General features: G+C 43.4%; 3 protein-coding genes, 1 long non-coding RNA gene and 1 pseudogene across 29 annotated transcripts; 3 read left to right on the forward strand and 2 right to left on the reverse strand.

Moving 5' to 3' along the window:
- The first annotated feature begins 4,223 nt into the window (after positions 1-4,223).
- On the forward strand, positions 4,224-6,328 carry LOC106827706 (heterogeneous nuclear ribonucleoprotein A1-like; annotated as a pseudogene).
- A 2,725-nt stretch (positions 6,329-9,053) lies between these two features.
- PRR14L (proline rich 14 like) lies at positions 9,054-72,107 on the reverse strand. 9 transcript variants are annotated; one of them, XM_014834256.3, is made up of 9 exons: positions 71,916-72,107; positions 64,204-64,728; positions 51,767-51,839; positions 33,685-38,842; positions 30,510-30,581; positions 29,717-29,888; positions 29,034-29,140; positions 14,999-15,070; positions 9,054-13,468 (listed from the first exon to the last, which is right to left on the reverse strand). In XM_014834256.3, exons 2-9 carry the CDS (start codon positions 64,675-64,677, stop codon positions 13,192-13,194), a joined length of 6,405 nt encoding a protein of 2,134 aa, XP_014689742.3. In that variant the 5' UTR covers positions 64,678-64,728; positions 71,916-72,107; the 3' UTR covers positions 9,054-13,191. The 9 variants fall into 9 exon arrangements, with proteins under 9 accessions (XP_014689742.3, XP_044631469.2, XP_044631472.2 ...); XM_044775534.2 differs by having other exon boundaries at positions 71,995-72,106; XM_044775537.2 differs by having other exon boundaries at positions 72,005-72,097.
- Positions 72,108-75,897: 3,790 nt separating this feature from the next.
- On the forward strand, positions 75,898-193,102 carry DEPDC5 (DEP domain containing 5, GATOR1 subcomplex subunit). 18 transcript variants are annotated; one of them, XM_044775527.2, is made up of 43 exons: positions 75,898-76,121; positions 76,812-76,935; positions 79,150-79,237; positions 79,631-79,677; positions 80,859-80,944; positions 82,092-82,175; positions 83,168-83,217; positions 89,311-89,380; positions 96,542-96,620; positions 97,544-97,605; positions 101,635-101,704; positions 102,029-102,101; positions 109,864-109,967; positions 110,241-110,315; positions 111,937-112,071; positions 112,918-112,979; positions 113,123-113,196; positions 117,493-117,562; positions 119,556-119,592; positions 120,118-120,238; positions 122,689-122,909; positions 126,098-126,301; positions 127,948-128,083; positions 129,061-129,158; positions 139,852-139,917; positions 143,047-143,230; positions 143,689-143,849; positions 146,790-146,907; positions 147,333-147,500; positions 147,996-148,215; positions 149,486-149,721; positions 155,158-155,266; positions 158,075-158,140; positions 167,790-167,944; positions 170,360-170,437; positions 170,954-171,086; positions 172,740-172,848; positions 174,109-174,333; positions 183,307-183,476; positions 186,275-186,446; positions 189,020-189,080; positions 192,110-192,192; positions 192,347-193,102. In XM_044775527.2, the coding sequence occupies exons 2-43, from the start codon at positions 76,878-76,880 to the stop codon at positions 192,637-192,639; spliced, it is 4,911 nt and encodes a 1,636-aa protein (XP_044631462.1). In that variant the 5' UTR covers positions 75,898-76,121; positions 76,812-76,877; the 3' UTR covers positions 192,640-193,102. The 18 variants fall into 18 exon arrangements, 17 of the variants coding, with proteins under 17 accessions (XP_044631462.1, XP_044631467.1, XP_044631464.1 ...); XM_044775532.2 differs by having other exon boundaries at positions 149,588-149,721; XM_044775529.2 differs by having other exon boundaries at positions 143,074-143,230.
- Positions 193,103-194,951: 1,849 nt separating this feature from the next.
- Positions 194,952-217,601, reverse strand: LOC139045947 (uncharacterized). The gene is made up of 3 exons (XR_011505447.1): positions 217,462-217,601; positions 213,734-213,841; positions 194,952-195,075 (listed from the first exon to the last, which is right to left on the reverse strand). It is a non-coding gene; the product is annotated as an uncharacterized lncRNA (long non-coding RNA).
- Positions 217,602-222,330: 4,729 nt separating this feature from the next.
- YWHAH (tyrosine 3-monooxygenase/tryptophan 5-monooxygenase activation protein eta) lies at positions 222,331-234,271 on the forward strand. The gene is made up of 2 exons (XM_044775533.2): positions 222,331-222,983; positions 232,810-234,271. Exons 1-2 carry the CDS (start codon positions 222,897-222,899, stop codon positions 233,461-233,463), a joined length of 741 nt encoding a protein of 246 aa, XP_044631468.1. The 5' UTR covers positions 222,331-222,896; the 3' UTR covers positions 233,464-234,271.
- The last annotated feature ends 54,087 nt before the right edge of the window (positions 234,272-288,358 follow it).

Genomic DNA, 288,358 nt, shown 5'->3' on the forward strand with positions numbered 1-288,358 from the left:
ACTTATTACAGAAGTAGTAGGAAACTAATACATACTGTCAACAAGAGACACACTTTAGATTCAAAGACACAAAGACATTGAAAAGTAAAAGGATGGAAAAATGTACACCAGGCAAACAGTAACCTAAAGAAAGCTGGAGCGGCCACGGTAATAACAAATAAAATAGTCTTTAAACAAAAATTGTTACTAGAGTCAAAGAAGGACATTTTGTAATGATAATAGAGTCAATCCATCAAGAAGATATAATAATTATGAACATATATGCACCTAATAGAGCCCCAAAATACATGAAGCAAATACTGACAGTATTGAAAGGAGAAATAGACAATTCAACAATAATAGTTGGAGACTTCAATAAGCCTTTTTTTTTTTTGAGGAAGATTAGCCCTGAGCTAACTACTGCCAATCCTCCTCTTTTTGCTGAGGAAGACTGGCCCTGAGCTAACATCTGTGCCCATCTTCCTCTACTTTATATGTGGGACGCCTACCACAGCATGGCTTGCCAAGCAGTGCCATGTCCGCACCTGGGATCCGAACTGGCGAACCCTGGAATGCAAAAGCGGAACATGTGCACTTAACCGCTGCACCACTGGGCCAGCCCAGCCATTTTAATAATGGACCATGTAACAACCTGGATAAATCTCCAGAGAAATATGCTGAGTAAAAGAACTAGTCTCAAAAGGTTACATATTGTATGATTCCATTTATACAACATTCTTGAAAAGACAAAATTATGGTGAAAATGAACACATTAGTGGTTGCCAGAGGTTAAGGAGAGGGTGGGAGTGGGAGAGAAATTGGTGTGGTTAAAAAAGGGCTTCATGAGGGATCTTTGTGGTGATAGAAATGTATTGTATCTTGATAGAAATTGTCTTAGTTCGGACTGCTATAACAAAATGCCACAGACTGGGTAAATTACAAACAACAGAAATTTACTTCTCACAGTTCTGGAGCCTGGGAAGTCCAAGATCAAGGTGGCAGCATGGTTAGATGAGAGTCTTCTTCTGGATTGCAGACTTCTGGTTGTGTCCTCACATAGTGGCAGAGGCTAGAGATCCTTCTGGAATCTCTTTTATAAGGCACTAATTCTATTCACGAGGGATCTGATGTGGATTAAGGCTGGCCCAGCTAGAGAAGCCCAAGGTGACCTGGCCTACATGACAAACTATACGACCCAGTGGACTTTTTTTATGGTATGAATTAGGACCGCCCCAGGGAGAGAAGCCCAGGGCATCCTCACCTACATGCCGATCGATATGGCCAGATTCGTATCTAAAGTTATATGACCGCACAATAACCAGACCCCATCTGCACTGAAATCATTTAATGACTTTTTACATCATCTTTTCTTTTCTCCAGTAAAAATAAGTCACGTACCCATGCCTTATAAAATTAGCCCTAACCCTCAACTCGGGGCAGCAGCAGGAGCTCTGACTGCCCATGGGTCCTGTCCCCATGCAGCAGCAGCAGGAGCTCTGACCGCCCGTGGGTCCTGTCCCCACACACCAGCTCTGCCTGCCCATGGGTCCTGTCCCCATGCCAGCGGGGGCAGCAGCAGCGGCAACAGCAGGAGCTCTGACTGCCCGTGGGTCTTGTCCCCACGCACCAGCTCTGCCTGCCCATGGGCCCTGTCCCCATGCCAGCGGGGGCAGCAGAAGCGGCGGCAGCAGAAGCTCTGACTGCCCATGGGTCCTGTCCCCATGCTATTCCACACTATTCTCTAAATAAAAGAGCACTACTGCCAGATCTTGAGAGTCTAAGAAATCTTTCTTTCGACTCCTCGGCTCACCGACCCCGCATCAGGATCCACCCTCATGACTTAAGCACCTCCCAAAGCCCCCTCCTCTGAATACCATCACATTTGGGAATTACGATTTCAAAATACGAATTTCGGGGGAATGCATTCAGACCATAGCAGAAATGTACTGTATCCAGGCTGTATCAATGTCAATATTGTTGCAACATTGGATAGTTGTGCAAGGTGTTACCATCGAGAGAAGCCGGGTAAAGCGTACATCAGGCTTTCTCTGTTTATTTCTTACAAGTGCATGTGAATCCACAGTTATCTCAAAGCAAAAAGTTTAATTAAAAAAACCTCATTCTGGCTTCTGCGTAGAGTTGGATTATGTGGAACAAGAGTGGCCAAGGGTAGACCCCTCTTGTTCAAGCCTTGCTCTTTAAAGATAGGGAGAGGTCATGTGACTTTTTGAAGTTCACAGGGTCAGCAAGTGAAATGACTGGGCTGGATACTCCACTCTGACTCCCAGTCTACTCCTTTCACCCAGATTGTCTGATGTTTTCCAGGATGACTTTTATGACTTCTACCCCTTCCACAGCATACTGGGACAACGTGAGTACTGAAGAGTAACATTGGAACTCTGTTGCTGGTAACTCAATCCAGAGCTAAGGGGGAGGGGCATGATAGGAAGCCAAAGGCATTTAACCCCATTCAGCAAACATATTTGCTTACATTATGTTAACACAAAGTAACTCAGGAACTTTAAAATCTGCGTAATTTGCAGCATGCAGTCCCTGAAAGAAATTCCAAGGGTTCCTGCTGAGACTTTCGTTTCTGTGACTTTGGAGCTGGAGCCAGAAACACTGGCAAAGACAGACAACTTGTGGGTTGGCCCTGTGGCTGAGTGGTTAAGTTCACGCGCTCCGCTGTGGGCGGCCCAGTGTTTCGTTGGTTCGAATCCTGGGTGCGGACATGGCACTGCTCATCAAACCACGCTGAGACAGTGTCCCACATGCCACAACTAGAACAACCCACAATGAAGAATATAATACAACTATGTAGCGGGGGGCTTTGGGAAGAAAAAAATAAAATAAAATAAAGTGCTAAAAAAAAAAAAGACAACTTGTTTAGCAAAGCAAATTTTTTAAAGGATTTCTTAGGTCTTATGCTATTCATAAGATTACATCTCAGGTAGAGTAAGTTTTTGTCTACTTCTGTTGATAACTGTTATCAATTTTGTTTTCTTATTTACACTTTGTGGTAGATTGAGTTTTTGCCCACTTGTCCCAATTCTTCATACTCTCCATGCATTATATCTATGCTCTTTGCCCTGTGGCTTTGCAATTCTGCCCACTATGGGTAGAATATTTTTCCCTGTGCTGTTGATGTTGAGCTTGATCACGTGACTTGCTTTGGTCAATGGAGCATTGAGGGGTGTGAGGAGAGCAGAGGCATTAAATGTGCTTGTGTGGTTTGGCTTGGCTCTCTCGTTCTGGGGAGCTGTTGGTGCAAGGAGCCTGAGAAACACTTGAAGCAGACCTGAACCTAAACTGCCAATCTCAGCTGACCCAAAGTCTGAAGCTGAGCCACTAAATTGAGTCCACTCTTGATCAGCCAAACCACAGTCTACCTGCAGACCCGTGAGCATGAGAATAAGTGCTCATTGTTGTCCTCCACTGAATTTGGGGTAGTTATGCAGCAATAGTTCACTAATACACATTAAAAATGCACTTCTAATTTAGATTTTGTACATACAACATGAGAATAAACAGTTTATAGTCTATTTTTACAGTTTTTCTTTCCAAAGGAATTCTTTAAAAAATGTATAATTTTTGATCTTGCTCATTGTTATTTCAGACTTGACTTAATCTTGCCAAGAATCTTATTAACACTTTGAGATAGCCAGTTCTTTAGAAGGAAGTTTCCTTTGAGTTTTGGAATTGACAGATGTATCACTTACTTCATCATACCCGCCTGGAGCATCACAGGGAAGTGAGGCAATTTTCTAAAGGCGGATGTAGCCTCCTACTTCCTAAAGTTCTTTTTCTTCCAAGGCCAAGATGGGATATCAAAGACTTTGACATCTTTACTCTAATGATGTGCTTATGTTCATAATCCTTAATTGGAAAATCCTTTCCCAAAAGAAACCAATTTGGCCTTTGCCTTCCTGAGATGGAGGTCTCCAGACAATTCCAGGTCTCCTCCAACAGACTGCACCATCTCTCTGAATCCCTATTGAAGAAGAAGTTCTCCAATTACCTTTCTATGATGGTCTGCTCTATAGCAATGAAGAGAAACAACCCAGATCTATGTACATCGACTTGAGCAAATCTCAAAAAGAAAATGTCGATTGAAAATAACCAAGATGCTGAATGATATATACTAGGTATATGATTTGTGTACTTTTTCTAAAAAAGTACCTATTCTTTCTGCCTGTGGACACCACTGAGTAAGCATCATTCAAGTCTCCCCTCCCACTGCCATCATGTCAAAGTCAGTCTCTCAAAAGCTGGAGCAGCTGTGGAAGCTCTTCGTGGGAGGGTTGAGCCATGAAACAAGCAACAATAGTCTAAGGAGTCATTTTGAGCAATGAGGAAGGCTCACAGACTGTGTAGTAAGAAGAGGTCCAGACACTGAGTGCTCCGGGGGCTTTGGATTTGTCACGAATGCCACTGGGGAGGAGGGGTGAATGCAAGGCCACATGAGGTGGATGGAGGAGTTGTGAAACTGAAGAGGGCTGTCTCAAGAGAAGATTCTCAAAGACTGGGTGCCCTGGTGCCGGCCGGTGGTGTAATGGTTGAGTTCACGCACTCCACTTCAGCGGCCTGGGGTTCGCAGACCTGGATCCCGGGAACGGACCTAGGCACCGCTTATCAAGCCATGCTGTGGCAGGTGTCCCGCATATAAAATAGAGGAAGATGGGCACAGATGTTAGCTCAGGGCCAATCTTCCTTAGCAAACAGAGGAGGATTGGCAGCAGATGTTAGCTCAGGGCTGGTCTTCCTCACACACACACACACAAAAGACTAGATGCCCAGTTCATTGTGAAAAAGATTTTTATTGGTGGCATTAAAGAAGATACTGAAGAACATCACCTAAGAGATTGTTTTGAGCAGTTTGGGAAAATTGGAGTGATTGAAATCATGACCAACCAAGACAGGGGCAAGAAGAGAGGCTTTGTCTTCGTGACCTTGAATGACCATGACTCCGTAGACAAACTGTCATTCAGAAATACCATACTATGAATGGCCACAACTGTGAAGTAAAGAAAGCCCTGTCTAAGCAAGAGATGGCTAGTGCTTTGTCCAAAGAGGTTGAAGTGGTTCTGGAAAACTTGGTGGTGATCATGGAGGTGGTTTTGGCAGGAATGACAACTTTGACTGTGGTTGAGGTGACTTGGTTGAGGAAGCTGTGGTGGTGGTGGGTATGGTGGCAGTGGAGATGGCTATAACAAATTTGGTAATGATGGAAATGATTTTGGAGGTGGTGGAAGATATGATGATTGTGGCAATTACAACAGTCAATCTTCAAATTCTGGACCCATGAAAAGAGAAAACTTTGGAGGCAGAAGCTCTGGCCCCTATGGTGGTGGAAGCCACTACTTTGCCAAACCACGACACCAAAGTGACTATGGCAGTTCCAGCAGTAGCTATGGCAGCGGCAGAAGGTTTAAATTACTGCCAGGAAAGAAAGCTTAGCAGGACAGGAGAGCCAGAGAAGTGACAGGAAAGCTACAATTTACAACAGATTTGTGAACTCGGCCAAGCACCGTGGTGGCAGGCCATAGCTGCTACAAAGACATGTTTTAGACAATATTCATGTGTATGGGCAAAAAAACTTGAGGACTATATTTGTGACTAATTGTATAACACGTTATTTCAGTTTCTGTTCTGTGTAAAGAGTAAAGCACTCCAACAAAGGGTTTTAATATAGATTTTTTTTCACCCATGCTATTAACTGCTAAATGTAATAGTCTGATCACGATACTGAATAAATGTGTCTTAAAAAAACCATGATGTCATAAGTAGTTTATGGAGCCAGAGAGGAGATAGGCCACTGAGGGACAGATGCTAACCTGATCGTGGCCTTCTCTAGGGAGTGGAGAGGGGGGATGCAACAGAGACTATAGTTTATTGGGACTTTGGTGACATCTGTAATATTTTATTCCTTTTAAACATGACTGGAAGTAAACTGAAAAATGTTAACCCTTGTTAATTCTGGGTGGTGGAAATATGGGTGCTTGTTATGTTGTTTTTTGCTCTTTTCTGCAGCTTTTACACTTCTTGAAAAAAATCTTTCAACCTATCCCCAAAGCACTCTTCATAAAGCTTGCCAGACTGCCTCCTCTCAGTTCCTGACCCATGTGTCTGTCTCCTCCACCTGCCCATGACCTTCCAGAGGAGTGGCCTGATAGCTTGGTGCCCCACGGCGCCCAGGTGAGCCATGATACATTGATCTGTTCAGTAAGTAGTGACTGTGCGCCTGTGTGCCTGGGCTGTGCAAGGGGCTGGGGATGGCAAATAAAGACCTTGGCCTCCTGAAGCTCACAGTGTGGTGGGGGATCCCGATGAGTGGGCAGGCAGTTCAGAGGGTGGGGAGTGCCTGGGCTGAGGAAACATCTAAGGGGCGGGGGGGGGGGGGGGGGGGGGGGGGGGTGCCTAAGAGGGGAGGGAGTGGTGAGGGAGAGAGGGAAGGGGCTGGGGAAAGCCTCCAGAGATCTGAAGGAGAAGTGGAGGCAGTCAAATGAAGGGGTCAGGGAAAGAATATTTCTAGCCAAGGGTACAGCTTTTGTGCAAAAGCTTCAAGGGAAGAGACAGCATGGAGGGTTTGAGGAACCAGAAGAAATTCAGAGTGGTGGAGCCCACAGGGAAAGTGGGCTGGAGAGGAAAGCGTGGGCGGAGATGTCGGCTTTGGTAGCACAGGTCCTCTGGGTCAGTAGACCGGGGCTCTGCCACTTACTACACAGATGGATAACTTAATGTTTCAAGCCTCAGTTTCCTTATCTACAAAATGGGGATTAAAAACAATATCTGCCTCACCAAGTTGTGAGGAGGTAATTAACACAAAATGCATGGCACTTGGTCAGGGCTCAGTAAATGCTAGTTACTACCTTTATTTGGGGGTGAGGCGAAAGCCACGGAGGGATTTTAAGCGGTGATTCTGACAAGCGCGAAACTGTTTTTTTTACAAAGACTACTTAGGCAGACAGCAGTAGGGGAAGAACACGAGGGGCGACCAGGCTCACCCGCTGCTGAAATACCTGGGATATTTGCACCCGCGTGTTTGCACAATTTCAGGGACCATTTCACCATCTCCAAGAGTCTGAGATTAAAAAGGCAAAAGAAAAGGGAGGAAAAACTCCCAAGACGATTTCTATCTACGCGAGCCTCCGCCCTCACCACCCCCGCAACATGTATTACGTTCCTCTCCAGGGATGCAGGTTCCTGGGTGAGCCGCGTCTACTTGCCTTCTAGCTCGGCGATCCCACCTGACGCGACTTCAGGGGCGGGTTACCCCATGGCTGGCGCCGCCTTGCCTGTGAGCTGCAGCCACTCAGACGGCGCGAGGCCAGGAGTGGGTGTGGCTGCACCAGAAGCTGGGAGGGGCCAAACACCAGAAAAGTGCCCAGTTCCACCTGCGTCTGGGCAGCCACCAGCCAGGGCCGTGGAAGAGTAATTGAAGGAAGAATAATTAAGAGGTCTTCAAATATTCAGAGTCGGTGGGATGAAGAGGACTTGGGCAGACCTGTCAGGCAGCAACAAGGTCTATGAATGAAAGCAGCCATTCACTCACCCACGAAGTGTTTATTGAGCACCTACCACATATTTCAAGCATTGTTTTAGATGCCTGAGGGGCCAGAGTGAATAACACAAAGTCCTTGAACTCAAGGAGCTTACATTACAGTGATGAACATATGTATTTTATATAAAATATAAAACATTGTGAGGATGTAGAATGGGAGGAGATATACTCAGGAAGTGACCTGGGAAGGCAAAGATCTGAATAAAGGATCTGAAGGAACCATGTAGAAATGTGGGGGTATTCTGGGCACAGGTGACAGCAAATGAACATATCATGAGGTAGCAGCATGCCTGGTCTGTTCAACTGCAAAGATTGGGGTGGAAGTTCTATTGAAATTGCTTGTCTCTCCTCAAGAAACGTGAAGCAAAGCTATCAGCTGACAGTGAGGAAGGAGATGACACGGAAGGTTTGACAAAGGTGTTATAAAAGACTCACCTATGACCCTGGAAGTTGCTGGAAGAATTGGGAATTTTCTAGAACACTTCTCAAAAGAACTGTAGAAATGAGGTCTCCATCACTTGAAGAGGAGAGGACATCGTACAAGATTCTTAAATCAGTTTGGACCAGTCCTCTTATTCTCAGGAAGCCCTACCAACGCTAACTTTCTGTGATGGGAGATACTAAAGGAGTAACACTGTCTTAATTCATAATGAGCCTTTCCCTTCTGAACAAGGAAATGTGTAGGAGAGTACTCTTCTCCAAGTAATCATGAAGGTAGAATCCTCCCCAAAGGTAAAAGACTACATTGACAGAATTGTTTATTGAAGTCCAAAAACTGGAAGAAGGCCAAGAAGGGAAACTGGGCACTGTGATTCCCTCTGGACAGAGGAAGAACATCCTCAGGCATCAGGCCTCTTTCTGGAACATGTCAGTGTGGTGTTAGCCATGTTTTCAGTGTCACTCTTTCACCAGTTTCCATTGGTTAACTACAGAGTTGAGAATCAGAAGACTCAGCCTAACCTCATGTACAGCTGGGAAGGATAGGTAATAAAAGGCGAAAACTTTTTTTAAAGAAAATGAATTGTACTACACCATATTTATACTCTCCCAAGTCGTCTCCTTAGCAAGCTAGGCTCTTATTCCAAACATGTTGCCAATGTCTGAAACACATTTTGACTTGAATTTATAACTGCTTTTTGATTTCCTGACCATGTTAGAAAATAAGTCGAACTATTTAAAAATCACACCTAAAATGCTTGCTCAGCAACCCTACCCAACTTAATTGGGTATGACCTGGATCTGAATGACTCTCAGCTGTTTCCAAACACCAAATTCCTTCACAAGAGATGATTTGCCACTACTCAGAAGGCCACTCAAAGGGGGAGTTCTACACACGTTCTAAGCACAGGACAGTCCTCAGAAAATGGTGACCACTCTGGAAGGCATATGCTTGTTGTGATATACAACTTTGGAATGTCTATTAAAAAAAACCTCAACCTCATGACATTACAGGTAAAATTTTAACTTATTACCAAGCCAAAGGAATAAAATAACAGCCTTGAGAGTTATCTGAAAGGTTTTCAAAAAAAAATTTATTTTCATAAATTAACACACATAACAGTGGGAATTTTAGAGTCACAAACTACCAAACAGAAAAGGAACTGCAGGGGCATCATGTATGCCAATGTTACCAAAAATGTACAAATTTCACTGAACTATTGACCATGATAATATATAAACACTTCAGGCAGCTATTTACTGGCCCAGACCAGCCCAAAAAGATGCTGAGGCCTCTCACCAAGAATTCAAATCCAATTCAGCACCAGAGAGGGGCTTGTGAAGACACACAATGAACAAGCATCAAATCTGGGTATGCTGTGCTAAATGGCAGGCTACATGGGGACCCTCATTTCACTATCGAAATAGCCTTTGCTGCTCAATTTGTGGCTAGATGGTAATATTAAACTTTGATTTTAGTAAAGTTAAGCCTTCCTCCCCAGCCAGCTTCTTAGGGAAGAAGTTCAGCTGTGGAAGGAGCCCCTTCCTTGCATGAACCCAGGAAAGGATACTCTGCACGTCTGGCCAATTACTTAGATTTTGGATACAGCTACCCACAGAGTGGTGTTTAAAAGGTCCTTTCCATGATACCAGGGGAAAGCTTATAGAAACAAAACAAAACAAGGGAATTAAGAAAGCACCAACTGCATACTTTCCCCCCAGGTAATGGGAGAGAAGTATCACTGCCTAAAGGTTGGTCTTTCGCGGATCTGAATGGACATGGTATTGATCATGAGATGAAATCCCAGCCTGGAGACGCAGCACTGGCTCTGCGTTCCATTAAGCTGCACCAAAGCCTCGGATTGCTGCCCCAGTCCTGCACACTCTGTGCTGCTCTTGGCCTGGCAGGCAGGGAATAAGCCATGTGGGAAGCATCGTGCCCAGAGGGTGGGATCTGGAATTTACCTCAGGTTGGCTCTGGCGCCCACGCAAAAGACCCTTTCAGGCAAAATTGTGACAAAGTGTCATGATTTTCACAGCTCTTGGAGGAGCGCTGAGTTTTGGGATTCACAGCATGAGTTTCTGAGCTCTTCAGGCTCCAAGTAAGGCAAACGCTACATGTCTTTCACTGTACCTCCCTCAGTTGTAGCTCTTAGAGTAAGGTCAGTAAGAAAAAGTGGACCTAATTTGCTTTAACAGGTGATGAGGTACGTTTAAACTAAAGGAGAAATGAAGTTGGAAAGGAAACCAAAAGAAAAGAGAAGGAGGGGAAGGTGGGTCGGGGGAGAGAGAGGGGGAGGGGCAAATATAGCCATAAACTGAAAGCTGCAAAAAACCATAGTTCAAAGTTTCAGCAAAAAGCTAATGGGCATAACCCTGATTGGACCTGAGATTTCTCCTCTCTTTCCCATATGAAAAACACTAAACCTCTGAAGTTGAGTAAGTTACGGTTAACTGTAACTCCCCACCACTTGGGGTAGGAAGTCCCCATACTCAGAAATTGTACCAACTCCCACCCCAGAACCAGACCTCCTGTAGCTCTGGGCAGGTGACGTGCCAGCAGCCGTCTAACGTCTCCCATCGTGGGCAGGTACCACAGGCTCCGAGGATCACAGACAGCACTGCAGCTGGCTAGGCCAATGGTGAAAATGGATGTTAAGACAGGTGTGGCTGAGCAGAACCCGATGTATCAACTTCAGGTAAGCAATTTCAAGTTTGCAGGGGGGCCCCTTCTTAACTTTGGAGTGGGGGAAGGGCCCTAGCCAGAGGGCAGGCCAAGAATTTCAAGAGTTGGCCTCAGAGCAGCTTCTCTCCTTCATTCCCAGGACAAGGAGGGAGCCCAGGTCTCCATTTCCTCCAATCCTCCCCTCCCAGATGCCAATGTCCCAAATCACTGCTCCTGGCCCTTACAAGTGCCACACCTGCAATGGGCAAACTTAAAGTTGTATCTCTGTGATGTTGGTGATACCACAGCTGTGCCCACCTCAACTTTAGTCTGCGGGATGACACGGCTGCCACACTGCTGGCTCGTCTACACTGGCAATGGAGCTGGCAAACAGGGCTCTGTCGACTCACTGGGAGCTTGCAAGCTGTCCAGCAGGAGCTCCCTAAAACGTTTGTACAAGGGCACGATGTGTTACTCACCCCACTCCCTTAAGCAAGAAGACAGAGAGAAGCATTTAGTGTCTAAGGACCCTGTCCCAGGAAGGGAGAGGTACTGAGGTGAAACACAGGTCGTGTCTATACAGTCTGGGCAAAGTGGATGCAGAACGGCAGAATCTAGTTTGCATCATTCAGAGCCAGTGTGGAAGCATGGCTCTCTTCTAATGCTATTTTGCCATGGCCTTAAGAAGCCTCCATGGATTACTAGGTGTGTATTTCACTTACTAAATGCTATGGCTGAGGCAGTGGGCCTAGAAGACAGACGTGGCACTTTGTTTTTCTTGCTCATGTCAGTTTTTCTGCTCCAGTGTGGCACAGACTGTCAACCTGCAAAGGAAAGGCACATAGAGACCCCCCACCCCCACCCCATCTCCCCACCCACTAACAAATGGGGAAGCAAAAGAAACCTAGGAGACACATTCCAGGAGGGCACCACTCACTCTTCTCTAACAGACTGACTTGAAAATGTTTCTGGAACTCTGACAGTTCCCATCGGTGGCTGCTTTCCAGCAGTGGCTCCTAGGAGAATGGGAAGAGGCGACCAGTGTAACCTGAGGCTGGGTTTAGCACCCCACTCACCAGCCAAGGAATGTTAATTCTCCGAACTCTTGTTTTGAGAGAGAGAGAGAAAAAAAGATAAAACCTAAGAGAAGGAAGGGAGGGGAAGCAGGGCGAGGATACCCAGGGATTAAGTGGAAAAGGAATGAAACCTCTGGGCCTGCTGACCCACACAGTACTCTTCTGCCCACAGACTCCTGCAGGCACAGGTGAAGCAGCTCAGCTAACCCTGGCATTCTACAAAATTCCCAGCAGGTTTGACACAGGAGCCCAGAGTATGACGTGCCCTCAGAGAGAGCTGGCTGTGGAATTTCGTGATCGCATTGCCAGAATGCATCACTGGGTTTGAACCACGGCCATCTCCTCTCCCCACTCTTGGAGTAGGTTGCTCTGACAGCTGCAAACACTCTGGGTCAGACTTTATCATCGCCCGAGCTGTTGTTCTCAACTTTGTGACAGACCACTTCAGATAAAACCCATTAAAACCACACCCAATCTTCATATTTTTTAAATGACTGGGAGAGAAACCTGCTCTTACTTCTGTTATTAAAATAGATACATCTACTTAGTGGGTAAGAATAAGAACCCAGATGAAAAAAGTGCTCCTGCTAATGAGTTACACTAGAAGTTGGAGATGGGGAAGGGACTGCTTGAAACATATGAATGGGAAAATGTCTGTCCATTGTCCCACACCATGCACCGAAAAACTGGGTCGAATGCCTATCATATATTCTGAAGACATGTATTGTCTTTCTCCATGATGTCTGAAAAAAATTGTTTTAAAATCACATTTAAAGGCTCCAAACATGCAGCAATAATACCAAAAAAAAAAAAAAAAGAAAGAAAGCAAAGGAAAATAATCAACACCACAACATTAAAAAGTGCAACTTACTTCGAATGGGGCCTGGATGGGCTCCTCTGGCACTAGTGACCCACAGTCACAGAGGGAAGAAAATGATGGGAAAAAGCCACACACACACACGCACACACACACATCGGTTCTGGGCAGACTCAAAGGATTAGAAAACCAAACAGCTCATCATTCCTCAACTACTGAAATGAGCCGGTGAGACCATATAGGCCAGGATGCCAGGTACCCCTCCCTAGGCCACGTCTCTAAATAATCTTGGTCTAGCACCACCGTAAACAATGCGTAACTTTCACATGGACGTGCAAATGCTGTGAGTCCTTGGAATCCTAGTGTTTCTGAAGGTATGCTGCGGCCTCCTCCTGTGGATGGCAGAGAGTGTGCGGAGGAGGCCAGATGTCACTCAGGACCATTTCCAGGAGAAAGGGAGCGTTCCTGAGGTTCTATACTCAGCAGTAGAAGTAGAGGACCCTCCTTCACCAGTTCCTAAAAAGGTTGCACCTTGAAATAGGTAAAAATCCACGGACTGCATGTTGAGTGGTTTGGGCAGTAGGGCAAAATTAGGAAATCTTTTCCAAGGAGGCCTGGAAAATCTAAAATTGATACCCCCAAACTGAATTGCTTCTCAACAACCAGATGATTGCTCCTGTTCCTCTTCCTTGGCAAAGAAGGTCTCCAGTTCCATTAGTTTCTGGATCAAAAGGGCATCCAGCTCTCGACTCTGCAGTGCCGCCTTCTGGGCCCTGGTAAAGCTGCCTGCCACTTTGACCTTACCACGAGCTCTCCTCTTTCGTGGGACCGTAAAATCCTGAAATTCTAGAACTCGTTTCCTCTTCTGTTGGCTGATTGAGATTAGCGTACCATTTCGTTCCTTAGGTTCCTCAAAGATGGTCTCTAAACACCTAAGGGTGGAGCACAAAACAGAATCACCAACACTGACTCTCATGGCCTACCTCCCGGGCCACCAACCCTTCTGGTCAACAGGGGCTGAAAGCTACCTGCACTGACAACTGCTGATTCAACTGTTTCCTCTGGCCAGTACTTATTTTTTTGTATGATAAAATGTACATACTTATGAATATGTACTACAAGCACAGAGTAAAAAAACTGAAACTGGACAAAAGAGTAGAGAATAAAAGTAAGACCAACTCCCCATAGGCAACATCAGCAACAGTTTTTTGTGCATCCCCCAGAAGTCGTTCAATGTACAAACATACATAAATAAGCATATATTATTAGAAGTCGGCCCTTTTGTGTAAGGGTCAGAGAGCAAATCTTTTAAAATTAATGAGCCATTATGTCTCTATTACATATTCTATTTTGTTTTTAAATGACCTTTGAAAAATACAGAAACCATTATTAGCTCACACGCCATAAAAAAAAAAAAGGAAAGAAAACAGGCCACTGGCTGGATTTGGCCTGTAGTTTGCTGACCCGTGGCAACCACCCTCCACTTTGGGGTCTGTCCTTACTCAAATGGTGGCAAACTTCATACAAGGTCCTATGCACAGCGCCTCTTTGATCTATCAATGACCTTTAAGATTGTTCCAATTTGGAACACAGGTATATAATTCATTCTTTTTTTTTTTTTTGAGGAAGATTAGCCCTGAGCTAAATCCGCCAACAATCCTCCTCTTTTTGCTGAGAAAGACTGGCCCTGAGCTAACATCCATGCCCATATTCCTCCACTTTATATGTGGGACGCCTGGCACAGCATGGCTTGCCAAGCAGTGCCATATCTGCACCCAGGATCCGAAGTGGCGAACCCTGGGCCGTCAAAGCGGAATGTGCCAACTTAACCACTGCGCCACTGGGCGGGCCCCTGATTCATTCTTTTTAATAGCTATTCAGGGTATTCCATTATGAGGATGGATCACAATTTAATCAGAACCCTATTAATGGATATTTTAAGTTGTTTCCAATCCTTTCCTGTTATTTGGCAATGCTGCAATGAATAGTCTTGTACAAACGTCTTAGGGCAAACGTTTCTCTTGTAGGATAAAATCCTAGAACTCTCCTGCTGCGTCCTAGACACAACAGGAATTTAATGAATGTTCAATAACTTGAACTGAATTCTGATCCAAAGTAGGCAAGTGAAATTCTTTCTGTATTTGGGTTTGAAATCATATCTGACGATCAATGATTATTAGTCCTGAAGACGAGAGCCAGCACACTTGCTAAAAACGTAAGTACAAAGTAAAAGGAGAGTACATTTTCTGTATCTACCTAACCCAACACACGATTCTTTTCCATCCTTCCACCAACCCCAGTTCAAGTGTTGGGAACTAAAAATATCCATTCTAGTTATTTCCCAGACTCGATATTAGAAGAACTGCACATAAACCCCTTTCTGAAGTGAAGGATTGGAGACTGACATCGATCATTTCAGAAGCCCTCCTAATTTACTATTTCCTACTCATATATGTACCTACCTGTTTGCAGGAGGAGACTTATAATTCTTGTTGGTATATATTTCTTCTAAACTAAACTCCTTTTTCTTTAACCTGAAAAGAGAACAAAATAAATTCTTCATGCTTTCTTCAGAGAGAAAGATTGGCTTCCCAACTCTACTCTTTTCATTCTTTTACTTTGAACCATTCTGTAATAAGTTTTAGATGTGTCTCACGTGAACAACGTGTGCTGGATTTTCTTTTCCAGGCTATCAATCTTCAACTTTGTGAAATTTAAGTCCATTTATACTTACTGAGAAGGATATAACTGGATTTATATTTATAATCTTATTTTACAGCTTCTTCGTGTCCTACCTTTTCAATGTTTCTTTTATTCTTAATTGATGGCTTTCTCCGTCTTTCTTTTATCTCCCTTTCCTGGCTTGGAAATCATACACTCTATTTTTTTAGTGGTTGGTAAGAATTTTATTGAGTATATTTAACCTAGAAACTGAAGTGTATCAGTATTTTTACTCTTCTCCCAAACAACACAAGGTCCCCGGAACTTCTAAACTCCAATCAATACCACACCAATTTATGTTATTAATGTTCTATTTTGCCTCCTGTTTTATTTTGTAATTCATTAGTTGAAGAAACCAGGTCATTTGGCCTGTGGCTTCCCCAATCTAGATTTTCTGGATTACATCCACATGGTGTCATTTAACATGTTCCTCTGACCCAAACATATGGGAAGTACTGTAGGTATTTCCAATAGATTGGCAATTAGATATAGAGGCATAATCAGATTTAGGTGTTTTTGGGTTTCTTGATAGGAAGATTTTTAGATAGTGGCCTATCATGAGGGACATGATACCTGTTGTCACCCTTCTTGTGATATTAATAGCCACTGATGAACACTGAGTACACATTTATCATTTCTTCTGGGTCATACATGGTGACGTCTATCATTTCTTTTTCATTCATTTGGTAGAATTCTTCTACCTAAATAGAAACTTCATTCTTATCAATTATTTGGTAACCCTGAGGCATAGTTTGTAGAGGAAAAGCAGATCATATGTTTGGTTCTTCACACCCCCATCTCCCACCTTTTTTTTTTTTTACCAATTTCCAAAATAATTAATTGGTAAATAATAAAAAAACAAATAATAATTAATTCCCTAATATCATCCAAATACGGCAAATGAGTTGTTTTTTCTTTTTTTTAAAGTATCATTATAAACTATTGGATTTAAGCATATTTGATGTGCTTCAATCTACTGTGGCTGTTATTCCTTTTGGTGCTCAGACTGTTTCTTCTCTGGCCAGTGGGAGTTCCAAACTGGTTTTCGAATCTCTCTGACATGACCCTAGTAATCCTGGAGAGCTTCATCACTCTCTGGTATGACAAGATATTCTACATTCGTCCTGTACATTTCCTGCCCTAGATCTGTAATCACTCTTCAAGGAGTCCTTCAAGGAGTATATATATAGTATACATACTATAAAATTCACCCTTTTATTTATTTGCTTTTATTTATTTATTTGTTTATGAGTGTACTCAATTTGTTTGTTTCCTGTTAGTTTTTGCTACCATATGGAAGATAATAGCTTCAACCCTCAACCTCTGACCTGCGTTTCCTCTGCAAACTGTACCTCAGGGTTATCAAATAATGGATGAGCATGAAGTTTCTATTTAGGTAGAAGAATTCTACCAAATGAATGAAGAAGGAATGATAGACTGTCACCATGTATGACCCTAAAGAAAAATAAACGCAGTCAACTTTCATCAGTGGCTATTATAGACAGCATAATAACTTCATTAAAGAGGATATCACTACAAAGTTTCTGTGCTTTACACTTGTTTCAGTTATGAGAAGGAGAGACTACAGATGACAATGAACTTTTTGGCATCGTGTTTTAGTTTCTTCCTGGCTTTCTGGAAATCTTAACTGAGGTTTACTTTGGTTAAATTCCAATACAGCAAAGAACATGCTTGTGGAAAATACACATGAATAATAACATGGATACGATTTTTCATAGTGACTTAGCACTGGCATTCCAACAACAGCAACTTTGCTTCTTAACAATAGCAATAGCCACATTAGATTAAGGATGTCAAGATGGGCAATCAGAAGGTGAAAGATCAGCCTCCCTGACAGTCATCCTGACTTGCAAACCACGGCAATATGCATCCACATCCAGTTTCTGAGCTGAGGTGAAGGTTGGTGAGCCAAGCTCAATTCTGGAATTCCTGGACTCTCAACACACTTTGTCTTCCTCAGACGGGTTTCAATCCCTGGAAGAGGTGTGTCTGCCTCAAAAGCAAAGACACTTTCTTTCTTCTTTTTTTTTTGAGGAAGATTAGCCCTGAACTAACTGCTGCCAATCCTCCTCTTTTCGCTGAGGAAGACTTGCCCTGAGCTAACATCCATGCCCATCTTCAGCTACTTTTTATATGTGGGATGCCTACCACAGCATGGTGTGCCAAGTGGTGCCATGTCGGCACCTGGGATCTGAACAAGCGAACACTGGGCCGCCGAAGTGGAACGTGCGCACTTAACTGCTGCACCACCGGGCCAGCCCCACAAAGACACTTTCTGTGGAGATGCCATCTTGCCAGAGTGGCTTTGGCAAGAGTCTACACTTGAGTGTCTTCCATCTGGTGGCTCCTCGTTCCGTCCATCACTTGATCTGTTTTTACGACTTGATTTCCCTCCAGTAAGAAGCATCTTGAGGCTATTCCAAAACGTGGTTGTGCTATTCCAGTACTAACAAAACTGGCACTCTAAGGGGCTTGAAGCACCTGAAGGTCAAGTGCTAGTCTCTGAGGTCTCCTGTAAAGACTCTGCAGCTTGTTGGTGCCACCCTCACTTGTGCTCCAATGCCCCAGGGGGGTCTGCACACCCAAAGGTGCGGGGGGACCTTGCGGTCAGTGGTCCTCCTGTCAGCAGTGGCGGGCCTAAAGTTCATCCTTTTAAAGTTTTTAGTATATTCACAAGGTTATTGATCGGTCACCACTATTTAATTCCAGAACATCTTCATAACCCCCAAAAGAAACCTTGTACCAGTTGTCAGTCTACCCTCTCTTACCCCAGCGCCTGGCAACCACTCACCTATTTTCTGTCTCTATGGTTTTACCTATTCTGGACATTTCACGTAAACAGAATTGTACAGTCTGTGCCATTCTGAGTCTGCCTTCTTTCATTTAGCATACTGGTTTCATGAATCATCCACGTTGCACGATGTCTTAGTACTTCATTCCTTTTTATGATTGAATAATATCACATTCTATGGATATACATTTTCTTTACCCATTCATCAATCAATGAATATTTGGATTGTTTCCACTTTTTAGCTATTATGAATAACGCAGCTATGAACATCCATCTACAAGATTCTGTGTGAACATGTTTTCAATTCCCTTGTGTATATACCTAGGAGTAGTCATATGGTAAATCTGTGTTTAATGTTTTGAGGAACTGCCAAACTATTTCCCACAGTGGCTACATCACTTTACATTCCCACAGCAATGCATGAGACTTCTCTTCATCCTCACTGCCAACACCTGTTTTTATTTTTATAAAAATTATAGCCATCCTAGGGGTGGGAACCATTCTGTGCTTTTGATTTGCAGTTCCCTAATAACAAATGATGTTGAGCACCTTTTCACATGCTTTTTGACCATGTATCTTCTTTGGAGAAATGTCTATTCAAATTCTTTGCCCACTTTAAAAAACTGAACTGTTGTCTTCTTGTTGTTGAGTTCTAAGAATCCTTTATATATTGTGGATGCTAGACTCCTATCAGATACATGATTTGTAAATATTTTCTCTGAATCTGTGGGTTGTCTGTCATCTTTTTTTTTAATAGACTTTATAATTTAGAGGAGTTTTTGGTTCATAGCAAAAATAAACGGACAATATAGAGAGTTTTCATATACACCCTGCTCCAACTCAAGCAGAGCATCCCCTACTATCAACAACCCACACCAAAGCGGTTCATTTGTTATAATCGATGGACCCACATGGACACATCATTATCACCCAAAGTTCATGGTTTACCTTAGCATTCACTCTTGGTATTGTATATTCCATAGGTTTGGAAAAATGTATTATGACAGGTATCCACCATTATAGTATTATACTGAATCATTTTCACTACCCTTAAAATCATCTGCGCTCGCCTATTCACCCTTCTCTCCTCCCCAGCCCCAGTCAACTATTGATTCTTTTACTGTCTCCATAGTTTTGCCTTTTCCCAGAATGTCATATAGTTGGAATCATACAGTATGTAGCTTATTCAAATTATCTTCTTTCACTTAGTATTATGTATTTAAGGTTTTCCCGTGTCTTTTCATGGCTTGATAGCTCATTTCTTTTTAGCACTAAATAATACTCCACTGTCTGCATGTACCATAGTTTATTTATCCATTCATTTGCTGAAGGACATCTTGGTTGCTTCCAAGTTTTGGCAACTACAAATAAAGCTGCTATAAACATTCATGTGCAAGTTTTTGTATGGACATAAGTTTTCAACTCATTTGAGTAAACATCGAAGAACACTATTGCTGGATCATAAGGTAAGAGTACGTTCAGTTTTCTAAGAAACTGCCAAGCTGTCTTACAAAGTGGCTGTGCCATTCTGCATTCCCACCAGCAGTGAACGGGGATTCCTGTTGCTGCACATCCTCACCAGCAGCTGGTGTAGTGTGTTGTGGATTTTGGCCATTCTAATATCTGTGTAGTGGCATCTTATTGTTTTAGTTTGCAGTTCCCTAATTAGATATAATGTGGAACATCTTTTCGTTTGCTTATTTGCCATCTGTATATCTTCTTTGGTGAGGTGTCTGTTAAGGTCTTTGGCCCAGTTTTTAAATCGAGTTGTTCATTTCTTATTGCTGAGTTTTAAGAGTTCTTTGTAAATTTCTATAATAGTCCTTAATCAGATACATCTTTTGCAACTATTTTCTACTACTCTGTGGCTTGTCTTCTTAATCTCTTGATAGGTTATCTTTTCACTTTCTTGATAGTGTCCTTTGATGCACAAAAGCTTTAATTTGGATGAAGTCCAACTTGTCTTTTTTTCTTTTGATGCTCATGTTTTTGGTGTCATTTCCAAGAAACTGTTGCCTAAACCAAGGTCATGCAGATTTATACCTATGCTTTGTTTTAAGTGTTTTATAGTTTTAGCTCTTACATCTAGGTCTCTGACCCACTGAGTTATTTTTGTATATAGATATCCAGTTTTGCACGTGGATATCCAGTTGTCACAGAACCATATTTTGAAGACTATTCCTTACTCCATTGAATGGTCTTGGCATGTTGAAAATCAATTGATCTGAGATGTATGGAGTTATTTCTAGACTCTCACTTCTGTTCTGTCAACTTATATGCCTCAATCCTTATGTCATTTATCACACTGTCTTGACTACATACCTTTGTAGGAAGTCTGTGTTTTTTATTGTGGTAAAATATAAAATTTACCAATTTAACTACTTTTAATTGTGCATGTAATAAATTTTGAAATGGGTTAGTGAGTCTTTCACTTCGTTCCCTTCTCCAAGATCATTTTGGCTATTTTGGGTCACCTGTACTTCTGTATGAATTTTAGGATCAGCTTGTCAATTCACGCAAAAAAGGCAGTTGACACTTTAATAGGGATTGCAGTGAATCTATAGATTGCTTTGGGTAGCACTGACTTCTTGACAACATTAAATCTCCCAATTTACAAACAGATGTCCTTCCATTTCTTCAGGTATTTAATTTCTTTCAACAATATTTTACGGTTTTCAGTGAACAAGTCTTATGCTTCTTTTGTTAAATTTATTTCTAGGTTTTTTTGATGCTACTGTAAATGGCATTGTTTTCTTAATTTCATTTTCAGACTGTTCATTGCTAGTGTAAATACAATTGATATGTTTTTTCTTTTTCTTGTATCTTGAACTTGTATCCTGCAAACTTGCTAAATTCATTCATTAGCTCTGATAGTTGATTCCTTACGATTTTCTATATACAAGATACTGAATAGAAATAGTTTTACTTCCTTTCTAATCTGAATGCTGTTTATTTCATTTTCTTGCTTAATCACCCTGTCTGGAACCTCTAGTAGAATGTTAAATAGAAATGGCTAGAGTGGATATCCTTGTCTTATTCCTGATCTTAGGGGAAATCTTTTAGTCTTTCACCAGTAAGTGTGATTTTTACTCTGGGTTTTTTTTGTAGATGCCCTTTGTCTGTTTGAGAAAGTTCTTATCTATTCTTAGTTTGTGGAGTGTTTTTATCATGAAAAGGTGCTGGACTTTGTCAAATGCTTTTTCTGCATCTCTTGAGATGATCATGTATTTTTCCCCTCCTTATTCTATTAATATTATACAATACATTGATTGATTTCATATGTTCAACCAACCTTACATTCCTAGGATATATCCCACTTGGTCATGCGTATAATCCATTTTTTACATTTTGCTAGTATTTTGGTGAAGATTTTTTACGCCTATATTCATGAAATTCTCTGGCTACTTTGTTTCTTTAAAGATTGGCACCTGAGCTAACATCTGTTGCCATTTTTTTTTCCTTCTTCTTCTCCCCAAAGCCCGACCAGTATATAGTTGTATATGCTAGTTGTGGCTTCTTCTGGTTGTGCTATGTGGGATGCTACCTCAACATGGCCTGATGAGCAGTGCCATGTCTGTGCCCAGGATCCAAACTGGCAAAACCCTGGGCTGGTGGAGTGGAGCATGTGAACTTAACTACTCATCCACGGGGCTGGCCCTCTGGCCACTCTTAAGATCATCTTTTTGTGTTTGGAATTCTGTAGTTTTCTTATGATGCAATTAGGTATGAAATTCTTTTTATTAATCCTGCTTAAGATTAATACCTTGTACCAGTCTTCATCTTTCTAAATATTATCATCCCCCTTATTCTTTCTCCTTCTGGAATTTTGATTACATGTCTGCTAGATCTGTTTAATTTTCTCTATTTCTCTCACTATCCCTTTCTATCATATATCCCATCCTTTTTACCTCTGCACTTCATTATGAAAAATTTGTTCAAGTGTGTTCTCCTGTTCATTAATTCTACTTAGCTCTATTTAATCTGCTGTTAAACTCATCTACTTATGCTTTTGATTACTCTATTTTATATTTTTTAGAAATTCTCTCTGTTCTATTTCAAATCTACTTGGTCAATTTCAAGTCTTTTAATCCTTTATTCATATTTTCAATCCATTTTTATTTTCCTAAACTTGTGAAACACTAAATTATATTCTTCTCCAATAATTCCAATATCAGATTTGATTTGCTGTTATTTCCACTGGCATTCATGCATGGAGCCTTGTTTTCCTTCATGCTTTAGATTTATTTTACTGTGAGTTGTTTTACATTCCCTTAACTTATACTGAAGGCCAGATTTGGAAGTGGATTCCTTGAGAAACCACGTGTTTGTTTCTGTCAGGAGCTACCAACCCAGGACCACTTTAAACTAAATTCTCAGCATAAGGTTTTTTTCAGTCTGCCTACACAGCATGGATTCAGGGTGCAAATCCATGAGAAAGCCAGCTTGTGGCTATTAACTCTCTAGGGCTAGTTCGTTTTCTTCACCCAGTGACAGGATTTGGGGAAAGTATTTTCCTCTGTTGTCCTCTTAGGAGCCGGGGAAGGGAAGGAACACAGCTTTATTTTTAGTTCATACTGAGGTTATAGCCCCTTTGTGGGATCGGGGGTGGGGGGCGGTATATCTCATATTAGACTCTCATCTTAGTAAGGGCATGGACTTTGTCTTTTGGCCCCTGGACTATGAGGCCAATGAAAACCTAAGCTCAATGTAACTCTGATTTTATAAATGCCCTCAAAGAAAAAGCTGGCTTTAATGCTCACTTACTTCTTTCCTCTCTGGATTGCCACTTTCACTTAGTTTTTGGTCTCTAAGAATTCCTTATTCTCCTGACAATTTACTGATGCAAAGAAAAATAATATTTATTGAGCACTGTTGTTTTTAAAAGGAAAACTAGCAAGGCAATGTGTCTATCACATTGCTAAAACCTCACTTCTACCCCACATACACCTGAAGTCACAAGGCTGATGGTGAAATGATGGAACACCATGGATGTAAAGGTTTCAAACTTAGCTCTGTCACTAAATGGCTTTATGACAAATCTTGGGGGTTGAATCTCCAAGATTAGTTTTGGCCATGCCATTTTATGATGAAATTGTGGCAGGAATTTAAATTCGCCACCTAAAGTTAATGCATTTTATAGGACCGGTCTCTGCATTTTCCATAATGAGGAAGGCAAGTTCAGAGCTACCACTGACAAATGTCTGCATGAGGCATGGTCTGGGATGTGCTGATATATACTAAGCAGGATATAACAACAATTTTTGATGGCATCTGTTTTCTGGCCAAGAAAATGACCAGGGGATGCTAAATCCCTAAGATGACCAAATTGTTTGAGTAACAATGGCTTTAATTCTCTGATCTAGAGAAAACACATCTATAAATAAGGCCAAAGACAAAACAGGCATTTGGGGGTACGTTCAAATTCTGTTTTTGAAAAACTATGTCTTTTATTTACATGACTGCAAAATTGGTTTATACAAAACACAAAGTCTTAAGAAATTTTTATTCCCCTGAAACTCCTACTACTTTATACAAATGGTAGCATTCTATAGACAGTGTTCAGCTACAGTGTGACATTATCTTAGAACACTGTTGACATTGGTGTACAAATATACAAAACACTGCATCTTGGGTGGTTTTTTGTGGGGGGAGTGAGGAAGACTGGCCCTAAGCTAACATCTATTGCCAATCATCCTCTTTTTGCTTGAGGAAGATTATCGCTGAGCTAACATTTGGGCCAATCTTCCTCTATTTTGTATGTAGGACGCCACCACAGCATGGCTTGATGAGCGGTGTGTAGGTCTGCGCCCAGGATCCAAACTGGCGAATCCAGGGCTGCTGAAGCAGAGTGCACGAACTTTACTATACCACCAGGCTGGCCCCCGCTTCTTGGTTTTTTAAAGACTGCATGGCATTCTATTCTTTTGCAGGGATGTACCATAAATTATTTAATCAAGCCTGTATTTTTTTGTCTTTGTCATTACAAGCAATGATGTAGTGAAGAGCTTTATACATATGATTTCCTATATATGGAAGTACATATGTAAGATAAATTTCTAGAAATAGAATTATTGAGTTAAAGAGTCTGTGCATTTCTAATTTTGATATAGCCCTTCAAACAAGCAATATGGTATTACTCTATTGTCAAACTTTGTTGTCTTTGTAAATTTGACAGGTGCAAGGTGGTAGTAACAATATTTTTAAATTTGAGGTTTTCTCACAAATGTGTTAGGATCATCATTTTTTCAATGAGTTTAAGAGCTATTTTTATTTCCTTATCTGTGGACCATCTATTCATATCCTTTACCCATTTTTCCGTTGGGATTTTCACTACTAATTTGGAGAAGCTGTGTGAGTGTAGGTAGATCAGGCTTTTGAGATATGATTTTGGGGATTTTTTACTGAATGCTTTTTATTTTTTTTCAGTTTGAATGAGGTATATTTGACAAAATTCTAAGATATTTAAAGTGTACATTGTGATGATTTGATATACGTATACACTGTGAAAGGATTCCTCCTATCCAATGACGAGTTTGTGTTCTGTGTTTGTTTATGGTGGGTTTCCTTTTTTCCCAGTAGAAGTGCTAGATTTTTATGAAACATATTTTTCAGATTTTTATTTTATGGCTCTGGATTTTGTGTTATAGTCAGTCACTCCAGTTGGAAATTTCCTAAGGTTTCTTCAAGTATTCTTACAGCTTGACTTGTTTACACTTAAATCTGATTTCATTTGGAATTTATTCTGGTGAAAGGTCTAAGGTATAGATCCAACTTTCTTACTCTTAAAATGGCTACAGTTGTGCCAATACCATTTTACTGAATGGTCCATATTTTCACCACTGATTCGAGCGGACACCTTTGTCATATACTAAATTTCTCTATGTATTGTGTCTATTTCTGGACTTTCTATTTCGTTTTACCAATTTGTATATTTATGCTCTGTCATCATACTATTTTTATTATTGAGACTTTACAATGCATTTTAATATCTCTTAGGACTAGTACTCTCTTATTTCAGTCCTGTTCTGAGTTTTCCAGGCTATTCTTGTTTCTTTATTTTTGCTAACTGTGTTAAATGCACGCCTTTCCATTTATTCAAACCTCTTCTTAAAAAAATAGCTCTTGGTCAAGTGAGAGGGATCAAATGTTTACTGGAATGTGCCAATTATCAAATTATTGCTTCTGCAGCTCTCAGTACCTGCTCTGGGATACTGGAATCTTGGACTCCAAGCATTTCTTCTTCATGGTGAGTAGGATGCTAAGCTTTGGCAGAAGAGGGAACTGAAGGAACACTGCAGGAGGAAGGCAGCTCTCTTCTGCTTCTGGTGAGCTCCTTTTTCCTTACTCCTGCTCCATGGTCCATCATTGGTGTATGTGTGTTGGGGTGTCTGAGGGTGGGAGGGGGACAGATTTGGAGGGGCTCAGCCCCAACTGTGTGGTCAGAGCATGCAGTCCCTCAGTGCCCTTACAGCACTGGCCCAGTGACCACCATGCCATCTGCTTTGCAACACAGATGGGGCACTCCAGGCCTCCTTAAGCCTGCAGTGGCATCTCAATTTTCTGAGGGCTGTTTTCTGTGAACCTCCTGAAGCAAACACCACACACTCCAGGCCATCCATCTGCAGCAGCACCCCGACTCCCTTTGCATGCCTGCCTGCTTCAGCTCATCTGTGCCCCAGAAGGTTGTTGTATCCTGCTTTCCCAGCTCTGGCCTTGGCAACCCAGCCATTCAAGGGGCTGCAACCACACCCTCTCCAACAAAGTCTAAACCCCAACCTGGGGGAAGAGGCCCCCTTTCAAGTTCATCCTTCCTGGAGTACTCTCCTCAGCCCTAGGGTAGCCCTCAGAATTCTCTGTACATCTCTATGGTTACTCTCCTGTTATAGTTTAACACTTTATATTAAACTTCCCCTGTTTAAAATACCATGCGGTTTCTGTCTCCTGATTGGACCTAGATTGATACTTGATGCTAAGGTAAAACCCCTAAGAGCTAAATAAGGTTGCAACTAGACACCCTAGACCAGTGTCTTCACCCTAGTGTACTAGAAGACTTTCCACAGAGTGAACAGGAACCCAGTTTTAGGGGAATCAGTCTCCTAATCTTTAACTTCTTAAAGTGATGTGTCTGAGATGTGTCCTTGAATGCTCATGCAGATTTCTCCACTCCCACAATTCTTTCAGAACAGCCCTATCCATCCAGAATTCTGCTTTGGTATACAAATCAAATCATTGATTTTGCTAAGCCATCTTCAGAGATAAATGAACTCACTGTAAACCTGTCTTGGACTTGTCTTTCCCCATCTTGCACACAGTTCCATTATAAGAGAAGAGGGGCTTTAGACAGAGGGTACTTTGGCTGGTGTTAGGATATTCTCATCTCAGATGTGTTGTGGAGAAGGGCTGTCAGAGTGATTCTGCCTCATTCACCTCCTGATTATCATCAAACAATGCCTGCTTATGAAAGAGGTCCTACTTATGAAAGAGAGCTTCAAACACCATAAATAGCTTGTTCATGTATTTCATTGTACACAATGTTTTTTCCAAGCTATTCTCAATTCTAATTAACAATCTTACTTAGAAAGAAAAGTTCTACTCAATAGCTGATTCTTCTTCTTCTTGTTCTTTTTTTTGCTGAGGAAGATTTGCCCTGAGCTAACATCTGTGCCAATTTTCCTGTATTTAATAGTATGTGGGCCACCAGCACAGCATGGCCACTAACAAAAGGGTGTAGGTCCGCACCTAGGAATGGAATCCAGGCCGCTGAAGTAGAGCATGCTGAACTCAACCACCTGGCCATCGGGGCTGATTCTTTTTTTTTTTTAATATATATATAACTGAAATATTTATCAAGGGTCGTTCTAGTTGTGGGTCCTTCTAGTTGTGCCAAGTGGGACACCGCCTCAGCATGGCCTGATGAGCCGTGCCATGTCCGCGCCCAGGATCCAAACCGGCGAAACCCTGGGCCGCCAAAGCAGAGTGTGCGAACTTAACCACTCAGCAATGGGGCCAGCCCCCTATAATTTTCTTAAAGGTACAAATTAACACATTTTACTTGAATTAGAAAACAGAAAAATTACGAAGTAAGAATGATTTGGCTGATGGACTTGAATAATAAAAATTGCCTTTGCCAATTAAGTTACATGTCAAGGATTTTCCATAAATTTAATGTACTAAATCTGCAACTTGAAGGTTTTTTGACAAAAGCATATTTGAAGTAACAAAAGCCTTTTATTTTTAATTGCATTTTCTTTCCAGATCCCCCCAGTACATGGTTGTATATCTTAGTTGCAGGTCCTTCTAGTTGTACTGTGTGGGATGCCGCCTCAACATGGCCTGATGAGCGGTGCCATGTCCACACCCAGGATCTGAACCGGCGAAACCCTGGGCCACCGAAGTGGAGTGCACGAACTTAACCACTCGGCCACAGGGCCAGCCCCCAACGAAAGCATTTTATCAAAAGATGTCTCAGGAAATGGTTTATTAAAAATGTTACGTTTTCAACCCCCTTTCATTATATTGGATTAAATAAAGTGCCTCTAAGTGAAAGAGGGACTAAATTATTATTAAATTATTAGGCATTTGACATTTACTGGTCAGATGTTTTTGGTGTACCTCCCATACACTGAGACACTGACTGCTTCCAATGCCTGGGTAACATAACCTATGTGAGTCAGTGCTTTCGAATCCTTTGTTTTCTAAAAAATTAGGTGATAAATCATTAAACACAATTTGATGATAGCACACTCGGTGATTTTGTTGGGCATATTACTTAATAGAAGTTGAAAGGACTGAACGTCATTGCTATATTAAAACTCTCTCCACTCCCAACCAATTATTTATATAAACAAGGTTTTCCAGAACTTATATCTATATATAAATTCAAGACAGAATACACCTGATACTGAATCCTACTTTGTTCTAGTAATAAATACTATTCAATGCAGGATATCTGAAATATTTAAAAAATTTTAAATATAAATATTAAATAATACATCATTATATATTATAGATAATAAACATAAAATGTTAAAAAAATTTCTCTTGAAAAGATATATGGTAGGGTGATCAATAAAAGAATTATAGGATAAAAATATAGTGCATTAAGATAAAACCATGTGGGAAAAGTGGAACATGAATCATGATCATAATTAATAGTTATTTATTGCATTTGTGTGAAGCAATATGATAGATACATTTTTTTCTCAGTTGGACTGCACAGCAATCTTAAGTGTTGGGAATTCTTATTTACATTTTACAGGTAGGTTTTTGAAGCTCAGGAAGGTTAAATAACTTGCTTTGGGTTACTCTGGGGACTTTCATATATTTTCATAGAATTTTACATAATTCCAAAACTGAAATCATGCCAAATGCATAATTTTGCAACCTGTTTTTTCTTTCATTTTACACTATAGGGTTAAGCAATTGTCTGTCATAAAAAATAAATTTTTAGAAACCAGAATTTTAAAGGCTATAATATAGACTATAAATAACATGGATCTGGCATTTTCTAAAAAAAATGAAAACTTCTTTCCCTCACCAACACTGCAGAGTGTTGGGAGCCTGGGCTGTGGGGTTGGGTAAAATCTGTCTGAGAGAGAAACCACGTGTGCCACGACTGACACTATGGCTTAACACAGGTTTTTTAACCACTGAGCCTCAGTATCTTCACCTAAACCTGTGGACAACAGTGCTTGTCTCCTAGTGTTGTTGGAGGATGAAGTGAGATTATGGACGCAAAGGGACAGCATAATACCTGGCACAGTGAGCTCAATAAAAATGATTAAGAAAGCACTAAAATATCCTTGTACATAAATCTCTAGCCACATTACCTTTTAATTCTTTTGAATAAATTTCTAGAAGTATAATTAAGGGCTCAGAGTATATGACTCTTTAATAGGTCATTATATTCCACCAAACAATTTTCCAAAATAGTGAACCTAGTTTGTATTAGAGAAGGAGCTCACCTTTTGGGTCGAGGAAGGCCCATGGGGGTAAGATTAGGGTCTGGCTTAGGAATGGTTTTCCGGATGCGAATCTGTGAGACTTTCTTTGGCCTCTTCTCTGGCTCGGCCTATTTTTAAGGGTTAAGAAGAAAGATGGTCAAGTTGTAAGACATTTTAAAAATATAAAGTCCCTTTTCTTGACACTCAAGATATCACTTCCTCAGTTTATAGATGATTCTAGTAAGTAGTTTATGACAAAGCTACCCCTCCTACTCTTGCCGACAGTGTCTTCAGTGACTACCCCCTTTTATATTATTACAATAGAATTTGTATATTTAGTTCAGATATTTAGATTATCAATATGAAAATTTGCAGCTGTTAGAGATATCAGACATCACAAAACTGAAGAACACCATTGTTTGTTCACTTATCTTCTTTGAATACATGAAGCAGCTCTGTGGTCCAATTCTCTAACCAGTGTTAAATGCTGTTGTCAAGAAAAAAGGATCTGGAAAATAATGTAGGTTAGGAGATTCAGGGTATCTGTTAGTGGCTGAGCAGAAAAACTCCTGTCTTGGTAATCTCCAGTATTTAGCTGAAGCTAAAGGTGGTAAGTAAAGACACTCAGCGGCCTGTCTGTACCTACCATGTGATCTGTAGTCATCAATGCCACCATCACCTGACCCCACTAGCACTTTATTTACCTCTTTCTGTTCCGGAGAGCTGCTCTGTGGCCGGGGGCACGCTGCTGTCATACCATCCAGCTCATCAAATCCAGGAACCTGGAACTCAGAGGCTGAAAGCAAGAGCTTGCTGACAGCTGATTCTGTTACCAAGCAAGACTTTGGTACCAAGGCAGAGAATGAAGGCTCTAGACTAGCACCACAGAGAGAAAAACAGAAGAAAAATATGAGACGGGTTCACTTTCTACCTCAGCACATTCAACTTAACATCCAGACTAAGGTTGAAGACTTTCCCTCTTTCTGGCAATGACATTTCCAGATAAACTGTTTGTTTTCTAGTCACTTCTAAACATAGCCTGTGTCTGCATATGTAAAAAATTAGAAGAATGTGGTCAATCCACTTCATTGATATGGAGCAGTTTTATAAAGAAAAATATAAAAAGGAACAGACTTTTTGGAGGAAGAAGAAATTTAGTGAACTGAACAAATGAATTGCGCTCAGATGAGATTAATCCCATCTAGGCACTGAAGTTGGCCAAATGACCAAGACGTAGCTGGAGAGGAGATGTGTGGTACAATGAACTGTCCAGTAATTTTGACTTTTTTCCCAATAAATGGTATTGATTACACATGCTTAGTCTTTACTTGTAATGAAACACACTTGAATCTTAGATCAGTTTTAGAACAAGAGGTCAGAATCACATTATGCCTGACCCAGGCCATCTCCTAGCACGTGCACTCGTGTGTGTGCTTTCTCTCTGACACACACACACACACTGCAACCCTCATGTGCCAGGCACCAGTGGAAGCTTACCTCATCTGACTGCCGCTGGTGTTGTAAGTAGCTTCCACGCCTGGAAGAGGCACATGTGGTAACATGGTGTGGCTGAGGTGAAGCAAAAGTATAAAAGCAGTAAGTTAGGGCAGTGGAACAACAGAAAAGGTTTCGATGCCTTTGTGGGCAATGGCACATGACACTCAATTAGAGCCCTCAGAAGACAAGCAATATCAGTCACTCAGAAAGATGAGAACCTCCCAGTCACGAGAATTACATTTTATGGGCCCATCACTGGAACGGAGGCAGGCTGACAGGAAGATCATTTTCTAACTAAACAAACAAGGTAGGGAGGGAAATAAAGAGAAGATAGTTAGAGAAAGGAGAGGAACAAGAATGACTTAAGCCTTATACCTTCTAATCAAGTTGTTGAACATGTATATTAAAGATTTTTAAAAAATAAATTAGGGGCCAGCCCCGTGGCCGAGTGGTTAAGTTTGGGCACTCTGCTTCAGCAGCCCATGGTTTCGCTGGTTTGGATCTGGGGCACAGACCTGGCACTGCTGTTCAGGCCATGCTGAGGCGGTGTCCCACATGCCACAACTAGAAGGACGCACAACTAGAATATACAACTATGTACTGGGGGACTTTGGGGAGAAGAAGGAAAAATAACTAACTAAATAAATAAATAAAATAATAAATTATACTTACATAATAGTATATATATTTTATACTATTCAGCTCTGTATTAACTCTATTACAATAAAATCTGCAAATTTCTATGACTTCACAAAAAATTATGAAGAAATTTTATTTTCTTTAAAGTCAAGTTCCACATAAAATATAGCTATGAAGATGAAAACTGTTGACAGGTTGGTTCATTTATAATTAAGCTTTTTATAGACGAAACCATAGTATTAATCACCTATGGATACATTAATCTGAGGCTCTGAATTTTTTGTGCCTCACAAAGTAAAACCTGTATCAGTTTCTACCGAATGTAGAGCACAATACAGGTTTAATTAATACGGTGTTGATATGATGACCATACAATCCATCTCCTCTTAGAACTAAGAGAAATTTGTTCCATGGCTAGGAAAAACACAGACAATTCAGATTTTTAGAATGTTTAGTAGCAATTCAGGATTCCCCAAGGAGTATGATAAAAGGAAAGAGAGGCAGGGTGGAGCTGACCAAATCAGAAATCAGGGACCTGGGTTCTAGGTATAGCTCAGCTCAAATATTCAGCAGCTGAGTGATCTGAGTTAGAAAAAACCAGGTGCCTCAGTCTCATCATCTATTAAAAACGTAAACTAGATGCCTGTTCATCCTATATTATACAGTACCGGAGAATAAGGTTCAAATAAGAAAATCCTATGGAAATATAAGTTAATTTTTAAGGACTTTGTTAAGTCTTGCTTTCTGGGGCTACCTAGTTTGCCTAATATTTCTACGTATGTTTAGAAAAGCAGCAAACTCCTAAACTCTAAACCATGGATATATAATGTTAAGATGCTTTCACAGCCAATGAGAAGAAAAAGTGCCTACCAACACCATCCCTCTACCTTCCACTTGAATTAAAATAATAAAATAAATTTAAAAATGAAAAATAATTTTTTAACTAAAAAAAAAAAAGCACGAGACGGAGGTAGTAAGGGAGAGAGAAAATATTCCATACAAGGAAACAGAAAAGTCAGTTGGGAAAGAGTTCTGTAGGAGGAAAAAGGGCCAAAGGGCCACATACCCTCACAGGGTGAAATGAGTAAACTACACACGACACTAACCTCAGAAATGAACACAGTCAGTAACACGATTTAAAGCTGTGTGTCACAGACACAGAGCAGACAGCAGTTATGAGATTGCAGAGGCATACCAACAAACCAGACAAAATAAAAGCAGTACACTATCATTTAAAACAACTTGATTCATTCTAATGTATTTTTATGGCTGCCTTATAAAAAAGTGAACATTTCTCTACTAACTGTAAGACAAGTACTTATAATAGTAATTCATCTTTCAATTTCAATCAGCCACATTCAGGTTCTGGAGTATTTTTCCAAAACTCTTTTATTTATTTAGTTTTCCGCTTAACTGCTTGGGGAAGTTCACGATATGCACCAGCAGCTTTTCAACGACACAGAATTATCCTGCATAAGAGACGGCCCCGACATCCAAAGAATAAGGCCTCTCCCAGGCTATTTGGAATTTTAAGGCTTTTTTTGTTGTTGAAATTTTAAACTATAGTCATGCGCCGCATAACGACGTTTCGGTCAGTGACGGACACACTGCATATATGATGGTGGTCCCATAAGACTAGTACCGTATAGCCTATGTGTGTAGTAGGCTATGTCATCTGTGTTTGTGTAAGTGCACTGTATGAGATTCGCACGATGACAAATCACCTAAGGATACCTTTCTCAGAACATATCCATGGTTAAGTGATGCATGACTGTACAGCAATGTTAAGGGCAAATTAAAAAAAAATTTAAGTTCCTGTTTATCCAAAGGATTACAAACGAGGATTTATCTATTATGTGTAAAGCAGTGTTTTAGGGATATAACTCTCAAATCCTTTTCTTCTCTTATTTTCAATTAGAAGGTAAAATGATATTGGTGAAATTATTTTCACCACAAGAACTCTTTTCCAGTTCACTTAAAAATAAAAATTCTACACCTATAGTATGTAAATACCAATCTTTGAAGCCTCTCTGCTCCAGACAGAAATGCAGAGGTTTGTAAACTAGATTTGGTGATACCTGTATAATTAATATATTTAAAAACTACTTATTCTGTATCCTTTACATACCAAACACCAAGTTAGGTGTTGGTTGTATAGCACTTTGTCATTAAGATATAATTACAAGCCATTATTTGTCACTATTTATGGCCTTTAATTTGTAACGGTGTTTGTTCTTTGCAAGGTGGGGGCAAGAAGAAAAAAGATTTAAAAGATTTGTTTGTTTATAGAATGAAATGGACAGAAAAAAGAATGGCACAAAATATAGGAGTAGATGATGCAGGAAAATGGAAAATCAGACAGGTCTACACTTAAGAATTGCTGTTGCATTTTCTCAGCAGAGATTTGCAAGATAAACAGAAAGTGCAGACACAAAAGACTGCAAATAGCCCTGAATCTCCCGTAGTGCCCCTCTCCTCTCCCCAATGGCAGGAAGCAAACATGGGACATTTGCAAAGAATAGGGGACCGATTTTACCTGCTTATGGTGCCCAGAGTTGGCTGCCGCATGCTGTGAGTGGAATGAAGAGCAGAGATTTCGAAGGGGCAGGCAGTAGGCCCATGCTGGCTCCAAATGGACAGCACTCGGCCCACCGAGTAGGGTAGAGAACAGAAGACTTTGTCCGCTATGGAGGCTGGAGACCTTAACCCTTTCAAGCCCTGTGTAACCTGGGTCATGAAGAGCCTCTGCATGGCAGGCATGTGACTGGAGAAGCTCCGTTTTTTTGTCCAGATCCGGTAACATCCAGGGGAACAAAGTGCTAGAAGTGTGTGAAGGCCAAGGACAGAGCAGCCTGCTCTGGTCTGGACTATGGCGGTACCTCCATAGTCTTGGAGAGGAACTGGAGGGTGTGAAGGAGCCTGGGCGCATGCCTGACCACGGAGGCCAGTGTCTTCCCTGAATGTGGCCATCCCAGGGCAACCGTGGGACAAGAAGAAAGAAAAGGTCCACTTGGGAGGTTGAGATGGGCACTGTGGGGCCTCTCCTAAGGCAAGCCTCGTTGGAGCACAGTGCTCAGGAAAAGTCCTTGGGGACTCGGCCATGCACTCAGAGCCTGATTTCACATGAAAGGATACTGGGAAGATTTCAGAACCAAACAGCAGCGATGGCATCTTGTCGCTCAAATCTATGAAATTCATTTTGATGGCTTCAAGAGAATAAAGTGTCAAAGGCTTACTATTAGGCCACTTATCCCATCCACTAGCTGCCAAATATGGATTCAACTGTATTGTATTATACGAAAATCCATCCAGGAGTCTTTTATATCTGAGTCGCTTGTAGCTTTTAGTCACTGGAAGAAGTTCAGAGGAATACGGCCGATATCTTAGTTTCTGGGTCTTCATGGCTGGGGCCAGTTTGGAGGCAAGGATGGACAGCTTGTTGAATAAGGCTGATTCTTTGGTAGGCTTCCTAACATTCAGGCTCCTCAAAGGATGGCACAGAATAGCCTTCTGCTTTGGTATTTGGCTAATTAAGCTCCCAGTAGGTACTGTTTCGGGTTCCAGTTTTGTGGGCGCAGATACAGTATGTGAACTGAGAAATCTGTGTGCTTTTGTGGGGATGGTTTCAGAGGAACTCTTTAAAAAGACAGAACTTCTGATTTTACTCACTTTTCTCCCCATGTTGACTTGCTCCTGACAGGTAACTTTCTTACATGGTCGATGGGGCTGCTTCTTTAAGGGAAGCACTATTTTCTGATGTGAAGTGTTCCCAAAGGCACCGTGTATTTCATCACACCTAGCAGAGGAGGGGTCTCGTGCTTTCCAGGGGGCACCACGAAGGCAAGGACCTGTGCACAACTTAATGTTCTTTTTTAATGGATGACACAAGCTTTCCTCCTGTGGGTCTTTCAACTTCTGAAACCGTGCAGCAATGTCGCCCTTGGCCAGCTTTGCTAGGGTGATTTCTTTCATCATGGGGAACTTATCTTTACAATCCTTAGGTTGGTTCTTACTTCGCACCTCATCTGACAACATATTAGATGATGTGCATTGTTCCAATATTGCATGTGCTTCTTTTTGCTGTATATGTTCCTCTTCCTTCTGCAACATGTGGTCCAAAATCTTCTGGCTTTGTTCGTTGGCATCACCAAGCATCCTCTGGGATTTAAAGTGGGTCTGAGAAATCTCACTCATATTATCACCGTGGCTATATTCTCTGGTAATCATCTCCTCAGATTCCTCCCCAACAGTTAAGTGACCCAGTGGTCCCCTTTGATGTTCTTCAGTTTCTTCACCTTTCACTGTAGTTTCTGTTTCCATTGTCAAAGGCAAATTTTTCACACTGATGTCTACACTGTTTCCTTCACTAGGATTACTCATATCCCTTGGTGCTCCTCTCTTGAGCTCAGGCAGGACTGTGCAGTCCTTTACGTTTCCACAAGGCATCTCATCATCTTTTGGTTTTAAAAGATTTTCCAGGTCAGTTTCTTCACTATTAATATTAGTTTCTGAATTTTCTTCAGAAGACAGACACAAAGGCATTAGCTCAATGGATTTCAGGATCCCTGGCGGAACAGAGTTCTCACCTTGGCATCTAAAAGACATTACCTCTTTTGAGGAAATTCCAAAGGTATCTTCCTTGTCAAACTCAGAATTTATTTTCAGTTTTGATCCTTCAACCATTCCTTGTGTTTCTCTCAGACATCCTTCTTTAACTTGCTGTTCATGATGAATATAATTTAAAGACACATTTACTCTATCTAATATTTTTATATTTGGTTCATGATCTGCAATACATTCTATCTCATGGGCACAAGAGTCTACACACACTTCCATTTCACAATCTTTTAATGATCTGCATACTTTCTCTTCACATGATTTTTTTAGTTCAAGAGATTCCACTATAGAGGAAGTACTATCTGGGAAATCTGAGTCCTGGTCAATCATTCCTGTAAGTGCAGCCTTCAGTTCTCTCTGAGACAGGGTACTCCTTGAGGTTTCATGTAATACCAGTCTATTTTGCCTTGCAGCACCATCAAATGTACTAGATGCCCTTATGTCCAGCACGCCTTCTGTAGGTTTATTACTACAGTCTGTGTAGATGACATCTACCACACCATCTGTAGACTCCTCACAACCAGAAATCCCTTCAAAGGCTCCTTTCAAATCGCCTTTCTCTGGACTACCTCCAGACAATGAGTTGTTACTGCCTGAACTGACTAGCAGATCCCTTTGGTTGTGACTTACCTCTCTGTTAGGCTCTGTGATGGTCTCTCTCTGGTCACTACCTAGGGTATCTTCACTTCTGCCTACATCTGGTCTGACTAGATTACTCTGGCAGTCAAAGACTTCATCTGCTTTCTGATCAAGAGTTTCAATTGTTTGGTTCATGATTTTAAAACTCGAGAACACAATACTAGGAGACTGGTCCAACAGTTTTTCAGGACTTGGAATGTTTGCAGATTGGTTTAGTTCTTGTGTGGCACAATCAGAGATGCTATACTTACAAAACACAGTCTCTTTGGGTATATTCTGTTCCTTTCCTTCTAGCCCTTCCTCACTGGGTTGGATGTAACTAGTGGTGTGACTGGAAGCTTCACTGTTTAACATGCCTGCTGTTGTTTTGTTTCTAATCTCATCTTCTGGAAGGCTGCCTTTAGTTTCTCTCCCATCAAGTTCACTTTCCTCGAATGTATCAGTCACCTTATGGATGGTACTTTTCATGGAGACTTCTCTTCCTTGGGAGTGGTGATTGCTGCCCTGAAATGCATTTTCATACTTGGTTATCAAAGAGTTTTCAACTTCCAGGATGGTTTTGCTAGACTCAAAAGCAGTACAAGCAGAACCCATGCTCTTTTCTGGTGCATTTTTTCTTATACAATGAGAGCTAGAGAGATCCTGAGATTGAACACTTTGATATTCCATGACAGAAACCTCTTGAGGCAAGCCTGCTGCTTCTTTCTTACTTGAGAAAAGTCTGGAATGTAGATCTTCTGTTCCTGAATCAGCCATTTCACTTTTTCCTTCTAGACTTACTGGTTTGATGTTTAAGGTGGGATTGTTGGAAGAGGCACCACAGGTTTTGTCACCTGGTGGAAAGATGTCTTTCATTTTTGTCTTCCTGGAAATGGTTTGGGTATCAGCAATGACGTCTACTCCAACCTCTAATGGAGGGTGATGGCTCTGTTGGGAATCCTTGCTTGTTGCTAAAGGCAAATCTTTGTCAGCTGGCAGCTTGGTGTGGTCTCGAGAATTAAGGGACACTTGATTTAAAACACATTCATTTTCTATTTTGTTTACAACCAGTTCATCGGAACAAGGAAACTGATTTATCTCACAGGCAACGCTCTGTTCATCTAAATGTGGAATATCATCTTGTGAGGTCTGTACAGCTTTTTCTGACCCAAGTCTGTAATCAAACTCTAGCGATGGTGGTAGCTGAGCAATATTTTTCTTGGGTCTTGATACCTCATTTACAGGACTTATCTGGTCCTCTGGCATTAAACTCACAGGGGATTTTCTTTCAATAAGAAACACATTATACGATGCTTCATTTAACTGGGTGTTGCCTTCCAGATTTCTCTGGGTGCTGACTAAGGAGTTAGAGTCTTTACTGTAAAACTTTTTACTTAACATATTGGGCTCTATAGTGGTAGTCTGTTCTGGCTCTTCAATCTGCATCAAGGAGGAAAAACTGCTCTCTTCAGAGTGTCCACCTGGATGGCTCATATTTGTACAAGTTACTCTGTGGTCCTTACAGTTTGTCAAGCTACACCGAATCTCTGAAGTGATTTTCAAATCATTTTTTTTTAACATTACTTCTGTGGCTTCACTAAAAGAATTGGCCATTAAAGAACTAGAACTGTCTGTATGGATACCACCTTGAATGCACAAGTTATCATGGATATTCTCTTTCGGGGAGTCAACAGTCTCTTCATCACCAGAACAATGATCACTAGCATTTGCTTCTGGTTGCCTGGCATTAACAAAAAAGAGTTCCTGTGGTTCACTTCTGGGGTTCAAAAGTTCTTCTTCATTTTCTTTCCTGGAAGCCAAGTTCTTGCTTTGATCATTCCCATCAAAACAGGAATTATCTGTCTTTTCAGCAGATCTCTTCAGCAAGCAATTACCTTCAAAACCACATTTTTCTAAGGATGCTGTTCTGGATTCTGGACTAGACAAACTTGATGTGAAATGTGAAACTTCAGAATTTTCTACAACAACTACATTTCTTGTAGCTTTGGGACTGCCATGTGCACAACTGTGTTTTTCATTATGGTGGCCAAGAATCTGTTGGTGATTGTCATCTGCTTCACAGACAAGGTTTAATTTGCACAACTCTTCCTTTCCATTGTCCACTTTGGAAATGGCACTGTTCCCTGGTAACAATGACAACCAAGAAGGACAAGTTTTCAATTCTTCACATTCCTTTTCTTTAGGAGTTGCTTCTGTTAATCCAGGGTCCACAAAGGTTAAAGGCTCTAGGGACACTATTGTGCTGGTTTCTGAAACCTCACCACTGGTCATGATTTTGTCTACTTCTGGGTATTTGCTGCACCCAGCTGAGAGACCTTTACTCACATTGCCATTCTTGTGTCCTTCATTATTATCCATCTTAGTCCCATTGACCTTCATACCTTGTACCTCTTCAGTAGATTTTAGCAGAGTTTGTTCTGTAATCTGTACACTTCCTTCTGCATAAGAGAAATAAATCTAAATCAGTATGCAATCATAAAAAAAATCATTTGCTCTACTTGTATGAATTTAATCATGCAACCAATGGCAATAACAAAGATGATCCAACTCAAAAAGAGAATTGCAAAGTTAGTGCACAGTATTTTTGGTTTTGTTCTTCTCTGCAAAATATGACACAGGGCCAAAAGTATATGTGGCAGAAACAGGTAATTGTGAACAAATGCTTTCCTCTAAGTGTTAGTTACCTAAACGTACTTACGTAGCTGGACAGCTGACTACAACACGGAGATATATGCTTAATTCAGAAGAAGCTTCCATTGTAAAACACAAATAAATTAGACTCACAACAGTTTATATTATTAGATAACCCACTTCTTATTACTTGAATAAATACTAAATAAGTCATAGATAAAATTTCTCTTTGATAAAGAACAGTTATGCATAAAACCTTATGTAAAAGAGATTAATCTGTAAGTTGAATATTAGTCCTGAACCCAATTACTTGCCATAACTGCATCTCTACAACATTGGTCATGAGTTGGTAATTACTGAAGCTAAGTACATGGGGGTTTAGTATATTCTCCTTTCCACTTTTGAATAAATCTGAAAATTTCCACTATGAAACATTAAAAAACAAACAAAAACCTTTCTAAGCAGAATATAAATGCAATTCATAAAGGAGTTTTACTGTGAAGAGTTTCTCTGAAATCCTACTATATGTGTAAGATGCAGTATAAAGAAGTTCTCAAACTTGTTAATCTACAAAATTTTTCATCCCTCCTCCCTTTTTAGAAAACAAACTCAAAGCTATACATTCACATGTGTATGTGTATATATATGTATGTAACAGGAAACCTGCAATAAACAGATAAAGCAAAATGCAAATCAATGTAAAGATCTAATTCCCACTAGAATATAAACTTCACCAGGGTAAGGATCGGGTTTGTTTTGGTCTCTCCTCTTCCAGCCTAACACCTGGGACATAACAGCACTCAAATATTTGCAGAATTAATACATGAATACAATTAGGTTAAATCAACAAATGCTATTAATAGTGTGTTCTTAGGGCTTCCCTATCCATTTCTCAATAGATACTGAGAGCAGCGATTATTTAAAGAGCAGCGAACCTGAAGGCTGGCCAGCTGGGCTTTGTGATATTACTTACCTCTCTGAGGCTCAGCTTCTTCCTCTGTGAAAAAGAGAGGAAGCACACGTACCTCAGTGCTATCTGAGGATTAAATTAAATAATACATGTAAAACACCACCTGGTACAGTGCCTGCCATATAAAAGAAAGGTGCCTTTCCTTTGTTCTGCTTTCTTTGATTTTTATTTTACTGGACCTGAGAATAGTTAAAATGATAAACTTAATAACTAGGCTAGGACACAGCATTTTAAAATATTTGGAATCAGCAAATATTAGATGGATAAATGTATACTGGATTCCTTAAGTTTGCATAGATACAAATACTCCAGTGGTTTTACTCTCTCTCTCCACTGGACGCTGTAGCATTCATTAAACCATGCAGTTATATTCTGGGCCCTCTCTCTGTGTGCCAGCACCATCCTACCTGTATCCCTCATTATATCCGCTCAGGAAAAATTCTAAAACTCTTCATCCCTCCTCAAACTATTTACTGTGCAAAGCACTGAAGGCAGGACTTTCTTCAGAGCCTCTACTTGCTGAAAAAATGCTTGTTCTCCACTTAGTCAACATTCTTAGGGAAGAGACAAGGGAGCAACCATTTCCCAGGCAGTGTAGCAGAAGGTTTGGTGGGGAAGAGGAGCTGTGTACAGCTTGAAAGCAAAATGATACTCTGTCCACTCTTTTGACTTGTTTTTAACCATATTTATTTTGAAATAAACAGAACCTTAAAGAGTTTGAGGCAATTTCATGTTTACAAGAAAGTTTTCACAAGGCTGTGGAACACTGGCCTGGTCTTCATCTATAATATGGTAAGAAAGATGGTACCTACCTACTTGTAAAGATTAGATAAGTTAATATAGGTAAAGCTGTTAGAAATGCCAGAGTCCATGCTTGGTTAGTGCTAGCCACTCCTTTGAGCCCCCACTACCTTGTACAGTATCTCTATCAAAACCTCTGTAACACTATTTCTCAATTATTTGTTTAATATATCACCTCCATGAGACTGGAGCTATTTGAGGGCAGAAAGTGGATCTTAATGATTGTTGTAGACCCAGTACCTGACAGTGACCTTGGCACACTGCAGGTACATAACAGGTTGGCTGAATGAAGAATTAGAAGATTAGGGAAGTTGTTAAAAGTATGAGGTATACTTGATCCAGCAATTCCACTTCTGGGTATATACGCGAAGGAAACAAAATCACTATCCTGAGAAGATATCTGCACCTCATGATCACTGCAGCATTATTTATGGTGGGCAAGACACAGAAACAACCTAAGTATCCATTGATGGAGGAGTGGATAAAGAAAACGTGGTATATTAAAATAAAGTATTAGGTATATTGGGGGGTGAAAAATGTATTCTGTGAGGTATGGGACCATTTTAGAAGTACAAGAATTTCACAACCTCAGCTGAAGATCCTGGATTTGTAGTCTTGTTAAAAACCATTTGGGGGCTGGCCCCATGGCCAAGTGGTTAAGTTTGTGTACTCTGCTTTGGCAGCCTGGGGTTTGCTGGTTCAGATCCTGGGCGCAGACCTACATACCGTCCATCATGCCATGCTGTGGTGGCATCCCGCATAGAAGAACTAGAATGACCTACAACTAGGATATACAACTATGTACTGGGGCTTTGGGGAGGAGGAAAAAAAAAAAAGGAGGAAGATTGGCAACAGACGTTAGCTCAGGGCCAATCTTCCTCACTTAAAAAACCCCAAATATTTAAAAGGTGCTTATGTTTGCAGAAATTGAAAAACTAATCCTAAAACTCAAATGAAAATGCAAGGGACAGGGGCCGGCCCAGTGGTGCAGTGGTTAAGTTTGCATGTTCCACTTTGGTGGCCTGCGGTTTGCTGGTTCGGACCCCGAGTGCGGACATGGCACTGCTTGGCATGCCATGCTGTGGTAGGCGTCCCATATATAAAGTAGAGGAAGATGGGCATGGATGTTAGCTCAGGGCCAGTCTTCCTCAGTAAAGAGAGGAGGATTGGCAGCAGTTAGCTGAGGGCTAATCTTCCTCAAAAAAAAAAAAAAAGAAAGAAAGAAAATGCAAGGGACACATAACGATCTTGAAAAAGAAGAAAGAAGGTGGTAGATTCACATTTCCTGATTTCAAAAATAAAGCTCCAATAATCAAGACAGTGTGGCCCTGGCATAGGATAGACATACAGATCAATGGAACAGAACCGAGAGTCCAGATAAACTCTAACGTTTACAGTCAGTCAACTGATGTTTGACAAGTGAGACCAAGAAGAAAAGTTTTTCAACAAATAGTGATGAGACAATGGGATATCCACATGCAAAAGAATAAATCTGGACCCTAGCTCACATCACACAAAAGAATTAATTTGGAGTGGATCATAGACGAAAAGACAAGAGTAAATCTTCATGATCTTGGGTTTGGTAATGATTTCTCAGCTAAGATACCAAAAAGCACAAGGGATAAAAAAAGGAGACTGATAAGTTGGGCTCCATTAAAACTAAAAACTTTTGTGCTTCAAAGGACACCAAGAAGTGAAAAGACAACCCACTGGCCAGGAGTAAATATCTGCAAATCATCTATCTGACAAGGGATTTGTATTTAGAATATAAAAAGAATTCTCACAACTCAACAATAAAAAGACAAAAAAACTTATTTAAAAATAGGCAGTGGGATGGGGCTGGCCCAGTGGTGTAGTGGTTAAGTTCAAGCGCTCTGCTTCACTGGCCTGGGATTCACAGGTGTGGATCCTGGGCACAGACCTAGCACCTCATCAAGCCATGCTGTGGTAGCATCCCACAGAAAACAGAGGAAGATTGGCACAGATGTTAGCTCAACAACAATCTTACTCACAGAAAAAAAGGCAGAGCGAGCATAACTACCCATTCCTTAAGTTAGGCTGTGCAAGGTGTCTTCCTTCCAAAGAGTACGGTATGGAAAGGAGGTGAGGGGAGTAACTGCACAGTGGAGAAACCTGACAAACACTACTTCATGTTTAGAGTATGTGCCTGTGAAATGCTGTGATGAAAATGGCACTTTACCTGTGTGACTTTTCTCCCCCAAACCCATAACCCCAGTCTTATGAGAAAAATATTAAACAAACCCCAATGGAGAGGGATTCTACAATATACCTGACCAGTACTCCTCAAAATCTCTCAAGATGACCAAAAACAAGAAAAGTGTGAGAAACTGTCACAGCCAAGAGGAGCCTCAGGCGATATGAGGACTAAATGCAATGTGGTATCCTGATAGCATTCTAGAACAGGAAAAGGCTATTACACAAAAATTTTAAAAATCTGAATAAACTATGGACTTTAGTTAATAATAATGTATCAATAGTGGTTCATTAATTGTAATAAATGTACCACACTAATATGTTAATGGAGGAAACTGTGTGCACGGAGTGGGGAAAGATGTGGAAAGTCTCTGTACTATGTGCTCAATTTCTCTGTAAATCTTAAAGTGTTCTAAAGTTATTAATTTTTTAAAAAGTAAAAAAAAAGGACAAAGGATTGGAATAGACATTTTCCCAAGATATACAAATGGTCAATAAGCACATAAAAAGACACTCAACATCATTAGTCATTAGAGAAATGACAATCAAAACCACAATATCACTTTATACCCATTAAAATGGCTATAATTCAAAACAAAACAGAAAATAACAAGTGTTGGACAGAAGATGGAGAAACTGGAAGCTTCATACATTGTTGGTGGGATTGTGAAATGGTGTAGCTACTTTGGAAAAGTCTGGTAACTCCCTGAAATGCTAAACATAGAGTTATCATATAACCCAGCAATTCCACCCTTATGTAACTACTCCAGGAAATTAAAACCTATGTCCACACAAAACCTGTATACAAATGCTGACAACAGCATTATTCATAATGGCCAAAAAGTGGAAACAACTCAAATGTCCATCAACCAGTAAATGGATAAAACAGAATAGTATTCAGCCATGAAAAGGAATGAAGTACTTATACACGCTACACCATGGATGAACCTTAAAATCTTTATGCCAAGTGAAAGAAGTCAGTCACAAAACACTACATATTGTAAGGTCTAACTTACATAAAATGTCCACAACAGGCAAACCTATAGAGACAAAAGTAGACAAGTGGTTGGAAGAGGCTGGAGGTAACAGGAATGGGAAATAGGGAATGACTGCTAATGGGTACAAGGTTTCTTTCAGGAGTGATAAAAACTAAATCATGGTGACAGCTGCACAACTCTGTAAGTATACAAAAAAACCCACTGAATTGTATAATTTAAATAGGTGAACTTTTATGGTGTGTAAATTATATTTCAATAAAATTGTTTTTTAAAAAGTGCTTACACTCCAATTATAATATAAGCAACATCAGAAAAATTAGACTGTTTTTGGTATTATCTCCATATAATCATAATTTGGGATAGACATGCAGGAGGTTGACAAGAAGTCAAAAACATTTCGATCAAAACCTTTTCCTGGATCAAAAAACTAAACGTCTAGACTGTGGAAACTAACTATGACATCAGTTTTGGTTCCGCCTGTATCTCATCCTCAGAAAGATGTGTCACAGGTTAGCAATATTGTAAGGTCTTACAAAAGGAAGCTTTCCTGCAGAGGCTCACAAGGCTGCCTAGAGGTAGGAAGACAGCTGCAGATACCCCTACAAGCTTTCGGCACCTCTAAGCTTCCCACCAACCACTTGAATACCTGGCTCTCCAAACTACAAATGAATGAACAAATAATGAAAAAGGCTTCAACTCCTCAATTGGAACCCTTATATACTACTGGTAGAAATACAAAATGGTACAACGACTCTGGAATACAGCTTGGTAATTTCTTATAAAATTAAACATATACTTCCCAAATGACCCAGAAGTATTTGCCCAGGTGAAATGACAACTCACGTTCACACAAAAACTCACAGACAAGTTTTTATAGCAGCTTTATTCATAATTGTTCAAACTGGAAACAACTCAAATTTCCCTCAAATGGGAAATAAACAAATTGTGATACAATTAGACAAGAGGATACACTTCAGCAATAAGAAGCAACAAACTTCTGATAATTCACAGCAACGTGAATGAATCTTAAATGTACTATGCTAAAAGAAAGAAGTCAGACTCACAGGCTTCTCCTGTTTGACTACATTTTATATGACATTTTGGAAAAGGCAAAACTATAGGGACAGAAAATGAGTGGTTGCTAAGGGCAAAGAAGGACTGATTATAAAAGGAATCTTCAAGAAATTGCTGGGGTGATGGAATTGCTCTCTATCTAGAATGTGGTGGTAGTTACACAACTGTTACGTGTTTGTCAAAATTCACAGAACTGTACACACACAACAAAAGGGTACCTTTTATTGTATGTAAAGTATATACAGAAAAGAAAAGAAAAAATTCAGTTCCCCCAATATCTAGACTTCTTCTATGTTGCCTATTAAACAGGTATGGTACTGGTTGATTTTTTAACCTTTCACCCCCAAAAATGTAAATTATAGGAGGATAATAACATAAATAGGGACTAGAAAACAGGAAATAGTCATTCCAAATTATAAAAACAAATCAATAAGCTCCAAGAATCTAGATGTATATACGGCATAAGGGCTTTATTGATAAATAAATTTACTTTTTTTTTTGAGGAAGACTGACCCTGAGCTAACATCCATGCCCATCTTCCTCTACTTTATATGTGGGACGCCTACCACAGCATGGCTTGCCAAGCAGTGCCATGTCTGCACTCGGGATCCGAACCCCGGGTCGCCAAAGCGGAACGTGCGAACTTAACCGCTGCACCACCGGGCCGGCCCATTCCATTTACTTTTAATGCTTAATTTATTCACATAACAGAAAGAGGCTTTTAAAGATTGTTTCAACTTTAATTATTCTAAATAAACTCTCTGGTTCCAAAAATTATATAAGGTAGCTTTTCCCTCCTTGACTGCTTTCACTTTTGCATAAAACTGTATTTCCTCAATGTTTTTCCAATTTCTGGTGATCCTCCTATTTTAGAGAATTCCCAAATAAGCCCTAATAGCGATTGTTGCCGTGGGAATGAAGTCCCACAGTAATTCGTGGGAATTAATATCGGTATTTTTTCTGGTGCCCACTCCATCTTTCTTACACAGAACCTTCCCAAACAAGCCCAGTTATGTAGAATTCTCTGGGAAAAAACCCAACACAAAACCAAAAACTTGATAATATCAGTTTTATAAAATATTAAACAGAAAATTATGGCGAAATAGCCAAATTAAAACTCAGAAGAGGGGCTGGCCCCGTGGCCGAGTGGTTAAGTTCACGTGCTCCGCTGCAGGTGGCCCAGTGTTTTCTTGGTTCGAATCCTGGGCACGGACATGGCACTGCTCATCAAACCACGCTGAGGCAGCATCCCACATGCCACAACTAGAAGGACCCACATGAAGAATATACAACTTTGGGAAGAAAAAGGAAAAAAATAAAATCTTTAAAACGAAAACAAAAACAAAAAAAACCCAAAACTCAGAAGAGCAGAGGAGAGACGTCATCATCATGGTGGCATGAAATGATCCCTGTCTCTCCCTTTCAGTCTACAGGGAGTAAAACACCCATAACTCATTAAAGGCTACATTGCCCACCAGGATGCTGGAGAGATCTGCACAGTGGTACCTACAAAGGTGGGTGGATTCGAGTACATAGAGGAGACAAATCAGGAAAACAGTGGAGGCAGTGCCCAGGACCCTGGCCCCGCCAGCTGCAGCTGCTGAGCCAGATGCCCTCAGCCCCACAGAACCTGGTAGGCAGGAGTGGAGGCACATACGCAGCTCCAGCCTCATGGTTGCTGTGGTGCCTGTGGCCACAGGCAACAGAACAGCAGTGGATGCGCAGCCCTGCAACCCTGGGCCACCCACCATGGCTGAGAGCTGGTAGCAGAAGTAAAGGTGCACCCACAACTTGGGTCTTCCAACTGCAGCAGTGCCTGTGACCACAAGGAAACAGGCAATAGAAGAGGCGGTGCCCTGAGAACCTAGCTCCCTCCCTACTCTCCCCCTCCCCCTGCCATAGTGGCAGTGCTTCCAATCCAGGTAATCTCAGATGTGGTGGAGGCGTCAGCCTCTCAGATGTGGTGGAGGCGTCAGCCATCCCTGTATCCCTGGTAGCAAAATCAGCAACCACAGCGACACCAGCAACAGCCAGGTACTGTGACCCCAGAGGTGCAGGTGGTGATGACACGAGTACCAGCAACACCCTTAATAGAGGTGGTAGAGGGTGAAACATATAGATCCTCAAATATAACCAGAGACAGCTCAGGTAAGAAAAACCAAAAACTGGTGCTATAGCACAACCTACTGAAACACAAAAGAAAGGCCTCTAATCTTCAACTCATTGAATAGTTAGAATCAAAACAAAGCTATACTTAAAAAAGAAAAGTGTGCTATGACAAACACATTGGCAAAGAAATAACTCATCGAGCTTCACAAAAAGCCACAGTAACATGGCATCACAAAACCAAAATAACAATTCTCCAGAAACCAAACATAAAGTCATGGAAGACTGTCATCTAACTGATAAAGAATTCAAAATAGCTGTCATAAAGAAACATAATGAACTACAAGAAAACTCAGAGAAGCAGTTCAATGAGCTCCAGAACAAAATTAATGAACAGAGGGAATACTTTACCAAAGAGACTGAAATTCTAAAAAAACCGAAAAACCCAAAACCAAACTAATTCTAGAGCTGAAGAACTCAATAAATGAGATGAAGAATCCATTAGAAAGCACTGGAAATAGAGCAGATCATATGGAAGAGAGAATTAGTGAGCTTGAAGATAGAAATCTAGACATGATGCAGGTAGAAGAGGAGAACTAAGATTTTTTAAAAATGTAGAAATTCTACGAGAATTATTACTCCATTAGAAAAGGCAACATAAGGATAATGGGTATCTCAGAAGGAGAAGAGAGCAGTTTTTTAAAGAAATAATAGCTGAGGACTTCCCTATTCAGCTATAGGGGAAGGAAGTAGATATACAAATCTATTATAAAGGCCATATATGATATAATATAGGCCATATAATAATAAACCTCAACATAATAAAGGCCATATATGACAGTATCTTTCTGAAAATGTCTCCTCAGGCAAGGGAAACAGAAGCAAAAATAAACAAACGGGACTACATCAAACTAAAAAGCTTCAGCACAGCAAAAGAAACCATCAACAAAATGAAAAAACCTACTAATGGGGAGAAGATATTTGCAAATCATACATGGAATAAGGAGTTAATTTCCAAAGTATATAAAGAACTCATACAACTCAACAACAAAAAAACAAACCTGTTCAAAAAATGGGCAGAGGATATGAACAGACATTTTTCTAAAGAAGATATACACATAGCCAATAGACACATGAAAAGATGTTCAACATCACTAGTCATCAGGGAAACGAAAATCAAAACTATAATGAGATATCACCTGTTGGAATGGCTATAATTATGAAGATGAAAAACAACAAATGTTGGAGAGGATGCGGAAAAAATGGAACCCTCATACACTGCTGGTGGGAATGCAAACTGGTGTAGCTAATGGAAAACAGTATGGAGATTTCTCAAAAAGTTAAAAATAGAAATATGACCCAGCTATCCCACTACTGGGTATTTATCCAAATAACTTGAAACCAACAATTCAAAGACACTTAAGCACCCCTATGTTCATTGCAGCAGTATTCACAATAGCCAAGGCATGGATGCAATCCAAGTGCCCATCAACTGATGAATGGATAAAGAAGATGTGGTATATATATACAATGGAATACTACTCAGCCATAAAAAGGACAAAATTGTCCCACTTGCAACAATATGATGGACCTTGAGGGTATTATGTTAAGTGAAGTAAGCCAGACAAAGACAAACACCATACGATTTCACTCATATGTGGAAGGTAAACAAACACACGGACAAAAAGAACAGATTAGTGATTACCAGTGGAGAAGGGGGTTGGGGGGGTGAACATAAGGAGTAAAGGGGCACATATATATGGTGACTGACAAATAATAATATGCAACTGAAATTTCACAATGTTATAAACTATTATGACCTCAATAAAACTTAAAAACCAAAGGGCAGAGGATCCTAAGACACATGTTTTCAAAGAAGATATGCAGATGGCCAAGAAGCACATGAAAAGATGTTCAACATCACTAATTATTAAGGAAAATGCAAATTAAAACCACAATGAGCTATCACTTCACACCTGCCAGAATGGCTATTATTAAAAAGACAAGAAATAAGAAGTGTTAGAGAGGATATGGAGAAAAGGGAACCCTCATATATTGCTGGTGAGAATGTAAATTGGTGCAGCCACTATGGAAAACAGTATGGCGATTTCTCAAAAAACTAAGAATAGAACTACCATAAGATCCAGCTATTCCACTTGTGAGTATGTAACCAAGGAATACAAAAACATTAATTTGAAAGGATATATGCACCCCTATGTTCATTACAGCATTATTTACAATAGCTAAGACATGGAAACAACCTAAGTGTCCATCAGCAGATGAATGGATAAAGATGTAGTGTGCACACACACACCCCCACAGGAATACTACTCAGCCATAAAAAGATGAAACCTTGCTATTTGCCACAACATGGACAGACCTAGATGGTATTACGCTAAGTGAAATAAGCCAGACAGAGAAACATAAATACCATATGATTTCACTCATATACGGAAAATTAAAAAAAAAACACAACCAAAATAACAAATAAATACATAGATACAGAGAAGTGAGTGGTGGTTACCAAGGGGAAGGGAAAAAGAGGTAAGGACATTTGTACGGTGATGAATGGAAACTAGATTTTTGGTGATGAACACAACGTTGTGTATACAGAAGTCAAATTATAATGATGTATACCCCAAACCTCTGAAAATTTATAAATCATTACAGAACACTGACCTTCGAGGTGCCCCCATTCAGAATAATAATAACAATAAGCTTTGATTAAAGCTTAACATAAATAAAACTATGTAAAGCAATTTGCACAGTGCTCAATGGTGCAGACACTTAAACGTAGCAACGATATATTAGATTTTCATCAGGAAAGGCTAAATCTAACACGCTCAGGACTAAGAGCTATGATCTGGACACAGCGAAAATTTTGGCAGCTGGGGCCCCTAGAGAGAGCATAACCAGATTTCCAAGAAACATCATTTAATTCTCAATTCTGTAGTAAATGATAAGTTAGTAGATGTTTGACCTTGACCTTGGCAAAACAGGCTGAAATGCTGGCCACACTACAGTAAAGCATGTGCATCTGTTTAACTCACATCTGTGGCGGCAGCACGTCCTGCTTATACTCCCAGGGCTCAATTCCTACAGAGACTTGCCTTCACAGAACCTTCCTTCCTGCCTTGCTGTGCTCGGATGGGACTCTGGATAGCTGAGCTTGTTTCCTCACATTTAACAGAGGGATACCTCGGAAGGTTCCTGGGGGACTGAATGGAAGAACGTATCACAGTCAGGCACTACAAGGTCACTACTGCTAAAAACTCTGGAAGAGCTGCCGTTTTCAAGCTCCCTCATCAAACTGAGACCACTGAACATGGCTTTGGGGAGGGAAATAAAATAATTAATTTTACTAATTTAAGTGGAGAGTAACTAGGTAAACCTGAGAAGACTTCCTTGTAGAAAATAACTCTGATTTTCCTGTTTAAAGGGCCAGTTCAGCGATTAAATCAAAGTGTAGTTCACACACAGACAGTAAATTTTGTTGCAAGATGTGGGTGAAAATACACGAAAGACTCCATACATCAATACTGGAGCCCCACTAAAAGGATCTTGTGCGGAGCACTAGTGGAGCTAAACTGCATCCTGAGTAAGGCCCTAAGGGCCGGGTGAGACTTATGTACAAAGAGACATTTCTTGTCTTCAGAGCTTTAATCTACACTGGACAGCCAAGCCTTTGAGCCACAGAGAAAATCTCTAGCAGCAGAAAGCAGGGCGATAAACTGGGACAAGTGTCCTTTCTCATAAGGACGATGTGTGCTTCCTTTCCTCCCCAGGCTGCCAAGAAGCAGAGTCAAATCTGACATTATATCACGGTAACAAAATGTTCACATAATTAAATGTATTTGCTGTATATTCTTTTTTTTTTTGAGGTTCTGATTACTCTATATTATTTACTTTAATTGTATAACATATTCACACAGTCCTCTCTAAAGTTATCTTACATTATTTTTAACCTGGGGCAAGGGGAGAAGAATCTTGGCTCAGCCACTCTTTTTCTTTTGGTCCTCAGCTTCCTCCGCGATCAATCAATCACACTAAAGGTAATATCTCAGATGCCTACATTCAACCATTGTTCTGAGGAGCAAAATGAGGTAACAGACATGAAACTGCTTTGAAAACGCTCAAGGTGACCTGGAGTGAATGCTTTCTTCCAACCCTGCCCAGGAGAACAAGAACAGAATAACTTGCCACAGTGCTGAACTATACTGAGTGGATTCCTTCCCTGTCCACGTTAACGTTTTTAAACAGGTAGTTTAGTTTCATAAGATCAAATAAAAGATTTCACATCAGCAAAAATGGTTCAACACACTGTCGACAGGGACTCATTCTGGAAAAAGTAAGTGGGAAGCAGATTATTTTCAAAAATAACACACTGCTTGATAATATCAGGGGTCTTCAAGTCCATCCATGGGCAATATCAAGAATTTCTACAGTTACGTCCACCTGGCAAGGCAGGGACCCATAACCTTTATATTCCCAAAGCAAAATGTGAACTGTGAACTAGAACAGTGTGTGTAATAAGTGGAAAAAGGCAAAGATTTGAGCAAAACAAATACCTTTGCTCCTCAGACATTCTTCAGGGACGTCTGTGCATAAAAGTTCTCTGCTTGACTGCATTTGGAGGTCCTCCTGCAGTAAGAAAATCCAGCGGTCAAGGAGGATTCAGAGATACCCGACCTCACAAATGCAAATTCTTCTTTGAAAGACTTCTTTATGACTCTGGAAAATTTGCTAGCAGTCACAAAGATTGGGAACTGAAGGAAACCTCAAAATGAAGTAAATATAATCAATAAAAACTTCCACTTCTCTGGAATTTGAGCTTGAAAAGCCAAGTTTCCACGGTCTGGACAATAATAGAGGTTTAAAATGTTGAACTGCAATCCAAACAAAACCCTAGAAATACCTTCTTAATGAAGAAACAAACTGCTGCAATGTAATCTTAACTTCATCTGAAAGGAAAATATCGGGAAATAGATGCATCTCAGTCCCAAACCATATCACACACTCATTTTCTGCTCAAACTTGTCAGAAGGGCTATTTTTTCTTTTCATACTCCTTCATCAGAGCTAGAGATAAGGGAGAACACCATCAATGACAACCAGTTTCCTTCTACAGCAAGAATTCAGAAAAATGGGAAGGGACAGTGGCAGAAGGTGCACATTGTGGCAGCACCTGAAGTAAGGGGGAGATGAGCCCCAGGAGGTAAGGGTTCAGCTGGGAAACACTAAGCAACCAAAACGGTTGCTTAACTGAATTTTCCTTCTGGGTCACCTCTTCACTCTGCCTGAAGGCTTAACAATCTTTTTTCACATTTATTTAACTGATAACTACAAGAAGATTCTGATATCACATTCACCTAAAGCTACAGATAGTGAAACCATTGTTACAGCTTTTGATATTTTTCTCTTAATTTTTATAGCACTTAAAAAAAAAAAAGCAAAGGCATGTGGGCTCTAAGCAAAGATCTGTGGTGGAAACAGAATCCAGGAGGGTGCAGGAGATAAAAACGGCAAATACAGGTGAACACGGGGAAATAAAACATCATTGGAACTGCGAGATGAAACATCATTGGAACTGCGAGATGAGGACTAGAATGGACTGTCATATATGAAGCAAGCCTATCTTTCATTTTCTATTGAAACTTTAATATGCAATATTTTTGTAGAGCATGAACTTAAAAACAAATATCTCCCAGATAACTTACGTGTAACACTGCTGTGTTTGGCAAAAAAGCATGATGCCAGAGCAAACTTACTCGTAAATGAGGAGAAGAGAAAGCTCTTACTTACCACAGAAGGAATGAAGGAGTTAGAAAATCACCATTTGGCAACCATCACATTTATAGTTATCTCAAGCAAGAATCATCAATAGATGTTAAAACTAATGGCTAAAAGTTTGAATGAGAAACAAGTATTTACATAGTCCCAAAATATCTCCCCACAAGATACTTAGTAATTATACAGGAGAAAATAGTAACTTCACAGTGGAAAAACCTGGCAGACCCTACCTGAACCAAGCGGTGGAAATTCACTTCCCCAGGAACGAGGCACCCCAACACCAGGTGCCTCCTGAGAGGATGCACCGAGAAGAATCAGCATCACTTCTGTGGGATTCCTGACCCCAAAATGCAAAACCAGAATCTAGTCATAAGGAAACACCAGACAAACCCAAAATCAGGGAAATTATAAAAACACATGGTCTGAACTCTTCAAAAGTGTCAAGGTCATGGGCTGAGGAACCATTACACATTAAAGGAGACTAAAGAGAAACGACAACTGAATGCCACAAGTCGTCCTGGATTTTTCCTAGACCAAAAAACCATTTCCTTTTGCTACGAAAGATATTGACAGGACAATTGGCCAAAATTGAATATGGTCTGTAGATTAGATAAATAAATGTACTTGGATCAGTGTTAATTTCTTGATTTTGGTTAATGTATTGTGGTCACGTAACAGAATGTCCTTGTGTGCTAGGAAATACACAGTGAAGTATTTAGGCACCGGTCTGCGACTATACTCTCAAATTATTCAGAAGGAAAAAAAGCAAATGTGGTAAAATGATAACACGTGAAGAATCTGCATGAAGGGTATACAGGAATTCTTTGTACTATTTTTGCAACTTTTCTGTAAGTCTCAAATTATTTCAAAATAAGAGTTTAAGAAAACATCTTTATTTGTAATTACATTTGATCCTTTCTCCAAAATGACAGCACTCCCCACTTTTCCAGTTCTTAGGCTGAATGTTTGAGGTATGAGATTAGATGCTATTTAGAACATCTTTTCACATTAATACTTTACGGAAAATGCAGTGTGCTGGAGTAAAAGATTATGGGATGAGGAATGAGAGCTCTGTTCCAACCTACTAGCTACACAGCACTGAGAGCAAGCTTACAGGTGGCTGTAAGAATAAATGGGACCACAGAAACACCTAGCAAGACGCCCTGTCAGGAGTGGGTGCTCTCAGAGCAGAAGCTCCTATCATTCATTAGACCTTAGACACCTGTTATCCCTTTCCATGAGAAAAGTCAACAGGACCATCACCAACAGATTCTGGTATGTCGTCTGGAGTGACTACCCTAAGTTTTTCCGGGTCTACGAGAGCCTCTGTAAAGTGAGAGCCTGAGCTCAGGTCCGGCAACCTACAGGTTCCTTCAGATTCCAAAGGCCTCTGACGAGCTTGTACAATTAACCCTACTGGCTCCAGCCCCTGGAGGGGCTGCTGGGATTTCAGTTCTACCCCACTTGCTGCTCTAAAGAGGTGTCCTTAGCTGGAGGCCCCAAAATACCCTGGTGGAGAGCCAAGGCGACTGCTTCAGACATTTCCCCTTCTGCTTGGTTAGCCATGATTCCTAACAGGAAAGGAGAAAAGCAGAAGCTAGGAGTGATTCCACTCTCCCTCTGCCTCGCTGACATCTCTAAAAGGTTCTCAGTTAAGAAAAACAAGTTTCCTCTCACAGAGGGCTGGAGACCCTACAAGATTTGAGGTCTCAAATATGATCAGGAATTGACTGGGTTGAACAGAGACAGAATATGAAGCTGAGGTCAGATGTGAGGGACACCTCCCACAACCACTGCCACCACAGTGATGGGTGATCTCTAGATCAGGTGGGAGCTCTACCAGTCTGGGGCCCCAAGTGCACATGAGAGGAACAGACAGCCCACCTGTAAGCAATGGATATGTAGTATGATAATCCTGTGTGTGACTCCCCTACTCCTTCATGGTCACCCAATCATATAAGCAAGATGTGCAGAAATTCATCAGATAATTTTCTTTTCCTACAATATTTTATCAGCTAAATGTTCTAACATTCAGGATTCCTAAAGGTAGAATCCTAAACATTTCCATCACCTAGATGTTGTTAAATCTCAACATCTGATCATTAACGTACTAATATTTCTTACAAAATCTGTTTTGTATGAATCAACTTTCAAGTTAAAAGTTCACATGGATCCCTCTTTCGACGCAAGTGAGCTCACTGCTATAGTTTATAGCATTCTATAAACTATATAAATAGGAAAAGCCACATAATAGTGCAACTTGTTTTTCAAATTGACAGCAAACAAATTCTCTGCCTTGTACATCCAACACGTCATCCTCCTGCCTACTGCTTGGAATCAAAATCAACTTTTGATACTTCTTCAAGGTTGTGGCAGATTTTAGGGGGTCTTGAAAACCATTCTTAGTGTTCATTTGTAATCTTATTTCTCATTAAAAGTTGGTTGTATATCCCAGAAAAGAGGCAATTCTCTAATTCATTCCTATGAGACTAGTCCAGAGCAGGAAAAAAACACAAACATCTTAAGGAGGGAAATGAATAGATCCAGCTCTTCAACTTTTATAAGCAGGGTAGCTGGAAGCTCCTCAGGGCCTGATGTATCTCTGAGCCACAAGCCCCGCTTGTAACCAGATCCCTCTGAGTTCCTCTAAACCTGAGCTTCCTGAGCAGGAGGCAGAGGCAGATGGCTAAGCAAGGGCAGTGATGGCCCCCCATCTTGAGATGGGACTGCCTATACACTGAAGTCTGCAATTATGGGGCCACGATATGGAGCAAATGAGGTACTTCCTACTTCCTGACATTTGTGGAAACAGCCATCATTACATTCATAGGGAAGAACACTCTGAAAAGAAACAAAACTTTTGTAGCTCTAGATCTACAAAAGAGCAGCTGTAAAACAGTGAAACTTTAAATCATCGTTGCAAAGCTTAAAATGGAACTTTCCTCCACCTCTCTCTCTCAATTCAGAGAAACAGCTGGTGACTAAATAAGGAGCTGATCACATTAGCTGTGGGGCATTTAATAACATTCCCCCCACAATGAATTATCTAAGAGAACTGCTACAATAATTAGGAGGAAGTTCTACCTTAAATCTCAGCAATACACCACGTGTGCTTTGGGCACTTCTCTCTCACACACTGTTAATGACATGAGATGAGAACCACGGGCAAACCATCACTGTGGGGACAACAGTGCCCTGGCAAACACAGAACAGCTTATGGCCACCGATTTTATTACTGAAAGTGTGACGTTCATATTTTTTCACCTTTAAATCACTGAAAATGAATTCTTTCCAGCAAGATTTTCTTTTAAACAAACAGCAAGCTCCTTCACATTACTGCAAATTCCCTTAGGATCACAGACTCTTAGGGTGAGAAGTAAGTTGAATGGACACAGTGCAAGCCTTTCATTTAAGTAAAGTCATAAAAATTGCACGAGATTGGGTCTTTTATGAACATGCCATTAAAAAACAAGTTTCTCCAACACCATAACATACTTCAAATGATCAATAGCCACTGTGCCTCCTTATTTGATGTCCCTTGTCCAGATGATACCTTAAAAGATCTGTTAAAAAAATGTATACTGAGCCTTCATATGTTACAGCTAACAGACAATTCAGAACTTTTTCTGTGTCTGTGTTTAGTATGAATAGAGTATTGCATCGTGGAACCAAAGCTTTTACAACACATTCAACCCAGGTAGATCTACCACTATGAGAAAAAATAAAATAAATAAAAATAAAAATAAAAACTTAAACACCCTACAGCTTATATCAAGCACCAAGAAAAGCAAATAAACAAAAACCAAGCACAGTATAGTTTTCAACATTAAATCATCTGTTTGGAATGTCACATACCCATCTCTTTCTTTATATCTTATTCTTAAGACCAGTCTTTTCCTCATCCTGGCTGGTAACCTTTGCATGCACCACAGTTTTGATCTCTCTCCTACAAGCGTGGAGTTCAGAACTGAATGCATTCTTTCACCATTCAGTCGGCTCTGCAGCTGTCCCTGCCTCTGCGCCTGTTCTGATACTTTCCCCTCCTTCTTTTTCGCCTTTCTTCTCCCCTCCCCAATAACAGTGTCCCCGATCAAAGCACAAAATTAGTTAAAACAAGTTTGTATACCTTTCTGACACAATCCTAAGGCAAGAAAGAACTATTTTTTGCTGTTTTTTTCATGACTGAAATATTTCATGATTGGAATATTTAACTTTTTAAGTGGATCTTTAAAAAAGTGTTAAGTGCAGTCACAAAAGGACAAAGACTCTACGATTCCACTTATATGAGGTACCTAGAGCAGTCAAATTCAGATAGAAAAGAGAATAGTGGGTGCCAGGGGCCGAGGGGAGGGGGTAACAGGGAGATACTGTTTAATGGATATGGAGTTTCGGTTGGGAAGATGAAAAGAGTTCTGGAGACAGATGGTGGTGATGGTTACACAACAATGTGAGTGTACTTAATTCCACTGAACTGTACACTTACAAATCATTAAAATGGTAAATTTTATGTTATATGTATTTTTAAATAATTTAAAAAGGTAAAAAAAATGTTAAGACTAACATTTTAAAACAAATTGCTTCATAAAACATGTATTTTGTTGTTTTTCTTTTAACAACAACAAACCTATAATGACTTCAAGAGAAATGAAATGAATATTTAACAAAACCAGTTTAGGTGTCATCAGCGTCCAAGATATAGAAAAGTGTAAACCTCTAATTCTAAATATTGGTGTAGTTCTTCTCCACGAACTGGGAAATTCATCAAGCAGATCTAACTTAGCTAAATTCATTCAACTCATGCAACACATGCCTGGAAACCCTAGGTGGCCATCTTTCACAATTACAGCAAGTTCTTCTAAGTGGAGCTGTGCTCCACTGAAGCCTTTTCTGCCTTGACATTTTCGTCCAGGAAACAGAGAAGGGTGGGTAAGTAGTCATCTTTGAGTACTCTTCCCCAAACCTGAGCCAGTGCCTGATTGTGGGCCTCTTGCTGGTTTGAGATGAGGAACAGCTGAAGGAAAAGAACTTGGTAGAATGCTGCTAAAGGCAAACCAAAGACTACTACAAAAGTCACAGAATCTCAGGATGGAAAAAAACACCTCTGAGGTTGCTTGTTCAAACTGGAACACTCTTGGCTATATTCCTGACATACAGTCACCCAACCTCTTCATAAACACAACTTCCCTGAGCAACCTAATCCATTTCTACTCTGGTCTAGCTGTTAAAAAATACCTCTCATATTAAATTCTGTCTCCCTCTAGCAAGAAGAGCTTCTCTTTTACTATTATTATATTTTCAAATTTTAAATGTTTTATATTTAAATATGTACAAGAAACCTTGCAAATATTGTTTAAAAAATTTCCTGTATGGTCTTCATCCAGCTTTCCCTAATGTTAACATCTGAAATAAACACAGCACAATTATTAATATCAATATAATACTATTAACTAATCTACAGCTCTCATTCAAATCTTGTTAATGGCTCCACAACGTCCTTTTTCGGGACCAGGATCCAATCCATGATGCATTTAGTCACCATATCTCCTTAGTCTCTTTTAAACTGAGATAGTTCTCTAGGTATTCATCTTTCATGACTTTGACACTTTTGGAAAGAAAGTCCCTCAATTTGGATTTGTCTGATATTTCCTCATGACCAGATTCTGGTTAGGCATTTTGGGGGCAGGAATCCCACAGGAGCATGCCGGTTCTTCTCGGTGCATCCTCTCAGGAGGCTCATTGTGTTGGGGTGTCTCATTCCTGGGCAGGTGAACTTCCATTACTTGGTTCGGGGGCGGGGGGAGGGGGTCTGCCAAATTTCTCCACTGTGAAGTTATTTTCTTCTTTGTAATTACTAAGTATCTTGTGGGGAGATATCTTGAGACTATGTAAATATTTATTTCTCATTGAAACTTTTAGCCACTAGTTTTAACATCCATTGATGATTCTTGCTGGAGATGATTACTACTGTGATGGCTGCCAGATGATGATTTTTTTATTTCTATCATTCCTTCTATATTTATTATTTGGAATTCTTTAAGAGCTTTCTTTTTCCAAGTTATTTATTCAATTATTTTATATCAGCATGGGCTCATATTTGTTTAGTTCTACGGGTTATAATTCATTACTATCATTATTTATTTTAAGCTCAAATCATCCCAGTTTTGGCCACTGGGACTCCCTTCAAGTTGGCTCCTGTGTCCTTTTGATACGTCCCCATAATTTTCTGAGCAATTCACCACAAACTGTCCAGGCTTATCTTGTATTTTTCCCTGTGCCAGCCCTAGAACAGCATTTCTCCAAAGAGTCTGGTTCCTTTAACTGGAAGATGTTATGTAGAAACCAAGAGCTGGGTGCTAGGTGTGCTCATTGCTATGAGGCATCACTGCTTCTAGGCCCTGTCTCCTACACCCACACAGACGAATAATAAAACCACGCTAAGGGTGGGGGAACGGAGAAGAAAAGTAACTCAAGTAACTGTGGAAAACGTTATTTTGACTATATACTTTAAGACTAAATCCAACAAAGAATAACACAGTTTAGTAAATGTTTATGTATCTATCTGTATATATTAAAAACCCTAAATTCATACTGCTAACTCCAATTCCAATTCCACACCACACGGTTCCTCCTAGTAACACCCCTCCCCTCATCTATTTGGAATTTGTCAGTGAGAAACGAGGCTCTCATTATCCACAATAATATTGATCAATTCACTCAATCCTAGAATACACATAAAGTAGTTTAGCGATTGCTAAGCCACACCCCTGTGAAAAACAAATTTACTAAAATGTTACATATGCTCAGAGAAGTGTCACTTCCTCCTGTCCCTTCTATCCCATTTCCATTTCTTTCCACCCTGCCCCCACCAGCTCCCTAGAGGAAACCAAACATTTTCTGGTTTATCTTTCCTGTGTGTACACGTGTGTATGCTTTATACAAATAAGCAATTACTTGTATACTTGCTTATTTCCTCCTCTTTCTTTTATTTATTATTATTTTTTTACCCTCCCCAAAGCTGGAGTTCACAGTTGTATATTCTAGTTGTAAGTCCTTCTCATTCTTCTGTGTGAGCTGCCACCACAGTATGGTTACCAAGAGACAAGTGGTGGTGTTCCTCACCCAGCAACCAAACGCAGGCCACCAAAGCGGAGCGTGCCAAACTTTAACCACTAAGCCATCAGGGCTGGCTCACCTCTTCTTTCTTGAACCAAAAGGAGGATACTGTAGATAATTATTTGCACTTTGCTCTTCTCACTTAATAGTGTATCCTAGTTTGCAGACAAGTGTCAATGTAGCAGGCCTGACTGTGATCCTTGGAAAGGCCTGCTTGCAAGGGTGGCCTTGGCTGGCACCTGGCAACTTAGATTTCAGGAGTGTTTCTAACATTCCCTAATGCTAAGAGTGGCTCACTGCACCTAAACAACAATGTGGTTTATGCTGAACATCTGCTGTCCTTCTGGAAGTCTGGAATTTTGACGTGTCAGGCAGAGGGTGCTGATGTGACCAGTCCCCAGTAAAAAACCTCAGGCTCTAACAAGCTTCCATGGTAGACAACATTACACATGTGTTGTCACAATGTGTTCCTGGAGAAAGTTAAGTATGTGTCATTACACTGGGAGAGGACTCTTGGAAGCTAGCACCTGATTTCCTCTGGACTTTGTCCCATGCCTCTCTTCTGTTTGCTGACTGCTTTACATCCTTTCACTGTAACTAATCTGAGCTGTAAACATGACCATATGCCAAGTCCTGGGAATTCTAGTGAATCACCAAATCTGGAGGTGGTCTTGGGGACCCCTGACACACATGGAAATCACTCCCCATCAGTAAGCGGAGACCTTCATTCTTTATTATGGCTGCATAATGCTCCATGTGTGGATGTTTATATACCATAGCTTATTCAACCTCTCTCCTGTATGTAGATATTTAGGTTGTTTCCAATATTTTGCAATAATAAATAATGCTTCCAAGAATAACCTTGCATATATGTATTTTTATATGCAAGGCTGTTGGAGGTGTATCTTCAGGGTAGATACCTAGAAATGAGAGTGCTGGGTCAACAGGTCAGGTCACAAGTAGTTTTGTCAGGTATAGCCAAATTCCTCTTCTGAAAAGTTGTATCACTGTGCATTCCCACCAGCAATGCGTGAGAATATCTTTTTCTTCAGTCTTCCTGACTAGATATGTTGTCACAATTTTTCATTTTCACCAATCTGACAGGTAAAAAGTGGTATCACGAGTTGTTTAAATTTGCATCTCTAATTATGAATGAGGTTGCTCATCTCTTCTTGTGTTTAAGCACAATACACACACAATATACACAGAGTGAATTATCTATTCAAGTCTTTCCTCCATTTTTCTATTGGGTTTTTCATTCAACTTACGAGTTCTTTATATATCTCTAGATATACGCTTTTTATCTGATATATGTTGCAAATATGTTCTCTTAATTTGCCAGTTGTCTTTTGACTGTGTTTGTAATGTTTTGTCAATCTAGCAAGAGTTCTTATCTTGAGGTCCAAGGATGTCTGGGCTCTGCAAACCTTCTGAAATGGTATGTCTGCTTTTCTGAGACCTCCTGCATTCATTCCGATTTCCAAAGGGCCCTGTGACCTGAGAACGATTTCAGGCCACCACTGCCCTGTGTCTCCCACCAAGTCTAACTGTGTGCAAGAGAACCATTCTGCTTGACAGCCCTCCAAATCCTGGAAGGCTTCCCTTACCTCTCTTTCATAGGAAGATACCCCCAGCAAACAGGCTGCAATGGTGTTTTTTTCAGGTTTTGTCCTTAGTGTGAACTCTTACCCATGCATACATTCCTGGTTTTCTATACTCCTCCCACATATGACACCAGGCTTAGTGTGGGGAAGAGGGAGGAGACAGGATCCACTTTGGTCAGGAACCCCAACACTGACACATTCCTTGCTTCCCTCTGCACCCTATCGCCCCAGCATCTTGAGCTCATGTCAGTGCTGAGGGGAGAAGGGCCTGCGAGTGTGATATTCTGGCTGTAGGCTAACAACACACAACAGAGCATGGCCACCACCTCTCGGTCCAGGGAACACATTTCTGTACATGTATATTAAGAGCAAACTGGCTTTCCTCGGCGGCCACACCACAAATCAGTTCTAACTGATGAACCAAAACCTGCAGGTCTTCTGTTTCTCCAAAAATACTTCAACCTTTTTTCACTTGTGGAGATCACCTTTTGGAACCAAGTACAAAATCTTACATTTTTATATACTAAATTTCATTTTGCTTTACACAATTCAAAGTAGTATTTACCTCTAGCAGAGTTGGAAGGAAGGAAGGGGATGGTTTAAAAAAGGAGAAGGGAGGGGGCCAGCCCCGTGGCCGAGTGGTTAAGTTCGTGCACTCCGCTTGGCAGCCCAGGGTTTCGCTGGTTCGGATCCTGGGCACGGACATGGCACTGCTCATCAAGCCATGCCGAGGCAGCATCCCACATGCCAGAACCACAAGGACCCACAGCTAAAAATATATATACAACTATGTACCGGGGGGGAGAAAAAGGAAAAGTAAAATCTTAAAAAAATTAAAAAAGAAAAGAAAAGGAGAAGAGAGACGGTAATCTTCTAGTTCTTAGGTTGGATGGTATGAGTGTGTGTGTATACGTACACAAGTATGAGTGTTATGTTGTGTCCATTATTATACTTCATATATATACATCACATACTTTAATTTTATATCAAATATTACATTAAGAAACTTTTCAGGGGCCAGGCTGGTGGCATGGCAGTTAAGCGTGCCCGTTCTGATTTGGCGGCCTGGGGTTCGCCGGTTCGGATCCTGGGTGCGGACATGGCACCACTTGACTAAGCCATGCTGTGGTGGGCATCCCACATATAAAGTAGAGGAAGAAGGGCACGGATGTTAGCTCAGGGCAGCCTTCCTCAAAAAAAAAAAAAGAAAAAGAAAAAGAAAGAAACTTTTCATCTTGTTAGACTCAGCCCACCATATCAAGAAGTAAGAAACTTTCAGTCCTGAGTCTGTTACTTCACTTATTTAACCATATTTTTAAAGATAAATCATCATAACATAAAACTGGATATCATGCTACTTAGTTACTATTACATAATCATTTACCCATTCCTAATTATGGTCAATATATGCAGCCTACCAACAACAATCAATTACCCTGTAACCTGTGTAAAGAAATGATGTATTTATCAGGTAGGGAATGGAGCCCAGTCCAAGAAACCCAGAGAATATGAAGTTATTAGTGGGTCTAGAGCAGGGATTGGCAAACTACAGCCTGTAGGTCAGCCATATACTTATAAATATGGGAATACAGCCACACTGATTGGTTTATGCATTGTCTAGCCAGCTTTTATGCTACAGTGGTACAGCTGAGTGGTTTCAACAGAGACCATATGGCCTGCAAAGCCTAAAATATTCACTATGCAGCCCTTTACAAAAAGTCTGCTGACCCCTGGTGTAAGGCACCATTCAAGATGCCCAGTCCACTTAGGTATATTCCTTTAGGGATTTGGGTCCATCAGGCTATCACAGCTCATTAACCATTAGTCTCCCCTAAATAACCCATCTTACTCAGAGAGAGATCTGATTTCCCATGTCCTACCAAGTAACGATTCCACTTTTCATTGTGTATTAACTAAAAAATGGGCTTTCTGATTTATACTCCAGCCTCTCATGAAATGAGTTAGCAGAAGTCTATCCTTTGGAGATCATCACCTCCGATGTACTAAAAAATAAAGATTAAGTTTCTGGACCTGCAAAGCCAAGGACCAGCTTCTAAAATACGGAGATCCCTCTAGAGTATCCACATTATGAAGCCCTACCTGGGTCAAAAGCCTCCTTCAAAGATATCTCTGTGACATCTCACTCCACCCTAATCATGACACTACCAAAACTTAAGGAATGAGTAAACATCATTTCTTAACATCAGATGCAGAAATACCATATGACTATCACAAAGAGACTCAACATTCCATATACAGTAGCTGCTTCAGAGAAGTGACACTTTCATTAGATAAGCACTTCCTCTCTTCAAGTGTCTGATATGACACAAATGTTTAAAAGATTATCAAAAAAAAGTTAACATCAAAATCAACATTTTGGAAATGTTTTAAGAAGAAATCATAAGGTACCTGCCAGCATCTGTATTTTATCATGTGAAGTGTTACCTGGAAAGCTGTCATTCACACTTGACTCATCTGAATCAAGATCTCATTTCTTACCTGACTTGGGCTGATCTTTTCTTCAGCAGCTGTGGAATGTTGGCATGGGTCTTCCTTTGCTCCCTCACAGGGGTTTCTTACAATTTCCGCCTGGTCCCCTCGATCTCTGAAGACCTTTAGCTCCATGCTTTTGTTTTTTTCTTCCCTATCCAAGATCCCAGAAGCCATAGAACCTGCTGCCGTGGAGTCCACCAGCCCACACCGCCCAGGCGCACCCCCATGATCCAAGGTCTCAGAGGCTTCTTCACAACAACTTTCCGCAGGAGTCCTCTGCAGCTCCAAGGGCACTGCCCTACTCTGACTTATAAGAGAGCTTGAGGCTCCGGGTTTTACATCTGGAATCACACTTGGCTCAGGGTCAGCATGAAGCTCTTTGGAGACACTTACTGGGAGTTCCGAGTATAATTCCTGTACCACGGCAGACATGGAGGAATCAAGTGGAACTGGCTGAGTCTCTACTCCGGATGACAGCATTAGGGCAGATGCAGATTATGGAGTCAAGTCTTTTACATCAAACGGTTCACCCTGACACAAATCAAAGGAAGGGATAAAAGTTTAAAACCTTGTAGGGTGGAAGAAGGGTCTCAGCTCAAACTGGCTAAACTAAGCACAAAAATTCTACCTCAAATGCCGGCGTTATCTGGCACCAAAAAATCCTTTAGGCTGTGAACTTGTGAAAAAAGAAATACTTTAATAGTCATCTGTCTAACCTCAAATCAAATACTGCTTTATGAGCAATTCTCAACTTAAATCTGGAGAACGAGCAAATGAAGATGAAAGATTTGGCTAAGCATCCAATGATAGACCTGACATGAATTAGAAGAAAAAGACCGTTTTCTATTTGTTTTCATGGCATTATTGCTATATCCTCACTGCCTAGAATAGGTGCTGGACACACAGTAGGTACTCAGTAAATATTTGTTGAATGAATAGGTACTGAGGGACTGTGAAGAATCTGATACACTGACTTTTCCTCAGGAAGAATTCTCTATGAAAGAAGATACAGAGAAAACAGAATTCCACCTCTTTACTGTTTACCAAACACTTGAGCTGTATCTACACTACTAAATTAGCTCTTAGCAGAATCCTTCCTGATTTTTATTTGGCATCTTGAGATTTTCTAAGCGCCTTCACAGACACTACTCATTTGATTCTCACAACAACCCTGTGAGCTAAGTACGGCAGCTGTCATCTCCCCATTATAGATCTTACCACCACACCTGAAGAGGTTAGAAGAGATCTGCCTAAAATATTACATGGTCAACTGAGAGGAAGGAGGGGGGATACCCAGGGGGATTCCAAAGTGTTGGTAACATTTTACTTCTTGTATTGGGTAGTGGAAACATGAGCTATTTGCTAAAATATGTATATGTAAGTAGTTCATAACACTATATTATTAAAGTAGTCAGGAGCTGGCCCCGTGGCCAAGTGGTTAAGTCCGTGCGCTCCACTTCAGGGGCCCAGGGTTTCACGGGTCGGATCCTGGGCGTGAACATGGCATTGCTCATCAGGCCATGCTGAGGCGGCATCCCACATAGCACAACCAGAGGCACTCACAACTAGAATATACAACTATGTACTGGGGGTGTTTGGGGAGAAGAAGGAAAAAAAAACAAGATTGGCAACAGTTGTTAGATCAGGTGCCAATCTTTAAAAAAAAAGTGACAATAATATCTTAAAAATAAAATAAAAATAAAGTAGTCAAAAACACACATACATGCAGCTAGGGAATGGTACACTCAGAACTAGGGTTTCCTAGCTAGTAACTTTTCCATTTTACTCTACCAAATGTGTGCAGTCTCCACAACAAAATCCACTTTGCCCTGATCAGGGTGGAAATTGGTTAACAAAATAAGATACTACACGCTTCCAATCTTGACGCTTTCCCTGATCCTAACAAGAGAAGAGAGAAGATGTGAAATATCTGGTAACTTGGAGTTCATAACAAGGATATATCTGAGGTATGGATGGCAAATCCCTTTGGCCAAAATGCTCACAGGAAAGGATATTTTGGGTGGTTTACTCACGTTCCTATGCTTTCATCCACTGGGTGTCCTTAATGTTTTGAAGGAGCCCTGCCCAAAGGTATAAGGATATAACATTACACTACTAATTTAAATACTAGAAATTACAGGACATCAGATTGCTGGTCTATAAAGTTTAGGTAACACAGGAGGGTTGATGAAGAAACTTGAAATAAAAAATGAAGCAAGGAGAGAAAAACTATTGTTACAGGAGTACGGCAAGAATCAAGTGAGACCCATCAACAGCACTGAGAGGAAATGCATCCTTCTTGAAGATACAATCTTCCCCTTTCTCTGACTCTTGGATATTTCTAGGGGCACTTTAGATTTTAGGCCATTTAGTCTGTGCATGTGTGTCTGTGTATGTGGAGGTTAACAGCTAAAGTGGAATTGCTATTTGACATCAAAAAAAGGTAGGAAGTCCTCAATTTTAATTAGGTTCAGTTTCCCTTTCCCAATAACAGACACAATCCAGCTTTTGGTTGTCACACCACATATAGACCAGAAGAATAAGTGCAGGAAAGGATACCATAAAAGAGCAGGTTAGTTGATGGATATCAGCTCCGTGGGTCACTCTGCCAGCTTGTGCTCAAGAGCTCCTTTCCCTGTGCCCACCACTGAGGTGTGGGTGTTCTCAAAAGTTTAATCTTTGACATGTCTTCATTGTCAGGTTTCACTTTTTTGATGACCTCATCTTTTCTTGCAGCCTTTCTGCTACGAGGATCACGCAAAACTGTCCCTTTAAGCATAGGTGACCACATGACCTAGCAATTCCACTGCTAGGTATATATGAAAAAAATACTATTCCACATAAAAACTAGTACACCAATGTTCATAGTAGCACTATTCACAACAGCCAAAAAGTAAAAACAATACAAATGTCCCACAACTATGAAAGGATAAACCAAATGTGGTATATCCATATGATGGAATATTATTTGGCCATAAAAAGGAATGAGGTACTGATTTGTGATACAACATGGATGCACTTTGAAAACACTATAGTAAGCAAAAGAAGCCAGTCACAAAAGACCACATATTATAAGATCCCATTTATATGAAATGTCCAGAGCAGGCAAATCTACAGTCACAAGTGGATTAGTGGTTGCTTAGTGCAGGGAGGGGGGAGAACTAGGGAGTGGCTGCCAATGGACGGTTTCTTTTGGGACCAATAAAAATGTTCTAAAATTGATTGTAGGGATGGTTGCACAACTCTGTGACTATGTGAAAAACCACTGAATTGTACAACTTAATTGGTGAATTGTATGGTATGTGAATTATATCTTAATAAGGCTGATTAAAAAAAAAAAAAAAAGAAACCTGTTCCTAAGCCCAACCTATTCTCAAGTTCCTAACCTATGTTTCCACTCACAAGGACGGCACCCCCCAAACGTAACATGTCTAAAATAGAGCCCACTCAACCCAATGAATAATTGAGTCTTACTACATGCAAACAGTTGCGAGAAACAAGGACGAATAAGATGCCCTCAGTAAACTTACAAGCTTATTTTTGATTCTGTTGCCTCTCTCCCTCTCTCTCTCTCAGTAATGGCACCTCCCACTATCCTAGAGCTCAGACTTGAATCCTCAGATATAACCATATCAGACCTTCCACTTGCCGTTCAGTTAGCACTTGTAGCCTAAGGACTCACCTCCCACAGTGTCTCTAATAAATCCCACAACTTTCCATCCCCATAGGTCTAATTCAAGATTTTGTTCCAAACACAGGATCATGCACAAATACAGATTTACTAAACAGATCTTTATCATGAAGGGGTAATATTGATAATCACACAAAACAGCTCAAAATATTCCTCAGGGAAAATAGTACCATTACCTTTCCTTCTCTATGCTTCCATCCACACAGTAAACTGGAATTGGCCAATACAGAATTTTAAAGCTTTGGTCATCAAAAGATAACTTCCAATTTACAAAAGACAAACACCACAATGCTATCATCTCTTGATACTCTTGTTTGGTAGAGACATAATTCTAAGAATTTCAGCCTGTAAAACAACTAGGCACATTGACTATCAAACCAAAACAGACACTCTCTCCTTTTTCTCCCAGCCCAATCTTGGGTCCTCAAGTTTCTGAGCAGTATCTACAGTTGAATTACCAAGAACAGCTGAGTGCCTTGGCTGGAACCATCAGAGATGAAGTAATATTTAGATGCAAGCCTAAAGTAGCAGATTAAAATGACTCTCAGCTCACTTGCTTGCATCACCAAACTCTTATTTTAGCCATCTATCAAAATATTGGTAATGCCACAAGACTGCAGAAATAGAATGAAATATTAACAAGACATTCAAGTTCTTTAAAACTAAATTTCTGAATACAATGGAGCAATTAAAAATGACAGTGTAGAAATATACCTCTACATAGAAAGCCGCCTGGGACAGTTTATCAAACTAAATAAACATCAGAACTCTTTTGTTTTGGTAAAATATGTTTGCAAGTAGGAAAAATGTTTGAAATAACATAAGCCAAATATTAAGTGTTAGCCTGGGTGATAGGATCACGAATGACCTATTTGTTATGTCGCACTTTTTTTTTTTTTACAATAAGTATATATTCCTTACATTAAAAACATTTTTAAAACATTATTTCCCAAGATCCAAATACGTAGCAATGAAGAATAACTGGTAAGTGCAATATCCCTTTATTTTATCAGTATCTTTCCAAAAGCCAGCTCTCTGTCTCAATAATAAAAGTTTTTACATTAAAGTGTTAAATAAACTTGAACTAAGAGAAAAGAGTCAGTAACACAAGCTTATAAAATGAAGACAGGATTTACAGCTTAATCCTTACTAATGATTTATAACCAACCTATTGGGTTAGGACACCAAGTAATTATGTAGTTTGAAGCATAAGCAAAAATAAACCATAGATTCACAAACAACTCTTGCCAGCTGCTACAGGCTTGCCATCTTTACCATAACACAAATAAGAATTAGACGGTTTAGGGAACGGATTTATTCCAGAAAAAATAAGCCTGATATTTATAGGGAGTATGCAATAAAGTTATTCCAATAAAAGAAGAAATTCTTTTGAATTGAGAACAATCATCTCAAGATGTTTCTGTTTCAACGTGGAAGCAGTCCTGGGAAGCAGGCTAGGTGCTGCTCTCCAAGTCAGGAGACCAGGGTCCCTATCCTGGTAGCTGCATGGCCTTGAGCGTGTCATTTCACTTTCCTGGGCTTGTTTTTCACATGTAAAATAAACAAGTTAAACAAAATAATCTCAAAAGGTCCTGCCATCCATAAAAACTCCCTGACTCTAAATGATAACTTTTCTATTTCTCTTTGTTTCAGGAAAGTACACCTATAGACACCAACAATGGTGGCACAGAGCTCAGACTAATCCCCACTGCAAGTATTCAAGGGCTAATTTAAGAACACTTTCCATACAAAAAGGGGGAGAGCTTTTCTTCAGTGAGTCTTCAGGCAATCTGGCAGTGTTAATTCTTACCCCACCAAATAACAAAAGCAAGGGAAAAAAATCAACAAAAATCAAACTACCAGTGAAAGATTAACATTGCAGCTCTCAATCTCTTTAGCACACATTTTATAAGACTAAAAACCTGACAAAGTGGCAACTTTTACTTTAGTTGTTCAGATACTCCACAAAACAAAAGTTCTGGGGGTACAAAGTTCACAGCAATAGGCAAAAAATAGAAAAAAAAAAATCAAACAAAGAAAACAGCAGAACAGAAAACCATGTGCCTCAATAATCCCGAGTCTGGAGGTCTCCCCTCCTTTTAATTCCAATGCAAAGGGCCTGCTCTTAAAGAACTGGGGCTGCCACACTTGTGTCAAGGGACAATACTCACAATAATGATCAGGCCCCTCAGAGGTTCCCAATACTCCTTTCACCTTGAGAAAGGGCCTTTCTTTTCCAAAGATTCGGACACTGTAGCCAATCCCTGCGTGAAAGAATTCGGAGAAGGGGCCTCTTCTTGAGGGACAGAGAAAGAAGAATCTTAACAAGATCTCTAGACAAACTGAAAGTGCGGCAAGGAAGTCCATATACTAAACAGGGCCCAGCTCTTCAACATGGAGTGCACAGGAAATCTCAAAAGCATCAAGCCCTGTTTCCCTTTCCCTCTTTATGAGCCTGTAGAAAAAGGATCTATCTCCACATGAGGAGTGAAACAGAGAAAATGCTCCCGATTTCTACTGACAAAGACTAGCTGCATCAAAGATTTTTATTTCTTTTTCAAAGGAAGAGAAGAAAAGAAACCGTCTGTGCCACTTTAAATATATGGCAGGAAAGAGTCCTGCTCTCAAAGGTATAGAGCCTTATTTTTCATAGGAGAAGAGTTGGAATCTCCCTTTTTAGGGGAGAGGGGTGTGCAGGCAGAAGGAAGCATTTTCGTCACTACAGCCAAGTAGGGGGAGTGGGAGAAAACCCAGTCAAGAAGAAGTGATAGTTTCTCTGGACAAAAGAAAGGCTGGCTTCTGGTATCAGGTCTCTCTCCCTCTTGGAGTACAGACCTGTTTCCAAAAACAAAGTCTTTTTTCCTGATTATTCTAGTTGAGGCCCACTCTGTTAATTTGGGGAGTATAGTAGGATCTAAAAGGAATAGAAGTGCCTCTTTCTCCACCCCAGGGGAAAAGTCTCCTTTCTCGTGAGAAAGGATGGGCTGAACCCTTGTGATGGGGGGAGGGGAAGGGGGATGGGAGGAGACATGCATGGAAAAATGTTTCTCTGTGGAAGATACTAGTTTCCTTTTTAAAAAAAACAAATTAAGTAGCAGTAACAGTTTCCCAAAAGGTTACTACGTACTAAGCACTTACGCAAATTCTCCTTTAGCCCTTACAACAATTCTACGAAAAGAGTACCCAAATTAGAGATGTGCTAACTGAGACTGAGAAAGGTTAAGCAATCAGTCAAGGTCACAAAGATCCGAAGTGGGAGACCCAGGCTTGCCACTACCACATTCCAAACGCCATGCTCTTAATTGTGCAAAGGAAAGGAGCTCTCTGTACACTGAGAGACTTGAGCGAAGAAGAGGAGCGACGCTTCCTCCGTGGACATGACTGGGGAGGGGGAAAGGCTGACTTCCAAGATTATAAAGTAAATTCAGGGTCTTCCTCTCTATCTCGGGGTAAAGGTGAAAAATAAAAGAGGAGAGGTTAAGTCTCTTTTTCACAGGGAAGGAAGATCCCCTCTGCCACTTTTAGGCAAGTTGAGTCTCGCTCTCCACCTTGGGGGGGGCGGGGGGAAGGTGCTGACCAAATCGGGGGAAAGGTCTTGTTTGGGGGTTATCTTTTATCCCTCCTTAAAATAAGTTAAGAATCGCCCTCTCGTACCGCGGGAGCGAGCCTCCCTCTGCTGACAAATGCACGGGAGCTGCGGAAGAGCGTACGCCCACGACAAGGGGCGTCGTCCTCCCGGGGGAGAGAAGTTGGGGGTCCCCCGGCGTATCGAGGTTGAACAGGAGTATCTCTTCCCCGTCGGAGCCATGACTCGGAGAAGCCGTTTCCCCCTCGCGACGCGGGGCCTGGTCTCCTCCCTCTCCCCGGGTCGTTCCGTCGCCCGCAGCGCAGCCTCGGTTCCCTTCGGTGCCCCGAGAGGGCTGGGGGCCCGGGTTCCCTTCAGCCTGCACCGCCCGGCGGAGGGCCCCCTCAGGGTGGAGTGCGGTGGGCGGCTACGCCCGAAGCCTTCCCGCCCCCGGCCTCTTACCCTGAGGCCTGCTCCGCGGCCCGCGCTCGCCCCTCCAGCCCAGCCTCTGCAGCCGCAGCCCCGTCGCCGCCAGGTCTACCTGAGCCTACCGAGCCGAAAGAGCCCGGGGGCGCTCCGGCCGTCGCCGCCTCTTCGTCTCTATGGTTCCCCCCTCCCGCACTTCCTCATCCGGGGCCCAAGCCAGCCATGCGGGCTGGCCCAAGTCCCGCCCCCGCACAGCGCGCGCGCACTCCTAGGGGCGGTGCTTCCCCAGTGGGACGTCCCGCCCTCGGTTAGCCCTTGCGGCCCTCTACCCCGCCCCTGCGGCCCGGTCTCTTAAAGGGGTACGTACCTTCTGACCCTGCCCTGACGAGCCACAGGGCCCAGTGTGTCTCCACTGCTACCACCCTGGTCCAGTCCATCATTTTCCTGGCCTGGACGCCTGCAACTCTGGGGGCCTCCTGGCTTTCACTCTGGCAACCCAAGACATCTTTTTATAACTGGAATCAGTGTTTCAGGTCTTGTAGCTCCCCTGCTCCTTCTAATCACGCTGACCACAAATCTGCCTCTTGATGCTCCCTTACAGCATCTTGTTTTAAATTCTTCATAGCTTTAACTCTAGCTGAGATTGCTTTGTTTTATGTCGTTATTGACTCCTTTATCGTCTGTCCCTTCCCACCTTTGTCCGTTTTGTTCATCATTCTATGCTCAGCACCCAGCACAGTGTCCCACACAAGTAGACTAAGTCAACAGACATTTGAAGGAAGGAAAAGAATGTTTATTCAAGAGGGAATTGAGGACGTCCCGAGAATAGAATCAATTTGCCCCAAATCACACAGCTTTGTGTTAAACAAAGAAATCTGTTTCTTCTTGAACCTTATCAACCTGGCTGACTAGTGAGCTAGAGGCTTGGAAGTTTGTGGGACATTTTAATTTTCTCTTCTCTGATCAAGATATCTTTGAGCCAGTCAGTGTGTGGACCATTTTGGCTGAGACAGAGCTTTTCTCAGCTTTAGTCAGGGCAGGAGATATACAAACTCAAGTGCCAACGCTATTGTCCACAGCCTGCATGAGTCCATATATCGTCCATGTACATGCACAGTTCATATATTAGCTAGCAGATGCTGTTGGGATGAATTAATCAGAAATTCACTTTAAAACATTTCTACATTCACAGTATCCACATCCTCAAGTACTTTCTCAGGCAACTACATGCTTATAGAAGGGCATCAGAGAAACCCAATATTATTAATAGGTTTATTCTCTTGCCTCAGGCTCTAATATGATTCCACACAGCAGCATCATTGATCTTGTCTTCACTTAAAAACGTGGATTTTTGGTCTTAATTTTGACTTAAAAAATATTGCAGGGCTGGCCCGGTGGCACAGCGGTTAAGTGCCTACGTTCCGCTTTGGTGGCCCGGGGTTCGCCAGTTCGGATCCCGGGTGCGGACATGGCACTGCTCAGAAGGTCATGCTGTGGTAGGCATCCCACATATAAAGTGGAGGAAGATGGGCATGGATGTTAGCTCAGGGCCAGCCTTCCTCAGCAAAAAGAGGAGGATTGGCAGCAGATGTTAGCTCAGGGCTAATCTTCCTGCAAAAAAAATTGCATTAAACATTCTTTTTTTTTTAAGATTTTATTTTTTCCTTTTTCTCTCCAAAGCCCCCCGGTACATAGTTGCGGGTCCTTTTTTTTTTTTTTTTTTTTGAGGAAGATTGCCCTGAGCTAACATCTGCTGCCAATCCTCCTCTTTTTGCTGAGGAAGGCTGGCCCTGAGCTAACATCCATGCCCATCTTCCTCCACTTTATATGTGGGATGCCTACCACAGCATGACCTTCTGAGCAGTGCCATGTCCGCACCGGGGATCCGAACCTGTGAACCCTGGGCTGCAGAAGCAGAACGTGTGCAGTTAACTGCTGTGCCACCAGCTGGTCCCATATTAAATATTCTTTATTTTGCTCACTGAGTTTTTTGGGACCCTTAACATTTTGTTCCCTAAAGCCAGTGTCTCACTAGCCTTCCCCACCTCATCCTAGTCCCAGCCCTACTCCTAGCTCTGTATTAAGCACAAAGGGGTCCAAAAGAAACATCATATATATCATTCAATCCCCTAAAAGTCAAGGAGAGCCAATTTCATGATGAATTCCATGCTCTTGGTTAGTTAATAATACCCTACCTTTGTATAGCACTTTAAATTATTTTAATTTCAAAGACCTAGTGTAACATGTCCTTGACCTCATTTGGCCCTCAAACAACTTGGGAAGGAGGAAGGACATGTTCTTTTTATTCCCATCTGACAGAGGAGAAATTTGAGAAAAGAGGAGTATCTTGTGCAAAGCCACAGAGCTAAAAACAGGCAATTGTGCAGGTGGTTGTAGCACAGTGACATAGAACCATGGCTGTTGGATCCCCACTCTGGGAGCTACCCACTCCAGCCTTCCCCAACCTTGACCAGCTTTAGACAATTTTTAAAAATCTCAAAATTTGCCAAGTTTTTGTCAAATTAAAAAGTGGCTGGCCCGGTGGTGTAGTGGTTAAGTTCATGTGCTCTGCTTTGGCGGTCCTGGGTTCATGGGTTTGGATCCTGGGTGTGGACCTACACACCGCTTGTCAAGCCATGCTGTGGTGGTGTCCCACATACAAAATAGAGGAAGATCAGCATAGATGTTAGCACAGCAACAATCTTCCTTAAGCAAAAGAGGAGGATTGGCAACAGATGTTAGCTCAGGGCTAATCTTCCTCAAACACACATACAAAATAATAAATAAATTTTAAAAAAGTGAAACATTCCCATTTCTAAGATATGACACCAATTATGGACATCTCTCAGGAGAAGAAATCAAATTCCCCTGAGGGTCAGGGAGAGAGAATCCCATTAGCTCCCTCTGGGATGGAAGGACTTCCCACTGACCACGGCTGCTAAGGATACAAAACAGCCCCAGGATCTGGGTGTGTCGCCTGAACCGGCAACATAAAAATGTCTCTGACATTTAACACTTTATCCCTGAAAATTTTTCTAACTGTTGCAATCCGCTTAATTATGTTTTTCTTTAATATAAAAAAAATAATTATTTAACTTCTGAATCCTAAAGTAAAAGCATGGATGCTTAAGGAAGCTCTTACTTATCTTGCCACAGGGGTCCCTCCGTCCACTCCCAAGTCTCCCTGTGGTATGCCATGCTTTTTTTCCCAACACTCAGAAATTTTCTGAAAACCACACGTCAATTACAGGGAGCTGGCAACTTGTCAGGCGCCCTTGCCCAGCTTCCGGCACAGCCCACACAGCTCTAAGATGCCCTGATAGATAGGGGCTTAGGCTGAGCCCTTGGGTGTGACATAAGGATGCTGGTTAAACGGTCAGCCTTCGGAACCAAGTTGGATTCAACCCGGTCAGGATCCAACCTCGCTTCCTGTTGAGGAGTTTCGTGTTTCCCTGTCTGTGAAATAAAATAGGATCTGCCACCTAATAGGGACGTGACAATTATACAGGGATGTCTGTGAAAGCTATGGTAGCTACTCTTATCAATAACCCGAGGCACAGAACGTCATTTGGGGTTTGGTAGGATTTGAAAAGTCTCCCAAAGTGGGTATTTCCCAGCAGAGGCCATCGCACTAAGTCGCACGTGCTCAGCCCTTTGCATTTTACAAACATTCACGCCGAAACATTATTTCTTGCCTCTTGGCAGCCCGCTGAGGCCAGGCGAGGGCCCATAACATTCCCTTTATAGATCCGGGGAGACTCGCCCGAGCCTGCCCCGCTAGGGGTACCACCAAATCGAAAACGAAGCTCTTGAGCTCGGATCTATTTCGGAACGTCTGAGAGCCAAACAACTTCCTTTCTACAGCCAGCAGTCACCCTCGCGCAAGCAGGAAACGCAGCCCACAGCCGGAACTAAAGGCCGCACGCGACGCCCCGCCTCCAGCACAAGCCCCGGATGGGGAAGTGGCGCGGACACCGAGATGAGGCGGAGGCCAGGCCAGAGCGGCCCGGGACGGGTGGGCGGGAAGGGGGCGGGGCCCCGGGGCGGAGCCACCCGAGCGGCGCGGGCTCTCAGGTGAGCGCTCTGTGGCCGGGGCGGGCAGGTCGCCGCCTCGAGATCTGGCACGAAAGCCGCACAGGCTGTGAGGGTGTTGGCGGGGTGTCGAGAGGAGGCGCGGGGGCCCCGGCGAGGGTCCGGCCCTTGGGGTCCGGCCTGAAGCGGGAAGGGGTTCTGGAGCTGAGGGTGAGTGGAGCTGCCCGCCCGGGCCCGAGTTTGGGAAGCATGAGGGAGGGGGCTCTGTTCCAGGATCGAGTCCGGGCCCCACCCCTAAGCCGCTGTGTGACCTTAGACAAGTCTCTGTCCCTCTCTGAGCCTCGGTGGCCTCAGCTTTGAAATGAGGGTCGGGGGAAGGAACCGCTGAGAGTTTGCCCTGATAGAGACTCAAAGAAGGAACCCCTGCCTTCCTGCTATTTATATTCTCCTTGCTCAGGACGTTGACCGCCAACGTGAATGGTAGGAGTTCCTCGCAGTCTCTGAGTGACCTTGGGCAAGTCCCTTGCTCTGGCTGTCGCTTTCCTCATCTACAAAATGAGTGCGCTAACCTCTTGTGTGATCTCTTTAGTATTTGAGTGTTACTGGTTTAAATAGAAGCAAGGTAATAAGTGTGCTATTCACTTCAAGTTTTCCCTTTAAGGGTGTAATAGAGACAATATCTTCTTGGAGGTTGGACTAGACTCTGGCCCGAATTCCCCTTAGTTCCCAGATTCTGGGGTTCTATTTGTTCTCCATCCCTCCTCGCAGTTGGAGGAGTGATTTCATCCAAGGCTTCGTGCCACCTCTCAGCTGAGCAAAGCTGGTATTTTCATTGACCTAAAATCGAAGAGCACTTGCAAGGGGAAGTCTGACGTTCCAGCCTTTTTGTTTGTGTTTTAGTGGCAGGGAGGCAAGATGACATCTCTCCCTCAAGCTTGGAACAGCTGAAGGAAACAACAGGACAAGATGAGAACAACCAAGGTCTACAAACTCGTCATCCACAAGAAGGGCTTTGGGGGCAGTGGTCAGTATTGATTGATCTTTGGCGGTTGTGTAAGTTGGCTGAGGCTCTGGTGTGTCCGGTGCCTAGAAAATTACACACTTACTCCTGTGACAATTGAGGCTAGACAGGCAACCTAAGTGAGTGAAGCAGCAAGTGTAATACAGTAATGCGGAGGGCAGTAGGACCGGAGAGCACAGGCCCCTTCTGAAAGCATTTGCATTCTGACTTTTAAGGAACATTGTGAATATTGCCAGTTTGCCACCCTTCATTTGTTTGTATTTTTTATTACATATTTACTGTATATGTTCTGGAAGATTCCAGTCTGCACTGGTTTGGCAGAAAAGAGAAACTGACATTCAGTGGGAGAGAAGGAGTAGCTGTGCAAAGACAGGTGTGATCAAAGCATGGACCTTTGCCTGGCTCGGAGGCATCGTGAGAAGGGGCAGGACACAGCTTGTTGTCCTGCACTAAACCAGAATCTGTTATCAGCTGTATATCTGACTTTCCCTGTGACCTGGGGCAAGCTCCTGGTTTACCTATTTACAAATTCAAGTGCTTCAGAATAGTTTCTCTTAACGCCTTGAGTCTGTAAACTTGCAGAATGCAAAGGCACTTAGTAATATGAATTTTTTTTTTGTAAAGGAATAATTTTCCCTTCTGTCCTAACAACCTTATTTGCTTCAGAAGTTGGAATTAACACGAGTGTTTTAAAAATTATATTTTAGTATGCATTTGCTCCTCTTTTATGTATGTATAAACCTCCCAAAGGGAAGGACTGCTAAAAAGGGAGAACAATAGTTTCTGTATCATAAGGTCTTGGGATTAAGTAAAATGATGTATGTAAAGTATTTAGCAGAGTACCAGGTTTCTTTGTGCTGCTCAGTAAATGCAGCCTTTATTACCAGGACAAGGATATACCAGGCATTGCTATATTTAAAACACAATTTCTGCCCAAATGCACAATCTGTTGTTAATGTTATACTTTGTATGCAACTGATGCTACCTAAACATTTGTGGAGTAGAATTGAATGGACAGCAGAAATAACTTTTGACAGAGTGAAGGATACAAGGATACGGTATATACAGTGTATATACAATGTATACAAGTCTGCTTTTTCATGTGTATAAGACAAAGGCAGCTAGGTGCTGTACCCAGTCTCCTGCAGGACCATAAATAAAAATACATCCAGCAAACAGCAAATATTAGGTGCATGCCTGTGCCAAGCATAAAGATTATGATATATGACAAGGGCCCTTGTCACTAAGGAGCTTTCAGCTTGATGCAACAGATGTATAAAAAGGAAATGATAAAAGAAGCAGAACAGAATCCATGCTCAGGGAGTTTAATTCAGACTTTGGAAGTTAGGGGCAGACTTCACAGAGGATTTGGCATAAAACTGTCCATGGAAACAATATACCAAATAAAATTTGGGATTAACCCAGTGCTTTGCTTTCCTAGGCTGAATTTTTGTTGGGTCTGATTAAATTTGTAATCTGGATATATTTGTCATGGTTTTAGTGTAATTAAAGGCCATGTCTTTCCCCCAAAATTAAAACAGAAAAAAAAAAATCACTCCATCTTTGTGGTTCTGAGTTTGTTATATTTGAAAGAGTTCTCCCCCAGCCCCAGTGGGGACAATGGTAGATAAACATATAAAACTATGTCCTCTCTATATTTTAGGGTCTCATTGGACCCTAATGTGAACTGATATCTGAGGGTTTTCCCTGATCAAATGCTGCCCTTCAAAGTCCAGAGCATTTTATTTGGCTAATTTTGATGACTTATGAGAGATGGTGGGCTTTAGGTAGAAGGACCTCTGCACTAGTAATCAGTCCTGGCTGTGCTATTACTAGCTATCTACTCTTAGGTAAGTTGCTTTATCTCCTAGGTTATTTCCTCACTTCCGTTAGAGCCAAAGGTTTATTGTGAGGCTCCCATTAAGACAATATTTTTGGAAATTCTTTGAACACTGTATAAATAAAGGGATTGTGCTGTATCTGTGGCACCCAGGCTGTTTTGTTCCTTGTGTATGCAGATACACAATATTTGAGGGGGTAAAGGGTTGTGCGAATCCTTTAGTTGGTCTAAATCTTGATTTAAATGGAACCTCATCTTCGAGGTGGGGTCGTAATACCAACCTGATGGGGTCATGAGGACCCAACATGAGAACAGGCACCGTAACCTGTCACCCAAGTGAGTGTGTTTTCTGCTTGCGATCCCTGAACTGTCTTCAGATGATGAGCTAGTGGTGAACCCCAAAGTATTTCCTCACATCAAGCTTGGAGACATCGTGGAGATTGCTCACCCCAACGATGAATACAGGTGAGTGTCACATTGGGATCAAGGGAACTAACTGGGCAGCCCGCTGTTTCCAAGTAATATTTTATCTAAGGGCCCTGAAGGGCAAGACAGCTCTTTGCCTTGGGATAAAAATGCTCCTGCCCTCTAGGATTTGCTAAACCAATAATCTTTTTAAGAGTAGTCCATTCTTTCTGTTTTTAAAGCTGAGATGACAACTCTGTGGACCATTCTGTAGGATGTGTCCATTTCCTTGAGTGCGAGGGCAGAGTTTCTTTGTTTCTAAGGGAACTTTCTCCCATTGATGTGCTGCGAGTTACAGTATGTCCAGAGTGATCTGTTTGCCTTTTGTGGGGGTTGAGGAAAGCTGGTTGGTTACCGCTTACAGCATCCCCTCTCTGTTGCTTTTTTCTCCAGCCCTCTGCTTTTGCAGGTCAAGTCACTTAAGGAAGATTTACAGAAAGGTAAGAATTCCATCTCTCTTCTCTTAAGATTTTTACACTTTACTCTTCCAGAAGCTATAAGAAATCTCTTTTCACAATCTCAGGGAATGAGGGCCCAGTACTTCTCTCCTTATCAAATTGTGTTCCTCTGAAAAAAGGGTCAGATATCAAAACTGCCGAGGAATCTCATTTGTCAGCATGTTGAGGGCACTGAAGAAACTATCTTTATTTAGAGTCAGGAGGAAAGTTAATCTGAATAGGTGAAGCTTTACACCTAACTCCAAAAAAAAAATTGTTGAAAAGCATGCTTCCTAAATATTACATTTTTTTTCACAAAATATTTGTTAATACCTAGTCTAGGGGTGGGGAGGAAAGAAACACATATTGATGATTACCTACCACATGTGTGAGGCACTGTACTGGGAGCTATTTGTATTCTTTCTTTCTTTATCTTCCCAACTCTTGAGTGAGTGAGGAAACAGTCTCAGCGAGATGCATTGGCTTGCTGATGTCAGTAAGTGGAGGAGCCAGAGCAGCCATTCTCCTTACTCGTTCAGGATCCAAATCCTTTCTTTTTTCCTCTAATGCCTGTACCATACTGATCAAGGAACCAAAATGTTAATTGAGAGCGAATAAGATAATTCCTTAAATAGTACTTAAAAGAAAAAAAAATCCTTCTAATTTGCTATAAAGGATTTTGATGTTGCCCACTCTTTTATAATTCAGTTTGATGGGAAAACGTTCTATAAAGCCCAAATCCTAAGAGTGTCCTTACCCTCACCCCATCTTCCGCCACCTGTTATGTTTCTTAGTTACCAGACGTAAGGGGTCATGGAAAAGTTTGTTTCTTCCTTAACTACCACCACTACTCTCATTCCAAATGAAAAAGGATCCCTTTCCTCTTCTGAATTTTCGCAGTTCTTTGAACTTTTTCATGTTCTTCCTAAATTCTTTGTTTCTCCTCTCTCTTTACCTCTGTTTCTGTCTCTCTTTCATATTTTAATTCCTTAGGCTTAGGTCACATTTCACCTAAAAAGCTGAGAATTCTAAATTTTAAGCTTCCAGAAGGCAGAGAACGTGTCTTGCCCGTGACAAAGGATCAATTTTGTTGCTGGTTGAATGTCTGAGTATTTATAGATTAGAATGTATTTGCCTGACTTTTCAGAATGTGTTAGCTGATGCAGATTTCTCCTCTGTTTCAGAAACTATCAGTGTGGACCAGACCGTGACTCAAGTGTTCCGTCTACGACCTTATCAAGATGTCTATGTAAATGTCGTAGACCCTAAGGTATGTCTTTGTTCTGGAATATCTTTGGGGAGTGATTAGCACCCTTCCTCAAGATTAGGTCTCTAAGGAAACAATGAGTTACTTAAGTATAGTGTTAGACCGTCAAATATGTGGTCATATATAGGTCATTTAGATTATAGGTAGTATGTAGGTTGCATTTCAAGCCCTCTCCCCCTTTTTTTTTCTTTTTTTAAAGATTTTACTTTTTTCGTTTTTCTCCCCAAAGCCCCCAGGTACGCAGTTGTATTTTCTTCATTGTGGGTCCTTTCAGTTGTGGCATGTGGGATGCTGCCTCAGCATGGTTTGATGAGCAGTGCCATGTCCGCGCCCAGGATTCAAACCAACGAAACACTGGGCCGCCTGCAGTGGAGCTCGCGAACTTAACTACTCGGCCACGGGGCCAGCCCCCCTCTCCCCTTTTTTTAAAGCTTGTCCTAGGGGCTGGCCCAGTGGTGCAGCAGTTAAGTGTGCACGTTCCACTTTGGTGGCCCAGGGTTTGCTGGTTTGGATCCCGGGTGCAGACATGGCACCGCTTGGCACACCATGTTGTGGCAGGCGTCCCACATATAAAGTAGAGGAAGATGGGCATGGATGTTAGCTCAGGGCCAGTTTTCCTCAGCAAAAAGAGGAAGATTGGTGGCAGATGTTAGCTCAGGGCTAATCTTCCTAAAAAAAAAACTTGTCCTGAAAAGATTCTGTGTATATATGTGTGTTTGTGAAGCTAAATGTGAAATTTTCTATTAAAATGCTAAAATTTCTTTATGTATTCCCATTTTTCTTCTAGAAATGGTGCTATAATAGATAAAAATCATTGTCCAAAAGATATTATTGATGTTATCTAGAGAAATAAAGTACACAGCTCAATGTTGTGTTTGTGTGCCAGAATAAAGACTAAAACACAGAATTGGTACTCTGGTACTCTTTGGACTTAACCATGATACAGCTGCTGTGGCATCTGCTATAGATTTATCTGTATTCAGAAGCCTTTGGTTGGATAAAATTCTGTGTGTCTGAATTCTTCTATTGAATGGTCTTCCAGAAGTTTTCTTTGTTGCCAAAAAGTTTCTCCATGGTGAGTGGGCGTTATCTTATGACTATAAAGCATGGCAGAGTAATGCAGAGAGATATATTTGATTATGCCTTTTAGGACGTGACCCTTGACCTAGTGGAATTAACCTTTAAGGATCAATACATTGGTCGTGGGGATATGTGGCGACTAAAGAAAAGTTTGGTAAGATGTAATTTTTAAAAAAGTCTGTTACTTTTCTCATTATATTAATAATGCATGTTTATAACAGAGATTTAAAAGATCTAGTAGGGAGAAGAGTATAAAATTATTTCTCATTCCAGCATCACAGATAAGTATTGTATACACTTTGTGTATCTTCTTCTCTTTTCACAGTTTTTTTGAGTTTCGTTTTGCTTGTTTATTCTCACAGATTTTTGCCTTGCGTTTTTAGTATGAATGGGGAATTATAATAATATTTTACATTTGAATGACACTTCAGTTTTCACATTTACACTTGACCTCATTTGCTCCTCGCATCTCCTGCTTGTGGACAGGTATTTCTTACCCCTAATTTATAGATGTGAAAACTGAGATTGAAAAGTTAAGTCATTGTCCAAGACTGGAAAGCTAGTAAGCCATTGACGCTGGGCAAGAACCCAGGTCTTGTTGCTTCCAGGTTAGGCTGCTCTTTGCTGTACTGTCCTGCATTTTCCTTATTTTTTATTTTTGATTAACATTTCCCACTTAAAAAAATGATGAGTTCATCAGAATTGTGAGCTGGTGCTGAAAATTCTCCTTACTGGACTTTTTGAGTATTATGAAACAACAAATTGTCGGTAGAGTTTCCGTATAGTGTATATTTTCAGAAAAAGATATCTTTGCTCATTTTTTAGTTGGTGGAGAGGGTTCCATTTTCTAAAATGAGACATAAGTGTTCTATATTTAAATAAGTATGTAAATATAGATATGTATGCAAAAGTATGTGAAGGTAAGTATATTAGTGAAGCTGGCCACTTATTCTCCACCTGGTCCTTACTATTGTCTATATTTTCCAAACTCTTTAAGAACCTACTGGTATACCTACCCAAGCAGGTTTTCCTATGGGATAAATTTATTACTCTCATGTTAGAAGAGATTAGAAAGCCAGGAGACTTTCTTTGTGATCTTTTATGGCCTTGATGTGTTGTTGAATCTCTCTCTCTCTCTTCCCTTAGGTCAGCACATGTGCCTATATCACTCAGAAGGTGGAATTTGCTGGCATCAGGTAGATAGTTCATCACTCTTGTCTTACCAGCTAGTAACTGGAAGTAGGATCAAGTGCAATAACTGGGCTACATAAGGCATTTGAGGCATACGAATGTCCACATAATAAAATACACAGTAGCTTAAAACATCAGATTTTTGTAGCTAAAACAAACCCAAAAACCCCAAATTGCACTATAGTTTTAAGGTAAATGGAAGTTGGTGAAGCCACCTGTATTATGTAACAAAGGAGATATAGACTCATAATTTTAGAACCAGAAAAGGCCTTTGATGAACATGTTTAATCAAACCATCTCATTTTACAGGTTAGGAAACAGGTTTGGAGACATAAAATGACCAGCACAATAGTTCCTGATTTGCTGCCCTTTTAGCTATATTGCCCTGCTCTTGATTTTTAAAATTATTTCTGTATTTCAGTTTGTGAAGAAGAGAGAAAAAGGGACTTTATGAAACCACTTTTAAATTCAAAAACCCAAACATCCACACAGTAAAGACTTCAAGCTGTGCAAAAAGGTGTTTAGTGAAATATAAATTCTTCTAAGAAGGAGCTGTGTCTTTCCTGAAATTTACTCTGTATATGCAAGAGTATCTACATCTGGTTGACTCACTTTCAGTGACGCTGGGATTGACCAGTGGGTTCCTCTGATGCAGTCCACTCCCCCATTATGAAGTTCCTCATCAACTTTTCAGTTAATGGTTTTGTCTGTTGATGATTGCTCCAAGATGATGATTTTCTTTTCTTTTCTTTTTTTTTTTTTGAGGAAGTTTAGCCCTGAGCTAACTGCTGCCAATCCTCCTCTTTTTGCGGAGGAAGACTGGCCCTGAGCTAACATCCATGCCCATCTTCCTCTACTTTATACCTGGGACACCTACCACAGCATGGCTTTTGCCAAGTGGTACCGTGTCCGCACCTGGGATCAGAATCGGCAAACCTTGGGCCGCCAAGAAGCAGAACGTGCGCACTTAACTGCTGTGCCACCGGGCAGGCCTCAGTGATTTTCTAATTCTGTCATTCCTCCTACCTTTATTGGCCAGAATCCTTTTGTAAAGAACTTTTTCATCATCACATAGGGCTCTTTGATTAGTCTGAACTACTGATCCTAAAAGAAAGGATGAAGGATTCATTTTTCCAAAAAGGGATGTTTTAAAAGTTGTTGGAGGGTCAAAATTGTTTGAAAAATTTTAGTAACTAAAGCACAGCCCAAGAAGTGACTAAGTCTCGAGCAGAACAAGAAATGCAACCCAGATTCATGCCTTCCAGCACAAGTTAGTCTCTGAGGTGGCCAGCCCGGAGTCAGGAGACCTCTTTTCTACTCCCGCAGTGCAGGAGATTAGCAGGGTACTGTCCGCCAGGTCAGGGAGTCTCGGAGTTTGCTCATCTGTAAAATGAAATGGTTGGTTTGGAATGTTTTTTTGTAAAGGACCAGATAGTAAAATTTTAGACTTTGGGCCACATGGATGTCAGGTCTCTGTCACAAATTCTTAGTTTTTTGTTCTTTCCAACCATTTAAAAATGTAAAAATCATTCTTAGCTGTGGGCCATACAAAAACAGGAGTTGGGCTGCATCTGGCCTGCAGGCTATAGTTTGCTGAGCCCTGGTTTAGAAACCCTCTCAGATCTCTTTCATTCTTAAATTCTATGTTTGTTTAAATGCCCTCATACATGTGGTACTAGATAGAGGAATGAAAACCCTGACATTGGGGCTGGCCCGGTTGCCGAATGGTTAAGTTCACACGCTCCGCTGCGGCAGCCCAGGGTTTCGCTGGTTTGAATCCTGGGTGCGGACATGGCACCACTCCTCTAAGCAACGCTGAGGCAGCATCCCACGTACCACAACTAGGAGGACCCACAACTAAGAATATACAACTATGTACTGGGGGGCTTTGGGGACAAAAAGGAAAAATAAAATCTTTAAAAAAAAAAAAAAAAACTCTGACATAAAGCCCATTTTAGACTTTTAAAGATCTGACCTCATATTTTGCTCATTCATGGTTAAATCTAAACCACAAAGTCTTCTACCATTTTTCCAGAAGACTTGTCTATCATTTTTCTACACTGGACCAAAAGTCACTTTCTTTTCCTAACTACATGAAGGCATGCAAATTAAAAAGAAAAAAAAAAAAGATGTTCTGGGCCTCATATGAGAAAAGAAAGTATAGTTATTATTTATATAGTTAAAGTCATAATAAATTATTAAAGAATTTCTCTGTAATTTAGCCTTTGAACCTGGTAAGTTAGCCAATAATTAAGGACGTATGGGATAGTTTCATTATCTGGAGACCCTGCCTTAGAAACATTACTTTTCCTTAAAAGATAAACATTTTGATTTTCTCTGAGTAAATTCCCAAGTATTCTTGAAAATGTGAAAAAAAAATCCCCGAAATCGGTATTTTTAAAAATTAAGGGAAATTTTAAAAGAAAAAATATTGCCCTAAAATCTTGTTTCCTAACAATTAGCATTTTGCTTTTTTAATATATTGAACTTAGAAACCTAGTCTATATGATCTCATTGTGAAGAGATCTCATTTTCCCAGATATAGTTTTGGGACTGCCGACTAGCTGTGGTTTCTTTTTTTACTTATTTATTTATTTATTTTTCTGACTCACACTCCAGAGGGAGCAACACTGAATAATTTCTGGCCCTGACTTCTCAGCTGTCCAGGAGCAGACAGACCTGTCGGGAGAATCATGCCTAAACCCCCTTGGAACATCCAGTTCGGGTGTTTTCCTGCTAGATCCATCCCTCTGCAGAGGATCTTCTGGGATCTTCTCTGACTTGAGCTCTGATTCTATGGTGGCCATTCTCTTAAAATGTCTCTCCTAATTATAGAGTTAATACTGTTGAGTACCACTTGTTCAGCACATGCTGTATGCCAGGCATAGGCTAAGTATTTTTACATATAGTGCTTGCACATTGTCGACAATCTGAAAAGTAGAATCAAAGAACAGGAAAAAAACCATAATAGTACTACTTAGAAGCAGCCACTGCCAACATTTTGACCATAGTTCTGTCAAAATATTCTTTTTTTCCCCCTTTTTAGCTTGAGACCATGTAATATGTGCAATTTTATATACTGTTAAAAAAAAACCCAAAACTCTGTTTTCATAATTTAAAAAATACATATTTATTTTAGAAAATTTGGGTAATATAGAGAGTATAAAGAAGAAAATTTACAATGGTATATAAGCCAACTACCTACAGGTAACTACTATAAAATTTTGGTGTGATCTTCCACTGTTTTATTTTCATATATACGTGCACATACATGTACCTTTACTTAGGCAATGATGCTGTGTGTACTATTCTGTATGCTTTTTCCCACTTAAAAGCATGTAAACATTGCTGGTGAAGTTAAAACTCCTTGTAAACATTTTAATGGTTCCATGATACTGTTTGGATGCACCGTAATTTACTTAACTGGGCCACCATTGCTGGCCATTTAGGTTGTTCAAGGGTGTGTGATGCAAATGATGCTCCAATACCATACTTTGCACCTATTTTAACTATTTGTTCACAGAATGAGGACACATAGTTGTAAAGGATAGCGGAGATCACTGACCTCCGACAGCTCATTTGATAGAAAAGGCAGTGAAGGTGACCTGCCTAAGTAGCTACATCAATCAGGGACTAGTACCTGCCCGAGGCACCTTATCCTGGTCTAAGGCTTGGCAGTGTGCCATTCTGCCTCCTATTTTTATTTTATTTTATTTCATTGAAGTCGTAGTAGTTTATAACATGGTGAAATTTCAGTTCTATGTTATTGTTTGTCAGTCACCATATGTATGTGCCCCTTTACTCCTTATGTCCACCTCCCAACCCCTTTCCCCTCTGGTAATCACTAATCTGTTCTTTCTGTCCATGTATTTGTTTATCTTCCACATATGAGTGAAATCATATGGTGTTTGTCTTTCCCTGTCTGTCTGCCTCCTATTTTGTAGGAAGCTGTGTGTGCTCTTGGGTTGTGTCCTGGGGGTTATGGATTTTGCACTTGGCATCTGTCAGTGGCATTTCTTTCTCCCTTGAACCAGTAGAAAAGAGAAGAAATGCTGCCTCAGGGCCATTCTCAGTTTCTGTTTGGGTAAGGGCAAATCACAGGTTTAGGAGCAAAAGTCAAGATTATATTTTCTCTGTGTGCACACGTGCGTGTGTGTGTGTGTGTTTGTTTTATAAAGAACCATTTCTGTAGGAATAATAATAACTATTTTGTAGTTTACCAAGTCCTCTCATTTACAGTATCTCATTGGATATTCCCAAGAGCTCTAGTAGATGGATGGGGCAGGATTCTCACTAACCACATTTACTGATTTTTTAAAAACAGACTCAGAAAGATTATGGCTTGACCTCCACAGGGAGTGGAGGCACAGGAATCTAAGGCCAAATTGTGTAACACCACTTTGTCTATACATACTAGTAGAAGTTGGTGAGTTAGTGTACTAAGAGTGAGCTCGTTTTAGAGGTCTAGTTCATTTGATGTGCGGTAGCTTGTATGCAGAGTACTTCTTGCTAATAGAACTCATAGATCATGGGAATGTGGAAGCTCTTATAATGTTAAAGAAACAGAAATCCCTTCTCAGGTCAGGCTTGCTGCAATTGTCCACTCACAGACATATTTGGGCAAAGGAATACCAAGAGGCACCCCTCTTGCTGAAAGCAGAGCTGCGACCCTGAGACGTGTATTTGAAAAACGTGGGGTTGCTCCAGGCTTCTTCATTTTACAGATGGAGGAGAGGCCCAGGGAGGCTGACTGATTGTGCAGTGTTTCCCAGGTAGCCTGAGCTGTGACTCCTGGCATACGGCATTTTCCTTGCTTTTATTTTCTCTTTTCCTCTTATTTATTTATTTATTTTTATGAGGACTGATCGATTGCTTAGGGCCAGGCAGGCAACTGCACTGAGGTTGGTAAAAGAGAAGGGCTTGAGTGGTTGGCTGAGGGGTGATTATAAGGTCCTCAGTAACAGCTACCACTTCCTCTCCAGGATAGTCTTTTGTGTTAATATTTACCATTGTTATAGTTCTTGCTAATACAAATAGCCACTAGTACTCTTTTTTTTTTTTAAAGATTTTATTTTTCCTTTTTGTCCCCAAAGCCCCCCGGTACATAGTTGTATATTTTTAGTTGTGGGTCCTTCTAGTTGTAGCATGTGGGATGCCACCTCAGCGTGGCTAGCTGAGCGGTGCCATGTCTGTGCCCAGGATCTGAACTGGCGAAACCCTGGGCCACTGAAGTGGAGCGTGTGAAGTTAACCATTTGGCCATGGGACCGGCCCCACCACTAGTACTCTTAATTGAGCACCTCCAATCCCAGCGCTATCCTGAACAGTTTCCCCACATTAGCTGGTTTAATTCTCAAAACAGCTCTGTAAAGTAGGTGTCATCTCATTTTTATAGGTAAGGACACTGAGCCTCACAGAGTTATTTCTTCATGGCCATTCAACTAGTAGGTGATGCTAAGACCTGAGATTCCTGCCTAGACCAGTTTCGCAGCAGGCTGGTCAGCTCTGAAGGCCACGATCTTTGAACTGTACTATCCATTTCATGCCCTTAAAAAGTTGCAGAGGAGTAAACATCACGCCCCTAAAATGCAATATGCAATACCAAGTTGCTGTGAAGATTTTTCAGTAGAATGACCTCCCTTGACTAGGGATCCTGTCCCTTCGTGGCTCTGGATTGCTTGTCTTCTAATCCTGATATTAAGATGGATTTTGTTTCTGTTGAAACTCATTGTGTCAAAGCTGGGATTAGCAAAATTGTTCATCACTGCTTCTTAACTGTTTTTGTGACATGGGCCCTTTTGAGATTTGACAAAAGTTATAATTCCCTGCCCAGAAAATTTTGGATCATATCAGAGGGTTCTTGGGTTCCCTGAAGCCCTTCCTTAGACTCGCATGTTGTCTAAGGACTCCCAGATTAAGAGCTCCTGTTGTACAAATTCAGTATGCTCTGAGAATTCTTTATGCTGTGTAATCTGTTCATGGCACTCTCTCTAGAAATCTGTAACCGGCCAGGTCATTTGGGTAGTAGAGCGAGCCGCCCTGAAGTCACCCCTGTTTCTTCTTGGTTTATGTAAGACGTGTGTGTGTTTCTCCTTTTAGGGCACAGGCTGGTGAGCTGTGGGTCAAGAATGAGAAGGTCATGTGTGGCTATATCAGTGAAGATACCAGGGTAAGATTGATAAAATGGCTTTTTTGGTTCTGTTTCCCCATACCATTGTATGTAAGTCCTGAAATCAAAAACAATACAAAGAAACAAGCAAAAACTTGATAATTTCCTGATAGCTGCTGTCTGCCCAGGTGGACAATATTGTGATGTTGTCAGGGACTCCTGCAATTCTAATTTTGTACCGTTGGATCTCTCCAGTTTGGGGTTGATCTTCATCTGAAGAAGGTCTATTTAATATCAGATATAGAGATGAATATCTAGCTTGCAGGCTTCTATGCCCACTAGTACACAGCAAAAGTTAAATTCAGTGGAAGATTGCGTTGGTAAACACAAAGGTCTGGAAGATTGCGTTGGTCAACACAAAGAGGGACCTTTGCAAAGGAATCTTCTTTTGACCCTTTATTCTGGTTGGAAACATCCAAATTGAACAGCTGTAAACATTACCTGTGCTGTTGAAACCACCTGTCTGCTCTTCCTTGTTCTCATCCCCCTGCCTCCTTTGACAGCAGAGGTTCTCAACCAGGGGCAATATTGCTTCCCTGGGGGTCTTTCAGCAATGTCTGGGGACAATTTTGGTTGTCAGAACTAGACTGTGGGGAGAATGCTGCTAAACATGCTACAGTGTATAAGGCAGCTCTCCAGAACAAAGAATTACCTGGTCTAAAATGGCAAGGATGTTGTGGGGGCTATTTTGTGCATTGTGGGATATTTAGCAGCATCCTTGGCTTCTACTCATTAGATGCCAATAGCATCCTACAAGTCATGACAACCAGAAATGTCTCCAGACATTACCAGGTATCCCCTGGGAGAGTACAATTGCCCCTAGTTGAGAACCAGTACTTTTAGAGGTAACTGCTATCTGAATTTTATTTTCATAATTTCCTTGTTGTTTATATAGTATTAATTCACATATATTTTACCCTAAGCAGTATATTTGTTTTGCTTATTTTTCAACTTTATTAAAGTGGAATAAAAATGTACATAGTCTTTTTTTTCACCTAGCTTTTTTGTACTTAATACTATATTTTTATTTATTTTATTTTATTTTTTTGTTCTTTTTTTTTTTTTTTTGAGGAAGATTAGCCCTGAGCTAACTACTGCCAATCCCCCTCTTTTTGCGGAGGAAGACTGGCCCTGAGCTAACATCCATGCCCATCTTCCTCTACTTTATATGTGGTATGCCTACCACAGCATGGCGTGCCAAGCGGTGCCATGTCTGCACCCAGGATCCAAACTGGCGAACCCTGGGCTGCCAAGAAGCGGAACGTGTGAACTTAACCTCTGCACCACCAGGCTGGCCTGTCAATACTACATTTTTAGTCTATAATTAGGAGTGTATTTGCTAGGTCATAGGTTTCAGTCTGTAAGATAATGCCAAATTATTTTTCAAATTCTTTGGAACAGTTTGTACTTCTAGTAGCAGTATATAAAATCTGTTGTTTTTCACTTTTTCCAGCACCTGGTGATAGATTTTTAAAGCTTTTGCAACTCTAGTAGCCATAAATTGGTATTTTATAATGATCTTAATTTGCTTTTCCCCAGTTTTGTAGAAATTTGCTCTTAGGCATGACTTACAAAGACCATGATAATTTGGCATATGTTACCTCTTAAACCTCGTTTATTTATTTATTTAACAAATAATATGGAAGCAGTTCCTGTGTGTCAGCTACTATGCTTTTTTTTATACACTTAATCTTTTTATTTTGTGAGGAAGATTAGCCTTGAGCTAACATCTGTTGCCAATCTTCCTCTTTTTGCTGAGGAAGACTGACCCTGAGCTAACATCTGTGTCCATCTTCCTCTATTTTGTATGTGGGAGGCTGCCACAGCATGCCTTGACAAGTGGTGCGTAGGTCTGCACCCAGGATCTGAACCTGCGAACCCCAGGCCACCAAAGCGGAGTGCTCAAACCCAAACACTATACCACTAGGCCAGCCCCCACTTAATCTTTTTTAAAATGTGGTATGGAACATTATCAGTGAACAACCTTCGTTCTAGAGGGGAATTCAGAGGGGGAATCCCCATTCACTGGGGATCCATGGTTGAACAGCACAGACGAGATCTCTTCTGGTAAGGACCTTACCCTACTGGGAAGACAGATGCAGCTAGACACTCTGTCCATAAATCTGATAATTACAGATATGATGAGTATTCCAAAGGAAATTAATTGGCTAATGAGAAGGACTAACTGAGGGTGGCTTCCTTAGCAAACAAATGAGATACATTAAAATTTCTGAGGGAAACAAGGCATTGAGATAGAGAATAACAGAAGACCCTTCTTTATAAAGCTGGACAAGGAGGGCCTCTTTGAGAAGTGCTGGAAAGGTGAGACTTAGCCAGCTTGTGGAGGTTGAGGCAAAGAGTATTCCAGGCAGAGGAAACAAGTGTGAGGCTAGTGCGGCAGACGCATAGGAGACAAGTAGGGAGAATGATGTTGAGGAGGAGGTAGACAGGTTTCAGCCAGTTCATGCAGGGCCTTGAGGACCATTGTAACCAGTGTAGAGTTTATTCTAAGGACAATTAGAATCTGTTGAAGGATTTTAAGTGGGGGAGTGATACCTGAATTATGCTTTTAAAAGATCACTTATTCATTCAGTTGGATTTGGTTGAACAAAAACCCCAAAGTAATAAATTGATGCTTAAAGGTCAACTTTTTCCTTTCCTATAAAAGAACTGCATGTGGGGCTGGTCTGGTAGTGCAGCAGTTAAGTTCGCACATTCTGCTTTGGTGGCCCGGGGTTCGCCGGTTCGGATCCCAGGTGCAGACATGGCACAACTTGGCAAGCCATGCTATGGTAGGCGTCCCACATATAAAGTAGAGGAAGATGGGCATGGATGTTAGCTCAGGGCCAGTCTTCCTCAGCAAAAAGAGGAGGATTGGCAGCGGGTGTTAGCTCAGGGCTAATCTTCCTCAAAAACAAAACAAAACAAAAAACTGCGTGGATAGGCAATTCATGGCTGGTATGACAGTGTCACAGTTATTGATGATCTAAAGCTCCTTCTGTCTTCATGCTCTGCCATCCTCAGGATTGGGCTTCTGTGATCCAGCTGGAGCTCCTGTAGCCACATCCATATTCCAGGCAGAGGAGGGAGAAAGGGAAGAAAGACAAGAGAGGTGCACTCTCCAGTCAAGTCAGCCTCCTTGAAGGACACAACACCTCCATTTATATCTTACTGGCCAGAATTTAGCCACGTGTAGCTGCTCAGGAGGCTGGGAGATTTAGTCTTTTGGCTGAGTCCCCTGCCTGCCAGAATAGAATCAACTTCCTGTTACTTAGGAAGAAAGGATATTGGCTAGGCATCGACAGTACATGCCTTAGCCCATCTGGCTCTGGTGTACAGAATTTTTTGTAGGGGCAAGATTGAAGCAGAAAAATGGGTTAGGAAGTTAGAAGATGGTGGCATGGACTAGAGTGGGAGCTGTAGCAGTGGAGAGATGTGGGCAGATTTGAGATACATTTTGGGGTAGAGTCCACAGAACTAGCTGATGAGTTGGATGTGAGGAGTGAAGGAAAGAAAAGAATTGAGCAGCTGGGTAGATGGTTGGTGGTGCCATTTAGGAGATGGGGAAGACTCGGGAGGAATAGGGGAGGAAACAAATCTCAGTTTGTGAGATTCTTGTTGGACATCTGAGTCGAGAAATCTGGGCAGGCAGTTGAATCTGGAGCTAATTTTGTTGCTTTTCCCATGTATTTCCCCTTCACTGCATGTCCTAGCCATGGGAGCCATTCATTGTTCCTCAAACGTACCGTGTTCTCTTTTGCCTCCGTGCCTTTGTACATGCTCCTCTCTCCTGCCTGGGATGCTTAGATCTTGACTTCTCCCTTTGCCAAGCCGTTCCATCCATCCCTTAGTGCTAGTCTCAGCTTCTCTGCTTCTGGAAAGCCTTCTTGGTCCACCAGGCTGGAAGTGCCCCCATGACACCCTGGACATATGCATATGTTAGCACTTAGCATACCACAGTGGATATGTTGTTTGCGTGCCTTGCCACCAGACTGCAGGCACTTTGAGGGCAAGGACTGTATCTTTTACCTTTATATCCCCAAATTCTCTGGTGTGGCTCTTGGCACTTAGTCATCTCTCAGTTGTTTGTTGAATGAAATTTTAGACATGCTCTCCCCACTTAAGAATTCATAGTCTGATTAGGAAAACAAGAGTTGATTTTATGAGGAGAAATTGGCACTGCAAAGTTTAATTAATGTCACAAGGCCCACTTACTTTAGATAAACTTTATAACCAGTTCAATTATCTGCTTTTTCAGCCCACAAAAGATTAGAAGTAACAAATTTAAAAGAAAAGGAGGTATTGATGTCTGCAGCTTATTTTTATATAGAAAAAAACAAATGGATTGATTGATGCATAAAGAGATGGATAGATGATAATAGATAAAGGAGAAAGCAAATGTCATCGAAGATGGTGGGTTTGTGGGTGTTTGCTATATATTTTCAACTTTTTTGTGTGTTTTAAAATTTTCATAATAAAATAATAAAAAGCACCCCAAATTTCAAGTGCAGAATGACAACGTTAACTGTATGATATGGGTATTAATAGATATATGTCGATATAAATATTAAAATATAGAAAAAGTTCTAACCAACATTAACTAGAATTTTTCAAGGTATCTTTGAAAGACATTCAAATACAGTAAATGATCAATTCACTTAAAAAAATAAAAGGAAGGCAAGCAGCTTAATTAAAAAGTGAATAAATGATTTGAATAGACATTTTTCCAAAGAAGATATACAAATGGCCAATAACACGTGAAAAGATGCTCAATATCATTAGTAATTAGGGAACTATAAATCAAAACCACAATGAGATACCACCTCAATCCCACTAGAATGGTTATAATAAAAATAAAAGTTTTTCTGAAGGAAAATAACAAGTGTTGGAGAAGATGTGGAGAAATTGGAACCCTCACACACTCCTGGTAGAAATGTAAAATGGTGCAGCTGCTGTGGAACAGTTTGGTGGTTTCTCAGAAAGTTAAATGTAGAATTACTGTATGACCCAGCAATTCCACTCATAGGTATATATGTGAGAGAGTTGAAAATATATGTTCATGTAAAACTTGCACACAAATGTTTGTAGTGGCAATATTCATAATAGCCAAAAAGTAGACACATCCCAAATATCCATCAACTGATGAAGAGATAAAACAGTATGGTATACCCATACAATGGAATGTTATTCAGTAAAAGAATGAAGTAATGATTCATTCAACAACATGGATGAACCTTGAAAACATTAGGCTAAGTGAAGGAAACCAGTTACGAAAGACCGCATTGTATGATTTCATTTATATGAAGTGTTCACAATAGACAAATCCATACAGATAAAAAGTAGGTTAGTGGTTCCCGGGGAGTAACTACTGATAGGTATGGTGTTTCTTTTTGGAGTGATTGAAATGTTCTGGAATTAGATAGTGGTGATGGTTGCATAACATTATGAATATACTAAGAACCACTGAATTCACTAAAAATGGTGGATTTTGTGTTATGTCAATTTTATCTTTAAAAAAATCTATCTAAAAACAAAAAAGGAAGGGATCATTGGGAGGGTAATTTGAATATAACAATATAACTGATAGTTTTACAGTTTCAAAGTGAGGGGCACATTAAAAAAAGCTGTAAAACAGACATAACTAAAAATATCACTTTATATATTTGTGTACATACATACAGACACAATGCTTTATAAAAATGGAGTGTCTTAACCAGATCTAGAAAATTACCTTTTAAAACCGCCTAATAAAACATAGTTTTCATAGAGTAAACCACATCCATTTTACGTGTATAGTTTAATGAATTTTGAGTATACACCACCATGAGCACAATCAAGTATAGAATATTTCCATCATCCCCAGAAGTTCCCTTGTGCCCCTTTGCCCTTAATACCCCTCCACGGGCAGCCACTGATCTGCTTCTATCTCTAGAATAATTTTGCCTAAAATGGTACCCTTTAAAAAATAACTTCTTTAATTATAAAAGCATTCATGTTTATTATTAAAAAATTAGACAGTATATATTTTTGTTTCTCTGAAATATTTATAATTTAAAAAGGTAAATATGGGGTCAGCCCTGTGACCGAGTGGTTAAGTTCGCATGCCGCGCCTCAGTGGCCCTGGGTTTCGCCAGTTCTGATCCTGGGCACAGACATGGCACCACTCATCAGGCCATGTTGAGGTGGCATCCCACGTGCCAATGGGGGGATTTGGGGAGAAAAAGCAAAAAAAAAAAAAAGAAGAAGATAGGCAACAGTTGTTAGCTCAGGTGCCAATCTTTAAAAAAAAAGGTAAACAAAAAGATTAAAAAAGAAGCTAAATCACTCATAATGCCAGTCCCCAGAGATAATAACAGTTGACATTTTGAAAGGTACATTTTCTCTGAGTCTTTGTGTTTCCATGTATCGGAGAGGGTCAGCAAATTTATCAAGTGTCTGTTATGCCCCAGAGACTACAAAAAGCCCTGGGAAGTGAATGGTGAACATTCTTCTGTCTTTAAGGAGCAAGTTCTCTAATGTACTAATGGAGAGTCAGACATTTTGCTTTCCTGCCAAACCTCTTTAGAGCCTTTTGGAGGAGGGAAACGCCTGCCTAAGGGATTTTATGGTAAAACGCGTAGGCCCAGAAAACCACTTAACGTTTTTCCTGGAGGCAGTCTGGGTTCTGCGAGAGGGAGAGGGGTATGATATGAATTATAATTTATTAGACTGGCAGCTCATAACTGGCATGTCTTAGCCCAAGTTCTGCCTCCATGATGAGCTTTCCTTGACTTTCCCAGGTAGATTCACTGCCCCTTCTACGTTTCTTGTAGGAACGTTCATAGAATGTTTATATATGTTGCAATATTTTGCACGTCTTTATCCTCTACTATAAGATCCAAGAGGCAAAGGACAATATCTTCTTCTTATGACCTATGATGCCAGGGATGAAGCTTGCTTTTAGAAGTCTCATGTCACACTAAAGAGAAATCTTCCACCATTGCTTTATCTTTATCTTAAAAAAGATAAAATTTATCATCCTAGCCATTTTTAAGCGAACAGTTCAGTAGTGTGAAGTATATTTACATTGTTGTGAAACAGATTTCCAGAACTTTTTCATCTTGCAGAACTGAAACTCTCTATATAATTGCTTTTTAATGCAATTTTGTTTGTTTATTTCAGGTGGTGTTCCGTTCTACGTCGGCTATGGTTTACATATTTATTCAGATGAGCTGTGAAATGTGGGATTTTGATATTTATGGTACTGTTCCTAAGTGCTGATTGTAACTGCCACTGGGGAGAAGTTTCTGGTTTCCCCCAAGTTGGTATCATTTTACAGTAAGCTCTTGACATTCTCTAAAGATGTGTCATGAGATCTTTACAAATTCTCAAATGATAAATTAATTAAAAGTAATTTAATATTTTTATATATTTTATATATACATAGTGAATCCCATAAATGTAGTAAAGTACTAATGAAAAAATCTGACTTCTCAGATCTTTAACTATTCTATAAGTACAGGATGAAAAATCACAGGGAGAGTGACTCTATGTCTAGAAACCAACACTTTCTTTGATATTTTTCATTCCCTATCACTCACAGAACTCTCCATGTTTGTCTCATTTTATTAGAATTACCACATAATAAGTAGAGAACAGTAAAGCTGCTATGAGATGTGGTGGATACTGTGTCCAGCACACCAGCCTCATGGTGCACGCAATTCAAATTTGTTTAGTAAAATTACAAGTTAATTTTTGCTGTTGGTCATCAAAGTCACTTGAGAACAGCAGGAACTGCAAATGATAATTCAGTGAAGGCTCAGGATCTCCCAGATCATCTTCTAACAAACTTTGAGCATCGTTATAAGAATAACCATATTTATAGGTTAGGTGGTTCTCTCATTCTGAAGATACACCTGTATTTTTTCAATCACCAAAGCTTTTTCAATCTTGAATTTTACCTTGGAGCCATGGTCTCTTGCTGGGTGAGGCAAATATTAAATTTGGCTCATTAGAAAGTCTAGGTTGAAACCACTTTTATACATCTGGTTTTTATGATCTTGTTTTATGATATAGCAGAACCCACCCTCTCTTTAACTGGTCCCATTCCTGTTACTTTACTGAGAGAAGAAATTGTAAGCAAGAAATAAAGATAATCCTTACCCTCTTCTCATTTCTTTTCAGGGGATCTATATTTTGAGAAAGCTGTGAATGGTTTCCTTGCTGATCTTTTTACCAAGTGGAAGGTATGTTTCTTCTTATGCACTGAATCTCATCGAGTAAACATTACTCAGTGCAGATTTTAAAACACACTGTTTCCATTAGGCTGCCTTTAATGGAGGTATCTTACCTAAAGCCTAAATTGATAAGGCTCTAGATTTAAATTGCCTTAATCACTTCAACATGATAAAGGCCATAGCTAACATTAAACTCAATGGTAAAAGACTAAAAACTTTGCCCCTTAGGATGAGGAGCAAGATAAGGATAACTGCTGTCACCACTGGTATTCAACATTGTTCTGGAAGTTCTAGCCAGAGCACTTAGGCAAGAAAAAGAAATAGAAGGCATCCATGTCATCAAAGAAGTAAAATTATCTCTATTTACAGATGACATCTTCTATGCAGAAAATCCTAAAAAAATCCACACACAAAAAACTATTAGAGCTAATAATATAATATAGAGCTAATAAAGTTGCAGGATACAAAATTAACACAAAAAATCAGTTATGTTTCATCAGCAATAAATAATTCAAACAGGAAATTAAAAAACAATCAAAATTTAAAAAGGAAATTAAACTTAAAAATGATTTCATTTACAAGAGCATCACAGAGAATAAAATACCTTGGAATAATTTATCTCAGGAGGTGTAAGACTTGTACACTAAAATCTACAAAACGTGGCTGAAAGAAATTAACAAAGACCTAAATAAATGAAAAACAACCTATGTTCATAGATTGGAAGACTTGATATTGTTAAAATGGCAGTACTCCCCAGAGCAAACTATAGTTCAGTACAGTCCCTATCAAAGCCTATCCCAGTGGCTTTTTTTGCGGAAATGGAAAAGCTGATTCTAAAATTTACGTAGAATTGCAAGGGATTCTGAATAGCCAAAACAGTCTTGAAAAAGAAGAACAAAGTTGGAGGACTCTCACTTCCTAATTTCAAAACTTACCACAAAGTCAAAGTAGTCAAAACAGTATGGTACTGGCGTGAAGATAGATATATAGACCAATGGAATAGAATTGAGAGTATAGAAATCAACCCATACATTTATGGTCAGTTGATTTTAGACAGGTATGTCAAGTCCATTCAATGAGGGAAAGAATAGTCTCTTCAAGAAATAGTTCTGAGGGGCCGGCCCTGTGGCCGAGTGGTTAAGTTCGCGTGCTCCACTTCGGTGTCCCAGGGTTTTGCTGGTTCGAATCCTGGGCATGGACATGGCACTGCTCATCAGGCCACGCTGAGGTGGCATCCCACATGCCACAACTGGAAGGACCAACAACTGAAAAAAAAATACACAACTATGTACCAGGGCGGGGGGGGGGGGGGGGGGCCTTGGGGAGAAAAAGAAAAAATCTTTAAAAAAAACAGAAAGAAATGGTTCTGAGACAACAGAATATCCATCTGCAAAGGAATGAATTTGGACCCTTACCTTACATCATATACAAAAATTAACTCAAATGGATCAAAGACCTAAATATGAGAGCTATTTGAGGTCGTATTATATAGTAGAAAAGAGCATGGAGTTTGGATTAAAACAGACTGGGTTTAAAATTATGCTTTAACTTTGATTAGCTTTTTCATTTTGGAGAAGTAATTTCTGTTTCCTTGTTTGCAAAATGGAGATAATAATAGTGCCTTCTCACAAGGTGTTTTAAAGTCTCTGCACATGGCAGGGTCTCAGTAGGATCTAGGTCTCGCTGGAATCTAAGTTCCATTCTCCTTCCTCAGCAATATGGCAGCAGTATCCTTCAGCTGTGAAGGCTAGAGATACAGAAGTGTGATGCTTGCCCTCAGAGAACTTGCAAACCTGCTGGGGAGCTTGGATCTATGTATTTGAAACAACAGCAAACCGTATGTTTTAGGGTTAGAATTTTATTTATTTCTGGACTTGGAAGGCTAAGGAAGGTTTGGATGGTTGGAAAGGAAAACAGAGGATGTTTCAGATGAAGAGAACCGTATGAGCAAAAGGATGAAAATGGGCATGAGAGTGGGGTGTGGTCTTATGCTCCTCCACAGAAGATTTGTGGGGAATAATCAATTAATAAGATTGGATTAGAAGGATAGGGTCAGGTCATGCTAGGCCTGCAGTAGCTATTAAAATTCTTGAATAGGGGATCAATGTGATCAACGCTGGAGAGAATTTGAGGAAGAGTAGTCCAGTGGCCAGGAGCAATTTGGTGAAGGGACAGACAGGAATTAAGCAGACCAGCTAGGAAGCTTCTGTGGTCATGTGGCTTAAGGGTAATCAGGCCTTCGTGTCTGCCTGAGTATGGGGCCTAAAGCGGAGCACAAACAGCAGGGACAGCAGGAAGCCAGGCCTTGGGAGTGGGCTGAATAATGGTCACCTCGGGCCACATAGTGGCCATTTCAATATTGTGTTTATGAAAACCTCCATTTCAAGTCTCGTTCGATTGCCCTTTAGATATCCCCTAACCCAAGTTTCTGTGAGTGTATATACAATGAGATGTAAGGACAAGATTTGGCATAGGCCCAGTCATTAGTTTACAGGACTTCGCTCTTAGAATTTGTTTTTTAAAATTAAGAACTTGGTATTAAAGCAAGAACTTGAATTAAAATAACTTTCTGTAACCATTCCGTATTTATTTAATGAAGTTTGGTGAAGGTTGTTTATTCTTCATAGAGCCTGTTGAATAACATAAAGCTAACACTGTGGACAGCAGGATCGAGCATGGGAGTTTATGAATTCTTTTCTGAGCCCTAAATATAGACGTAGCAGGGGTAATAATAGTAGTCTTAGTTAACATTTATTGAGTATTTTGACATCCCAGGTATCATGGTGTTTTACCCACATTATCTCACTTAATCCTTTTGTCCATATTTCACAGGTAGGGAAAGTACAGCTCAAAGAGGTTGGAGAACTTGCCTATGATCAATAGCCTGTAAGCAGAGTGATGATTCTAATCCAGTTCCATCCTTTCTTCCAGAGTTGGCCTGAGATCATCACCTCGTGCTCCCCTGTCTATGTTTCTGTAATCCCAGGCCATGTCACCACTGTTCTGTGTTATCTCCTCTGTCACGTATGAGTTGAGAGACCCATATGCCCACACCAGCCCACTGTAAGGCATTTTTTCTGTATGTCAGGTATACCAAAATCAGAGAAGTTTGGAGCTAAGTGTGGAGCTCTGGGAGTCCAGTAAATTAGTTGGTGGCTAATGAAGGTCTACTCTTTCCTGGCACTCTGCTCTTGGTACTGTGGCTTGTATTTAGGAATTTCTGTCCACTTTAGTATATATCCATGGAAGAATGTAAGGTGGCATGTAATGTGCATTATGTTATATATATACCTTATATGGCACATGCTGAATTGTGTTGTCAGTAAGTATGCTTGGGTTAGAGATAGGGTTAGTCAATGTAGGAGTTGTTTTCAAATACCCAGGAGGAACTGAAACTGAGCTTGCTGGCTCACTGGTGCAAGCCAAATTTCATACCATCTGTAAACACCCTACTTCCAGAACCTTGATCTCCAGACTTCATGGAAATGTTTATTCTCACTTGTCCTCATCCCAGTCCAAAGGTAATTCATTGCCTGGGGTTCGACCCTTGCATCTCGAGCAGCCCCCAGTCCTTATTTATGTTAGTGGTAGGATATGGGAGTGTGTTTGATTCTTACATCCACCACCATGGGTTCTGTTCTTGTTCCCTACACTACAGTTCTGAAGAAATTAAAAAACACTGTGAAGCAGGTACAAATACCATGATCCTCTGACACTGGGCTGATCTGTTTCATGCCAAGTCAACAGATGAGAGACAGCGACCCATACTTATTGGTGATTTGCAGTTTTCAAAGCTCTTTGCACATTCCTGGGACTTTAGGTAACTTGCCCAAGGTCATGTAGTGGTAAGTTTCAGAGCCAGGGCTTCTGACTCCCAGCAGTTTTCTGTCCACTGTATTATGCAACCTACAATTACATGAAGTTTTCCAATACTGTGCACTGCTGCTGAGCCTACTAGAATTGAGAATATTATTTTTATGCTTCATAGTGAAGTAAATGAAATAAACTTGAGCCCTCTTTTTCTCTACTCATACCTAGGAGAAGAACTGTAGTCATGAAGTGACAGTGGTCCTATTTTCTAGAACTTTCTATGATGCGAAATCTCTTGGTGAGTAAGTCTTTCTCCTACAGTTATTTTTTATTAAGCTTCCCCCACCCCCATCCCCATCCATTCCTTATCATCCTCTTTCCCTTTGCACTGCTCCATTTTTCTCACCATTTCTGTTATGAGGACGGGGTAAAATAGAAAATAGCAAAGTCTATTAGTGGATGCAAGAAGTCTGTGGGCTGTGATTCATCTTAAAACCAACTTAATAGAAGTATAATTATCTTTATTTTTTTTGGTGATGCAAATCTTCAACCCAGAAGGGGGAGCAGAAAAACTGAATTTCCCTTTCAATCTGATCTACATATATGCTTTTCTCTATTTCAGATGAATTTCCTGAAATAAACCGAGCCTCAATTCGACAGGATCACAAGGGGCGATTCTATGAAGACTTTTATAAGTATGTTTGGGTGTTTGCTGTGCCTTTTTTTGGTTGTTTCTTTCCTAACTTTAGAAAAAAAATTAGCCTTTTTATTTTGGAGTAATTTTAGATATAGAGGGAAGTTGCAAAGATAGTACAGTTTCCATATGCCCTGCCCCCAGTTTCCTCTGTTAACATTTCATAACCAAGGTACATTTATCAAAACTACAAGATTAGCATTGGTACATTACTGTTAACTAAATTTCAGACTTTTCTCAAATTTCACCAGTTTTTCCACTTAGGTACTTTTATTTGTTCCAGGATCCGATCCAGGATACCACATTGCATTTAGACAATCCAAACTTTTTTTTTTTTTGGTAAGGAAGATTGGCCCCACGCTAACATCTGTTGCCAATCCTCCTCTTTTTGCTTGAGGAAGATTGTCGCTGAGCTAACATCTTGCCAGTCTTCCTCTATTTTGTATGTAGGACACCGCCACAGCATGGCTTGATGAGCAGTGTGTAGGTCCACGCCCGTAATCCAAACCTGCAAACCCCAGGCTGCTGAAGCAGAGTTTGCAAACCCAACCACTATGCCACCAGGCTGGCCCCCTAGACTTGCCAAACTTTGTACTGTGAAAAATTTCAAACTTGAAGAAAAGAAAAATGAATAATGTAATGAACTCATATCCCTAACACCTGGATTTAACAGTTATTGTGCCATATTTGCCTTATCTGTTTTTTGGCTAAATTTTATTTTAGTGTAAATTATAGATATTATAACATTTCATTCCTATGCATATCTAAAAAATAAGGGCATTTTCATATATAACCATGATATATAACCACAACCACATTTCACAAAATTAATAATTCTATAATATTATCCAATATCCAGTACATATTCAGATTTCCTTAATGTCTCCAAAAAAGTTCTTATGTTTGGTCTGCTTCTTAAGTCTAAATTTGAAACAATTTCCCCTTCTTTTTCACTTCCCAACTGTTGACTTATTGAAGAATCTAGGTCAGTAGTCCTGGAGAACTGTGCCTCTCAAACTTTAGTGTGCTTATGAACCACCCCCTGGGGATCATGTTACAGTGCTGATTCCAATCAGAGTTCTGGGGGTGGGCCTGGCTCTGCTTGTCTAACTAGCTCCTGTGTTTGCACAGTTTGCTTGTTTTTGCACCACATTTTGAGTAGGGAGACAGTAGAAGACCCTTTCTGGATTTGTCTGATTGCATTCTTCTGGTGGTCTTTGTTTATTTTCTGTAAGCTAGAGGTTACAACTGGGGTGATTTCTCTGTGCCCCAGGACAGCAATTTGGCAATGTTTAGAGACATTTTTTTATTTGTCAAAATGGTGGGAGTGAGTGTGTGGGAAGGGGAGGTTATGCAGCTGATATCTAGTGGGTGGAGACCAGGCATGCTGCTAAACATCCTGCAGTGCACAGGAGAGCCCCCCTTCCCCCAAAACAAAGAGTTATTTGGTCCAAAATGTCAGTAGTGCGCAGGTTAAGTCCTGCTCTAAGACTTGATTGGATTTAGGTTGAACCTTTTTAGTAAGACTGACCTCATTCTGATGCCTTGTACTTTACATTGCATCACCACAGGATGCGGATCGGTTCGGTTCTCCCAACAGTGCCACTGAATAAGGAGATACTTTATGAGATGATGGAAGCATACCAGATGCAATTGGATTGGGTTACTTGATGGCGTGGAGCTGTAGGACTTTGACCTTTTAAATTCTCAGCTATGTGGAGAAATCTACCACATGATTATTGGCACTTCAGGTAGAGGATAGAGTAGACGTCAAAATGGACTTTAGGAAGTCTTTTGCTTTTCAGAAGGCGTTTTATTCTTGCCTAAGGTGCAAAGATTTTGTGTTTAAGTCAAAATCAACCCCTTTGGTAATAGGTGCATTTCATCATCTGACTACACTTGTTAAAGTGCTTAGAGACTGCTCTCTCTAACTCAGTATGCGGCTACTGATTCAGTCTTGCTTCCTCCCACTCTTTCCTTCTGTAACTGAGAGGAGGAGCTCCTTGTTAGTTTCCCCTCCTACCTCAGACTTGAAAATACAATGTCTCTCTGTTTTGCCGGTAACACTCTACTACGTGGGCTTAGTTTTTGTCTCAAATGGCCAATCTCCCTCAAACACCCAATCTGGAGCCTTAAACATATTTCTTTGTAGCTGGTTCCTTCCTAAGTATCAAGCTAACACCAAATGCCAACTTGTAGAGTATTTTTCCCTTTTCAACTTTGTAATAGCATTCCTAAAGAATAGGAATTGGCGTCTGTGCCAGTCTTCCTCTACTTTGTATATGGGATGCCGCCATAGCATGGCTTGATGAGTGGTGTGTAGGTCTGCACCTGGGATCTGAACCTCCGAACCCCAAGCCGCTGAAGCTGAACGCACGAACTTAACCACTATGCCACTGGGCTGGCCCCTAAGACAGTTTTTTGGATAACATTTTATTTAAAAATTTTAAAACCTATAGGAAATTTGAAAGAAGACTATAATGAATATCTGTGTACTTTTCACCTAGATTTACCAATTATTAACATTTAATAGTACATAATTATCTTATACTTCATCATACATCTCCTAAGAACAAGAGCATTCTCTTATATAACCAAAATATAGTGATGTTCAGGACATTTAACATTGATATAAATGCCATTATCTAACATACAGTTCGTATTCAGATTTCACCAATTGTCCTGACATTCCTTATCGAAATGTTTTTCCTGATCCAGATTTCTCTCCAGAATTTCTCAGAATTTTCTCTAGATTTGTACATTGTTTTTAGCTTAGATAATCTTTTGTGTGTGTTTTTTACGATATTTTATTGTGGAAAATTTCAAACATACAGAAAAGTTGAGAGAATTGTACAGTGAACACCCGTATACCCACCACCTGGGTTCCACAATTAACATTTTGCTATATTTGCTTTATCACTTTTCAGGTTACCCTTTCATATCATTTAAAAGATAAGTGCATGTTCTTTGGGGCTGGCCTGGTGGCATGGTAGTTTGCGTGTTCTGCTTTGGCAGCCCAGGGTTCGTGGGTTTGGATCCTGGGCACAGACCTACACACTGCTCATCAAGCCATGCTGTGGCGGTGTCCCACATACAAAATAGAGGAAGACTGGCACAGATGTTAGCTCAGGGCCAATCTTCCTCAAGCAAAAAGAGGAGGATTGGCAGCAGATGCTGGCTAAGGCCAATCTTGCTCACCAAAAAATAAATAGTGCATGTTCATTGTAGAAATTTGGAAAAATATAGAAGAGCATAAGGTAGAAAATAATAGTGGCTCTACTGTCCTACTGAGATAATAAGATAATAAATAATTATCATTTATTATTTAGGACTTACCATGTATAGGGCACTATTCTAAAACTTTACATATCTTGATTCATTTAAATATCACAACATCCTTATGAGAGGGTCACTGTTATCCTATTTTAGAGAAGTGGAAACTTGGACACAGAGTTTAAGTAATTTACCCAAAGTCCATGAAAAATTAAGTGGTGGAGTATGCGCTTGACTCAAGCAATCTAGTTCAGCGTCTGTGCTTTTGATCACTGTGTTCTTCAACCCCATACTGACTATACTTTAAATTATTTGTTGATCTCCTATTGGGTCCTATATCCCTGTGAGAATTTCATGAAAGTGATGGGCCATCTCCTTCCCTGACACCACTGTTCATCCCTTCATACCATTTCAGTGGATTCCTGGAATTCCGAGAACTCTCTTGACTTAACAGTATATGAAATTATATCTACATAATGAGTATGAATTCATTTGAGCATAATTATGAATATATTAAAATGTTATATAAAGCAAGAATATATGAATTATGAATGTAGATTTGTATATACATATAACTATATCATTAATATGTTAAAATTTCCCCATGTCATTAAAAAGTCATCCTGAACATTCTTTAGATTGAAAGAAGCTTTGACTGTGTTTTTCTTAACTACAAAAATGGTATAGGGGCCAGCCCCGTGGCCGGTGGTTGAGTTTGCGCACTCCGCTTTGGCGGCCCAGGGTTTCGCCGGTTCAGATCCTGGGCGCAGACATGGACCACTCATCAAGCCATGCTGAGGCGGCATCCCACATGCCACAACTAGAATGACCCACAACTAAAAATATACAACTATGTACTGAGGGGCATTGGGGAGAAAAAGGAAAAATAAAATCTTTAAAAAAACAGTACAGATTCATTTTAGGAAAATCACAAAATACAGTTAAGAGTAATTCAGAACATTCTCAATTCCACCTCCTAGATATAGTCATCATCGCCTGAGTGCATCAAATCCTATTCTTTGTTTATAGAGACAAAATTAGTTTTCACAGAGATATGATCACACACTCCTGTGATTTTTCTGCTCGATGTTTCAAACTGGTGTTTTCCACTATCACGAATGCCATTCCATGTGAAATACTCTGCTCCACAGCATCATTTTTATTGCTGTATAGAAATTCCATTGCATTGCCAACTACTGTTGAACACTGAGGTGACTTTCAACTTTTCACTTTTGTCAATAGTTTTACCAATGAGTGTTCTTATGGTTAAGTTTTTAAGCATATCTTTAGTTATCCTTAGGATAAATTCCCAGAAATGGAGTTATTGGGTCAAGGGGTATCTATTTTTGTTAAGGCTTTTCATTTGTACAGCCAAATTGCCCTCCAAAAACACTGAAGGAGAAAATCCTGGTTTCATAACAGTAGTGTTATTTCTCTCTTCCCACCAACACTGAATACTCTTTCCTTTTTTGGCTTTTTCCCAACTGGATTGGAGGAAAAGTTATTTCATTGAGTCTTAATATTCATTTCTTTCATTTCTGAGAGTGAACGTTTTCTCATGTTTATTGGCCTTTGTATTTCTCTTTTGTGAGGTGTGTATTCATCTTCTTAGCTCATTTTTTCATGTTTTTTGTGTTACTCCAGTCTGACTTTGAAATCCAAAGGGAAGTATTTTTAACACTGTGGTGCATGTTTCTCCAGATCTTTTTCTGTGTAGCCTGTTTTAAAATTGGATGATCTTTTTTTGTTTTTAATAAAGTCAAATATACTTAGGTAAAGAGGATAGCATTTTGAACTGCCATATACCCATTACCTATATTCAACAATGATCAAAAAGGATCACATCATGTTTGATGGCTGTATAATATTTTGTCATAAGCTGAAATTTATCATAATTTTCACTATTCCTTATTGTTACATATTTAATTTTTTTCTAATTTTAAAAATAACACCACTGTGATAGGGAGATACATAGTTATGTATACCTGAATATTTTTTAAGAGAGTTTTTTTAGAGCAGTTTTAGGTTCACAGCAAAATTGAGAGGGAGGTACAGAAATTTCTCATATACCTCCTTCCCCAACACATGCATGATGCCCCCCTCCCATTATCAATATCTCTCATCAGAGTGGTGCATTTTTTACAATTGAGAAACCTACGTTAACACATCATAATCAATCACCCAAAGTCCATAGTTTACCTTACAATTCACTCTTGGTGTTGTATGTTCTGTAGGTTTGGACAAATGTATAATGACATGTCTGTATGATTATAGTATCATACAGTATGTTCTCTGCCCTAAAAATCCTCTGTGCTCTGATTATTCATCCCTTCTCCCATACCCAACCCCTGACAATCACTGATTTTTTGAGTCTCCATAGATTTACCTTTTCCAAAATGTTCTATAGTTGGAATCATACAATATGTAACCTTTTAATATTGGCTTCTTTCACTTAAAAATATGCATTTAAGGTCCCTCTGTGTCTTTTCATGGCTTGATAGCTCATTTCTTTTTAGTGCTGAATAATATTCTATTGTCTGAATGTACCACAGTTTGTCCATTCACCTACTGAAGGACATCTTGGTTGCTTCCAGATTTTGCCAATTATAAATAAAGTTGCTATAAACATCCATATGCAGGTTTTTGTGTAGACGTAAGTTTTCAACTCATTTGGGTAAATACCAAGGAGCATTACTGTTGGATCATATGATAAGAGTATGTTTAGTTTTTTAAGAAACTGCCAAACTGTCTTCCAAAGTGGCCGTACCATTTTGCATTCCCACCAGCAATGAATGAAAGTTACTGTGGCTCCACATCCTCGTCAGCACTTGGTGTTGTCAGTGTTCTGGAAGTTGGCCATTCTAATAGGTCTGTAGTGGTATCTCATTGTTGCTTTAATTTGCATTTCCCTGATGACATATGATGTGGAGCATTTTTTCATCTGCTTATTTGCCATCTGTATGTCTTCTTTGGTGAGATGTCTGTTCAGGGCTTTTGCCCATTTTTTAATTGAGTTCTTTGTGTATTGCTGAGTTTTAAGAGTTGTGTATTTTTGGATGATAGTCCTTTATGAGATGCGTCTTTTGCAAATGTTTTCTCCTAGTCTGTGGCTTATCTTCTCATTCTCTTGACATTGTTATTCGCAGAGCAGAAGTTTTTAATTTTAATGAAGTCCAGCTTACCAGTTTTTTCTTTCATGAGTTGTACATTTGGTTGTGTATCTAAAAAGGCATCACCATACCCAGGGTCGTCTAGGTTTTCATATCTGGGAGTTTTATACTTTTGAGTTTTATATTTAGGTCTGTGATCCAGTTTTTGTAAATTTTTATGAAGGCTGTAAGTCCTGTAAGTTTAGATTCATGTTTGTTTGAGGTTTTTTTGCATGTGGATGTCCAGTTGTTCCAGCACCATTTGTTGAAAAGACTATTTTGCTTCATTGTTTTATCTTTGCTCCTTTGTCAAAGATCAGGTGACTGTATTTATGTGGGTCTATTTCTGGGCTCTCTATTCTGTTCCACTGATTTATTTGTCTCTTCTTTCACCAATACCACTCTGACTTGGTTATGTAGCTTTATAGTAAGTCTCGAAGTTGGCTAGTGTCAGTTCTCCAACTTTGTTCTTTTCCTTCAATATTGTGTTGGCTATTCTGGGTCCCATGTGTTTCTTTAGGATAAATTCCCAGCATTAAAATTACTAGGTTGGGGCTGGCCTGGTGGTATAGTGGTTAAGTTCACATTCTCTGCTCCATTCTGCTCCAGTGACCTTGGCTTCATGGGTTTGGATCCCGGGTACAGACCTAGCATTGCTCATCAAGCCACACTGTGGCAGCATCCACGTAAAATAGAGCAAGGTTGGCACAGATGTTAGCCAAGAAACAATCTTCTTCAAGCATAAAGAGGAAGATTGGCAGCAGATGTTAGCTCAGGGCCAATCTTCCTCACCAAAATAAATAAATAAATAAAATGAATAAAAATTACTAGGTTAATGGAAATGTATATAATTTTTTAATTTAAATTTTATTTATTTTTTGGACTACATTCACATAGTTCAAAGTTTTAAAGGTTCAGAAGGCATATAATAAACAGATTCTCATCCATCCCTTTCTCCTAATCTAATTCCCTGACCTAGATATATTTATTGGATATATATGTAAAACATATATATGGATGTTTTCTTTTAATGCTTTTTATATATACCATGTAATTGTAATTCAGTATGTGAGAACGTTCATATCTCTGCTCAACATTGGGCATTAATATAATCTCAAGGCAATTTTTAAATTTTTTTTTCAATCTATGTAACTATTGATGTGATTACATTTCTTTGATAATGTTTGTTAAATGCACTTGACGTTATTGCTTATTATTATATGATAAATTCCCCTAACTCTGGGGTTTCTATCTTCTCCTTTCCTTGAAACCCTGTAAGGGGCATGATGTCCTACATGTAATAGCTGCTCAATATCTATTTTATGATAATACTACTTTCAGAGTGGTGGTGCAGAATGAGAGGAGAGAAGAGTGGACTTCACTCCTCGTGACCATTAAAAAACTCTTCATCCAGTATCCAGTGTTGGTGCGACTGGAACAGGCAGGTACTGCATCCGGGTAATAGAAGGTGCATCAGGGAAAGGAGGTGTAGGATGGAGGCTGGGAGGTGAAGAGGTTCATACTTGTTTCCCTTCCTGTGTTGTATATAGTTTCTCTATTTCCGGTTGGGTGCAATTGTTCATTATATCTGCAGTAAGTTTGATAATGTCTCTGCTGCTGGGTTGGGGGGACCCTATGCAGCCAGACACTTTGCACTTGTTTTTTAAGACTTCATCCTTCATGAGATGTTTTTCCTTCTCTTGTGTTTTTTGCTTCAGAGGGCTTTCCTCTAGGAGACAATTCTACCTCAGCACAAGGAAACTACCTAGAGGCTATCAATCTGTCATTCAATGGTGAGTAACGATGCCGGCAACAGTGAGCAGGCATCTTGCTTACCACATGGCTATGAACTTCTCTTTACTAATATCCAAAGACCCAGACCTAGTTGATGATGCTGCATCCACCTCTGAGATTAATTGAAAGCAATAACTTTTGATTGGATGGTTTTAATGGCCAACATTTAGCGCTTAGGTCTTCTGCTGGGAAATTAGCTTGCTATTCTTATCTGCTTCTCATGGTAACCTAAGAGGAAGGAGCTGGAGGGAATCTTCCTTGGGCTCTTTGTTTTACTAAAAACTGTGTTCTTATTATATTCCACCCCATCCTTCAACTGCTTCTAAGTAATTTTTTTTAAAATCTACATTTTTTTAAATTACAAAAGTGACCCATGTGTCTAGAATTCAAGTAATAGAGAGGTATATTAAGTGAAAATGAAGGTCTACCCCCTCCCTCCACTATCAGTCTCCTTTCAAGAGGGACCATTGTTAACAGTGTGATGTGATTTCTTCCGAATGTTTGTCCCTGCATTTCTGTGTTAGTTGAGAGATTTTGTTTGCAAATAACAGAAACCTACTGAATTCATTTAAACAAAAAGAAATGTCCTCTAAGGATAAAGGGGCTTGGTGGGGTGGCCAGGAAAGTCTTGAACACCATGCTGAAGAAGGTGGGGCCAAGGGTGGCTCTGGGAAATGGAGCAGCAGGAATTCCTGGAACCATGTTCAGCTCCCAGCAACCCTGTCTGTGCTCTCTGTTCTGAATACCACATTCCAGCAGGGCAAGTCAGATTGGCCCAGCTCCGGTTAGGTGTGTGTCTGGCACTGGCCAGTGGTGGGAGTGATGATGCGTGGTCACTTCACTATGTCTATTGCCTTCCCATGTGTCTGTACCCAGGTACTAGGGATTCTGGAACACAGGGTCTTTTATTAGTAAGTCTTTTTGTCGTAGTTGAATATCACTGATTTTCTTTTATTTATTTATTTATTTATTTATTTATTTATTTGTTTTGAGGAAGATTAGCCCTGAACTAACATCCATCCCCATCTTCCTCAACTTTATATGTGGCATGCCTGCCACAGTATGGCTTGATAAGCAGTGCGTAGGTCCATGCCCAGGATCTGAACCTGCCAACCCCTGGCCACTGAAGTGGAGCGTGGGAACTTAACCACTACGCTACCAGGCTGGCCCATGAATATCACTGATTTTCCATAGTAAGAATTGCACAGGCCAAAAATAAAAATTAAGTTGCCAAATTTACAAAGTCACCCCAAGTTTCTAGTCACTGTCTTAAATATTGTCTTAAGTTAATATTTGATTATTATAAGTTTTCATACAGACTAATTTGTGGATGGTTTAAATTAATAACATGAAATTTGAGCATTTAAGACTGCACAAGGCAGATATTAGGCATCGATGAGAATTAACAAAGGCAACGGTGACTTAGTCTTGTGTTCAAGTCATTCTTAGTGTGGAAGGGGAAAGATAGACATGCACACAGCTAGAATTCAGGTCAGAATGTGGCAATTGCTATAAAAGATATATGGACAAGATGCTGTGACAGCACAGAGTTGCTTGCCAGTGACTGGTTTCTAGAAAGCTGTAACATTTTCATTGAAGGACTTTTTGCTTTGTTTCAAGTGTTTGACAAGCATTACATCAACCGTAACTTTGACCGAACGGGGCAGATGTCTGTGGTGATCACGCCTGGGGTGGGCGTGTTTGAAGTGGACCGTCTGCTCATGATCCTCACCAAGCAGCGGATGATAGATAACGGTAATGCTTGCCAGTCTGTGCCATCTCTGAGTGTGTATAGACTGCCTTACCCTTGGCGCTCTGAGCTTTCCCTGGCCCTGTGCATCAGAGATCGGGGGATGTGAATAAGGTCAGGTGACAAAAAGAGTTCCATGAACTAATCAGTCTGGGAAATGCTGGGTCATCACAGTTGGGCAGATTCCCTAATTGCAGGTTTTAATGTGTTAGTGTACTTTGTTTATCTCTAAAGAGTATAACCGGGACTCTGAGTTTCCCAAGCATATTTGACACTGGAGAACCCTTTTGGGGGATTGTTTTAAGGAACCAGTGTGCCATCAGCCCATCTGGGGGGATACCGTCAGACCATCTGGTCTAGTCCTCCCTCTGTGATAGGCCATGCTTCCCCAGCCCATACCCCACACCCCGAATTTGGTTTGTGTTTCAACAGCAAGATGGAGTTCAGAAAGTAAATCCTGATTCCAGTAAAGAAGCTCTTTGGAGTGGTGTGGATTGTTTTGCTTTTTCCTAAAATGACAAGGTTCCTTTTCCTTTCTGGCCTTGAAACTTGAGTAATGGAGGCCTGGTTTTCTTTTTGACAAATCGTGATCTGCAAAGCAGTCAGAGGCTAATTGTCAAGCATTGAATAGTGGCAGATATGATGGCACTTAGTAAAGAAGAAACAGACAAAATGCTTCTATTTACTTCTTTGCTGCGTAGGCTGCACTGATGAGGTTATAAATTGTAGGATGTTAAGTCTGCTTTGCCTCATACCCTGATCCAGTTAAATAAAATCAATTATAGATTGGAACACTTATCTCTACCTCTTTCCTCCCCACCCTCAAGCTCTTTTTGTCTTTTCTTTTGTAGGAATTGGCGTGGACTTGGTGTGCATGGGGGAGCAACCTTTACATGCTGTCCCATTGTTCAAGGTAATTAGATTTTGGATTGCTTATTAAAGGTCAGTTTCCAGCACCAGGATGATCTCGAGAATAGTTCAAAACAGAAGAGTTGGAGTAGGTCCACATCCTGCTTGTTTTCTGGCTGATGTGTGCACTGGCTCTTTCCCTTTCAGCTTCATAATCGGAGTGCACCGTGCGATTCTCGTCTGGGTGATGACTACAATATTCCTCACTGGATAAACCACAGGTGGGTGTGATCTTGATTCATAGTAGATGATAGGGTTTTCAGATAACTTCCTTGCCATTTTCTCTTCAAATCATTAAGTTATCACTATAAAATCTTTTTTTTTTTTTAAGATTTTATTTTTTTTCCTTTTTCTCCCCAAAGCCGCCCGGTACATAGTTGTATATTCTTCATTGTGGGTCCTTCTAGTTGTGGCATGTGGGATGCTGCCTCAGCGTGGTTTGATGAGCAGTGCCATGTCCGCGCCCAGGATTCAAACCAATGAAACACTGTGCCTCCTGCAGCGGAGCACGTGAACTTAACCACTCGGCCACGGGGCCAGCCCCTATAAAATCTTTTAAGAAATCTTTTATAAAATCTTTAAGAAAATGTGGAAACCTCAGTTTTCACTTTTGCTTAAAGCTTCTCTACATACAAAGCAGTGGTGGCAACATAAGAACAGTCTACAGTGAAAACAATAGAAACAAATTTTGAAGGACTTGTTTCCACTGCTGTTGCCAACTCCTACTGTTCCCAATTCCCACAGACCATAGCAGACCAACGTTGTGCCTGGCCTTCTCTGTTTGTAGAAAAATCTCCATGTCTCTTCTTCACATGAGATGAGGCCTCAGTGTTCCTGCTAATTCCAGTTCAAGAATGGTGTCTCTTGGGGCTGGCCCCGTGGCCAAGTGGTTAAGTTGGTGCGCTCCGCTGCAGGCGGCCCAGTGTTTTGTTGGTTCGAATCCTGGGCGCGGACATGGCACTGCTCATCAAACCACGCTGAGGCAGCGTCCCGCATGCCACAACTAGAAGGACCCACAACAAAGAATATACAACTATGTACTGGGGGGCTTTGGGGAGAAAAAGGAAAAAAAAAAAAAAAGAATGGTGTCTCTTATCCCTTGGCCAGTGCCACTGCCTTATCCTGGTCCTCATCCTTTTGAAATACTGCAATAATCTTATTAGTGTGTCTATTTCTAGTCTTTCTCCTTCAGTCCATCCTTTAGGCCAGGGATTTTCAACCTTGACACTACTGACATTTTCAGCTGGATCATTCTTTGTTGTTGGGGGCTTGTCTTGTGCGTTGTCGGATGTCAAGCAGCATCCATAGCCTCTACCCACTAGATGCCAATAGCACGCACCCCCAGTTGTGACAACTAAAAATGTCTGCAGACATTGCCACATGTGCCCTGAATGGCAAAATCCCCCCACCCCTGTCATTGAGAATTACTCCTTTAGACAAGTGGTTTTCTTCTTTCCTTTTTCATTTTTTTTCTTAAGCAACAAGGCCCTTTCTTCAAGTAAAAGTCTTACTTGGAATCCCAATATATAACAGTGAAAAAGTATTAGTGTTCCTCTCTATCCTCATAGCAGGTCCTGATGTAGCACTAAGGAACCTTGGGGGTCTGAGGACTGGCATCTGTCAATCATTGCTGTACATGGTTGCCAGAGTCATTTTTGTGAAAACTAAATCCTACTGCTCTTTTCCTCTGATTCCTCATGCCGACTAAATAAAGACTAAAGCGTTTGACATCTGAGGCCCCCTCTCCCACCATTTGCCCTCTTTCATTCTGCATGGCAGACACCCACATCTCATTCTCACAGCTGAGCTTTTCTGCCTAGAAGGCCTCTTTACTGCCCTTTCCCTCACAAATGCCTATTTATCCTCTAAGACCCAGCTCAACATCTCTTTTCTGTGAGTTCTTCCTGTGCTGTCCCCAATAGCTAATGGCTGCTTTCCGTTCAGCTTCCAGAGCATTCTACCCTTCTGGATTGTCTGTGTTAAGCCAGAACTCATGAGGGGCAGCAGACCACTTGGTTCATGCCTTAAGCTCAATAGGACCATCAATTTTGGCTTCTGTGTACTTGCAAATCTTTGTTGGAGACCAGCTTGTAAATTCATCACAAATGTTGACTTCAGCCTCATAGTATTTCCTTTATCTTTGTCATGAGTCATATTACCCTTGTATGAGGGTTACTGCTGGTGAGTTGTAATCATTCATAGATGAAGAGCCAGTTTCATGAGCAGGGAAGAGTGGTTGGCCTTCTCTGTAAGGATGGTGTGGTCACATTGTGATTATCCTGTTCCCGTGTGCTTCTCTCTTCTCAGGTAGCCCAGTGAGATACTCTCTGGCTGGTCACCTGTATTATTCCTTTACATGTGTGTATATGTGACTGTTTAATGATGCTCAATCTTATGTGTTGTCGTATTTCCTGACGAAATCACATTAAGAAAAAGTGATTGCTTCATAATAAGATGCCTTCAGAATCTTCCTCATCTTGTGTTTATGTTACTGTTATTTGAAAAACTTGTTCAGGTAAAAGAGGATTTTCCTTCTTTTTTTGTTTTTGGTGAGGAACATTGTCCCTGAGCTAGCATCTGTGCCAGTCTTCCTCTGTTTTGTGTGTGGGACACTGCCACAGCATGGTTTGGTGAGTGTGTAGGTCTGCACCCAGGTCTGCACCCTTGAGCCTGGGCCACTGAAGTGGAGCACGCCAACTTAACCACTACGCCACCAGGCCAGCCCCCTAAAATAGTATTTTGAGCTTATTTCTTTTTCACTTATTTCAGAGACCAATGTATCTTCTTTTTTGTCAGCCCTCTAATTATTTTTGGAATTGTAATCTTTGACTAAGACATTCAGAATCTTTTGCTAATAAGAAAATAGCTACTAATTATTCACCATATTTCATTGTTTTAAGTTTAGTTTAGGAAATAATTAAGGGAAAAAGTAGCTATAGCACACATGAAATTGTATATGAGTTTAAGCATGTCACTTTCCTCAAATTTTACTTTATAATAACTTGAAAGTTTCTTCCTTTGTCACTATTTTTCATCCTGCATTGGCTCTCTGGTGCCATTTAAGATGTAGCATGGATTCACACTTCAGGGGCTTCAGACTCTGAGAGCTGGGAGGGCCCGAGCCTGCTTTTCATGTCATTGTGAGCCTTGTTTGCTTGAGCCACGCAGGGACAGGAACAAGAGGGCCTGAGAGGATAGCTGCTCACAGGGCCATTGTTCTAATCCTGTCAGCAGGCTTCTTCAGAAGCGGCAAAGTGTTCCCACAAGACCTCCTAAGTATAGTCAAATTCTCTGCGGTGAGAACTTACTACTCCCGAAGTATTATTGGCTAATAATGAAAATTGATCTAAAAAGTACATTAATCAAATACGTAAGAGTTATAATACTAGAATTTTTGGAGATATCACAGCATGTGACTGGAATCTATCTTGGAGATCATAGAGACCGTCCAGTCACATTGTATATAGGTAAGGAACCCAAGTTCCGGAGAGGTTAAGTGGCTTGCCTAGGGCTGAACAGCAAGTTCATGGCAAAGCTGCAATTGACTTTGAACCATTTGAAATTGTGATATTAGATTGTTTTTTATTCAAACACAGTGATTTCATATGGTTTCATCAAGTAAAAACCCATTCTTCTGGCTGATGTCACTTCACCACTCAGATCTTTCATAATTAATGACTGGAAAGCGAGTAGCATCCTCTGCTTAGTACTTTCTTTGCTACCACTGCGAGAGGTCAAGTCCCAGGGGCTGGACTCTAGGTCTGACTACAGCTGGTTTCCTTATGTTCTTATCCACTTAATGTGCCACTAGGATTGCCCCACTATCCATTGGTTATCTATTGATACTGTCCCTTTTTATGTTTTTATGATCAGAGTTATGATGGAAGGTGGGGATTGGTCAATATTCAAAACATCTTTACCACAAATTACTTGTAGATAAAGGAGAATACAGAGAGATGCCAGAGGAATAGAAAAGTCTTCACAGCCTCTGTTCACTCATTCGTTCAAGATTCCTAGGGCATGGTTGGGTCTCCAGTTTTCTTGTGTGCCTGACATGACTACATTAAGATATGATTTTCAGAGCATTTGGTGGTTTTGTCATCTTTTCTTGAGTGCCATAGTTTCTTTTCTTACCTGGGTTATTCTTGCTTATTAAGTGCTGATCAATCAGTGAGTGAGAAGGACCTCCCTTGGGCCCAGCATCGAGCCAAGAATCTAGGTGAAAAAGTATTGTGGTGTACATAGTTTTATTCCCTGCCATAAAGAGGAGATTCTAATCCAGTTAGGAATTAGGACTAGCATGAGACGATTTTTGAGGAAAAGAAGAATAGAAAAATAATTAAAAACATAATTAATGTTTTGTAGTACTTACAAAAGAAGTTAGAATTGGGAAGATCAGAGAAGCCTGAGACAAAAGCATTCATGAGAGGGCTGATCCATGGCTAGGATGTCACCTGTGTCTTGAGGTTTAAAATGAAGGGGGTTTAGATTCATGACCCTGTTTGTTTCTTTCACAGTTTCTACACGTCCAAAAGCCAGCTCTTTTGTAACAGTTTCACCCCACGGATAAAACTGGCAGGAAAAAAGGTAGGTGTCACCAACCAGCAGGACCAGCAGAGCCTTCAGGGACTGTCACACACTGATGTGGTTATTTTGTTCTCATTGTCCTGAGATAACCCCTCCCCACCACGGTCATGAACAGAGTTTAAGAAATTTGTCTTAGAACTTCACAATTTTCTACATTAAATAAATAAGTAGCAAGGCAAACGCTCAGGGTGCAAGAAATATCTTTGGCAAAAATATGACAAAGGACTATTTGTAGATCTTTAATAATAAAAGAACTATTTTTATTATGATATGACTGGTTTATTCAGATACTGAGACCTCTCACATACTGGTGGGGACAAAGATACAGACACGTATTGCAGCAAAAGGGAAATATGTTAAAAAGATCACATCTTAGCAGTAAAGAAATGCAAATTCAAACAGGAATGGGGATTTTTTCTTTTGGCTTACCAAATAGGTTTAAAACACTAATTATACCAAATGCTGCCAAAAGTGTGGTGAATTTGCTGCTTGCATATCTGGTTGGTGTACGATACTTAGGGAAAGCAGTTCAGCCATATGTGTTAAGAGTAGTGCAAATGTTCATGCCATTTGGCCAGATAGTTCCATTTTTTACTATGTGATCTAAGGAAACAATTGAGGATATTGTATGCAAATAGCTCTTGGTCTAGTTCTATATGTAATAGTGAGAAGTTGAAAATAATAGAGAAATGACTAAATAAACCATGAAATATCCACTCAGTGGAATATATTTGTAGCAAATAAAAATGCTACTATTAAGAACCTGAGAGGGGCCGGCCTGGTGGCACAGTTGTTAAGTGCGCACGTTCCGCTTCAGCGACCAGGGGTTTGCCAGTTGGGGTTCCCGGGTGTGGACATGGCACTGCGTGGCATGCCATACTGTGGTAGGCATCCCACATATAAAGTAGAGGAAGATGGGCATGGATGTTAGACTCAGGGCTAGTCTTCCTCTGCGAAAAGAGGAGGATTGGCCGCAGTCAGCTCAGGGCTAATCTTCCTCAAAAAAAAAAAAAAGAACCTGAGAAAGCGTTTTTAATGTAATACAAAGAGAAAACCAGGCTATTATGTATGTGGGCCCCACACTAGGGTGCTCTTGCTTATCTGCCTATTTCTAGCAGAGCTGAACCTTTTGAAAGTTGCCCCATTGTGCCTGTGTTGCATTAGTAGTATCAGGGCCACTTCCATTTTGGGAGGGAGAAGGGGGTTAATGTTACTCTTTTAATAGGGCAAATATTAATTTGGAGGAATTTGAGGACTCCTAAAATGCCCTGTCCAGTGGTGAAGTGCTGGGACTCTGCCCAGAAGGGCCTTCTCCTACCTTCTGAGGTTTTATGTCTTTACCACAACCATTCTCGGCAAAGTGGAACATGGAGGAACCTCTCTGCAACACGATTGTTTTAAAGGAGAAAGAATCAGTATTGTTACAGAAGGTTTAAGGATCCTGAAAAAGATTTATTTTAAAAAAAAGTGATAATTCTTTCAGTTTCCTCTCTATCTTTGTACTCCATTTTAGCAAATTGGGTGATCTACTGAGTGCTTACAGATAGGTGAGAGAGCCATGGTGAACGGGGAAGTATGCAGAGTTTGGGGTCAGGTGGAACCTAGCTATGGTAGGACAAACGTACCAGTGGATTGACCAAGAGTCTGAAGAGGTGGGCATGGATTTTGGCTTTGCCACCTGCTAACTGTGTGACTTTGAGCAAGTCCCTTATTCTGTCTGGAATTGAATATCCTCACCTGTAAGGTGGGGTCCATGCTGCCGTTGGATAGAGTTGTGAGAGTGAACAAGGTGTGAGGTGGGAAGTAAAGGGCCTAGTGGGGTTTGACACCATGGTAGGTGGGTGTCAGGTGTTAGCTCCTGCCTTTCCATCAGTTAGTGAGGGGCAAGACTTGGTCTCTGCCCTGGGAAGCAGCCACTTCCATACTGTGCCTTGTGATAAAAGTTCTGTTCTATCAGAGGAGGGAGTGACTAATTATCTATTTAATTTTACAGCCTGCCTCTGAGAAAGCAAAAAATGGCCGTGATACATGTGAGTATTTTTCGAGATCTCCTTTCGTCACGTTGAGGGTCAGCTAATCCATGGCAACAAGATTATATGCGGTCCCATAAAAAGTTCACAGCCAAGCTGGGAGACCTGATTTCCCCTTGTGTGACCTTGGGAATGTCCTTATCCACTTTGTATATTTTTTTCCTGTCAACTACAAAATGGATGATGACAAAACCTTGTTTTGCTTTTCCTTAGGTCACTTGGAGGGATCAGCTAGAAAGTTTTAAAATACTAAACCTACTTATTAAGATGATATTTTTAAAGTGGGATCACAAAAGAATGAAATACTGCCATCACCTTGCCTTTATTTAGTGCTATGCTATTTATGTATCACTTTGACATATAAGTCATTTAATCTCAACAACGTGATGAATGGGTTATTATCCCATTTTTTTCACGGGGAGATGGTGATGATCACCTGTGCCTTGCAGATTTTGACGAAGACCCTCTGAAGGCATCTGGTTGAAATGTGTTTTGATGAAAATTCATATTATTTGTGTATTTCAGCTCTTGGGACTCCGAAAGAATCTGAGAATGCCCTTCCCATCCAAGTAGATTATGATGCCTATGATGCTCAAGTGTTCAGGCTGCCCGGCCCATCCCGAGCTCAGCGCCTCGCCACCTACAGGTTTTCTGCCAGATTCACTTTGGGGTGGTTGTAAAACTTGCTTAGGAAAACCTGAAGTCCACTAGGGACCTTCATGAGAACAACCTTAAAAATATTTACATTAAAACTAGCCAAATGGAAGCCATAATGTGTAGATCACTAGGGATTCTGTTTTCGGGTTCTCTGGCCCAGCCATTTTGTTAGCTATATTTGCTGTGAGCTATTGTCCCCAAATAAGGAGAGCATTTTTCTGCTTTTTCTAGCCAAGAGAAGCAGTTCACAAATTCTGGAATCTTCTCACTGGGCTGCCACTAATGTATGGATAGATCTTAGGGCCCAGAGTTTCTTTTAGGTTTATTATTCCCAGAAGGCAAGAGACTTTTCTTTCTTTAATTACTGCTTTTAAAATTTGCTCCATGGTGTTTTGGTCATATAATAGTTTGTAATAGTGATGTAGTTAGATTTACCAATATATTCATTTCTGGGTCTTGTGTAAGAAAGATGTCCCTGTTCCAAGGTTAGAGATATATATTTTATATTTTTTTCTAACACTTTATAGTCTTGATTTAGACTTAATTCATTATGTAGAAGTTTGTTATGAATGTGTGAAACAAAGCTCTAGCGTATTTTTCCCCCTAGTTTACTAAATACCATGAGTCCATTTTCCAGATTTCTTAAATGTTCAAGTTGATCTAAGCACAACTGATTGGAAGAACATTTCATCTCTTCACATTGTGGCAAATGAGCTTATAGAGGCCACATGATTGTCATCTGTCCTTTTCCCTCATCCCATTTTAATGTCTCATCTGAGACTGGAGCTCAGAATAAGTGCTGTTAGCAGCAGCCCCCCTGCACATAGATGCTGCTTAGGGACTCGGTAGTGCTTTTCTTCTGAATATTTAAAAATGCTTTCACAGCCCAAGATCCTTGGTTTTCTTTTTTCTAATCAAAGATGGCAAGACCCAGTATTTCCGAGACTCATGCTGTGTGTTCCTTGAGGGCACAGACCACATCTTAATCAGTGCTTTATCCTAAATCCCCTATGCTGGGTGGAGCATCTGCTGGTTCTCAAATATTTACTCTTGAAATAATGACTGTGTGGTCAGCCCTTGGGATCTATTTTCAGGCTCTGTGTAAGCTCTTACTTAAAACAAAATCCTTCCAGGTGGAAAGAGAGCAGCTCTGATGCCAGAGGGGCAGCTCTATCGGCAATTGCTGACTCTTCCTTTCTGAATTTTTGCCTTCCCGTTGGGCTTTTCTCCTTTTGATCCTACTTCCTACTACTTCCAGAGGTTTTCCCCTTAGAGAGTTTTATGTTTTAATAAGGGTATACTGTTTTTAAAATTTTTATTAAAGAAATGTTCAAACATGTTCAAATAGACTAGTGTAATGAATAGCTATCAGCATGTTGTCAGTCTTGTTTCATTACTTCCCACACATTTTAAATTTTGCTTGAGTATTCTAAAACAAATCCCAGGTATCCTGTTTTTTTTTTTTACCTGTAAATATTTCAGTATATGTCTCTAACAAATAAGAATTTTAAAAAAATTATCGTAGTACACCCTTATCACTGGTAACAAAATTAATATCCTCTGGTAGCCACTTCAGATCCAGATTTCCCAATTGTCTCAAAACGTGTCTTTTTTTTTTTTTAAGATTTTATTTTTCCTTTTTCTCCCAAAGCCCCCGGGTACATAGTTGCTTATTTTTAGTTGTGGGCCCTTCCAGCTGTGGCATGGGGGACACTGCATCAGCATGGCTCAATGAGCAGTGCCGTGTCCGCACCCAGGATCCAAACGGGTGAAACCCTGAGCCGAGGAAGCAGAGCGCGTGAACTCAACCACTTGGCCACGGGGCCAGCCCCCAAAAAACATGTCTTTTTATAACTGATTTGTTTGAATTGGCATCTAAAGAAGATGCGCATGTTGCATTTTATTGTAATGTCTTTTTTTCTGTGACTATAGAGTGTCTTGCTTTCTTCATTTGGCTGATTATTACCTTATAATGTTAAACTTGTCCTCTATTCTCTGAATTTCCTGTAAATTGGCAATTATCTCTAGAGGGTTGATTAGATTTAGGTTCAATTTTTAGATGCAAGAAGCCTTCCCACGTGGCGCTGTGTACTTTCTCTTGGATCACATCATATCATATCTGGTTCCCCTATTTTCAGTGATATGACATTGATCCGTGGGATCAGGTAGAGTCACACCAGAGTGATTACTTCTGTACAGCTATGATCCGAGGACTTGAGCCTTTTGAAAACTGACATTCATCTCCCCCATTTCTTACACAACATCTCAAGCTGCTCAGGGCAAAGCACCTTCTACACTCTTTCCCACTCATAGATCACATTGGGGATTTTTGTTATTGGTTTCCCAGGGAGCTTGGACTGGTGACGGGTTTGGGGATTTTAACCCTAGGTGGTGCAGTATCCCTTGCTTGATGGTAACTTGTTGTCTCTCACTGGTCAGGTCTGTGCGAGAGCGGGAGAGTCACAATCGAAAGAGTGCCAGCTCCTGTGATGTCTCATCCAGCCCTTCCCTGCCCAGCCGTGTGCTCCCCACTGAGGAAGTGAGGAGCCAGGCTTCTGACGACAGCTCCCTGGGCAGGAGCGCCAACATCCTGATGATCCCACACCCCCACCTGCACCAGTATGAAGTCAGCAGCTCCTTGGGCTACACCAGCACTCGAGGTCAGAGAGCTGAGGCATGGGCAGAGCTGGACAGAGCTGAGGACAGCTTCCTTCCTATCGTAGGGGATGGAGGGTGTGGCCAGGCATGGGGTATAAGTCCCATATCTTAATTATTTCCACGCCAGTGCAGTGAGGACAATTGTATGAGCTGTGTGTGTGTCTATTGTACAGCACTATTTCTGTCTTCCTTCCTCTGTCACTGTAACTGTAAACCTTTCCATGTTAAATGTAGAGCTTCCATGTTAATGTAGAGCTTTTCTTAGGCCTGGGGTTAAAGGGCTTTACTTATTTCCTTGTCATTTCCATTTGCACCTCTGTCCTCTATTCTGCTTTAAGATGTCTCCTCAGTTACCTGCTAACCTGGCTTGCGCTAGGAGCACGGGTACTGCTTTTCTGTATCTTATCTTCCCTATCCTGCAGCAGCTGCAACTAAAGTATACTGGTTCCTCCTGACTTTTTTAAAACTTTTTATTTTGAGATAATTATGGATTCATGGGAAATTGCAAAAAGTATACAGGGAGGTCCATGTTTCACTCATTTTCCCGATGGTGACGTTTTGCATAATTACAGTACAATGTCAAAACCAGGAAACTGACATTGGTACAGTCCTCAGAGCTTATTCAGATTTCACTGGTTTTACATGTACTCATGTGTGTATGTGTTTCTATGCAGTTTTATCATGTGTAGATTTATGTAACCACTACCACAATTAATATACAGAACTATTCCATCACCACAAGGCTCTCTCATGCTACCCTTTTATAGCCACACCCTCCTGCTAATCATTCTCCTTTTCCATAATTTTCTTATTTCAAGAATGTTATATTAATGGAAGCATAGCCCTCCTGACTTTTGATCACTGACTTAGGAAGGTTGTACACGTAGCTGCCTACTGTTGCCCTGGAAGGATTCCCAAAGGGCAAGGAGTGTTTTCCATGACCCGGCAGATGGAAGGAGAAGCCATCAGCTCCAGGGGCCTCAGGACTGTGGAGCAGGGCACTTTTATCCATTAGCTATCATACACACTGTGCCAAGGGCCTAGGAAAATGTTTGACTGCTAAGAACAGTGTTTTTTTTCTTTCACTGGTTCGAGGTATAAAAAGGAAATTCTGAAAGTGAAATGAGCAGATATTTAATTACACAACTATAGAATATAACCTATGTCACCTACCTTAAGTAGGTTTAGTATTCAAAGGAATTTTAATATATTTGAAAATTTCTAGGTTAGCTCTTTCCAATTTTCTGGAAATTTCTAAGTTTGTATGACAGTTATACTACCATTTTGCTGAAAATATTCTTAGAAGGGTCTGTAACAAAAGCTAAATTAAACTGAAAGTGAATCCTTTAAAACCCTTTGTTTTTAGATCTCCTCTGAGGAGATAACATTGCTCTTAATCCAAATAGCTTTGCAAACAGTTGTCTTAAAAATTATCTGAGTAGTAAAATTGATTTTAACAGTCCTTTAGTGATATTTTGGAGTTTATTGGAAAAGCCAAAAAGTAATTCACTGGAATATTGTAAGGCAGTACAATCTTGAGACCCTTAGATTCCTGTTTCTCTGTTATGCTTAGGGATTCCTTCTTTTTTTTCTTCCCAAAGCCCCAGTACATAGTTGTATATTCTAGTTGTAAGTCCTTCTAGTTCTTCTGTGTGAGCTGCTGTCACAGCATGGCTACTGACAGACAAGTGGTTTGGTTCCATACCTAGGAACCAAACCTGGTCTGCCTAAGTGGAGTGTGTGGCACTTTAACCACTAGGCCATCAGGGCTGGCCCTGTTTAGGGATTATCGCCCATCTACCCACCCACTGTAACATAGGAAACATTTCACCTGTCCTCTCTATGTATTTTTGACCCACTTTATCTGTTAGTCCTATTTCTCAACCTTTTCAAAGCATGTACTCACCTTTTTTTGGAGGGGGGCCAGTGGGTTTCTCCTTTTATTTCCATGATAACTGACTATCCCATATTCTTTTTTATTTGGTAAATCAGAGCATCAATTCACTAATTTACAATGAAAAAATCTAGCTTTCATAGAGATCTGAATGTTCTCTTACATGTAAATTGGCTTGAGAAGTTAAATGTTACTATATACCAGGTTCTTATTGGGTAGATAATGGTGGACAAGACGGATTCCTTGATGGCATGGAATTGGCATCTGCTGGACCCACTTTCTAACCTGAGTAGTTGCTTAGTGAACATGGGATGCTCACAAGGGGAGTTGGTTGTGAGTTTCAGCTCTTTGATCTACTCAGGTTATATAGCTTGCTGCTTCCATCTCCATAATAGAGACCTGTCTGCCATTGGATGGGCCAAGTCCAGTCTAAATATCATATTATCTTTTTGCCTAGTAAGGCTGGATGCATCCATTTCTTCATTCTTTTCTCCCAAGAATTTTTTTCCAACACAATAATATTTGATTGCTTACTCATGTCCCAGGCCACTGAGTCAATGGGAAGGGATTCTGATCCATCCAGTTGTTCAAGTCCCTAGGCTCCTTCCTTCCTGGGATGCCATGATCATCAACACTGGTCTCCAAAGTTGCCACAGCAGGGGAAAGAGAATGGATATCGTGCGTGGAGATATTTTTGGTCCAGGCCTTCAGTTGGAGCATGTCATTTCTACCTGTCTTCTGTTGGCTAGAACTAAGTTATTTGGCTCCAGTGCAAAGGGGCTGGAAACTATAGTCTTGTTTTGTGCATAAGAAGAAAATCAAACAGGTTTAGTGAACACATTAATTATCTCTGCCAGGATCTGCCCTTCTGGTCACCAAATATCTATTTTTATTGTTCCTCCCACATAGAGAATATTCCCACCTTGTCTCCAGGGGAGACAGCTCAAGTCCCATCATTCAGTCCTTGCATTCAGCTCATAGTCCAGGGTCTCCAGGCGATGTGTGGTCCTCCCTTTCAGGTTTGGGTGTGGCTTCGTTGGGCCAGTAATTTAGGAACCAGAACCCCCTTTATTTAAAAAAGTAAAATATTTTAAAAGTACTCCCAAGTGTTTAAAAAGTAAACAGATCCGATATTTCCTTTTTTTTGTAGTTTGGCAATTTTACTCATTCCTCTCACTCCCTAACATGTATGATGTCCCAGATTCTTGTCAGCCAGGGCTGATCAGCCTGCCTAGTTCTGGTTTCATTGTGGCTCTGTGCTTTCTCTTTGTGCCTCTACTCCACAATAACTGGCAGATGTCCTGGAGAACATGATGGAGCCACCGCAGCGAGACTCTAGCGCGCCGGGGAGGTTCCACGTGGGCAGTGCAGAATCCATGCTACACGTTCGACCTGGGGGCTACACGCCCCAGCGGGCACTGATTAACCCCTTTGCCCCCTCGCGAATGCCCATGAAGCTTACCTCCAACAGAAGGCGCTGGATGCACACTTTTCCTGTGGGTAAGTTAGTTGTTCAGGAAAGAACCCTGAACTGGGAGCTCCTAGTCCTGGTCCTCAGCACCTGTCAACTGTGTGGCCTTGGTCAAGGATCTCAGCTTCTCTGCACCCCACCCATAAGAGGGGGTTAATCACGCCTGCTTTCCCTGCCTCAGGGGTTCTTGTGAGGATCCTTGAGGACACACTTGGAAATGGGCTTTGTAACTGTAACTAGCTGTCTTGACCAAGGGCTCCTTTTTTCTATTTATAAGAGACTGTGCTTTGCCACCTGCTTTCTTTCCTAAGACTAGTGTCCCTCATTCTTGTTCATTCCTTCCTCTCTGGGCTCTTTCTGCATATTGATATTACACAGAGTTAGGTTACTCTCTTGTCTCTCAGGGGTCTGTGACAACCGAAAAAAAAGGTTTTTTCCCCCAAGTTCACTGTTTCTCCTAGCCCGTCCTTTTTGATCTGTATCCTGTCCTAAAGATGACAGTAAGATTTTATAAAGCAGCGGCTAAAATTAAACTTCAGCTTAATGGGCTCTTACTGGACTGGGAAGGAACCGATGCGTTAAACTCCAGGGTTTTCTCATGGAAGCCATCCTACTGAATGCCTGGAAATGTCTAGTTATTTTCTTTTGAACTTGCTTTTAGTGTTAAAAATTAAATAAGTGAGAAATGAATCTGGTGCTTTTGGCTGTTATTGGGGGTCATTCCCAAATCACTCTTTGTCCCCCTGATCTCTGCCATAATCAGCCACATAAGTTTTTTCTTTCTGGCGTCTCTTTTTCTCCATGGTTATCCCCACTGGCTCCCTTTGTGGTCTCTTCCGATAACTATTGCCTTTTCTTCCGTGGCCTTCAGCTCTTCTTGCTGCTGTGCTTTGCCTCTTCCTCGCTATAACACGCGCTTTCCTCAAACAACATTCTCCGAACACTGCTGCCTTTGTGTCACCCTCCTGTCCACCTGGCTCTCTGCTAGCTGAGGCCTTCCCTTGCCAGGCTCCCTAACTTTCCATCACCTCACTCCCATCCTCAGAGGTTCTTTTCTTTCCCAAGCTAACCCTGTGGTTTGTCCTGCACATGTTTTGCCTCTTTCACATTGGGGGTTTCACACATATCATTTCTTCTCCCCAGATGCCCTCTCCTTCAACCCCTGCTAACCTTGTTTAACATTCAGCTCTAAAACTTCTCTTTCTCCAGGAAGCATGTTTTAATAGCCTCAACTAATGCTGATTTGTCTCCTACTCGATGTCTTTTTTGCACGTGTGCATTCTCTGCTTCTTAGAGTCACAGTTGTTGTACTGTCTTATGTATTAACAGAGACATTGGTGTTTCACTCATGTGGTCTTTCTGATTTAGTTTGTGTTACCCTCCTGGGAGGTGCCCTTGCCTCCTATACTTCCCATATGTCTCTAGGGTGTCTCAGCTGACATGCGTGAGACAGAGGCTTCTAAGACATCCTTAGGCTGAACAAGATGACAAAAAGCCCCATAGGAGGCTGAGTCCTGCTTGGAAGAGGAGATGCCCTGTGTGGGAGCCGGAGGGTCACGTGTAGCAAGTTCCTCTTTCCTGTGTCCCAACAGCTGGAAAGAAGGAAGATGGTAGTTAAGTGCACAGCACTAGTTGTTGGGTGGGAATGATGCTCAGTGGATCTTTGTCTGGGTAGGACCATCCGGAGAGGCCATCCAGATCCATCATCAGACCCGACAGAATATGGTGGAGCTACAGGGTAGCGGGCAGAGGGACCCAACCCACTCCTCTGCAGAGCTGCTGGAGTTAGCCTATCATGAAGCTGCTGGAAGGTGAGGACATGCACAGGGCTCCGGGAGGTACCTTGAGAACACTCCCTAGCACCCAGGATCATGTGCAGAACAGACTGCTGACAAAATATCATGGTTTTAAGATTTGAAGAGACAGCATGAAATCAGGCCCTTCCTCTGTCAGTCACATCATTCCCTTCCCTGGGCCAAGTGCAAAGCAAACAGCCTGATGTTTTTTCCAGAGGTGTTACCTAAACCCTGCTTTAGCTTTAATTCAAGGCACACTTTGTAAACCTCAGTCGAGGGTGAAAATGAGTGCTGAGACGGGTGACACATGCTGCGTGTTTTGGGCAGTCTGTCCATGAATTTTGTCATTTTGGTCACTGAGAAATTCCATTGTTGAGTTTAAAAGAAGTTAATGCTAAAAGCAATGGAAATCAAGGCCTGTGTTTATAGAAACAACTCTTTTTGAACCAGAGTTCCGAATGTGTTATAAGGCATCCAAAAAGAGTCAGTGTAGAAAGAAAGTCATTTAAGCCTTGACTGGCATGAGCCTGGGCTACACTGGGACTCACTGTGATGCTTCAGGAAACACTTCGCAAAGAGCAGTCTTTGGCCCCTTTTTTAGTCACCTTGACATCCTATGGGGTGGATGAGGGATACGGGCCGGGCATGACTCTCTTTACCAGATAAACTTAGTACCTCTATTCAGACACCTCATGTCCTCTTGTCAGTGTTAGCCAGAGCAGGCAGAGGACAGAAAGGGCAGGCGGTCTGGTGTGGCAGTGGGAAAGAAGGTGGGGTGCCAGGGTTGCAGAAGCAGGCCACAGGAGGCCAGAGCTGGCACACGCCCCAAGCACCACAGCCTGGTGGCCTGTGAGATGGATCCCAGTGGCTGCCAGCTGTGTGGCCAAATACTCAGGCCTGTTTTTGATGAAAAACCCGGGGATACAGGGTGAGCAGGATAAAAGAGGTGATGATCTGCATTAAGCCAGGTGGCTGGGCTCTGTTCTCTGCAGGCACAGCACTTCCCGCCAGCCTGGTGACGGCATGTCCTTCTTGAACTTCAGCGGAACAGAAGAGCTTTCTGTCAGCCTGCTTAGCAACAGTGGTGCAGGTAACCAATCCAAGAGGTAACAGACTGGGATGCTCAGAGCAAACCCACGTCTAGAAATGACACGGGGGCCAGAAAAGCAGGGCCGTGTCTATTTTGGGATCATTTGAGCCACAATTTTGGGTGACCTATTTAGAAGCAGTGCTGTATAATGCATGGAATTATAAATGGGCTGCACATTACGTTTTTAGCTGAGAACATGTTGGTCAAGCCACATTTATCATCATTCTGTCAGTGAGTCATGATTGGGGGCTGCTTATAAGCTTGGTGTTGAGGGCAACACCAGGGCCAAAGCAGGAGTGATCTCTGTTCTAGAAGAACTTTCAGTTGTTTGTGTGTGTGTGTATGTGTGTGGCAAACCACCCCCATAAAAACAATCAGGAGAGACCTGGAGGGGAACAGTGTGGTTCCAGCTATGAGATCAGAAAAGAGAAGGGTGGGTTAGAAGTGGGCATGCACCTCGGACTTGAAGGGGTAGAATTTGGTTAGGTGGAGAGTTTAGAAGGTAAGGATTCTAATTAGCGTTGGGAAGCGAGGATGAGTATGAACTTATATTAATAAAAGTTTTTATGCTTTCCGGAGACATTATGTATCTATTATCTCATCCAATCATCCCAGTAGGGCTAAGTTATTAAATGCATTTTACACCTGGGGCAACTTAATGCCCAGAGATGTAGAGATATTAAACTAATTTCTCAAGCTGGTGGCCAGCTGTCCTGACTTAGACTGCTATTTCTAATTTCAACAGCATTGTTCAGAGTGCCTTTACAGGTGTAGGGGAACATGAGTTTGGATGGGTGGGAGCAGATTTTGGAAAGCCTCAAAGGACAGATATTTTTATTGTACAAAATGAATGTGAAAAACATTAAAACTGAAAAAAAATGGGGCTGCTTCATGTCTTAGTTTTCTACAAGTTAACTTGCGTTTCTAAAACTTGCTTTAAGGAAGGTGTAGTAAAATTGTATAAAATTGGTTAATGAAGTTTTCCTCCATTCATTGGTAGCTTAACAACCAGTCATAGTTCTAGATGCCTATGGCCAAGGCTTGGAGACTGGGCTGGCAGTAAGAGAATCCCTAAAGGGGATTATAATTAATTAATGAGTCAATTAATTTTATTTATTCATTCATTTTAAATGAGAAAACAAATTGAGTAAAAGTTTGGATGTAAGATACTTATTGTCCCTGCATTCAGGGTGCTGAAAATGTTACTTGGCTGCCAGACTCTTTTAAAGTGCCTTCAGAATGTTATAAAGGCAGTGTTTCTATTATTTTGCTAAACCAAGAAGCCATTTTTTTTTTTTAGGAACCCAGAGTTTGAGCTTCCCAGGCTATTTAGGGTAGAGTTGCACCAAGGAGGGCTGCTCTGGGGCTCACTGGACTACATCTTGAGCTATTTTCACTGGTAACAGCACCAGGATCTACCCAGGGTAGTCCTGAAGAGGTTATGTGCCTGGGGTAGCTCTGGTAGATGAGTCTTTTGGAATTGTGCAGTCTATTCTGGGGAGGAGAGGGAAGTTTCAAAGAATCCTTAATTCAGGATGGTTGTGGAAGATCATGGAGCCTCTGAGGTAATGGTTCCCTGACACACACAGATTGGAAAAGGATTTGCTGCAATCTAGATCTCTGGCTCAGCCTTCTCCCTCTGGGCTCTTGAGCTGTAGATCCATCTACCTGGTGGACCTCTCTGCTTGAATGTCCCCCAAATGCTTCATTCTTAATATATTGACAACTGAACTCATGTCTTGCTGTTCCCCAACCCACCCTTCCTCTTCTGACTCTGGCCCCTCATCTCCATTCTCGTTGCCATTGCTTTGGTTAGACCTCTATCATTTCTGGCCAGGATTATTGCAGTAGCCTTCTAAATGATCTGCCTGCTTTGTTCCTGTCTCCTGATCAAATGCAAATCTGATCAGCCGCTCCTTCCCACTATAAAACCCCTTAGTGATTCTTCATGGCTTGTGACACTTAGTCACCTGGCACCTGCCTACCTTTGTATCTTCATCTGCCTCTCTGTCCACATATCAGTGCATGTGGAAATGGTGCAGGCTCCAGAATCTTAGGACATGAGTCCTGACTCCACTCTAATGAGCAGTGAGGCCCTCGGGTCAGTTACTTAACCTCTGTATCTCAGTTTCTTCAACTGTGAGGAGGATTGTTGTGAATATAAAGTGCTTAGAACAGTGCCTGACACACATAGTGAGCATTCCACAAATGAGAGCTGTTGTTATTAGTATTATTAGATAAGCATATTTTTAAAATATTCTGGCCATTGCTTGTGGCTTCTCAGAAGATCTTTGTCCTCATATTTCTTTGCATAGACTAGTCACTCTATGGAATATGTTTTTTTCCCTATCTTCAACCCCAGATTCTGCCTAGCAAATGTCAACTCAGTCTATGAATCAGCTCCAACAATACCTCCTCTCTCAAGCCCTCCCTGGTGATTCTCGCCCCTCCCCACGCCCTCCTAGGAGATGTTAGGCATGTTTCCACATAGTCCTGTATGCATAACCGAATTGTACAACTTGGCGCATCATGATCTCACTGTTTGTTTCCACGTCTGTCTTTTCACTAGACTGAAAGAGCTTATCTTTATTCATCTCCTCCCAGTGTTTAGTACATTTATTGACAAATGAATTTATACTTCCAAGACCAAACTGCCATATGTGAGAAGCGTTTGAACGACACACAAAATTATTCTGTTTAATTGGTATGTGAATGTTCAATTACATAAATATGTTCTGGAATGTTTAGCTTCTTAGAGAAGATGTGGGCTCCTCAGATTCTTTTTCTAGTCAGGGTGATATAGTTAAGTAAGGTCATCCTTACCCTTGCCCAGTCCTCTTATGACCAGTAGTGTGCGTTTTCAGGGGGGGCAGGGGTCATCAGGAGGTGGTCTATAGTATTGGGCTCACATGGGAATTGAGCTCCCCATCTTTGATCTTGTGCTTCCTGATCAATTATGTTAGCCACAGAAAGAAAGTAGATAAAATCGTCCTAATTTTTATTACCATGTGCAATAAACAATATCAGCTCTATCTTTAGGATATATCCAGAATCTTACCACATCACATCACCTCCACTAACCTAACCTGGTCCCAGGTGCCTTCATCTTTCTCCTGGATTGTCATAGTAGCCTGCTCTCTGGTCTCTCAGCTTCCTCTCTTTGCCCTTCCATATAGCTTATTTTCAGCACAGCAATTCAGAGTGACTCTTCGAAAATAGAAGTCAGATCATGAACCTTCTCTGCACAAAACCCTCCCCCTCCAAGGGCTTCCCAGTGCACTTAGAGTAAAAGCAAAAGGTGTTGTGGTAGCCGACAGAGCCCCCTTAGTCATGTGGCCCCTTGTTACTCTCAGACCTCGTCTCCTGCTGTCCCCTTTCATTCACTCTAGTGGTTCCCCAAATACACCAGGCACACTCTGAGTCTCAGGCCTTTTCTTTTGCTCTGCCCTTACTCCAGAGAGCTTCATGGCTAAGATCTGTCTGTCTGAGTTTGCCCAGGACAGTCCTGGTTTGAATTCATTGTTCTACATAATTACTAATAGTGTCGTCTCTCTCTCTCAAAGGTGTCCTGGATTAGATGATAAATTATATGGCTGCCCACAGCTTGCTCTCTTCCTTTCTTCAAGTCTTAACTGCCACTCTCTACCCTGGCACTCCCCACCCATATTCCTTGCCTAGTACTCCCTGACATACTAGATATTTTAATTTGATTATTTTTTTAATTATAAGCTTCATGAGGGCAAGGAGTTTTGGGTTTTGTTCATGGCTGTATCTCCAGAGCTTAAAACAGTTCCTGACACATATCAGGTAGTTGAATGAGTGCGAAGAGCTTTCTGAGGATGGCTTTCTCTCTACTGGAGAATGCTTTTCTTCTCTTTCTTAGATTCTTGACCAGTTAACAGGGTTCCTTTCCTCAAAGACTCGGGCATTCTTTTTCTACCTTGCTTGGTTTTGAAGCGACTTTCCTTTCAAGCCGTCCTCAATACTCACGTAATATGGTTTGCTGTCTTCAGACTCACTAAACTCTTACCCATTCCAGAAATGTTTATGGAACTCTAGGCCCTGTGCTAAGGCCTGTGAAGAAACGAAACAATTAAGACAATGATTCGCCTCACCTCGGGGAGCTCTGGCTCATCATCCACTTGGGATTCTAGTTGAAGCAGTTCCATGTGGGGTGACAACAGTGAGAGGAAGCCCTTTCTTGGGGAGCTGGACTGTGAGTGGTTCCGGTGGCACTGTGTGGTTTGAACATAGGATCTCTGCTACATTATGATATGATAGATGAGGGAGCGTGCTACGATGAAAACAACCTGGGACCAAATCCCACTCCTGCTCCTCCTGGCCTTGGGAGTTTGGCCCTCAGCCTCTGCTGAGCCTCAGGTTCTTCATCTGTATAAAAAGGGCATGAAGACCTTCACCTGCCTGCCCGCCTCACTGAGTTGTAAGGATCAAAAGTAGATCGAGTTCCTTAAGAGCAAAATCGTCACATTGGGTTCCTGTTTTAGGATAAAGTGGGGTCCTAAACAAACAACTAGTTAACATTTCCTTCGTTAAAAAATAGAAAAGTAACAGGAAAACCTCATCTGTGACCCTACCCTCAACACCCAGGTTTGACAGTTTGTACCATCTGCAGGCACTCAAGCGTGACTCAGATTTTCTCCTGCATTTGGACATGATTCATATGTGAGTCAGGATTCACAGGAGTGGCATCTCTGTGGGTTTCCCTCCTGGCCCCATAGAATGTCATTTTGAGCATTGTTGGCTGGGGCCTCAGACCTGCACTGTTCCCTTGTTTTTCACCGTGGTGCCCAGTAGGGACCATGTAGTTGGTAGGATTGGGCACATCATTTTTATCCCTGTGTTTCTTTAATTGGGCACCAGTTTATAAGACTTGTTAGTCAGTGTCGTTCCCTTCACTGGGGATAAGTGCTCTAGATAATTTTGAAGAAGAAAATAAGTGGATGCTGTGTTTTCTTTCTCTTTAGTATTGGGACTATGGGACATCAACATGGTGTTTGTGTTGAGTGTTAGGTATGTGCAACAGATTGGGCGTGAGAGCTAAAGTAAAAAGGAGGTCAGTACCTTGAGGCTAGAAGAAGGGCCTCAGAGTCACTCATCCAGGCCAGTCTGGGTTCTTTATGGGTAAGTGCCATCTCTGTAGCCCAAAGAGGAGAAATGACTTGCCCTAGGCACAGGCTTCTAGATGTCACCTGGGACCAGTTCCAAAGACCCCACACACTGTTACCCTTTTGGACCTGAGGTTAACAACCGTAGAAGACTATGATCAGACTTCTTGAATCTGAACAGATGTCAAAAGACAAAACTTAGGTCTCTCTTCTCAGCATTGGTTCCCCAAGTTGTGTTGTGTGTCTAGCTTTGAACTTGGAGAGTGAAGTTGATTCCCAAATGTTGGGTTGGAGCAGAGCTGACTGACCATGAGGTCCCACCTCCCTCATATCAGGTTGTTGGGGCTCTTCATGTGCCAATAGCAAGTCTGTTTCACTGAAATAAGCCTCAAAGGCAGAGCTGGTGGGAGAGAGAGTGTGTTAAGTTTGAACTCAAAGAAACTGTGTAAGTAGCTTCATGGAAGCCCTTGAAATACTTATTTCTTTAAATGTTTTTCATTGCTGTTTCTTTAAAATAAAATTTGTGAAGGGTGTGTGTGTATATGTCTGTGTGTGTGTGTGTAGCATAAAAGTATGTGGCCTTGAATGTGCTTGTATCCATTAGAGATGGCCCAAGTCCACCTTTGCCCTAGGAGCAAAAGCTGCTCTGAGAACCCTTTTATTGGTTGCCTCTTTGAACTCAAACAGTTGTTCACACAATTATAAGTTGAACTCTTTCTTTATTAGTATGAGCATTTCAGTTTTTATAGGCCGAGTCTGTATTGGGTTTTCTTCAAAAAAAAAAAAAAAAGTGATCTAATGATTAAATGTAGCGTCACAGGTTTAGATGTTAAACCTGTGAGGTGATGTATTTAATTATTCTCCTATTGCTCAGAATGCTTTGAGAATGCCAATTTTGTAATTGCCTTCATACCAGTTCTTAGGCTGAGCAAGAAAATCCACCTCACTGCTTCTTTATAGTTAGGCTTTGTGTTTGCATGAGAAGAGATGTTGTCAGCCAAGATAGCTTTTTTGGAAAATTTAGCTCCAAATGGCTTTTGACTGTTGACAAAGAACAGACAACATTTTCAATAGCTGAAAACTAGTACCCCAGATGGATCGTCAGGAAAGAGAGCATCCATAGAGTTGAGTAGGAAGAGTCTAAACGCCAGTTTCACCTACTTACTGTGAGATCTTTAGTAAGTTACTTAACTTCTCTGAGTCTCAGTTTCTTCATCTGTGGAAAAGGGATAGTACATACCTCATATCTGCCTCATAGTGTGGGTTTGAATAAACTGAAGCACTGTATTTGCCTGACTTAATAAGTTATATCTTCTTCTTATGATGACTAGTGATTTTTAAAAATCTTCTGAAGGCAGTTCCAAAAAAAGAAGTTCTAAAATTGTTTTGGCCAAGTGACATCATCTTTTTAAATTTTAAAAAATTTATTAATTTTTAAGTTTACATGTAGTAAAATTAACTCTGTGTGTATGCGTGATGGTTAATTTTTTTATTGTGGTCATAATAGTTTATAACTTTGTGAAATTTCAGTTGTACATTATTATTTGTCAGACAATGTATAAATGCACCCCTTCACCCCTTGTGCCCACCTCCTTCCCCCTGGTAACCGCTAAACCGTTCTCTTTGTCCATAAGTTTATCTTCCACAAATGAGTGAAATCATATGGTATTTGTCTTTCTCCATCTGGCTTATTTCACTTAGCATAATACCCTCAGGGCAAATGGGACAATTTAATCTTTTTTATGGCTGAGTAGTATTCCATTGTGTGTGTATATATGTGTACCACATCTTCTTTATCCAATCACCAGTTGATGGGCATTTGGGTTGCTTCCACATCTTGGCTCTTGTGAATAATGCTGCAATGAATGTAGGGGTGCATAAGTATCTTTGTATTGTTGATTTTAAGTTCTTTGGATAAATAGCCAGTAGTGGGATAGCTGGGTCATATGGTATTTCTATTTTTAATTTTTTGAGAAATCTCCATACTGTTTTCCATAGTAGCTGCACCAGTTTGCATTCCCACCAGCAATGTATGAGGGTGCCCTTTTCTCCACAACCTCTCCAACATTTATTTTTTGTCTTGGTGATTATAGCCATTCTAACGGGCGTAAGGTGATATCTAAGTGTAGTTTTGATTTGCGTTTCCCTGATGATTAGTGATGTTGAGCATCTTTTCATGTGCCTATTGGCCACCTGTGTATCTTCTTTAGAAAAATGTCTGTTCATATCCTCTGCCCACTTTTTGATTGGATTGTTTGTTTTTTTGTAGTTCAGTTGTGTGAGTTCTTTATGTATTATGGAGATTAACCCCTTGTTGGATATATGATTTGCAAATATTTTCTCCCAGTTGGTGGGCTGTTTTTTCACTTTGATCCTGGTTTCCTTTGACTTCCGAGAAGCTCCTTAGCGTGCTGAAGTCCCACTTGTTTATTTTTTTCTTTTGTTTCTCTTGTCTGAGTAGACATGGTATTCGAAAAGATCCTTTTAAGGCTGATGTCAAAGAGTGTACTGCCTATATTTTCTTCCAGAAGTTTCTTTATGGTTTCAGGTCTTACTTTCAAGTCTTTGGTCCATTTTGAGTCTGTTTTTGTGTATGGAGAAAGATAATGGTCTACTTTCATTCTTTTGCATGTGGCAGTCCAGTTTTCCCAGCACCATTTATTGAAGAGGCTTCCCTTTCTCCATTATGTGTTCTTGGCTCCTTTGTCGAAGATTAGCTGTCCATAGATGCATGGTTTTATTTCTGGGCTTTCAACTCTGTTCCATTGATCTGTGTGCCTGTTTTTGTACCAGTACCATGCTGTTTTGATTACTGTAGCTTTGTAACATATTTTGAAGTCAGGGATTGTGATGCCACCAGCTTTGTGCTTGTTCTTGTTTCTCAGGATTGCTTTGGCTATTCAGGGTCTTTTGTTGCCCCGTATGAATTTTAAAATTCTTTGTTCTACTTCTATGAAGAATGTCGTTGGGATTCTGATTGAGTTTGCATTGAATCTGTAGATTGCTTTAGGTAGCATGGACATTTTAACTATGTTTATTCTTCCAGTCCATGTGCATGGAATATCTTTCCATTTCTTTATGTCATTATCAATTTCTTTCAGTAATGTCTTGTAGTTTTCTTTGTATAGGTCTTTCACCTCCTTGGTTAAATTTATTCCCAGATATTTTATTCTTTTTGTTGTGATTGTAAGTGGGATTATATTCTTGAGTTCTCGTTCTGTTGGTTCGTTATTGGAGTATAGAAATGCCACTGACTTTTCTAAGTTGACTTTGTACCCTGCAACTTTGCTGTAGTTGTTGATTATTTCTAATAGTTTTACGATGGATTCTTTAGGGTTTTCTGTATATAAAATCATGTTGTCTGCAAACAGTGAGAGTTTTACTTCTTCATTGCCTATTTGGATCTCTTTTATTTCTTTCTCTTGCCTAATTGCTCTGGCCAAAACCTCCAGTACTATGTTGAATAAGAGTGGTGAGAGTGGGTACCCTTGTTTTGTTCCTGTTCTCGGAGGGATGGCTTTCAGTTTTTTCCCATTGAGTATGATGTTGGCTGTGGGTTTGTTATATGTGGCCTTTATTATGTTGAGGTAGTTTCCTTCTATACCCGTTTTATTGAGAACTTTTATCATGACTGGATGTTGGATCTTGTCAAATACTTTCTCTGTGTCTGTTGAGATTATCAAAATTCATTCTTTTTAGTGTACATTTTTTTTTTGTATTGCCGCTTTGTACTCAACCCCTATCCCTATCTTCTGGCAATCACTGATCTCTTCTCTGTCCCTCTGGGTTTGCCTTTCCCAGCATATCATACATACAGAGTTACACCATATGCAACCTTTTGAGTCTGACTTGTTTCCCTCAGCATAATGCATTTGTGATTCATCCAAGTTGTTGCATGCAACAGTAGTAACGTTCATTACTTTTTATTTCTGAGTTGGATTCCGTTGTATGGATGTACTAGTTTGTCTATCCCATCACCAGCTGAAGGACATTTGGGTTGTTTCCAGGTTTTGGTAACTGTGAATAAAGCCACTGTAAACATTTACGTAAACCTATGTGTGAACATAAGTTCTCATTTCTCTTGGGTAAATTCCTAGGAGTGGGACTGTTGGGTCAAATAATAATATATATTTAACTTTTTTTTTTAGGAATATTAGCCCTGAGCTAACATCCACTGCCAATCCTCCTCTTTTTTGCTGAGGAAGACTGGCCCTGAGCTAACATGCGTGCCCATCATCCTCTGTTTTATGTGAGACACCTGCCACAGCATGGCTTGACAAGCAGTGTGTAGGTCCTCACCCGGGATCTGAACCAGTGAACCCTGGGCCGCCAAAGCGGAACGTGCGAACTTAACCTCTGCACCACCAAGCTAGCCCTATATTTAACTTTTAAAGAAACTGTAAAACTGTTTTCCAAAGTGGTGCACCATTTTGCATTCCTACCATCAATGGATTAGGGTGTCAATTGCTCCACATCCTTGTCAGCACTTTGTGTGACCAGCCATTTTAGCCATTCAAAGAGGTGTGTAGAGGTATCTCGCAGTGCTTTTAAGCTGCCATTTCCCTAATGACTGATGATGCTCAGCATCTTTTCATGTGCCTATTTGCCTTCTGTATATATTGTTTGGTGAGATGTCTGTTCACATCTTCTGCCCATTTTCCCATTGGGTTTTTGTTTTCTTGCTCTTGAGTTTTGAGAGTTTTTTATATATTCTAGAGACCTTTGTTAGATATGTGATTTGAAAATGCTTTCTCCCTGGTTGTAGCTTGTCTTTTGAAAGATGTCACAAGGGATTTATAAATATTTGTTCTTATTATAAAAGATTCAGATGATACAAAAGTATTTAGAGTAAAAAGCACAAGTTCTCTTTTACCTCCTCTGGCTTTCTTCTTAGAGATAGACATTATTGACAGTTTGATGAGGATCTTTCCAATCCTTTTTTTAGTATCATAATTTTCTAGTAAATATATTTTTTGAAAGGGACATTTAAATATTGATATGTGTGTTTTAAAATTAGTTCTACTACTTTTCAGTCAATAAGTTGCATTTAAAAGGATATTTCTGTTTTTTCTTTCAGCTCAGTTGTAGGTAAAATCATTGTTTTTCTCTTAAAGTAGTGAGTTTTGATGTGCTATGTCGTATTCGAGAAAGCCAGAAAATTCCAGATAAAGATGACTGTTGAGTGAACTAAATTTAAATAGGTCACTTTATATTTGCTAAAGATTGCTCTAATTAGTTGAAATGACTTTGAAATATGTCCATTTCTTTAAAATAAGTGGCAGGTTGCGTTTTCTTTTGTGTGTGTGTGCATGTGCGTGTGCGTGCGCTGAAGATCTCGTTGGGCAAAGAATGTTATTGATAACCTCGGAGTAGAGTTCTGGCTCATCCTCAAATTTTAGATTGCTCATTTTTCTTTGATTGATTCTTTTGTGCTGTTTGAAATGCTCAGCACAGAATTTGTACTTGGTTCATATTTTTATTTTTAGCTATAAATTTTGGCTTTTTCAATCATAACTTTTTTTGCAGAATGAGCCTCATTAAAACAAGGTGTTTTCGTCTTTCCATAGGTATGAATCCTAGGACCCAAAATAAGGATTCTCTAGAGGACAGTGTTTCTACCTCTCCAGACCCGAGTAAGCGGGGGTGGCTGACTGGTGAAGGTGAGGGTGGGGGTGGAGGGGGGTGGGGGTGGTCAGAGCATGAGGAAGCAAGAGGGAGCCCTGTGGGAAGAGAAAGGTCCAGAAGTCCACGTCTCTGAGGTACTAGAAGGTGAAGTGGTGAGGGAAGACTCTTCAGCCTCTCCAATGGAAAGTGAGAGGGGATTGGCCAAATGACCTGTTCTGGAATGTGATTCAGGGGCACATGGGAAGAATAACGGAATTCCCACAAGACCCTCCTGCCAGTCCAGAGCTGGCCTTTGACCTTATATGCTAATGATGGCTCTTGGGAGAAGTTGGAAAAAAGTACTAAGAAGAATTTAGGGGGCCGGCCCAGTGGCTGAGTGGTTAAGTTCGCTTGTTTCGCTTTGGCGGCCCAGGGTTTTGCTGGTTCGGATCCTGGGCATGGACATGGCACCCCTCGTCAGGCCACACTGAGGTGGTGTCCCACATAGCACAACTAGAATGACCCACAACTAAAATATACAACTGTGTACTGGGGGGACTTGGGGAGAAAAAGCAGAAAAAAAAAAAAGAATTGGAACTGTTTACATACCTGTAGTTTAAAATGTTTGGCTGGATTGCATTTGTTTGATCAACTTTTCTATTGAAAGAGCTGTACAGTAAGAGAACATCTAAATATCTACAATAGTAAAATATCAGCAAAAAGTCCTCTTGCCTGATAGACTTGGTTTTACTTAGCTGTGACCAGTGAATATACATCACCAAGTCTTTTTGTCCCCACCTATGATTAACTTAATAATCCTTTCACTACTTTTTCAGGTCCCTCATATTGGTCATTTTTAATGGCAATATCAAACACATTACTTTATCCTGGTTTGAATAATCATTTCTTATTGGTGGCCATTTGGGTGGTTTCTAGTTTTTTAGTGACAGCATGTATATGCAGATATAATGCATGGTGCAGTGGGTATATTTTTTCTTTTGGTTCACATCCTTGGAATATATATCCCAAAGTACAGTTGGCAGATTGATTATTTTCTAGAAAGCCTCCAGGAATGAATAGATGAGCCTCTTTCTTCTTTACAATCCCAGCACTGGATTTTGTTACCTCTGTTTACTGTTGTTAATGCTTCTGAAGTAGGACCTCTTCAGAGGCCTTCTTTGCAGAGCCTGAAGATACTAGAAAAGAGGCCACTCTTTTTCCAGGAAAAGAAATCGTTAAACCAAGAATTGGGAACTTTTCTCCCCATAGGATTTTGGACTAGGCATTTGAATTCTCTGTATCTTGGTGAATGCCTAGCAGAAAACGTTTCTAAAAGGTTTTTATAATCCTGAGGGTCAGGACAATCTAAGAGGGCATAAAGATATAGCTGTCTTCTGCTTTTTTCTCCCCCACAGTGCCTTCGACCAGGTCTCTTCCTTCTGCTCCTGATTCTAATCAGGACATAGGAACAAGCTCATTCCCTTGTCTGCCATATAGGGAAATTGGGGTGATTAATTAGGCTATTCTGGGCTATGTTTTGAATTCTTGAAGTATCTGCGTATAGTCAAACTCATAGAATCAGAGAGTAGAATAGTGGTTGCCGGGGTCTTGAGGGGGAAGGGGAAATGGGGACTTGCTAATCAGTGGGCATAAAGTTTCAGTTATGCAAGAAGAGTAAATTCTAGAGATCTGCTGTACAACATTGTGCCTAAGTTAAGAGTACTGTATCGTACACTTAAAAATTTCAGAGGATGGAGCTCGTTAAGTGTTCTTACCACAATAAAGTAAAATTCAAACGAAGAAAATCCCCAAGACCTGTGTAGACCATGGGATTCGGGCTGTTGCAGGTCAAATCATCTTCCCCAGGGCAATGGTGCTGCATGGGGCGTATTTCCCACTGTGACTTAGCACACAAGTTTTCTTCTTCTCCTTTAACTCTGACTCTGAGTTCACTGGGACTCTGTTGTACTGAGCAGTGTGTGTCTGTTACTACATGTGGAAAGATCCCTCAGCAGAGAAGCTTTTGGTTGTGTAACCCCTGGGAAGTTTGGCTTGGCCAGGTGTTTAAAGGGGTCGATGATGCCACCATACCTCCTCCGTGGACCAGGCAATGTGAGGGCTGATGAGAGAACAGGTTGTCATACTGTAAGCTGTATAGCACTGTGCAGAAATAAGGTGTATGAGGATCCACCTCAGGACTCAGAGGCAAAGGCATGGAGTGTTTCTGCTTCATATTGCTCCCTTGTATAGAGATTTGAAAGATAACCTTCACTTAGAGAGAACTGCCCTCTTACTTTCTCTCAGTGATTCTCAACCAGGGGTGATTTTGTTCCCCTGGGGACATGTGGCAGTATCTGCAGACATATTTGGTTTTCACAACCAGGGGATGCTCCTGGCATCTAGAGAGTAGCATCCAAGGATGCTGCTGAAGATTCTCAAGGCATAGGACAGCCCCCTACAGCGAAGAATTATCTGGTCTAAAATATCAGTAGTGCTGAGATGGAGAACTGCTTTAACCAAAGAGTGGGCAATTTTGAACAGATCCATGTGGTCGGGCCTGCTCTGCGGATGGCAGCTTTTATTTCTGGATTGTTAAACTCTGTCCCTGAAAGTTCTGGCCTCATAACTTTCCCAGACATCTTTCCTTGATTTCTCCTCCTACCCTTTTGGATCTGTGACTTATTTTTGCAATTCTGAAAGTATTCTGATTTCTGCTACGGTGTGCTGTTCGCCCCCAAATCGGGCTGAGCTCTCCTCCTTTCCCCACCTAGCCTCTCTGCAGTCCTCAGGAGAGGCTAGGGCTCCAGCCTCCCATCTGCTTTTGGAATGTTGATTTGCTTCGAAATGTAACTCTGCCTGCCCTGCCCTGTGGTAACCTCACTGACATTGCGGCTGTAGCTCACGTAATCAGCAGAAAAATGAAAGGTATCAGCTGTGAATCCCATTTGCATGATGGGATTGGAGAAGCACGTGCACTGCATTATCTAACAATCTCTGTTTCTCTTTCTCTTTCTCCCTCCCCCAACCTCCTCTCCTCTTCTCCCTCCCTTTCCTGGCAATTTTATCACCTTTCACCGTGAACTACTACCCCCTCCCCCCAACATCCCACCCCTGCCCTGGTGACCACACACATCTTTGTGCCCTGTTACACGAGGCAGTTCTGACACTGTCTGCTCCCCCTGTAGTGCCAGGCTTCTGTTGCACAGTTGGAGTGGACTGGAAGTCTCTCACTACTCCGGCGTGCCTCCCCCTTACTACCGACTACTTCCCCGACCGCCAGGGCCTGCAGAACGACTACACGGAGGGCTGCTACGATCTCCTCCCAGAAGCGGACATGGACAGGTTGGTGTCAGAAGAGAGGCGCCCGGCTTTGTTTGCGGGTCCGGGTATGTCCAGGTGTGTCTCGAAACACTGGATTTTCAAACCTGTGTCCTCCTTTTGTGTTGAGGAAATTTTATGATGCAAGAACTGTTAATTTTTTCTTTAGAGTTCTATTGACCTGCCTTCTTTAATCATTTGTCCTCATTGGTCCTTTCTCATATTTCCTAATGTAGTTGTTCTGGGCACACTAAATCTGATCTTTTCTAAGATTACCCATTTCGGTATCAAATGACCTACCTTCTTTTTCCATCTCTTTGAACTGATCATTTCTCCCAAAACTGGTTTACAGATATTAGTTTTATGAACCACTATAGAATGGTTATCAGGGTTGGCTTGGGCTGAAGCAAAGGAGAGGACGGGGCTGTGGACTCTGAGTGTCTGGGCCAAGCCTATCCGTGAACAATCATCTGTTTTTTCAGGAGGGATGAGGAAGGTGTGCAGATGACGGCCCAGCAGGTGTTTGAAGAGTTCATTTGCCAGCGTCTCATGCAGGGCTACCAAATCATAGTGCAGCCCAAGGCACAGAAACCCAACCCCGCCGTCCCACCCCCGCTGAGCAGCAGCCCGCTCTATAGCCGAGGTGAGTTTTTTCCTTGGACTTAAATTTTTTCTTTTCTGCTAAATTTGTGCAAGTGGGTTCTCAAGATGGTACGGAATAGATAAATTTAGGAGTAATTGTTTTTTAACACAAAATTTTTCTTTCTAAATTTTACTTTATATGAAGAATAAAGTCTCCACTAGGTGCAGCTTTCTTAAAACTCTCTTTAATCCCCAGCTCTCCTTTTAAGGAAGAGGACATGAGGAGTGTTACAGCCTGTCTTGGGCAACACCTCAGAGTAGCAGGCAGCTGTGCCAGTACTGAGCTGTGAAAGTCCTTAGTGAATATTCTAGTCCCAGAAACTTGTGTTTATTTCTAGCAAAGTCCCTGACACACACTAGGTTCTCAGCTGTTAGCTAAACCTGAAGTTTGTATTTCTTTTTTTCTATTCTGGATTCATCTCGTTTGTCACAGAAGCTTAGTGACTTGAAGCAAGAATAGGTCAACTATGAGTGGCAGAGAGTAGGAAGTGACAAAGACTCAGTGATGCTGATTTAGTTAGAGCCAGGCTCTGGAGAGCTCTTCTCAAATAAGTCAGGCAGAGAGCATTAAGTGTGGGTGCCTGGAATCAGAAATCAGCGATCGCTTCCTGGAACAATCAATAAGCAACTCTCAGTCTCTTGCTTCCTCCTTGTAGCTAACAAGACCCCCAGCTCCCCTAATCACCCAGCTCAAAACCTGAGATTGCCTTTGGCTCCATTAAAGCTCCTTTGGCCAGAGGATCATAGAACTGTGGACCTGTTAGAGGGAGCTTAATGGCCATCTGGTCCAGGCCCATGGTTTATGAGGAAGCTCTGGACTCCCTCTGGATTTTCTTTGAAAGCCCCTAGTGAAATTTATCACGTCGCCTTCTTTTTATATTCTAGACTCTACTAAATAGTAACCGTTCTGAGTGCCGGGACTATTTCAGCTTCATCTTTTTATCCTCCACAATGGAAACCACTGTGCCTGGCTTATAATATTGTTCAAGAAATATATGAATTCATTCATTCACTCATTCAACGGTATTTTTGAAGCTCCTACTCTGTGGGGGATTTATAGCCTAGTGGGGGAAAAATAACAGTCAAACTATGAAATGTAATTCCATGTTGTGAAAAAGACTGTAAGATAAAAGTCCAGGGGCTGTGAGAGTATTTAATACAGGACATAATCTGGTCTAGAGGATCAGGGACAGCTTCCTTGAGAAGGTGATGTTTGCGCTGAGACCTTAAGTATGTGCATGAGTTATTAGGAGAAGCAGGTTGGGAGTGGAAGGCAGGAGGAGGAGGGAAGAGCATGCCAGGCAGAGGGATTGTTATGCCACAGGTATAAAGCCCTGTGGCAGGAGGTATTGTGACACTTTCTGGGCACCAAAAAGGATGCTGGTATAGATTACTGGACAAGTGGCCGTTATAAGTGAGCCTGTGCTACTCAATGATCCCAGATTTTTTGACTAGTGATTGTCAGCGGGACCCTGTTTCACTTGTGAGTAGAACAGCATGGGCCCTGTCCTCGGAGTTTACGGTCTACTCGGGGAGACAGCTGTTAAACTAATGAAACACAAGTATATATTTGATCACAGATTGTGAAGAGTGCTATGCTGGGTGAAAACAGGAAAAACTGCAGCGCACCTGATTTAGAATGATGTATCTGGGTACTGTGCAAGATGCTCATGAGCGTTACCTTATGACATTGTCTTCCTGACTGCCCGCAGTGTGTTTGTTGCATGAATGAAGGAATGCTGGGATGGAGGTGAGCCCTCTTTCTAGTTGCAGAAAGCAAGACTCAAAGAGATTTGGTCCCCAAAATCGCACAGCTGACAGATGAAAGTGCTAGGGTTTAACCCGGGGTCCCCAGAGTCAAAGCCTGGCCTCTCATATGCAACCTGCCTGCCACTCCCTCGGCATCATCTGGGAAATTTCCACATTCACAGTGATGATCCTTTCAGCCTCTGCTGTCTGCTCTTCTCCTGACTACTCCCACGCTGCCTGCCGCTGTGTGACCAGCTGAACGAGGGGACTGTGTTTCATCTCTAGATCCAGGGGATCTTGTCTTGGCTTGGTTGTTCACCAAGGCACTATTTTTACTCTCTTGGCAGCTTGTTATTTTCTTAATTCCTCATTATTTTCTTCTTTCCTATGTTCAACTCAATTCAACAAATATTTTTAGAATACCGACTGTGGGCATGGCCCTTTGTCAGGTGCTACTGAAAATATAAAGACAGACAAGATTTGGGCCCTGGCCTCCAGGAACTTTTAAGAGTTTGAGACATGCACATAAGGGGCTACATACCTGTATGTAGAATTGAGACTGCTGTTGGGGTCTGATAGCTTTCTGGAGGAAGTGGCATTTGATACTGACCTTGAATGATCTGTAGTATTTTAACTGTGGCCCAGGCAGAGAAGGCATAAGATGCAACAGGAACAAATTTGGAGAAGGAAATTACAGCAAATAAATAAATGTTCCTTTAAGACTGAAACATGGTATAGCATTGTGGGTGTCGGGAGCTCAGGCCAGAAAGCTAGGTTGGCTGCCACCCTGGGGTGAGGACCTCAAATGCCAGGGTGAGCAGCCTGTGCTTGGGTGGAGCCGAGTTCCCTTTTATTCCCACAGTTGTCTCTCAGTCTGTTTACATCTACTCCAGAACTTTCCTTCTCAGAGGACAAGGAATCAGGCTGTTTAGCTGTGAGGGTGTCATCTGGGTGCTATCAGCACCCCCAGGCTCTAATCAGCTGCTGGTTGGTTCAGTAACAGGAAAATCTGCCAACTTTAGGACATTTTTTTCCTTTAACCAAGAACAACTCTTTTCCCTGAAACTGCCCTTCAGAGGAATGTGTTGTCTCTTTTATTTCTCCTTTTCTGAATCTATATGGAAGAGAAACAATTGCCTGTTAAAGGAATGACTCTCAACTGGGTGGAGAAAATGATTTTTTTCTCTATTAGGCCTTGTGTCCCGAAACCGCCCCGAGGAGGAGGACCAGTACTGGCTGAGTATGGGCAGAACTTTCCACAAAGTGACACTGAAGGATAAGATGATCACAGTGACGCGGTACCTTCCCAAGTGAGTCCTTGGATATTTAAGGTTTTCAGCTACTGTCCTGAATTGCATCCGCATACTAAATTATGTTTATAACACATACTTCAAACTGAGGAGGTTGAGTGGTTGGTTTTCCTTTTGGAGTTACTGTTTCTCTTTCTAGGGTTATTTAGGGTTATAGCTCACCTACTTCCAAAAGGGATTTGATTCAGCTTATAATGTTTAGCCTGATTCATAACACGCCAATTGAAAATAAGGAATGTGAGGATAGAAGAATAAGAAAGTTTAAGAAGATCTGAGAAATCTCATTACCAGTGCCTGGGATGGGTTGGTTACTGTGGTCAAGGGTTAAATGCCAAGGATGGTGCTAAGTGCATTGAGACAGAAAAGGTGCAGGAGAATTGAAGGAGTTCTCTTTGGGACTTCTGGACATGCCCTTTATTTTTCAGGTACCCTTATGAATCTGCCCAGATCCACTACACCTACAGCCTCTGCCCTTCCCACTCAGACTCAGAGTTCGTCTCCTGTTGGGTGGAGTTCTCCCACGAGCGGCTGGAGGAGTACAAGTGGAATTACTTGGACCAGTATATCTGTTCTGCTGGCTCCGAGGACTTCAGGTCAGAGGGCGTGCTTTGCCTTTGCATCCTGCTGCCTTGGGTTTATCTGCGTTTTAAAAATCATTAAAGTGGTAAACTTTGTGTTATGTATGTTTTACCACAAGAAAACAAAAACCGAAAAACCCCCTTGGTGATGGACTATCAGTGCAGATCATGTTCTTAGCGTTTTCCTGACTACTTGTGGTGTCTCATTTTTAATTTTTATGTGTGATTTATGATTGTGGTGATAAAAAGCCACCTCTTCATTGGGCCTGGGTGCACAGAAGCATTCTGATGTCTCTGGGATATAAAGGGAAAGCAGCCTTCAAATTCCTTCTTCAGAGCTTGTGTTTTAAATGAAGCTATGAGATGTAGCTTCTGGTGAACACATGCTCATGGGGAGATGGACCACCCCCAACTCCAGGGAGAGGGTTGGGATGGTATGTTCTTTGGGAGTGCCTTTATCATCTACTTTTTCTCACCACCACTGCCTTTTTTCCCTTTGGTCCTTCATAGCTTAATCGAGTCTCTCAAGTTCTGGAGGACCCGCTTTCTGCTCCTGCCAGCCTGTGTCACTGCCACCAAGCGCATCACGGAGGGGGAGGCCCACTGTGACATCTATGGGGACAGGCCCCGGGCAGATGAGGAAGAGTGGCAGCTCCTGGATGGCTTTATCCGCTTTGTGGAGGGCTTGAACCGGATCCGCAGGCGGCATCGTTCAGATCGCATGATGCGGGTGAGGGCTCCGTGGGCCCCTTGGGGCTGTGCTTGGTCTTGGATGCAGGAACTTTCTCCTCCTATCTCAGAGGCCTCTTGCTGGCCGGTTTATTTACTCCACAACTGTCCAGCATTTATTTTAAATCCCAAACAGTCTGTTCTCTTCCAGTGCAGGGAGAAGGAGGGAGGGATAAAGTACAGAGAGTGACTGGGCAGTGTTCTTTGGCATAGGGCCACCCCTCTCTACCTGAGGACACAGCTCCTTCATGTGCTTCCGAAGTGGGACCCGGTGTTGATTGCAGCAGCTTGTGTGATGTGCTGCTGGATTGCTGAGGAGAAACTGCCACAAGAGAGTAACAGCAGCAATACTTGCTTACCCTTATGTCACTTGTAGAGTTTCCAGCACCCTTGGGCATTCATTCAACCACACACTGCCCAGTGAGGACACCGAGGCTCATGGGGGTTATGGGATATGTCTGAGGACACCCAGTTTATAAAGGACAGGTCTTGGATTCAGTATGGATGTATGTATGTGTATACAGCTCTATGAATTTTAACAAATGTATAGATTCATGTCACACCACCACCACCACCATCAGTATATGGAATAGTTTCCAACACTCCAAAAAAACTCCCTCATGCTACCCTTTGTAGTCACTCTCTCCCCTTTCTCTAACCCCTGGCAGCCACTGGTCTATTCTCCATCACTATACTTTTGTCTTTTCCAAATATCCCATAAATGGAACCATACGATGTGTAACTTTTTGAGGCTGCCTTATTCACTCAGCTTAATGCCTTTGGGATTCATCCAACTTGTCACTTGGATCAATAGTTCAGTCCTTTTAATTGCTGAGTAGTGCTCCATCATCAGCTGTGTTTTTATTTTTTGTTTTTAACTTCAAGTTCAGTGTTCTTTAAGCCACACCAGCTGCGTTTTGTGCACAGCATCACTTATGATTAGAAGCATTTCCAGGGGAGCTTGTATAGTGAAAGGAACCTTGGTTTTGAAGTCAGGCAACTGGAATTTGAATTCCAGCTCCACTGGGATTTCAGATAACATACTTAAGTTGTTTGAGATTCAGTTTCTTCTTCTGTAAATCAGGTACAACATTATTTACTTCCTAGAGCAGTTGTGGGAGTAGAATGGGATGATATGCATAAACCACCTCAAAGAGGCAGTTTGAGTCCAACAGGCATTTGGGACCTTCAGTTCAAGTGAAAAGCAGTTTTCTGGCATTTACTGAATACCGAGAACCTGTGTTCCTGGACCTTGTTAATTGGATTCCCAGGGCTTGAAGGCAGCAGATGGAGCAGCACGCTTGGGGCATGAGTCGCGTCTGCCGAGGGAACCGACTCGGGCTGATGGCCTTGTCACCTCTTCTCTGCTTCAGAAAGGGACCACCATGAAAGGCTTGCAGATGACTGGGCCCATTTCCACGCACTCCCTTGAGTCGACCGGCCCCCCAGTTGGCAAGAAGGGAACCTCAGCTCTGTCTGCCCTGTTGGAGATGGAGGCCAGTCAGAAGTAAGTACCTGGCTAGAGAGAGACTGGCCCCACCCTACAGGCCCCGAGGGTTTTCAGTGCCCCACTCTTGTGAGTGGGATGAAATATGATTTCTATCTGTGGGAAGCCTGTAATTTACAAAATACACATACATGAGAAGAAAACTAGGTTAATAAAGTCGTAAGTCTTGAATAATGTGACATAGGCCAGAAGTTATAAACTTGCAGTCTGGGGCTTAAACTACAGATACATTTGGTTTGGCCCACAAAGTAGGTTTTTTGTTTATTTTGTGTTTTTAATAGACTTTATTTTTTAGAGCAGTTTTAGATTCAAAGCAAAATTGAGTGGAAGGTACAGAGATTTCCTGTATACCTCCTGTCCCCACACATGCATAGCTTCCCCCATTACCAACATCCCCCACCAGAGTGGTACATTTGTTACAACTGGTGAACTTATGTTGACACATCCTAATCACCCAGAGTCCATAGTTAATTTGCATCAAGATACACTCTTGGTATTGTACATTCTGTGGATTTAGACAAATTTATAATGACATGTAGCCATCATTACAGAGTAGTTTCTCTGCCCTAAAAAATAAAATATTTTAAAAATATTTGAGCCGAATTTTTTCAGTTTGAAGATGTATGAATTCTTATAGGAAAAAATATATAATATACATAACATGATATGTGATTGTATTAAATATATAAAATGATGTATTTTAGATAATATATAAAATCCAGCTTTGCTTAAAATATCAGAGGCTCAGTTAACATTGGGTCCACATTCATACCCACCCATGGTGGCCGTGTGCCCTCTGGTTTACTGTAGAACCAGCACACCCTCCGGTCTGGGACTTGTCTTGCACGTCAGTCACCTACCTGACCAGCTTCTCTAACATTTGAGTGTGTGGTCCCTCCATAAACAGTAAGTGCTATGTTCTCAGGACACATCTTGCTTGAGAGGTCAGGGACAGTCACGGGAGGTAGGATTTAAGTTGGCCTTGTGGGAAGGGAAGCATTTAGGCAAGGAGGAAGTGGGAAAGAGGAGAAACAGAGCTATGTGCAGTTGGGACTGGCTCTAGCGAGCCTTCGCTGCCAATTTCGTCGTCCCAACCAGATCAGGTACCCCATGCTCCCCAGCATCCTAGGCCTGTGCCCATCACTCTGCTGAGGGGCCACATCAGTGGTTTACTCATCTTCTCCCTGACTTGCCTATAGCTTGTCAGGCAGAGGCTGTGGGTTGTGCCTGGCACATACTAGGTGCTCAATAGCTGTAAACGCTGGAGGAATGGATGCTGAGGGTCCCTGAACACATGTTAGGCGAGGCTAGACCTTGTCTGTCTGATGTGAGGGTACGCGTTGGGCCCAGTGGGAACATACATGTATTAGGCTTTCAGAAAGTAACATCAAGTGAGCCAGAGGCATGGCTGGAGAAGCCATTGCAAAGACAGTGTGGGAAGTGGATTCCAAGCTGTCCTTACATGTTCTCATAAGAGGAGTGATCCTTTGAAAGTTTTTTTTATTTTAATGGAAATTTTCAAACAGATAAAAATGTAGACTGGTATAATAAATCCCTGTGGACCCTTCACTCAGCTTCAGTGATTATCAACTCATGGCTGTTGGTGTTTCATTTATATCCCACTTGCTCTCACCTTCCTTTTTATTTTTTATTAAATCTCTGACATCATATCATTTCATCTATAATATTTCAGTATGTATTTCTGAAAGATGAGTACTCTTTTTTTAAAGAAAAAAATCCCAAAACTGTAATACCATCATTTACCTAAAAAGTTATAGCAATTTCTTAATATCATGAGCTGTCCATTCAGTGTCTTTGGCAGAAGTGGTGTTTTCAGAGATGAGACCCATGTATAGGAAGGCCTGGTGGGTGGGCCCCAGGAGGCAGAGAGCTGTTGGCAGGCTCTCACCAGTTCAGGCAAGAGGCAACAGAGGCTGGATGGAGGGTGATGATGACGTAGAAAGGAAGGGATGCAGGGAGAGAAGTGAAGAACATAGTGGGGTGACTTGGGGGCAAATGAGAGGAGGAAGCTGAGATAGGTTGGGCTTGTTACTGAGGGCACTGGGTCCTCTTCAGAACTGTCTTCACCAGACCAAAGAAAGACCCCACAACTCTGCCTGGCAGGTTCTCCCTGTAATTAATCACAAACCTTTCCCACTGGAAAAAAGAACAAGGGACATATGTTGCTGGGAGGGGTGTGAAGCTGGGGGTAGGGGAATCTTATTTTAATTTGTCAGTGAGTCATTGTTTAGTGTTCTCCAAGGAGCCTCTTTCTGCTCAGGCTGGATGAGGAAGGATAGCTTTGGGTGGAAGTGTCCTCCAGGGCGAGGGGTGAGACTCAGCTAGCCCCACAGCATGAGGCAGGACAGAGAGACCTGAGATTTATTCTCTCCCTGGATGACTGCTCCTGGGTGACATGGGATCTTTTCTCCATGCTGAAGGTAGAGCAGAGGGAGCCAGGCCTTTACATAATGTTTGCTCACACAGCATTTTTTATTCATGTGTTTTTCTTTTTCTTTTGCTGCACCAAGCAGATCTAGTTTTATTTATCATGAAAAACAATATTATAGCAATATGAAAAAGAATTTTAAAAATTTCACCTATAGTCCTGCCATCCCACCATAACCGTGTTTATTTCTTCTGGTTCCCTTCCAGTCTTTATCTGTAGGCCTGTACGTTTAGTCAGGCTCTCATGGAAGATAGAGGCCCCTGGAATCTCGGCTTTATTCTGGTTAACAGCGTGGCTCTGAGCAGTTTGGGCAGCAGGTGCCAATCAACTGGCTTCGTTGCTCCTCTTAGATGAGGATGACCTGATGACAGCTGAGTCAGAGCAGACAGAGACCCCAAATAGCAATTGTCACTGCCTCTATATAGGAACTTTGGCTGGCGACCACCTCTTTGCAGAAGGCAATGTGCCCTCATGTATACATGTTCCCACTTATACATGTATACAATATAACTGGTCATTTTGTGTCAGTCCCCTCCCCCAAGCCATTAACCCAGGAGCCTCCAAGGCAAGGACAGGGTCTCACTCGTCTCTGAATCCCTGATTCCTAGTCCATGCGTCAGCACGTGGAAAGCGGCTCAGGAAACGGGGATTAACGTGTGCATCGGACGATGCATCTGCAGGGACACTGGAGGGTACCCAAGGCTTCCTGTCACTGCTGTCCTTGTCATGGCCTGCCGCTGCAGCCTTCAGGAAGTGCAAGGGAGTCACTGTGTGTTTGTGGAGGAGGCTCTGAGGAAAACACTGTGATGTGGTAGAGAAAGAGAGTGTCTGGTATAAGTGGATAAGGGAAGAAGCAAGCATTTATTCTGCTTTTCCTATATGAATTATACCTCAGAACAATCAAGTAATTGGTGTGGGGGAAGTGTCTCTTTTTTCAACATTCCAGCTAATAGCTGCAGAAGGAATGCTAGAATATTACCATGTGTGCTCTCTAATGAGCTAGTAATGGCTCTAGCAAAGATCATCAGTGGCAGCAAACATCTCCAGAGAGAGTCTGCCAGATGTTATGGGCCTCCAGACAGTAGTACATAACACATGTAGGAAGAATTCTTGCCCCAAATCGAACCTAAATCTGCTCAAAGCTTTAGATAGGACTTGTAGTTCTCAGGAAGTACACAGCCTAGGGGAACATGATAAACCATAAAGGGATATGACTAGCACATCCAGACTCTAAATTTACAGGTTAATGAGCTACTTTCTTAATAAAATAAATTGCAAGGATAAGGAGAGACAAAAAGGAGCCAATAGCTTAAAAGAGACTTAAGAAGCATAACTTATTGCAATGTAGGGACTTTAATTGAATTCTGTTTGAACAAACTGTAAAAAAAAATGTTTGGAGACAACTGGAGAAATATTTGATATTAGAAAGTTTAAAAAATAATTTCTGTGATGAAATTGTGGTTATGTTTTTTTAAGTGATTTTCTTTTAGAGATACAGTATATGCTGAAGTTTTTATGGATGAAATAATATCCTGTGTGTGTTTTGCATCAAAAAATTGGGGTGAGTAGGTAAGGGGTATAGATGAAACAAGATTGGCTCTGAGTATATAATTTTGGGGGCTGGGTATATAGAGGTTTATTATATTATCCTCTTCACTTTTCTATATGTTTGAAATTTTTCCAAAATAAAAACTGAAAAAAGAGAATGTAACAGGTTACTATGGAAACTGGTTTTTAATCTCTGGTATGAGATTACTTCACAATCCATAGCAAACATGTCAGAATTTAAGACTAGAGAAATGTCACAGATTGGGTTCCTGGGGAATCAGACTGAGACAGAGTTTAACATGTTGGATGTTTATTAAGGAGAGTCCTTGGGCTAAACACCTGTTAGGGGGAGGAGGAAGAAGCAGGAGTGGACGGGGAGAAGCTGAGATACAGTGCAGGCCCAGTGACAGCCTCAGGCCCCTTCACTCAAGCTCTGGAACTAGAACAGCCTTCAGAGATGAGCTGATTGGACCAACATGGCCAGACCTTTACACCTCGTCATTGATTACTTGTTTGTGGGCAGCCTGGGGAGGGGCGAGAGCTTAAACACGGCTGCTCTGCAGCTCCAGCTGTCCCTGAAGGGGCTGACAGCGGAGCTGGCTGGACAATATGCCCAGCTGCTGTGGCAACAAGACCACGGCAGAGGGCTCTGGGTGGCACCTCGCAGTGTCCACTGCAAGAAGTATGTTACAATAACAATGAAGCATTTAAGTCTATAAGGTGAGCCTTCTGAAACTTACCAAAGAAAAACTCAATGATATATTAAAACAATCTAATTTGAGGGAGCTTTTAAGTTATAATAGTTCATAGTTACTTTTAGTATGGAAAAAGAAAATATAAACATGAAAATATGCTTTTATGTACATCAGAATCAAGATGGAATGAGAGGTCATAAGAAAACCATAGTTGTCTTGTGTTACAAGATAATGTCTGTTAGATTTGTGTGGGGATTTTTTTTTGAGTGAGGAGAGGGATGTAAGGATGTACATTTGAAAGATTAACATATAAACCTTAAAATGTGTAGAGTCAACATGTTTCACCCTGTTTAGTTTATGCTGCACATTAACTCAGCCCTAATTTTTAGAATGTGCTTCTGCTGGTGCATTTAATAAAAACTGAGAACAAATCTTTAAGGATTAAAAAAATGGTGTTCATGGCTGGAGTCACTCAGACCACATCACTTGACTTTTCTGTAAGCACCAGGTGCTGCCAAGATGCTTCTTAAATTGGGCTGTTTTCTGATGTACCATGGAGGACTGGTGATTATTCAGGACAATGAGTGAAATTAAGGGTATCATGTAGGGCCTGAAGGAGAAACAAAGCATAAGTGTGTGTTTCAAAGATAACAACAGAGCTGTCTTCATTTCGTCTTGGCTAACGAGCGTCCTTCACCTGGGTGCTGTGAGCAAGCTACAGTCATGTGTCTTTCCTCCTTTCAGGTCCCTAGGAGAACAGCAGGCAGCTGTGCATGGTGGCAAGAGCTCCGCCCAACCAGCCGAGAGCAGCAGCGTTGCCATGACTCCCACCTACGTGGACAGCCCACGAAAGGTAAAGGAGGCCAGCAGAGACCCAATGCTGAGGGTAAAATGAATAGTCATTTGAATCCAGGACTGAATGTGCTGAGCATTTGGATGATTTCTACCCCGAACCCTCTTAAGTGTTACTTGTTTTTTTGAGGAACTTTCCTGCTCATATTTCTAAAGAAGCTAACTGCTAGATCAATGCAGAAGATATAAAACAGTCAAGTTAAACTGTATTGGTCAATGCCAAAGATTGTCTTGAGCTTTGAAATTGGCCATCTGGTCTTCCTTCAGCCACATCTTTGGCTCTCCTGGAGAGAGAAAGTTACTGAAGCAACTGCCGTGAGAGCTCACTCTGATAATGAAATTCCCATCAATTTTCTTATGCTCCTGAGAAATGCAGTCAAATGGGAGCATCCTGGGGGGAAAAACCAAAACCTGATGCTCTGGGCCTCTATACAGAATAGCAAGTGCGGTAGAGGGGTAGGAAACCCCATACATCAGGCTTTTTCTGTCTTTTAAGACCAGTAGACTTGGCTTTGTCCACTCCATCTCCTGGGAAATTCAGACTCTGAAACCATTCTGATGTGATAGGATGAGCTGACTGTACATTCTCTTATCTGGTCTCTTATCTAAGAGATGAAGGAGAGTCACGTATTTTATTTTTCAGAATTGTGGTCAACATATATCTATCTATGTATTTCTTTATTTTACTTCCATATCATGAAAATTTCCCCATATCATTAAATGTTTTTCAGAAGCATGATTTTTGAAAATAACTATATAATATTTCATCATGCGGATAGACCTTCATTTATAACATACTTTTTTATTAAAAATGTAGATGGTGTCTGATTTTTAAAAATAACTTTTGGTAATTATTCCATAAATTTTTATAATTATCCTACAGTGTATCACAATTATAAATAATACTGCAAACAACATCCTTGCACATAATCATTTGACCACATCTCTGAGTATCTCTTTAGGATAAATTACTAGAATTAGACAACTAGGATGGAGGGATTAAAATCTGAGAAAAAGTATCAGCTGAGGCTGTATAATCTGTAGACCAGAGGTCGGCAAACCTAAATAAATATTTTATGCTTTGTGGGCCAAGAGGCAAGATCAAGGCTATTGTGTAGATAGTTCCATAACCATTTAAAATTTTAAAAACCACTCTTAACTCACAGGCTAATAAACCAGTGGCTGAATATAGCCTGTAGGCTGTAGTTTGCTGACCCAACTCTAGGCAGTGACTTTAGGTACAATCCCAAGGGTAGTCTATGCATAAGGAATGATCTATTGGTCAAAGAAGAGTCTTTTCCCCTGTCCTCACTTACATGTTCACAAATCTCAGCAGCATTAGCATCTCTGCTTCTTTGTGATCTGGCAGAGAAGGGACACAAATGGAACAATGAGAATCATAAGTACCCTGTGCACTGTCCACTTGCTGTTGCCTTGACTCATTGCCATCTTTGAGGATTAGAAACAGCACCAGGGACAGGACTGAGAAGTAGAGAAATTACAGAGCCACAAGGATTAAGGTTGAAATGCGCCAAGAGCCAAATACTAGATTACTGTTTAGAACACTCTCCTGATCTTCCAGCTGAACACTAAAGTCCACATGGATGGCCATTAGTTGTGCTGGATGTGGATTCCCAAGTGATCAAGGAGAAGCAAAGTGTTACAAGATGGCCAAAGTGAAGGGCCCTGATGGACAGACTTAAAAATGCCTGACAGTGTCTCCAGTTAGCATCTGTCTTGGGTTGCGTGGAGTGGGTACCTGAATTTGCATCTCCACGGCCTCACGTTTCCAAGGCTTGTTACTTGAGTTTGCAGTGCCATATGGGAAGTGGCAGCAGTATTGATAAAATAGAAACCCAAATATTTCAGTGATTTTACTTTCAGAATTAAAAAGTTGTAGGAAAGCAGGGATGTTCAGCTGTATCAAGTGCCATTTCTGAATTTCAGTGATAATAAAGCCTAAAAAGTAAAAAGATTTTGAAGAGGCAAGAGGATACTTCTTGCCCTTAAGAAAGATGAAATTTTTGTTTCAAATACATGGCAACTTAAAACCCACAAGAATAGGGTGGGGAGGGGAGACAGCTTCAGGAAGGCCGCCTCCCCCCCCACCCCCAATTAATGCATATCTATTTGATGTTGTATGTGTCTCAGCTTCTTGGTGATTTTGTTATACAGCCCATGGAGGAGAAGGTGTTGCTGCTTCTGTATCCCCTGTTTGCTCAGAAAATTAAGCAAGAACTTTCCCTGCATTGAATCCTCTTCTCTCATCTGGCTGCCGTGTTTAGTAACAGGCATAAATGAAAACCTCAAGCCTCTATGTATTTCTGCAAGAGGGCTGCTGGTCACCCAGCCAGGTGGGAGGCCAGGATGCTCCCCGGAAGTCTGCTCCCTACCCCCACCAAGCTGCTCTGTGGCCTTTTCCTCTCCCTTGACATAGGTCTGAAGGAAATTCAGAGCTATGTGGGAGAGTGTGAGCTTCCAAGCCAGACTCTGATGAGAGCTGAGGGAGGTTGGACACACTTTCTAACCCAGGTGCTTGCTCCCACATGGACAGGATATTCTGCCCAAGAAGGTGCGAGTTCCTGCTAATGCTTTGCATTTGGATATTGTCTTCCTGGGTGGATCTCTCTCTCTCTCTCTCTTTTTTTCCATTCTCCTCATGTGCCCTTGTTTCTTTCCTTCCCTCCTTGTTTTTATTTTTATTTTTTTCTTTTATGCCCCTCTCTTTCCCCTGGTGATTTTCCACTGGTCCAATTCCATTCCTTCGCTCCCTTGCACCTGCTGCTGCTGCTTCCTCCTCTGACTTCAGGATGGGGCCTTCTTTATGGAGTTTGTCCGCAGCCCACGCACAGCATCATCCACCTTCTACCCGCAGGTCAGTCAAACTCCAGGGCTCTGCCGCTCATGCATGCCTGTTCTGTCAGCAGAAGCCTTCTGCTCGGCTCTGAACAGATGGAATTGGGCTGAAACTGAGTTTGAGGGGCAGGTGAAATTGAATTTGGTGTGCATTCTCATCTGTGGTGTTGGCGGTGGCAAAGGGGGAGTGGAAGAGATTAAGAGAACAAATGATCACCTCAGTGTTGACTCACGTGTTTCCTGTCTCACATAGCTGCCACTGGTTCCCTGCCGCATTGCAGTATCTTCCTTGTTAGCCATTTTTGTCCATATAAGCACCATGAAATATGCTTACTTAAGGACTGAACACTTACTTTTTTTCCTTCCAGTGCAACCAGATAAATTTATAACAGTGTGGCAGGAAGTGGTGAAAACAGAGCAGACATTTATTAATAGGCATGTACTTTGTCACAGGCTAATGGTCTGTGACCCCAGGCAGCTTGTCCAGCTCTGGACTTCCCTTAACTCATTTGTCAAATAAAGAGTTTGGACCAGATCTCCATGGGCCTTCTGAGCCTTAAAATTCTTGAATTGCTGTGTGCCATGCACATAGTGTTATGTTATTTCATCCTCACACTGTCACCTATAAATTAAGTAGAAGTTTTATCCCAATTTTACAAATGGAGAAATCGAGGGACAAAGAAGTTGTGCTTTACACAGTATGGGGTTAAGCTGACATTTAAATCCAGGACCAGCAGACTTGACTCATGACCCCTGCTCAGTAATTGGCGTAATTACTGTTCTGACAGGTCTTAGGTGAGGGGAAACTGGGTTCCCTGCCCTTTATCAAGGCCCCTAAGTATGTGAAATTGACTAAGTTATAGAGATTGGAAAGAGTTGAGAGCATTTATGCAGAGCGGGGCAGGCTAAGGAGGATGGGATTGGGGGGTGGTTTAAGGGCAAAGGTTAAGGAATCCTCATTTAGGAGAAGTCAGAAAACCAACATTGACTGAGTACCTACTCTGACAGCTGCCGTGCAACAGGCTTTTGCAAACATAATCTTCACAACAGGCTGTGAGGTACAGGTGTTATCACGCCATTTTCCGGATGAGGAAACTGAGGCTTAAAGATGTTACCTGGTCAAAGAGTACACAACTAGTGAGTGGCCAAGCCCCTGCACCGTCCTGCCCACCTGTGCTGGGAGGAAAAGGGATTAGTTAACACTGGAATCTTCCCTTTCTTAGGAGGCTGGATGGTGCCATGCCTGTCTGTGCAGGTCTTGAGAGGTCCGCACCTCCCTCTTCCCAGTGAGCTGCGTGAACCTGGGCAAATCCTGACAGAGCCTCTGAGTCCTAATCCAAGAATCTCTGATCTCTAAGAGTGAGAGGCACACTGCGTTTTTGGTTTAAAACAAACTCGGATGAGATTTTTTAACCTTTTACATTCTAACAAGAGACCCTCTTGTGAAAAGTTTTGGATTTAGATTATAATTTAACGTAAGAAAAATCAACAGAACCAGAAGGAGGAAATTGTTTTATAAATCCTCTGGTAGTCCACAAACTTCACGTGGTAGACTTCGCTGGTAGAACAACAGTGGACAAGTTCCCCACAATTGGAAATAGCAAATAGAGATGAGACATTAGGAGGAACACATGAAGAAAGGTTATATTAACCACCAGGTGTGTTGTAAAAAGATGCATGAATTTAAAAAAATGATCTCTACTCAGATATAGTAAGGGAGCTCTCTATAGTTAAGCAAAATTAAATTGCACTTTTTAAAATTCTGTATTGTGTTAAAACATATATAACATAAAAGTTGCTTTGTTTTCCAACACACAACATGGAGAGTAGAGGGGGCCAGTGGAGTCAGATGGCTCCTTTCAGAGCTTGGCCTCGGCATCGCACCAGAGAGCTACTGTAGGCACATTAATTGACCTCCTCATTTGTAAGGAAATGAGGAACCTCAGTTTCCTTGTTTGTAAAAGGAAATAAAAATAACTTCCTTGTAGGATTGTTTTGAGGATTAGAAATAATAGAACGTTTTTCAACAAATTTCAAGGGAAAGAAATCGTATAGTGCATATGTGCCATTAAGTTACATGTCAGTGACACAATGATAACTAGAAGAGCTCCTCCATATTTGGAGATGAAGTAACACACATCTCATAATGCATGAGGCAGGAATCGTGTCTGTAAAGCAACTAGCGTGGTACTTGGTGTCTGGTGGCCACACAGTAAATGCTAGCTGTGACTAGGATTACTCTGATGCCAGGCTTCAATGTCAGTTTTGCACATCTGTTTATGAGCGCCTACTCCCTGTTCCTGCCGCCTCTTCTCTCCACCCTACTTCCAGGACCAAAAAGTACAAACAACGAACTCCTTAAGAGAAGGGGACTACTTGTTAAAAGACTGTCAGAGTGTAGGCTCTGGTGTCAGGCTGCCTGCCACTCCATGACTGGTTGTGAGTCTTTTGGCAACTGTGCTAACCTTTCTGAACCTTGGGTTTTTCATCTGTAGGATGGGACTAGTAATTGTGTTCTCCTTATAGGGTTGCTGTGAGAACAGAATGAGACTAAGCATCTTTGTGGTTAGCTCAGACCCTGGCACATAGTAAATTCTCCATACGTGTATCTGTGTGTGGAAGAGGGAGAGAAGGGGGGGAGGGTAAGTCATGGGGTGGGGGTACACGCTAGTGAACAAGCTTGATTGGGCCAGTCAGCTCTTTTCTCTTCAGTGTGTGTGTAAAAATGGGCTTCGACTAGGTGACTTCTCCTACACCTTTTATCTCTGAAATTCTGGGATGACCCTGTTGGACCTTGAAAAGTAAGCTCTCCAGCTCTGACCGAGTTGCAGAGGTGTTGCCTGTGGTTTTAGCCCCTCAGAACAGCTCCCTGCTGAGAAGGGGTTCCGGTTGGCCAGAGGGGAGGGAGGTATCACCCCAGACTCTGATGCCGCTAAGGGAAGGAAGTTCCTGTAAAATTAAAACAGATAGCAGTGCACAGAGGGTTCCAGGTAACAGGGCTGTGCACCAGTCTTGGAAAATGGTTCTTTATGTCATTCATCATTCTAATGATAATGAATGTGTCACTATCTGTCTGATAACCTGAACAGAGTTACACAGTTTTCCTCTCTGTATCTTGCTCTCTGGAAATCGATTTTTATCATCACAAACCTACGTAAGAATTTGAAGAGCATGAGAAACACTTGGAAATGGGATTTTCCTCAGAAGTCAGCCTCACCTTATCTTTTGTCTGCAGTTTGGAGCCTGAAGGAACATTCTGGTCAGGGAGACAGGCTCCTGCCACCTGAGGCCTGAGCCAGTGTTAGGGTCTCTTCCCTCCCCCTGACCCCTCAGCAGTTACTCTCACAAGAAGCCTTGGCTCTCAGCAGCTCAGCCCTGCATGTTTCCTTGGATTTATGTGGTAAATGTGTCTACAGTCATCTGCTTCTCTCACTCACTTTCGTAATCACCGCCACACCCCACAGTCCAAGCAGCCGTTCCTCACCTTGATCATGCAGTAGCCTCTGGCGTGGTCTCCCTGCTTCCATCGTTGCCCTCTCCAGTCTGTTTCCCCAGCCTGCATCTAGGGTTTATCTTTTGAAATGAAAATCTGATTAAACCTTTCTGTGGTATGTTAGCTCGGGCTGTTAGAACAAAATGCCATAGGTGGGGTGGCTTAAACACCACATTTACTTCTCATGGTTCTGGAGGCTGAGAAGTCCAAGATCAAGGTGCCACACACAGTCGATTCCTGGTAAGGGCTCTCTTCCTGGCTTGCAGCTGCCCGCATTCTCACTGTGTCCTGACACGACAGAGATAGAGAGCTCTGGTCTCTCCTCCTCTTCATACAAGGGCACTAATCCCATCATGGGGGCTTTACCCTCATGACCTCATCTAAACCTAACTATCTCCCAAAGGCCCCACCTCCAAATACCATCACTCTTGGAGTTAAGACTTCAACATAAGAATTGGGGTGGGGAGGCACATTCAGTCCATAACACATGGTTTTCTATCCTTTAGGATAAAGACCAAACTCCTTATGATGACCTGAAGGGCCCCACATGATTGAGGCCCTGCCTCTCTTTCCAGTTTCATCTTTTGCCATCCTCTTCCTCACTCTTGTACTGCATCCACAAGGGCCTTTTTCCAGACCTCTGTAGGCACCAGGTTTCCTGCTGCCGTGCCTTGACACACACTGTTCCCTCTGATTGTGCCTGGTTAATTCCTGCTCATCTAGTCAAATCCCATGTCATCGATTTGCATAGTTCCAGTGCCTCTCCTTTCATCATTTCTCATGGTTCTACTTTTGTGTTTGTATGACTGTGATTCAGTTCGTGTCCGTTTTCCCCACGAGACTGTAAGCTTCAAGAGGGCAGCTGCCATGTCTGTTTGCTCACTGTTGGTTCTTCAGCACCTAGCCTGGCACTTAGGTGATGCTGAGTAAATACTGCCTTGGAGATACTGGTGAGGGAGACAGACAGAAAGAAGTTTATTTAAAAAGTGGATCCTGTTTTTCCCAGTGATAATTTATAGAAAACTTGGAACCGTTCTGGCTTAAGTATTTGGGGGGGAGGTGGGGAGAAGGCTCCCAGCCCCAGGCAGTTCACCCTGTGATGGCCCCAGAGGTGCCACCACAGACCCACAGCGTTCTGCAGAGTGCACTTTGGGGCCGCAGCTGTTAGGGCTGTAGTTTTCAGTGTGTTCCTGGAACATGGAGGGAGTTTCCGTGGCAGTCAGAGGCGATATGACGGAAAATGGACTTTTTGCCCTTTTATTTGTTTTCTCTCTTTGGAGATGTGAATCAACAAAAGCCCCATATTCCCAGGGGCTCAGTCCCTCCAGAGGACCCCAGAGACATGCTAATCAACCTGTGCCCTAACTAAACCCTCTACATGCAAGACTTCTGCAAGGAGCACGTCGGTTCACCTGACAGACGTTCCATCCCTTCCCAGCTCCTGAAAACATGTTTGGCCTTGCTAAGTTTTTAAAATTTTTGAATTGGTTGGAAATATTTAAAAATCAGATTTCATACAAAAATCCAAGTTTCTGTCTTGTCTTGTAAAATAAGCTAAACACTGGGCCTGGGTTCCTGCCTAGCAGTAGTCCCATGGCCATGGTGCAGCCTGTGGCCTTTCCTTTTTTTTTTTGTTAATACGCAGGCTAGTATATTTCTACAGCCCCTATAGACATTTTTTGTTTGCAATCTTTGCTCTAGAACAGTGTTGCCCCGTAGAATTTTCTGCCGTGATGGAAATGTTCTGTATCCACTAGTCACCTCTGGCTACTGAGCATTTGAAAAGTAGCTGATACGACTGAGGAACTGAATTTTACATTTTATTTTAATTAATTTATATTTAAATAGTGACATGTAGCTAGTAGCTACTGTATTGCATGGCACAGCTCTAAGCATTTAAAATGTTATTGTTAGGGGCTGGCCTGGTCACACAGCGGTTCCACTTTGGCAGCTGGCGGTTTGCTGGTTCAGATCCCGGGTGCCGACGTGGCACTGCTTGGCGTCCCACATATAAAGTAGAGGAAGATGGGCACGGATGTTAGCTCAGGGCCAGACTTCCTCAGCAAAAAGAGGAGGATTGGCAGATGTTAGCTCAGGGCTAATCTTCCTCAAAAAAAAAATATATATATATATATCATTAAAGTCCTTATTTAGACTCTGGAGTTTCACTTTTCTTACCTTTGTTTTCTCTATTTTCTCCTACTTTTTCTACCCTTGTCTACTGGATTTTCTTCTGTTTATTCTATCTTATTATATGTCTATTAATTGGTAGCTTCATCTTTTTTGGAGTGATGTGATGTATAAAAATATAAATAGCCATTCAGAATAAGGGCTTAGGATGGACATGGAGGAGGGAGGCTTTACCTGTGAGAAAATTCAGTTTAATTAAGATCGCAGATCCTGAGCACCTGCTGGGTGTAGAGGTGTGCCAAGTGCCGTGCGAGATCCAGGGATGATACAACACCTTATGGACATTATTCATTTAATGTCTGTTTTCCCCTCCCCACCCCTGGATGGTAAGCTTCATGGGCAGGAGGTGGGGGGACGGTTTTGAATTGGGATCATATTTCTTCCTTGCCAGTATTATTCCCAAGCTTTCCAGCTCTAGAAGGTATATGGGATTCTGTCATGGTCCCTTTATGATGCCTCTAAGTGCCATGAAGGATCTAGGTGACACTGAAATCAGGAGCACTGCTTAGCCCACTTTGTCTCCAGGTCAGACAAAGTAGTGTTTTATCTCTACCAGCCTCAAGGCACGGTTGGAGAGCAGGGCTGGCAGATCTGGTTGCTGATTGTCGTCCTGCAAGAGAGAGTGGGGCTCTGACACTCACATATGTTGGAGGGCCCTTGGGGATGCCTAGTGTGGTTGGTGCTAATCTCAGAGGCATCCCTGGCAGCGCTCTCTCCCTCATCTTCTCCCACAGCTTTGGGTGAGTGCGAGAGTGGGAGACACCTGGGGATTGGCATTGCTGATGAGGGTTTGTTCGTTTAATTAATTAAATGCCAAACTTTATTTGGATTTCACCAGTTTTTCTATTAATGTCCTCTTTCTGTTCCAGGATCCAATCCAGAGCACCACATTGCATTTAGTTGTCATGTCTCCCTGGTCTCCTCTGGTCCGTGACAGTTTCTCAGTCTTTCCTTGTTTTTTATGACCTTGACTGTTGTTAGGAGTCCCAGCTAGATATCCTGTAGAATGTCTCTGAATCTGGCTTGGTCTGATGTTCTTCTTATGGTTAGAATGGAGTTATGGGTTTTTGAAAAGAATACCTGAGAGATGAAGTGTGCTTCTCATCACTTCATGTCAGGGGGTACATGGGATCCACACAACATCACTGGTGACGTGAACCTTCATCACTTGGTGATATAGTATTTGCCAGCTGTCTTCCCTATGAAGTTAGTATTTTTCCCTTTCTATACTCTATTCTTTGGAAGCAAGTCGCTAAATGTAGCCTACTCAAAAGAGAAGGGGAGATTAAACTGCAGCTCTTGGAAGGGGGAGTATCTACGTAGGTTAAATGGAATCCTTCTGTAAGGAAGATTTTGGATGAGGTTCTTAAAATGAAATGCATCCTAGACCAAGCATCTCCCTCCACTTGGCTCTTTCCAGGCCTCTGTGAGACGACTGCCATTCTGTCCGTCTAGCCTTCTTTGTCTTTGTTCATCACTGATCTTATTCCAAAAAGTTAATTCCAGCGGATTATAGAAATAAGTGTAACCTCCAGAGTAAAAATGTGACTAGATGGGGAAATTCAGGAAAAGAAAAATTAAGATAGGACATAATATGAAGTCTTATAAAGTAGCTAGAGTTGGGTGCTAAATTCAGCTCTGAACTTCCTGGTAGCCAAAGAAATGTTGGAAACATCTGTTCCAGGACTCAGAGTGGTCATAAGATAAGATGAACCAGTTGTTCGGGAGAAGCATAACTTTTCTTGGTGTTGAGATCTGAGCAAAATGCCTTTCTGTGTAGCTTCTTGAAAGATGGACATTGTGTGATATAGAACAGGGGTCAGGAAACTGGGGCAAATCTGGCCCACCATCTGCTGTTGTAAATAAAGCTTTATTGGAACAGATCCGTGCCCATTTGTTTACAGTATCTGTGGCTGCTTTTGTGCTTATTCATGCAATTGAGTAGTTGTGACAGGCCGTATAGCTCACAAAGCCTAAAATATTTACTGTCTGGTCCTTTACAGAAAATGTTTGCCAATTTCTGATTTAAAGACTAACTCCTTAACCACATCCCTACTAAAATAAAACTGCACGAATCATGTAGATTTCTGGTAACATCCCGCAGTTTAGGCTGGTGGGGCAATTCTCAGAATGCGGTAGATGAGAGATAACCCCACTACAGGAGTCTAGAAAGCAGCACGTAAGAGCTACTCTTATGTGTGTAAGAGCTGGGACTAGTCCTTCTCAATTAGCTTCTTCTAATTTAATTTATGGTGTAGTACTTGTTCGTAAATCTTGCTGGTTAGGGGTAGGTGGTAATTGCAAGCTGCCACTTGCTGTGTTTCTCTGTGTGTTTATGGTGTCAGCAAAGTCTGTGTGGTCCTTTTTTGCAAATTATTGAGCCTGGTGTGGGAGAGCAAAATGGTTCTTTCAGAACTGGGAGCAATTTTGTCTCCCAAGTGACATTTGCTTATGTCTGGAGACATTTTTATTTGTCACAGCCGAGCAGGGTGGAGACAAACGAGTGTTATTGGCATCTAGTGGATAGAAGTCAGGGATGCTACTCAACATCCTACAATGCACAGGACAGCCTCCCACAACAAAGCCTTGTCTGTCCCCAAATGACAACAGTGTCAAGGTTGAGACGTCCTATTTTAGAAGGAGTGAGTTTTACATCATCTAACAAAATATCTGGTAATATAAGGCTCCCTTCTGGAGGTACTCAAGAACCCTATGTAAGTGGGACTAGGAGTCATATTTTTCCAGAAGTACTCTGGAAGGCTTGCTATTCTGTCCATATATTTGCTGTGGAGTGCAAACCTTCCAGGTGAGCAGGTCATAATCCTGCTCCAGGATTAAAAGAGAATGAGACAGATAAAACACCATGACACGAAGCAAAACCCGGCAGCTACCAGGAGAGGGTCGTAGAGGTCCAAAGCAGAGAGAAAGATGGTTTCCATTTGGGGGCTGGGGCAGAGTGACTCAGGAAACATTTGTTACTAAGGGAGCGGCACTTGAAATCGCCCTTCAAGGATGATGAGTTTTTAGCCTGTGGCTGTGGGGAAGGGCATCCCAGGGTGGGGCAACACATGGACAGGATTAGACATGCAAGGTTGGATTTGGCTGGAGACGCATGCATGGGTGCATGGTGGGCAGTGTGGCAGGCTCACAGGTCAGGGCTGTGTTGTGCAGGACCCTCAGTTCTCTGTGAGTTGGTAGCTTGTGGGAAGACTTGAAAGATTTCAGAATGACAGAGTGAAGGGATTGGAAATGTCGTTTAGGAACATGAAAATGGAAGTGGCTCACAAGTAGGGTTTTTGGGGAGAGGCTGCAGGTAGGAGAGTCAGTTAGGAGACTGTTACAGCCCTCCCTGGTGGGAGGAAGCAGAGACCTGAGCGAAGGTGGTGGAAAGGGTGTGACTTGGAGATGCCTGTGAGTCACAGGAAGAGGCCAGAGGACGAGGCCTCTCTCTTTAGAGGTGAAGCTGGAGAAGGGAGCTATCAGATGCCCCTTAGGTTTGAACCTGGGCAGTTGGAAGACTGACTCTACCACTGACAGACCCAGGAAAGGAGGATTGGGGGGGAAAGGGTGAGTGGTAGTAAATGGAGGGTGCCTGCTGCTGTATTCACCCGTTTGTGTCTAATTGTGCTACCTTTCTTCTTCTTCCTGGTCTCATAAGGAATGATTTTGAGTAAATCTTCCTATGGAGATTTTTCTTTAGTGTAAGTCTCATGGTTAGAGTCAGGTGCTGGAGCCACTTCTTTGGTCCTGGGGATTTACTGTGGACGATGGCCTCCTGTCGGCCTCGGTTTGGAGCATAGGAATTCCCATTGCTCTAATAGAAGGCAGTGCCCAGGAGACTGCGTATGGTCCCTAGACTCCTTTAGCTCTTCCAGCAGGGACCAGTGGGGACTGGGAATGAGAGAAGAATGGAAAGGAGTGTGTATTTAAATAGCTTTCAAAAAATTTTTGGGAGGGGTATTATTAATTTATAAATCTCCTACAGGTGTCTGTGGACCAGACGGCTGCCCCGGTGTTGGACAGCACCAGTTTGGGGGTAAGCACAGGCCAATCCGTGGACAGAGGCAACAGCCAGACTTTTGGGAACTCCCAGAACTCAGGGGAACAGGGCTTCCCCTCTGCAAACCTCAGTGACAACAGGTGAGATTCAGAACGGCTGAACTCGTGCTCCTGGGTGGTTGGGATGGTCTAACCTCAGAGGCTGTGGAGGCTGGGAGTCCAGAGTCCCAGGCCCACATTCTGACTCTGCCATGAGTTATATCTGAGAGCCCGAGCCGGACAGTCCTACCAGCACCGGTTCAATAGGGCTAATGATCTGTGCCCTGCCTTCCTCACAGACTAGCTAAGAGGTTCCCACAGAGACATGGAAAAGCGTCAGGCATTGTGCAGGAGTGGGCTTTGGGAGGGGGGCTCAGAATGAGTTCATCCTGTCTGGTGTGGCACCTGTGGCGTTATGCCTTGCACGTGATAGCGTGCAGTCAGTATGTGCCACTTGAGGACATGAACGAAAAGAGAATGAATTGCTAACTGTGGCCAAACATGGCCATTCTTTTCCTATTCCTGAATATCCAGAGGAAGAAGAAGCTGTTTGGACCTCATTTGCTTGAGGAAGTGCCCCAGCTTTTAATGCTGTTGTCAAATCTGAGAAACTTCTTTTTCATTTCCTTCCCCAGGTGTGTTAGCTTCAGAATAATTCTGCTCAGTCTGTTCTTGTTGCCTCACTGTACTGACTGAGCGGTCCTCAGCCAAATGGCTGAGAATCTTGATTTTTACAGCCCTTCATCTGAGAGCAGAAGATCCTCTGGGCAGCTCGCCTGGCTGGCCCCTGTCAGCAGTCACTCAGTTTCCTTTGTGTCGTACATTCTGTGCTGGTTTTACCTGTGTCTCCTGCACTGCAGCTTCTTCACTCTGGCCAATAGAGATGACGATCAGTTCAGAGGCACCAGGCCTGGGCTTCTCTCGTCTCTCCTGTCTCCCCACACATATATCCCCATCAAGCCTGGCTGACTTTAGCTCTGGCCATGGAGGAGATTAGAGCGGCTGCCTGCATAGGAAGGGAGTGCACTTCTCTGCTTCCTCAGTGCTTATAAGGCCAGGGCAGCAGGTTTTCTTTTGCTTTTGGGAGAAAAGAAGAACTGGAGATGTTTAGATTGGAGATGAGAAGAACAAAAATGACATGAATCTGGACCAATGACCGAAAATTACAGAGAACAGATTGCATTTCATGATAGAACGTACTAGCAATTGGTGCTGCTGCAGGGAAATGGGCTGTATTAGAGGAGCTAGGTTCTCTGCCATTGAAGATGTTCACATGGATCGGCCAGCGTTTCATCCAGGCTCTTGTAGAGGGACTCAGGCATTAGAAGGAAGTTCACTTCAAGGGTTTTTTGTTTTTTTGTGAGGAAGATTGGCCCTGAGCTAACATCTGTGCCAATCCTCCTCTGTTTTATGTGGGATGCTGCCACAGCGTGGCTTGACAAGCAGTGCTGGGTCAGTGCCTGGGATCTGAACCCACAGACTCTGGACTGCCAAAGCGGAATGTATGAACTTAACCACTATGCCACCAGGCCAGCCCCCTCACTTCAAGGGGTTTTAAAGGCTTTTTTTTAATCCTGAGATTCTGAAATGCTCCGGTGGGCCCTAGACCCTCCAGATAGTCGGGAAGAGGAGTCCAGGACTGCCGAAAGGGAGAGGTTTTAAGGAGCTTGAGGTGCTTCTGGATAAGCCCCAGATTTGGCATGGAGGGTGGCCGTAGGTGTCCCATGCCCAGTGATCTGGGCTCGGTTGCTGAGTATTAAGCATGTCTGAGGGGCCATCATACCCTTGAGGAAGAACTTGGGCAGTGGGTGTTGGAGAAATCTGGGCTCTGGGCTCAGGCAGACCTGGATTCAAATCTGGGCCCTGATGCTTCCTAGCTCTTTGACCTTCACCAGCTCCTTTAGCCTCTCTGAGTTTCAAAGAGTTGATGTTATTGTTATTGTGCTTAGTATCGTTTACCATTTTGGACTTTGTGAGTATCAGTCCTATGCTTGGTATTTACATACACTAACCCCACAACACCACCAAAAGACAGGAATAGTGTCAACCCTGTTTTTCAGATGAGGACAGTCTAGAAGCCCTAGAGCTGGTAAGCAATGACGCCAGGATTCAGTCTCCTGTGCTCTTACCACGTTACCTAGTGCTCTCTGGTGAGATTAAGTGAGGTGATGTGTGAAGGGCCTCTGGGACAAAACTGTAGTAGTCCAGGGAGATTTTTTGGAAGTGGTTGGGCCTGATACAGTTTATTAAAAGGGGAGATGCTTATTAAAGGTAAGCATGTTTGGGCACAAAAACGTGTTGAATTCTTTTCTTTTTTTTAAACATATACACTCTGGAAGTAGGAAACCCCCTATGACATATCCCCAGGATATAACTGTCCAGAATTTGCTTGAACACCTTCAGTGTCAGTGTCATCCTGGTCTCCGGCTCTGTGAGAAGAAGAGAGTGTTCTAAGATTCATGCCATCAACCATGTGTGTGCCCCCTAGCTTTGCTGACTGGACTCTCTGTGTTCCAGCTCTCAGCAGCTGGCAGTAAGCTCCTTGACATCATCCTCCACCCTCACGGAGATCCTGGAAGCCATGAAGCACCCCTCGTAAGTAGCTCATCGTGTGCACAAGTGCACGTGTGGGAGGATGCTGCAGGCCTGAGCCAGGGCCGGGGCTAGCTCAGGCAGTATGGTTTGGTGGATTCATTCCTGACTCTACTGCTCACCGGCTGTGAGACCTTGGGCAAGTTACTTGACCTCTCTGAGCCTCTATTACCTTGTTTGTAGAATGGGATAATAGTGGTTAAGTCACAGGGTTGATATAAGGATTAAATGAAATAATTATATAAATTACATAGCATAATGCCTGACGTGTAAGTACTCTCTCTATATGTCAGATCCTTTTTTCTTCCCCTTCTCCTATTTCCCCTGTAACACTTTCTTTTGTCCTATCATAGAGATTTCTCTGGCTCTGGGAATAGTGTAGAGAAACTGTGCTGTGGGGATCCTCACTTCAGATATTAAATGCTTTAGTGGGAGTCCCTTCTTTTTCATCTGCTCTTTCTGCTTGTTGCCACCATGCACACACTTGCCCTGCTCCCTGCCCGCTGCGTTGGAACTCAGGACAGGAGTCCAGCTGCTCTCTGAACAGAAGGGCCTCTCGCCGTGCTGCTTCATAAGTGCAGAGGTGGTGCACTGGCTGGTGAACAATGTGGAGGGGGTCCAGACGCAGGCGATGGCCATTGACATCATGCAGGTGAGACAGCAAGGACAGGGCCCACTGAACCATTTGCCCAGGCCCACATGACATCGGAGCCTGTCTCTGAAGCAGCTGCCCTTTCCATTAACGAGATCTGCAGGTTGGGGTGTGGATCTGTTTTTAATAAGTGTGAGGCCCGTCTGGAATACATGAAAGAGCGGGTCTTGCTTTGAAAGACACTATATCTTGACTTTAAAATCTGGCAGAATTTATCATCTGAACTGAAGTGTTGTGGACATAATATGTACTTTTGAACCTTGGAGGAATCTCTGTGAAAGATGCCCAGGGAATGCCCTCGCTTTGACCTCAAGTCCCTGTTTTCCCCTGCTCAACTCCTGTTCATTCTGGACCGGAGGCTGCATTCAAGGCTGTGCCTCAGGGACTTTCTGGCGCCCTGTACTTTCTCAGAGCACTTAGCACAACAGTGAAGATTCTGTCTGTATCTCACTTCTCTCCCACCTCAACTAGGTTCCTTCAGGGCAGGGCCACCTATTACTGTCCATTGCCGTATAACCAGTGCCCAGCACATTGCTTGGCATATGGTAGGCACTTAGCAACACTTGATGAACTTAATTACACTGTTCAGAACTGGAATTAAACTCAAGAGGAGAGGAATGGGAAAGGTCGAGTTGGCTAGGCAGTTCAGACCATCCTGTCCACACAGAGGCCCCCACTGGAAATCAGTACCATTTGGTGACCAGCTAGGTTGTTATCACTGAAATCAGTAACTGATTTGAATTAGCATGAGATCCTCGGAAGACCCTTGACGGTTTTGATGGGCTGTTTTGCACAGCCTTCGTTGATTAGGCTCCCGTCCCCTTCAGAATAGTATCTCATTGTTCATACAGTGGAATGCTACAGCAGCAGTTAAAATGAAGGAGCTGGAGGTACACTTATCAACAGGGATAAATGACAGCAGCACAATACTGAGTGAATATCCGATTTACAAAGTGATTATAGTATTACATCCTGTATTTAAAATTTAAAATCCCATGAAAATACCTCATATTTTTTATCAGTAAGTGTCTATGTAATAAAATTAGTAAAAGCATGCACAAGAATAATGTTAATACCATTTATTTCTGAAGAGAGAGGAAGCAAAATGGGACATGGGAGGGACATAGGGTTTGTTGTTTCGTTTTTTTTGCTGGGGAAGATTAGCCCTGAGCTAACATCTGTTGCCAGTCTTCCTCCACTTTATATGTGGGTTGCCACCACAGCATGGCTGACGAGTGGTGTAGGTCTGTGCCTGTGATCTGAACCTGTGAACCCTGGCTGCTGAAGTGGAGCATGCTGAACTTAACCACTATGCCATGGGGCCGGCCCCTGAGACTTTCTTTTAAACAAAAGGTCCAAAGTCAGTATATCAAAATGTTTAATTTGTTGAAGTTGGATAGTAGTACATCTGAATTTCCTTTATAGTTTTCTGTATGTTTGAAATAGTTGATGATATTCTAATACGCGTTCGTACTTTATAACTTAATTTACACTAGGCACAACATTTAATGTAGTGCACTTGTTCTGGCTGGTGGGATTGGAGGGTAGGGCTCAGTGCTCCTGTCATTCCCTTGAGTCCAGTGCATAACTGAGGGCTGCACAGCTAAGATGTCCCTCTGTGGAATTTCAGTGTTTCTATGTCTCTCCTTCTAGAAAATGCTGGAAGAGCAGCTCATCACGCACGCATCTGGTGAAGTCTGGCGGACCTTCATTTATGGCTTCTATTTCTACAAGATAGTAATGGACAGAGAGCCCGATCGAGGTCAGAGATGAGGCGAATGCTGTTGCCCACAGGGGCTGGTGTTTTTCTTGGTGACTTGCTCTTTCACATGACAGTGCTTCTTGAGCTCCTTGTGTGACTTTGTATGCTAGGTTGACGGATCTGTCAAATTCCTTGAGCATTTGTACTTAATTTAAGCGTACCCAGTGACAAGGGTTTCATAAAGCTACAGTATATTCTTGGTGAGAATGGTGTGGATGGAAGATAAAACCTAAAAGAGGCCAAGGGACCTGGCGTGAGGAAGTTCCCATGATCATTTTTGGGAGCTGTATTTGATGATGGTGCCCCCTACCTGGTGCAAGGTGATTCTGAGTGTAACACGATGGGCTCTGATCTGTAACTTACCGCACTTTTTACTTGCTGGGGCTTCAGACTCCATTTCTTCCCCCAGGAAGACTATCAAGTCCTAGCAGTTTCCCAAGATATATTTTAAGTATTATTTTTTTTAATGAGAAAAAGTAATCCCCCAAAGGGGAGCAATTTCCAGCATGGTCGGAGCTGCTCGTGTAGCTCTGGAGGCACCCACGGTTCAGACCAGCATCTCCAGTCCACACAGAGCACATGGGGACCTTGGCTGGAAGTGACTCCCATTCTACACACAAAGGGCTCCTCAGCCTCCGGTTTAAGGAATACCTCAGATGAAGCACACACTGTGCTCTTATCCCAGGACATGTCTGAAGTGGATCTCTGCAGGGTTTTTTTCCTTGTAGCCGCTAGTGTGTCCATTTCTACGTCTTCTCTTAAATTCTAAGTTTGACGGGTAGATACCTATTTACCTTCAAGTTGAAAAGAAAACCCAGTTACCATTATATGCTCTGAAATTAAAGGTCTGAAACTGAGCATAAAATATTTTTTTTAATTGAAGTAAAGTTCACATAACATAGAATTAACCATTTTTGAGTGAACAATTCAGTGGCAGGCAGTATATTCACAGTGTTGTGCAACCACCACCTCTACCGAGTTCCCCACTATTCTCATCACCCTGAAAGGAAACCCCATACCTGTTAGCAGTCACTCCAGAACTCCTCCTGTCTCCTATCCCCTGGCCACCAGCAATCTGCTTTCTGTCTGTAAAGATTGGCCTATTCTGGACGCTTCATTTAAGTAGCATCATACAATATGTGGCCTTTTGCATCTGGCTTCTTTTACTTAGCTTGTTTTCAGGGTTCATTATGGTTGTAGCATGAATGAAAATAAGCATTTGTGCTGAGGGCTTGCTTTTCTCCCCTCTGCTTTTCCCAGTGGCCATGCAGCAGCCCACCACCTGGCACACGACGGCGGTGGACGACTTCGCCAGCTTCCAGCGCAAGTGGTTTGAGGTGGCCTTTGTGGCTGAAGAGCTCTTGCACTCCGAGATTCCTGCCTTCCTCCTGCCCTGGTTGCCCAGCCGGCCAGCCTCCTATGCAAGCAGGCATAGCTCCTTCAGCCGCAGCTTTGGAGGACGGAGCCAGGCAGCTGCGCTTTTAGGTAGATGCCCGACCCAGATGGGGCCTGGGGATGCGCTGGCGGGTGGCTGCAGGAGAGTGGCAGGCAGCCAAGGGAATGATGCCACGTGAACCAGGATCAGAGCTGCCGTGGCTGTCACACTGGTGGCTCTGTTGGCACTGTGGGCTCCTGCACTAGCCTGCGTTGGCTGAGTGGGTTGAGATCATCAACCAACCGGCTGTGTTCAGCAGCTCTCAAATCAGGGCACAGTGCTAAACCTGCACAGATAGAAGAGAATAGACAGTGTGGTCACTCTTCCCAAGAGGCTCTCACAATACGGCTACTCCTCACTGCTGGCCAGTCTGCCAGAGGCTTGCCTTAGGACTACAGCATCCTAGGATCTCAAGGGGAATGGACCTCAAAGGTCCTCCATTCCAGACCCTCATGCTGAGCATGAATCTTCCTTCTGCCCTTCCTCCCCAATGTGCTTACCACAGTGAGGGATGTTCTTCCCTCCTTTCCTTGGTTCCTGCAGCCCTAAGATGGGGTGGATACCTGCTTATTGAATGGTGGTGACCTCTGGTAGGAAACGGGACCCCTATTCTCAAAGTCTCTACTCTCGAGCTGGTTTGAGATGTGAGCATCTTTAGAAAATGCATGCTCTAGGCAAGACATCATGAGATTTATCTCCAAGGCAGGTTGGAGAGATTCTAAAAACTCTCTGGAAGGAAGGAAGCAAATGTTAACACAGACCAAATTCCAGTGAAATTCCATCTTCCACTTAGTTAGCCTAGAATTGCCCAGCTAATTGGAATTCTTACCTGGCTGGTAGAGTGGAAACATTTCCAGATCCTCAGGTTCACTTGGATCTTGGTGTGGCTTTGGCCTTTCCTTACACACTCAGCCCAGCCTGCCTTCTGCCGTGTGTGAGAAGTGAAGGGGCGTAGAGAGGGCCGCTGAAGAGCTGCTCCTCCTCCTTTCCCACAGGCAGTCATGACTTTCCCTTCTCCCTTGTGCTGCATTTCTGACTCTCCACCTCCTTGAAGTCTTTTGGTACAAAGAGGCCACATACTACTCCCTGTTATCTGGGGATGCTCACTTTCAGCAACCTAAACCTCTGGGAGCACCACCAGGGCTTAACACCAAAGGCCTTTGGGCACCTGAAAGAGCAAGCAGCCATCTTGTGTGGGTTATGCCACAGAAAGGCCTAGCAGCCCATAACAGCAGCAAATAAAAGGGCAGGTACCCTGATGCCAGTGGGAAGCAAAGCCAATAGTCCAACACCGAAGGTGGAGTCAGGAAAACCTATTACAGATATAACAAGCTCAAGAACTCGTAAGTACAGCGTTATTCATTTATAGTGCTGGTTCACATATGAGAAGCTTCTCGAGAAACTAAGTTTTGCGCGATTTTTCCCCCTAAATTGAGCTTATTTTTGGTAGCCAGGTTTTAAAACTTGCTTTTTCCTTACAAATAAAAGTTAAGGATTTTTATCGTCTCCAGGGAGCAAGGAGATAAGTCTGAAGAGAGAGTTGAAAGAAAAGTCAGCATCCTGCTGTCTTCAAGGTTACTGTCTGAGACAAAGACACAGCAAGTTACTTTAAATAAATATTGGATCATGTGTGGTAACCCTTTTTACCTGGGGGCTGAAGAAAGCAAAAAAGATTTCCGAAGAACCCACATAAATACCACAAATCCAAGTGCCACCTGCTTGTCAGGAGAGTCCCTTGAACTAGAACATAGAGCTGTTTGCTCTTACTGCGTTTTTACAAGTTCGGTTACAAGTCACTTAGTGACACCCCAGGTTAGAGGCAGAGAATTAGGGGTACCTGATGGCAGCAAGTGTACTAACATGTTTTAGAAAAATATTTTGCAAAACAAATCTGTTAGACTTTGGCCCTTTTAAGAACTTCCTTTTCTTAAAAATGTTCAATAAAAGGGCTTATTCTAATGTGGATCTTCTCCCGTGGAGCTCTAAAACCTTAGAGCAGTATTTCTCAACCTTGGCACTACAGATATTTTGGATCACATCATTCTCTGTTGTGGGGGACTGTCCTGTGGATTGTAGCATGCCCAGCAGCATCACAGACCTCTACCCACTAGTGCCAGAAGCATCCCCACCACTACCCAGTGTGACAGAACATCTCCCAACCTTGCCAGATGTCCCAGGGGAGTGCAAAATTGACCCCAAATGAGAACCACTGCTTTAGAGGGAATCGAAGCATTCCAATAGGGAGCCAAAATCAGAAAGCTCAGCAAAACCTGAGAGGCCTTGAAGCTAATCTGTAACTTCCCTAAGCAGCTGTCAGGTTGAGAAAGCGGGCGTTTTCAGAGCTTGAGGGTAGAACGAATGGTTCGAGATGGAGCTGGGATGGTAGAAGGAAGAGTTCTTCTCTGCTCTGGCCCTGGGCTCTTGTGCTTTCAGGGGGGCATTTGTGGTTGCTTTAGCCCCGCCTGATGTGCTGCAGTGGTGACAACATTAAGGCTGGTGATTTCTAGAACATTTCTGTTGGGCACTGTACCAGGCAGAAAATATCTCATTTAATCTTCATCGCAGTCCTGTGATAGATACTATGGTTTGTTTGAGGCTCAGAGAGGTAAAGTTATCTGCCCAAGGCTCTGCGTCTCCTAAGGGCTAGAACTGGAGTTTCTTCTCGGGACTGCCTGACCATGGAGCCTGAGCTCTAATGGTACCATACTGCGCCTCAGGAAGATAAAAGGCAGAGCCTGTCAGGACTTTAGATGATTTGCGTGATGGCCCAGGTCCAGGGGCTGTGGTTGCCCTGAGTGATGAAGGACGCTCAGGTCCCAGTTCCTTGCTACAAAACTGCAGCTCTCTGCGTGTGGCTTTTGTTCCCTTCTCTGCCAACCCCTTGGTCTTTCTATTTTTTTTTTTTTTAATTTTTTTTTTTTGAGGAAGATTAGCCCTGAGCTAACGTCCACTGCCAATCCTCCTCTTTTTGCTGAGGAAGACTGGCTCTGAGCTAACATCTATGGGCATCCTCCTCTACTTTATATGAGAGACACATGCCACAGCATGGCTTGCCAATTCGTGCCATGCCCACACCTGGAATCTGAACCAGCAAACCCCAGGCTGCTGAAGTGGAACGTGCAAACTCAACCGCTGCGCCATGGGGCCTAGCATGCTCCCTCCAGGCCCGACTCCAGCAACTCCAGTCCCACCCAGAACTACCACCAATTGATCTTGCCATCTTTCCAGTCTCCCCATCCACCTCATTTCACAGCTTCGTTTCCCTCATTTCACAGCTCAGAGCCATCAAACCTCTAACCCCTGCTCCCCTTCCCCACCCTCAGCATCCTGTGTCACTGAGCAAACTGAAGCAATCGTAAGTCAACTCCAGACTCCCGCCTGCCATCTGCCCTTGCCATAGCCGTGTCTGTCCCCACCGTGGATAAGCCACCCCTGCTCCACCCAAGGCCAGTGTCTCCACTTGTGCACAAGACTCCACCCCCGCAGTTCTTGGGATAGTACTCCAACAGTTGTCTCCTCTCTCTGAACTCTCTTCTCTACTAAAGCATCCCATCTGTCTGCAGGCACATACCCTCTCCTGTTGGCAAAAGCAAAGCAAAACCAAACCAAAGCAAAAAAGTTCAAATCGGGTTTCTGTCCCTCTGCTCCACTGGAACAGCTCTTCCCAAGATTCCCGCGGACCTCCAAGAGCTTAGTCTGGTGGGTGATCCTCAGTCCAGGTCCTCTTGCCCTATTGGCAGCATTTGTCAGATAACCCCTGACTCCTTCTTTGAACGCTTCTTCTCCATGGCTCTTGGGACCCCACAGCTCTCCTCTTTTATCAGTCTCCTTTGCTAGTTTCTCCTCAGCTTCCTGATCTTTCAACATTGCAGCACCTAGGCCTCTGCCTGGACCCTCATCTCTATTTCCCACGGCATCTTATCCAGTCTGCTGGCCTTCATTACCCCTGGATCTGGTCATCCCAAATCTGTCTCTATCCCCGGACCATGCCCTCCAGTTTGACACTCATTCATCTACTGACTTGACATCTTCACTTAGTTGACTGAATGTAAGGTGTTCAGACAGAGCTCCTGCTGCGCCCCTTCCCCCCACACACCTGCTTCTCTCTTAGTCTTCCCTTCTCAGTCTAGTGACATAGGACAGAAAACTCAGTTGGCTTCGTTCTCTCTTGCTCTCCCGCCCTTCATCCAATTCATCAGCAAATTCTCTTCCTTATGTCTACCTTCAATATAGAGCCAGAATTGGCTACTTCTTACTGTCTCCTCTATGACCCCTGGTCCAAGCCACCATCATCTCCTGCCTGCATTATTGCAGTCACCTCACAATGGGCCTCCTGACTTCCACCCTTGCTCCCCATAATCCACTTTCCACGCAGGAACCAGAGAACCCCTTTCAAATGTAAGTCTAATCACTTTCCTCCTCTGGGCAGGATCCTCTCCAGGCTCCCAGCTCACCTGGAATAAAAGCCAGACTCTTAGCAGCGCACAGTCTCCACGATGTGGCCCCTCACTCTCTGCCTCATCTCCTGTCGCCTGCCTCCTGCTCACTCTGCTTCACGCTGGCTTCCATGTGTCTGTGAACATGCCAAGCACCATGCTGCTTTGGGCTCATTCCTTCTGCCTGCGGCACTGTTCCTGCCCACCGCCTCCCCCCACCGCTGCCCTGAGGCCTTCCTTGACTACCCGACCCTGCACTCTCTGGGCCCCTAATGCTGCGTCTCAGTCTCCTTTACTCTTATCACACCGCCTGCCTGCTGTTGTGTCTGTATTTGCACAGTTAGTATCTTTTTCTTCTTCCACAAGGACTTAAGCTGGGGGATGAACTTTGTTTCATTCACTGGCTGTCCCAGCACCTATAATGAATGAATTTAGTTTGGCAGAACTGGGGAAAGTTGAATTTGGAACATTAGGTCTGGAGTCAGCAAACCTTCTGACACTAAGCAATTAACTGTCAAATTGTCGGAAAGACAGTGGTTCTACTGTTCATTCTGTTGAGAATGCTACCAGCCAGGGCACAGACAGCTGGGTGTCACGGAGGTGTGTGTATAGTCAAGCCTGTTTGCTGACTTCTGCCTTGGTTAGAGTCACTGATTCTGGCAGATGCTTCAGGAACTGTCCCTTTGCATCATCGTTTTGGTTCTGGAGGCTATTTTGACAGTTTCTATGTGAACATCCTCATTTTCAAAGTCTTTCCCTTCAGGCTGGTAGGACTCTCTTGACTGCCCTAGTCCTAAGCTCAAGATGAGATCCAGATCATTTCGCTTTAGCTTTGGTTCTCAGTTGCTTTAAGAAGAAAATTCTTCTTAAAGAGGAGCAGCATGTGGAAAAATATGTCACATACTTCAAAAGAGGGAGAGTGGGGGAAAAGAGACGATTTACATCTACAGCAGGTAGTTTATTAAGCAGACGTTCTTCACCTGGGGTCTGCGCATGGGCGTTAAGGGGTCAGTGATTCTGAAACTAGGCAGAATCTTGCATGTTTTCTGGAAAAACACCCTTTTATTAGTTTTTCAATGGCTCCCATGATTGTTACGGTGGAATGTCACTCTATCAGTTTCCTATCCCATCACCCCTCCCATGGAAGTGGGTTTCTTTTCCTTTTAAACCTGATATGGGATTATTACAACTAATTCTATCCGGTAGCATTCCTCAGACCTTTGTGTTAGGATACAAGATACTTCTTCCCAGCATTTTTTCAGGATGGAATATAGACTTTCACTTTGTCATTTACTTAAGTGAGAAAGAGTTGTTGTCTTTAAATTGAACTATCTTCAATGTTGAGTTTTTTCTCAGAAAAAAAAAATTAACGTGGTTTATAGGGGGAAGAAGGCCTATTCTATCATTTATAACCTGCTCCCTTTTTTTTGTTTTTGATGTATTCCTTTTTAAACTTTTCTAACTCTCAATTGGAGTTTAGCAGCAGAAAGCTGTACTGAAATGCTTGACGATGGCACATGGTCCTCTCTGACTTGGCCCGTGGTAGCTCCCACTCCCCCACCCATGTCATCCAGTGTCACTGAGCTATAAAGCTGCTGGGGCATCTAGGACCCTGGAAGAAGCAACACCACATCCTTTAAGCCCACTCACACACCTTTTGCTTTTGAGCTTTTTCCTGGCAACCAACTGGATCTTGGATTCAGAAGGGGCTGTAGAGCGCCTTGATCCAAACCTTGATGCTTGAATGTTTTCTATAGCACTCCTGATAAGTGGGGAGCCAAGTGCTCTTTGAAAATTCCCACCAACATGGCACTAACTCCTGAGACGGCTCATTCTGTCGTTGGGCAGCTCTGGTGGTTGTGTTGAGCTTCAGTCCCCTCCCTGAGATTTCGTTCTTTTCTTTACTGACAGTGATACCCTCTCTGGGTCTTTAATAGCCCCCTCACTGTGACCCAGGTGAAGAATGCTCAGCTTGCTCTCCTCTGGATTGCACATATTTACTGACTCGCCATATCTCCCTGTCCCAAGGTGAATAAGTCATTTCTCATGGAGCTCAAGTAGTGATTCAGATAACTCACTGAAAGCTGTGACTCAGCTGGGCCTACAGCTTTGTCGACATCATAAGCCTGCTGGCAGCATCCATACTGTCAAATCGAACCCCTGGAGTTGGAAGACAGTGATATCTTGAGCCTATAACTTATTTGGCTGAACAGTGCACTTCCTTGAGCTTCCTCAGACCAGCCAGTTCAGAACTTGATATGCCAAATGGGAAAGAAAAGATGTGCCTTGGCTCACCTTGCAGAGGGGCCCGGTTGATGCTTAGTAGAGGTCACTGCTGGTGTTTTCAGCTCAGTGGGGGGGGGGGGAGCGGAATACACATTGTCCAAGATCAGAGAGCAAAGCTTTCTTCCTTTCATTTAGGCTGTTAAGTAAAGAGTTGCTCTGGTTGTGTCATGAATCAGGAACACAAGGCAGAGACAGAAACTAGTTTTGATGAGACTTTTAGCATCAGAGCCACCAAGTTCTTCGGCCTTAAGTGTCAGACAGCTAAGCAGGGTCTGTGAGTGTCATGGACAGGCCTCAGATTGAGCCTTGGTGAGCTCATGGCTTAAACCAGGAGGCAGGAATAACAGGAGCAGGAGGAAAAGAGGAGTTACAAGTGAGGGTGGCCAGAGAAGAAGGTGGGGGGAGTCCGTGACCCCTTCTCATCCGTTTTTCACTTGATCCTCACCCTTCCTCTGTGAAGCTGCTGGGTGGGCACTATCTGTTTGCAGACCAGGAACTAAACCAGGAGGGATAAAGCAACGCTTTCAGGGGCACATGGCTAATAAATGGCAGAGCTTAGATCTCCTGACTCCAAGTCAAGAATGCTTTCCATTTTGCATGTTCTGGTTTTGAGAGGATGATAAGCTGTATACCTAGCATCTGAGTATCAGTCTACCTAGGTGCCATTCAGTGTCCTAGCTGGAGCTCCACTACCTCCCAACAGAAGTTTGTGAAAATTGCTGACTCAAGAGCCGTTTTATCCTTGTCAGTGATAAAAGCCATGCATGGCTTTTACCTGCAAAACCCAGAACTAAGCTGACTGCTTTAGATAAAGAAATACCATTGAGTTCATGGGGGCAGGGGAGAAAGAGGGGCCGATAATAGTTTATAGACGCCCTTTGCCCAGCCAGGCAGAGCAGAGCTCTGATCTTTTCTTTACTTCTTTTTTTTTTTTTTAAGATTGGCCCTAAGCTAACATCTATGGCCAATCTTTTTTCTTTTCTTCTTCTTCTCCTCAAAGCTCCCCCAGTACAAAGTTGTATATTCTAGTTGCAGGTCCTTCTGGCTCTGCTATGTGGGACGCCACCTCAGCATGGCTTGAGCGGTGCCAGGTCTGCGCCCTGGATCCAAACCGGCAGAACCCTGGGCCACCAAAACAGAGCACACAAACTTAACCACTTGGCCACTGGGCCGGCCCCTTTCCTTTACTTCTGAGCCTATTTCAGGCCTTTAGAATGGTCAGGAACTTGATTCTCTGACCCGTCTCTAGAACATCCCTGTCTTAGTTGAGTAGGATTTCTGAGCAGGAGTCCCAGGTAGGATGAGCTGGTTTGATACTATCCTGCAATCTTTGAACAACACATAGTTGATGGAAGAGGGCATTTAGCTTCTTTATGGGGTTTCATTTCTTGGGAAAAGATTATAGAACTATTGCCTTCCTGGGTTGAAACCAGAAAATCAAGACTTCCTCGTCACTGTAGTCTAGGCTGCTTGTCCCATTGTGTACCTTCATGGGAATTGGAAGTTCTGGTGTTCAGCCTGGCTGAGGTTCTGACTCTGTGATCTTGGCCAAGGCATTTCTCCTCCATGGGCTGCTATTTCCTTATCTGTAAATGAAGGGGTTGCATTAGGTTAGGGGGAGGCGAACTATGGTTTCACCAGCCAAATCTGGCCTACCATCTGCATTTGTTTGTTTGATAATAAACTTTATTTTTAGAGCACTTTTAGGTTCACAGCAAAATTGAGCAGAAAGTACAGTTTCTATATATTCTCTGTCCCAACGCATGCACAGCCTCCCCCAGTATTAACATCCCACACCAGAATGGGACGTTTGTTACAATCGATAAGCCCACATGGACACATCATCACCCAAAGTCCATGGTTTACATTAGAGTTCTCTCTTGGTGTACATTTTATGGGTGTTGACAAAGGTATACTGACGTGGGTCCACCATTGTAATATCATACACAGTAGTTTCACTGCCCTGAAAATTCGTCTTTTTTTCAGGTAGTTTTATTGGAACACAGCCAGCTCATTCTTTAGGGTAATGGCTATGGCTGCTTTTGCACCATCATGGCAGAGTTGAGTTGTTGAAACAGAGACCATAAACCTGCAAAACCTAAAATATTTATCATCTGGACATTTATAGAAAGGTTTGCCAACCCCTGGAGTGGATGATTTCCAGGAAGCTTCTAGAATCTGTGATTTTCTGTTAGGTGATTCTGCAGTTTCATATCTGGATGCTTAATTGTCTGTTCTTCCTTTCTCATCCCACTCCTCCTTTTCCCTCTCTCTTGTGGCCCCTCCTACATGCTGACTTAGCTGCCACTGTCCCAGAGCAGAGGACTGTGACCCTGGATGTGGACGTGAACAACCGCACAGACCGGCTGGAGTGGTGCAGCTGTTATTACCATGGCAACTTCTCCCTGAATGCGGCCTTCGAGATCAAGCTCCACTGGATGGCAGTGACCGCTGCCGTCCTCTTTGAGATGGTGAGAACCTCCTCGTGTTGTGAAGGGGCCTTGGCTCACCTTGCAGAGGGGCCCGGTTGATGCTTAGTAGAGATTCATGTCACATTTTTTTTGTTCAGCTCAGGCTCCTATTACCTTTCACCTGGACTATTGAAATAGCCTCTTAAAAAAAATTAAACCTTATAAAAATTTGAAATAGTCAGAAAGGATATAGGTCAGGGTTTCTGAGCCTTGACACTGCTGACCTCTAGGGCCAGGTAATTCTCTGTTGTGGGGGGCCGTCCTGAGCATTCTAGGATGTTGAGCAACATCCCTGACCTCTACCCACTAAATGCCAGTAGGATATCCTCCTTGTGACAACCAAAAAATGTCTCCAGATATTGCCACATGTCCCCAGGGAGGGGGGAGTATTGCCCCTGGTTGAGCATCAACTGGTTTAGAGTAGAAAGCCAGTCTCTCTCCCACCCTCACCCTGTTCCCTGGGACTTGCATCTAAAAGCACCCACCCTACCACTTTGCTGAGTGTGCTTCCAGAGAGACTTGCTCCACATGCCAAGCCTTGTTGCCTTTTTTTTTCCAGATATAGTAGCGTGGGATACATACTATTTACATTGTGTTTTTCCTATTACCTATGTATCTTCCATATCAGTTTAAATAAGTCTGCCTTGTTGTTGGTGGGTTTTTTGTTTTCATTTTGCCTTGTTTTTAAGGGCTGCAGAATATTCTATTTGTTTTTATCATCGTTTACTTAACCAATCCCTTGTTAATGAATGTCACTACTTATAGCTCTGGTTCTGAACCGGGTGAGAGGGGTGATTTTACCCCCAGAGAGGCATTTAGCAATATCTGGAAACATTTTACTTGTGGCAAATGGTGGGGAAGGGCTACCGGCACCTGGTGGATAGAGACCAGGAGTGCTTCTCATCATCCTACAATGCATAGCATACATAGGACAGCCTCTACAACAGAGAATTAACTAGCCTGAAATGTCACAAGTGCCGAAGTTGAAAAGCCCTGTTTTAATTGGTCTTCTGCCTGTCTTTCCTCCTAGTCTGCCCTGGCTCTTCTGTCTGATCAGGTCATTCATTGCTCCTGCCCTAAGAAGCCTGGCTACCCCCATCCCCAGTGTCTATAGAATAAACACGCCTCAGCCAAGCTGTCAATATCTTCCAGGAGCCCCCTTTAACCATCTTTACAGTCTACTACTTTTTTTATACACTCTCGCCTTCAGCCAAAATAATATTTTTCTGTGGCTTCAGCTGAGTCCTGCTTCCCTCCAACACTGGCCCAAACATCTCATCGCACAGCTGAGAGCAGCTGGAAAGTTCAAAAAGAGTACACGAAAAGTTGGGAGATGACCAAAGAGAAATGAATGCAGTGCTAGCTGGCAACATAGAGGACTTTTTAGTCCAGGGCTCGTAGGCCAAGTTTTGTCCCACAAGACGTGGTATCTTGGGGAAGAGATTTATGCAGGTCTCTGTCTGCCTAGCCCTAGTCTGCCTCCACAAGGCATTCGTATCTTTGAGGACCCTTCCCTTGCAGAGACTCTCAGCAGGAGAAGATTCTTAAGGTCCAAAACAAAAAAGATGCCCAACTGCCCGTCCTGCTCAGCTTGCAGAGGACACCAGCTCTTCCCCAGCTGGTCGACACCGAGATGACCACTCCCTCCAGCCAGAGCTAACCCTCTGACACATATAGTTACAGTTTGGCGGGGAAAGGAGTATTTATTTCCTCAGAAGAATTAGCAGCTATCTTTTAAAAACACACTCTTTGCATCAATTCATGTAAAACCCACTGAAAGCTGCTAATCTCTTTATCGTTTTTTTGTTAAGTTTTTGGAAATCTCCAGTGGAGGTTAGTTATTAAGACAATGTCTAAGTTTGTTATAAATCACATTTTATTAAGATAAATATTACATAAAATAAAAAAGTGGTTGACTAGGTCTTAGAAGTTATTTTGGTCAAACAGAGATCTTAGTGATTTGGTGGTTGTTATGAGTCTTCCTGGGAGAAAAGCTAAGAGTGGTCCCTTTCGACTTTTAACATAATCATACCTGTTTAAGTTGACGTATGGCCCAAACTGTATTTTTTTGGAATAATATTTGTCACAAATATCATCTGTGTGCCAGAGCCATATGCATTAGCTTTTAAAATATATATACACATTAGTTTTATGATTAAAAATGTATCTTAAGACCTGGAAAATTGCCACGGTTCCCTAAGAAAATATTATTGGTAGGGAGGTTTGTCTTTATACCCCAGTAACTTTCATTCTCGGTCAGTCTTTGGACAGACAGCTTTTGGGAGTTTGCCGGAGAGCAGCTCTCCTTCCGCGAGGTCAGGGCTTATCGCTTTTGGCCAGAGGCCACCACAGTCATCTTCCTCCCTGAGTCACGTCCCTCTCAGTGGATTGTTTTCCTATTTGATACTTTCGACTTAGTAAATTTTTGATAAAGGACAAAATTAGAAGAACTTAACCTATATCCCGTGACCTTCCTCCAACATCCTATAGAATGAGAAGGGGTTTGAAGAGGCAAGAAATAGCTCTCTCCAGTCTCTTCCCCGAAGAAACACTGAGGTTGCAGAAGCTTGAGCTGTGAAAAGGAACTGTGTGCTAACTCACAGTTTCTTGAGAATTCATCGGAAGGTTACACTGCACTTTTTCCTGCCCAGGACTGGTTGGTGCCAGTGAACATTAATAAATGAACATGCCAATCATTATGCATGCTTCCATTCTGGCATGTTCACTCCGTGGGAAGTATTTTCTCTTGTCTAAATGAACTTGGAGATGACATTGTTTGTTTCTGTGCTTTCCACCAGGTCCAGGGTTGGCATCGAAAAGCCACCTCCTGTGGCTTTTTGTTGGTCCCGGTTTTGGAGGGTCCCTTTGCGCTGCCCAGTTACCTGTATGGAGATCCACTTCGAGCCCAGCTCTTCATCCCACTCAACATCAGCTGCCTGCTGAAGGAGGGCAGTGAGCACCTGTTTGACAGTAAGAGATACTCCCCTCTGGAGGTTCTGTCTGCAAAGAGAGTAAGACTCCCTCCCCCAAGGACACCTCTCTAGGTATCTAATCCACACAAGCTAGTGAAAAACAGGAATCTTTGGAAAAGGGGCCGAAAGGATTTGGGTTTTAATCCTGGTTCTTCACTTAGTGGCTGGCACCCTGGACAAGTCACCTAATGTCTCTGAGCCTCAAATTCCTTAGTCTTAAAATGGGAGTGGCTAGAGCTGCCTTGCCAATTCAGGAAGACCCTCATAAGGCCTGGGGTGGAATGGTGGATGGGAGAAGACGCTCTACTCTTTAAATAACAAGCAGCCTGGTACTGTCCCCACACTCTCCCTTCTGTGCTCCTGCCTAACTGGTTTGGCCTGCAGGAATGTGAGCCTCACAGGAGGCTTGAATCTGCTGTTCATGCAAAAAGGCCAAAAAAGGGAGGCATTGAAAGCAAAACAGGAAACAGTGTCCTATTGTGCAAAGCTGTGGCATGTCAGCACCTGGAACACTGCATGTGGCTCGAGTCCCACATCTCAAGAAGACAGAGCAGGAGGAGGCTCAGAGGAGAACAGCAGGACCCTGATCAGAGCCCTGCCCCTGGAACAGGGCTGTCCGTGGAACAGAAGCACACAGGGACCGACCCCGCCCTGCTGCTCCACCCTAGTCCACCAGAACTCTGAGGGCAGGTTTAGGACAGATGGAAGGACGAGCTTACTTCACACAGCATGTAACTTTCTATCACCAAGTGCTCGCTGCAATGAGCCTATAAATAGCTGCTACAAAGCTTTCCATGAGCTCACAGATGATCTTTTTTAAAACGAAAAGCTAGAGTTGCTACCGATAATACATCAGGAACTCTTGAGTTCTCAGATATAGGAATTATAAATGTGAAAGAAAAAACTTCTGATGCACAGGAGATGCTTTCTCCCGGTGCCCTTGTAAGTCTGTGTCATGGTTGTTGGCAGAGAACCAGCTGGGAGTGAGAGGTCTCGCCAGGTTGGGGTAGGGGGTCAAGCTGAGTGTTCCTGAGCTTTCCCTATGACAGGCTGCCTCCATGGTTTAAACAGCTTTGTTCCAAGGGGCCTGTCTGTGTGTTCTTTGTTTGTTTACATCGTGGAAGACATTTTTGTATAGACACAATCTTTTAAGTGAGAGTTGGGGTTCTAGGCGAGCCCCACAGAGCCACTGGAGGCCATAGAGTCCGTGATCCTTGGAGTTTACAGCATGCTCTTCACACGCACACACATTCTCATTCAACCTCACTGTGGCTGAGAGACAACCATTTTTGCAGTCCTGAAATTTCAGATGATTGTGTTCGTATCTGACGACTCTAGGCCGGGCACTGCCTCATGCTGCTATTTTTAGTATGTTGAGGGGACAGCACACCATCCAAAGACTCTTGCGAGGTTTTCCACCTTCACTATAACAGCACAGGATTGCTGGCAGGGCTGGCATCGGAGGACATTTTTGTGTGAGCTGATGGTTTTCCCTGCCAGTTGTAACCCAGTCTTCACGACCAGCATCCTCTGTTGGTTGCCATGGTTACAGCTGAAAGAACAGAGTCCTAGTTTAAAGGAATAAGGACTTGAATCTAAAAATCGATTTTCTTGCCCCTGTATCACTTCTCTTCCTGTTATCTCCCGTTCTGATAACAGTAAATTCAAAATCTTAAAAATTTGACAAGAATCTGCTGTGTCTGTGTGCTTTTTCCTATTAAAGTCAAAGTCTTTTTTCCTTTCTTGTTCTTTAGTTGCCCAGAATCCTCGACTCTATCCTTGATAGAAAATTGCAAATGTGGAGGGAGTAATGAACCATCACAGGCACCCCTGGTCTGGGGGGTGTCTTGTGCAGTTGCTGCCCAACCCTCAGCCCCTCAGCCCTGAGAGCAGCCCTGGCTTGTTGCCTGTAGCTGTGACAGGCTGCCTCAGCCCTCCCACCTCCTCACTCAGCTCTTGATCCTCACACCAGCCCTGCATAAGCAGCGAAGCTAGAGCAATGAAGTGGGCGATGGGGGAGGACACTTGTCTACTTGGCTCCCCTCCCCAGCCAGCCAAATTTCCAAAACTCATTTTATATTTGCTTAAATTTCCTCACCCCTAAAATGGAGCTTGTAATGTTGCCTTTCCTTGAAGGGAAATGGAGTATTAGTAATAAAAAAAATTTTTTTTCTTGCTCCTTAGAAGCAGGTAACATGCATTTAAAGCCTGTTTTCTGTTTGTACTTTAATGTCATGCTCCTTTCCACCTTTGCAATAGGAAGTCACTAAAATGAGTCTTACATCAAGTTTTGGTACCTCACACTGGTTCTCAAGGACTCATTCATCCCCTGTCTAGATCCTGATAGAGCTTGGGGGAAGGGATGGTGGGAACACATGGCTTTCACTTTCTTTAGGATGTCCCTCCTTGGGGTGGAGGCTGCTCTTTCCAAAAGCAGATGGTGTGGAAAAGCTGAGCTGAGTTCAAGGGGGAAGAACTGCCAAGAGCAGTGAAGGGTACAGAGAGCCAGACCTAGGGAGAATTACAAAGCTTGGGATCATAACTCGGCATTTATTCTTTTTTTCCCTTCAGGCTTTGAACCAGAAACATACTGGGATCGAATGCACCTTTTCCAGGAAGCCATTGCACACAGGTTTGTCCCTTAGCAAAAGGGAATGGTGGGAAGGCATCAGTATTTGTCTTGAATAGCAGTTACCAAAGCAAAACCCGGTTTGTTTCATCTCTGGAGAAATGGATCTAGTCCACCAATGACACATAAACTGCTTATCTCTGATGAGACCCTTTGCCTTGGTTTCAAAGATAAGCACTACCTCTCCATTTCCTGTAGCTGTTGTTTTTCAAACCTCAAATCCTTCTTCGTCCAGTTGAGGAGAGAGCATAGAGCTCCCTCCTTAGCTTCCAAGACCCTGAGCCAAGCTATCCCGCAGATGACATGAGACAAAAAACTGTAAAATTTGTCAAGAGCCCCTTGACACATGTTGAAAAGACAATAAATACTTAAAAAGCAATAGATGAGTCAGTAGATACTCACTGGCACCTCGTGTGTGCGCCAGGGAAAACCTTTCCAAGGCTTAGCTCCCTACCCTTCAGGCCAGTACAGCTTGGTCTCCAGAACATCACTAACTCAGCGTCCACTTGCTGCTTCACGTGAACCATGGTGAAAACAAAGCCTTTGTTCTGGCTTCACCTCCTCTCCTGCACCTTCTTGAGTGTCATATCATCTCATTCAAGTGTCTTCAACTGTTAGCACCCCCACCATCCCACACAGCCTCAGGATGAAGTCCAGACTCTTCAGCCTCCCCTCACTCAAGTGATCCCCACCCTGCCTTAGACCTTATTCTGCCCTTTTCTTCATAGAAAGCTACGACCTAGCTTCCATGCTTAGTAAAAGCTGTGGGGTGAATGCCAGGGCAGCTAGTTTCCTCCTTCCAGTAGGAGAAGGTGCTGATTCAGGGCAGAAGATGGGGAGTGCAGTGGTCGGCAGAAACAGGCAATGATGTGGGCAGCAGAGAGGCCTGATTCGCCTCTGCCTCCACCAGCGTCTGGCTGGGGACGCATCAGTAAGTCCTGGAACTGCTCCACCTTTGTTTTCTCACCTCTTGCAGGGGTTTTGGGAGGGTTCTCTGATGTTCCTGGCACCTTGTAAGCCCTCAGTAGACAGTAGTTATTATTAGGAAGACCCCAGCCAACTGACGAGTTCGTAGGCGGGTCTGACACTGCTTACCTCATACGCCATTGAGCAGTTCTTGTACCTTGCTGGCTGGATATCACTCAGAACATGACCTGTAGTTGTCAAATCTGCTTTTTTCTTCACAGCATCCTCTTCCTGATCCACCTCAGTCCAGATCCCAGTCATGTCTTCTCTAAAATATTGCCCTTTCCTCTTCAGCCTGCTTTCCCACCTTTGATTTCCTCGCGTCTTCTGTCCAGTCCCCATGGATCACTGCACAGGGCTCTGCTGTGTGTCCCTTCGCTTAAACCTGCTCCCGCCTCCCCACCCAGCCCCCTCCCACTTCCCCACTTAAACCCCTTCCCCCACCTTCGCCCTAAGCCCCCACTCCCTTCTACACCTGTCAGTCTTGCTCCACTGGGATTCCCAGGTCCCTCCAGTCTGAATCCCTCCTTCCCTTTTTCCCACTGCACTCTGTCCATCTGTTACACTAGTTTAGGGGCTCCTGGAGGACAAGGGTATGCGTTTTTCTCATTTTTGTTTCCTTCCACAAGGCCTAGTAAAGTGCCTTGTCTGGAAGAGTTGTTCAATATGTAGCTTTTGCATAGAGTGGACTCCAGGTGGGAATGTGACTCTGAAATGAAACATTAGGCTGCCCATAAGGTCCATCTAGGAAAGAGTTAGAAAAGTATGCAGCTTCCCTGGACCCCTCTGCCATGGCTCCCCAGCTCCTCCTCCATCTTTGGGCAGTTGGCATGAGATTAGTACATCCCATCCCAGGGACTGGAGCCCCCCTACCCCCACTGCAATCCTGGCTCATGTGCTGCCTGAGTGGACAGTGAGGGGGCCAAGGACCATGTGGTTAAATTGCCTTTTTAAGAATAAAAGCCTTTCCTGGTGACTTCAGGAAGGAAGGAAGCAAGAATCTGGCCAGGCTAATCCATGCTGAGTACATAAATAGCCTTGACTGGAAGGTAGAGGGGAAGAAAGGCAAAATCCAGAGCCGTTCCCACACATGATAGAATCAGTCTATAGATGACGGAGCTTGTAGTGCCTGTTAGCCTTCCATTTAATTTGCATATCTGACTTCATGTCTTCTCCAGTAAATAATTATCGAATGCCAGTGTAAAGCCAGCAGCTTTTATAGAGGATGCCACACAGCACCTCCCTGAGGAACTCAGTCCAGGAAAGGAGACAGGCATTTTACCTCCTTTAGTTCTGCCTCCATCCCTGCCTTCATTACATAAGCCCCTCAGACTCAGGGCAGGAGCCACATCTGTTAACACGTCCTTTGCACACTTAGCAGGTAGAGCTGTAATAAATGTGCCTTATGGAAATAGAAAAACCAGGAATAGAACAAGCCGTAGACGAGAAGTGGAATGGAACAAGCCATAGATGAAAAATGGCTCCTCCTGCCCATTTCCAGAACACGGTGAAGCGGAGAGCCCCAGACTGGTGTTCCTCACTTTTTAAGAAAAGGATTTCAATTAAGATACATTCCATTTCAATTCAAAGCCTTTATTGAGAATCTACTTTGTGATTAGTGTGGGAGAACAGTGAGGAGGGAGAGGGGTGGCCAAGGTGAATTAAGATGAGGACCCTTCCCTGGAGGAGTTGACAGCCTCAAGTATGGGAGTGGGCACGGTGGGAGGGTCTGATGGGATGGCTAGGGGGGCGCAGGAGGGAGGGGGTGGTTAGGCAGAGATGAAGGCTAGATAAGGAAGGGGACAGCAGGTGAGAGGGCTGTTGGCCACTGTGGAGATGAACGGAGGCTGCGGGGCTGGGAGGCGGTGGGGGTGGAGATCTGATGCGCCATTAAAGGGTTGGCTGGAAGTGGTGAGGGCGAAAAAAAGCAGCCTGCTTGTTCCGTCTTGAAAGAGAGCTTTCTAGATCCCTTTAGCCCAGGCCTTCAGAGAGTCCGGTTAGCCACGTTCCCCTGTTGCTTTAGCTAGGGAGGCCCTAATCAGTGTGTCTTCCTGTCCTTACCTTAGGTTTGGGTTTGTGCAAGATAAATATTCTGCCTCTGCTTTTAATTTCCCCGCTGAGAACAAGCCTCAATACATCCACGTTACAGGTGAGGTGCTCGGGGCAAAACACGGCCAGGTGGGCCCCTGGGGCAGGAACGTGAACCCTGAGAGGGGCCTAGCCTGTGCACAGGGGTTCTGCCTGTGCACTGAGCCTGTGGTGGCAGAACCTGGTGGTTGCGAACCAGTCCTCTTTCTCTTCAGGAACAGTGTTCCTACAGCTGCCCTACTCCAAGCGCAAGTTCTCAGGGCAGCAGCGGCGGCGGCGGAACTCCACCAGCTCCACCAACCAGAACATGTTCTGCGAGGAGCGGGTGGGCTACAACTGGGCCTACAACACCATGCTGACCAAGACGTGGCGCTCCAGCGCCACGGGGGACGAGAAGTTTGCTGATCGGCTCCTGAAGGACTTCACGGACTTCTGCATCAACCGCGACAACCGCCTGGTCACATTCTGGACGGGTTGCCTGGAGAAGATGCATGCTAGCGCCCCATGAGGCCAGGCTGCGCTGGGGTCAGAGGATGGGGCGATCCGGTCTTGCTATTGATATTCAATAGGATCAGTCAGGCTCTGGGCATCAGAGGTCAGTTTGCCGCTGTGGGTGGGTGGGGGCCATGGCCAGTGCTTCTTTCCCCCACAAGTGTTCTTCCACTCGAAGAGAAAGTCTTTGGAAGCAGCTAGTGCTGAGAGTAGGTGGGAGGCCCAGATGGTCCGAGGGAGGGCTTCAGTGCTGGGGAAAGGGGCAGGCAGCCCCCAAGAATGTCCTCAGAGAGGGGGTGGCTCCTGTAAGCGTCCTTTTCCTCCACCATCCGTGGGCCATTCGGAGCAGAATCTGCCGCTCCCTGCCCAGAAGTGTGCAGAGGATGTAAGATAATTTTGTGAAATAGTGTACCATAGGCTCACACCAACTGTATATACCTGTACATATCAGAAGCAGGAATAAAGTGCCACGTGCAGCATCTCCGTCCCCAGCCTGGTTCCCGGCAGCAGCAGTCCTGTCCTCGGCTGGGCAATCGTGCCCCATCATGGGGGCCTCATTGGCCAATGAGGCAACCACAGACAGTGAGGAGGACTTTAGAATTCACTGTCTTGGAGAGTCTGGCTGTGAGAAAGATGTCTTTTCAAGGCCCTTGGGCAGGAGCAAGGATAGTTTCGGTCAAGCCTAGTGAGCAGACAGTACAGCATACCAGGAACTTGCAGGCTTGTGCTGTTGGAGGTGAATCTTGGTAAGTGGGTGAGCCAAGCTGTGGCATGCAGATGTCATGGCGTTCTGAAAAAAGTCAAAGGAAAGCCTCTGTTGACTCCTCTAATTGAGGCTTAGCAACCATCGCTCAATAGGATAAGACTTAGCATGGTGCCTTAACCTCAGTGCCCTGCACTAACCTGCTGGTGGGGGGTGAGGGGCTATGGACCAGAGTGGGGACCTGACAGGTACTGCCACTTCCCCCTCCATCTCTCCACCTGTAGTTAATCACAAGCCCTGGTGATTTACTTCCTCAGTAGCTTGCGAATCCACCAACTTCTTCCTAGGCCCTCTGCTGCCACTGTCAGCCCAGCCCTCCTTCATCTTGTCTTCCTCTTGCATGGCTAGGAGGGCCTCCTAACTTGTCTATGCTTTCACTCTAGGCCATTCACCACTTGGCAGGGTTTTGTTTTTTTGTTTTTGGGTTTTTTGGTGAGGAAGATTGGTCCTGGGCTAACATCTGATGCCAGTCTTCTTTTTGCTTGAGGAAGATTAGCCCTGAGCTAACATCCATGCCAGTCTTCTTGTATTTTGTATGTGGGACACTGCCAGAGCATGGTTTTGAGTGGTGTGTAGGTCCATGCCTGGGATCTCAGCCCATGAACCCTGGGCCACTGAAATGGAGTGTGTGAAATTAAACACAATGGGCCAGCCCCTGCTAGAGTCTTTTTAAAAAACCACTCTGATTGTGCCCACCACTCTTTAGACGTCTGGTGACTTGAACTTCTCAAATTCTGCACGCAGCCCATGTGGTCCTGCATGATCTGGCCCCAAGCCATTTCTCCAGCCACCTGGAATATCACAAACTCTTGCAGCTCAGATCCTTTGCATTCACTGTTCCATCTGCCTAGAATACTCCTCCTCTCCACGCCCACTCTGGCTTGCCAACTCCTGGGCATCATCCGTCAGCTCCTTGCTCATGTGTCGCTTCTCCGGGGAAGCGCAGCAGGATTCCCTGTAGATTTTCACATAGCACCTTGTACTTCAACAACAATACCTGGCACCTTTACACTCCAGCATGGCGGAAGCTTGCTTATTTTGTTCATCTCTTTGTTCTTAAATGTGCAGCATAATAGTAGATGATGGAGAAATGGTTGTTGGTTGAATGTGTGGATTGAATGAATGAGCTCTGGACTCAAGAGCCGAGCACTGGGCGTTGGCATCTGAGTCTCCCCCTCACTGAGTTCCTAAGTTACCTAATGGAGCCAGTTTCCTCATCTGTAAATGCAGCATGTAGAGATTTTGAGGGAAAAGGTCTGTTGATATATTTGAAAGCGCACTGATTGATTGCTGGTGTGGAGCAGGTCCTTGATAAAAATCCATTTTCTTTTCATTTTTCACGTTCTCTTCCTTCGCACAAACCTTTGCTCCTTCTAGGCATCAGCGTCCTTCATTTATAAAACGGGAGGCTGTCTCCCAGGGTGGTTGGAGGATCAAAAGACAGGTATATGTGAAAGGACTTACTAACGAGCAGGCAGCAAATACATCTAGGCTGCTCTTACCTCCCCGGGTGGGAGTGCTCTTCACTGTGCTGCTGAGCCAGCTTCCCGAGCGATTGTGCTGGACATGGCAGGTGCTGGCCTGTTCAGGTCAGATCATGTAACACAGTCTTTTGTGATCCTTAGTATCCTGCATGTAAGGCTAGCAGTCGCCCCTGCTTTTTGCCCTCATATCTCTTCCGAAGATGACCTGGGAGAAGAAGGCCCAGAGAATGATTTGGTGAAAGAAGAGGTGCTGACAAGTTAGAACGCTGGGTCGCTCACCCTTCAGAGCTGGGCATGAAACACACGTGCCCTTGAGCCCCAGTTTCCCCGCCAGTTGCTCTCCCTCATGCTTCCTGTCTCTGACCAGCACATCCTTCCACCCACTTGTCCAACCAGAATCCAGGAGTGGGACTCAGTCCTCCCCCAACTGCATCATCATCCAGTCCTCCCACCTGTCCCTCGCACCTGCACACCTCCCTCCATCCCTGCTGTCCACGTGCAGAGCCCGGCCCGCAGGGAGCGTGTGGTTTGGTTGGATATAAAGGACGTGTGTGTGCAGGTTGGAAGCCCCCCACCAGGTGTATAGATGTCAATCACCATTCCTTGTTGGAGAGAGAAAGGCAAGAAGCTTGGGGCCAAGAAGACCTGGGTTCAAATTCTAGCTCTGCCATTTCTTAGCTGTGAGAACTAGGAATGTTCTGTCTCCTGAGCCTAGTTCCTCACCTGTTAAATAGAGATGACATGGCCTCACCTTTCTACCCAACCCCCATACACACACACTCCCCTACCTGAGTATTGCTCTTCTGTGCTTGTGACTTCGTAATTATTTGCTGACCCGTTTCAGCTCATTAGGCTGAGAATTTCTCCTGGCACACTCTTCAGTCATTGAGAGTTGCATGAGTGAGCAATTGAGATCAAGGGAGCAGGTGCAGGTGGCAGGGCCCCTCACAGAGGGACACACAAACTGTAAGAAAGACCTCGATGGGATCACCAGCCTGGGCCCCTAAACTGAGTCATGGAAGGCACTTAATTCATATTGAGAAATAAGGACATTAAGGCCCAGACACTTGCCTGACATGCCTGGGGTCACCCCAGTGCAGGTAGAGATGAGGATGGTCCGGTAAGACAAGAGCCTTAGAACAGAGGAATTCTTAGAGATCTGCTCCAATGCCTGCATTTTCTCCCAGATAAGCAAACAGGATGCAGGTCCTCTGACTCCCAGCCCAGCGCCTTTCTGGGCATTTGGTTGCAGTCAGCGTGGTGGTTAAGAAGGTAGGCTTGGGAGGCAGGTGGCTGCGTTCAGAGTCCTGCAGGGTTGCTTGCCAGCATGTGACCCTGACTAAGTTACTGCACCTTTCAGAGACTTGGTTTTTTTCATCTGTAAAATGAGACAATAATACCACCTTATAGGGTCATGAAAATCTTGCGTGAGAGAATGTGGGTAAAGAGCTAAGACAGTACCTGGGAGATTGTGATCTCCTCCCTAAACATCAGCTGTTATGATGATGATTATTGCCGCAGACTCTGTGAGCCCCAAGAATTTAGAGAAGGGAACAACCACAGGGGCCAGAGAGGACAGGGTAGTCTTTAAAAAGGAAGTAGCCTTGGGCCTTGTAGGATGTGTAGGAGTCAGAGTGGTCAAGAGGTGGAACCCAGTGTCCCCACTTGTGCCAGAGGGCCACACTCCTCTAACTAGCTGCCTTGACCATTCTGCCTTATTTGGGTCCCAGGAACCTCTGCTGAGAAGTTTTTTCTGTTGGCAGAGGTGCCACGAGTTGCCAAGAGGAAGAGGGCCCCCTGACCACGCTGCCCTGGCTCCCACCTGTTGTGAATAATGTTGCCTGAGGTGGGGCAGCTCTGCAGACATTTCTTAGCTTCATGGTTGTGCTGGGGGGAGGAAGGGGGGGGGGCATGTGTGCACACAGGCTGCGGAACACCTGGGGCAGCACCAGTTGGCCTACTGGACTTAGAAATGAGTTTAGGGTAAGGATCCACACAGGATGTGGGATGCAGAAAACGTGACAGGAAAATAAACTGGAAATAAGCCAAAAAGGCTTCAAGGCAGAAGTAGCTGTCTTAGTCCCTACCTGTGGTTCTCCAGTGCTCCTTTGCCTAAGAGATCATATAAATCATAGATGCCAGAGCCTCCCGAAGATTCTGATTTAGGAGGGCTGGGGCTCTGCACTGTAAACAGACACTCGGAGTGATTCTGCCTCAGTGGTCCCTTTGATAAACCCTGCCCCAGATTCCTTTTCTAGGCTTCTTCCCGCTTACTTTACATGCAGCTCTAACCAGCCTGGAAATCTGATTCTCAGACCAAGCAGATTAGAAGCCGCACACCGGAAGGCAACAGGGTAGAGGCAGAGAACTTGACAGAAGGTGAGATGACAGCTAACAGCACGATGGCAGACAGCTACAAGGACCTCCCAAGGCACAGGAACACAAGAGGTACAGGACTGCCAGAGGATGCGCAGCTGGGCCAGGAACTGCTAAGTGCTACATTGGATAGGCACAGAAGCCCATATCCCATTTGTGGCAAGAGACCCATCAAAATGGAAACTTTGGGTATTGGAAGGAAGAAGTATGTGATATATATGCGTGAGGCACTAAGGAAATCGGTGAGGCTTTGCTAAAGTGCATAGGAAATAGTGGGAGACAAACCTGAATAGAAGCCAGTTTACAGGCCACCTCAGTTACCCAGAAAATTTCAGATCCATGAAATAATAATGGTCGCTCCCTTTCTTGAGTGTTTCCTGTGTTCTGGGCAATGAAGCCTACTTTACATGCCTTTTCATCATGTAATCTTATCAACTGTTGTAACCAGATGAGGGGCAGAAGGCCCCAGGAGGTGGAGCCCAAGGCCACACAGCTAACAGCAGGGCTGGGAATCAGGTCTGTGGGACCCCAGAGCCCAGCTGCCACCCACTGTGCTGTCCCCCTCACCTCCCGGTGGTGTTGGGTCAGTGAGGCGCCATCCACTACTCTGTCATGGGACCCTGGCTGGGAACCCTCTCTTCTTTGCAGCTGACAGTATTCCATGTATGGAGCAGCCCTGCTGGGGTACAGATGCTGTGTAACATGTGGACGTGGCCTCTCCAGTAAGGAGCAGCAGTGACTTTAAGTAGGGGCTGGTGGCCTTTCCTCTCCCCCAGGCTCCTATCTGGAAGGCACTGTGTGTTCCTTCCCTTCTGGCCTATAGCCACGGACTTCAGCCTGCAAGGCTTTAGGCAGCTCCTGGTCTTCAGGCCACACCACACACTCAGCTAAGCCTGGCCTGGAGTGCACAGGTTGTCGGGGCAAAGCAGGTGCCAAGAACTCAGTCCTACTGGCCTTTAGATTTGACCTCCATCTGGTTCTCTGGCTGCAGCAAGATTCATCTGTTTCCTCAGTGAATCAGCATATAGTCCTTCCAAGAAGAAAATCTCTTTCCCCATGAGGGGAAGAGGAGATAGGGAGGTGCTGTGTGATCCCCAGCAAACCCCTGTCTCTCTGAGCCTGGTATTTTCATCTGAACTCATCGGACAATGAATCTGGGAGAAACCTTGAGGACCACAAGATTTCAGACCTTTCCCCTCCTCAACCAACGGGAAAGCTGGGTACTGAGAAGGAATGTGAGTCCCTGTCAGTCCCTCAGGCAGCTCGTGGCAGTTGTGACTGGAACCGAGTCTCTTACCTCCTCTCTCTGCTCTTTGAATTGTATCACATTGCTTATCCAGGCTCCACTTCCCACCCGCTCCTTTAATCCACAAATGTCTCTTAAGAGACAGAAAATTTTATTTTTAAGCCTATGGGATCCTGAGAGAGAAACATTTTGCTGATGTGTTTGATACTCATCCAAAGCTCATTGCTCACATTCTGGGTCCTCCTCCCCAGTCTGAGAGCATCCGGTAGGCGTGATTGGATGCTGTCTTGGGAAAGGGGCCCCTTTTCAAGGCGAAATGCCTTGCCTCTCCTCAAGCTCTGTGTCCTCAGAACCTGAATAGACACAAGCTTGAGAGGGTGGGCAGGGCTCTGTCAGAGGCAAGCCCATGAGACTTGTCTGGACGCTGTCTCAAAACCCCCACCCTTCTTCCAGACCCTTGGATACACTGCTGGAGAGCCAGGAGCCAGCTGAGGGTTCTCAACTGGGGGTGATTTTGGTCCCCAAGGGACATTTGGCAATGTCCAGAGACACTTTTGGTTGTCACAACTGCAGGAGGTGCTACTGGCATCTAATGAGTGCTTCTAAACACCCTACAATGCACAGGATGGCCCGTACAACAAAGAATTATTGAGCCCCAAATGTTAATAGTGTTGAGATTGAGACACCCTGAGTTAGATTCTGATCAGGTAAGAGGTCCAGATGGGTGACTCCTCCCTCCTATGGCTTTGGAGGAAGAGGGACCTGCCACTTGGCCCTGACTGTGGAGATCTGAATCCTTTATTGATGGCAGCCCCATTCCCAATCTCCTGTAGTGATCACTCTTGCTGGGTTCCAAGGCCAGGCTGGCTAAGAGACCTCCTTAGGGCCACACAACAAGTTATGGACAGAACCAGGATTAGAATCCTGGTTGTATTTAGCGCTCACGTGCTATGGCCTCGCTCTTGTGTTTCTCTCTCCTTGTACATTTACCTTACAGAGAGCTTAGCTCTCCAACTGTATATAAGCTCCTTGAGGGCAGAGAGCACATCTTGCTCATCCTCGTTTCCTCCCCTCAAGTGCCCATCACACATAGGTGCTCATTTAGAGTTGGTTGAATTCATTCATTCAGCTAACATTTATGCAAGGCTGAACCAATTCGGGCCCTGCTTTCTTGGTGGAGGGACAGACGTGTAAAGCACTACGGAAATAGAAGAGGGGGCTTGATTCTACATAGGGGAGCAGGGGAAGGCTGGAGAAAGGGGCATTTGGGCCAGGATTTGAAGGCTGTGTAAGAGTTCTGCCTGGTGAGGAGGATGGGGTGGGGAAGGGGCTTCTGGAGGGCTGGAGGGCTCCGGCACCAGATCAAGCAGGAGAAGGTGACAGCCTGAAAACTTGGGGGAGAAAACTGGGGAGAGATTTCTACACATCTGGCCCACTCAACCCACACTTCCAACTGATTTCCAGAGGAGGTGACTGTTGCCAAGTTTCAGGGTGCAAACCTGAGTACCAGATGGCTCATTTAGTCTGGAAGCCCTGAGCCAGCATGGGCCCTGGGTTCACACCACAGAGGCAGGGGTGGGGTTGAGGGGTGACCTTGCTCACCTGTCTGGCTTTGTTCATCCTAGCCTTGGATCTGGGTAGAACACAACCTTTAAACACACCTGGTCTGAGGTGGTGGCTGGCATCTCAGACGGGGCAGGTTTCTTTAGGGAGCCGGAAACCCTGCTTCCTGGTTGGCCCTGCTATTTCTTCCCTGTGTCACCCTGCCCAAGCTCCCAAGACCATGCTGAGCCTTGGGAGATGGTGTGCAAACCCATGACATAAGGGCTGTGAAACATTTGCGCCCCTGCACCTCCCTGAGGTGGAGGCACTGCTCTTCTTGTCTGACTCTAGTGCCAGCTCCCTGTGTGATCCTGAGCAAGTCTGTTCACCTCCCTGGACCTCGAGTTTTGGGGTGGGGTGATGACGGTGTCTCTCTGCTTTCTTCAAGGGGCCGCAGTGAGGATTTGATGCCGTCGGCTTTGCAAAGGTGTCTGTGTGGCACAAAATAAGGCAGCACTGTCAACACTTCCCTAATGGAGGCCATTCAAACATTGTTTCGAATGTGCCTGGCAGGTCCACCAAGAACCTGGTGCACCACCAGCTAGTCTGAAGCTTGAGAAAAGACGGGAAAAAGGGAAGAAAGGTAATAGCAAGAGCTGACTTCTATATTGAACCCCAACCAAGTGTGCTCCCATCATCCCAGTGCTTGAGCCTGAGGACAGCCCCAAGGGAGGCTGGCGAATGGTGGTACCCCGACTTCTCAGAGGAGAAACCAAGTCCAGGGAAGTAGAGGCACTTACCCAGGGTTACTGAGTACCCATGTTGCAGAGGAAGGATTGAACTTCACCCCCAGGGCTCTTCCCTATAGAAAGGGATGGGGCGTGGGAGAAAGAAGCCCACTGAGAGTGGCTTCCATGGTGGGGCAGCCGCATCCGGAAGGAGGGAGGGCAAGGCGTGGGGCCTGGGCTCCCTGCACGGCGATGAAGGCCATGTTCCCAGGCTCTCCAGTGCCTGATCACCGCACTGGCCACCGTTGGTGGTTGGCGCTAGGACAGGAGCACTGCCTGGGTGGTCTAACACACAGGATGTGTCTCGCCTTAAAGCAGAAGTGAAACGGGGCACACTTCCCCTTGTGAGACAAGAGGCAAGTCTGACCACCCCCTTGCTACTGTCTCCTGCAGGAACCAGGAGGCTGGCGGCCACTGCTGGGGTCTGAGATTCGGGTTGACAAAGAGAAGCCAGGCTGGTCTGGGGACCTAACTTATGCAGGGAGTCGGGTGTCCACCTCCCACTGCACACAATCTTGGGATCTCTTGCCACATACCTCCTTAGGCAGCGTCCATGTGATTAGAAGACTTTATGATTTAGACTCTAAGGGAGATGGCCCTTTATATAAGTCCCTGTCTCCCGCAGAATTGCGGCCAACCTGTTGCTGCAAGATGGAGGTTCATTTGTGGTTTAGCCACTCATTTGTTGTGCAGGTGTTCGGTCCTTGTTCTCCCCTCAACAAGTATATTAAGAACCATTAATGTACCAGGCATTGTGCTGATATAGCGGGAGAAGGATGGTAAACAAAACATTACACAAATCACTATTGTTACGGTTGTGACAAGTGCTCCAAAAGTCAAGGAGAGGTCGCTGTGAAAGGTTTGATGGGGCCCCAACCTAGACTAGGAGTCAGGGAAGGCTTCCTGGGCATTTCTGTGGAGACCTGATGGATGGCAGGGCTTGCAAAGGGCAGAGAAGGGTGGGGAGGAGCTCCTGGCTGCAAAGACTCTGAGACTCTGAGATGGAAAGAAGCCTGGTGGGCCCGAGGGAGAGTGAGGGGGCTGGTATAGCTGGAGAAGGAAGCAGAGACCAGATCACGCAGGGCCTTGCATGGGTCCTGTCTGTCTGACGTGTCATCAAGAGGAGCGTCTGGAAGGCTGGTTGATCTTGGGCGAGGCTTTCTCTTCTCTCAGCCACAGTTTCCTCATCTTTTCAATAGGAATGTGTCTGCTGTCCTTGCGGTGTTGTTGAAGAGCCCTTAGGTAAAGCACTTAGTACGATGTCTGGCACAGTGGAGGGGCCTGATAAGTGGAGACATTAATCTAATTGTTGTGACAGTGCGGAGCCAGGAATCCAGGCTCCTGCCCAGCTCTCCCTCCAGCGGCTGCCGCTGCAGTTCCTGCCTCCCCCAGGGCTGCTTCTGGGAGACGTGGAGCCGGGAGCCGCCATCAGGGCTGAACACATTGGCCTGAGCTCCAACCTGCTCTCTACTGAAGCGTTTCCCTGCTGTCATATCACTGCCCTTTGCCAGCCTAGGTTAATGCAACCTGGGAAAAGGCTCCAGTCTACAGCGATGGTCAGCCCTGGAAGCGGGTGCTCCTCTCCCTCCTCCCATCCCCCGAATTCCCCCAGGCTCTGGCTAGTCAGGCAGTCTTTGCAGACGCCTGATTCCTGCTATGGCAGCCATGTGCCATGCAGGTGAGGGGCAGAGGTGGCACTGAGCTGGCAGCCCCAGGGTTGACCGGCAGCAGGACTGCATTACTCTGCAAGGATAGAGCCACCCTGGAATCCCTGTCTTCTGATTCAGGGAAGCAATCTTCCTACAGGAGAGAGGAACTGGCACTGATGGTGGGCGTGCCTGGAGCTGTGTGGGGTGCTTTGCGTGCTGCCTGCCTTCGTTCTAGCAGCACCCCTCACAGTGGACGTTATGGACCACTATTCCAGATAAGTAACTGAGGATTGGGGTCACAGAAGGTCACTCAGCTGACAAGTGGCAGAGTCCGAATTCTACTCCAGGTCATCATCACTTTGCCCTGCCCCCTGCCCCTCAGTGGTGGGCCTTTGGGCTGTGTTTTGTTGTATTTTTGTATTTCATCCAGTGCAAGCCGATTATAGAAGAAACAAGGTGGGTAAGCCTGAGCTTTGATTTCTTCATCTCGCATGTGGCCACAGGAGTGTCATAGAATGACCACACTGGAGCCACCTCAGCGATGGGTAGAGCCACTCCCCCTGGTTTACAGGAGGGAAACTGAGGTCTAGAGGTGGGGAGCAACTTGCCTGAGGTTACAAGATGGGTCAATGGAGAGCTGGGCCAGGCCGGACTCTCCTTGGGGCCTCCTTCATTGGTCTCTCTCATCCTCCCTTGCTGGCCTCTTCACCTCTGTCCAGTTCTGCACATTGGAGGATCCCAGCCTGTCGCCCCTGGACCTCTTTTCTGCATCTCATTCCCCGGGTGACCCAGTCCCATGATTCTAATTACCATCTACATGCCCGCCCTGAGTCTCAACTTGAGACCTCTAGCCCTGACCCCGCCTTTGAACTCCAGCCCATCTGTCCAGCTGCCTTGGCCTGTCCTTAGACATCTAAGAGGCTAACAAACTGGATGTGTCTAAAACACAACTCTTGATTTAGCTGTATCCTCCCGGCTCCCACCAAGCTTGCTCCTCCCACAACTTCCCCATTTTAGTCACTGGACCATCATCTTCCCAGTTATTCAGGCTGAAAGCATTGGTGTTATCCTATATTTCCTTCCCTCAACCCCCACATCTGATCCATTAGTAAAAATATATTGCAGTCTGACCCTTCTCCCATCTCCACCGTCATCTGATGCTGCAGCAACCTAACTGGTCCTCCTGCATCCTCTTTTCCCTTCAAGAATTTATTCTTCTCACAGCAACCAACGTGCTCTCTTTTAAACAGAACAGGTTGTATCATTCCCCTGCTTGAAAACCTTTCAGTGACTTCACATCAATTCAGTATGAAATCCCAACTCCCTGCCATGGTCCACAAGGCCCTACAGGTCCTGGGCTTCTGGAAGCCTCTGTCTCCATTTTCATCTCCTCCTGCTTCCTGAGAATGATGCACTGTCTCTTCTTTTTGTTCCGTGAGCACCCCAAGGTTGCCCCTGCCTCGGGGCCTTTGCACGACTCTTCCATTTTCTTGGAACCCTCTTCCAAGATCGTGGCTCAGTTGCTTCCTCATTGTTGACATCACTTGTCACATTCCCTGAATACCCTGTCTAGAGAAGCACCACCCCTCTGCCCATCACTGTCTGTCACACTGGCGTGCTCTCTCTCTCACAGCCCTTGTCGTCACCTGAAATCATCTGGGTTATTTGCCCACTTGTGGACTGTCTTTTCTCCTCACTGGAATGTAAGTTCTGGGACTGTTTTTGTCCCTGCCACGTCCTCAATACTAACAACAGTGTGCCTAGCACATGGCAGGTGCTCAATGAGTACTTGTTCACAGAACCAGCCACATGGACTAAGGGCCTAAGTTACAACTCAAGTTTATTCTAGGTTGCTGCCCCCAGACTCTCTTTTGTAGGACAGCTTTTCCCTGTCCTACGACTTCTTTAAGACAGTAATTTCTTTAAGTGCTCAGAGGTCACTCATTTATCTACCAGCTCTACCACCTACAGGCTGTGTGACCTTGGGCAAGTTACTTAATGTCTCTGTGTCTCAGTTTTGTCAGCTGTAAAATGGGGGTAATAACAGTGCCCACTTCATAGAGTAAATGTGAGAATTGAATGAATGCATAAAGAGTGCTTAAAACAGCACAGGGACACAGTGTTCAATAACGTTAGCTCTATTATTTTTATCATTGTTATCATCACCACTGTCATCATCACTGGTGTTTTTAATTGAGATATACTTGACATATAACATATTAGTTGCAGCTGTACAGCATAATGATTCAATATACGTATATATTTCAACATGATCAGCAAAATCTAGTTAACATCCATCACCAGTCTGACTCCTGGAAGAGGCAACTGGTGTCTCTGCCTTCACGTAATAATACTTTGTGCCACTCTGCCTGCACAGTACCCTCCAGTGGTTTTCGATTTCACTTCAGAAAAAGACCAAACCCCTTTAAGTAGCCTGTGAGCCCCACAAGCACCTCTCCAGCCTCATCCTGCATGGCTTTCCCCGTTGTTTGACCCCCTGCAGTCACACCAGCCTCATTTCAGCGTTCATGTGACTTCTGCTTGTCCCACATCAGGCACTTTGCCTGGAACTTACTCTCCCTCCACCTTTACCTGGTCAGTGCCTGCTCTTCGTCCCCATCTCAGCTAGGTCATTACCGTCTTAGCCTCCCACGACCACTGACGAGGGAAATTCCCTATTTCACACTCGGGGCAACACGTCCCTCTGTGGTAGCACGTCTCACAGTTGTGCGTTTGCTCTCTGCCTTCACTTGGATTAACATCTGCCTTCCCTGTTAGATGCTAAACTCCATGAGAACAGAGACCAACTCGTTCTTTGCTCACCTTTGTACTCCCAATGCGAGCAGTGTTTGCACAGAGTAAGTATTCAATAAATATTAAATGAGTGAGTGAATGAATGAAGGGGAGAAAGCCTTTGGGGTGGAGGGTAGCCCTTCAGATCAAGCACAGACCTGCCCCAAGTGAAAATCTGCTGTCTTTGCATAACCAACTGGCCTCCTGCTGTGAAGCCGGAACAGCTCCTGACTTCCAGCAGGTTCCACTTGCTAGCAACGTGGCATGGGCAGCCCCTGCCTGCCATGCTGCTTTCACAGGGTGCGCACAGAGCTACAAAAATGGGAAAGCCTTTGCTCGTCTAAGCCAAGATAGAAACTGGACGTGAAGCTGTAGCACAATGGAGAAGTCTGTCTCGCTTCCTGGACTCGGCTGTCTTACTGCCAGACACTCAGCTTTTCCTTCCCTCTCGAAACAAGGTGACTGTGGTGTCCTGATGGTGGACTGCTCTGTTCTGATTTAGCTGGCTGATGGTGTTTTCTTTAATTGGTTCCATCAGAGGTCCTTCAGGCTGCAGACCCGGACCAGTCCCCCCCGGAGTCTGTACCAAGACATGGCAAAATGAGAAAAATAGGGACCAAATAGGGAGTTTTCCTAAAACTAAATGAATTCTCAGATTGTCTGCCCTACTTTTTTGTGTGTCAAGATGCCCTTTCTTTTATGAAACAAGGGTGATGGGAGGTGATGATAGTTTTTTTTTAATGTCCTTGTTTGTCAAATCACCTACTTAATTTTCTTTTGAAATTTACGGGTCTGTGGACAGCAGCTTAGCCAGGATGAGAACCTGGGTTTTCTAGTTCCAGGTTAGCACTCTCTGTGCTCTGCAGACCCTCCCTGGAGAGGATAAGATGTAGGGGAGACATGAGAGCTGGCTGTAAATTATTGACGGCTGCCATGTGGGAGAGGAGACACATTTGTTCTGGTTGCTTCCAGGGGGCAGAATTGGGGTCACTGGGCAGCAGTTTCAGATAGGCACATTTCAACTGGTTTAGAATAAAGTTTCTGACACGCAGGTATTCAACAATAGACCAGGCTGCCCCATCACTGGCAGTGTTCAGGCACAGGTGGAGCAGCTACATTCAGGGCTCATGGGGGAACTATTCAGGCCTGGGGGTCCCAAGAAAGGATCTTACTCTTAGATTCAACCTGGTTTCAGCACCACTTACTATCTCTGTGACCTCGGGCAAGTCAGTTTCCTCCTATTTAAAATGGGGGGTAATCCTGCCTCCCTCGGGGTTCTACGAGGATTAAAAAAAGGAGTGTGTGTACAATGCCCAGCCTACAGATAGGCCTTCTGTGACATGTGAATCCTGACCCCAGGGAACAAACTTAGAGTCTAGTAGAGAGTGAGAGACTCACAGAGAAGGGATAACATGAAGCAAATTATGAGCAAGGGCCAGCAAGGGTGGCCCAGACGTATGTGCTGGGGCTTTTCTGAGGATAGGCTATCAGGCATGGGCTGGATGATCAGGGAAGAGTTCCTGAAGGAGGTGACACGTAAACTGAACTTTGAGACACCGTCAGGCTCTGGATAAGTAGAAGGAGTGTGGAGCTTCCCAGGAGGAGAGTATACAGTGGTCTCTAGCACACAGTAGTGAGTGTTAACTGGAAGTAGCTATTGTTGTTATTTAGGTTTCAAGGGCATGGCAATCTCTCCTGGGGCTCCCACGGCACTGTGGGCACATTCCTGGCACATCAGGGATGCTTGGTGTATGGTAAATGAACAGGGGGAAGGTTGGCTAGCCACAGAACAGAGGGAGATGTGATTAAGTAAGCTGGGAAAAATGAGAGCATCCATCCGTATATCCATACACTCATCCATCTGTCCGTCCATCCATCATCCAACAATATCTGCAATATATACATACAGATACCTATGTATCCAACCGTCCCTCCCTCTACCTGTCCATCTACACTCACTCATCCACATGCCCATCCATCCATCTATACTCCATCTATCCATCCATCCATCTGTATATTTCAGGCAGAGAACAAGACAAAGTCTTGTGGGGCAGGGCTTACAGATGTGAATCAAATAGTTACATGAATAGGTGTAAAATTGCAACTGTGATAAGTGCTACAGAAAAAAGGGCTACATGGTGCCAGGAGAGCCTGAAACAGGGTGATGTGACCTATTCAGGAGGTCGGGAAAGGCTCCCCAAGGAAGTGATCATTGAACTGAGAGCTCAAGGGTGAATAACTAGAAGAATGAGGGGTGGGGAGAATGTTCCAGGCAGAGAGGGCAGAGCACATGCAAGGACAAAGTGAAGTTGCGGGTGTTGGCCTGACAATGCAGGGCCTTCTAGGCCTGTTAAGAATTTTGATTTTTATCCTTAGAGGTTCTAAGCAAGCATCAGGTGACATGATCAGATTTGCATTTTTAAAAGATTTTCTGGCTGTAGTTATAGAAAATGGAAGCGGGGGATGGGATGAGCAAGTGTAAAAGCAGGAGGCCTGTGAGAAGCCAATGTAGTTGTCCAGGAAATCATGATGGAACCTTGGACTGGGGAAGTGGTGGGGGAGGGGAGGAGTGGATGACTCAAGGGCCATTTAGGAGATAAATGGACATGATTGGGTGATGGGTTTGGTGGGAAGGATGAGGGCGAGGGAGTTGTTAGGATGACACCTAGGTTTCTGGATAGAACTGTTGCCAGGCAACAGAGTGAAAGCCAGGAGAGAGTGGGAAAGAGGTGAGACACACTTTCCCTTGCAGCTGTTATTATGCTTGTGTTTGCAAAATAAGGGGTGCTGGGAGTGTGGGCATGCATAGCTCCCTGATTGCCTGTCCAGGGGTGAGGAGGCTGATTTGAAGACGTTGTACATTGCGGGCTAAAAAGCTGGGCCTGAGAGCTAGGGCTTCCAGTCTTGGCTCTGCATGCACATAGCTGTTTGACCTTGAAGGGACAGGTTCACCCCTCTGGGCCTCAGCTCTAAAACTGATGGCCCTGCTGGTCTGGCATTTTAAGAGCACAAAGCAACCTAAGTCTTATTTGTGTCCACTAGCACTATTTACAGGGCTCCCCCTTGGAAAGTTATTCCTTGTAGATCCACTTTATCTGGAGCCTGAAGGTTAAAACAGCATAAAGTCCTGAATGTGAGATCTGAAAGGAATCACAGAGCCCATTTGCCCAATCTTCTAATTTTACAGAGAGGGACAGCACCTGTGTTTGACCCTTATTTCTATCCTCCTGCACTATTCTGCACATAGGAGAAAAGATGGAGCAGTTTGTGCAAAGCCACAAAGCTGTAAGGCAGAAGAGCACCCTTTGGGGGTAAGGCTCACATTTCCTTTTCTTACTCTGGGGGTTGGGATTTTTAGGCAGCCTACAGCCATTTCTTTTTCCTTTTTTTTCTTTCTGCTTTTTTTTTTGCCCCCAAATCCCCCAAGTACATAGTTGCATATTTTAGTTGTGGGTCCTTCTAGTTGTGGCATGTGGGACACCACCTCAGCGTGGCTTGATGAGCAGTGCCATGTCTGCGCCCAGGATCAGAACCGGCAAAACCCTGGGCCGCCAAAGTGGAGCGTGCGAACCTAACCACTTGGCCACGGGGCTGGCCCCATACAGCCATTTCTTAGGACATATGGGGCTAGGTAGAGCTCTGGGGATGGGCTAAGATCATAGACACAGGTGATGCTGAGCATCTAGTGAAAGAATGATGAAGGGGACATCTGAAGCTGTGCCCTGCTAGGCTGGGGTCCCTTCTGACTCTTTGAAGATGCCTCTTGTCATGCACCCCTACTGTGACTCCTGAGTGTCCCCTGAGGGCTGCAAGATCCTCTTTGCAAAAAAGGAATGCAGAAAACCCAGCCTACCCCCTGCAAATGAGGCGTGAAGACAAAACACGGTTGGAACCTCGGGGCTGAGGTTTCCATGGTGGCTCCACTCTGCTGCCCTTCCCATTGGCCAGGCGTCCTGCTCCAGCTTTAGCAACAGAGGCTCAGATACCCATCTCCTTCCTGATTGGCTAGGCTGTGCTGCAGCGCCATGGCAACAGGGGCAGAGGGACCAGTTTCTGCAGAACAACTTGAGTCACCATCTACCTGGGGTGAAGCTGAGATCCAGAGGGCTGCTTGCAGGGGATGAAAAGGGGAACAGGTAGCCCCCACTTCAGCTTACAGTGGCGGGGGGGACCCTCCTCCTTGGTTGCCCAGGGGTTTGGGAGGCTGGTGGGCTTCTCCTCCTTATCTTATCTGTCCTGTAACTTACAGCATCTTCCTAGCCCTTTTCTTGCCCCAGGGCTCCTGTCTCCTGCAGAAGAAAAAACAAACCTCTGGCAGTGCTAGAGGTTAACTCATTTGCCCAAAGTCATGTAAATTGTAAGCCAGAATATTACACTGCCTAACTGAAAGGCTTTAGAAGGTCTTCTTAGAGAATCCAAGATCCTTTTTATTTTTTCAATAGACTTTATTTTTTTAGGGCAGTTTTAGGTTCACAGCAAAATAGAGCAGAAGGCTCAGTGATTTCCCATAGCCCTTTTGGTTTTAATAGCAACCCCTTTTTCAGTCATCAAACAGCTAATGCTTTCCAAAGCATTATCCTATCTGATCCTCCCAACAACCCTATGGGTTTGGTAAGTCAGGGATGAATGTGCCATTTTATAGATGAGGCCATCAAAGCCCAGAGAGGGCAAGTGATTTGTTCCGTGTCACACAGCATATTGGTGCCAGAGCTGGACCTCCAGCCCCAGCCTCCTGAATCCTTGTCGGAGCTCTAACTCCAAACCATTGACTTCTCTATACCAGGGAGCCTCCAGGAATGTTGGAGGGCTGCTTTGAGGGTTCCTCTCCCTCTGTTTAGAGAACAATCCCAAGTAGGATCAGGCATTCTGATGTTTCCAATGTGGACCAAAGGTTTCACACCATAATCCTAGTCCCTGCCAGGCAACTCCTAAATGTGGCTCCAGTCCCCAGGGAGGGTCTGTATTTCACTGCAAACCTTGCTTTCCACACCCCCCACGCCATAAGCTTAACTACAGTCAGTTCTGCTTGAAGCTGTGCTGAGCATGCGCGAGCTCACTGAATCCTCATCACAACCTCAGGTGTGAGGTCTTTATCGTCCACTGTTGACAGATGCAGAAACTGGGGCTCAGGAAGGTTAGGCGCCATGCCAGGGTCGCACAGGTAGTTAGCAGTGCAACCAGATTTCCAACACCATGTCACCTGACAGCAGGCTGGCTTGAACAGTGGGGATGTGCCCTCTGCCCCCACAGAATGCAGGATGGTAGCTCGAAGAGGCGTCTGAGAGCAGATTCTTTTGCTCTTGGGTGTGCATTATTTCCTCAGTTGAGGCTGTGGCTCAGAGGATCTGCTGTGTGTCAGGGACTTAGAAATGTGGGGCCCCTGAGGAGTGACTCGGTGTCCCTAATGTTGTCTCCCACTGCCTAGTTTCTCAGCTTTGTAACCCTTCAGGAGGGTGTGATGGCTTGCTGGTAATCAGCAGTAGACTTGGAGAAGAGAGAACCCAGCAACCTCCCTGCTCCGAATCTGAGCCCCTGCTAAAAAGGAACGTTTTGGCAGTTTCTTTTCCTTCCTGCTCAACTTGGGCGCCCTGAGGCTCTTGCTCCTGAAACACAGTCAGCCACCTGGCCTGTCCCCATTCCCTCCCAAGGGCACTGGTTTTGGAGGACATGGCAAGGCAGGAGCTCACACCAGCCATTCTGCTGCCCTAAGTGCCACATCAGCAAGGGGCACCACCAACAACAATTTGTGGCATCTTCCCTGTGCCAGACACTAAACAGATGCCAGAAGGACAGTAGGGAGCAAACCATTATGGCCCCTGCACTCATGGAACCCGCTGCCTAGTGGAGGAGATGGACAATAATCCATAAGTGAATAAATCATGATTGCAGATAGGGATAAATGCCTTGGACAGGATGAAACAGGATAATGGGATAGAAAGCGACTGGCCGGGTGTCAGGGGCAGTTGTAGATGTGTTGTTTTAGATAGGATGATCAGGAAAGGCCTCTCTGAGGAGGTGACATCTGAGCAGACATCTAATGAGGAGGAGGCAATTGGATCAGTTATCTATAGTCACGTAAAAACCAAAACTATGTAACAAGCTCCAATACTTAGTGGCTTACGACAACCATTTATTCTTTCTCACAAGTCTGTGGTTGGCCTGGGTGGTTCCTCTACCCATTTCTCCTGGTCACACATGCAGCTGGAGGCAGAGCTGGGCTGAAAGGTCCAAGAAGGCCTCACTCACACATCTAGTAGTTGGTGCTGGCTGTTAGCTGGGGCACCTCAGCTCCCCATCACATGGCCTCTAATCCTCTAGTCAGCTAGACTGGCTGCCTTCTGGTCTAGGGGCAGCATTCCAAGAGGGCAAAGGCAGAAGCTGCAAGAACTCTAGGCTTAGGCTCCTGAACTCATAAAGGGTCACTTCTGTCACATCCTGTTGTCAAAGCAAGTCACAGGGCCAGCCTGAATTCAAGCGGTGGGGAAAGAGATACCACCTCTTGTTGGGGAGAGTGGCAAAATATTTGCAGCTATCTTTAAGCTGCCACATTATCCATGGGAAGATCTTTGGGAAGAGTATTCCAGGCAGAGCAAAGAGCAGGTGCAAAGGCCCTGAGGTAGGATGGAGTCCAGAGACCTGAGTCTTGAACAATGGGTTCCTCCACTTCCTTGGTTTCCTCTTCTGTCAAGTGGTAACTAAGGCTGCCTCCATGCCTCCTTTATAGGCATATAGGATGTAGGAGGCTTTGCTTCACGACAGGGTTAGGATTTTGGTTATTTGGCCACTGAGTGGGAAGAGAATCAAACACAAGAGCTCAGTTTGCCATCCTCCAGGCTTATTGGTGTCTGTTGACCACCATCTGGCAGGAAGGCACAGTATTGGGCACCACAGGTCACAGGAGAGGCTGAGGGGTGCTGATTTTGCTGAGATTATGAGCTGAAAAGACTGCTCACTGAGCAGGATGGTGACCGAGCTGGAAGGATTGTGGGCCCCTGGGAAGGCCTAGAGGAGGTAGGATTCCAGCAAGGCCTTGCAGGCACATAGGATTTGGCTGAAGGAGGGGAAACTGTTGATAGGGGAAGTCGAGGGGGCTGTGGAATTTAGCATTTCAAAGCAATAAATGTTGCTGAACCCCTACTCTGCACTAAGTGACCAGGAAAGACAGAGGACCTGCCCGAGGCATGGTGGAACCCAGAGGAGGCACCCACCCAGGCCTGGAGAGCCAGGAAGGCTTCCAGGAGGAAGCCACAAGGCTTCTGAGGCACGAAGGATGAGTCAGGTCAAGCATAGTGGGGCAAAGGGTTGAGTAGGAGGGACCAAGAGGGTCCCAGTGGGAGGAACAGCATCTGCAGAGGCCAGAGGGGAGGGGGATCTTGGTATTCTCAAGTAAGGGCAAAGGGTTGTGTCTGAAGCAGAGAGTTCATGTGAGAGGGAAAAGATGAACTTGGGGCCACAATGGGCCTCATGGACCAATTAAAGACTCTCACTTTTTTCCTGAAGGCAGTTTGCACAGGGTTGCCAGATTTAGCAAATAGAAATACAGGTTCTTGGGGCTGGCCCCGGGGCCGAGTGGTTAAGTTTGCGTGTTCCGCTCTGGCGGCCCGGTTTCACCGGTTCGGATCCTGGGCATGGACATGGCACTGCTAGTCAGGCCACACTGAGGTGGTGTCCCACATGCCACAACTAGAAGGACCTGCAACTAACAAATATACACTATGTACTGGGGAGATTTGGGGAGGAAAAGCAGAAAAAAAGAAAAGAAGATTGGTAACAGTTGTTAGCTCAGGTGCAAATCTTTGGGAAAAAAATACAGGTTCTTCCAGCCAGCCCTGATGGCCTAGCAGTTAATGTTTGGTGCACTCCACTTTGGCGGCCCAGGTTTGGTTCCCAGGTGTGGACCGTACCACTTGTCTGTCAGTAGCCATGCTGTGGTGGCAGCTCACAGAGAAGAACCAGAAGCACTTACAACTATACCCAGCTATGTACTGGGGCTCTGTGGGTGGAGAAAAAGGAGGAAGATTGGCAACAGATATTACCTTAGGGTGAATCTTACCCTAAGAAAAAAAGTCTTGAAAAAATACAGGTTGTCCTGTTAACTTTGAATTTCAGATAAACAATGAATCATTTTTAGTATAATTAAGTGCATGCAATATTTGGAACACTCTTATACTAAAAAAATCATTCGTTGTTTATCTCAAATTCAGTTTTAACTGGGCCTCCTGTATTTTCTCTGGCACCTCTAAGTGTGGGACCACAGAAGGCGTTTAAGCAGGGGATGGCATGGTCAGATTTGTCTTTGGGGAAGTTTCCAGGATTTGTGGGAAAACACACTGGTGGGAGACAGGAAGGGGTGGAGGATCAGGGTCCTGCTTTGTCCAGGTCAGAGAAGAGGAGGTTGCCACCAGGGAATGGGGGCATCTCATCATGTTACCTGCCTCCCCCAGTGGGCAGGTGGCCCTGGATAAATACCTCAGCTGATGCAGTCTCATGTGGGTGACTGCAGACCAGGCAGACCCCAGCTCTGCCCTGCGAGCCTCTGGGCTGGTCTGCTCCTTTCTGGGCCCTCGGCGTCCTCATCTGTTGAATGAAGGGGTCAGACAATCAGAAGAGATGGTCCATAATGGCCCTCCTGTTCCTGCCATCCTGGGGCTCTCTGTCCACCCTCTCTCTGACATCTCTCCTGGGTGTTGTCCCACCATGGTGACAAGTCCAAACCTGAGACAGTTGGCTCCAAGGTCACCCCTCCCGTGCCCCCTCTCCCCTTCTTCCCTTCCAACATCACTCTGACCAGCGAATGCATGAAGTGCCCCCACATCTCCTCTCCAGCCTCAGGCCCCACGTCTGGTTTGGGAGAAGGGACTCAGCATTTGCCAAGGTCCTACTATGTGCTGAGCTAGTTCCTCTATATCACTTGTCTCATTTAATCCTCACAACAGCCCCTCAAGGAAGGTGTTATTATGCCCATTTCACAGATCAGGGAACTGAGGCTCAGTGTACAGTTGCTGCCCAGGTCACACAGCTGTATAGTGCCAGAGTGGAGTCTAGGTCTGGCTGGCGCCAGTGCTCTGCCCTCCCACTGACTCCAGGAAATGTCCCCAGGAGCCCCTAATCCCCCTTATATTTATCACTTGGGCTCAGTCAGCATTCTCCTTGTCCCACTGCAGGCACATGCTGCCCTAGCTCTTTCAGAGTTAAGCCAGGGACTCAAATGGGTCAGCATATTGCTCATCTGCTAGGGGCTTTCTGGTTTACGAAGTCCTTTTCCATCTGTGCCATCTTCACAGCCCTATGGAGACTCTGCATGGCCCCCTCCAGCTCTTCTAGCCTGTAGCTCTGCCGCAGTGAAGTCCACATTAAATATTAACAGGGCAGCTCCTGGCACAGCTGTGACGTCAATTACTGGGCTGCATGGTGAGGGCCGAGGCTGCCTTTCCAAGGTGAAGCAGTAACTGGAATTCAACTGGCTCAAATGGCGTCCCAGGGGACTGGCTGTTGGGACTCAGAGAAGATGCTGCTAATGTAAGGTGTGGCAAGGGTCCAAAAGCTTTCCTCTCATCTCCCTGGTTCCCTCAGGGCCTGGGTGGCATCGTGATGCTGACACAAGGCATTCAGTCATTTGGCAAGTATTTACTGAGCACATGCTGTATGCCAAGCACAGTGCTAGGCTCTGGGCATACAGCCATGAGCACGACAAGGTCCCTGCATCATGGGACTCCCCATCTGGCAGAGGAGAGGGAGAAACAGTCTCAGCACAGAGGGGTAAACCCAGCACTCTGGGCCAGAGCAGGTGCTTGCCCCAGCCTGAGGCTGAGGGGTCCTTCCAGAGGAAGCTAGGGTTCTGCTGAAACCTGAAGAAGGAGCCCAAGTTAGGTATGGAAAGAAGAGGGGTGAGTGTTTCAGGCAGAGGGAACAGGATCAGAGTTCAGATCCTGGTTCCACCCCTTCCTAGCCATTTATATGCAAATTGGGCTTCCACCTTACAGGGTCAATATGAGGACTAAATGAAGCCATGGCTAGAGATAGCACAGGGCTTGATGCAGAGTGAGAGCTCGGGGGTAGCTGTTATGAAAACAGCTCTGTGCCCTTATATAATTCCTTTGTCCTGCCAGGAATTCCTCCCCGCATGTGGCGAGCAGAGAAACTGAGGCTCACAGGGGCGACCTAACACACCCAGGGTTATATTGTTATACAGGATTATATTGGTTATACAGGATTAGACCTCAGGCTGGACACACGATCCCAGGCTTTCACTTGGGCTTTTTGCCATTCTTCAGCCACAGGCAACCCAAGTAGCCGTCTCAGCTCAGCGAGACACAAAATGTCACCGGCGATCCCAGTGTGAGTTGCTGGTCTCGGCTTCTTTGAGGTAATGCCACAGCTGTCTGAGGATAAGCCCAGGCCTAGGCATAGACCTGATTCTGCTGCTAACCTGCTGTGTGACTGTGGGTGAATTACTTTCCCTCTCTGAGACTCAGTTCCCTGTAGTTAATACTAATACCAGCTGTCATTGCCTGGGCCTCTGACCCTCCCAACAGAGCTGTGACAGATGACTATTTTTAATGCCATATTAAAGATGAGGAACCAGTCTAAGAGGGGCAAAGTGACATGCACAAGGCCTAACAACAAGTGGGAGCTGGGTTTGGAGCCGGGCCTGTCTGCTGGCAGAGCTGGCTATCAGGTCCACCAGGCTGTGCTCTCAAAGAAGGAAAGCTCACTCGAGTTGTCTCCAAGATCCTTATTATAAGTCTGGGATTCTGTAAGTTCCCTGCTGTCCCCAGGCCTTCAGGGCCCTGTGATTTCACGGGGAGGGCATTTCAGGTTGGGCTGATCCTCCAACTGTCCCCATTTAAAGGAAGTAACAGCAATGTCACAAGTGCCCGGGAGGCAGCTCCCACTCTCTTAAAGCTACAGCCTCATTCCTCCTGGCAACAGCCCAGCAGGTCTAGCGTGAACAGCAACATGCCCATTTTGTGGAAGAGGAAACTGAAGTCCAGAGAGGTGGAGCTACTTACTCAGGCTTCCCCAGCTCCTGTGGAAGAGCTGGGATTGGGGGCCAGGTCTGGTAACTCCAGATCTTGTTCTCTGAGTAATTACGAGGTGGCCAAATTCAACCCAATAGTCCTCCTCCTCCTCTCAGTCCCCTCCTAGCTCCTGCAATCTTGCCTTTCTCCCCCTTGCTCCCTCCCTTGTCTTATTTTCCACTCAGCTGTCACTTCATCAGTTAGCTGTCAGGGGATTTCAAGTGTTCCCCCTTCTGGGCTGGCCCGGTGGTGTAGTGGTTAAATTCACACACTCCACTTCAGCGGCCCAGGGTTGGCAGGCCTGGATCCCAGGTGCAGACCTAGACACTGCTCATCAAGCCATGCTGTGGTGGTGTCCCACATACAAAATAGAGGGAGATTGGCAACACATGTTAGCTCAGGGCCAATCTTCCTCAACAACAACCAAAAAGTGTTCCCCCTCCTGAAAGACCTTGGTCACTCACAAAGAGGGCTCTAATGGTGGAATTTTTGCAATACACACTAGGTGTGATCAGGTTCAATTCAGCACTCATGGAGAGGTACACCCCAGCACTCATATGATGAGTGAAACACAGGCCCTCTCCTCCGGTGTTTACATTCTATAAGAGAAATGGCAGCTTCCTCAGGAAGCAGGAAGCAGGTGGTATAAGTGCCAAAGAGTGTGGACTTCATAGTCAGAAAGACCTGGGTTCAGATCCTGACTCTGCCCCTAGTAGGTAGTAGTTACGTGACCTTGGGTAGGTGAGCTTCAGTTTCCCCATCTGTTTAATGGGTATAAGAGGAATCGCCACCACATAGTTGTCAAATTAGATTGAATTGCATAGCATAGTGCTTGATGCCTAGTAGATGGCCAATAAACATTAATCCTACCAAAAGAACTCTATGCAGATGGTGGAAACCAGAGTCATGATGGCAGTGGGCAGACGGGGAGAGTTTTCTTGATGGAGAAGGTAAGAGGTAAGATTTCAGCTGGTGATTAAAGGACTTAAGCAGAGAGAGAGGTAGAAGAATGGGAAAGGACATTCTAGTTGGCAGAAACTTGTGGGCAGAGTCTGGGAACCTGGTGGGCGTAGGATGTCCAGGGAGTGGGTGATGAGCTTGGAAAGGTGGGCCAGGGTCAGGTTATGAAGGGCCAGGGGGAGGAGCTTGTATCTTTTATGGGGGAATGAGTGCTACCCTTGACTCCAGCAGCAGCTCAGTGCTGTGTCTGCAGAGACCAGCCTCCTGGAGTCGGCTTTCTCCTGTGGCTTCATTTCTCCCAGATCCCTTTGTTTCCTGAGTCGGGGCCAGCCTGCCATTGTCGTCTGGAAGAAGACAGAAGCCTGTAGCAATCTGCTCTCCTCCTACTCACATACTGGGAAGAAAAGATGTTTTTTAGCACAGTTGCCTGGCAGGGAACCTTGGTGAAAACTCAGCAACCCTCTCCCTTACTTCCCAGGGTACCGTTTAAGCAGGAGCTGATGACAGTTATGCTCACAGCTCAACAACCAAAAGAGTATTCACAGGCTCTCAGAAGGTCAGGGGCAGCAGTGGAAAGAATGGTGAAGGTAGAGTGGGTCTGGATCCTGGTTTCTGCCCTGCTTTCTGTGCTGCAGTTGAGAATACATTTAACCTCAGTTTCCTCATCTGTAAAATTGAAACAATACTGACCTTACTTTAACCAAGTGGGAGCACACTGGCAAACTGCTGCCCCTGACCTACAGAGTAGGTTCTTGTTACCCTCTTCCACTCCATGTATTGATGTGGTCCAAACACTGGTCCTCTGAAGCATCCCTGTTTCATCTCTTGAGTTGTCATTGCCGTTATTTCTTGAACTTCCAGTGGTGAAATACCCTAGACCTTCAGAGCTAGAAAAAAGAAAGGACCCTGCCACCCACCAATGCAGCCTCCCATTTTACAAATAAGACATCCAAGGCTCACAGAGGGGAAGTCACAGCACTCGGGCCCCGTCCTCCAGCTTTCCAAGACCACATAGTCCCTCGCACCTGGGCCCACCTCGTGGGAACCACACAGATGCTTGAGGCAATTATCCAGATGGTTCCAGCCAAAGGATCTGGAAAATTCTGGCTAAGAAACACAAGTCCTCAACCAACTGCAGAACTGAAGCAAAAGCCTTTTTCGCCATCATTTTAACTGCGATTCCATAGGTGACAGCTTTGCCTTCTCCCCCAGAGCTGAGCTCCTCTGAACAAGCTTGAGGGGGGGCGGGTGCTGAAAATGGGGCTCCGAGCTCCACCAGCTCGCAGATTGCAGCTACCAGGACATTTTCACACTTCTTAATGCCAAAATCTGCGTTGGGAGCTGATCTGCTCTCAAAGAGGGCTTTGAGAGTGGTGGAAGGCTCTGGATGATCTTAGACACAGGGGGTGGAATGTGGTATCAGCGAAGAACACTGGGGCCAAAGCAAATGGCAGGAAGCAGGTGTGAGTGGCGAGGCTGTGGGTGACTGCCTGGACCACCAAGCAAGCATCTGACCCTTCTAGGTCTCATTTTCCTCATCCATATAAAGGGATAACAACCTCCTACCAAGAGTTGCGAGAATTTGGTGAGATAGTATATGGGGTAAAGTGTTTACCCCCAAGCCAGGCAGAGAGCCAGGGCTTAATAAGCAAGAGCTGCTGCTGATGCTGTTGGGGGCCATGCTATTATCAGCAGCTCAGGATCAGCCAGGTCACCTGGCCAGCAGGAGGCCTGCATTTGGGAAAAAAAATTAAAATCCTATCTGGGTGACACAAATCTGTGGGCAGGTGGCCCCTTCTGCTCAGGGTGGTAACCATGCCAACAGTGTGCACGCCATCTCTCCAGAACAATACCAGGTCTTCTTTGTAATATGTCCCTTGGTGTCTGGACTTCTCAGGAAGCTCAGAATGTCCCAGAGTACCCGAGGAAAAAAACAGGACGTTCCTTTTCTGGGTCACCTATTCACTGTGCTCCAGTGGAGGGTTATGACAATGCTTTGGAAATTCAGACCCAAGCGACCACAGTCATTACCGCAGCCTCAGGGTGGGACGCAGCAAGGAATTATCATATAGCTGTGATGGCTGGTGCTTCCCATGTGCTGGCACTGTGCAGGCGCGGTACAAACACGCTCTTGCCGACTGCCAGCCCCAAGAAACAGGTGTGGTTAGTCCAGGTTTACAAGTGGCCTGCCCAAGGATACTCAGCTGGTAACTGGCAGAGCAGGATTGGAACCCAAGTTCAGATCCTTTTCCCCCATTACACCACAGACAGGTTCTCAGGTCGCCAGAGGGGGTTTGCTCTGTTCCCTGAGCAAGACCTGTACCAGGTGAAGATGCAGCAGACCTGCCCCTGTGTGGGGACCTGCTCTGAGCTCTGGGGCAACACAGCGAGTTTGACATTAATCACCAGCCCCCTTCCTCTGGTTCAGGGGCTCTCTTTGAAGTTGTTCAAAGGCCATGTTTCTTGATGGGACTTAGAGCCCTGGGAGTAGGTGACCTGCCCAAGGCGGTTGTCCTGGTCTTTATTTACGAGGTTTTGGGGAGTTGGCAGCTCTCTCCTGAGGGTGAAGAAGGTGGGTGCTGCTAGAAGTGTGTAGGCTGTAAGAGGGGAGGTTGTGTGTGCTTTCCACAATCTGAATGACCCTGAAGGGGGAGCCATACCTTGGCCCCTTCTCAGCTAAGGCGAGGGTAGCGTGGGGCCATCAGGCTGGGGAGTCTGCTGGACCTGAGTTTGAATCCTGGCTCTGTTGATTACCAGCTGTGTGACTTTATTCCAGTCATGGAGCATCTTTGAGCCAGTTTCCTCACCTGTAAAAGGGGAATGGAAATCAGCCTACTTTACAGAGGTATCCTGAGGGAAAAAATACACCTGTCTCTGCAAAGCCCCTCGCCCAGTGCTGGGAATGTGGTAGATGTTACCTTCTTCTCAAGAGTGCGCGTGGATGATGTCACTCAGGGTAGGGGAGAATGACAAGAGGCCCTGGGACGGAGCCCTGAGGGACCCCAGCATTTCGGGGTAGGCCGAGAAGACAAGCCTACACAGGAGACAGGAGAGGAGCAGCCAGTGCAGCAGGGAGAAGCCAGGAGAGAGCAGGGTCATGAGAGCTAAGAGGAGAGGCTGTCTAGGAGGGGGGAGCAGTTGCGCCCAGTGCAGCCAAGAGGGCCAGGAAGGTGAGGACTATGAAGTGACCTTGGATTTGACAAGAGGAGGGCTGCCTGGGTGGAGGGGTGGGGCAGAGCCAGAGTACACTGGGCTGAGGGATGGGTGGGAGGTGAGGAAGTGGTGACAGTGAAGTTTGGTGAGAAGGAAAGAAAAGCTTCATGGGAGAACCAAAGTGTGCCACATTTGACATTTGTGAGTGTCAAAATCAACTAGAATTGAATGTGATTAGAATGCTCCAGTCTACCTAATTTTCACTGTTTTGAAATCACTCTCTGTCCAACAATGATCAGAAAAGCTAGAAGGGCTCTAATCCCTCTAAGAGCTGGAAGGAACCATGGAGCTCCCCCCACTAGAGCTGGCCTTCCTCCCACCTCTTACTGGAGCGCCATTATCATGGAGGGTGGGGTGGACAATTAATTATCATCTATTGCACTCTTTAAAGAAATTCTCTAGGGAAAAGATCAGCCTAGTTTGTTAACCTCAATTCCATTTGTAGTTAGCAAAGGTGCATGCATGGTGAAGCCTGGGATGGGGGCCTCCTCCCAGACCCACACTCAAATTCTGTTTCATGGATACTGAGGTCCTCATTTTAGCATCATAGCAGGGCGAAGGCCCAAGAGTCAGGAGACCTGCTATGGAAGCCTCAGCTCTGCTCACTGGCTATGTAAACTTCGGCCAGCCTCTCCTCCTCTTCAGACCCGTTTCTCCTTATGCAGGATAAGCGGTTGGACAGCAGTGACTCTAAGAGTCCTGCCAGCTCTGACATTCCAGGATTTCTATTCTGCAGTGCTTTTCACATTCCTTCAAGTCCAATTTCCAGATGGTAAAACTGAGGTCAGAAAAGGCCCACTCTCCAGTCCCTCCTTTCTAATGCATCTTACTCTCCAGAGCAAGACTCCTGGCCTGAGATACAGCTTCCACACCTCCAGTGGTTCCCAATTAGCTAAGGATAAATCTTCAGCTGGCATTGACGACACTCCGTAACCTTGTCTTACCACTGCCAGGCCTCTCTTCTCACCTCCCAGATTTTGTTTCTATCCTCACTGCCAAGCCTTTGCCCATGCTGGACCCTACTCCCTAATATCTTTCGCTGAGGTTGAGGTCCAGCTTACCTGCTCTTGCATGTTTAGAGCTAGGCTTCTAAGGCAGAGGCTTTATCTTACTTATTCTGTAGCTCCTCCTTCCCCCAGCGCTGAGCAAGCAGTAGGTGCTCAATAAAATTCTCGGCGCCGCAAGCCCCTCCTCCTGTGTTGCCCTTGAGGTGTTGTACTTAAGTCGGCCCAGGTTTCAGTCACTGGGATTTTCCTAGCTTGTCCGGGGCCCAGCCCAGGGCCTGGTAGGAGGGACCCACAGCACCGAATGCCAGGACTGGGAGGGGCTTATTGACCAGCCAGAGGGTCCTCTTCGCCACAAGAGGAAATCCAGTCTGGATATGAACTCAGGTCCACCACTTACAGACTGGGTAATCTTGAGCAAGTCGCTAATCTGGTTTTGAAAAATGGGGAAACCCAACTGTGCCCACCTGCAGGGTGAGTTGCGAGGATTAAGCAGGATTATACCCGTGAAGGCCGAGCACTTGGCCGACTCCTCATAGGAGTGTCGTGCATGTTACTTGTCCCAGCGGGGCCACCCAGTCCCTCCTTCGTGGAAGGCACAGTCTGCCCAACGCCACTTCTCAGGGTGGGGGCGCAGTGAGTCAACGTGTGTGTATGGGGCTGTCCCCAGATGTCGGACCCAATCCCGCCCCAGCCAGTTGCGGAAACAAGTGCAGGGTGTGGCCCCGCCGACCCCATCGGCCAGGCAGGGCTCCAAGCGGGTGAGATGGCGTGGGCGGGCCCGTCCGCCCCTCCGGGCACGCGGCCTCCTGGCTTCTCCAAGCACTAGGTTTATTTGCTTTTCGGGCCCTTCTCAAGCCAGATCTCTAACCTGGATTCTGAGGCGCTTTTCAGGGTGGGGCTGTGACAATGCGCTGCCCGCGTCGCCGCCATCACCGCGCGCCCTCCTGGGGCTCCGCAGTCCCCACCCCGCTCTCCTCTCCCACCTCCACCTATGCGGCGGTAAAATGCAGCACTCGCAGGGCGCCTGCGCGGCCCTCGGGCTGGGCGGCGGCGGCAGCAGCTATTTATAGTAGGTGACGTCACCTTGAAATAGACCGTTAGGGCCAGCCCGCCCTGCCCCCTTCCCACTCCCGCCGCTCCCCGCCGCCCGGCCCGGCCGCTCCCACTGCGCAGGCGTCCTCGCGTGCTCCCATCCCCCCGCGCAGCCGCCTCTCCTCCCTCGGCGGCGTCCGCGGCGTGAGCCACAGCGCGCGGGGCGAGACAGCGAGAGGGCGCGAGCCGCTCTGCTGCCTGCAGCCTGCAGCCTCCGGCCGGCCGGCGAGCCAGTGCGCGTGCGCGGCGGCGGCCCTCGCGGAGACCCGGGAGCGGATCGGCGGGCGGGCGAGCAAGCCAGCGGTGCGGGGCGCGAGGCGAGGCCGAGCCACGAGCGACATGGGGGACCGGGAGCAGCTGCTGCAGCGGGCGCGGCTGGCCGAGCAGGCGGAGCGCTACGACGACATGGCCTCCGCCATGAAGGCGGTGAGCTCGCCGGGAGCCCGGGCGGCCCGCCGGGGGGCCCGGCGGAGGGGAGGCTTGGGTGGCCGGGCGGCGTCTCCCTCCGGGCCCGGGGCGACCCTGCGACCCCGCTGGGCGCGGCTGCCCGCCGGCAGCCCGCGCTTCCCGCGCCCGCCGGGCGCCCCGCCATTTCCTGCGGCCGGGCCCGGGTGGGGTCTCCGGGGAGGGGGCGGCTCGGGGTCGCAAATGCAGCACCGCGGCGACGGGCGGGCGACGGTGACCCCTGCGGGCGGGCGGGGGTCGCCGCAGCCTAGCTCGGAGCCCTGGTGAGGGGAGGGGGATGCCTGAGGAAACATAAGGGAGCCACATTCCTGCTAGACTGTTCTGCCAGACTTGGGGGCTCACCCCCCTCTCACTTTCCTCCACACCCCAACTTGTAATAAAGAATCACCTAGAGAGTGGCGCCCTGTCTCCTGGTTTTCCCTGCCACGACCTGAAGTCTGTGTCATTCCGATCCGTTTAGCTCTGCTCGCCCGAATCGTTGACGTTCCATCTTCGCACGCCCGGGGTCTGGCTTTGTGTGCGAAGACCCCCATCCTGCAGTCTAGGCGTGGACGCGGCCGGGAGGGCGGAGGGCGGAGGGCGGGTGTGGGCCCCACTCCCAGGTTCGATGCTGCGCCCATCTGCCTGGAGATTAAAATGAGACGTGACTTGTAGGTGAGACGAGCCTGTGTGCCTTTGCATTCCCGAGACCCTCATAGATCGATGCTGCAGCTTGATTTCCGGTGCAGGAGTCGTGCCCAGCCACACCCTAGCAAATACCGTGGATTAGACACCACCTGCGTTTCTGAGACTTAGAGTTCCGGTTATCCTCTCACTGTCCCTGTCTGTTCACGTTGTTTTACGTTTTCGCTAAATGAACATTATTACTTCTCTCTGCGTCAAGGTCACACAGTGGTAGAGCTCCAACTGCGGCCACCAACCTGCCGTGTTCATCCGGTGTACAACCTCCTGAGACGTGGGAGGATCCGCCTGGGCTCCACCTTAGACCTAAAGATTCTGAAACTGAGGGTGGGACTCAGAAATCTGCACTTTAACCAGCTCTCGTGGCAAGTTTTAGCAGGTTTAGGTTCGAGAATTACTGCCCTGGTTTATATATAGCTCCTTTGCCCTTTTGCTGGCTTTGTGGGGGGGATTTCTTAGAGAAAAAACTACAAATCCAGAGGCTGCCTAAAATTTCAGAATCATTTGAAAAGCGCCTTTTAAGGCTTTTGATATTAGTATAATATGAAATATGTTGTCGAGGTCAGCATTTAGGATTATCCAGGAAGGAAGGATACTTGAAGAGTTTTCTGAGCTGTCCTTGTTGCATATTGAACTAGGTGTGTTTGCAAACCACCACCACCCATTTCTTGATTCGTTGCTCATGCCCATTCGAGCACTGGCATGCTGTCGAGGTTTAGATAGGAGCTTTCATCCAAACCAGGGACGATCTTGGTGTGGGACCTGGAGGCTATATCATTCTGGGGCCCTCTTTAAGAAAATGAATGTAAAATATATTAATTTTTCAAATTTTATAGAAAGAGGACTGACTGTGTGAATGCATTTTCTCGGAAGGGACCCTGAGCTTAATTTTCTCTGGGATAAAGCCACTTCTGTCCACGCAGCAAGTCACATTGAAGTGAGCCTCTTCTCCTCAGTAACTGAGTGGTACTAGGATTATGCAGGCTGAGGCCTCTCTCTGGAGGTTCTAGTGAAACCCTCAGCCCCCCTGTGAGTGGTTGAAGGCTGCAGTGTTAGGAGCGCTTTGAGGAGTAAAGAAGGCATGGGGCTTGAGGAAGGGTGAATTGAAGTTGAGGGAAAATGACTAGACTGTACATTCTGGAGCTATAGGAAACCTGAGGCAACTAGAAATGGGAAGTAAGGGGAGAATGGAGACATGTAACCAGAATGAAATACAGTTTGGGGAACGGGAAAAATTGGCTGGTCTTCATAAGCAGCCTTCAAAAATGCTTCCCTGCAGCTAGCTATTTGTGTCCACAGATTTTCTCTGACACTTTGAGATAGCGTTTTGCAAACGGATGGACCCCTCTGTGTGTTGGGAATCTGTAATATCTATCTGAAATGATTGACAGGTTGGGTAAGCCATCTAGCATTGAAAATTCAATCCAGGTCTAATTATGTCATCTCAGAATTTGTAATAAACCATTCCCTCAAGGTAATTTGTATTAAAAAAAAATAAGAACTTTTTTTGTCATCTAAATTAATGGAATATATTTTTTGGAAAGGACTTGGCAGGGGTCAGTGGAAAACAGTTTCTTGTGTTTTACCTAACAGTTACCGATGTTGATATGTTAAATTCTTAATGTTATTGAGAAGGCTCAATCCCCATTTTATTAATATAGGCCTTAAGTAGAGCTTTTGGAAAAAGATGGAATTCTAGTAACCCTCTGGGTTTATGTGGGTTTTCTTCATGGCAGGTAAGTAGACTGCTCCAGAGATGATGGAACAGCACACCTGAGTGAGGGGACGCTCTGATGCCGCCACTCTGTGACCTTGAAACTCACATCTCTTGGCTTCCGGTCCTCTGAAGTGCAAAACTTGTCATGTTGGTGTTACTGTCAAGCGGGGTTTCAGCGTTCATTCTTCTAACTTGTTTTCTGTTTCCTTTATAATTTAAATGGTGACCTGATAATATTGCCCGCCTGTAATGATTGATGTTCCTTAGCTACCAGCGTCACCTGGAGGAGATGGTGTGTGTCGGTAAGCTTTAAGAAAAATGCATACTGGTCCACGATGGTGTTGCCTCGCATCAGCTGAGAACTGCAGTTCCCTGCCTCACCCCATAATTTGAAGAGGCACGAAATGTTTCTGGAGTGAAGGAGCATCTTCAAGCTCTCCTTATCTCATACCTGGTAGCTTACAGAGAGTGTAATAGTGGGCAGGAACATCATGAAAGGTTTTAGAACCCAAGTCCTTTTTAGGCCAGGATTGAAATGACCATACACAGTTCGTAACCTCTGTCAAATGGGTATAATACCATCTTATGAAAACCATGACATAAACCTATAACATGGGGTAAAAGTGTTAGTGCAGAAGACTGAGAGATTTGAGGAGAGAGGGTAAATAATCAGATGTCCTGTGAATGTTCGTGGATAGACAGAATTCAGTCACGTCTCTTATTACCCTAAGTCATCCATTTTGTATTAAATCATATGGATGGTAATTGTGAAATTATAGAAATGTAAAAATCATTTGGGATAGCCTGGTGTGTTTTAACACTGCTACACAGTCGATTACAGAGTTGACAAAGGACAGGGAGAAATACGTCTGAAGGACTTGAAGAATATCTGTAGAAATCTTAAGTGCAGGAAACAAAGCTGTAGCTTAAGGAAATAGGACTTGGAGAGGATGAGGCACTTGGCCCAACCAGTGGCCAAAGGCTCTTATTCCAGCAGCTGTGAGATTATGGGAAGTGGGGAGATGAGCAGGTGGCGTGTAAAAGGAGAGCACGGCTGTGTGGCCTGGGGTGAGACATACCCGGGCTGCAGATACTAAAACAAAGGATGATTTTGAGGTGTACCAAAATTGTGGTTACTGTGAAATCTTAAAGCCATATTGGTATAACAGTTTGAAATATGTGTAAACTAGTGAGCCCTGTTTCCTACCAACTGGTCGTTTGAAATGTAATTATTGCTTTGTCATATTGGCTGAGGAAGGAAGAAGGCTTTGGATTTTTCTGGCAATAGTCTGTGTTAAAAGGCACTAAAGAAGGTAAACAGTTCACATAGCTTCGCTGCACCGAAGTGGAAATTGTGGCTCCTATCTGGGTTTGGGGTTCCTGAATTATCCCCAGAAGAGCTCCCACTGTCAAGGATCTCATTACTCACTTACACCAAAAACGTGTTTCCTCATCTTTGCCTGGAATTTTCTATTAGTGGTAGACTGCAGTTTTCCAGAAATATGGTTTGGGAGGGTGTACCCCAAATGTGTTTTCTGTGTTATACTTCATCAAGTTTAATGGGATTTATCATTTTAGTTATCAGGCACTCAGTAAATGGTTTCTATTATACCATGTGTACATTCTCATTTAATTTTTATTATAACTCTGGATGGATACTGTTATTAACTCCATTTTACAAATGAGATTTAAGGAGGTTTGTTTTCTCACAGTCAGTTTGTAAAGCCAGGATTTGAACTCTTGAATTTAGAGCTCTCAACTTTAGCCACTGTATGATCATGCCCTGTGAGGCTAAGGGGTAATATTTCTAGTATACATTCTGGTATATTAGCCGTTGTCATCGTTGGTGATGAAATTCTAATCCCTTTACACAAGCGGGCTTACTGAACAAATAATTTCATCTATTAGATGTATGTCATTTTTGCCAAGTTAGAGTAAAAACAGAATCTAACACTTAGGGATCTTAGCTATAGCAGAGGACCATGAAAGGCAAACTGGCACATCTGGATTTTGCTTGTTTTCCTGAAGACCAGGAGTTTTTTTAGCTTAAAAAGCAAAGTATTAATTCAATTTGAGTTTCTGCTATGAATTAAGAAGTAGAGGACTATGTTAAATTATACTGTGGTATTTTAAGAAATTGTTTCGTATCCTTGGCTCCAATTGTTTCTTCATAGTTCATCTAGCATATTTCATAAGTCTGGGACCCCAAATTTCAGTCTCTAGGCTGTTGATAAAATTCCTCCCAGTGTCCAAGTGGAGGCTACCAGTTCTGCCCCCACCGTTTGGGAGCTCCTCCCACTCCTTGCTGCGGTGGCATTCCCCGCTTTGGTAGTGGGTGTTGGCACTTCCCTCTGATCAGGACCTGGCACAGCTTCTGAAGCCCTTAGTCCTGGTGCCTCCAGGGACAGTAGCATGCAGTAATGCCATTCAGATGCGGTTGCATTTCATTGCTGCCAATGCCTACGAAAATGTTGAGTTGTGTCAAGAGCAAGACAAAAGCAGTCTCTTAACAATACAAAGTTAGCTGTTTTCTTTGACTAATGCTGAGCTTAGAGTGGATATTAATTACCTGAACTCCTCTGCTCTGAGCGTGAAGTTCAGCCTCTCTTGCGGCCTTTGCGGAACTGCAGCCTTACCCTGGTGAGAACAGGCAGTGGGCTCTCCCGGCTGGGCAAGTGGTGACTGTTGGTGGGTGCTTTGCCAGCGTGGGACCAGGCAGAATCCTCACTTGTAGGGCATTAACTTGGCAAAGAGTTGGCCAAAAAAGCTTTCATCGCTCTAGCTCTTAAAAAAAAGACACAGGATTCTGCCAAAGAAGCTTAAAGATTTTATGATGTGGTTATGTCTACCTGATTGCTCATGAGAATCATTTTCTTCTGTTCTAAACTCCTATCAAAAGCAAGATTGTTGATAGTGTTTGGGTGTGGGCAACTATAAAAGATGGGACGGTAGCGTGTGTGCGTGTAGCTATGAAGGATGGGAGTGCTGTTCGGGAGAAGTAATATTAACCCTAACTTTGCTAACGTGGCCTGGCAGCTCAGAGGTGGCATTTTTTGTTTGCTCAGTATTGCTTTTGAGGTTGGACGTTTCCCAGATTAAGAACTTTTTTTTCCCAAATAGTCTCTGTGCTATTTTTGGCAGTAGATCTATTTTTACTCAAAAACACATAGTTTATTGCCTTGTGAGTTAGTGAGGGGAGGCCTTTAGGGAATTTTGAGTCAGCGAATGGTGTCAGAGGAAGATAAATGATTTCGTAGCAGACCAGGTTATTCATGACTCTTAGTAACGCTGTGTGGTGTTTGAAGCAGAGAAAATGGGTGCCCTGGAGTTGGAATTGGTGCAGCCAAAGGCTGTGTGGTAAGGACATCAGTAGGATGGCTGGCAGGGAGTCCAGTCCTTAAAGGAAATGGAGAGGAGGACCTTTATAAATGGGGAGGGTCCATCAATTTAAGGGTTTCAGGAAGAGGGTAAGTGGGATTAAATGGGGTGGGGAGGTGCGCAGGAGAGCAAGAAGGCAGAGACGCTGTGGGCAGAGGTGGATGAACCCCTTAGAGATGGTGTAGCCACCTGAAGACTTAGTGTCTGGGGTGGCTGCCCTGAGGGCACCTGATGTGTGGCGGAAATGAGAATGTTGAAACTCCTGGCATTGGAGTAGAAAGAAGGTTGTGAACCATTGTGTAGGTCTCTTCTATCTTGAAAATTCTGTCTTGTCTTTGCCTCATGTTCCTAATTAGAAACTGGAAACGGATGATTGTAGAGATACAATAAAGCTCTCCATAGAATCTGCTTACCGTCCTCTGGTTAGCATTAGTGTGATCGGGCTGGTAGTGTATTGTTTTCCTTTCCATCACACTACATTGCCTCCCGGTGTCTGCTTTTCTTAGTGTATGTCCAAGCTTTTCTTTACGTCTCCTGGCTCCAGTATTTTGGAATTTGAAGTGTTGGGAACTGGCGAAGGTTATGCTCAGTAATAAGTATCAGTAATCAAGGCTGGCTGTAATTCTTGTTTGTTTCAATAGGCCATCTAATTTTACTTCGGTCTGTAATTTTCCATTCTAGGGGAAACTCTCAATTTTCTTTAGTTATCCAATCAAATAGTAATAAAACTATCTTCCTTCCATAAGTTTCCCTTTGTTAACTGAGTTGTAACCCAGGAGTATTAAAAAAAATTCTATGTTTAAACCTATTCAGTTATTCCCTAGTTAGGCCCTGGCTGGGGTTCTAAGAACAATGCCTGCTTAGTGATGTTAGTCACCCTCAGCTGATGCTGATAGTGATTCATTCAGACTGGCAGGCAACCAGATAATTGTTACATAAACACTAATACTCCTAGTAAATGATTGTTCTTGTGGCGATGTCTTTATAAATATTACCCAGTAGCCTTTTTTGGCAGTTTATTTCCCCATGGAGGAGGGATATACTACAGGAATTCTGAAAGTCGCAGATACACCCAAATTTCTTTTACGTTAATAGTATCAACCTCATGCCTTACCACACCTTTTATTGTTGCTCAGGAAAAATGGAATCATAGAATTTTGGAGCTGAGGAAGTCCTTGGAGATGGTTTGGGCTGATCCCCCTTATTTTACTTTTGCTGCCCACAAAGGTGGTTAGTTCAAAGTCACACAGGTAGCTCAGGCTAAACTCCAGATGTCTTAGGTTTTTTTGTAACGATATTGCCCCTGTTATAAACACCCTGTGTGAGATATAAATGTATTTCAGATATGCACTAAATTTTAATATTATACTCTGGGGAGTTACCTGGGTGAATCTTTGCAACATTCTGACTGTTGCTCAGCTTTATTAGTCACAGGATGGAGTATATAGTGACTCCTTATGGCTCTTATTTGCATTTTATTTTATGTATTTTAAATATATATATATTTTTTAAGATTTTATTTTTCCTTTTTCTCCCCAAAGCCTCCCAGTACATAGTTGTGGGTCCTTCTAGTTGTGGCATGTGGGATGCCGCCTCAGCCTGGCTTGATAAGCGGTGCCACGTCCGCGCCCAGGATTTGAAATGGCAAAACCCTGGGCTGCTGAAGCGGAGCACGTGAACTTTAACCATTCGGCCACCGGGCCCGCCCCTATTATTTGCATTTTAATGTCAAGTGGCCTTAGTCGAATTTATTTACTGCAAGATCTAAGGAGCTCTCCAAATTCTGTTCTTGCCTCATGTTTTGTCTTATTGAATATTGCCCTAGAAAAGTGAGTCATTCTAGAAGCTTCAAGCATTCTGAGATTTGTCAGAATATTTTAGATGGGATCTTGATTTATAAGGATTGATTCCTTAAAAGACCGAATTATCAAACAAATATCTACAAAGTCTCTTCATATTTCCAGTAACAGAAGTGAGTATGTGAGTGTTTAAAGTCACTCACTGGAGGAGAAAACGAGTGGGGTTACAAGTCTCCTTGACAGGGAGCCTGGATTTTGGATTAGTGGAGAGACGAAGATTGCTGAGGACTGGGGCGGATCACAGACAGAGGGCTGGAGACGACTCGAATCTGTGAGGCGGAATGAGGAAACTGGCTTGTCGGCAGCCCTCTTAGGGAATGGGCGGGAGGCAGCGGGTAGCCAAAGACCACACTGAAGAAAGAAGTGGGGTTGCTGGATTGAGTAGCCACGGAGGAGAGACAATCCTGGGCTTAGGATTTGCAGCAAAAGAGCAGGGGGGCTGGGGACCGGGAGTTTTATAATTTTACCTTTAATAATGGATTTCATTTGTTGCTTATGTTCTCAAACTACTAATTTTTAAAATAAACCTATCGTTTTTTGTTTTTAAACTTTCTGATTCTTCACTGCTCAGTCTTCTCAGTCCGTGTTAACATGTCTTTTAATATGCTGTTAATAAATTTTTCCGTTGAACTTGGCTTTTCCCTCCATCGGAGGAGGTTCTGTCCTTATGGTTTGGTTTAAGTAATACCTTTATGTTGTGTTTGATGGTTTCCTAAGTGCTTTTCTTTCTTTGTTTTTTTAAATTAAAGAGCTTTACTGGTAGGTCATATAATTAAGGAATCTCCCTACTGTATGGAAGATACGGGTCAATTTAGCAAGTTAGTGGTTTTGCTGGGGCCCAACCAAGGTTTTCTGACTGCAAGTCTGTATTAGTGTCCTAGGGCTGCCAAACAAAGTACCACGAACTGGGTGGCTTAAAACAACAGAAATTTATTTTATCACGGTTCGGAAGGCGAGAAGTCTGAGATTGAGATGTTGAAGGCTCTAGGGAAAAATCCTTCTTTGCCTGTCTCCTGGCCTCTGTTGGCTCCTGGTAATCCTTGATATTCCTTAGCTTGTAGACACATCACACCGCACTCCAATCTCTGCCTTTATTGTCACATGGCATGACATTCTCCCCATGTGTTTGTGTGTCTCCAAATCTCTCTTTCCTTATAAGGACATCAGTCCTTGGATTTAGGGCCACCCTAATGCAGTATGACTTCATCTTGATTGTGTCTGCAGAGGCCTTATTTCCAAATAAGGTCACATTGACAGGTATCAAAAGTTAGGACTTCAGCATGTCTTTTTGGGGACACAGTTTAACACCACAGCCAAAGCCAGTGCTCTTTCATTAACTACATAGCTGGCTCACTCGGAATTGGCATCATGGAGAACCAGCAAGTTACAACTCATAAAATGAAACATTTCCACTTAAATGTTGCTTCTATCCTTGATTGCCAGTCCAGGGTTCCTGTCAGTAGGTCAGAGTAAAGCTTGCTGCTGAGTATCTATGCTTCCTTTCAGCAGAGGCTGGGACCACTGCGCTGTCACTAATGCATCCATTTTGGCTTGAGGGACGGCTGGTTGTACCAACGGGTTTCCTTATGGAACCACACAGGGCAAGGCTCTGGCCACTAGATCTGTGTGGTATTTGATCTCATCTGTGAGGCTCTTATCTATGAGTATGTATTTGAGGAAGGTGTAGTCAGTTCTTTACAGAATATAAAGCTGGAAGGAGAATCTGGAACAGACTTCCGGTCTCTAGTTGTCTTTGAACATTTGACAAAGGAATTGTATGATCTTACTGTTAAGGATATCTTCTGCAGAATAGCTGGACCTCAGGACTTTTTCACCTGCCATTATGTACTATCACCTCACAACCTTTCCATGATTATCCTTCTCTCCATACCTTCACCAGCACCTTATAAGTTCTGAATGAGGGATTTCTCAAGGCCCTATCACTTCCTATTTTGAATTTCAACTATTTATCTCTTCTATTAGACTACAATCTCCCTTCAGGTAGGGTCCATATCTGACCAATTTTTCTCTGGAGTGGCTTGTCCATAATCCTGATTTTGGAAAGGGTTGTTGATTAGGTTGAAGGGACGGTTTCTTCTAAGAATTTCAGACTTGGATCTGTCTCAGTGTTTATTTTTTTGGGATTTTGCAGGTGACGGAGCTCAATGAACCTCTCTCCAATGAAGATCGAAACCTCCTCTCTGTGGCCTACAAGAATGTGGTTGGTGCCAGGCGATCTTCCTGGAGGGTCATCAGCAGCATTGAGCAGAAGACCATGGCTGATGGAAATGAAAAGAAATTGGAGAAAGTTAAAGCTTACCGGGAGAAGATTGAGAAGGAGCTGGAAACAGTGTGCAATGATGTCCTGGCTCTGCTTGACAAGTTCCTCATCAAGAACTGCAATGATTTTCAGTATGAGAGCAAGGTATTTTACCTGAAAATGAAAGGCGATTACTACCGCTACTTGGCAGAGGTAGCTTCCGGGGAGAAGAAAAACAGTGTGGTCGAAGCTTCTGAGGCTGCCTACAAAGAAGCCTTTGAAATCAGCAAAGAGCACATGCAGCCAACGCACCCCATTCGGCTGGGCCTGGCCCTCAACTTCTCCGTGTTCTACTATGAGATCCAGAATGCGCCTGAGCAGGCCTGCCTCTTAGCCAAACAAGCCTTCGATGATGCCATAGCTGAGCTGGACACACTAAACGAGGATTCCTATAAGGACTCCACGCTCATCATGCAGTTGCTGCGAGACAACCTCACCCTCTGGACGAGCGACCAGCAGGATGAAGAAGCAGGAGAAGGCAACTGAAGAGCCTTCAGGTCCCTGGCCCTTCCTTCACCCACCACCCCCATCATCACCAATTCTTCCTTGCCACAATCACTAAATATCTAGTGCTAAACCTATCTGTATTGGCAGCACAGCTACTCAGATCTGCTCTCCTGCCCCTTGGGAAGCAGTTTCAGATAAATCTTCATGGGCATTGCTGGAATGATGGTTGCTTTGAGCCCACAGGAGCTCCCTTTTCGAATGTGCAGACAAGTGCGTTCTGAATGAGGCATTTTGATGCCTGTTGATCTATGTGAAATCCCAGGAGAGAGCAATGGGGAAGTTTAGAAAGGAGAATTAGCCAACACAGGCTACAATTGATATTTAAATGATCCATTTAAAACAAGCTGATAGTGTTTTGTTAAGCAGTACATCTTGTGCATGCAAAAATGAATTCACCCCTCCCACCCCTTTCTTCAGCTAATGGGAAACTGTTAAGGGAAGCTGACACAAAGAGGCCACTTGCTCCTTTCCGTCAGCTTTCTAACAAACTTCAACGTGAGGTTTCAGTAGCGCCTTGTTTTGCCTCTTTAAATTATGACGTGCACAAACCTTTTCAATGCAATGCATCTAAAGTTTTGATACCTGTAACTTTTTCTTTTTTTGGTTGCGATGGTTTAAGAATCATGGATTTATTTTTTGTAACTTTTTGGCTATTGTCCTTGTGTATCCTGACAGCACCGTGTGTGTCAGCCCACGTCAATCAAGATGGGTGATTATGAAATGCCAGACTTCTAAATTAAATGTTTTGGAATTCAGTGGGTAAATAAATGCTGCTTTGGGGATATTATTTCTGTGTTTGTAGTCTTGATTTTTTGCCCTTTCAAGGAGCTATTTAACAGGTCACCATTTTGAATCCTGATTTGAGTCTCACAAACATCAAAGCATTTGGTACAGTAAGTTTTCAGGCCCTGTAATTCATCTCACACTTTGCGATTCACAAGACTCGTGACTGTTAAGTAGTTTTCTGTGGACCCAGTTGACATAGCCTTTCTGATTCACTCTTCCTGGTAACTGGTAGCTTGTATAGGAGCTGAGCAGACCAAAATGCTGTCTTCCACAGTACAGCACCTCTGTGAAAGGTCAGGGCTGTGTTTAACTTGGAAGGGTGTTGTCGACCCACCCTACTGGAATGTTGGTTGATATTTAACGCTCAAGGTACATACCGAGCTGAGACATATCCTCAAATTTTCTTAATATTCTTTCTGTATTAGATGGGATAAAATGTGAATTGGGGGCACAACCTGGATCCCTGAAATCCGTAGTTGTTATTATTAAGGAAGCTTTGTGTATTCTTTAAAATAGAAAAACTTCCATCTGAGTTTAAATAAAAAAGCCTAACCCCTTAAGCACTCTTCCCGTCTACTTCTATCACTCAAGGCTTCTCTTGAGGCTCAGTAGCATCCGTTGGCCTCTTCCTCAGGTGATAGGGACTCCAGCCCCTCACCGTTTTTATACCTCCAGCGTGGTTCCCAGAACCAAACATGTTTGTTAAGAGGATTGGTTCAGTTACACAGAGGCCTTAAAAACCATATTCTTGACTAACGCTTGACAGTGAACTGGTGAAAATGGCCTGACCCAATTTCTGTCCTTGAACTTAAATTGTGGTGGGGCAAGGAACTTCCAAGCATGGAAGTGTAACCTATTTTCTTGTTCAGCAGAGGTGTGGCCCACATGTTAATAAACACACCTTAGGAGGCCTGTTTCAAGTTGGCCTAATTGCTAGCTAAAATGATTATTGAGTTTCACCTCAATTAGTGGGTCAGGTATTTTCAAGCTACAAACTTTATGTGGCCAAGACACTTGGCTTTGATACGCATATGTAGGCATGAAAACTTGTTACATTTGAAATGTCCTTCACTGGAAGGGCTTTAGGAAAATCACTCACATTTTCATTTTACAACCATCTTGTGAAAGGTTTTGTCACCACCTTAGAGATGAGGAAGCTGACGTGTAGAGCTGAAATTCGCACAGCTGGCGAGCCACAGAGGACGGCCTCCGCCCAAGACTTACGATTGAGATCTCCAACTGCCCTCTGGTGGGCTCTAGCGCTGCCATGCTGCAAAGGCTCCGGGCAGCCTTGACTAGCCACACAAACTTTTGAGGCTCAGGACCCTCATTTTTTAAGTGTAGAATTTGAAATATAAGCTTTAAGTCAACTCAAAGTACTCAGTGTGTAGGGCATCCTCTGGTCTGGGAATGGAGTGTGGGCAAGTGTGGACACACACAATTACAATTAGCCCCAGTGACAAATGGAGTTCTTTGAGAAGACCTACAAATTACATGCGACATAAACCTGGAAGGCTTCTCTGCTGCACAAAGATTTCCTTCCAGTTCTGCACACTTTTGTGTTTTGAAACTTGTCAAGACAAATTTATAAAGTAAGATGGGGTCATCTCAGTGTTAACTGCAGAGGAAACTAAAGTCCAGAGAAATGAAATGTCTTTCCAGAGTCACACTGCAAAATTAGGGACAGAACTTAGACTAGCATTCAGATCCCCTAAATCTTTGATTGTGGTTCTTTTCTGTGTGCCACACTCTTGGGATTGAGATGAAAACATGGATGTCACACATTACATGTGTCCCCATTTAGGGGACACTTTCCAGTGCTTTTAATGTTTTCACTTAGAGTTGAAGGAATTATATTTAGAAAGGGATGTGTAAATTTATTGGTGCTATTGCTTCAGATTTTCGATTAACTCCTCAAACGCTTTTCAAAAGTCTATTTGTTTGAATTAGGGGGAAGGGTAGAATTCTTGATAATGGAACCATTGTTGGGTAAATACTTGGCCATCTTAAATCACTTGCGACTGGGGAGCCCAGGATGCCTCTCTGCTCTGTAAAATAAACTAGGCTGCGTTCCGACTGTCAGGCCCTCCACACCCTCCTCTGCTTCCCATTCAGAGACTAACAGGGTCCTCAGTTCTCAGGAGACCCTGCAACTCTCAGGCAGGCACAGAATGATTCACAGCTCTGTGGGACTTAACAGATCATCTTCCATTATAAAACCCAGTTATCATGTTGGTGAAAACAATTTCAAATGTCTATTGTGTCCTGGGCACTTTGTGTGCATGGCCTCTGAATCTTTACAGTGACCCTGGAAGGTAGGAATGATAATCTTTTTAACAGGTCAGGAAATCAGGCATCAGGTGGGATGAATCAGGTGGTATGAGGTGTATGGCTAGTAAGAGGTAAAGCCGAGATAAAAATTGGGGTGGTCCTACTTCAAGGCTCTTTCCACAACACCATGTTGTTTTTTGATCCCCAGCTGGAGAAAAAGGAGCCCCAGAAAAGTTATGACAGAGCCTTCTGTCTCTTTGGTCTCTCTCCTTTCTTCTCCGATCTGACATCCTATGTAAATCAAATTCTTCCTTCAAGGCCTAACGAAATGCCATCTCTTATGAAACCTCTGATCTGGCTGGAAGCATTCCGCCGGCTGACTTTAGGTCAGTCTTTGCTTTGCTCTCTCCTCCACCTCCACTGGACCATAGGCCCCTGTGGTGCCAAGCAAAACAAGGGCTCCAAAAGGTTGGGTGAGCTAACAGATGAAGGTTCATTTTCCCAAAGTACAACTCCCATGCCGTTCTGAGGGTGGAAACTGCCAGGAAGGAGAGGGAAAGTAACATCTGCTAACGGTTAAGTGGAACTTTACACACACTTTAAAATTCAAAGCTAACAATCCTGTGAACGAGGTTGTAGCTCCAATCGGGAGGCTCTGAGAGGTAAAGTGACTTTCGTAAGATCACACAGCAGGGAAGTGGCAGAGCGTGTCTTTGTGCAGGGCTCCAAGGTCCTTGTTCTTTCAGGCAGAGGCTGGAAACCTGACGTTTCAGGTCTTCCTTGATGGGACCTCTCCCTTCCTCACCACCCGGACTTCTCTCAGTTACCTTCTCTACATTTACCTCTTCAACCAGATCAGTCTTTTTTGCTGCTCCACTCCCAACCCCAGGCATATCCAGGATGTGGATCTTAATGCTTCTCCCCCCTCCTAATCCTGAATTCCTTCTGCTGGAAGGGGAGGTACCTGTAGGCGGTACAGCTATGGTATGACTTGCAGTGAACCAGAGCACCACCAGTTGAAATCTCTCCCCAGCTGGACCCTGCTTGCTCTCTCACTTTGGCTCAAGCCGTTACTCTTCCTTCTGGAATGGCTTTCTTCTCTTGGCCTATTCAAATCCTACCTATGAAATGTCACCTCCCCCCTGCCAGCTATTGTGAGCCCCTTTCTGGGTTCCTGTACTGTGGGTCTGTACCACACAATGACATTTATCACTCTGTCTTCACTCATTCAACAAACACGTTGAGCTCCTACTGTGTGGTAGACACTGGGCAGGGTGCTGGGGATACCTTGGTGAATTACCTGTCCTCATGGGGCTAATGCTCTAGTGGGGGACAATAAGAATATAAAACAATCAAGTAACTATGAAACCGCCTCCCAGGTTCTTCTCTCCAGGGTCTAGCACACAGTTAACAATAAGAATTTGTTTCAATTCATGAATAATTGGTTGATTTGAGGCCAGAATTTTAAAGAAGAAATGACCAAAAGGAATCCTTCATTTCCCAACCCAAATCTACCCATGTGCCATATAAGAAACTGAAGGTCATGAAGCTTCAGGCTTGGTTCTAACTGGCAGTGTGACCTTGAGCAAGTCCTGGCCTCTCAGCAGCCTCTAAAAACAAGGTGGGTGCTTTTGGTGGTCTCTGGGTGTCTTTTCATTTCTATGATTCTGTGATTCTGTGTTATTTTCGACTGTTTTGGGATGGTTCCCATCCTCTTCCTGGCCTTTTTTCCTGCACTCCCCCCCTTTTCCTTCCGCCCTTCACATTTGTCGCTTCTGCATCCGCCCTCCGCCCCCCTTCACTTTCCTGGCCACCCCCTAGTTCCACTGAGATGGTTACCATGGCAATCATCTCCTGGAAGTGACATCACTCATCTCCTAGGCAACTGTTTCCAGGGCAGTGACATCATTCGATCACCATGGCAACCCTCCAGGAGGACAGTTCTGCAGTGAAATGGGCAAATAGAATTCTTATGTATTTCTGGGGGTTGGGGATAATGCAGAGAGAATACGAAAAAAAGAAAAGTATCTCAGGAGCAAGAAGAAAAAGCTTTGGGCTTATAGGGGAAAAGTTGGAAAGCAGAGTGGGGCTGGGAAAGAGCAGAAGCTCCGGGGTGAACCCCTTCTCCTTTCCAATAACTAGGCTGACTATAATATCACCAAATTGGGACACTTGAGAGTGAACGAGGGCACCATTATTACACTGGGATGACAGGTGAAAACTGGGCCTTCTCAAGAAAACCAGGGTGTGTGGCCCCTGCCCATAATCAGGCAGGTGCCTGGCCTCACTCCCTCACCTATAGCTCATCCAACAAGCATTGATTCAGCTCTTTGTGTGTGTGGGCACTGGGGATACCACAGTGAGCAAAACCGGCCTGGGTCCCTGGCCAGATGGTGCTCACAGTCATGTGTAATGGTGGGGCTGAGGGTAATTCCGTGGTTACTCAATGAATGCTGCAGTGCACAGCGGGTTCAGTGCCTGGAAGGGAAGACGTGATCCTGTTTGCATTTTAAAATCTCACCCTGGCTGTTGTGTGGGGCAGAGTGGGAGAGCAGTTTGCCCAGGAGGGAAACTGCGTTGTGACAATGAGATGGAGGGACATGGTGGATATGTTTGGGAGTTAGAGCCAATAGGATTTGCTGAAGGACTAGATATGGGGTGAGGGTAAGGAAGGATGACACTTGGGGTGGCACCAGAGACTTGGGATAGGGCAGTGGCTCTGCTATTCTCTCAGATGAAGAAGTGAGGACGGGGCTAGGACTAAGGCAAGAGAGGTGCAACATTTAAGGAGGCATGCAGTGTCAGGGTCAGCCTTTAAAAGGAGAGCCTCCTTAAATGCTGTGCCCTGGGAGGAGCAGCTTGGTTTGTTTCGTTTTGTTTTGTTTTTAGGGGGTGGGGGACTATGTCTGTTGAGCAGTAATAAAAACAATCTCTTGTGTTTATAACATGGGGCCTTCTCTTTTACCAAGCCACTAATAAAGGTAGAGAGAGCAGGCTGTAGGCCTGAGGCCTGAGTGCCAATGCGTGCCAGCTGCTTTACTGTCTCCACAGGGACCTGTGAGAGAACTCCTCACTGGCCCATTTCACAGATGAGGAAACTGAGGCTCGGACAGGTTCCAGAACTTGCTGAAAGCTTCACAGTTTGCACATGGCCACAGCAGCCCTCAGACTTGGGATTGCTGACTCCTGAGCCCACCCCTTCCCACCAGACTGTGTTTCACCAGCCTCCCCAGTTTCCTGGTGAAGGGAAGGAAAGAAGGGAAGCCAAGTACCTTCAGGCCAGCTGCCTCCTTAATCTTCACTACCACCATTTGTGCTGAGGAGCAAACAGAGGGTCTGAGAAGGGACGAGACTCCTCAGCTCAGCAGAGCTTCACCATCAGAGCCACTTTCTCTCCACCACAGGTTTCCCAGCTGACCAGTAAGGTTCTACCTGGGGCCAGTCTCCCCAGGAGGAGGAAAAGGCAGGAGGCTAAGAATACACCTCTGTGCCTCAGCTTCCTCCTCTGGAAAATGGGGATAATGGTGGTATTAATTCCTGCCCCATAGGTTTGTGCTGAGGCTAAAGGGGATGAGTAAAGTGCTTAGCATGGTGCTCCAGTGTAGACTGTAATCGATGAATTTAGTGATTGTTAGAATTAGGGTGGGAGGGCAGGAGGTGTGGGTGTGCACATGACACATGGCCTGTGGGATGGAGGCGGGAGAGGCAGGGTACAGCGACACGTGGACTGGCTGGTTGCTGAGACAGAAGCCTCCTCCTCACCAGCTGGCTCTCAGGGAGAGAGCGTGGTTTGTAACCCTCATTTCCAGTCCTACACCAGCTGCAGGGGGAGGAGGACGAGCCTGGCCTCCCTTGGGAAAAGGGGACTATATAGAAAGCCTGGAAAGAAGCAGGTGGCATCCATGAGGCCAAAGCCTGGAAGAAGGGGTGGTGGAAGGGAGTAAGAGGCCCTCCATCCCCATCCACCCGCTAGCCCTACCCCCAGCCCCATTATTACATAACTGTGGTTTTACTACAGCCTCCAACTACAGGACCCGGAAAGGCACAAAAGACCCTGAGCTTCAAAAGAAGCGAATAAACCTGAGGATTGGGCTCTGTGATCCCAGCACACAGACACAGACACAGACACACACACACACACATCTCGCTTCCTCTGTGTGTTATGGTTCAACCAGAGAAATGGTACCAGTAGGAGATGCATGTTAAGAGAGTTTTTTTGCAAGGAGTTGGTTTAGGAGATTGTGGGGCTGGCTAGACAAGTATGAAATCCTTAGGTGCAGGCTGGAACTCTTGCCAAGGGCTGAAGCTACTGTCCACAGGGAGAATTTCTTCTTCCTGATCTTAAGGCCTTTCAACTGATTGAATCCTGCCCACCCAGATTATCTAGGATAATCTCTTAAAGTCAATTGATTTAATTGCATCTACCAAATACCTTCATCACAACATCTAGATTAGTATTTGATTGTATAAGTGGGGGCTGCAACCCATCCAAGCTGACACATTAACAAAGACCATCACAGTCGGATACCAGCTTTACATTTATTAATTTATTGATGATTTCCTGAGCACTTCCTACCTTCCAGGCACTGTGCTAAGTGATTTCCATGCAGCCTCTCAGTTAACCCTCAAAACATCCTATGAAGCAGGTGCCCTTCTTGTTCCCAATTCTACAGGTAAGGCAAACGAGGCTCAGAAGGGTGAGGAGACTCCCGGGGTCACACTGCCTGGAGGACAGGTCTGAGTGCGTCTGTGCTCTGAATCATCACTTTCTATGGCCGCTCCCTGTTAGACTTTCCTGTCTCTGTCTTGTCTTCTCTTCTCCTAGGACAGGAAGTCAGCGTTCAGATCGCTGCGTGGTGTGAGCTTGTTCCTGGCCCTCTGGATTTCAGTTCTCTGTGAAGTGGCTCCGTCCTTCCTGGCCTTTCTGGGATTAGGGCGAAAGAGAAGGACCATTCTGGGACCACTTTGTCGGGCCTTTGCTGCCACCTAGGGGACTCTCCGGTGTTTACACCGCTCCAGACCGGCATTATGCAAGGCAGGTGAGCTGCTGAGGTCCAGCGGGATGCGGGGAGGGAGCAAGAGGGGGTGAGGGGCAATTCTAGACCCCTTAATAGAAATAATGCAAATTCTACCCGCCCTTGCCTCCCCGTGCTCGCTCAGGAGCCCTAAGCCCCTGCAGAGTCCTCAAGGCTTTCTGGGGCCCCGAGGGTGGTGGGCTTTCCACCCCTGCCATACTCTGCGGCCGGCCTAGCCACGGAAGGGTCCCGCCGTTTGCCGCCCCATCAGGGCCTTGGAGCCGTCGGGATGCCCAGGGGAGGCCGGGAACTTCTCTTACCCCGTTAGATTACCGGACAGGTCTGTAGGGCGGCTCAGGCTCGCAAGGGGACACGCCCACTCCACCTGAGGGGGAAGAGGAAGAGGGGGAGTAGGAGGAGGAGGCGGAGACCCAGGGGGCGAGCAAGGGAGGAGGGGAAGAGGGGCGAAGTCTAGAAAAGGGGGTAGTGGATCCCGCACCACACCCCTTCCGTGTCTCCGCCTTAGCCCCGCCCACCGAAGCCCCGCCCCTCCCTTCCGGGCGCCACCGCCAGGGGGCGTCGCGAGCCGCGCAGGGGCTCCAGCTCGGCGCCCTGTGGTCCAGGAGCCTGTCGGTGGCGGGAGAGGCGGCTCGCGGAGCTGGGGTGAAGAGGGCGGAGGGCGGAAACCCGGGCTGAGAGGCTGGCAGCCGACGGCCACCCGCAGCCGTCAACCCGCCAGTCAGTCTAGTCAACGGGCCAGTGAGTACAGCCAGCCCGTCCGTCAGTCCAGTCAGTCCAGTGAGCCTGTCAGTCCTGTCACTCAGCCTGTCAGCCAATCTGTCCGTTAGTCCAGTCTGTGCATCCGCAGGAGTCAGTCAAGTCACGCGCTTTCTCCATCAGTCCCTGGGTCAGTCCTTCAGGTCCTCGCGGGCCTCTCGGCGGGCGCTCAGGGTGCCCTTGTCACCCGTGTCCTGGTGTGCTGGGCCCGCGCACGGGGCGGCCCGGAGGGTCCACGGGAAACGAGGGGAGCGGCGGCCCAAGGGGAGGAACGGACGACGCTGGGAAGATGCTGAGCGCCGTGGCGGCCGTCCGGGGGCGCAGAGCTGCGGCGCAGGGCCCGGCCCGCGTTCCCGGCCGCTGGGCTGGGGGCGCCCCCACGTCCCGCCGAGCCGCGCGGAGGCGCTCCGAGCTGGGCCTCGCCGAGCCGGTCTTGGCGCGTGGGAGCGGCGCGGACGGTGCGGCCCAGGTGCCGGCCTGCTGGGAGGCGCGCGCGCGGCGGGCGGCGGACCCCGGCTGGGGAGGGCGTTCCTGGGCTCCGGTCTTGGCGTTGCTTCTGCCCTGCTGTGCGTCCTTGAGGGAGCCGCCCAACCACTCTGGGCCTCAGGGGGCTCTGCGCTTCTTTCAAGAGGGGGCAACAGTCTCTGGAACCCGCCCCCGACTCCCCTGCTCTGCCCCGGGCTGTGGGTTGCGAATGAGACCATGGAGATGAAGCCCGGGCGAGAGGAGGTTATAACCAGACTTCCCGTGGTTTTCCTGAGGCGGGAGAGGGAGGATAGGAGAAAGAAAAGGCAGGGGTGGGCCGAACCCCCGGGGTCTAGGGGAGATCATGGCCTGTGACCTCCACCCACCGGAGCCTGGGGTTCTGGCCTGGGCTCTGTGACCCTGGGCAAGTCCCTGCTCCTCTCTGGGCTTCTGTGACAGTGAGGAGCTTGGACTCCAGGATCTCTAAGGCCTGCGACTCGAGTGGAAAGAAAATTCCTGAAGGAGGAGTTCCCCCCAAGGACATCGTAGAACTCCGACCAGCCACAGTGTGGGGATTGGAAACACACCCTGTTGCTTCTTTTTTTAGTATTTAAAACAAATTAATTTTATTGAGGTCATATTGGCTTATAACATTATGTAAATTTCAGGTGTACGTTATTATATATCAGTCTGTATAGACTGCATTGTGTTCACCACCAATAGTCTAGGTTTTATCTGTCACCATACGTATGTGCCCCCTTACCCCTTCCACCCTCCTGCCACCCATTTCTTCTCTGGTAACCACCAATCTGTTCTCCTTTTCTATGTGTTTGCTTGTATATCTTCCACGTATGAGTGAAATCATATTTGGCTTTCTCAGTCTGACTTTTTTCATTTAGCACTATACCCTCAAGGGCCATCCATATTGTCTCAAATGGTATGATCTTGTCTTTTTTATGGCTGAGTAGTATTCCATTGTATATATATACCACATCTTCTTTATCCATTCATCTGTTGATGGGCACTTGGATTGCTTTCATGTCTTGGCTATTGTGAATAAGACTGTGATGAGCATAGCGGTGTATATATCTTTTTGAATGATTGATTTCATGTTCTTTGGATAAATATCTGTAGTAAAATAGCTGGATCATATGGTATTTCTGTTTTTAATTTTTTTGAGAAATCTCCATACTGTTTCCCACAATGACTCCACCAGTTTGCATTCCTGCTAGCAGTGTATGAGGGTTCCCTTTTCTTCACATCCGCTCCAACACTTATTTCTTTTCTTGTTAATTATAGCCATTCTGACCAGTGTGAGGTGATATCTCATTGTAGTTTTAATTTGCGTTTCCTTAATATTTAGTGATGTTGCACATCTTTTCATGTGCCTGTTGGCCCTCTGTGTATCTTCTTTGGAAAAATGTCTGTTCATATCCTGTGCCCATTTTTTGACTGGGTTGTTCATTTTTTTGTTGTTGAGTTGTATGAGTTCTTTATTTATTTTGGAAATTAACCCCTTGTTGGATATATGATTTGCAAATATTTTTTCTCAGTTGGTGGATTGTCTTTTCGTTTTGTTGACGGTTTCCTTTGCTATGCAGAAGCTTTTTAGTATGATGTAGTCACGTTTGTTTATTTTTGCTTTGTTTCCCTTGCCTGAGTAGACACGGTATTCGAAAAGATGCTGCTAAGACTGATGTCAAAGAGCGTACTGCTTTTTTTTTTTTCTAGGAGTTTATGGTTTCAGATCTTATGTTCAAGTCTTTAATCCATTTTGGGTTAATTTTTGTGTAGGTATAAGATAACGGTCTACTTGCATTCTTTTGTATGTGGCTGTCCAGTTTTCCATCACCATGTATTGAAGAGACTTTCCTTTCTCTGTTGTATGCTCTTGGCTCCTTTTTCAAAGATTAGCTGTCCATGGATGTTTACTTTTATTTCTGGGCCCTGAGTTCTGTTCCATTGAGCAGTGTGTCTGTTTTTCTGCCAGTACCATGCTTTTTTGATTATTATAGCTTTAAAATATGTTTTGAATTCAGGAATTGTGATACCTCCAAGTTTGTTCTTTTTTCTCAGGATTGCTTTGGCTATTTGGGGCCTTTTGTTGTTGCACATACATTTTAGGATTCTTTGTTCTATTTCTGTGAAGAATGTCATTGGGATTCTTACTGGGATTGCATTGAATATGTAGATGGCTTTAGGTAATGTGGATATTTTATCTATGTTTATTCTTCCAATTCATAAGCATGGAATATCTTTCCATTTCCTTATTTATTCTTCTATTTCTCAGTAATGTTGTATAGTTTTCAGTGTTTAAGTCTTTCACCTCCTTGGTTAAATTTATTCCTGGATATTTTATTCTTTGTGTTATGATTGTAAATGGAATTGTATTCTTGAGTTATCGTTCTGCTAGTTTGTTATTAGTGTATAAAAATGCAACTGATTTTTGTGTATTGATTTTGTACTCTGCAACTTTACTATATTTATTGATTATTTCTAATAGTTTTTTGGTGGATTCTTTAGGGTTTTCTATATATATAAGATCACATCATCCACAAATAGTGACAGTTTTACTTCTTTCCTTCCTATTTGGATCCCTTTTATTTCTTTTTCTTGCTTAATTTCTCTGGCTAAAACTTCCAGTACTATGTTGAATAAAAGTGAAGAGAGTGGGCATCCTTGTCTTGTTCCTGTTCTCAGAGGAATGGCTTTCAGTTTTTCACCATTGAGTATGGTGTTGACTGTGGGTTTGTCATATATGGTCTTTATTATGTTGAAGTACTTTCCTTCTTCACCCATTTTACTGAGAGTTTTTTTTCCCATGATAAATGGATGTTGGGTCTTATCAAATGCTTTCTCTGTGTTTATTGAGATGATCATCTGATTTTTATTCTTCATTTTGTTAATATGGTGTGTCACATTGATTGATTTGTGGATGTTGAACTGTCCCTGCATTCCTGGAATAAATCCCACTTGATGGTGGTATATGATCCTTTTAATGTATTGTTGTATTCAATTTGCTAATATTTTGTTGAGGATTTTTACATCTATGTTAATAAATGATATTGGCCTGTAATTTTCCTTTTATGTGTTGTCCTTGTCTGGTTTTGGTATCAGGGTAATGTTGGCCTCATAAAATGAGTTAGGAAGCATCTTATCCTCTTCAACTTTTTGGGGAGATTTTGAGAAGGATAGGTATTAAGTCTTCTTTGAATGTTTGGTAGAATTTACCAGAGAAACTATCTGGTCCTGGACTTTTGTTTTTTAGGAGGTTATTGATTACTATTTCAATCTCTTGTGATTGGTCTATTCAAATTCTGTATTTATTCTTGATTCACTTTTGGGAGGTTGTATGAGTCTAAGAATTTACCCATTTCTTCTAGATTGTCCAATTTGTTGGCATATAGCTTTTCATAGTATTCTCTTATAATCCTTTGTATTTCTGTGGTGTCCATTGTAATTTCTCCTCTTTCATTTCTGATTTTATTTATTTGAGTCTTCTCTCTTTTTTTCTTGGTGAGTCTGGCTAAGGGTTTGTCAATTTTATCTTCTCACAGAATCAGCTCTTAGTTTCATTGATCCTTTTTATTTTTTTTAGTCTCTATTTCATTCATTTCTGCTCTGATTTCTTACTATTTCCATCCTTCTACTGACTTTGGGCTTTGTTCTTCTTTTTCTAGTTATTTTGGGTATAGTGTAAGGTTGTTTATTTGAGATTTTTCTTGTTGCTTGAGGCAGGCCTGTATTGCTACAAACTTCCCTCTTACTACCACTTTTGCTGCATCTCATAAGTTTTGGCATGCTGTGTTTTAATTTTCATTTGTATCCAGCTATTTTTTTATTTCTTCATTAATCTACTAGTTGTTCACATATTTGTCTCCACATATTTGTGACTTTCCAGCTTTTTTTTCTTGTAGTTGATTTCTAGTTTCATACCATTGTGGTTGGAAAAGATGTTTGCTATGATTTCAATCTTCTTAAATTTGAAGCTTGCTTTGTTTCCCAGCGCATGGTCTATTTTTGAGAATGTTCCAAGGGTACTTGAGAAGAATGTGTGTTCTGCTGTTTTTGGATAGAAAGTTCTCTATATATCTTCGAAGTCCATCTGGTCCAGTGTTTCATTTAAGGCCATTGTTTCCTTGTTGACTTTCTGTCTGGATGATCTATCCATTGATATCAGTGGGATATTAAAGTCCCCTACTTTTACTGTGTTATTGCCAATTTCTCCCTTTAGGTCTGTTAACAGTTGCTTTATATATTATGGTGCTCCTGTGTTAGGTGCATATATATTCATAACTGTTATGTCTTCTTGGTGGAATATCCCTTTTATTATTATATAATGCCCATCTTTGTCTCTTATCTTTTTTGTCTTGAAGTTTGTTTTGTCTGATCTAAGTATGGCTACACCCACTTTCTCTTGGTTGCTGTTTGCTTGGAGTATCATCTTCCATCCCTTCACTCTGAGACTTTGTCTTTGGGGCTGAGATGTGTTTCCTGGAGGCAGCATATTGGGTCTTGTTTTTTAATCCATCCAGCCACTCTGTATCTTTTGATTGGTGAATTCAATCCATTTACATTTAGAGTGATTATTGATATATGAGGGTTTAATACTGCCATTTTATCTTTTGTTTTCCAATTGTTCTATAGTTCCATTGTTTCTTTTTCCTTGTATTTCTGCCTGCCGTTTTAGTTTGATGGTTTTCTGTGATGGTTTTCTCAGTTTTCTCTTTATTTACAATTTGTCATTCTGCTCTGATTTTTTACTTTGAGGTTACCATGAGGTTTGTATGAAAGATCTCAGAGATGAGATAGTCCTTTTTCTGATAGCCTCTCATCTCCATTAGCCTATGCAGATTCCATCCTTTTCCTCTTCCCCTTCTATGTTTTTGTTGTCACAAATTCTTCTTTTTTGTGTTGTTTGTGACAAAATTGATTTATAGTTATTTTTGATGCCTTCTTTCCCTTTATCCTTTATGTTATAATTGTTTATGTTATAAGTATAACAATTATGTTATAATTGTTATCCTTTATGTTATAAATGTTATGTTATACTAACCTATTCTGATATACAGCTGCTGCAATTTTCTGATTCTATTTATCTCCTTGCTCAATTCTTTGTAAACCTTTACCTTTTTGTTTCAGTAGGAGGACTCCTTTCAACATTTCTTGTAAGGCAGGTCTAGTGGTGATGAACTCCCTCAGCCTTTGTTTGCCAGGGACAGCTTTTATTCTTCTGTCATATCTGAAGGATAATTTCACAGGATAGAGTATTCTTGGCTGATAGTTTTTGTCTTTCAATATTTTGAATGCATCATTCCACTCTCTCCTAGACTGTAGGATTTCTGCTGAGAAATCTGCTGAAAGCTTGATGTGGGTTCTTTTGTAGGTTGTTTTCTTCTCTCTAGCTGCCCTTAATATTCTTTCTTTGTCATTGACTTTTGATAGTTTTAATATTATATGCCTTGGAGAAGGTCTTTTTGCGTTGAAGTAATTAGGAGTTCTATTAGCTTCATATACATGCATGTCCAGTTCTTTCCCCAGGTTTGGGAAGTTCTCCGCTATTATTTCGTTGAATAAGCTCTCTGCTCCTTTCTCCCTCTCTTCTCCTTCTGGGATGCCTATTATCCTGATGTTACTTTTCCTAATTGAGTCAGATATTTCTTATAGAATTTCTTCATTTTAAAAAAATCTTAGTTCTCTCCTCTGCCTGAATCATTTCTAGATTTATATCTTCAAGCTCACTAATTCTCTTTTCCATATGGTCTGCTCTATTTTTAATGCTTTCTACTTTATTTTTCATCTGATTGTGTTCTTCTTCTCCAGTATTTCTGTTTCTTTTTTTTTTTTTTTCAGAGTTTCAATCTCTTTGGTGAAGTGCTCCTTCTTGTCATTGATTTTATTCCTGAGCTCATGGAGCTGTCTTTCTGAGTTTTCTTGTAACTCATTGAGTTTCTTCATGACAGCTATTTGAATTCTCTTTCAGTTAGATTATAATCTTCTGTGGCTTCAAGTTTGGTTTCTGGAGAGTTTATTATTCTCTTTCTGTTCTGTTGTGTTACTATAGCTCTTCATGGTATTTGATGAATTGGTCCTCTGCTGGTACATTTTTGATAGTAACCACCTTTCTTATTTGGGTACAGCTTTAGTTACTTTGGTTCTGGAGCTGCTTCTGGTTGTATTTGAGAGCCTTCACTTTCTACTCTCCACTGCCTCTGCTAGAGGCATCGTCAGTGCACTCATTGTGCCTCTGAGGTTGCTAGTGCCTTGCTGATTATGATGTGACTGCAGTCTCAGTTGTCACCACTGAGGTCTCCAGGCTGTGAGTACTTCTGTTGCTTCCTGGGTCGCCTGGGTCTTGTGTTCCCCTCCTGGCTCTCTGCAGGCTCTCCATGAGCTTGAGTGCTACTGCCCTGTGTGCCACCTGCACTGCTGCTCCTGGGCTTTCTTAGGGTGCTGGTGCTGGGAGCCTGGTTTCTTATATGCAGCCCCTGCTGCTGGTAGAGCCAGTGTTGGGGGTGCTGCCACTGGGGGCTGGGTTACAAGCTCTGCTGTGGTTCCTGAAGCCTTAGTACATGTGTGCCATCTGCCACTGCTGGGTGGGGCAGGGGCTGAGACACGAGTGGGTGTGATTGCTGCTTGTACAGCCTCTGGTCCCTGGTGTGTGCAGGTGTGCTCCAAAATCTCAGGTAAGGGCACCCCACCCCTGCTGGGAATATTCACATTTTGGATGCTGACCCTACAGCTGGGAAGACTGGTTCCACTGCCGGGGAAGGGAGAGGGGGCCAGGTCACTAGCTCTGCTCTATGTCCTGAGGCCTCAGGATGTGTATACCACCTGCCACTACTAGAGGTGGGAAGGGGCTGCAGCCTCTGGTTGCTGGCGCTGGTGTGCACCAGTATGCTTTGAAACCTCAGGTCAGAGCACCTTGCCGCTTCTGGGGAAATTTGTGTTTGGGGTGTTGTCCCTGCTGCTGGAAAGACGAGCACCACTGCTGGGGGTGGGAGGGTGGGCTGGGTCACTGGCTTCACTCTGTGTCCTGAATCCTCAGGATGTGTGCCATCCGCCACCACTGGTGTTTGCCTTTGCAGCCCATGGCTGTGGCTTGCGTGCTGGTGTGAGGATCCACATTTTGGATCACCACTGCCAGAGGAGTGAGAGCTGCTCCTCCAGTTCCACTCCCTCCTGGAGGTCCAGTCCACCCACCTTTAGATGTATAGATGTATGGATCACTCAAGTGTTCTGGTGTGCTGTGCAGGGAGTCTTTTGTTGGTTGATGGCTGTCTGACTGGCTGTAACTTAGAAGGAAGAGGCAAAGGGATCAACTCACTCCAGCATGATGCTGCCATCACTCACCTTGTTGCTTTTTGACCTGGCATGTGAGAGGGTTGAAGTGCCTGGCCATGTGCCCAGACCACTGACGGGGGTGGGTACTGGGGAGGGTGGTAGCTGGGTCTCCGGAGTCAGAAACTCTTCCCCAGCCCAATCTGGGTGGGCTCTTGGGACCCTTGCTGGGAGGAGGGCCCTGCTGACCCTGGTGGTGGGATGGAAGAGAATGGGCAAGCTTCAGGCATACCCTGGGGACAATGATATTCCTTCTTTCTGCCCTAAGTCCCTCTCCTTTCTTCAAAGCTGGGTACTCAGCTTACATCCTGCCCAGGCCATCAGTGGTCCCAGTGAGATGGGAGCTGCAGCTCCGAGAGGTCAGAGGAGACCAGGGCAAGGCAGGCTTGGTGGGATATAGAGGGGGATCACTTACCTTAGCAGGGCTGTCAGGTACCAGGAAGAGTTGATTATCCATTCAACAAGTATTTGTTGGACATCCACCACATGCCAGGCTTTGTGCTAGGCAGTGGGTGACAGGAATGAACTGTACAGATGTTGCCCCTGTTTATGGATGCAGTGTATAGAGTGGTGTTAAGAGCAGTCAAAGGAAGATGAATAAGACAAAAAAGAAAGGAAACAAATTGGCTATAGTCAAAATTGTGCTATGAGGGTAGCAAAAAGGATGCTGAGATAGAAAATAGAGCAGGGCAGTCTGGGAAGGCTCTCTGAGCAGGTGACATTTAACCTAAGACCGGAAGGAGAAGGAGTCAACCACGGGGTGCAGAGAGTGTTCCAGACAGGGAGTATCATTCACTCACTCATTCATATGTTACTATGTGCCAGGTACCGTTGTAGGTACTAGAAGAACAGAGATGAACGAACAATAGAAGGGAAATCCCTCTCTTGTGGAGCTTGTGTTCTAGTGGAAGGAGACAGAAATCAAACAAACACATAATTTCAGGGAGTAATGAATGCTATGAAGAAAATAAAAACAAGGTTATGGGATAGAAAATGATTAAGGATGAGGGGACTGGGGCGGATAGAGTGGTGAGGGAAGGCCACTCAGACCTGAACAATGAGAAGGAGCTAGCTATGCAAAGGTTTGGGGGAAGAACATTCCAGACAGAAGGAGCAGGAAGTGGGAATGAGTTTAGCAGGTTTGAGCCATATGGCTGTGGGAGAGTGACGGGCATGAGGTTCAGGGAGCAGGTAATGATGGGCATGGTAAAGCTAGGTGAGAAGTTTGGATTTTATTAGCAGGTATTGGGAAGCTGATGGAGGAATGTGGGCAGGGGAGGGGTCTTATCCCTCTGGCTGCCCTGTGTGGGTGTGGGGGGAGGGGAGGGGAGGGTAAGAGTGGAAGCAGTTGGGAGGCTACTGTAACAGTCCAGGCAAGATGATGTTGGCCTAGACTAGGGTGGTAGCAGTGGAGATGGATGCAAATGAATGGATGTATCTACAGGCTGAATTGAAAGGGCTTGATGACTGCTTGGATGTAGGGTAGGGGTGAAGGAAAAGGATGACTCTTTGCATTTTAGTTCCAGCAACTGGATGGATGGTGATAGCATTGATTGAGTTGGAGTGGGTCGTGGAGATAGGTTTTGGGGTGGAAAATGACAATTCAGTTTTGGAGAATTTATGGAGATTTCTGTTAGACAGATAAGTGGAGGTGGCCACAGAGGGCTCAGCGGAGAGGATTGGTCTAGAGATGATATTTGGCTTGGAGCATGGGACAGCACTTGTTAGGCCAGCAGGGGCAGTGCCGTTCAAGGCACTAGAGCTAAGCTGTCCAGTACATTAGCCACTAGCCATGTGTGGCTGTTGGGCACTTGACATATGGCTTGTCTGAATTGAGATGTCCTGCAAGTGTCAGATACACACCAGATTTCGAAGATTTAACATAGGAAAAAGAATGTAGCATATCTCATTAACAAGTTAACATGTTGAAGTGCTAAGATTTTGGATATATTGGGTTAAATAAAATATATTATTAAGATTAATTTCACCTCTTTCTTTTTACCTTTTTTAATGTGGCTGCTAGAAAATTTAGAGTTCCTTTTGTAGCTTGCATTTTATTTCTGTTGGGCAGCGCTGCACTGGAGGGCAGGGCTGGTGGGACATTGCAGGATGTGGCTGGTTAGGGCACCAGGGGGCAGCAGTAGATAGGAAATTGAAGGGCACCTCCACTGAGGGCAATCCCATGTGATGACACCCCAAGTGGAATTGTTGGCCTGGCTCTCCCTCACTCTCCTTCCTGGGCCCTTGTCAGCAGAACTGCAGTACATCCTCGGGACTTCCCAACTCCTTGGCTCAGTTGGAGTTGAGGAAGAGGCAGGAAGGGTCCCAATGAGGTGGCAGTATGAAGGACTCAGAAAGTGCTGTTACCTCAGGCTAAATCCTCTTCCTCTTCTATCACCCCTGGCTGACATCACCCTGCCAGGGGAATGTTCCCACCCCTTGGGCTGAGCATGGTACGCCAACCAACAGCTGGGTAGTCAAGGCAACCAAGGCCATAAAACTCACAGTGATTAATTTATATGAAGTAGATGTGGCTGTAACCCATTAGCATTCTAAACACCTTGTTCAAACTGCCTGTGGTGTTTCTAGTTGGCAGGAAAACTGCCATTAGGGGAACAAGAGCAGTGAGCTGGTTGGGGGCGAGATTGAATTCACTTCGGTTACCTTGGTGTGACTTTCGTTAGCACCACTGTGTGCCAGACTGCGCTTGGTGCTTAGGGTTGTTTAACGTGTTATCCTCAAGGGATATGTGTCCAAATACCTTAATACAGGAACAAATATGTGGAGAAATAAACAGAGGCCATGAGAGCTCAGAGGAAGCGAAATTAATGCCAATGTGTGTGTGTGTGTGTGTGTGTGTGTAACTTTGAACTCAGAGAACATGCCAGGTGGATCAGAGCAGAGGGGCAGGATTCCATCATGTGTGGATGGGTGGAGAGAGGTTTCTCCAGGCACATGGGATAGCAGGAAAGAACACGAATCAGGGAAGGGCAGGGAGAACATTTGGCTAGAATGTTGGGCATGAGGAGCAGAGTCCTAGGAAAAGAAAGTTGGTTCCAGATCTTGAGAGGCCTTCAATTCCAGATTAAGGACAATTGGCTTTATTATTATTATTATTATTATTTCTTCCAAGGAAGACTGGCCCTGAGCTAACATCCATGCCCATCTTCCTCTACTTTATATGTGGGACGCCTACCACAGCATGGCGTGCCACGTGGTGCCATGTCCGCACCTGGGATCCGAACCAGTAAATCCCAGGCTGCCGAAGTGGAACGTGCGCGCTCAACTGCTGCGCCACCGGGCCGGCCCAGGATAATTGGCTTTAGGTTGTAGGCACTTGGGAGCTATTGAGGAGGGACTGATCTGGACAATACTGTGCTTAGGAAGGAGAAACTGCCTGCCTGGAGCTTTTGATGTTCGGAGGGCAGGACAGGGCAGGGAGAAGAAAAGGAGCTTGTATGAGGAAAGGAGGGAGGTAAAGAGCCCTTCCGGGACTACCCTGCAAATAAGGCAGTGTGGTGTAGTGGTTAAAGCATTCATTTTGGAAATAGGAAGACCTGGATTTGAACTGTGGATCTTACAGTTTTTTTGTAATAGCTTTATTGAGATATAATTCACATACCACACAATTTACTCATCTAAAGTGTACAATTCGATAGTGTTTAGTATATTCACAGAGTTATACAACCATAACTACAATAAATTTTCTTTTTTTTTAAAGATTGGCACCTGAGCTAACAACTGTTGCCAATCTTCTTCTTTTGTTTTTCTGTTTTTTCTCCCCAAATCCCCCCAGTACATAGTTATATATTCTACTTGTGGGTCCTTCTAGTTGTGGCATGTGGGATGCTGCCTCAACATGGCCTGATGAGTGGTGCCATGTCTGCGCCCAGGATCCAAACCAGCAAAACCCTGGGCTGCTGAAGTGGAGCGGCCATGGGGCCGGCCCTCAATTTTCTTTTTAAAAATCAAGATATAATTTGTATACCATAAAACTGACCATTTTGAAATGTACATTTCATTGGTCTTTAATATATTCAAAAGTTTGTACAAACATCACCACTATCTAGTTCCAGAACATTTTCATCACTCAAAAAAGAAACCCAGTGCCTGTTAGCCATCCCTCCCATTCTCCCCTCCCCGCAGTTCCTGACAACCCCTAATCTCCTTTCTGTGTCTCTGGATTTGCCTATTCTGGATAGTTCACATATATGCAATCATACAATATGTGACCTTTTGTGTCTGACTTCTTTCTCTCAGCATAATGCAGTTGTGAAATATAATTTTTAACAGTTTTTGTTGGGGAAGGGACCCATGAAGGCAACATTCCTGGGATCCGTGAAAGTCCTCCTGTGGCTCTGATAATATCTTCCTGATAGGGTTATTGAGAGGATTAAATATGAGAATCAAGTCAAACACCATGCACTGTGCTGGCCCATTGTAGGCTGTCAGTAAATGGTCATTATTTATGGGGGAGCAGAGAGAGTCTCCCTCACCAGCTCGGGCTCCTTTAACAGGACCAGCGCCTTGGCAGGCTGGTGAATTATTGACTCTGCAAACCCGTGAAGGAGCCACCCAGCGAGCTCAAGGGAAGGTCAGTGCTAAGGAGTTGCCCCTCTGCCCTGATTTTCTGCTCTGATGCCTCTGAGGGCTCTGGGGGCACCTGTGGCCTCATTAGGCAGAGAGAGAGTTTCTGAGGTGGAGAGGAGGGGAACGATGAAGGGATGCTCTGCCTCAACGGCTGGCCGGGTTGGCAAAGGTCTATAGCTGTGATCCCCTGACTTTGTTAGGCAGAGGCCTTGGTGGAGAAGGCAGTGCCAATGCAGATTGATGTAAATGGCCCTGACAGCCCAGGTCTTATTTTTATTTTGAGGTGAAATTTATACAACATAAAATTAACTATTTTTTTCTGCTTTTTCTCCCCAAATACCCCCAGTGCATAGTTGTGTATATTTTAGTTGTGGGTCCTTCTAGTTGTGGCATGTGGGATGCCGCCTCAACATGCTCTGATGAGTGGTGCCATGTCCGCGTCCAGGATCTGAACCAGCGAAACACTGGGCCGCCAAAGCGGAGAGCGTGAACTCAACCAGTTGGCCACAGGGCTGGCCCCTAAAATCAACTATTTTAAGGTGTATAATTCAGTGGCATTTCGTACACTTACATTGTGGTGTAGTTATCACCTCTACTTAGTTCCAAAACATTTTTACTACCCCAAATGGAAATATGTACCAATTAGTGCTCAAGCCCTACTTCTCCCTCTGTTCAGCCCCTGGCAACCACTAATCTCTCTGTCTCTATGGAGTTACCTATGCTGGATATGTCATATTCATGGAACCATACAATATGTGGCCTTTTGTGTCTGGCTTCTCTCACTCAGCATAACGTTTCCAAGGCACATCCAAGTTGCAGCATTGTCAATACAGTTGCAGTTGTTAATACAGTCACGTGTTGCTTAATGACAGGGATACATTGAAATGCGTCATTAGGCAATTTCATCGTTGTGTGAACATTGCAGAGTGTACTGAAACAAACCCGGATGATATAGCCTACTACACACCCAGGCTATATAGAACTAATCTTGTGGGACTACTTGTATATGTGGTCTGTCACTGATCAAAATGTCATTATGCGGCACATGATTGTACTTCATTCCTTTTTATGGCTGAATAACATTCTATTGTATGGATATACTACATTTAGTTTATCCTTTCATCAATTAATGGACATTTGGGTTGGTTTCCACCTTTTGGCTAATGTGAATAGTGCCACAATGAACATTCACGTGCCAGTTTTTGTGTGGATGCATGTTTTCATTTCTCTCTCTCTTTTTTTTTTAAGATTTTATTTTTCCTTTTTCTCCCCAAAGCCCCCCCGTACATAGTTGTATATTCTTAGTTGTGGGTCCTTCTAGTTGTGGCATGTGGGATGCCGCCTCAGCGTGCTTTGATGAGCAGTGCCATGTCCGCGCCCATGATTCGAACTGACGAAACACTGGGCCACCTGCAGCAGAGCGCGCGAACTTAACTACTCGGCCACGGGGCCGGCCCCTCATTTCTCTTGGGTAGATACCTAGGAATGGAATTGCTGGATCATATGGTAATCCATGTTTAACTTTTTGAGGAACTGCCCAACTGTTTTTCATGCCAGCTGTACCATTTTACATTCCCACCAACAATGTGGAGGATTCTGATTTATCCACATCCTCATCAACGCTTGTTTTTTTTTTTTTTTTAATTATAGCCATTCTAGCGGGTGTGAAGTAGTATCTCACTGTGGTTTTGATTTGCGTTTTCCTAATGACTGGTGATGTTAAAGTTTTCATGTGCTTGTTATCATCTGTTCTACTATTGAGCTGTCAAGCCCTGTCTGGAAGCCCTGATGTATAGAGCTGTATCACCCAGAGAAGTTAGATGTGGCTGTGGCATGGTCTGAGATTCTTTTGAGCTAAGCCTGGTGAATTCTCCCCCAGGTCCTCTATGAAAACCTTGCCTTATGGAAGTTCCCTGAAGGGCTCTGGGAACAGCTAGACTTAGTCATTAATCATGCAGTGTAAGTGCTCTTTCTGCCTCATGTGTTCTGGTGACCCCTTCTCCACCTGGCCTCATCTCAGTCCTTGCCTCAGGCTTTGGGCCTTTTCTGCTGGTTGCACCATTCCCAAGGGGTAACAATTGTGTCTTTGGAAGTTCTTCTCCTTTTCCCTGATGGATTCCTTATTGCTTGTTTATCTGGAGCTTATTCACTGTAGCTCTGTCCACTTTGGCCTCACTGAATTCTTCTTTCCACCTCTTACTCATTCCCAGTTATCTTCGATTTCTTGGCCTTCAAGGTCTCCTAGACTCTCCCTCTTAGTCCTGGGTAGCCTGGGTTGGCAAACTTTCCAATGTGGGGGCCTTTCCTGTCCTGGCATAGCTAGAGGAAGATTGGGTGGGCTGGCCCCCCCAAGGCAAAGGGTGTTGGGGTGGCAGACGATTTATACTTCACTTCTCACCAGGAATGGTGGGAAAGGTCTCTAGAGGACCCTGGCTATGGAGAAGGAGGAGGTTGCCATCTTAACCCTCACGGTAGGAGCATGACAGTGATGACAACCTGCATGTTGTTTGTGGGATACCACCCCCTGGTCTGGTTTGGACTCAGGGATTCCTTCTTTCTGCAAGATAGCTCTTACTTTCTCTGATTTCTAACTCACTCACTGACTCATTCCCAGCATATGTTTATTGAGTGCCATCTCTGCAAGATACTGTGCTAGGCCCTGAGACTATAAAGCTCAGAATCTGAGGACCTCATAGTCTAGGGAGATAGACAAACCCGTTAATGCAATATGATGTGATGTGTCTTATAATAGATGTTGTGTGAATTGCAACGGGAACATAGCCGAAGGAGGAATAATTTTGCCTTGAGAGAAAGAATGGGTAGCTCAAACTTCAGGGAAAAGGTGACATTTGTGTTGGGTCTTGAAGGAGGAGAGGCTGACACAAGGGAGAAAGGCATTCTAGGTAAAGGACTCAGGGATTCTTTGAATACACTCAGATCAGGAGCGATTTTGGGGGGAAATCAGAAACCCACCCAATTTCCTTTCAAGTGTCTCCCTCCCCAACAACACTGGGGAAACTTTGAAGTCAAGAGACCCTATCTTCCAGGGAAGTGGCCCATGCTCTAGACTGTCTCTTGTCCTCCCATTTAAATTCCTTTGTCTATATCCCACCCACTCCAGATACAGCCAACCAATATGATGAACTCACCCATACTGAGTGTCATTAGGAATGGATGGGTTAGTTAATTACTTAAATAATTCACTCGTCTAGTATTTATTTCAGTTTACTATATACAAGGCATATGAAAGATTATAGTGTGGTGCTTAATAGGACAGGCCTAAAATCAGAATGACCTGGGCTTGAATTCTACCCATAGCTGGGAGGCCTCACTTGACGTATTTAACCTCTCATTTTTCTCCTCAATAAAAAAGGAATAATAGTGCTCTATAGTGTTGTGGAGATTAAATAAGATAGTATGAACTCTAAGCATGGTGCCTGATATAGTAAACATTAATTAAATGGTAGAATATACAGTATTTACATAAATATACACATATATAGTATATACACATAAAATAAATATACATGGTATACAGATAAAATGTGTTATATATACACACAAAATGTGTACACAGTGTATACATAAAATATATACATAGTATACATAAATATATATAATCTCCCTATTTTTAAAGAGTTTAAAGACTTCAAATGGGAAAGAAAAGTACTCAAATCAACTATAAAATAATGCTGTATACAGGGACCTTCTGGAGACATTAATCAGAAGACAGTTATTCCCAGGAAGATTAATTTTTTGGAGAGGGAAAGTAGGGCAAATGAATGAAAGCTGCTAGGAGGTAGATTTTTGTCCGAGTATAATAGAGAAATTTGTAAGACAGCATCTTCGAGGTAGTGAGCTCCTCGTGTCCTGGGAGGTTACCAAGCAGAGGCTCTATGACCTGTTTGCAGAGGAGCTTCCTGGCCCCCTAGAAGGCTGTAGAGGGGATGCTGAGCTCCTGAGGAGAATTTTGCAAGGGCTCTCTTTTCCACCACTGTTCCCAGAAGCCCTTGCCCTCTCCTGTTTTGGTGGCTCCCTCCTTTGGTAGGACCTGGAACCTTCAGGTATGGCAGTGCTAAAGGCGGCTGCCAGGACGGGTGCCTCTCCTGCCCCCCTCTCTCTCCTGTCTTTTCCGGTTTACCTCCTAGAGGAGAAATAACCCAGGGCCAAACATTAACTGTGAAACCATAAAACCACGTGAAGCTCAAGTGGCTCCCAGCAGCCTGGACTCGGCCTGGACTCTCGGTGACCCTGTTATCAGGAAATTCCCTCCCTATGGGTGGGGATGGTGGAGTGACTGAAATGATGAGGGGAATCCAGCACTTCAGGCTTCTGCCCTGGCAGAGCGGTGGGCAGAGGATGCCTCTGTTCCTTCAGGCTCAGGTGAGGGCTATTTAGAATCTGATCCTTGGGGCTGGGGAGAGAACACAGCAGCAGCTTTCAGCATCAACAGAAGATGTACCCTCACTTATGCAATCGGGAACTTAGCCAGCTCAGTGAGGGCCCGATGTCCACAGACATATGTGCAGTGATTTCATAGACACCTACATAGCATGGAAAAACATGTCTACCACTCCTGTACCCTGGCATATACCCATCCATATACTGTCTTATTCATCCCCAGTACCTTGCACAGTGCCTGCAACATCAGTGCCTCTTCATTGAATTGATGGGTGAATGGTGAATGAACAAATATTTATGCTTACTCACGTACTCAGCCTCACGTGTGCACATTTTCAGGAGGGTACCTGCAGACACACGTGGATGTTCACATTATACCTACACTACACACACATACACAACACACATACACACTCAAACCAAACACGATAGCATAAATGCGCCTGTCCGTACACACCTGCACCTGAGTCATATGCATATGAAAATGTGTGTATATTTACAGATTCCTGAATGACCCTGCTAAACAGCAAATGTGGCTATGATGAAAGAATATGGTTCCACGGATGCTGGACAGGGCAAAGATGATATTTCGGCTGGGAAACCCATCTCCCAGTTGTGTGTTGGGGTGCTTACCCACCTCCAAAGCCTCCACCCCTTTCTTCTCCCTGCTAAGCAAGGTGGTGCACAGGGGAAGGAGGTGGGCACTGAGGGGAGCACGCCAGAGAAAGTAGAAACAAGTTCAGCACCTTCTGGCCCCTTGTAATCTCTTTGAGAAAAATGTATTGATCTGGCTGGGAACTCACTGGGCTGTTTTTCCTTTAGAGAATGATGATAAAAGAGGGGAGAAAAACATCCTTAGGTTCTAAAGAGGTGAAGCCCTGAGAAGTCTGGAGCCATTGTGAAGATATTTGTAAAGTGTGTGTATGTGTGTGTGTGTTCTCATATTGCTATGTAAGCAGCAGTAGGCTGCAGTTTCTTTTTTTGCTGAGGAAGATTTGCCCTGAGCTAACATCCATTGCCAATCTTCCTCTTTTTTAGCTTGAGGAAGATGAGCCCTGAGCTAACATCCGTTGCCAGTCTTCCTCTTTTTTAGCTTGAGGAAGATGAGCTCCGAGATAACAGCTGTGCCAATCTTCCTCTATTTTGTATGCGGGTCCCCACTGAAGAGTGGTGTAGATCTGTGCCAGGAATCCGAACTCACGAACCTGGGCTGCTGAAGTGGAGCACACTGAACTTCACCACTAGGCCACAGGGCCGACCCCTGCAGTTTCTTAAAAAGAGGCTGAGGCTATGATTTCCCTGTGTGCTGCATGCCCCCAAACCCAGGATTTGTGTGTGGTTTGGGTGCTATCACCACCTTGCTGCCTCACCTTAAGGAGATTGCTTTACCTCCGTGTTAAGTGTTTCACACTCCAGTTAAGTGGTTGGCCTGCCTCACAGGCTTCCTGTGAGGATCCAAGGAGCTAAGAGAGATTCCAGGTGCTTTGAAGAGTGAAAAACATTTCCTTGTAGTCAGGGCTTATTTCTCAGCTCGGTGAAAAGCATTTCAAGTGTTCCAGCATCTTCAACAATTAACCTAGGCATAGGATAAAAGGTTGAACACAGCGTGGTTGCTGCTCTGAAGGGGAGTAGCCAAGTAGCAAGAAGTACCAATAGAGGAGGTCACTACAACCCCAGGCAGTCGGTGCTAAGCACCTTGTACTGGCGTAGAGTCTAGTGTACTGAGGTGGCTGGAGGAGGCTGTGTTCGCAGGGCCTTGGGGAGTCGGAAAAGGTTTCATGGAGGAAGGGAAGATTGGCAGAGTTTCCTCAGAGACAGGGGGATGTTGGGGTGGGAGGCGGACCCCTCTGGGCAGAGGGTGGGGGGATGGCCCCCGGAGCATGGAGGCAGGAGAGGGAAGATGCCTCACCAGAGTTACAAATGGTAAAGATTAAAAGGGAAAACAGGAGTAACCAGGTTAATTTTTGAGTCATTTCTGGAACGGACCCAGCCCAATGGTTAATCGTTTGACCCTTTAGGAATTACTTGGACCCTGTCCCAGGCATACATACGCACAGCTGGAGGATCCAGAGCAGCCCACAGCAGAGCTGAGGGGAAGCTTGGAAGTCACCTGTCCAAGACTGACCCTTTTCCAGATGCTAAATTGAGCCCAGGAGAGGACAAACAGAAGGCCTGAGGTTTCATAGGTAGTTGGTGGGAGAGCGGGGATTTGAACTCGGGTCTCCTGAGGCTAGGTCATCACCACCTGGATCTTAAAGGTGGGCTGGGTTTTGGAGGCTTTCTGCCTACTGTTGGGTAAGCCTGCAAGTTTGGATCCTTCCTAGCAAGAGTAGCTGTGTGTATTTGTTGATTGTTTTTGGTTGTAGAGCCTAAGGTTACATGATGGCTAGGCTCCTGCAAGTAACCCAGGTAGGCAGTTCCTTGTGTGTGGGGATTTCAGGGGTGACCAGAAGGCCCTCCATGTTCCTACCTGGCTAATGGATAGCTAACATTCCACTGGGAGAGCTTCATGCCCATGGCACTAGGCTCTAATCTTTTTTGAAACGCTGTTCTGCTCTGGAGGAGGAACATACGTAGCAAGCTGTTCATCAGTTGCCTGTAGCTCAGCGTAAATGGGGTGAGCAGATCCTTTCTTGAGAGCCAGTATTGATGGGGAAAGAAAGCGTGAAGGTGTTCAGTGCTGCAAAAAGATGAGGGCAGCCTGGGAGGCCCAATCTTTACAATCTCGTCTAGAGGTTAGGAGCTCCATTTTAGAATCAGGCAGACTTTTTTTCTTACTAAAAAAGCAGTATCCCCTTATTACAGAAGAATCAAAACATATGGAGGGCAATAATAACAGAAGAAATAAGCCCCACAGTTTCATTCTCCCCTCCCCGCTTAGATGTCCATCATTAATACCTAGGTATATGCTCCTCCATTCCATTCTCTATGCATATTCTGCGTGTATGTGGGTGTATATAAAGTACATGTGTGAGTGTACATATGTGGATATTATTTATATGTCTACTATATGTATATATGGATGTAAGTAAAAAATAAGATGTAATCTCCTTGATTTCACTCTGGTCTGGGAAGTACACGCCTTTGGACATCTCAAAGTAGGTCCTTCTGTGCTTAGCCATTATGCCAATTTGTTCTTAAATCCTCTCCTTGTCACTCTTCATTACCCTCAGAGCAGGGGTTGGCAAACTTTTTCTGTAAAAGGCCAGATAGTAAATATCTTGTTTTGTAGGCCATATGGTCTCTGTCACATCTATTCCACTCTGCCATTGTAGCATACAAACCATTGTAGGCAGTATGTAAATGAATGGGTGTGGCTGTGTTCCAATAACACTTTATTTATAGACAATGAAATTCGAATATAATATAATTTCCATGTCATAAAATATTTTTTTGAAATATTCAACCATTTAAAAACATAAAAACCATTCTTAGCCTGTGGGCCATACCAACACGGGTGGTGGGCTGGGTTTAGCCCATGGGCCTCTAGAGCAGTGGCATCCCATAGATGTTTCTGCTCTGATGGAAATGCTCTGTCTGTGTTGCCAAATACAGCAGCCACGAGCCACATGTGGCTATTGAGCACTTGGAATGTGGCCAGTGCAACTGAGGAACTGAATTTTAAATCTTATTTCATTTTAACTAATTTAAATTTAAATAGCAACATGTGGCTTATAGCTCCTATATTGGATAGGGTATTATTTTCTGAGAGTACTGTAACAAATTATCAGAAACTGGGTGCTTTAAAACAATGGATATTTATTCTCTTACAGTTCTCGAGACTCGAACTCTGAAATCAAGGTGTCAGCAGGGCCATGCTCCCTCGGAAGGTTCTAGGGAGGAGTCCTTCCTTGCTTCTCTCCAAGCTTCTGGTGACTCCTGGTAATACTTGGCGTTCCTTGGCTTTTAGACGCCACACTCCAATCTCTGCCTCCGTTGTCCCCTAGTGTTCTCCCTGTGTGTCTCTGCCTCCACTTCTCTGTTTATAAGAACACTAGTCATTAGTTTTAGGGCCCACCCTAATCCAGTATGACCTCATCTTAACTAATTACATCTGCAAAGAGCCTATTTCCAGATAAGGTCACATTCTGAGATTCCAAGTAGATGTAAATTTTGGGGGGACAATAAGCAACCCTGAATAAGTAGATTAGCTCTAAAGCAGTGGTTCTCAAATTCAGTGAGCATCAGAATCCCCTGGAGGGCTTGTTGAAACATCGCTTGCTGGAGTCCATCCCCAGAGTTTCTGATTAGTAGGTTCTTGCCTGTCTAACAAATCCGTGTGATGCTGATTCTGCTTCTCCGGGGACCACACTTTGAGAACCACTGCTTTACAGGGCTTCTGTTAGTTTGCTAGGGCTGCCATAACAAAGTACCACAAACAGGCTGGCTTAAAAAACCCGAGAAATTTATTGTCTCACAGTTCTGGAGTCTACAAGTCCAAGATCAAGGTGTCAGCAGATTTGGTTCCTTCTGAGAACTGTAAGGGAGGGATCTGTTCCAGGCCTCTCTCCTTGGCTTGTAGATGGCTGAATTCCTGTTTGGTGTTCTCATGGTGTATGTGTCTCTGTGCCCCAACCTCTCCTTTTTATAAGGACACCAGTCACATTGGATTCGAGCCTACCCTAATGACTTCATTTTAACTTGATTACCACCGTAAAGACCCTATCTCCAGATAAGGTCACTTCTGAGCTACTGGAGGTTAGGACTTCAACATACGAATTTTGGGGGGGACACAATTCAACCCATAGCAGAGCTTGACTGTGCGTTTGCCATGCTGAGCCAAGGGGTACCTTCTTGGAGGCCCTGTGTACAAGAAGACCTTGCTTCTCTTGTCTTTGAACTTTGGATGAAAGCTGTCCTGGATGGGAGCTTCCAGGACTAGAAGGCAGGAGTCTTGGCTTCCAGCTCTGCTCTGTTGACATCTGACTGGGGGACCTTGGATAAATCACTTGTCTGGAGGCCTTAGTATCTCCCTGGTTTTCAGTTAGTTCTGGCAATCTATGATTCCCAGGTGGCAAGACAAGTTTAATTTTTGCTTAGTTCTAAGTTTCCATGCTGTCTTGTAGACCTTTGATTTGTGCTAATGGGAACTCATTGATTTTTTTTCTGTGCTCTATCAATTTTTCATTCATCCATCCATCCAACACTTATTGAGTATCTGTTCTGTACTAGGCATTGCACTCAACAGGACAAGGTCCTGGCCCTCTGAACTCAGTCTGGTGGGGTGATAGATATATAACCAAATACTCAAACATATTTGATGAGTGCTGTAAATACCATGTGCTATGGGTCCTGGGAGAGAGAGGTGGATGATTCTGTCTGAAGGGGTCGGGGAAGGCTTTAGTGAGGAGACGAGTTGTATCTCAAAGGTTGAGTAGTAGTTCTACAGGGAGAGGAGGCCAGAAGAGGAATTCTAAGTAGAGGGAACAGCTTGTGCTGTTCCTTGTGGTATTAAAGGGTAATTAGATATGGCTGGTGCTCTGAGACATGTGAACAACTAGTGAGAGATAAGGCTAGAAATGTGGCTTTAGACCTCACTATGACGGATATCATTTGCCAGGCCAAGGAGTTTAGACTTCATCCTGAGACAAAAAAGGAACCATGAGGGTTTTACACTGGGGACTTAGATGTCCTCATGTTTATTTTGGGAAGATCTTTCTAGCAGCAGCCTGAGGGAAGTGTTGGAGGTGAAGAGGCTGGATGCAGGGCAAGCAGTTAGGGGCCAATCCAACAGCTCAGGCCAGTGATGAGAGAGGACAAATTGAAGAGACATTTAACAGGTCTTCAGCTGGGCCAGTGGGTGTTTGGTTGTGTGGTGGCTGCTGAGGGAAGCGGAGGGGGATTTGCCTGGAGAAAGTAATGACTTCTTTTTTAGACACACTGCATTTAAGGGGTCTGGGTACTACCCAGGAAGGCGTGTGCCATCGACTTGTGAACTATAGGTCTGGAGCTCCAGAGAGGTGCAGGGGTCGTCTCCTGCTGCTCATTGTTCCAGCCACACTGCTCTTCTGTCACTTAGATCCTGCCAGCCAAGCTCATCCCCATCTTAGGGCCTCTGGCTTTCTGCATGGCTGGCTTCTCTCATTCTTTAGTTCTCAGCTCCAGGAGGGCAGGGACCTTGACTGTATTGTTTAGTGCTGTATCCTTAGGGCCAAGCACAGTGCCTGGCACATAGTAACTGCCCAATGAATGTCTGTTGAATGAATAAGGGAATGGTAGCTGAAGTCTGGGAATGAAGCAGGGGAAAAGGGTATACATTAATATTAAGGGATCTGAGGGGAGTCCAAGGGCAGAGCACTTCCCTCCGTAGTTGGAGGGTTAGGCACTGGAATCCTTTCTGTGTTATTATTTTTGTTGATAACAATAATATTAAAAATGACAGTGTAAGAGTCAGAGTGCCTAGGTTCAAATTCCCCTCTTACTGGCTGGCTGAACTTGGACTAGTGCATCAGTTTCCTCATCAGTAAAATGGGGATAATAATGCTATCTACCACTCTGAGTCATTGTGAAGATCAAATGAAACAATGCCAGTGCAGACAGGCATAGAGTAAGTTTTCAGTATATATTAGCTATTATTATTAATTGAACATTACTTGATGCCAGGCACTATGCTAGAGACTTTCAATGCAAGTTCTTAGTTAATTTTCCCAAAAACCTGGTGAGATAGGAATTTTGTCTTTTTAAAATTCATGTTTCATAGTCGAGGAAATGGAGCCTCAGAAAAAGGAAGTGACTGAGTCACACATTTACCCGCTGGGAGGTGAAGGCACTGGGAGTTAAGCCCAGGTTTGTCTGACTTCGATGCCTTTGCACTTGACCATTGCTTCACACTGCGACCTCTCTGCAGGAGCGACCCTGGAATCCCGGTGTGGTCAAGGGAACTGGCCGCAGAGGCTGATCAGAACTCAGGGGTCCTGCCTCCTAGAATTTAGGCTTCCTGAGCTTGCAGAGGGCCTCTGTGGAAGGGCAGCAGAAAGGGTATCCCAACACAAGAGGCACCCCAAGATCAGTCTTCCCACCTCTGACCAGGAAGCCTGGGCAAGGAACCTGGGAGACCTTGAGGCATTTACAGCCTGGTGACCCACAGCAACCTCTAGACCAGAATGTTAGTAACTAGTCATCACATTTCTCTCCAATATCTAGAACCTTTGGGTAGGATAAGAGACTTCAATTAAAACACCGTCTTCCCCTTTGACCAATCAATCTTTAATTATGTTCCCCCATACTAACCTTGGTTGATATCATGATAAGCAAAAGGAAATGAGACTTTTGAATTAGTTTATTGACAATAAAGTCTTCTAAGGAAACAGTGTCTTATATATACACAAATACACATGCACACACCGCTCAGCTGCAAACATGCAAACATGTGCCTCCTAGGGCATGTGTCTACACCAGCCACATACTCCTGGGAACACAAATAAACTCGCAAGGAACTTGCTGCATGTGCAAGGGCTCTTATCTACCCAATTATGCACACATTGCAAAAAACAAAACAAAGCAACCACACACACACACAAACCCCAAATGACACTTATGTTTGGAAGGACAGAGACTAATAAAAAAAATAATAGTTTCCATTCAGAGTGCTCACTGAGCGCTGGGGATCAGCGTTAAGCACTTTACATAGACTGTCTCACCTGATCTTCAAAACAACCATATCAAGCAGATATTAGCAACTCCTTGTGGGAAACAAGGAGACTGAGGCTGTGGTAAAGTCCCGATGTCCCAGGGGTTTGTTTGCACAAAGATGTTTGGGAGCCTTGTGGCTTGCCTGAGGTCGCACAACTAGTAAGTCACAGAAACCAACATTGAACGCAGCTGTGTTCTGAATACAAAACCTCTGTTCTTAACCAGTAAGAACTTGTCCATCTGTGACATGACATCCATTTATTGTCCATGACAGGGACAGAGAGAAGAAATAGGGATTTAATTTTTATTGAACAGCAGCATGAGACATCTTCCACAGCCATTATCTTCAGCTTAGAAGGAGCAGCTATTTTAAAAAAAAAAAACTGGTAAAATATCCACAAAATACAATTTACCTATTAAATCATTTTTTTTTAAGATTGGCACCTGAGCTAACATCTGTTGCTAATCTTCTTTTTTTTTTCCTGCTTTTTCTCCCCAAATCCCCCCAGTACATAGTTGTATATTCTAGGTGTGGGTCCTTCTAGTTGTGCTATGTGGGATGCAACCTCAGCGTGGCCTGATGAGCCGTGCCATGTCTGCACCCAGGATCCAAACTGGCGAAACCCTGGGCCGCCGAAGTGGGGTACACAAACTTAACCACTCGGCTATGAGGCTGGCCCCTATTAAATCATTTTTAGTGTCTGATTCAACAGCATTAAGGACATCCATTGTGTTATGCAACCATTACTACTATCTATTTCCAGAACTTTTTCTTTATCCCAAACAGAAACTCTGTACCCATGAAGCAATTAAACTCCCCTTTACTCCTTTCCCCTAACCCCTTGCTAACCACTATTCTACCTTGCGTCTCTGTGACTTTGCCTATTCTAGGTACCTTATATAATGTTGAATGTTTTTGAGATTCACCCATGTTGTAGCATGTATCAGAATTAGAAGGAGCAGTTTTAAGATAAACAAAATCCAGGAAGATGTCTTCTTTCACAGGGCAAAGAGTTCATATGGAGAACACTATCCCAAAGTGGTGCTATCTTCGGAAAATCCAGATTAAATGTGGGTTTAGACACAGCCTAGATGAGCATTCTTGAACAGGACAGAAAGAGGAATTCAGGAGGTTTGGGGAAGGCATCACAAATAAGGATGGTCCTAAGGAAAGCCAGGTTTTCCCCAGGCCCTGGCTCAGGGTCTTCACCCCAGACAGCCGCTGTACTGTTCTTTGCTCCAAACCTGGTAGGCTTCTCTTAGCTGTTGGGAGGGTCTGGTCAAGAACTTGACTCTTGCCTCAGTTTGCCTGAAGTTACAAAGAAGTCGATGTGATGTAGTGGAAACAGCGTCAGGAGAGGAGGGCTTCAGTCTGGCCCCCACATTTCTCACTGTCTGATCTACAAGACACTTCCCATTGGTCATTGAGGCCTGGTTTCCATCTGAGGACACAGAGAGGGCAGTGTGCATCAAGATGAAATCGGAGACGTGAAACGAGCTTTTTCTATACACATGGAGATTACCTGTGTTTCTATAGGGACTACATTTTCTGACCAAATAGCAAATGCCTTTTTTTCCAACCCCCTAGCTTTATTTGCTGAGGGCACCCATACTCAGGCACCAGGTTCCACATTTTCCTAGAAACTGTATGGGATGATATTGTCCCTCTTGCCTCAGACTTGTTGGGGAGAGGTTTGGGGGAGGAGGTAATGAGATCCTTTCTTCCCTCCTTCTTTTTCATACCACCCAGGAGTTTGGGGGAAGGTGGTTCGAGTGAGAGAGAAGCAAGGAAACTTGAATCAAGGAAAGACTGAGCTTTAGTGTCCTCATCTGTAAAATGGGTGATAATGTTTTGTGTGTGTGTGTGTGTGTGTGTGAGAGAGAGAGAGAGAATTAATAAGATAATGAATATCAAGTGCCCTGTAAGAGAAAAAGGCACCAAGTTAAGCGATTATTAAGAGCTTGCTGATTGGCTTAGCAAAGGGACTAGGGGTGGGGTGGGGGAAGAACCTGAGCAAGTAGGTCAGCTGCAGGCACTAGCCTGGAACTTCTCAAGGGCAGGGACTTGCCTTACCCTCAGCATCCAGCACAGTGCCTGGAACATAGAGGACCCTCAAGAAACAGTAGTTGAATCAAAGAATGAACTAAACCAGAGTTAAAAAATTATAAAGTCAAATCAATTTTTTTTTCTATTTTTTTTCTGATGCCTTTTCCCACCTGTGTGCTGCCTCCATTTCTTTCCCTCCTATGTTCCTCCAGGAAAACATTCTTAGGGCAGGACCTAATGAAAAACACTGTGGGACAGTAGAAAGAGCCCTGGACCAGGAATCAGGAGACCGAGGGTTCACCTCTGCTTTGACACTGAATCCTTGTTGGTCAGTCTCTTCTCTCTGGGCTCATGTTCCTCATTAGTACGTGAGAGGGTTGACTTGGCTTCTTTAGGTTTTGTTCCAGTTTTGGCTTCCCAGATTTGATGCTACACCCACACTAAGATGGCAGTGTTACTTCTTGCAAGGGTATTTGCATTTAATCACGGGCCTTAGGCGAGAGGAAGGAAGGGCTGATGGTGGGATGGTAGGCTTTCTCATGTGGCTGGGAGAGCTATTTCCCTGTCATCACACCACCTAGGAAAGTACAGATGAGGTGGGTCCTGAACCCAGCCCCTGAAACTTGCCAGCTCCTGAGTTCAGCCCTGACTCACACTCAAGGGAGTGGCGGAGGAGGCAGTGGAGCAATCCCTGGGAACAGGGCCCAATGCCTCACTGGTCTGAATCCCAGAGGGCAGCTGGTAGGAATGAGCCTGGATTCCTGGACATTCCCTGGGACTTCACCAGGGCTTAGTAGGCCTAATGGGTAAGAGGAAGGGGTTGCGTGGAAAGAATTGGTCATTGGAGAGCAGGAGGATTGAGGTTTAGTCCTGAGTCTGGCACTTGCTTGGCTAGTTGTGTGACTTGAGCAAAGTCTCTTCTCTCTGGGCATCAGTCTCCTCATATATAACATAAAGGAACTGAACCCTATAGTCTCCTTCCAGGCTTTGGCCACTTGGACCTTCCAATTCCTCGGATGCACCACCCACAATCTCTCTCTCTTCTAGGCATTTGTCCGTTTGGAACACTCCGTCACCCCATCTCCTCCCCAACTCACCTGACTCTTTCCTTCATGGCATGTCTTTCAGGATTCAGATATGAGAGAGTACCGAGCAGAATACAATACAGAGTGGTGGGGACTTTGGAAAACTGGAGAGCACATGTCCCACTGAAGCTATTCAGGTGCTTTTCAAACACGGTGCTGGCCAAAAAAGTTGTCTGTGGTTGAATTTGTCCCAGGCACCATGAATTTGCAAGCTTTGGCCTACAGACATGTAAAGCCCCTTCTGGATGCCCTCCGGGCACCCCACATTTCGTTTTTCATAACACATAATTTTTATGGTAATTATTTGTTTATTACAGCCCTTCCTATTAGATTGTAAACTCCATTTGGGCAGAAACCCGACCGTCTTATTCTCAACTCTATCCCTAGCCTTAGCACAGAACTGGCACACAGTAGGTGCTCAATAAATATCTATAAAATCAGTAAATGAGTGGATGCTTAATAAGTAATTGTTGAATGAATTAATCTAAGGGTCCTTCAGTGATGCTGTTTGATTCCATTTTGGTCCGTTCTCTGGCCCTGAAAAAACTGCACCACTGAGCCAGGACTCCAGCCTTACACCAACGATTTAAACTCTTTAGACCTCAGCTTCCCCAATTTATTTAACTCAGCGTTATGATCTGGTTGAGTCCCTGATTTTTTTAAACAATGTGCTTCAGCTCCTTCAGCAGTGTTTGGGTTGGGAAAGGCAACTAGCGATTCTGGAGTCATCAGATCTATTGCTGATCCAGAAAAGTCAATGGAAATACTTGTACCATCTGATATGTTCTTAAAAACTTTACGATCCTTCAAATCTATGGTCGTCTTCTTGTGAGGTAGGCTCAGAAGGCATAATTATCCTCATTTTATAATGAGAAAAACTGAGACTCAGAGAAGTTAGAGCTACATAGAGATCTAGAGTAACATCACCTTGCCTAGGATAGGTGTATCGCTGCTCCTCCCTCCAATACACGAGAGAGAAGTTAATCATAAATGGCTTTCTTTCCATTGAACTCAAACTCTGCCTCAGAATCCTACTCAACACAATATTCTAGTTAGCTATCACCAATTAGTTGAAGTTGACACTTGAGTTGAAGACTATTTACTATCTGGTGAAGACTATTTACTATCTGTGGCTGGTGATCCCTGTTTCTCCTATCAGGAAGTTTTATAGAAAAAAAAGGTTAATTTCTTTTTCAAGAAGGTCTGAGGCTCATAGATAGTTAACTCCACCACCTGGGAACATCAGTGGTGGTGTCTTCCTCCTCCTGTCTCCCCCTTTCATTCACCTTTCCCGCTTTCTGGTCTTGGCTGTCCTGATCTCGCCTCAAGTATGTTAGGAAGAACGGAGGCCTCCAGTACTTCCTGGGAGTCCCAGAACTGGCCCTCCCGATTCCTGGACGTGTCTGTTGTTTACTTTAATTCTTCGTTTCTGCTAACCCCCACCCCCATTCCAGCTTCCAGACCTAGACAAGGCACCAGCGCCACCGAACGGCCTTTGGGCAACCATCTCAGTGCAGCTCTGGGTATCACCGCTAGGTGGCGCTGTAGCCTCCTTTGCTTTTAGTTTCCGTCTTGACACAAAATGTCTAAATTTGCACACTGTTGCTCAACAGTTGCTGCTCCTCCCTCCCCAATAGAACTGTGACTAATGTGTGGCTTCACAATTTAAATAGATGATTTAATCGACTATCTCAGGTTTCATTAGGTTTCAGTTATAAATAATTTTGTTTCCCTTCTGTGCTTCTAATATAATGGCAGTGTGTTACATTAGAAAGAATGGGGGCTCTAAACCCTAACCCTAACCTTACATATATGAACCTTCTAGAACTTTCTGCTATACCCTAGGTTCCTTCTTATAAGTTCTTTGAAAAAGAGGCAAAATGGAGAAAATAATCTAGTCTTTCCTTCCTCTTGCAAAACTCTAGGATCCCTAGGCCTCTCTTTCCCCTTGGATGAGGTTGCCTTCATGCTATCCTTTTATTGGCTAAGTGTTTGGTACATGCACCATACTATCACACGTGTGGGGCCAGCGAAAGGCGGGGCTTGCCTTCAGGTTGCTCATAAAGGCTTCTGGGGAGCTTTCCAGCAAAAAAATCGTATAAACACTCCCCTCACTTACTGGAGGAGCCCTATCATCCCCTCCCTCCTTCACTCCTTCACTCAGCTGCATGGGGTGACCTGAGTTTCCCAAGTCTCCTCCCTGATTCACATCTCTAGGTCTTTGTGCATGCTCTCCCTCATCCTATCCCAGGTTGTGGAATCCTGCCCACTCTTCAAGGCCCAGCTCTAAGCCGCCTCCGCCTTGAAGTCTTCCTAGTACTTCCCAGGCTCATGAATCTTTCTTTTCTCATAGCTCTTTGCTTGTTCTGATATTATCACAGTCTCTCTTTGTCTTATACTTATTTATGTGTGTGCCTTTTGGTTCAGATTTGTCATTTTAAAAAATAATTAAATTGTGTAGCTTCAGCTCAAGCTCTGCCCTTCAATTTTCTTTCTGCCTCTCCAGAAGTAACTACTATCTTGAAGTTGTCATTTATCATTCCTGTGTTTATTTTTATACTTCTTTTCTACCTGTGTATGTACTCATGAGCCTTCTCTCTCTGTCTCTCAGTCTCTCTCCACACACACACACGCGCGCAGAGTTTTGGGTGCTTTAAAAATGCACATACATGGAAGCATACTGTAACCATTCTTTGCAACTTGTCTTTCTCACTCAATATTTTGTTTTTGAGATTTATCCATGTTGACACATGTTATGGTTATTTGAAATTCCTTTCAAAGAATAAGTTCTTACCTGATGTACAGTTACATTATTCCCTTCCTTTTTTTGTGTGTTACAAACTGCTGCAGTGACCATTGTTTTATCTGTCCCTTTGTGTGTATGTATAAGGTGTAAGAGTTTCTTTAGGGTAGGTACTAGAAGTGGAAGTACTTAAAGCTGCATGCATAGTCTCTACCTTTACTAGGTATGACCAAATTTTATCCAAAGTATTTGTACTAATTTATACTCCCATCAGTAATGCATTAAAATTCACACTTTTTCACATACTAACATCTGCTATTTTCAGTCTTTTTTCATATTGGCCAAGCTGATAAGTATAGAATTAAAAATTTAAAATGTATATTTCCATTTTATTATTGAGGTGAAACATCTTTTTACATATTATTGGCTCTTTGGGTTTCCTCATGTTGAATTGCCTGTTCATATCCTTTACCACCTTTTCCTTCCTATTGGGTCATTTTTTTTCTTATTGAATTCTGAGAACTCTTTGTGGATGTTTATTTTTAAGTATACATTTATTCCCTGTCCTCACAGACTTCATAATAACAGGCAATGGAGTATGATGGGTGCTGTGAGAAGTGAACAGAGCTAAAGGGGCATGGGAAAGGTACTTAGGCCAGATTTTAGGGGGAGTGGAGTCTTCTCAGAAGTGACATTTAATCTGAGATCCAGGGGGAGGAGGTAGCCAGGTGGGGAACTGAGCCATATCTTCTTCCTCTTTTTCTCTCCCCAAAACACTTTTTCTTCACAGTGCCTTCCACTTGTTGAGCATTATTTAGTGTTGGTGGAAGTGAATTGGAATTTCAGGCAGAGGAGAGATTTTGGGCAGGTAGGACCTTGTAGTATCTCTCAAATTTTACTTAGCTGAAGAGTCTAGCGGGAATTTGGCTTCCTCTCTGCAGTGCTTGAGACTCCATGAAGTTTAGAATTGATCTAGACCTAAGAGGCCATTGAATCTAATCTTTCACCCAGTGCAGGAATTCCCTGTATAAAATCTTAGGTAGGTGGTAACCTGCTTCTGCTGTTGAGTCCCCGAGGCTGAGAAGCTCGCTCCTTCAGGAGGCATCCCATTCTATTTGCAGATTAACTGGTTGTTAGAAATCTCTTTCTAAAATTGGGCTCTCTGCCCTTTCCACCCATTGTTTCCTGTCTGCCCTCTAGAAACACAAAAAATGTCTGTTGTCTTCAACTGATCATCCTTCAAACACCTAAAGACAATAACCTCGTGTGTTTTGAGTTTCCTTTTCTCCGAATGCAACTTTCCTAGTCCAGTCAACCTCCGCTCGTATTCTGAGGCATTCATGGATCACCTTTTCCAACTCGGTGAGTCTTTGTTGCTGACCCACTGGGGTGGCAGGGGAGACCTGACTTCTCTTGAGGAGCCTGGGAAGAAAAGGTAGCCCTAGGGGATCTGCACACACGTGTGGGAACACAGTTGCCTTGGGCGATGGTTCTTAACTTTGATTGCACATTAGAACCACCTGGGGAGTTTTTCTTTTATTACTCTGTGAAGAAATGATAGTTTATTAGTTCATATTTTGTTGCAAATCAAAGATCTTTCATTTCAGTTTTCAAGTTTATTTTTAATTTACATACAATAAAATTCACTCTTTTTTGGTGCTTAGTTCTATGAGTTTTGACAAATGCATGGAGACATGTAACCACCACCACAATCAAGAGACAGAAAGCTTCCAGCATCCTCCCAAATTCCCTCCTGCTGTCCATGAGTAGTAAAACCCTCCCCTCATCCTTAACTCCTGGCAACCACTGACCTATTACTATAGTTTTGTGTTTTCCAGAATGTGATAATGAAATAATATAGCATATAGTCTTTTGACTCTGACTTCTTTCACTTAGCGTAATAGATTTGAGATTCACTGATATTGTTGCACGTATCAGTAGTTACTTTTTATTGATGAATAGGAATCCATTTTATGGATATACTATTGTTTGCTTATCCATTCCCCAGTTGAGGGACATTGTTTCCAGTTTTTGGCTTGTGCAGGTTTTTGTGTGAACATGGGTTTTCATTTCCTTTGGGTAAATAGCTGTGAATGGAATTGCTGGGGCGCATGCTTATTATATATTACATTTTACAGGAAACTGCCAAACTGTTTTCCTGAGTGGCTGTGCCACTTTACATCCCCATCATCCCAGGAGAGTTCCGTTTGCTCTACATCCTCTCCAACATTTGGTATTGTCAGTTTTAAAAAAAATCATTCTAACAGGTTTGTAGCGGTATCTCCTTATGATTTTATTTTGCATCTCTCTAATGACTAGTGATGTTGAGCATCTTTTCATGTACTAATTTGCTGTCCAAATATCTTCTCTGATGAAGTGTCTGTTGAAATCTTTTGCCCATTAAAAAAATTGAGTTTGTTCTCTTATTCTTGAATTTAGAGAGTTATATATTTTTGGTACCACCAAATCCTTTGTTAGACAATGTGATTTGCAAATATTTTCTCCTAAATTGTAGCTGGTCTTTTCATTCTCGTAGTGGTGTCTTTACAGAGCAAAATTTTTAATTTTGATAAATCCCATTTTATCAACTTTTCCTCTTATGGATTGTGCTTTTGCTGTCATATCCAAGAACTCTTTGCCTAACATAAGGTCACAAATGTTTTCTTCTATGATTTCTTTCGAAGCTATTATAGTTTTACATTTAAGTCTATGATCCATTTAGAGCTAGGGTGTAAGGTGTACGTGGAAGTTCATTCTTCTGCATATGGATGGCCAATTTTTCCAGCACTGTTTTTTGAAAATACTATTCTTTATTAAATTGCCTTTGCCTCTTTGTTAAAAAGTCAGTTGGAAAAAAATCAATTTGACACGGCAACAACAAATGCTAGTGAGGATGTGGAGCAACAGGCACACTCATTCATTGCTCGTGGGAATGCAAAATGGTACAGACAATTTGGATGACAATTTAGAATTTTCTTATAAAACTAAACATAGTCTTTCCATAAGATCCATCAATCATGCTCCTAGATATTTATCCAAATAAGTTGAAAGTTTATGTCCACACAAAAACTTGCACACAAATATCTATATCAGCTTTACTCAAAATTGCCGAAAATTGGAAGCAGCCAAGATGTCATCCTTCAATAGGTGAATAGATAAACTGTGGTACATCCATACAATGGAATATTACTCAGTGATAAAAGGAAATGACCTATCAAGTCATGAAAAGACATGGATGAAACAAATACATTTTGCTAAGTGAAAAAGTCAGTCTGCAAATGCTACATACTGAATGATTTCAACTATATGACATTCTGGATGAGGCAAAACTATAGTGACAGTAAAAAGATCAGTAGTTGTCAAGGGTTAGGCGGTGGCACAGGGGTGAATAGGTGGAGCACAGAGGATTTTTAGGGCAGTGAAACTATTCTGTATGATACTGTAATGCCATGTGGATATATGAAATTACACATTTTGCAAAACCCATAGAATTGTACAAGACAAAGGGTGAACCCTGATGTAACTATGGACTTTAGTTAATAATAATGTATCAATATTGGTTCATAAACTGTAACAAATATATCACATTAATGCAAAATGCTAATAATAGGGGAAACTGAGAGAAGGGGAGAGGGAGTATAATGGGAACTCTGTATTTTCTGTTCAATTTTTCCATAAACCTAACACTTCTCTAAGAAATAAAGTCTATTAATGAAAAAATCAATTGACCACATTTGTGTGGGTCCATTTCTGAGCTTTTTTCTTCTGTTGATCTATGGATATATCCTTTCACAAATACCACACTGTCTTGATTACTATCGCTTTATGGTAAGTCTTGAAATCAGACAATGTGCATCCTCCAACTTTGTTATTCTCTTTCAAAATTGTTTTGGTTATTCATGTTCTTTTCCCTTTGTAAATTTTAGAATCATCTTGCCAATATTTTGCTGAGATTTTGATTGGGATTGTGTTGAATCTATAGATCAGTTTGGGGAGAATTGACTTTTTAACAATATTGAGTCTTCTAATCCATGAACCTGATAGATTTCTCCACTTATTTAGGCCTTTGATTTCTTTCATTGGTATTTTGTAGTTTTCAGCATACAGATCCTGCACATATTTTGTTAGATTTATATCTTAGCATTTCATTTTTTCAATGCTATTGTAAACAACACTATAAAAAATTCAATTTGTTCGTTGAGAGTATATAGAAATATAACTGATTTTTGTGTATTGATCTTGTATCCTGTGACCTTGGTAACCAAATTTATTAGTTCTAGGAACTTTTTTCGTAGATTCCATGAGATTATATATGTTGAGAATCATGTTATCTAAGAGTAGAGACATTTCTATTTCTCCCTTTTCAGCCAATCTGTATAATTTTCCTCCCTCCTCGCCTGTCTCTCTCCCCTTTTCCCTTCCTTTTCTTCTACTCCTCCACCCCCTCTTTTCTCTCCCTTCTTCCCACTGCCCTTATTGTGCTTGCTAGGACAATGTTCAATAGGAGTAGTGAGAGTGCACATCCTTGTCTTTTTTCTGATCTTAGAGGAAAGGCTTCAGTCTTTCTCCATTAAATAAGTTGTTAGCTGTAGGTTTTTGGCAGATGCCTTTTATAAGGATGTTCCTTTCTATTGCTGGTTTGCTTAGGGTTTTTAAAAAAATTGTGAACAAACGTTGAATTTTGTCAAATGTTTTTTCTGCATCTACTGAGGTCATCACGTGGCTTTTCTTTTCTAGTCTGGTAATATGATGAATGACATTGATTGATTTTAAAAGTGGAACCAGTCTTCCCAGTATAAACCATACTTTGTGTGATGTTATATCCCTTTTATATGTTGGCGGATTGGATTAGTTTATATTTTGCAGAGGATTTTTGTATCTATGTTCATGTGGGATATTGGTCTGTAGTTTTCTTTTGTTGTAATGTCTTCGTCTGGTTTTGGAGTTAAGATACTGCTGGCTTCATAAAATGAAATAGAAAGTGTTCCTGTCTCTTCAGTTTTCTGGAAAAGATTTGTAGAATTGGTACTATTTCTTCCTTAAATTAGTTTGGTGGAATTCACCAGTGAAACCATCTGGACCTGCAGGGTTTTTTTTTGTTGGAAGGTTTTAAAACTATGAATTCAATTTCTTCAATAAATAAAGGACTATTCAGGTTATTGATTTCTTCTTGTGTGAGTTTTTGTTTTTCAAAGAAATGTTCTATTTCATCACAATTGTCAAATGTGTGTATGTAGAATTGTTAATAGTAGTCTGTTATTACTCCTTTAATGTCTGAAGGGTCTGTAGTGATAGCTCCTCTTTTATTCCCGGAATTGGTAATTTGTGTCTTCTCTCTTTTTCTTGGTCAGTGTAGCTAGATGTTTAATTTCGTTTATCTTAAAAAAACCCCAGCTTTTGTTTTCATTGTTTTTCTCTATTGTTCTGTATTCAATTTCATTTTTTTGCTCCTATCTTTGTTATTTCCTTTCTTTTACTTTTTTGTGGGGGTTTAATTTTCTCTTCTTTTTCTAGTTTCTTAAGGTGGAAACTTTGATTATTGATTTTAGACCTTTCTTCTTTTCTAATACAAAGACTTAGTCTAGAAATTTACCTGCATCTCACAAATTTTTAAATTAAACTTTAATTTTTATATAATTGTAGATTCACATGTAGTTGTAAGAAACAATGCAGAGATCCCATATGCCCTTTACTCAGTTTCTCCCAATGGTGTCATCTTGCAAAACTATAGTACAATATCACAAAATCAGGATATTGACATTGACACAGTCAAGCTACAGAACAGTTTCATCACCACAAGGATACCTTATGTTGCCTTTTTATAGGCACATCTCCCTCCTCCCCATCCCTGGCCCTAACTACTGGCAATTACTAATCTATTCTCCATTTCTATAATTTTGTCTTTTCAAGAATATTATATAAATGAAATCATACAGTATTTAATCTTTGGGATTGGCTTTTTTCATGTAGCATAATTCTCTTGATATTCACCCAAGTTGTGTATATCAATAATTTGTTCCTTTTTATTGCTGAATAGTATTCCATAGTATGGATATACCACATTTGTTTAACCATTCAGCCATTAAAGGACATTTGGGTTGTTTACCCTTTTTGGCTATTATGAATAAAGTTGCTGTGAACATTCATGTATAGGGTTTTCTGTGAACATAAGTTTCCATTTCTTTGGGATAAATCCTGAGAGTGAATTGCTGGGTAGTATGGTAGTTGAATATTTATTTTAGTATTTTTCTTAAAAAGAAAATAAACTGTTTTCTAGAATGTACATGCAGTCATCCCTCAGTATCTGTGGGGGATTGGTTCCAGGAACCCTGCAGACACCAAAATCCAGGGATGCTCAATTCCCTTACCTGGTCCTCGCTATCCACAGGTGTGGAACTTGCAGATATGGAGGGCTGACTGCACCATTTTACGTTACCAACAGCAATGTATGTTGATCCAGTTTCTCTGCATTCTTGCCATTGTTCAATGTTGTCACTATTTTTAATTTTAGCCATTCTGATAGTATGTAGTGATATATCATTGTGGTTTCAAATTGCACTTCCTTAATGGCTAATGCAGTTGAACATCTTTTTATGTGCTTATTTGCAAGCTACATCCTGATAAAATGTGTCTTCCTGTATTTTGCCCATTTTTCTAACTGACTTTATTTTATTGTTGAGTTTTGAGAGTTTATATATTCTAGATACTGGTCTTTTGTCAGATATGTGGTTTGTAAAAATTTTCTCCCAGTCGCTTATCTTTCATCTTTTAACAGATGTCTTTTAGAGCCAAGTTTTAAATTTTAATGAGGTCCAATTTATCAATTTTTCTTTTTATGAAATCGTGCTTTTGGTGTCAAGTATAAGAACTCCTTGCCTAGCTCCAGATCCTGAAAAGTTTCTCCTATGTTTTAAAGTTTATTTTACATTTACATCTACAATCTGTTTGAGTTTTTATACGAGGTGTGAGGTTTAGTTTGAAGTTGATTTTTTTTGCATATGAATGTTTAATTTCTCCAGCACCATTTGTTTTATTATTTTTAAATTTAATTAAATCTTTTTAGTTAAGCAGAAGTAACTTTTATCAGTCTCACGAGTAGGGAGCAGTGCCAGTGTCCCACTTGTGTCCTCCTCTAACTCGATGCTTTCCAGACATTCATGAGCACGTGTCACCTGGGGATCTATTAAAGAAGTTTCTGATCCAGCAGGTCTGGGGTGGGACTGAGACCCTGCCTTCCTTTTTTTTCTCCAAGTACTACTTGTTTTAATTTGCGATTCCCTAATGGTATATGATGTTGAGCATCTTGTCGTATGCTATTTTCCACCTGTACATCTTCTTTGGTGAGGTATCTGTTCATATCTTTGGATCATTTTTAAATTGAGTTGTTATTTTCTTATTGTTGAGGTTTTTTTTTTTTTTTTTTTCTTTGCCGAGGAAGATTAGCCCTGAGCTAACAGCTGTGCCCATCTTCCTCTGTTTTGTATGAGGGACACCACCACTGCATGGCTTGATGAGCAGTGCATAGGTCTGTGCCCCAGATCTGAACGTGCAAACCCTTGGCTGCTGAAGTGGAGTGCAAACTTAACCACTATGCCACTGGGCTGGCCCCTCTTATTGTTGAGTTTTAAGAATTCTTTGTGTATTTTGCTCACCCTGCCATTTTGCTCCGCCTACTCCTCTTTGTGTATTTTGGATAACAGTCTTTTATCAGATGTATCTTTTGCAAATATTTTCTCCTAGTCTGTGGCTTGTCTTCTCATTCTCTTGACACTGTATTTTGCAAAGCAGAAGTTTTAAATTTTAATGAAGTCCAGCCAATAATAAATCAACTATTTCTTTCATGGATTGTGCCTTTAGTGTTGTATCTAAAAAGTCATCACCACACCCAAGACACTTAGATTTTTTTCCTATGTTTTCCAGGAGTTTTACAGTTTTGCAATTTATATAGAGGTCTATGATCCATTTAGAGTTAATTTTTGTGAAGGTTGTAAGCTTTGTGCCTAAATTTGTTTTTTTGCATGTGGACATCCAGTTGTTCCAGCACCATTTGTTGAAAAGACCATTTTTCTCTATAGTATTGCCTTTGCTCCTTTGTCAAAGATCTGTTGATTATGTTTATGTGAGTCTATTTCTGGGTTCTCTAGTCTGTTTCATTGATCTATTTGTCTATTCTTTTGCCAATATCACACTGTCTTGATTATTGTAGCTTTATAGTAAGTCCTGCAGTCAGGTAGTGTCAGTCCTCCAACTTTGTTCTTCATCTTCGATGTTGTGTTGGCTATTCTGGGTCTTTGTCTCCATATCAACTTTAGACTCAGTCAATATTCACAAAATAATTTACTGGGATTTTGATCAAGATTGAATTGAATCTATAGGTAAAGCTGGAAAGGATGGACAACTGGACAATATTGTATCTTTCTATCCATGAACATGGAATATTTTTCCATTTATTTAGTTCTTCTTTCATTTCTTTCATCACGGTTTTGTAGTTTTCCTCATATAGATCTTGCATATATTTTGTTAGATTTATACCTAAGTATTTCATTTTTTGGGGTGTGAATGTAAATGGTGTTGTGTTTTTAATTTCAAATTCCACTTGTCTATTGTTGGTATATAGGAAATCCATTGACTTTTGTATATTAACCTTGTATCCCGCAACCTTGCTGTAATCACTTCTTATTTCCTCCAGCATCATTTGTTGAAAAGGTGCAAAAGGCTATCTTTCCTCCTTTTGCACCTTTGTAAAAAATCAGTTGGGTATATTCGTGTGGGTCTATTTCTGGGTTCTCTATCTTATTCCATTGACCCATGTACTATCCCTCTGCCAGTACCACACTCTCCTGATTACTATAGCTATACAGTAATTCTTCATATCAGGTAGAGTGATGGCTCCCACTTTTTATTCTTTTCTTTCCAGATTGTATTAGCTATTCCAGGATCTATGCCCTTCCATATGAATTTTAGAATAAACTTGTTTATGTCTACGAAAAACCTTGCAGGGATTTTGGTAGGAAGTACATTAAACCTATGGTTAAATTTTGGGAGAACTGACGTGTTTACTATTGACGTCTATTCAACTATTACTGTTGAGTCTTCCAATTTCTGAACACAGATTTTAATTTATCTATTGGCTCTTTGGCTTTATCTCCTTGTATTTTTTATGGGTTGTTCTAGAGCTTGTAATATACATACAAAACTCTTCACAGTCTGTTTTATTTTAGTAAAAGATAGAAACTTGATCATCGTATAGATTCTTTTACTCTCTCTCCTTTATATTATAGATGTAATATATATTAAATATATATACATTGAAAGTCCCTCAGACAATGTGATAATTTTTGCTTTCAAAAGTCATAGATATTTTAAAGAACTTAAGAGAGGAACAATGTTCTATTACATTTACCAAAATGTTTGCCATTTCTGTTGCTTTTTCTTTATTCTTGAAGTTTTCAAGTTTCCCTCTGGGATTACTTCTCTTCAGCTTGAAGAATTTCCCTTAGCATTTCTTTTAGAGCAGGTGTGTCTGCTGTCAAATTTCTTTTAGTTGTCCTTAATCTGAGAATGTCTTATTTTATCTTCTTCCTAAAGGATATTTTCACTGGATATAGAATTCTAGGTTGATGGTTCTTTTCTTTCAACAATTTAAAATGTTGTTCCACTGTCTTCTGGCCTCTGCAATTTCTGATGAGAAACCTGTTGTCACTCAAACTGTGTTTCCCCCATATGCAATGTGTTTTACTCTGGCTGCTTTCAAGATCTTTTCTTTATTCTTGGTTTTCAGTTTGTCATTATGTATTTGGACTTGGTTTTCTTGGAGTTTATCCTGTTTGGAAGTTACTGATGTTCTTGGAGCTGCAAATTTATGTTTTTCCCCCCATTTGGGGGAAGTTTCAGCCATTCTTTCTCCAAGTATTTTTTTTCCTGAATCAACCTTTTTTTCCTTTCCTTCACTGGCTCCAACAACTTGAATGTCAGACATTATGATATCACGTCACAAATCCCCTTTAATATTTTTCAATCTTTTTTCTCTTTGTTTTTCAGGTAGGATAATTTTTATTGATCAGTCTTCAAATTTGCTGACTATTTTCTCTACAACTCCAATCTGTTATTGAGGCCATCCAATATTTTTTTTTAGAATTACAGATATTGTATTTCTCAGTTCTAAAATTTCCATTTGGCTTGTTCTATTATAATAATTTCTATTTCTTTACTGAGAATTTCTATTTCTCTAATTCTCTACTGAGAATTTCTGTCTTTACATTTATTTCAAGACTGTTCAAGATTAGTGGTTACCAGATTGGAAGGAGGTTGGGGGGTCGTTAAAAGGGATAAAGGGGCACATATGTACGGTGATGGATAAAAATTAGACTACTGGGGTTGAGTATGATGAAGTGTATTCAGAAACTGATAAAAAATAATGTACACTCCAAATTATACAGCATTATAAACCATTATAATCCCAATAAAATTACTTGAAAAAAAAGAGTGTTCATCTTTACCTCATAGATGATGGTTATAATAGTTGTTTTAAAATCTTTGTCTTATAATTTTAATGTTTAGTTCATCTCAGGGTTGGATCTGTTGATTGTCTTTTCCTTTAGAAATTGGTCAGATTTTCTTGGTTCTTAATATGTCAAGTATATTTGGGTTGTAGCCTAGTTTTTTTCTATATTATGTTGTGAGACTCTGGGTCTTCTTAAAATATTCTGGAGAATATTAATTTTGTTTATTTTAGCTGGCAATTAACCCTAGTTAGGTTCAGAACACAAGTTCTATTTCACTTTCTATGGGTGGTGATTCCAATGTCAGTTCAGTTTTTGAAGTCTATTCTGGTTGTTTTGATCTGCTCCTTGCATGCTCCATGCAGGAGTGGTTTGGGACTTGAGTGGTCATTTATATGGGAGTTCAGTTCTCAAATCCTTCTTTGTTTGTTCATGCGCAGCTTGAGGGTGAGCCACAGACTTGTTTTTGTCTTATACATGGAACTAGGGGATCCCCTTTTCCTGTTCTCTCTTCTGTTGATTTTCCCCCACACTGCCCAGATCCCAGGAGGCTCTCTTCTCAGTCATTTGGCCAAAAATATAGGTATTTCTCTTGGACTTGTACCATGCAATTCTGTGCACTGAGGCCCACCCTCAGGGCAAAGTGGCAGGAAAAGTGAGAGATAAAATAACAGGGCTTTCCTATACACTCTTCCATACAACAGGGGCACTTTCTCTGGTTCATCTACCCAGAGGGACAGGTTTTCCCTTCTAAAGTTCCCAGGTTGATACCGAAGCAGAGTGCAGCTACCAACTAGGGCTATGCTTGAGGCAGAGCCAGAAGAGAATAAAGGAAAACCACAAATAACAAGGATTCTTCCCATATTCTCCAACTTACAAAGTCCCTTTTTTTCCAGTCCTCTGATCAGAAAGATGATTTTTTTCTTGAACTTTTTTCTCTTTGTGCCCACTGTGCAGTGTCCCAGTTTCACTTGCCCTGTGTTGAAGCCAGAAGATAAGGAAAGAGAAAAATCCAAGGAAATTCACTGCTACCATATCAGTCATTCTTCAGATTTTGACTTCCTTCCACAATCTGCTTGCTTTGCTTTTTAGAGTCCTCAGGTGGTTGCTTCTCCCTCCACCCCCACACTCAATTTGTTGAGGTATAATTGGTATACAAAAAACTGCACATAATTAATGTAAACAATTTGGTGAGTATGGACATATACACTCATGTTACCATCACCACAATCCAGGTGATAAACATATCCATCACCCCCAAAAGTTTCCTTGTGTCCTTCCCTTTTTTTGTGGTAAGAAAATACTTAACATGAGATCTACTCTCTTAACAAAATTTTAACTACACAATACCTTTTAAACTATAGGCATGATATTGTACAGCATGGAAATTACTCATCTTGTATGACTGTAACTCTATATTCGTTGAACAATTCCCCATACCCGCCTTCCCTCTCCTGGTAACTACCATTCCATTATCTACTGCTGTATCTTTGACTATTTTAGATGCCTCATATAAGAGGAATCATGCAGTATTTGTCCTTCTGCAACTGACTTTATTTCACTTAGTATAATGTCCTCCAGGTTCATTCATGTTACCCCAAATGGCAGGATTTTCCTTCCTTTTAAAGGTAGAATAATATTCCATTTTGTGTGTGTATATGTACGTGTGTATTACAAATATATTATACATATATATATATATATATATATCACATTTTCTTTATTCATCTGTCAGTGGACATTTGGATTGTTGGCTATTGTGAATAATGCTACAATCAACATGCAAATGAAGATATCTCTTTGAGACCCTGATTTCTTTTGGATATATACCCAGAAGCGGAATTGTTGGATCATATGGTAGTTCTTTTAAAAATGTTTTGAAGAACCTCCATACTGTTTTTCATAGTGGCTGCACCAATGTACATTTCCATCACCAGTGTCCAAGGGTTTCGATTTCTCCACAACCTCCCAACACTTATCTTTTTTTTGTGATAATAGCCACCCTAATAGCTGTGAGGTGATGTCTCATTATGGTTTTGATTTGCATTTCCCTGGTGATAAGTGATATTGAGCATCATTTCATATAGCTGTTGGTGATTTATACAGATCCTTCAGAAAAATATCTATTCAGGTCCTTTGCCCATTTTAAAAATTGGTTTTGTTTTGCTTTTTGCTATTGAGTTGTAGGAGTTCCTTATATGTTTTGGAAATAAGCCCCTTATCAGATGTTTTATTTATAAATATTTTCTCCCATTCCATAGGTTGCCTTTTCGCTCTGTTGACTGTTTCTTTTGCTGTGCAAAAGCTTTTTAGTTTGATGTAGTCCCATTTATCTACTTTTACTTTTGTTGCCTGTGCCTTTAGTGTCATCTCCAAGAAATCATTGCTGAGACCAATGTCAAGAAGCTTTTCCAAAGCCATGCTGTGGTAGGCGTCCCACATATAAAGTAGAGGAAGATGGGCACGGATGTTAGCTCAGGGCCAGTCTTCCTCAGCAAAAAGAGGAGGATTGGCAGCAGATATTAGCTCAGGGCTGATCTTCCTTAAAAAAAAAAAAACCAACAAAACCCAGAAGATTTGAGAATTTTTCTTTGAACTTTAAAAATATTAATAGATACAGGAATGACTTGAAACACAGCTTATTTGAATCTCTACAGAACACCTAGTGATCCTCCTGGGACACTAGAGGATGTAAGATGCTGCTATGAGACCATCTCCAACTCATCTTCTTATCTCCCCTGGGAAGCTGTCATGAAACAGTTTCTCACTGCCTCCCAGATTCTAATAAGATATGGGACTTTCTGCCCTACCACCCTCAGAATAGAGCTGCAGAATATAAAACTACATAGCTGCGGTCTAGAATTGGCTCCTCAGCAATGGGATATCCCACAACTCACATTGCAGTCATCCAGCCCCTTTTATTTCACTGTCATCTTTTGGTGTGTAGGACAAGAACTGTGGGTGAACTGGCACCTTTGCTGAGTCTTCCTTTTCCTATTTGTGTAAGCAATAAATTGTCTGAATCTAAGAGTGGCTCACTGTGTCTTTACTGATCGAAGCAGTCAGTCCGTTGCTTTGTTCTGCCTTATGTGCACTTGACATTGTTAAAATTAACAAAGGAAACTCAATTAAAATTGGAGTCCAGAAAGCATGTAGAGGGAGCTCTCATGCCCTCCCACTCACAGTCAATTACCCCAAACAAGAAGACATCAATTACAGACCCCAGCAAGAAGCATCAGTTACTGACCACAGTGGGAAGAGACATATCTTACATTCCCAAACAGGAAGTGCAACTGCTTTACTATTCCAGCAGGAGGAAGGAAGACTTTCCTCTTGCCCAGCAACAAGTCCAGCCAATGGAAAACACTGCCACTCAGCCAATGAGAAGACATTGTCACCTGAACTTTTATTTTCCTCCAATGAACTTTCCTTTTTTCCTTGCTGATGACTTCCTTTCTTTGTCCCATCCCCCTTACTATTTAAGGCTTCCATGTTGTGTAACCCCTTGGAGTATCTCTCTGCTTCCCAGATGAGATGCTGCCTGATTCATGAATTGTTTAATAAAGCCAGTTAGATCTTCAGATTTACTCAGTTGCATTCTGTTTTTTAATGACATTAGTCAGTTGTTCTCACAAACTTTGTATTCTTATATTTTCAACAAATGGGGTCAGATGCCCACTAAAACCCATTGTTGGACAATTTTTTAAAAACTTTTTTATTGGTAACATATACATAAGACAAAATTTTCCATTTAAATAATTTTTAATGTACAATTCAGCGGCATTAAGCACATTTACAGTGTTGTGCCACCCTCCCCACTATCCATTTCAGGAACTTTTTCATCATCCCAAACAGAAACTCTGTACCCATTAAACAATCACTCCCAATTCTGCTCTATTCCCAACCCCTGGGAACCTCTGTTTTACTTTCTGTCTCTGAATTTGCCTATTCCAGGTACCTCATATAAGTGGAATCAAATGATGTTTATCTTTGTGTGTCTGGCTTATTTCACTTAGCATAATGTTTTCAAGGTTCATTTTCTTTGAATTTCTAATTTTTACATAATTTTAAACTTATAGAAAAGTTGCAAGAATAATACAAAGAATTTCCTTATAACCCTCACCCAGGTTTCCCAAATGTAACATTTTATCATATTAGCTTTTAACTATCTCTAGCTCTTTCTTTCCTCTCTCTCCATATACACACGCACACACACATAATGTAATATTACTTTTCTGAACTATTTGAGAATCAGTCGTAAACATGACACCTCTTTACCCCTAAATACTTCAGTGTGATTTTCTAAAAACGAGGACGACATCATACAAAACTACAACTCAGGGAGTTAACATTGATATAATACTATTATCTAATCTACAGATTTTATTCAGATTTTTTCAAGCATCCCAATGAAAAGAAAACCCCAGATCATGTGTTACATTCAATTCTCATGTCTCTTTAGTTTCTTTTCATTTCAAGCATTTCTTCAATCTTTCTTAGTATTGCATGACATTGGTATTTTTGGAAAGTACAGGCCAATTGTTTTGACCTGGGAGAGTTTTAAAAACTACCTCTGGGGCCTCACTCCATGCTTTTCTGTTTAACTGGTTAAAGGTGAGGCTTGCACATTGATATTTTAAAAACTACAGTAATTATAACAAGAACTCTCCAGTTGGTTCTAATGGACAGCCAGGGTTGAGAAACTCCTGGTTCCGGGACTTCAGAATAGGGTAAAATCCCTGCTGGGTGGGGCTAATCAGGGAAGGGGGGACTTCGGCTGGGCCTTGAATGGTGGTTGGTTAGGCCAAAGGCATGGACTCAGATATAATTCAGATGCCAGCTTTGCCTCTCACTACCTGTGGTTTTTGGACCATTTACCTCACTTCTATGAGTCCCCGTTTCTTTACCTGTAAAACCTAGTAATAAATCTCACCTTATATAAGATTGTTGTGAAAATTAAACTAACCGATATATTGAAAAATGCCTAGCTCAGGGCCTAGCACATAGTGAGTAGCTGCCATAATATTAGTATAGCAGTGTTAGTATTGTCATTCATATTATTATTAAAGGGCAGGGCATTCTGGGCAGAAGTAAAGTAAAACTGTTGAGAAAGGAACAGTGAATTATGTAAGTGACATCTCTCTGATGAGTTCGAGGACCGTATCTGACTCATACTTGGGTGCTCAGCTATGTGAGGAGTGTTGTTCAGGCCAGGCTGG

The sequence above is a fragment of the Equus asinus genome, chromosome 8 (genome assembly GCF_041296235.1).
Source record: "Equus asinus isolate D_3611 breed Donkey chromosome 8, EquAss-T2T_v2, whole genome shotgun sequence".
NCBI lineage: Eukaryota > Metazoa > Chordata > Mammalia > Perissodactyla > Equidae > Equus > Equus asinus.

What these genes read in the sequence shown, in the direction of transcription:
- PRR14L (XM_014834256.3), bottom strand. Translation starts at nt 64,677, where the DNA reads ATGCTGTCATCCGGAGTAGAGACTCAGCCAGTTCCACTTGATTCCTCC. An exon ending in AGAATGTCTGAGGAGCAAAG is followed by an intron (nt 38,843 to 51,766) that starts GTATTTGTTTTG and finishes TCTCTTATGCAG; the next exon opens with AAGGAAGTGTACAGATTACA. An exon ending in AAGTCTCCTCCTGCAAACAG is followed by an intron (nt 13,469 to 14,998) that starts GTAGGTACATAT and finishes CTCCACCCTTAG; the next exon opens with GTGTTTAGAGACCATCTTTG.
- DEPDC5 (XM_044775527.2), top strand. Translation starts at nt 76,878, where the DNA reads ATGAGAACAACCAAGGTCTACAAACTCGTCATCCACAAGAAGGGCTTT. An exon ending in ATCTTTTTACCAAGTGGAAG is followed by an intron (nt 97,606 to 101,634) that starts GTATGTTTCTTC and finishes ACTCATACCTAG; the next exon opens with GAGAAGAACTGTAGTCATGA. An exon ending in TAAAACTGGCAGGAAAAAAG is followed by an intron (nt 117,563 to 119,555) that starts GTAGGTGTCACC and finishes TTAATTTTACAG; the next exon opens with CCTGCCTCTGAGAAAGCAAA.
- YWHAH (XM_044775533.2), top strand. Translation starts at nt 222,897, where the DNA reads ATGGGGGACCGGGAGCAGCTGCTGCAGCGGGCGCGGCTGGCCGAGCAG. An exon ending in TGGCCTCCGCCATGAAGGCG is followed by an intron (nt 222,984 to 232,809) that starts GTGAGCTCGCCG and finishes GGGATTTTGCAG; the next exon opens with GTGACGGAGCTCAATGAACC.